Raw genomic sequence first — 234,132 nt, 5'->3', positions numbered from 1 at the left:
GGCTGGGTAGGACAGTCCGGGACACACAGGGCCCTGTGTAGGCCTGGGCCTGGTGTCTGCCTCCGGTACTGGGCTGGGGGTCAGAGAGAAGGATCTGTCTTGTGCAGGGTGTGGTCAGCCTTGGGACCTCTCCTCACCATTTTGGCGGCATTTTCTGGCATGTGCTGTGGGCCAGCTGCCAGTGTGCCCGGGGCGAGGGAATGAGCCTTCAGCTGGGAGGCCAGATGCCAGGACCCCGCCGCACACCCCGGCCCCCCAGACGAGGACTCGTGGAGGCTGTACCCAGGACTCCCTCTGGCTGACTCTTTCGGGATCCGCCTGACAGGGAGGCCAGTGCAGGAGGGACAGAAGCAAACTCATTCTTCCTCTGCTCCGCCCACCATGAGATGAATGTAGCCAGAAGGAGGGAGGAGAGAGAGTGCGGCTGGACAGTCTGGCTCCTAGGCCTCCTCTTTGCAAGAGCTGCTGCCTGAGACTCCAGCCTGACCTTCATCCGCCCTTAGAACAACTCCTTTATCTCCCCCCAGTTCTTCACTCCTTCACGGCTGGGGCAGTTACTGGTTCATATGCAAGTAAAGGTGACAACTCATTCAACAAATATTTATCGAGCACCGTTTATGTACCAGGCACTGTCCTAGGTGCTCAGGATAGTCGCTTCTGAGGGGTTACAGACGGGGGGGTTCCACTTGTCTTCACTTGTGGCAGGTTTTTGGCTACATTTCCTGCCGTTAGTGCAGCTCGGGCATCCCAAACGGTCCTTTCTCCCCCACAGACTGGCAGGCGGGGTTGGCTCCCAGCTCTTCCTCGTTCCCGCACCTTTCTCCATCCACGAGACACAGATTTTTTAGGGCCTTCCATGCCTTCCCCTTCCGTTATCTGTCTCTCCTTTTTTTAAAGTGATATTTTTAAGAAATACATGGAAAATACCAAGGATCAATGTCTGCTCGTCTGTCACCTCTCTCACCTCCTATTCCATAAAGCTGGCCCTTTATGTTGCTTTACATGCCTTAATATATGTTTTGTGAAGATTATACATATGATAGGTTTATATGTAAGATACATATTGGTTTGGGTGTCGGATCCTTGCCTAGAACTCCTGCCCAGGCCTGTCTTCTCTCCTTTACTCTCCACGCCATTCCTAGCATGTCGCGGCTATACCCCATGCCTTGGATCCAAAGAAGGGGAGAGAAAGACTTATTTTAAGACGGATCTATTTTACGCTTTTATTATGAAAGCAAATCTATTTTCAAATGTGCAATGTCTAAATGGAACTGGCCAACAACGGGAGGAGACTGGGGTGACTGCCTCTAGGTCCAGCCTCCACCCCGCCCCCCGCCCCCAGCTGCTCCCTCCCTCCCACTGCCTGGTCTGCAGAGGCTGGTCCCCAGAGCTCACCCCAGTGCGTCTCCCCAGGGCAGGACGTGCTCTCGGAAGTCCTGGTCTGAGGGTTTGGTTACACTGACCACTCTTGATGACCCGCTAGAGTTCTCGGGTATGAATCCTATGGAAGAAAGCGTTTACGTGTGTGCACAGGGGCACCCACGCAGGCCCCTCCCAGCGATGTGCTCCCAGACCTCCCCCATCACCTGCTGCAGGGGGCAGGCAGTTTCGTAGCCGCCTGTGCCAAACATGAATGTCAGTCTGTCCCTTGACGGACCCAGGATACGGTGCAAAGGCCAAAGGAAGTGGTCTGGGATCCCTGGCCCTTCAGCACAGACGTGTTTGAGTTCCTTGGACGACTTTCCACCCTCCTTTTCACGTGGCCTCTCTCTGCTCTGGGTCGCGTCGATGGCACCTGTTTTACTCTGTGACCTTCCTCCTGGGGGCTGTTCCTAAGGGCCTGGCACCTCGGTCTGGCATCCAGACTGCGGAGTCTGCTGCTGGGCTGAGGAGGGTCCCATGGACAATGTAGCAGCTCAGCCTTGCCAGGAGCCGCTGCCCCTGGGGTGCCGGACTGAGGCAGCTCAGTCTTCCAAACTGCTTGTCCACTGGAAGTGGGCAAGGGGCTCTTGCCTTGTACGGATCTGGGCAGGATGGGAGTCTTTTGTCCAGATCTGGAATCCGGGGGTTTGGGACTTGGCGCAGAGCTCCCGGCCAGCATTGGAAGCCTGACCTGCCAGCTTGACCACTTACCGGCCCCTGCGTCCAGCCTCGCGCATCTGGGTGCGGATGGATGCGGCCCCAGATGGGGGCCCAGGGCGGAGACACCCACCTGGGTACACTCCTGGTTACTGATCTAGAGCCTTCCCAATTAGCACATGACCTCCCTGATCAATAACCGAGAGGCTGCAATCAGATATTGCTACTGTCACTTTAAAGATTTTCTGAGGTTGCAAGCTGTGCACACTTGCCCTCTGCCGTGGCGAGAGGCGTGTTCTTGGGGCAGGGCTGACTATAGCAAGAGGAACCCAATTCCTTTCCCCTTCAGGCACCCCCACCTGGAAGCTCTTAAAACTAAGGGAAAATATGAAATATACATACCTATATATATACATATATCTATTTATGCACATATTGGGGCCAATCTGATTTGCTAGTTACTAGACAATAAACTGTACAAGGAAATGTCTGATCTCAGTGTCTTTATTTAGCATAAAAGTGACCTTAGAAGAGTTCAGGTTAGATAGACAGACAGCATCTCTGCCAGGGGACCGGCAGCTGTAGCAGCCCCTGGGCATCTTTCTAGCCGAAGCCCCTCCCGGGAGGGGGCACCTACCGGACAGGCTAGAGTTGGGGTCCGCGCTCAGCAGCTGAAGAGCCCCCGTGAGCTCCGCATTTGTATATTGTAAGTTTGTATAAAGCCAACACCGGAAATAAAATGGTTTGTACAAGTGGTGCGTGTCTTGCCCTCTGTGTCCATGTCTGCCTGTGGCTGGCCTCGGGGTTCATGGCCATTTACGGTGGGTCTGGGGCCAGGCCTTCCCGAAGAGCAGAGCGGGTTCAAAACATGTGGACTGCCACCCCCACTCCCTCTGCCCCCAGCTGCGTCTCCCCCTCCCTCCCAGGCAGCTATCCCGGAGTTCTCGGGAGAGTGCCACCTCCCTGCGCTCCGGGGATGATGCTACGCTGCCAACACCATCATCATCTTGGCTCGGGTGACCTCAGATCAAGGCTTGTGCTTAGGTCTGTATACTGGGGGCATCAGACACTCCGGGCCCTGGAACCTCCCCTGATTGGGTCTCCGAGGCTGAGGGTAGGACTGTAGGGAAAAGTCATTCTCAGCCTTTCTCTGTATTTCTGCTGTAAGGGACAAGAAGGCATATGATTGGGCAGGGGGGCTGGGGGCATGTTATCAGAAAGGACACCCAAATTCTTTGCATCCAGCCTCAATGCCTTTGGTCCATTTCTCTTGGTAGGAACTCGGTGCTTATCGCTTATTGGCACTCAGTGTGAAAGACTGAACTAAAGCTTCTCAGTTTGAAATCTTCCTGTGAACAATCAGAGCCCAGAAGCCCTGTAATTCTGTGGGGTGGGGGTGGGAGAGAACATGAACCCAGGGCTGTGGCCGGCCCAGCTGGAGGGAAGCGGGGTGCCTGGGGGGAGAGGGAGGTGGCGGTGGTTCGGGGAAGAGAAGGAAATTGAGAAAGAGGAGACGGGAAGGCGAGCTTCCTCGAATTGCCGATTTTCCCGTGGGCTGGTTCTAATGGCTGATTTTGAATCCTGGACACCTGTCCTCCTCCCTGAAGGGCTAGTAGAGTCGATATAAAGTGACTATTTTGGGGACTTGGTGGCATCCCGGGGAGCACGATAGACCCTGATATCCTTGGTGAATCGGGGGGAATTGGGACCAGATGTAGACTCAAGACAGAGGCCTTAGGGCTGGGAAGGCGTAGTGGAGAACTTGTCCGTTTCGTTTCGGGGCTGCCTCGGTATCTGCAGTCCCACCCAGGCCAGAGCCGCGGCTTGGAGAGGAGGAGGCACGTGGGAGCACCACGGGCACCGCTGTACCCACCAACAAGGCCGGTTCCTCTCCAGGGATGATGCCCACAGGTCCCTGTCTGCCCCACCTCGGGGCCACGCCGCCCTCGGATGGAGCCAGGCTGGGGCTGTCAAGTAAAGCAGCAACTAGCAGAAGGCCCTTTCGGAACGGTGCTCTGACTGTGCGGCCATTCATTCCTAAAGAGGGCATGTCAGTGCCAGGAAGGAGCCGGCTTCCACCTGCTGCCGCCGCGGAACCAGGCCGCCTGCACCTCCCACCCCGCAGCCTCCAGAGAGGAACTGGCCCCACGTCGCTGAGACGGATCCCAGAGAAGATGATGTCGGGCTCACCTCCTCCTCGGCTCCTTGTAGCGCCATGAAGATGATCCTTACGTCTCAGTTTCCTCCTCTGTGATATGGGGATGTTAATACCATCTCATAGAGCCCTTGGGAAGTTCCAATGAGAAAACAGAGGGAAAACACTCTGAAAGTCTGAATGCGCCCGGCCGGCGTGGCTCAGTGATTGAGCATCTACCTATGAACCAGGAAGTCACGGTTCTATTCCAGGTCAGGGCCCAGGGCCCAGGCTCGATCCCCAGTGTGGGGCGTGCAGGAGGCAATCCATCAACGATTCTCTCTCATCAGTGATGTTTCTGTCTCTCCCTGCCTCTCTGAAATCAATAAAAATATACATCTATTAAAAAATAAGTTTGAAGTCACTTACAAATGTCGGGGGTGGAGGATGCAGCTGTGGAGGTCGCTCAGCTGCCTGCGGGGATGAGGGGAGAGGGAGAATGTCTCCCGAGGTCTCCCCTTTGCTGCAAGATGTCACCAGGGCTCCTGCTGTTCAGCCCTCCTTCCCCTGTCCAATTCCACTCCTCCAGCCCAGGCCCAGGGCCCTCCCCCAGGCCTTGACCATGCAGCCAGGCCATAGGCTGAGGGCCAGCCCCAGCCTTCCAGGGCCTGCATCCTCCTCCCAGGGGTTGCCCACGTAAAGGGGCTTCTCTCAGGAGGGTGGGCAGTGGGCAACCACGCTGGGCCCAGCTCCAGTGCCCAGTGCTGCCATCTGGGACTCAAGCCAGGAGGGCCCAGATCCAGGAGAATTTGTTCTGAGCTCACAGGTGAGCTCCATGGTGGGGAGAGAATTCAACGCTGCTGTTTGCTCACCCATGGGAGCAGTTTAGAACCACGAGTTCCAATAAGAGAAGTCTTCCATGGAACAGTATTTGTTAGTGTACTCATAGCAGAAACATTAATGACAACAGTAATTGTTATAACTATCCAAGAAGACTAATAACAGTGGCTCATGAAGTGTGTGCCAGTGCCAGTGCCCAGTTCTCTGCCCATCGCATGAATTTACTCTGACCCTCGTTATAGCTCTATGTGAAAGGTACTGTCGTTACCCAAGGACCTGGGGCACAGAAAGGACACAAAATGCCCAGGTCTCGGGGACCTAGAATGAGGCCCGGGCTGCTCTAGAGCTTAAGCTCTTAACTTACCAGTGGTTTCTTTTTTTAAATATATTTATATTGATTTCAGAGGGGAAGGGAGAGAGAGAGAAACATCAATGATGAGAGAGAATCGTTGATCAGCTGCCTCCTGCACGTCCCCTACTGGGGATCAAGCCCGCAACCGGGGCATATGCCCTTGACCAGAATCAAACTTGGGACCCTTGAGTCCGCGGGCTGACGCTCTATCCACTGAGCCAAACCGGGTAGGGCAACTTACCAGTGGTTTCAATGAGGGTGACACCACCTAGAAATTAGGGGGGGGGCGGGCTCTAAGGGGACAAAACTCTTGCTGGCATTCAGTGGCGGCAATGCACAGGCAGATTTCCACACTAAGTCTTGGTCCTGTGTCCTGCACACCTTTATAACGTGCAAGGGGCCCACACAGCTTCCATATGAGTCATGCAATTCAGAGCAGTACTGAAGAGTTTTTATAAGCCTCTAAGCTTTTTATAAGTTTCATGAATAGCTCAATAAGTTAGGAGATGCTTATTAAGGAGCAGGAACTTAAATGGAATAAAGACGTTGTCTCAAAATTATTGAATAATCTACCGCCTGCATTGCCTACACAATCCATTATACCGTTTCAGCCCTGTATGTTTGGTTGAAAATGACTCCAGTGCAGGAGGGCCTTGCTGAATAAGTAGACACTGAATGTAATATAAATATTTAACAGGGGAGATCTGAGAGAACCAAACAGCGTTAAAACAAAGACACTTGAAATGCGGGGGATCTCATTGGATCGCTTGAGTAAATGTTTTTAGAAGTTATTTCCTGTTATCGCTAACCTTTATATTTTTAAAGAGTTTGCAACCCAGGAATGCACACCTATGTTGTCGGGATTGCCTGTGGAGTTGTTTGGGGGCGTTGCCCGTTGGTTTTTTATCTTCCTCTCATACTGTCCCAGGGCTCCACCTGCAATTGCTTTGAACCACTTATCTCACCATTTCTCTTTCCAATCCATCCTCTATTCCCATCACCTATCGGAAATATGTGAGCTCCAAGGCCTTGAAGATCCTCCAAATGGAATTTTACCTGAACACACGGTGGCGTTTCAGGACGGATCTGTGTGTGTGTGATACGCCACCATTTCCCCATTCCGTGCCGTGACACAGGGAGCGAGGGCCAGCGCCTGGGCATTCACGCTGCTTCCTTCCGCCCCACGTGGCCCTCCTTCACTTGCCTTGCTTTCTCGTCCTACTTAATTTAGGTCCTATCCCTCTTTCTCTTTTTATATGCAAGGACATCCGGTCTGTTCTTACTCACCTAGCATTCATTTTTATTCTAGTATTTACTCCCTGTTACTCTGTGGGTTTGTTTTAAATTACATAATGGCTCTAGTCTTCTATTTCCCGTAGATTCTAATCTATTTATTATAAGCAGGTGCAAGCAATCTGCCTACACCATTTATGTCTTCCGGTAAGTCTTGCCAATGCATTTATATATTGAGAGACATTGCGTTTTATCATACATTATTTCTCTTTGTTACAACTAGCTTTACTTGCATTTGTACAAAGGATGTATGTAGATTAGCCATGTCATCTGTGGACTTCATTTCGGGGGAGAGGGGACATTCTAAAAGGGATGCTGGCTCTCACGGGGCTGAGGACCACTGCCCTACAGTGGGAGGAAGGTGTTGGGAGCTGCCCACCCCTCTCTCTTCAGGCAGGGAGGGGGGGGGCAGGGGGGGCGGGGGGGAGGATGCACCCGTGTCTGCTCACCTGCTGGGTAGACTGGAACCAGGCTTCCTCGACAGTCCAGCCCTCCCCCAAGGTCAAATTCATCTTTTATCTACGGTAGCTCAACCCCACAGTCCAAAGCTGGGGAAGAGGAGGTGGAGCCCTTGTGTCTAACCCCCCGTCTGGCACTCCCAGGAGACCAGCAGCAACAGGTTTTACTCAGTTGCTTGGCGCCCCCTAGGGTATAGCCTGGGTACTAAGTGCAAAAGAAGCCAACTGTATACAAGATGAATTTCGTACTTTTCCAAAGGGAAACACAGATGCCAGCTCTTCCCCTACACACTCCAAACCCAGGCAGGAGCCTGAGCACTCCTTGGTCTCTGTTCTTTTATGTACAGTCCATGCTGTGCTGAGGAGTAGAAGGCACTGAACTCGACCTGAAGGCAGGGAGGTGGGGGGAGAGGGGACCCTATAAGTCAGGTGGGATATGAGATGCTCCAGGGGGCCAGCCTGTGGAGGGACAGTGCCCCTGGGAGGAGCCAGGGGAAGGGAGCCTGTGACTTTCAACAGCCATTTGTGTGTGTGTGTGTGTGTGTGTGTGTGTGTGTGTGTGTGTGTGAGTGTGTGTGAGTGTGGGTGTGTGTGGAGAGTTAATGATTTACCGGAGGCTCCTTTCACAACTTACCAAGGGTCAGCTTCCCTTGAGCATGTACAAGCTTGGATCTCGGTACTCCTCGCCCCGGCCAGCTTGAACCCAGGGGGCCCCCCAGGCAGCCTGCGGCATGATCTCCATCACCGAATGGCAGAGTGAGTGTGGGGGGCCCTGCTGTGGGGGGCTGGGCTGGAGCGGGGTGTCTAGGCGAGGTGGGGGCCGAGGTGCCCCTCGCAGCTGGGATCTCTCTGTGGGAAGTCTGTGAGGTGACCTCTGGAGCCAGTGGCCCGGAGCTGCTGTGTTGGCATCTTCCACGCAGCAGGACCATGGCCAGGTGTGGCTCCTCGGCTGCCAGGGGCTGGGGAGTGGCTCCAGGCCCCCAGGAAGCCAAAGGCTGGTGTTGGGGGAGCTGGTAGGTTCACACTCCAGCTGGTGCCTTTCCACTCGGGGCCCTTAAACCTGGGGTGCTGCAAAGGTGGACTCAGGAGGCCGTTGCCCATTCAAACTCTCCTGGGGCCCCTATGGCCCTGGGTCCCTTCCTACCAGAAAATAAACTCAACGCCGCTCCCCAAACCCCCATATCCTCACTCCTAAACCATCTCTCCCTCTCTTTGGAGTGAGCAGTGGAGTAGTCTGCGGGTCTGGGAGGCGAGGGAACTGGTTCCGTGAGTTTCATTCGGGGGAGTTACTTAAAGCCTCTGATCCCCGGTGTCTCATCTGTGACCTGGAGGTAGCACTCATTCATTCACGGAGCAGATGTGTCTCTTGTGCCACGCACTGTGCTGGGCATAGAGTACACAACAGTGGGTGAGCATACTTTCCCCCACTCACAGGCTAGAGTGGGGGAGCAGGAGCTGCTAGAGGAGGCAAGGTGGCAGCAGCGACCTGGTGGGTAGGGACTGATGCTGGGTCTGTTTTGAGGAAACTGCTGAAAGGATTCGCTGATGGGTTGGATGCAGAGTGTGAAACAAAAAAGTCAGGAATATTTTAACCTGAGCAACTAGAAGGTGTGAGTAGGGGGGAGCGGGCATGTTGAGTCTGATGGGCTGGCATTAGGCATCCAGGTGAGATGTCAAGTGGGTAGCCAGGTATATGAGTCTGGGACAGAGAGGGGAATTCTGGAGCTGCCCACATATAGATGACATTTAAAGGTACAGGACTCCGTGAGATCGTCTGGGCAGTTTCCCAGCCTCCCCACCACTGACATTTGGGGGCAGGGCAAGTCTTTCTTGTGGGCTCTGCTCTGGGCATTGTAGGATGCTAGCAGCATCTCTGGCCTCTACACACTGGATGCCAGGATTACACTCACATTCCCAGTTGTGACCATCAAAACTGTCTCCAGCCTGGCCGGATGGCTCTGGTGGCTGGGCATAGTCCTGCTGCGGGTTCAGTTCCCAGTCAGGGCACATATGTAGGTTGCAGGTTCGACTTCCGGTTGGGGCGTGTACAGAAGGCAGCTGATCAATGTCTCTCTCTCTCTCTCTCTCTCTCAAATCAGTGGAAACATAGCCTCAGGTGTGGATTAAAAAAAAAAGTCCCCAGACATTCCCAATGTCCTCTGAGAAACAAAACCGCCCCTCCCAGTGGAGAACAACTGGCCTTCATATTTCTAAAACTATAGAGAGAAGAGGGCTGAGCCCAGTGGCAAGCCAACATTTTATTAAACCAAAATGTGCTAAGTTTTATGAAGAACGTGCTGAATTTTAAGAAAGAAAGCCATGAGGGAACCAGATTGAGGTCGGGAATGGAGAGCGGAACAGGCCTCCCTGAGGAGCTGGCATTGGCGTTGAGACCTGAAGGATGAGTACCAGTGGGAGGAAACTGTGTGGACGCAGGCCCGGCGGCGGGAGGCTCGTCCTGGGAACCAGGTGTGGTTGGAGTGTGGCGGGCGAGGGGGCAGGGGCAGGAGATGAAGCTGGACCAGCAGTCCTGGGCCACTCCATGCAGGGCCGTGAGCCAAGGAAATGGGTGTTTCGTCTCAGCCCAGGGGGAAGCGGGGAATAGGATTGGATGGTATGTTCTCCAAGATCCCTGACCGCCGTGTGGAGGAGGGACATGAGGGAGGCAGGAGTGAAGCAGAGACTAGCGGGAGAATGTTGGCGGGTCCAGAACAGACATGAGGGTGGCTTGGAATTCGGTAGTAAGAGCGGAGAGAAACAGCCTGGCTGGCGTGGCTGGGTTGGTTGGGTGTCATTCTGTGCACCAAACGTCAGGTCACCAGTTCAATTCCCGGTCAGGCAACCAATCGATGATGTTTCTCTATCATTAATGTTTCTATCTCTCTATTCCTCTCCCTTCATCTCTCTCTCTCTCTCTCTCAATAAAAACTCTAAAAAAGGGAGTAGTGACTGAGAGCGTAGTGAGGAGACTCAGTGGTGGCTGCAAGCTGTCCATTGGGGGGTGGTGACAGTTGTATTCATTTGAGGAAAACCAAGAGAGGTGCGAGTTTATGGAAAGAAAATCAATAGCTCAGTGTGGACCCTGTTGAGTCCAACAGGCCTTGAAGAGAGAGAACCACGCAGATTTACTACGTAGGCAGCTGAACATGAGTTTGGAAGCTCAAACTCATTATTTATTTATTTACTTGGGCTAAATAAATAATAATACATGTAATATATATAGGAAAGGCCAATATCAACATTGTCAGCACACAAGTGATATTTCCAGACATGGGAATATGCGAGAAAAGAGAATGAGACGTGAACTTGAGCCAAAGCCCTGAGCCATTAGAATCCCAAGAGGAAGAGAGCGAAGTGGGAGGAGCTGGCCAAGGAGCCTGGGGAAGCGTGGTCAGACAGCGGGATGAAAACCAGCAGCAGGCCACCATGGGATCAGCAGAAAGGCCACTTCAAGAAGGGAGTAGCCAGCTGCTAAGGTGAGGACTGATCCCTGCCCGTTGGATTTGGGAACCCGGACATCACAGGTGGCCAAAGCCAGAACAATTTCTCTGGAGGAGGCCTGGGGGTGGGTGGGGGTGGCGGTGGATGGGCTGGGTTGATGAAAAGCACTTTTTCTGGAGCCAGATGCCAGGCTACTGGGATCAAACCCTGGTCTGCCAGCGGCTGGGCGCCCCTGGGCCAGTGACGTCATCTCTGAGTGTTTCCGTTCTGTGTGTGAAGTGTGGCTAACCGCGTCCCTACCTCAGAGGCAGCTGTGAAAATTAGATGCGTTCACAAGACTTAAAGTGCTTGGACTGTGCCTGGCACCGTGCGCTGGTTAGCGTGAGTGGTTGTTACTGTTCATCACTATTGGTCACTTTGAGCAGTGAAGGAGGCTCTTTCTCTCCCCATTTTCCCCTTCCTCTTCCTGAACAATTCCGTCCTAAAGCCGTTAGGTAGAAAGGAGGTGGTGCCCAGAGCAGGTGTCAGAACCCTCGCCAGGTGGAAGGAGGCTCACCTGAGGTTGGCCTGGTGCCAAGGCAGCATCAGGTAGGGAGTGGAGAGGAACTGAAGAGTGGAGGACCCTGGCAGACACCACCTCAATCATGGGGTCAGAGAAACATCATCTGCCCTGGCCAGTGTGGCTCCATTGGTTGAGCATCATCCTAGGCACCAAAAGGTTGCCGGTTCGATTCCCGCGGTCAGGGCACATGCCCAGGTTGTTGCGTACAGGAGGGCAATGGATCCGTGTTGTTTGCTCACATTGATGTTTCGCTCTCTCCCTTCCTCTCTCTCCAAAAAATCAATAAAAACATGTTAAAAAAAGAAAAGAAATAAGAAACATCATCAGTAACAGGCCACATTGAGAAGAACACAGCATCCCATCTTGTTGATATTTCTGCAGAACCAATACCAGATAACTGACCCAAATCTTCAAAAGTGTCAACGTCATGTCAATGTCATGTTCTATTCCAGACATGACAGACATAAAACCAAATGCCACATGTGGCTCCGAACTGGATCCTTTAGTTAAAAATGCTAACAACTGATGAAAGGTAAAAGTGGCCTCACTTTAGGGGGTAGCAATGTGCCCCTGTTAATGCCTTGGCTCTGACAGTTGTATCCTGGTAAAGGAAAACCACACGGAAGTCTCCAGGGGTGATGAGAGAGCCCGTGGCAGCTACTCTCAGATGATACAGGGGGAAAATGTTGTTGTATTGTACTTGCAATTTTTCAGTACCTTTTTGAATGTTGAGAGAGAGAGAGAGGGTGAGAGAGAGAGAGAGGAGTGAGAAATGAATGGTGTTCCCCGGCTCCCAGCCTTGGGCCAGAAGGACCTTCCACCTGCTTCAGGGGACACCACTTCCCTTCCAGGAGCAGCAAGGACCTTGCCCTGGGCGTCAGTGAGTGCGAGCTACTGGGCGGGGGTGGGGGCAGCCCAGCTTGTCTGCAACCTTGCAGGCCGTGGGCTCCTCTTGGCAGCCGCTCTGGAGCTGCAGGTTGGGGTGGTTGCTGAAGAGGGCAGCCATGCCCTAGCTGGTTTAGCTCAGTGGCTAGAGCATCAGCCCGTGGACCAAGGGGTCCTGGGAGCGATTCCAGTCAAGGGCATGTACTTCAGTTGCAGGCTCGATCTCTGGCCCTGGTCGGGGCGTGTGTGGGAGGCAACCAATTGATGTGTCTCTCTCACATCGATGTTTCTCTCTCTCTGTCTCTTGCCCTCCCTTCCACTCTCTCCAAAATTCAATGGAAAAATATCCGCAGATGAGGATTAAGGCAGGCATCAGCCTGCCACGACAGGGACACCTGAAGCTGATCTATCTCTGGGGGCTGGGTGGTCCCTGCTTCTCATTAGGACTCAGTGGTTCTCAACCTTCCTAATGCCGCGGCCCTTTAATACAGTTCCTCATGTTGTGGTGACCCCCAACCCTAAAATTATTTTCGTTGCTACTTCATAACTGTAATGTTGCTCCTGTCATGAATCGTCATGTAAATATCTGATCTGCAGGATGTAGTTTCAGTGTTCGCGACCCACAGGTTGAGAACCGCGGCTAGGGGATGCCCTGGAGAGCCAGGCCTCCCTGAAGTTGCGGGAGCCGCCCCTGGTCCTTTCCTCCAGCAGGGGGCGCGCTGCCCCTCTGTCTGGATCCCGTAGGGCTGCGGACACTTCTGTCACTCCTGGTGGCATGCCCCCCACAGCCCCGCCCTCGGCCATGCTCGTGTCCCCAGAACTTCAGGAGCGACCCCAGATGGTAACTGGGCTGAAATTGCTAAGCGGCTGCAGGAGAGACGGAGGGAGGTCTGAGGCCTGAGCGAGAGAACAGCTTCCGACCTTTTCCATGAGGTTTGTGTCCGCGGTGCAGTGTCCCCCTGGACACTGGGGGCACCACGCGGCCCGTGGCAGGAGCTGCGGGGTGGCACCGGTCCTTCAGGAATCGCGGGGGACAGGGTAGGAAAGCAATCGCTATGTAAACCAGCACATCGCTGCAGGGGAAGAAAGTGTGATGTGGGAGGAAAGGCAGGGTGTGAATCTGGGAAACTTGGGCGGTTTCCACGGAATGAATAAGAGGCTGTTCTTAGGTGTTTGCAGGATGAACACATGGATGTTTTAACAAAACAAAGGAAAACCTAGGAAAATATTCACATTGTGTTTCCACACCAAATACATCCCCCTGGGGGAGATAGAAGCGAAGGGTGGTTGTCAGAGCCGGAACCAAGGGCGTGTTCTTGTGGCAGGTGTACGCTGAGACCAGATGTTTTTATAACCGGCATGAAAACGTACATGCCTTGGCCGTTAGATAAAAGAACAGGGCTGTGGTCTTCCTACGTAAAACCATCGTGGCAAAGCAGAGGCCCTTCTAGCCCCTCTCGAGGACAGAGCCATCACACACCAGGGAAGGACAGAACACAGCCTTCGCCATGGCCCACGGAGGCTGCCCTGCCCGGTGTCCCGGGCCCTCAGAGGTGGGATTCAGACAGGCATTGCTGAGAGGGGGCGTAGGAAACAAGCCCAGATAGACCGGGGGCTGTCAGAAGCAGGCGGAACCGGCCATCAGTCCGGCTGGATTCTGGGCAGATGGACGTTCCGCTGACAGATCCGATGGTGGCGCTGGGCCCTAACAGAATCCGGCTCTGCCGAAAGGGAGGCCAGCAAGACTGGCACTTCTCTGGATGGTAAATTGAGGGCGGTTTATCATTTGAACGATAAATCTCATCTCAATCTTTGAAAAAAGATCTTTTGAAGGAGCCCTTTGGAACTGGTCCTAACCCTCTGAGGTCTGTCTGGTTGAGGGTTTGATTCCAAACCTTTGCAATAAAGCAAGTCGTAACCTTTGTGCTGGTGGAGGTCTTGCCTTCAATTTAAAAGAAAAAAATCTATAAAGCTCAGTAAAACAAAGCACAATAAAATGAGGGACGCCTGTACACTGAAAACTACAAATCGTTGCTGAAAATGTTGTAAAAGACACAAATAAATAGAAAGACATCCTGTGTTCATGGATTGGAAGATTTAATATTGTTAAGATGTCAGTACTGCACAAAGCAATCTACAAATTCAATGCCATCTCTATCAAAATCCCAATGGTGTTTTTTGCAGAAATAGAAAAATCAATGTTAAAATTCATTTGGAATCTCAAGGGATAGCGAATAGCCAAATTAATCTTGAAAAGGAAGAACAAAGTTGGAGGTTTCACACGTACTCATTTCAAAACTTATTACAGCCCTGACCAGTGTGCTCAGTGGTTAGAGAGTCGGCCCATGCACTGAAGGGTCTCGGGTTTGACTCCCAGTCAAGGGCAGGTACCTGGGTTGCAGGTTCAATTCCTGGTCCCGGTCAGGGCGTGTGTGGGAATCTCTCTCACTCGATGTTTCTCTCTCTCTCCCTCCCTTCTACTCTCTCTTAAAAAAAACACACACACAATGGAAAAAATATCCTCAGGTGAGGATTAACAACAACAGCAACAAAAAAACCCCACACCTTATCACAAAGCTCCAATAACCAAAACAGTGTGGGACTGGCATAAAGACAGACAGACAGACAGACCAATGAATATCATAGGAAGCCCAGAAATAAATCCCGACGTAAAGCGCCAAATGATTCTTAACAAGGGCGCCGAGGCCATTCTGTGGGGAAAGGCTGTCTTTTCAACAAATGATGTCAGGAAAACTGAGTATCCACAGGCAAAAGAGTAGTTCATTTTAGCTCAAAGTGAGAGCTAAAACTATAAAACTCTTAGAAGAAAACATAGGCGAAAAGCTTCATGACACTGGATTTGACGATTTCTGGGATATGATACAAACACATAAGCAACTAAAGAAAAATGATACAAATTGAACTGTATCAAAATTAAGAACCTCTGGGCACCAAAGAACGCAATCAGCAGAGTAAAAAAGACAATCTACGAAATGGGAGAAAATATTTGCAAAGTATATATCCGATGAGGGGTTCTATCCAGAATATATAAAGAACTCCTACAACCCAACAACAACTGCCTGGTTCTTAAATGGCAAAGGACTTAAATAGACACGTCTACAAAGAAGGCATACACATGACCAGCAAGCACGTGAGAAGATGCTCACCATCCATCACCAACCATTAGGGAGAGGCAAGCCAAAGCCACCGCACCGTGGTACCGTCTCACACCCACCAAGATGGATGTTGTCAAAAACGAAACAGCCCCGGCCAGGTGCTCCATTGGTTGGAGCGTCGTCCTGTACATCAGAACGGTTGGGGGTTCGATCCCCTGTCGGGGCACGTGAGGGAGGCAGGCGATCAGTGTTTCACATTGATGTTTCTTCCTCTCTCTCTTCCCCTCTCTAAAATCAATAAACATTCCTCGGGTGAGGATTTTTAAAATAATAATAAATAATAAAAGATTAAAAAAACACAAAAATACCAAGTGTTGGTGAGGATGGGAAGACATGAAGCCCTTGTGCCCTGCTGGTGGGAATGTAAGATGGAGCGCCTGCTATGAAACGCGGTATGCTGGTTCCTCAAAAAATTAAAAATAGCCCTAACCGGTTTGGCTCAGTGGATAAAGCGTCGGCCTGCGGACTCAAGGGTTCCGGGTTCGATTCCGGTCAAGGGCATGTACCTGGGTTGCGGGCACATACCCAGTAGGGCGTGTGCAGGAGGCAGCTGATTGATGTTTCTCTCTCATCGATGTTTCTAACTCTCTATCTCTCTCCCTTCCTCTCTGTAAAAAATCAATAAAATATATTTTTTTAAAAAAAATTAAAAATAGAACTACCACTTGCTCCTCAATCCCACCGGTGGGTACATAGCCAAAGTATTGACAGCAGAGTCTCGAAGAGATATTGGTTCCCCCGTGTTCATAGAAGCTTATTCACAACGGCGGGACGGTAGAAGCAACCCACATGTCCATCCGCAGATGAGGAGACAAACAAAATGTAGTATGTGCATCCAGTGGAATATTCCTTCAAAGGTAAGGAAATTCTGACTGACACACGCTACAGCACGGATGACCCTTGGGGACATCGTGTTACGGGAGATAAGCCGGTCGCAAAATGGCAAATGCTGTGTGACCCCACTTCTCTGAGGTCCCCAGAGCAGGGACAGAAAGTAGTGTGGCCGGTCCAGCGGCCGTGGGTGGAGGAATGAGCAGTTAGTGTTCGATGGGTACAGAGTTTCAGTTTTGTCAGATGAGTTTGGATGGGAGATGGGTGGGGCGATGGTACCACAACAATGAGAATGTACAGAATACCGCTGAGCCGGACACTTACAAATTGTCAAGATGGTACATGTTATGTGTATTCTATCACGACTTAAAGTAAAATTTCAAGTTAGTTCCATTTAAAAATAAAACAATACAATGAATTATCACTTGCTGACTCTCACAATGGCAAAGATAAGTAAAATGAACAATTCTGTGCTACGCGTAGGGTTTAAGAAAAAAAGGAACTTCATATCCGGTTATTGCTACAACTCTTCCTGAGGGGAGCGATCTGAAATATGTATCAAAGTGTCCAAAATGCAGCCCTTGACCCAACAAGGGCCTTAAGGTCCTGCATATGGGTGCTGTCCGCGCTGGCTCTGAGCAAACTCCTGCAGCTGCAAGGAGCGACGCCCTGAGACGCACTGCCACCAGGGGGCGCTGCCACGCGGGCCCAGCCTTGGGCAGGACGCCGGCCACTGTGGCCGCCACCAGAGCCTCAGGGATGGGTGGTGGGGCCCAGAGGCAGCCGCTGCAGGAGGGAGGGAGGAGAGGGAGCGGGTGCCGGCGGGGGTGTGGACTCCAGGAGGACAGATGAGCACACTACCGATTGATGACTTCTGTTTTTCCAAACCAGGGTGACAGGTGTTCACCGGGAAGGCGGGGCAGGGGCAGTTAGGGGAGGAACGAGGCAGGAGGGCCAGCCTCTTGAGAAACAGGCAGGACAGCTGGTGGTTCCCGGCCCTTTGGGGCTGGTGGCCATGAGCTGCCAGTTGTCCCTTGGCTGAGTGTGGCGTGGGCATCGGCAGCTCCCAACCGCACGTGGGGGGGCTGCAGCCACGCAGAGGGCTGTTTGGAGGACAATGCCGGGAAGCGCAGGACTGCACGGCCGTTTCCAGGAGCTCAATGTACTTTCGAGCTCATTCTTCCTTTCCCATCCATCCCATCATTCCCGGAGCACAGAGCTCCCCCGAGGGCACCTGTCCAGGGGTCGCCGGGAAACTCCAGGCCCGCCTCTCCCGAGCCCCGCCCACCACGGCCTCCTTGCCTGTTGCAGAGATTGGCGTGGGCATCACCGGCTTCGGAGCTTTCTTCATCCTCCTTGGGGTGCTCCTGTACTTTGATTCCGTGCTCCTGGCCTTCGGAAACGTGAGTGCCCCGCCCTGCGGACCCTCCCAACCTCCCTGAGGTCTCTACTGCTGGGGTCAGCCCTAAGCTCCTTCCCGTGCGGCCGTCCAGGGTCCGGTGCCAGCAGCCTGGGCCGGCAGGGTGGCTGGGGATGGACAGCAGGCCCCGCTGTGCAGAGTCCGAGGACCTGGATTCTCACGCCAGCTCCGGGTGAGGCCGGGAGGGGTGAGACACTGTCCCTCCACTGGACTCCCACCAGCTAGGGGCGGGGGTGTCCCACGAACACACACGCCTGGGGACGGAGGCAGAGGTGCGGCAAAGTCACCATGAGACAAGCACATTCCATCTGAACGGGTGCTGGGGGGGAGGGGGGGGGAGAGCGTACCCAGCTGGGGAGGATGAGAAGGGGTTTGGGAAGGAAAGTGTGTGGGGTTGGAGAAAGCGCTCTCAGGTGGACGGAACATGCTGGAAGGAATTGGACAGGAGCCTGGGCACTCTTCGGGGATCATTAGGAGCCACACTGAAGGCGTGGCAGGGCCAGATGCCGGAGGGACCGGAGTGCCATCCCACGGGCAGCGGAGCCCTGCCGGTCCCTCACGGCTTTGGGTACGGCCGCCTAGCCCTAACCTATGCGGGCCTGGTGTTCCCCTTCCGACCGGGGAGAGAATCTCACTGCCTGTCCCACCTTCGCCGGGAGGGGTGATGAGAAATGCAGTAGATACGAAGCACTGGTTGGAACCCAAGAAAGTGGTTGAATTGGGTGAGAAATTAGAGAACGCCCAGTTCCCCTTGTGCAGCCCCTGCCTCTGGGCAGTTTGGTTTCCAAACAGCTCAGATTCCTCAAGGCTCCGTAATTTTGCTACAAGGCTGGGTCACCCTCTGAAACCGACCCTCCTTGTAGAGTTAGCAAGTCCTGCCCCATGCGTGATGGCCGCTCCAGGCCTGACCGCTGGCCCCCAGGGAGTGGGGGAGGCTGGCCCCTGGCTCTGAGGGGGAAGGCTGACCCCTGGCTCCGAGGGGGGAGGCTGGCCCTTAGCTCCAAGGGGCGGGGCTGCCTGAACTCACGCTCCTCTTCCTCCCCCGCCAGCTGCTGTTCCTGACCGGCCTGACCCTCATCATCGGCCTGAGGAAGACGCTCTCCTTCTTCTTCCAGAGGCACAAGCTCAAGGGGACCAGCTTCTTCCTGGGGGGTGTGGCCATTGTGCTCCTGCGCTGGCCCCTCCTGGGCATGTTTCTAGAAACCTATGGATTCTTTAGTCTCTTCCGGTGAGTGCAGATCCCGTTCCCCCCAATGGGCCCCCGGGCCTCTGAGTGGCTGAGAGCAGCCCACCAGGTGTGGGTGGCGCAGCCGGGAGGTGTGCAGAAGCTGGACCTGCCCTGCAAGAGATGGGAGCCATGGAAGGATAGGAAATGGGGAGGAGGCCCGGGCCAGTTTGGCTCAGTGTATAGAGTGTCAGCCTGCGGACTGAAGGGTCCTGGGTTCGATTCCAGTCAAGGGCACATGCTGGGGCGGCAGGCTTAATCCCCAGTAGGGGGCGTGCAGGAGGCAGCCAATCAATGATTCTCTCTCATCATTGATGTTTCCATCTCTCTCTCCCTCTCTGAAATCAATAAAAAAATATATTTTTTAAAAATATATATTTTATTGATTTTTTTACATAGAGGGAGAAGGAGAGTGATAGAGAGTTAGAAACATCGATGAGAGAGAAACATTGATCAGCTGCCTCTTGTACACTCCCCACTGGGGATGTGCCTGCAACCCAGGTACATGCCCTTGACCGGAATCAAACCCGGGACCCTTTCAGTCCACAGGCCAATGCTCTGTCCACTTAGCCAAGCCGGTCAGGGCAATAAAAATATATTTTAAAAAATTAAAATAAAAACAGGGAGGGGCATGGGACCGACACTTGGAAAGGCCCCTCCAACAGTAGGTTGAAGGATACATTGATGTGACCGGCACACACTGAGCACCTGCTGTGGGCCCAGCACTGTGCCTGTCACCAGGGAGGACACACGGGGCTCACTCTCGAGTTGAATGACCGCGGGGGGAGGAAGGGCAGTGAGCTGACGTTTGCGAGGCCCCAGACATGCGCCATCATAACCTCACTTTGTCTCCTCCACCGCCCGTCCTGGGCTGTTCCCTGCAGATGAGGGAGCCAGCACTCAGAGGCTGCCCCTGCCCAGCCCCACAGGCAGTGTGCCAAGGATCTGACCTTGGCCCCCGCACCTCCACCCGCCCCTGGCTCCTGGCTCCACACCCCTCGGCCTGTCGGTGCCAGCTGGGCCTGGTGAAAGGCTGGGCGGGACTCAGTGGAGATGTGGAGCCATTGTCAGGGCCAGAGTGTGTCCCTCCGGAAGCAGGACCTGGGACAGGCCTTGAGGGATGGGCAGGGGCTGAGAGAAGACTGGAGGGCACTGGGCGGGGAGGAAAGGGTCTTGGGGAAGGTGGGCTGGCAGGACAGACACCCCGTGTCCCTGTGACGCTGTGGAGAGAGCAGGGGTGGGATAGGGGTGACGGGGGCTAGAAGAATCATGGTCCATGGAATCATGGGAAGGGGCGGGTCAGGAGCCCCAGCATTCCCACAGGAACCCTCATTTGCTCAGTGGCCTTGAAAGCACCCTGATCAGCCTGGATGCCCCGACCTCACAAAGGTCATGTAGCGTGGCCTCGAGAAATAAATTTTCTCCCACATGTTCTGCCACCCACCCATGTAGCTGATATTCGGTCATTTGCTCAGAGTCAAATATATAAGAGGCACCTGCTCTGTGCCCAGCGTGTGGCTGGGTCTGGGGACACGTGTTAGACAGGGAGGCGCCTCCTGAGGACTCGCAGGGCGTAGGGAAGACAAATGCCTGACAACCGGCATTCAGACCGCTTACCGAGAGCTGGGGACTGTGAGCAGGGCCACTGCAGACTCAGTCGTTCAAACCCAGAGTCACCTGGACAAAGACACCTCCCAGCAGCATTGCGGGGGACTCGGAGCGGTGAGAGACCTCGGGGGGGCCGGGGGACCGCAGGAATTTCCGCCCAAGAAAAGGAAAAATTCAGGCAGAATTCAAATGTCTGATCGCGTGCCCGCTCCGCTCCACACAGGGCTCCCTTCCCAGGTCAGCCTGGGTGCCTCCAAGCCCCCTGTCTCCCCAGCCAGGCCCCGTAGGGTGAGAGCAGGAGGAGGCTGAGGCGGGAGGGAGAGCAGACACGGGCACAGCCCCTACCACCGGCCCTGCCTGGAGCCCAGGGGACCTGCAGCAGGCGGTGACGCCCAGTCTGGGGAGAGGACAGCGACAATAATACAACAAGCATTTCCTGAGCATTTCTTCGTGTAAGGCCCTCGGACATAGGTATTATTATCAACCCCGTTTTACAGCGGAAAACAGACCCAGAGAAAGTGAGGAGCCTGCCCTGAGCTCGCACAGTGCTAGCGAGTGGCAGGGCCAAGATCGGCTCAAAAGGAACCTGACCCAGGGACTTGGTTCTTTTCCTTTTTAATATTTTTTTATTGACTTTAGAGAGGAAGGGAAAGGGAGAGAGAGAGAGAAACATCCACAATGAGACAGAATCATTGCTTGGCTGCCTCCTGCATTTCCCACACTGGGATTAAGCCCCCAACCCAGGCATGTGCCCTGACTGGGAATCGAACCATGACCTCCTCAACCCTCAACCACTGAGCCACACCAGCTGTGCTGGGACTTCATTCTTAACGATTCCACTTGGCTGCCTCTAAAACACTGGGGGGCTGGAGGCGGGGACCAAGCCTGCCCCCAGTGCTAGAGGCCCACTCCCTTGGGAGCCAAAGTTGGAGCCTGTCTGTGGACCTCAGTCTTGCTACCCTCTACCACCTCCCGCCCCCGCCCAGGCCATCACTGACCCCTCCCTCCCCCCTCTGTTCCTAGGGGCTTTTTCCCTGTGGCCTTTGGCTTCCTGGGCAATGCCTTTAACATCCCCTTCCTGAGTGAGGTAAGTGCCTCGTGCATGTGGCTTAGTGGTGGGCCCCGGGGGTGGCGGGAGCACACGGAGTGGGGAAAACTGCTGCCCCAGGTACAGCGGACCTGCCCCATCTCCCCCTGCACTCCCTTCCCCAGGCTGGCCTGCCTCCGCTCTCTTCCCCACCCTGCTCCTTCTCCATTTGACAAAGGCCCTTGAGCAGCTGTGCCTAAGGCAGTGATCGGCAAACTGTGGCTCTCGAGCCACATGCGGCTCTTTGGCCCCTTGAGTGTGGCCACGAAGTTTCAATCGCACTGTACGTGTGCGCCCGCATGTGGTATTTTGTGGAAGAGCCACACTCAAGGAGCCGCAGTTTGCCGACCACTGGCGTAAGGAATAGGGATAGAGGAAGGAATGGGGATAAGGGAAGGAATGAGGATAGAGGAGGGATGGAGATGGAGGAGGGAAGGGGATGGGGATGGAGGATGGTGGCTGTTAACAGCTCTTGATTATAGCCAAAGAAACAGACACTGAGAGAGTCTAGGGGACCCAGCCACAAAGTGCCAGAGCTTTCTGGGGAGCTGGCTGAGTCTGGGCCCCGGACTTGGAGAGGATGTGTGACAGCTAACGACAGCAGGGAAAGCTGTGGAAGATTCTGTCCTCTCCTTGGGCAGGCGTGGGCAGTGGTCCCCAGTGCACCCCCCGCCCACCCCCCCCACCCCCCCCCCCACACTCCTCACTCTTTCTCGGAAGCATCTGACACAATATGGGCTCTCTGAGAAGCCCAGCGAGGCCCTTCAGCCAGCTCCCTGCCTGCCCGCCAGCTGGGCACATCCCTGCAACCCCCTCTCCCTGTCTGCGCTTGGCACAGCTCCCACCTCAAGGCCAGCTCCCTAATAACCCTGATATTGAGTCTGCTCTCCACTCTTTGTCTGGAGTAATGATTCTCGGTTCCCACAGCTGTACCGGAGGTTTCAAGGCAGCAGCTCAATGGTCTGAGCAGCAGAGATGAGCTCCTTGAACTTGGATCGTTGGTTGAGGGTGCTGGAAAGGAAATGGGGCCACCCTCTCCGGCCCCCCTCCTGCACTGACTCACCTACCCCGCACACCCGGGCCTCTCCGAGTCCAGGAGGAAGGATGGCTCCAAGTGACTGACCTCGGATTCCCAAGCCAGCGCCAGAGGCCGTGGCATTGCTGGGAGCAGAGCTCCAGGGCCCCACAGAGCTCGGGCTGGGGCTGGGACCACACCCCGCTCTGTAGGGGAGAAAAAGCAAAGATTAAATCCCACGCTGTGTGTGTCTGACACTCGAAGTCAGTGTCTCGGGCCTGTTAAGTCATCTCCTGACTCGGGGCATCTCAATCTACACAGCGAAGGGCAGGCCTGCTCTCAGCGGCTCATTTTCATCCTGATGAGGGACAATGTGTGTGCAAGCCCCTTTCGCAGAAGGCATTAGACAAGTGACAGGTAGAAATCCTGGCCTGGCAGGAAGTGCTTCTCAGCCGTAGGTGGATGTCTGCTCCGGACACCCCCCAGGCGGAGCCTGTGCTGGGAGAGCTTCCTGTCTGCGGGTAGAGACAGCCTCCGCCTTCGGAGAGCCTAGTCTGACAGAAGGAAGAGGCTCTGTCCCAGGAGCCCCTGGCCCAAGGGTAAAGACCATGACTGCAGTCCCAAGGATGAGACCAGAGTTCCCCGCAATGTACATATAGGGTGCCCCCCACAATGTGTACACACTTGAGCAGCTGGTAGCCGTCAATGCAAATGAACTGTATTTTAACAAACACTGCCTTCGTGGTTACTCACAGTGTGTGTACCCATTTGTGGGGACACCTGCACTTGGTAAATGTCTTTGCGGGCCCTCTGTGTCTGTACTGAGCATTAAAGTGGGTGCTGAGGGGGCCAAGGGAGGGGGGTCTGTCCCTGCTTCCACGGGGGAGCACAGCAGTTACAAATGCCATCATCACGATCCCAAGCCCCGAAGGCGGGTCCTGAGAGCAGCGCTTTCTGATTCGCTGTTGCCTGATAGTCACTTCTCACCTCCCCATAGCACTTCCCAGGCCTGGCCATCTTAGAGCGACCATGTGTTCTGCGCCCTTAGCTGCCTACAGGTGTTACCCACCTGACAGAGTTAAATCCATCCCAGAACCCTGAGCTGAGCGAGTGCTCAGTCACTGTTTGGGGAAAGAAGGAAGGGAGGGAGGGAGGGGAAATGAAGGACCCCCCTCCCTGTGCCCAGTTGCAGATTACAGCCCAGGAGGGAACCCCAAGGCCAGCTGGCAGATCTGGGAGCACTCGGGGAACAGGAACCCCTGGTGCCACTGTGCCCGTCTCCCGCCCTCCTGCCTTCCATGCTGCCCACTCCACGCTGGGCGTGCCACCCTGGGCGTGCGTGTGGCTCTTGTCTGGAGGGGGAACTCTTCATGCTGACCCCCCACACACGCCTCCTCACACAGGCCACTTCCACCGTGATCAGCGCACAGGGTCTCCTGGTGAGCGGGTCTGGGAGGAGCAGGAGGAGGATGGGAGAGGGAATCAGAAGGCCGGCCTTGGAGGCTCTGGAGGGGGCGGGGGAGGCTGATTCTAGTCGTGACTGCCAGGGGGCGGGAGGCAGCAGTCTGCTCTCTAGGGGGGTCTGCGGGGGAGGGAGAGGGAGACAAGGGGTCCAGTGCCTGGAAGACGTCACCTGGCTTGATAAAAGGGGTGGGGATGTGGTCAGGGTGCCGGCAAGAGCGAGCCCAGCTCCCCTCCCCGCTGGTGTTCACCCACCAGACACCCTGCGGAGCTCCCACCCACCCGGACCCAGGACACGGAGCCAGGTAGGTGCGCTGGGCATCCACGCTGGGGGAAGGGGTCTGCCCGGGCTCAGGGAACAGGAACTCAGTTCCAAGACTGACTGACTGATGTGCCCGGGCCGGCCGGGGAAGTGGGGCTGAGGGGCCAGATTATGGGTGGATGCCTTGATTGGCCCTTTATTTGTGAGGCCCGGACCCTCTCAAGGACTCCTCTTTGGGCAGGAATGGTTGCAATTCATTGTAATTACTGTGTGAACTATGTGGCTGGGATTGGGGGCCACGGGAGCATTTAGGGGGAAGCTGGGGAGCCCCTCAGGGCGCATGGGCTCAACAGGGCTCCTCTGAGCTCCTTCTCCAACTTATGGATGGCAAATACAAACCCAGCCAAAGAGCCTCTCGCGCTGCTAGGAAGGTCCCCCCAGGAAGGAAGCCCCCCCACTTCAGAAGCTTCCCAGCCAAGCCTGGGATTTCTGCTACTCGCTAGGCTCAAAAGCGGGTGGGGGAGCCACAAAACGTACCCCCAGAGGCCAGCCGCCGTGGGCCCTTGGAAGCTGATGGTTTTTTTCCAAGCAATTCATTTCATGTGTGTGAAGAGTTGGGCGAAGGGGTGTGTGTGTGTGTGTGTGTGTGTGTGTGTGTGTGTGTGTGTGTGTGAATGAGCAGCAGGAAACGCAGAACTCTCACTTGGCACCAAGGTAAGTGCTGGTAGGAGGCGGTGGGGAGAGGCCAGGGGAGCACACAGCCTGCCCACTCCTCCCTCCCTCCCTCCCTCCCCACCCTGTTCCTGTTCAGGCTCCATCTGAAATGCAAGTCTCCACACATTCCTCATTCCTCTCCATCTTGGACCCTCCCCTCCGGGGTGAAGCCCCTGGTGGCCCTTCCTTAGACTCCCCGCTTTCTCTCTCCCCAGCAGAGCCCCGCTCCTGGCAGGCATCTGCCTGACTCGCTCAGAAACTCAGCTCAGAGGCCACCCCCTGCAGAAACCCGGCTGGACCCTCCAGGCCTGGCTCCCTTAGGCCCCCGAAGACCCCTTTATACTGACACACCTTCAGCCTGTCGTTCACAGTGTTGTCTTTAAGTGGTCTGCTTAGGACTCGGTTTCTTTTCTGAGGACTCCGGTTTCTTGAGATGGGAGTTGAGGGCTTGCAGCAACTCTGTGTCTTAGCACCAGTGCACCCTAGCCCCTGTGTCATAGCACTGTGCACCCTAGCCCCTGTGTCTTAGCACCAGTGCACCCTAGCCCCTGTGTCATAGCACTGTGCACCCTAGCCCCTGTGTCATAGCACTATGCACCCTAGCCCCTAGCCCCTGTGTCATAGCACTGTGCACCCTAGCCCCTGTGTCTTAGCACTGTGCACCCTAGCCCCTAGCCCCTGTGTCATAGCACTGTGCACCCTAGCCCCTGTGTCATAGCACTGTGCACCCTAGCCCCTGTGTCATAGCACTGTGCACCCTAGCCCCTGTGTCTTAGCACCAGTGCACCTAGCAACTAACACAGCACCCAGTCCGTACTCAAGAAATGATTTCCAAAATAACCTGGACCCTGTGCACCCACAGTCTGAAGCCACACAAAAATGGTTTCACACTCGTCTCTCTAATGAATGGATCCTGCATCTACTCCCCGCCCTTTAAGGCAGGTGCAGAAGGCCATGGTCTGGGTTCCACAGAATCAGACTCTGCAAGTGTAAGTGGCCATCTGTGGGGACATTCGCTGGCCAGTCGGACCCAGTGGTCCTGTTTTACAGGTGGAGCACTAAGGCCAGAGATGGGGGGGACTTGCTCCTGTCTCGTGGGGAGGGCGGGCATAGCTGGGGCCAGATCCAAGGACCTCGGATCCCATTTCAGGATTCTTCCCCTCCACGCCATGCGTGGGTCCTGGAGGGAGCAGGAGGGAATGGGGAGTGGGGGGTGAACAGAGGGATTGGTGGGGCCGGTGGGCACACGTGGGCCCCTCACTCCACCCCAGAGTGGCTCGGGGCCTTAGCTCTGGCATCCACACCCTTTTGGCTCCACCTGCAGCTCTACTGCCTCCTCATTAGTTTGTTTTTAATCATGTTTGCTGGACAACCTCCAAGTGTCTGATGACTTTTTCAAAGAGAAATTCGACTTGGGAGCTGGAGGAGATGGGAGGGGGCAGGAGAGGGTAAAGGGAATGAGGCTGGAGTGAGGGTCAGAGTGAGTACACAGCTCCCAACCCAACAGCCAACGTTCTGAGGTCAGTTCCATGCCTACCCCCTCAGAGCCGACAGAACATGAAATGAGGAGACCCGCGACCTGACAAGTCAGGAGAAGGCTTTCCTCCTCCCTGAATGCGAGGCAGTAAGACCACTGAATGGCGGTCTTCGGGCTGTCAAAGGCCACGAGAGAGCAAGACGACTGCCTTCCCTCCTCGTTCATGAAAAAGGGAAAGAATTCCGTTTCTATGGCAGCAGGAGGGAGATGGGCCAGGTTTGAGCAGGCACGTGCTAACAGGGAGACTGGAGCACGGAGAGTCTGGGTTTATGCAGAGCTCAGCATGGAGGGAAGTGCCAGGCTCCAGGGAGAAGGTCTGCACCTCCGTGTCCCCCGTGAGGTGGAACTGCTTGGCCCTCTTCACTTCACCCCTCCCTGCTCACTCCTGCACAGCATCCTCACCCCTCATCTCTCCAACATTCCTCTCGAGCAAACCTGAGATTCTGGCCACTTTCCAACCTGAGCCGTCCTGCCCCTCCCACCAACAGGGATCTGTCCCGCCTTCTCCTCCGGGAAGCCCTCCCTGATGACCCTCGCCTAGAATGAGTTCCGCTCTGACTGTCCTGTGCCAGTGGTGTCAGGCCCATGTCCATGACATGTCTGTTTGGACTCAGCCCTCCAGTGGGGTCTCCAAGGGCAGAGGCTGTCCCCTCCCTTCACACTGGCTCTGCCCCGGCGCCCAGCCCAGACCTGGGCCTGACCTCGTCCCTCCTCCCTCTCTCTGTCTCGGCCTCATGGCACCTCTAGGGCCTGCACTTCTCACCAGGATGAACCTACTGGTTTCTTGGCAGCTGACGCTTTTCCTCTGTGCCATCTCCTTCAGGGACACCTTAGAGAAGGTGGCGCCCGTGGAGAACCCTAGAGCCACAGGTATGCGTGTCTAGGGGAAAGGCTGGTTTCAAAATGAGACTTACCACACTTTTCAGATGATGGGAAGATCTGCTGGGAAGGAATTTACTATGCAAGTTTCTTCCATCAGAGACTCCAGTCCCTTATTGGGGACTTTGGGGCGGGGGGGGGGGTGGGGGAGAGGGAGAACCTAAACAAAAGGACAAATCCTGTCAACCTTATGGGTTAGCTATGGTACCGATGAGCTGGAGAACCTGAGGCCCAAAGATGTGAAGACGCCTCCCAAACACCGCAGAAGGCCAGCAGGTGCGGAGCTCCCTGAGGGGGCGTCTCTGAGCAGCACGAGTCGGGACTTGTGGTGTAACATTGCTTGGTTCAGCTTTCTGGGCAAGTCAGGACCGAGGCTTAGCCTCTCTGGACCGCAGTTCCTCTGGCTACGGGACTCGGAGCATGGAGCGTACCTACACATGCGCTGTCACTGTGGCCCTAAACTATCCCAGCCCCGGGAGAACGCAGCCCCCAGTGTCCTTTGCCGGGAGTGTGCTCCCTCCTGGGGTCAGATGTCCTTTCTGGGTAAAAATAACCTCACCACTGCCCCAGAGGCAGTGAGTTTGTTGGCTGTTTTGGGGGAAAGACTTTAGGTGAGGCCACAAAAGGTCGCCTGAGAAGTGATTCTACTGGTGGGATAGCAGGTGTGATGGGAAGGAAGGCTTCGTCCCTTCCCACCTTAGCCAGGCAGGCCCTGGGACCTCCTAGGCCAGTGGTCGGCAAACTGTGGCTCTTTGGACCCTTGAGTGTGGCTCTTCCTAAGCCTTAGGAGTACCCTAATGAAGTTAATAACAATGTACCTACCTATATGGTTTCAGTTTAAAAAATTTGGCTCTCAAAAGAAATTTCAATCGTTGTACTGTTGATATTTGGCTCTGTTGACTAAGGAGTTTGCCAACCACTGTCCTAGGAAGATGGTCACTAATTCTGGACATGCCCACCTCCTCCAAGGTCCGCCAGGGCCTTGAGGAGTGGGCCCCAAAGCCTAGCAGCGCCCGCCCACTCACACACCAGGCCTCATTCCCACACCTCTCGCCGTGATTAGCTGGAATCACGGTGTACTCAGGGCTAGTTGCACGACTGCAGGTGCAGGGCCTTGTCCACCCTCAGTGTGAAGAGGAGAGGTCACACCCACCTGGGGCGGTGACCCAGCTGAGTTTCTGTTTTCGCGGAGCCCCTTCCTTGCACAGCTTACTTAGGGAGCTACAGTTATTGGGGCTGTGGGGGCACATGGCCTTAGCTCCACTTTCTTGATTTCTGAAGCTACAAGCTTTTCATTCGCTTTTTAACCGTTAACGAACACTTACTGAGGCGTTATTATGTGCGAGGCCCTGATTCAAGCACCCTGAGAGGTGAGAAGAATGAGCAGGGCCCCCACCTGCCCCGAGGACTCCCAGGCCATCTGGGGAGCCGGATGCAGAAACCCAACACAGGACCCAGCCGGGAACCAAGTGGAACCTCCAGCAAACACCTCAGTTCTCTATTTCCAGGCCCCACCCTGTTTGGTTCCTAAAATGAAGTGATTTCACATGAAACGTATTGCAGATAATTCTGGAAAACATTTGAAATCAACGCTATGTTGAAAGAGGGGGGAACCAATGGCCTAACCGCCACGCTCAGACGCTGGTGCTCCCAGCTGCCCTTGAGCTCTGAGCTTCCTGGCGGCCAAGGAACAAAGGGAAAGACTAGGGTGGTCTGCTAGAGGGTGTTGGAGAGGTTCACCTGGCCTCACGCCGTCTCTTTCTGTGGCTTTGTCCTAGGCCAGCAGCTCGACCCCCTGTCTCTGGGGATCGCCAGGGAGCAGAGCGGGCGGTGCGCAGCCCCTGCGAGCGCAGAGGGGTCCAGGCCAGCCCTGGGCCAGCCGAGCAGCCACCGGATCCCTCCCCCGCCGCCGGGAAAGGCGCTGGTGCGGCGGGAGAAGGGCCTGTCTGCCTTCAACTGGAACTCCTTCGGCCTGCGCTATGGCCGGCGGCAGGCAGGCGGGCTGCGCCCCCGGGCGGTGCCCAGGGACCAGGGACGTCCAGCCGCGGACTGACCCGAGCTCTGGGCACGCGGGGCCGGAGCGGGGCCAGGCAATGGGAGGAGGGTGCCTGGGGCTTCTGTCCTGAATCAATAAAGGAAACGCTGCCGACTCATCCGGATGCGATTGATTGGGGGCTAATTTTTGCAACGCGGTTCCCCTTCTCTCCTCAATTGGCTCTTCAGCCGGTTCTAAGCCGGCTTTCCTGTTAGCCAGGGCAGTGCTTTCCAAACTAGAAGCGGGGAGGGGCCACGTTGCTGCCCCCCCACACACCCAGATCAGTGCTTCTAGGACATGTCCGGCTCCATAAGCAGCAGCTCACACCTTCCTGGGTAGGAAGAACGCAAAACTGGTGGCCTGGCCAGATAATGACTGGGGTTTGGGAAACTGAGGCTGGTCCCCCGTCAGAAAGCAGCTGCAGTTGGAAGAAAGGGTGTCTGTGGTAGACAAGGCCTGCCTCCCAAAGACCCGACAACACCCTTGTTGACATAATCCCGAGGCTCAAAGCGACCCCCTAGCTGCCCCAGGCCAGTTCCTGCAGCTTCCGTGGAGAGCCCTGGGCAGATCCGGACCCTGTGGGTGTAAAAGGTCTGGTCCTTGGATGGGGAACTGCATCCTGGGAGAGGCTGCCAACACTCCTCCGCCTGCCAACCAGCTGGACCAGGTGCGGTGGCGGCAGCCATGGCTTCATCAGAAGGGACCAGAGAGCCAGCCCCCAAATTGAGGGCCCGGAGACCGATCCGGACACCATTTCAGGTGGGCAGCTGGGCGACCATCACAAGGCCATCCCCATAGCTCATTTATCGACTGTGCGTGTGTGAAACAGCTCTCCCTGGCAGCGCCCCTGGTGCCGCCCCAAACCCCCACTCCCAGGCTGGGACTGTCACCCTTCCAGTGAAGACCTACACTTGTTCTGTTGGCACAGCCCCATCTGACTCAGGAGACCTCCCTGGGGGGGGCTGTCTTACCCAGGCCAGGGCACCCTGCCACCCTGCTGCAGGGGCACTGGGGGCCCAGCTTCCTCCCCGGGCAGCCCACTGCTCCCAGGAGGCCCTTGAAGCCAAGGGGAGCCCCTTGAAGACGTTGCCTGCAAGGTGTTCGGCCCGGGGAACAGTCACGGGCTCGCTCAGAGCTGTCTCTTCCTGTGTCTGTGGGCAGAGTCTGACCATGGGAGGAGGGGGCTGGTACGCCAGGCTCAAGTGTCCAGGTCAGCCGTGGGCAAACTACTGCCCGCGGGTCGGATCCGGCCCGTTTGAAATGAATAAAACGAAAAAAAAAAGACCGTACCCTTTTATGTAATGATGTTTACTTTGAATTTATATTAGTTCACACAAACACTCCATCCATGTTTTGTTCCGGCCCTCCGGTCCAGTTTAAGAACCCATTGTGGCCCTCGAGTCAAAAAGTTTGCCCACCCCTGGTCCAGGAGCTGCAAGTCCCAGAGCCCGCTGCCTCTTGGCCAGGGAAACACGGCAGCCATCTCGGAGTTTATATTCTTGGAGTGGGGGTGGGGTGGGGGGAGGGGAAGGCAGAAGGGATGATTTTGAACAGCGACCCCCCCCACCCCCGAAATCAAATTTCTATAGAAATTCCTGAACTGTCCTCTTCATTCTTAGACTTCTCTCACTGTGAGTGGGTGACAGACATTTTGCAGCGGGGCTCGGGCCTCAGCCCACAAGCCGAGTAGCCCTCCTCTAGGCCAGGGGGACGCAGGCGGCTTAGGTGCCCTCTCCTCTCCTGGGCAGCTTTCAGGAAGTTGGGCAACTTGATCCGGAAGATGATGCCAACCACTGCCCCGTCCACCGAGGCTTAACTCTCAGCCCAGCCCCTCAGTTAGACCTGCACTGGGTGTGCAGCCCCAAGGCCCTGAACCCCACCCCATGTACCAGGGGTGCCAACAGGGAGCCGCGCCATCCACCCCCCCTCTCCCCACGGAGCCCTGGATGGGTCAAGTACCTCACACACGTCACTCGCCCTGCATCCTAGCCTCCCAGGGAGCTGCGCATGGCTTCCCTGTTGTCACAGGTGAGAAAGATAAGGTATCAGGACGATAAATAACTCACTCAATGCGCACAGCCAATGAGAGAGCAGCCTAATCAGGCTCCTGCCCCCAGAGCCGGCTCCCCCGCTGCCCTGTCCGGCCTCTCCGAGGTGGCAGCCTCCCTCTCAGCCGGGGTGGACATCAGGAAAGGTCAGTCTGGCCTGTGGGGACAATTTGGGGGCCCCCATAGCTGGGGAGTTGAATTTCTGTGAGCCTCATGCACAGCATGGCGTGACAGGGGTGCTGTTTTTATTTGGAAGGACATGACATCTCCTCAAACAGCCCAGGGTGTCTCTACCTCCAGGAGAGGAATCAGAAACCCACCCCCCACTTGTTGAGGGCATTGTTCTCCTGCTCTCTGGACCAGTCTTTCCCTGATGAAGACTGTGTGGTGGGAAGAGGCTGGTCATCTCTGAAATCTACTCTGAGGCAGCCTCGTTCTACAGCAGGCCCTGCGACCCCTCGAACCCTTCCTCAGAGCCTGGGTTTCGGCAGATGGCGGGGGAGGGGGGGGCGTTGCTTTGGGGCCACGACAAGGAAGCATGTTCTCTGGTGTAAGCAGCACACTGGGTATGTGAGAGGGTAAATATGTGTGCATGTGCATAGACGTGTGTCTGGGCGACCCGGGGTGTGAGGTGGGCCTTTCTAACTACACTGCAACCCAAGTGCCCCAAGATGTCCATTCGACTGACTCAGCAGGTAGCGGGAGGAGAGCGGGCTCTGCCTGCCCCGGCTCCTCGTCCCAGGACCGCTGCCTGTGGACTCGGGGCGTTGCAGCTCTTGGCCCCGTGTCTTGGGAAGAGATCTTTGATTTCATGAGGCTCCCAGCTTGGCTCTGAACCTGCGGCCCAGATTGGAAGGGGTGCAGGGCAGGCTGGAGGCTGGGAGGGGCTGTAAACATTGCTGGCACCAGGGACTTTCTGGGAGGCTCAAAGGGCTGGGGCACCCAGAGACACAAAACCTGGAGCGAGGGCTGCCTAGGGGCACTCAAGCCCACTTCTTTCTGAGGTCTCTGGGCAGAAAGCCAGGAAGGCCTGGGCTTCCCTCTCTGCGGGGAGGAGATGTGGAAGGGCCTCTTTCCCGGTTTCCACCATGTTGGGTGGGTCTGTTATCATGGGAGGGGCTGGTCTCCTGTCCCTTTGCAAAGGAACATGGTGGGTGGGGCTGGGAGGGAGGCAGGAAGGTGTCCGCTTTGAGGATCGCTCTTTTTTTATTTTTATTTTTTATTTTTTTTAATATATTTTATTGATTTTTTACAGAGAGGAAGGGAGACAGAGAGTTAGAAACATCGATGAGAGAGAAACATCGACCAGCTGCCTCCTGCACACCCCCCACTTGGGATGTGCCCGCAACCCAGGTACATGCCCTTGACTGGAATCGAACCTGGGACCTTTCAGTCCGCAGGCCGACGCTCTATCCACAGAGCCAAACTGGTTAGGGCATCTTTTTTAAAATATATTTCTTTATTGATTTCAGAGAGGAAGAGAGAAGGAGAGAGAGAGAGAAACATCAATGATGAGAGAGAATCATTGATCGGCTGTCTCCCGCACACCCCCCACTGGGGATCGAGCCACAACCCAGGCATGTGCCCTTGGCTAGAATTGAACCCGGGACCCTTCAGTCCGCAGGCTGATGCTCTATCCACTGAGCCAAGCCGGCTAGAGTGCTTCGAGTATCACTCTTAATAAAATAACGAGCAGTGTTTCGTCCCGGCGGTGTGCCCAGCACAGGGCTACTCCATTTCATCCTCTCAGCGGTGGGCACTGCTATTCCCGTTGTGCAGAAGAGAAAACTGAGGCCCCAAGAAGCTCGGCGGCGTGCCCGGAAAGTTAGAGCGCTGGGAGTCACACTCACCTTCCGACTGCGCGTAGCAGTCTTCCTCTCCTTCCCCACGCCCGCAGCGGGCAGCGCTCAAGCTCTCCCTGCGTGTTTGGGGCTGGGAAGCAGGACTGGCAGCCAGAGAACTCCGTCCTTCCCTCCCCAGACTGTTTTTAATATATTCTTATTGGTTTCGGAGAGGAAGGGAGAGGGAGAGAGAGAGAGAGATAGAAACAACAATCATGAGAGAGAATCATTGATCGGCTGCCTCCTGCACGCCCCCCATTGGGGATCAAGCCGGCAACCTGGGCATGTGCCCTTGACTGGAATCGAACCCAGGACCCTTCAGTCCATAGGCAGACGCCCTATCCACTGAGCCAAACCAGCCAGGGCCCCAGACTTCTTTAATGACAATGCAGGCGAAGTCCCCAATCCCCCAGAGCAGGCCGCCTCCTCTCACCTCCTGCCAGGCCCAGGCATCTGCATGTGGATCCTGTCTCCCTCCTCCTCTCTCTGGAAGCAGCTTCCCCACATCCAGACCTGACAGAAGTCAAGGTCAAGAAGCGCCAGCACGCCCTCCCCACCCGGTGCCTTCTTCCATTTTAAAGGCACCAGAGCCCAACAACTCCCATGCTTGGCTCAGAGCAGAGAGCCTGGGGCAGGAGTGGGCTTTGATTGTTGAAAGAGCCAGGACATACCAGCCCCCCACTTTCCTCACCTCCTCAGGTTTCACTGCCTATCCACCGGGCAGATCTACTGTTTTTTTATTTTTTATTTATTTATTTTTAATTTTAGTTCGTTGAGATCTTTTAATATATTTTATTGATTTTCTTACAGAGAGGAAGGGAGAGGAATAGAGAGTTAGAAACTTTGATGAGAGAGAAACATCGATCAGCTGCCTCCTGCACACCGCCTACTGGGGATGTGCCCGCAACCAAGGTACATGCCCTTGACCAGAATCGAACCTGGGACCCTCCAGTCCGCAGGCCGACGCTCTATCCACTGAGCCAAACCGGTTAGGGCTCTATTGGTTTTTAAAGCTAGAGCATTTATTTTTCTGATAAAAAATGATAGAGTCTGGCCGGTGTGGCTCAGTGGTTGAGCATACACCAAGAGGTCACTGGTTCAATTCCTGGTCAGGGCACATGCCCAGTTGTAGGCTCAGTCCTCAGTGGGATGTGTGTAAGAGGCAGCTGATCAATGATGTTTCTCTCTTATCATTGATGTTTCTCTCTCTCCTTCTCCCTCTCTCTCTAAAATCAATAAAAACATATATTTTTTAAAAATATATAGGAAAGAGGGGAGGGAGGGTCCATTTCCTGGGAAATGTATGCTGCGGATACAACCAGTTTCCCTAACAGCCCTCCCCCATCCTAGCTCTCCTGCTGGGGACATTCTTAGCACACAAACCCCTCTCACCCTCCCACCAGAACCACCATCCCTGCATTACCCCCATCCTGACACACACACACACACACACACACACACACACACATACACACACAATCCTCTGAGCTGCTCGGCTGTCATGCCCTCCTCTGAAAAGGGACCTTCCAGTTTAAGCTTTTTAATAACGAGACAGGCCTCCTCCAGTGCCCTTTGGGGAGAGCGGTCTATGACGGGTCTCGCTGTCATGCTCAGGATGTGGCATCAGCCCCACTGCGCTGGGTGCATCTCATTTCAGGAGCACCTGGGACCAGGCTCTCCCTAAGCCCCAGCCCCAGCCCTCGCCGGAGCGCTCCTCCCAGGCCCCTGCTCTCCAAGGCCTGTGTGACCTGCCTTCATTTTTTCCCCTGAGCAAGCCTCCGGTTAGGATCACCCCAACCCCAACCCTGTGGCTGAATTCCTGTTCCTCCAGGGCCCCCAGAAAAGGACACTCGGTTCTCTCCATCCCCAGCTCCCAGGCTCCCCTGGCCCCAGCGCCTCCCCGAGCTCTCCAGGTAATTACTCCTGCGGAGGGTCCACCCACACAGGCAGCCCTGGCTGCTAGTCTTCGCCCTCTGGGTCTTTCTTCTCCCCCCAAGGCCCCGTCTGCTCATCTCTGCCGAGCTCAGTGGCCCCATCTGATTGACAAATTCCTCCGAGGAGCCAGCTGGGGCCTGAGCATGGTGTGGGGCGGGCGGGTGGAACGAAGGCACGTCCATTTTTATCTTTCCTCCTCTTCCCCGTTTGCTCTTCCTGCACAGAGGCCGGGCTGGCCCAGAGAGGCTCCGCTCCCCAACTCTAAGCCTCAAGTCCCATTTCTACCTCTTTCCCACCTGCCCTGGGCAGGGACCCTGGAAAGTATTCATGAAACAGAACGATGCCAGGCACACACCCATGCCCACCCCAATGCCAGGCTCACACCCATGCCCACCCCAATGCCAGGCACACACCCATGCCCACCCCAATGCCAGGCTCACACCCATGCCCACCCCAATGCCAGGCACAAACCCATGCCCACCCCAATGCCAGGCTCACACCAATGCCCACCCCAATGCCAGGCACAAACCCATGCCCACCCCAATGCCAGGCTCACACCCATGCCCACCCCAATGCCAGGCACACACCCATGCCCACCCCAATGCCAGGCACACACCCATGCCCACCCCAATGCCAGGCTCACACCCATGCCCACCCCAATGCCAGGCTCACACCCATGCCCACCCCAATGCCAGGCTCACACCCATGCCCACCCCAATGCCAGGCTCACACCCATGCCCACCCCAATGCCAGGCACACACCCATGCCGGTTCCACAGCAAAAGTCAGGCAGCGTTCTCTCCCTCCACCGTGACCTCTGCTGGCCATGACCAGACTTGGTCTGACACAGAATCTCCTTGGGGTCATTGTAGAGCAAAATGGGATTTGGGGCCATTCTTAGAGAAACCCCCTGAGGACCACTTGTCTAGGGACACCCCTCCCTCAGTCTCTGCCCCCACTCTATACGCCCAGCCCCGGGACCTGAAGCGAGACCAAGGGCCGGGCTCCAGCTGGATTTATGCATCTCCTGACATCGTGGGTCTGCCCCGTGGGAAAGGGCAGGTACCATGCAACCCTCCCCTCTGCTTCCGCCCGCTCCGCTTCCCCTGACCCCGTGGTGACGCAGCCAGGGGCCCAGATGTGAGTTCTGGGGGCCTCTGTGAGAGGGCTGACAGGGCTTGGGAGATGACCTGATAAGGGTCCCCACCCACTACCCTCCCGCCCACAGCCCAGGGCATTGAAAGGCCAAGTTCAGAGAGCAGAGACTCTCATGGTGGTTCCACCTTTTCCCCCCGGACCTCCCCACCCCCACCCCACCCCCCACCCCTGGCTTTGGAAATGGCCGAGGAAGGGGTCAGGACGCACAGGACCCTCAACTGCCAGAGCTGACTGCCCGGCCGGAGCTCACGCCTCACAGGGCACTGCTCCTGGTGGGCAGCGCTGACTGGGAGGCCTGGCTTCCTTCCACCAGAACAAACCAGCCCGTTCTCCTGGCCACGCCTCAGGCTCAGGCTGCAGAAGAGGCCTGCCTGGTTCTGCTTCCCCAGGACAAACACCTGGGGCTTTATGACCCTGGGGCTGAATGGAGAGGTAGACTCAGAGACGCCCAGAAGCTGCCCCTTGCCCAGCCTCTGAGCGGGAGTGTCAGAAGAACAAGAGAGACTGTTCTTTTCGTTTCTTATGATGTTTTATTGATTTCAGAGAGGAAGGGAGAGGGAGAGAGAGAGAGAAACATCAGTGATGAGAGAGAATCATTGATCGGCTGCCTCCTGCAGGCCCCACACTGGGGATCGAGCCCACAACCCGGGCATGTGCAACCCGGGCCCTGACCAGGAATCGAACCATCACCTCCTGGTTCATCAACCACCGAGTCACGCCGACGGGCAAGAGACACTGTTCTTTCCAGACCTGTTACCCTCATTGATTTCCTTGCCTCGCTTCTGGCCCCTGCAGCTCCTGGGTGCAATTTGACTGCGGCCTCCTGCTGTTATGTGTCTCTCTGGGCGAGGGGCTCCGCACTTAGTCACACTTGCCCCTGCTGCACACAATCGCAGGAGGCGGGGGGCAGGGAGGTGGGGAGGGCAGGGGGCCTAGACCTGCTGGCGGGCACCCTGGCCCTGGCCCTGCCTTTGCCATAGGAGAGTGCAGTGCATTGATCTCAAATATGTGAGGGTGTGTGCACTGTGCTGGGCTTCTGGATATAGGGCTTAAAAAATGTCTTCGCGCCCTGGCCGGGTTGCTAAGTGCTTAGAGTGTCGGCCCTCAGACTGAAGGGTCACGGGTTCAATTCAGTCAAGGGCACATACAGTGCCCTTGATCCCTGGCCCTGGTTGGAGTACATGTGGGCAACCAATCGATATGTCTATCTCATCTCTCTCTCTCTCTCTCTCTCTCTCTCTCTCTCTCTCTCTCCCACACACACACACCTCCCTTACACACTCTCTAAAAATCATTAGTAGACACAGTAGCAACAAAGATGAGCTCCTCTGATGAAGTCTTTGCTGCCCACAGCTGGTGCAGATAGCATTCTAAACCCTGAGGGCACAGAAGCGATACTAGCGTGTCTGAGCCGGCGGGCACTCTGGGGCCTCCGAGCATCTGCTTCCTTGTACAGGTTTAGGAACTGAGGCCCAGAGAGGGGAAGGGAGGGGTCCAGCGTCACACAGCAAGTTTGTGGTAGAGTCAGAACTCGAGCCCAGGTCCCTGACACCGAGCCGAGCTCTCCACACTGCCCAGTGCAGCCCACGAATTGGTTCCGTTGGTAGGTAAGGATTCAGGCACCAGAGGAGGGTGCTCACATGCAGAGGAAACTGACACAGGACAGCTGAAGTCCCTGCTCTCCTAAGAGGGCTCCTACCCTGCTGTGGGAGCCCACATCAGAAAGCAGTCAATTCTGGGCTAAATCAGGGCCTGCTTCCTGGAGGAAGTGGGTGATAACTGAAGCGGGCCCTGAAGAATCAGCAGGAAGAAGATGGGAGCGGGTATCTGAGGAAACAGCACCCATGCCGGGATTCAGGGGCCGGGTTTGTGAGCTGTCCCAGATCGCTGCGTGTAAACTACAAGGTCAAGGGAAGGAGAGTGACAGCGCCCAGGGGGAGCTGGGGCCACGCGGAAAGAGGATGCGCTGTTGGACGAGCAGCTCCCCCACCTCACTCTCCACCAGAAGTATTTGGGGGTGCCCCTGAGGCTGCCGCCAACACGAAGCCGATGGAGATGGACATGGTCCCTGTCCCCAGCCCCCTGATTTCTGAGGGCGACACCAGGTGCTCCTTCCCGTAAACAGCCACTGATGACAGGCCTGGGAGGTGGCAGGAAGGTGGCTCTGTCCGGGAACCAGCCCGGAGGAGTCACCCATGCTCCGGATGGGAACACTGAGGTGCAGTCTGGCAGAAGCCAGGTGGGGGCATAGCCAAGGCTGTTGGAGATGATGAAGCTTCGAGGGCGGGGGGGTAGCCGTGGTGGGGGTTGGAAACTCAGGGTCCATGCCTGTCCCAGCCCTGACCTGGGTCCTGAGCAGCGCTGTTTCCCATCAGCCTCTGTCCCCTCCGGGTCACAGGGCCAGGCTGAGCCCCGGCCGCTGGCGTCACTGGTAGAGCACTGGGTTCCCACAGCCCTGCTTCCTCTAGCCCCTCCGCTCCCTGTTGGAAGCCTGGTTACCCTTTCCTCACCTAGCTCAGTCCCATGGGGGGTTTGTTCTGGCTGCCCTGCCATCTGCCCCAGGGCAATCAATCAAGGCAGGGCAGGGCTGCCACCATCCTGGGTGGAGAGTTTAAAAGGAGGAGGTCCTGGGAGCCACCGGCTTCAGTGGACCCCGGAGAGAGCCAGGGCGCAGGGAACATGGACGGACGCCGCGTGCCGCGCTGGGCTCTCCTGCTGCTGCTCTGGGGCTCCTGCACCTCCAGCCTCCCCGTGGACACGGGCGCCTTCAGACGGTAACTAGGGCCAGAGCGGGTGGCAGGGGCGAGGGGTTCCCACCTTCCTCACACTCCTGGCTTTCAGATATGTGATGGCAGCCAGTCCTCACCAGCAGCTGGGCATGGAGGTACAGTCCCATTCAGAGAGGTCAGGCGACTGGTCCGTTGTCACAGCCGTCCGTGGTGGCCTGGAAGCCATGTCGGCTGCTTCCTGCACAGATAGGGGGCGCTGTGGGAAGTCGGCATTAAGACACGACCACACACCCGCCCGGGAGCTCATTGCCTAATTATTAAGAAGGGTGTGGTGTGGTCAAGCCACTAGGGAAAGGCACAGTATAGTGCGTAAAGGCAAGGCCTCTAGAGCTCTTGTCTTGGTTTAAATTCTGCTCCACTAACAGAATTTTTTTTTTTTCTTGGTCAATCCTCGCCCGAGGATATTTTTCCATTGATTTTTAGGGAGAGCAGAAGAGAGAGGGAAAGACAGAGGAACATCGATGTGGGAGAAACACATCAATTGGTTGCCTCCTTCACGAGCCCCGCGACCAGGGCCTGGGCCGAGGAGGAGCCTGCAACCAAGGTACGTGCCCTGGGAATCGAACCCAGGACTCCTTGGTCCACAGGCCAAACCCTTTATCCACTGAGCCAAACCAGCTCCGTTTACCATTTTATTTTCTTTAAACATATTTTTATTGATTTCAGAGAGGAAGGGAGAGGGGGAGAGATCTAGAAACATCAGTGATGGGGGGCCGACAATGTGGGGAGACCACGCGCACAGGAGGACGGGCCGCTGGGAAGAGGGCTTCTCCATGAACTGGGCTGCAATCCTGGGCCCTCCACCTTCCCCACCAGCAGCCAGGGGCATCTTCCTTCAGGCTTTGCAAACAGCCTTCATGTCAGAGGGGGGGTGGGGACGGGGGCTATATAGGAAATAGGGCCAGATAGGCCGCCTCCCAGGACTCCGAGCCGCCTCAGGGCAAGAAGCTGGGATGAGGCTCAGAAAGGCACACTTTCCAAGGACAGCGGGCACAGGCCCCCAACTCAGTGGGTTTACTCCACCCTCCAGCCTGGCTGAGCCCTGCCCCAGGCACCCGGAGCCCCTCAGGGGGCTGTGAGCGTCTGCTGCCACCTACAGGCCGCCCATGGCACTGCCTCTTCCTGCCTGGCTGGAGGGGCACTCCCAGCCTTCCTCTAGGGATGCTACTGTGTTTCCTGTGTCTCCCCTGACGGAGCTTCTTGAAGGCAGCAATGGCCTTTATCTTCATACTAGAGGCCCGGTGCACGAAATTCATGCAAGGGGCTCAGCCCTCGCAGCCCCAGCTTCGTCCAGAAGGTCATCCGGGAGGTCCAGTCTAATTAGCATATTACGCTTTTATTATTATAGATCTCTAATCTCCCCCAGAGGAGGTTTAAATATCTGATTATGGAATGAATAAATGAATGAGTGAATGAATGAATGAACAAAAGACTGGATCAAAGTTAGACAGCAGGAGGAAGGCAGTTGAGGGTCATTTAATACTAGTGCAGGAGTTCACCGATGACGACGTTGGTAATCCTCCTTCAGCGGCCCAAGGGCACAGGAGTGATTGCTTCCTAGTTGCCTGGGCCAAGGCGCGGGGTGAGGGTCCTCGCGCTCCAGGGACTCTACCGTTATTGTGGGGGACACAGAGCTCTTCCCTTTTCCTTCTTCGCTCTGGGCCAGGATCTTCCTGAAGAAAATGCCCTCCGTCCGGGAAAGCCTGAAGGAGCGCGGTGTGGACGTGGCCAGGCTCCTCCGGGCGGAAGGGAGCCAGTTCTCCGGGAGACCGCCCTTCACCAACAGCACGGCCCCCGTGGTCCTCACCAACTACCTGGACGTGAGTGCCCGCCAGCTCCCCCCTCCTCCTTCCGCTCCTGGGCCTGAGGGCTCCTTTGTTCCTTCTGGGTTGTCTTTCACTGAGTCGCTGAGGAGCCAGCACTAAGCATCCACCAAATTCCCATTTCACAGCTGGGAAGCCTGAGGCACGGAGGGCAGGGGAGAGCCCAGAGGCAGGGTAGGTTTGGAACTCGGGAATTCAGGGCCTCAAGCCCAGAGTCCCTGGGGCAGGCGTGTGTGACCTTAGATGCAGGTGTCTGTGATCAGGCTCAGCACAAACCACTGCTTACTGTGTCAGTGGTTCCTCAAGGGGTGGGGGACCTTCCGACTTCGTTTTCAGTATTTTTATTTTGCCTCTTGTCTCACTTCCTGGGAAGCCATAGACAGTGCTCAGCCTCCCAGCCATGCCCTGCTGGAAAATGGAAGCCCACAAGGGCTGTGTGATCTGCCTACTCTCACCCCAAGTGCCAAGGGGGGGGGACCAAGGAAGACCCCAAGGTCCAAGGCTCCCCAGGTCCCTCCATTTTCAGCTACCTCTTTCTTTCATCCCCACAGACCCAGTACTATGGCGAGATTGGCATTGGCACCCCTCCCCAGACCTTCAAAGTCATCTTTGACACGGGATCGGCCAACCTCTGGGTGCCCTCCACCAAGTGCAGCCCCCTCTACACAGCCTGTGGTGAGCCCCAGCCCCCTGCCCGCATGCCTGGGCAGTCCTGCCTCACGCCCAGTAAATCCCTCCTGCTCCCATGTGCATTCTTTCTTTTCTTCCTCTGCTCCCACTGGCCCTAAAAAGGAGAGGAAAATGTCCCCCACTTTCCTGGTGTGGCCGTCACGGTAAAACAGCAAGCTTCGGGAGACACCCCCACCCTCCCCCCAACCCCCACTCCCGGCTTCTCGCCCTTCCGGAGGCTGCGAGCTGACTGAATGCTCAGACCCGCAGGCCCTTAGGCTCCTGCATCCCTCCCCTTAGCCAACAGCTGCCGGTGGAGTGCTGGCTGTACCCAGCACCTTCTCCCCACCCCAGGGTCAGGACTCACTTTATCATGCTTCAGCCGAGACAAACTTCTCAGAGGCAGGGGCACATAACAGGGGCCCGATGAACACAGTCCTTGGTTGATAAAACACATTTTTCCAAACCTCCGGCCGCCCTCAGGACCACCCCATCCCTGCACCTAAGTCAGTGGTTCTCAACCTTGGCTGCACATTAGAATCACCTGGGAATCTTTTTAAAGATCCTGATTTAATGAGGCCCAGAAATCAGGATTTTAAAAAGATTCCCAGGTGATTCTAACGTGCCGCCAAGGTTGAGAACCACTGACCTAAGTCCTCAAGCACCCAGGCCATGTCCATGTGCGCCTGCCTCCTGGCCCCCTGCCGGGACCTCCCTCTCGGGGACACACCTGAAACCTGTGTCCCTCTCCCAGAGATTCACAGCCTCTATGACTCCCTGGAGTCCTCCACCTACATGGAGAACGGGACAGAATTCACCATCCAATACGGGTCCGGGAAAGTCAACGGCTTCCTGAGCCAGGACGCGGTGACTGTAAGTGCGACCCGCCTGGGTCATCCCACCTCCTGCCCTTGTCCCCATTCATTCCTGCCACTCTAGGGCCCATACTCGGGAGAGGTGCCACCCAGCGCCCCCTGGAGTCTGAGAGCAGGCTCTGGCACTGGACAGAGCGAGCCCGGCTGCCACTCAGCGCTGGGCGATTGCTAGAGGTGTGTGCATCTGACTCACACACAGGGCTTGTCTGAGCCCCACAGCCTGCCTTCGAGGAACCTGCCTGGGGTGGCCACGCTCTGACTGAGCCCCTCCCCAGACCCCAGACCCTAGGGCCTAGACCAGGGGTCCTCAAACTTTTTAAACAGGGGGCCAGTTCACTGTCCCTCAGACCGTTGGAGGGCCGGACTATAGTTTAAAAAAAAAAAACTATGAACAAATTCCTATGCACACTGCACATATCTTATTTTGAAGTAAAAAAACAAAACGGGAACAAATACAATATTTGTATTTGAATGTGGCCCGTGGGCCGTAGTTTGAGGACCCCTGGCCTAGACCGAGGTCAGTGTCAGAGTCAGGGGCAGCAGTGCTGTGGACATTGTGGGCAGGGTTAGTTTGGGGGCCAGGCAGGGGCATCATGAAGATTAGAGTTTATGATTAGGGCAGTGGTTCTCAACCTTCCTAATGCCGCGACCCTTTCATACAGTTCCTCATGGTGTGGTGACCCCCAACCATAAAATTATTTTCGTTGCTACTTCATCACTGTAATGTTGCTACTGTTATGAATCATAATGTAAATATCTGCTATGCAGGATGTATTTTCATTGTTGCAAACTGAACATAATTAAAGCATAGTGATTAATCACAAAAACAATATGTTATTATATATGTGTCTTAGGCTACCCCTGTGAAAGGGTAGTTCGACCCCCAAAGGGGTCGCGACCCACAGGTTGAGAACCGCTGGATTAGGGTCAGGGCCTGGTTTGCTTTTCCGTGTGGCCTGTGTCTCACCCCTTCCCCATGCCAGGGCTTGTCCAGCCCCTGCTCAGTCCGAGTTGGGGAAGGGCTACTTGTGGGTCCTGAGAGGAAACCCCTGTGAGCCTTCCCCCTGCCCTTGCCTGTGAAGTCAGGAGGAACGGAGCCGGAAGGCAGGCCTGGCTGTGCTGAAGAAACTCTCAGCCCACGATGGGGGTGGGCACCGAGCCAGTCCTGCCAAAGGGAGAGCCGGGCACTGGGGAGGGGGTGTGGGAGCTTCTGGCAGCTTTCCTATTACTGCTGGGCAGGACCACCTTCTCAGCCTCTGCCCCTCCCCGTCACTGGGCAACCCCAGTTCTCTGGAGACCCGACAGCCTAGATGCTTTAGAAGAGAGGACATTGTGGTGGGGGGTGTCGAAAGGTCTCACCCCCGGAACCTGCGCAGCCCCGAGGCCCCTCAGTGTGGAAGCCAGACTGGGCCCTGGCGGGTGGGCAGTGGGTGTGGTCTCCTCCGGTCCTTCCTCCCACAGGTGGGCGGAATCACGGTGACACAGACGTTCGGAGAGGTCACGGAGCTGCCCCTCATGCCCTTCATGCTGGCCAAGTTTGACGGGGTCCTGGGCATGGGCTTTCCTGCACAGGCCGTGGCCGGGGTCACCCCCGTCTTCGACCACATCCTCTCGCAGAGGGTGCTGGAGGAGGACGTCTTCTCCGTCTACTACAGCAGGTGGGCCGGGCCTGGGCAGGGGCGGGGGGAGCGGGCAGGGGGCTGGAGGGGAAGAGGAGAGGTGGCCCAGGATGTTGATGTTCGAGATCAGGTGGTATCCAGTTATCCAATCCATATCTAAGCTGCACTGCCCAACAGGGAAGCCGCCTCTCAAATTTCCATCAATTAAAATTAAATAAAAGTAGGCACCCAGTTCCTTAGTCAGACCAGCCACATCACAAGTGCTCAGCAGCCACAGCGGCTACTACCGTACTGGATAGTACAAACCTAGAGCATTCCCACCATGGCGGAGAGTTCTGCTAGCACTGGTCTGGGACAAGAGAGCCTGGGTGATGGGAGGTAAGCATGGCTGTGGCCTGGGGCCTTCCCTGTGCGGGCCACGTTCCTCCCACACGGAGATAGTGGACATCATTCATTCATTTGCATATTCAATGATTCAATAAATACTGGGCACTTCTGTGCCAAGCACTGTGTGAGGTGCTGAGGCTGCAGCCAGGAACACAATGTACAAGACAGAGTCCTACCCTCACAGAGCCTACAGTCTGGCAGGAGGACGAGAAACATGGCAGCTTGTTGAAAACAGCAGGTAGCCCGGGGCTGACACTTGTAGGGCTTTCAACTCTGGGCTGAGCCTCTGGGCAGGTCAGTGGGCCTGGGGAGGGCCACTGTCAGCTGTTGAGCAAGTTTGTGATCTGCTCCAAGCTGCTGGGTTTAGGGAAATGGTATGAGTTAGAGACAGGATCCTAAGGGCAAGAACACCGGGCCAGTGGCAGTGAGCATGGAGGGGCGGGTCAGACTCCAGAGAAAGCTCAGGTAAAATGAAGAGGAGCGTCCGGTTTGGTGCCAGGGAAACACTGAGAAGGGGCCGCCGGTTGGCTCTGCAGCCAGAGGAGTCTGGTGAAGAGCTGGTTTAGAGGTGGAGCAAGGCCGGATGGCAAGGAGTTAACAGGCGGATGTGGGTGTAAGAAAGCCAAGGGCAAAAGCCGGCCCTGCGAAATTCAACAGGGAAGGACTGTCAGGTGGGGGTGCAGGCAGAGATGCAGAGAGAGCAGAGGAAAGAAGGGTGGGTGTTTTTAAATGCTAGAGGATGTCTGAGCAGCCCTGCAGGTGGAGGGAAGGCCATGGACAGCAAGAGATGGAAAATGTGGGGAAAGAGATGATAGTGGAGGGCACAGGAGCCCGTGGAAGGGAGGGGGACCCAGCAACCGGAGGAAGGCAGCCTGGTTGGCGGAGGGAACATCGGAGAATCTTGAAGAGTCGGGAGGGGGCGGAGGGAACGTGGCCCAGCCCACACGCATGCATACCAGATTTGTAAAAATGCAGTGAACTGCACTTGCACAAATAGTATGTGCACAGCTACACACCTGGGTACACATGAGCATGTACACATGCCTCCTGTTGGGGAACACTGAAAGTCCCATTTCTCTCTCTCTCTCTCTCTCTCTCTCTCTCTCTCTCTCTCTCTCTCACACACACACACACACACACACACACACACACACACACACACACACACGAAACCAGCCCTAAGGCAGGCTCTGTGGAAGGCACCCTGCAGTGTGGAGGAGAGGAAGGGGCGGGGATCAGCTTCAGACGGGCCCCAGCAGCCCTGACTCCAGTCCCCCAGTCACCCCACTCCCATGCTTGGATGCCTTCAGGCAAGTAGCTTCACCTCTTGGTGACACCCTTGCCTGAGGGGCAAGAAAAGTGCAAATACCCAGCCTGCCCGGCACCTGGCTAGGGCGGTGCTCCTGAAACAAAGGCTTCCTTCTGCTGTGTCTCTTCCTCTGCAGAAATTCCAAGTAAGGAAAGGAAACCCCCCACACACACCACCACCACCTGACCCTGACCCTGACCCTGACCTTCCAGAGCACCTGGCCCCGAATCCCACCCGCCACCTGCCCCAAACTCACCTCACAGGCCCAGGCTCTGCCGGACACCCGATGTACTCTCCCCGCTTCCTGCTCTCCTCCTGCCCCTGCCCACCCCCACCCTACAGCTCCCCCAGGCCCCTCCCCTGCACCTCTTAAACCCACAGCAACCCAAAGCCAAGTGAGGGGGGGCCATTGTGTCTTGTTTGCATTCTCCTCTGTCCTGGTGCCCACGATGGGGATGCTTTAATGGTGCAGCTGGACCATCATCCGGGAACCTCCCAGGCTGGGCTGGGGGAGGGGCAGGGAAGGTGGAGAAGTGGCAGGTCCTGCAGTTTCCCAGCCTTGCCCCCCTGCTCTCCTGGGCCGCATTGCCACCCCCCATTCCCTCCTCACTGCCCCCCCCCCCCGCCCACTTCCCTGTCGCTGGGTCACTGACCTCCAAGAAGCGCTGATCTTTCTTTAGGAATTCCCACTTGCTGGGGGGAGAGATTGTGCTGGGAGGCAGTGACCCGCAGTACTACCAAGGGAATTTCCACTACGTGAGCATCAGCAAGACCGGCTCCTGGCAGATCAAAATGAAAGGGTCAGCTATCCTCCACCCTCCCCACTCCCCCCAAAATGCTGCTGCTAAGGGGGGGGGGAGGGGCGCGGCTGCCATCCTGCCCTCGCTCCAGTGCAGCCACTTCTTAAGGCACAGCCAACCTTTGCCCTCTGCCTGCTCTGTCCGGGAATGGGTACCGATGAGATGTGAGGGGCAGAGGGGAGGGGGCAGAGGGGAGGGGGTGGGGCTCGCTAAGCACATGCCCAGAGCGGGCAGCACCTTTCCTCCTCCAGCTCCTGCCTCACGCATCCTTCACTGCATCGCTGGGCCAGCATGGCCTCCCATCACCTGCCCTCGCCCACGAAAGCCTTGCAGCCTGCTGGTGCCCCATCAGCCTGCCTGTCTGTCTGTCTGTCTGTCTGACTATGGCCTCCCCCAGGGTGTCTGTGAGGTCGTCCACCTTGCTCTGTGAGGAGGGCTGCATGGCGGTGGTGGATACCGGCGCCTCCTACATCTCGGGTCCCACCAGCTCCCTGAGACTGCTCATGGAGACCCTGGGGGCCAAGGAGCTGAGCACAGATGAGGTAAGTAGCTGGAGAGGCGGTGCCAGAGGTGGGAGGTGCTACCTGGTTCAGACCCCCAAACCACCCCAGGCAGCATTAGGTCCCAAATGAGGTCATTTCAGGCCTTCACCTCCTCACCTCTCACACTCCTCACATGTGGCTGGGTCCCCCCCCGGGCAGAGGGCAGGCCACAAGCACGGGGCTGTGTCTGCTGGGAGCCCGCCCCCCCACTCAAAGGGCCTCCCTTTACTCTCTCCCCAGTATGTCGTGAGCTGTAACCAGGTGCCCTCCCTCCCCGACATCTCTTTCCACCTCGGAGGCAGAGCCTACACCCTGACCAGCGCAGACTACGTGTTACAGGTGAGTTGCAGGCTGCCTCTCAGCGGCAGGCAGGGAGGGTGGGCAGGAGCCCTAAGAAAGGGACAAGCCAATGTGACCGTTTACCTACTAGGCCAGCCGTTGTCAAACTTGGCTGTTAGAGTCACCCGGAGCTTCTAAAAGCCCCAGTAGCAAGCCACACCCCCCACCTATTGAATCAGAGCCTCTGGGGGCAGAGCCTGGGCGTCCGTGTTGTCACAACTCCCCAGGTGACTCCAATGTGCAGCCGAGGTTAGGGATCACTGTGCTCGGCTCCTTATCTCCCTTTTCTCATCAAATGCTCCCCGTAATGCGAGGCTCCTGCATTCTAATCCCCCTTTTACACTCAGTAGACTTAGGGACATTAAATCACTTGTCGGGATCAGCAGCTCTGCCCGTCAGCTCATGGGGTAGTGCTGTGCCTACCGCAGCGTGTGCCCAGTGTCCAGCACGGTGCCTGCACGCAGGAGGGGTGCGGTCCATGAGGCGTTGAAAGGGCCAGGCTGCAGTGGAGGTGCAGTGTGGAGGGGGGAGAAGAGGAGGGACGCGGCGGAGGAAGGCCTCTGCAGTCAGGCAAGATGGGGGCAGACTGGTCACCTGCTGGGCAGTGAGGAAACCCCGGTGCCTCCCGCCAGGACCCCTACGGTAATGATGACCTGTGCACCCTGGCCCTCCACGGGCTGGACATCCCACCGCCCACTGGGCCTGTCTGGGTCCTGGGTGCCAGCTTCATCCGCAAGTTCTACACGGAATTTGATCGGCGTAACAATCGAATTGGCTTTGCTCTGGCCCACTGAGGCCCTCTGCGGGCCCTGCGGCCGCCAGCGGCCCTAGCCCGGAGCTGGAGCCTCCTCTGAGCACGCCTGTGTCCTCGTGGGAGGGGACAGGACATCGAGCTCCTCCTGGGTGCTTGCCCCGCCCCAGCCCCGGCTCTTCCCTGCTTTGAGGACAAACAGAATAAAGACTTCATGTTCACAGCCCTATTGTACCTGGGTCCACTCGGGCTGGAAATGGAGGGAGGGGCAACCGCGTGATCATGTCCAGACAGGAATGTGGCCCAGAATAACAAACACACTCACCTGACGTCTGCAGGGCTCAAGTGGACTTGTTTACACAACCTTGGGTGGGAAGTGTGCAGCACGCCAGCCCCTTCCCCCCTCCGGCCCCTCCAGGACCAAGGCGAATGCTGTGACCGTAGGCTGTGGATCAGCAAGATGTTCGCAGCCACGGAAGCCAGCCCCCTGCTCAGGCTGTGCCCTGATGAGCTAGCCAGGCCTGCCTCTCCAGCACCAAGGACCCAGCGGCCCCATCCCCACCCCCGTCCCAGTGGAGTCCAAGGCCCCATCACCTAAAAAGGTGGAACGCCAGCGATCTGATCGATCCTCCCCTTTTACATGTGGGGAAACTGAGGCTCAGAGAACGGAAGGCATTTGGCTGAGAGCACTCAGTGACGTGTGAAAAAGCAAGACTGGAACCCAGCCCATGAGGCTTGGGTCTTAGGGGCTTTCCACCCGCCCCCCATGCAGGCAAATGTGACAGGGAGAGCCCCCCACCCCCACCCCAACACACACACCCTCAGCACAGACATACACGCTCTCTCCACCTCCTGGACTTGGGACAGGCTGAGCCTCCTCCTACTCCTACCCCTGGGCCATCTGCAGGGATGTCCAGCTCAGGTAACGAGGGCCAGTGGCCACCTAAAGCCACAGATGCTGCCCCTCTTCATGGTAGCTGCTCACCCCTCTTTTGACCAAAAAGGGGAGGCACTGACTGAGTAACCTGACCAGGTCCGGGCGAACCTCACACCTCTAGAACGCAGCCTCTCAGGATTATGGGGACCCCAGTCTCCTCCAGGACAGCATCCCCACCTGGGCAGTGTCCTTCTGCAGAACCAAGAGCATGATTCTCTGACTTCGCCTGCCTTGCTTTATCTCCTTACCGCAAAAATGACAGTCAGCAGCAGTGCCCTTCCAGCGCCACGTGCTGGGGCACCCTGGCCTGAAGTATGCAGCCCCCCATCATCTCCTACACTGTCCAATAGGATAACCACATACGGCTATTGACATTGAAATTAACTGTCACACTAGTCATATTTCAAGTGCAGGAGAGTCACATGGGGCTAGTGGCCACTGCACTGGACAACACTCTATAGAACGTTCCCATCATCACAGAAGTTCCTCTGGGCAGAGCTGGAGTCTGCACAGCAGGAGTGATGGGGCCTTGGGGGCGAGAGGCTCAGGAACAGGACGGAGAGACAACTTGGGGAAGAGAAAAGGGCCCCTTCTCTTTAGGAGTTTTCTGGGTGGGGCAGTAAGAGCTCCCCCACCAGGCTGGTAACTAGTGAGATACTCATGAGCACCCCACCCCCAACATGCATCCCCCAGTGTCCCCTCTCCCTGTGTGTGTGTGCGTGCGTGTGTGTGTGTGTGTGTGTGTGTGTGTGTGTAGGGCGATATTTGCCTGGGGGCTTCCCTGCAAGGAACCGCCATAGAAATGCGGCAGGGGTTCAGAGCCTTTTCCCAGGGGTCCAGGGACTGGAGGCAGAGAGCTGGGCAGAGGTGGGCCACCCAATCTTCTGGGTCGCGGCCAGATTCCCCGACACAGAACAGGGTGGGGGCGCAGGAAGAGCCCCCCTCCCCCGGCCTGCCCCAGAGAGAGAGGCTCCAGCCGAGGTAGGCAGCCACCTTACTGCCTCGAAAGCAAGGGAGCAAGCCTTGGGTGGAGGTGGGGGTGCCCCAGGGTGCGGGGGAGACGGCCCGAGCCGCAGGCCTTCCAAGCGCCCCGCCCTCAGTCAAGGCCACGGCCCCGCCCCGCCCCCGCTCTTGCGTCATGTCCCGGCCCCGCCCCCACGCCCGGGCCTCCCCCGGGGGCGTCCCCCCGCCCCGCGCTCCAGGCTCCAGGTAGCGGCGGCCGGAGCGGCCGAGAGCGGCTGGGAGCGCTTCCCGGCCCGGGGCCGCGCGGGGGAGGAGGGCGCGGAGGGGGCGTTCCCACGGCCCCCGCCCCGCGGCCCGCGCCCGTGATGTCACAGCTGCGGCCGGCCCCGGCGTCCCCGGGGCGGCGGGCGGCGAGGAGGCGGGCGCGGCGGGAAGGGGCTCCCGAGGCATGGCCTGACCCCGGCCCCTCCCCGCCGACGCCGCCCCCCAGCTGGCCCCCCTCCGCCGGGCGAGCGTGCGCGCGGCGGCTCCGAGGGGGCGGCCCCGGGAATGGCTGCGCCCCCTTCGGCTCCCGTGCCGCGCTCGCCCTTTTACCTGCGGAGGCCGGCGCCCGGCCCGCAGTGCCCATGGGGCATGGAGGAGAGCGCGGCGGCCGGCGCGCGTTGCCGGGAGCCTCCGGGCCCCCCGCGGGCCGCCGTTCCCTGCTTCGGGATCTCGGTGCACCCGGAGGACATCCTGCCCGGCGCCCTGCGCCTCATCCAGGAGCTGCGACCGCAGTGGAAGCCCGAGCAAGTTCGGACCAAGGTACCCGAGCGGGAGCGCGGGCGGCGACCCGGGCATCCCTGTGGGCGCAGGTCCCGGGGGGCGCGGTGCCGAGCAGGGAGATTGGGGCGGGGGGGGGGGCTGCATGTGTGTTTCCTGGTCCGGCCGCCTCTCGCGCCCTCCACACCCCCCTCCACTCGGGCTCGCGGGCGTGCACCCCGGAGGTCCACCTGCCCGCTGTCAGCGTGCTGCGCGCGGCCCCATCCTCCCCCCGCCCTGTCGCGGCGCCCTGCTGCCCCCCTGGCTGCTCCCCGCTGCCCCGGGCGGGCGCGGACCCAGCGGGCAGGAAGCCTGCGGGCAGGAACTTTTCAGGAGCCCCCACACTCACACACGTTGCTGCCCCTTCTGCACCAGGTGGTGTAGCAAAGCCTCCAGGCTCTGAGCAGCCCCTGCCGGTCCCAGAATTCAGCTGGCCCCTGCGCTGTGTGGGAGTCCTCCCCATCTCCCCTGGCTCTGGCTCAGCCTCCCACCCCACTCCGACACACACACACACACACACACACACACACACGGCGCCTCCCACACCCAAATGGACACATGCGCAGGGACACAGAGATGGACACAGAGGCTGGCACTGAGGAGTCTCTGGCTGGCACCCCAGCTGACCTGTGTCCCCTGAAAAAATGTGTCGCCTGCCCACCCTCCCATCCCTCCTGGGAGCTGCTTATGGAGGAATGGCCCTGGGGAGGCCGGAGGCACCTGCAGCTTGTGCTGGAGTGGTAGTGGCTCCTCCTCTGGGAGGTTCTGGACCAAGTGTGGAAGCTGACAAACCCCTCTTAGGAGAAGGGTGGGTAGGTAGCATTTCAAAATAAAAGATCTCCTCTGGAGTATGAGTGCCAAAGCATCAAGCTGGCCGGAGTTAATCCCACTACTGGCCTAGCATGCTATCTGCCGGTCCCTCCCTCTTAGGGCCTCAGTTTCCCCACCTAGAATTGGTTTAGAGGTCCTCTACAAGGCCCCTTCCAGCACTGACACTGTGCCCTGTAAATTCCATGGTTCATTCCTCCTCGTCACCCCCTTGGGGAACCTGGTCTCCCAGCCCAGGGTCCGTGGTCTCTTCCGGTATGGAACGCAGAGGCCCTAAGGAGCTCTGACCACCACAGCCTGGGGGTCGGGGGCGGGGTGCCAACCTCAAGACTCTGGATGGGCAGGAGGGACAGCAGAACGCCCTCTGCCTACAGGCGGTGAGAGTTAGCCGGGTGGGGATGTACTCGTCCTGGGTGATCCTCTGCCACATCCTGGTCAGTGGAGGTTTCCCTCAGGGCCAGGATGGAGGAGGAGGGAGAGAAGGGAGCTTCTAACCCCCAAGTGGTGTGCAGATTCCCCACACAAATCCCATCCCTGGAGGTGGGCCCAGAGTGCCTGGGCTGAGCCAGAGCTGCCACCGTTTTTTGAACTCGCTCATCCATCCCAAGCGTTGAGGGGTGTTGAGCTCTATGTTAAATGAGTGTGAAGGACGGGGTTCTGTGTGGTTGTGCTGGAGCTGGGCAGCTACGGGGGGCAAGAGCAGAGATCCCACGCCCCCTGTGCTGCCCTCTCCCCATGCCAGCGCTTCACCGACGGCATCACCAACAAGCTGGTGGCCTGCTATGTGGAGGAGGACATGCGGGACTGTGTGTTGGTCCGGGTGTACGGGGAGCGGACGGAGCTGCTGGTGGACCGGGAGAACGAGGTCAGGAACTTCCAGCTGCTGCGAGCACACGGCTGTGCCCCCAAACTCTACTGCACCTTCCAGAACGGGCTGTGCTATGAGTACATGCGGGGCGTGGCCCTGGGGCCTGAGCACATCCGGGAGCCCCGACTCTTCAGGTGAGGAGGGTGCCAGGGCCCTGTTCATCTCCACGCTTTCTCAGGCCTTGGGCTGGGGAATCCTTGGCCAGCTTCCATGGTGCAGAGTGGAGCCCATGAATGAGTCATAAGATCTGTGAGCTCCCTGAAATTGCATGAAAAACGGGTGTGTGTGTGTGTGTGTGGATGGCTATGCAAAGAGGGACGATAGCTTTGTGTAGGTTTTCAGTGGGGTCTGCTAGGCGTTCTCAAGGGAGGCGCTTGAGAACTTAGGTGAACGTGGGACCAAACAAGGCACCTGGTCCCCTAAATGCGGCAGGGATCCTCTTCCTGGTCCATGGAAACATCTCAGCCTTGGAAATGAAATCTGAGCCAAATCCCCAGCGGGTCAGGGAGTTTTGTTCCTCCCCTCCTGCCATGAGCTCAGGTGTGCTAGGAGAATGGCCGTGTTAGTAGCCCAGAGAGATGCCATCCCTCCCCCAGTGCGCGCTCCTTCCAGGTGTCCTGACAAGGTGGGAATCCAGGTTTGGGGAGCTGCTGAGCTTCCAGAGGCCCGCAGAACCCATGGTCCCCAGCGAGCCAGTCCTGTTCCATGCCTAGACCATAGGACCTTCAAACCCTGTGGCTGTGGGGCCTGGTGCACTGTTCTCTGTGCTGGGCAGGGAGGTTGGGCAGGATCCACCGTCCTCCCTCCAATGCCATGGCCATGTGCAGGGCACTCAGACCAGAGTGAGTTCCCAGGTGACACTGGGGACAGTGGCACAGGGGTCTGCCCAGGACCCTTGGGCTCTGTCCTGTCCCGCCCACAGGGAAGGAACCTTCCAAGTTCCGAGGGGCAACAACAAAGCCCCCCGCCACCCCGCCCAGGGAGTGGACCAAACACAGCTTCTTTGCTCCCTCGCCTGCTGCCATTTGCCCCAAGTTAGTGTCCCTGGCCCTATTTGCAGGGAACCCCTGTCAGGCCCCCTAGGGACTTAGAGGGAGGGAATCTGAGGCTCCCCCTCCTCCCCAGGGCTCCTGAACGCTGCTTCTGGGGCTGCTGAGGCCCCAGCAGATTCCCTTGAGTCGTATTTTGTAGCTGTGTGTTTGCGTCTGGGTTTGGGGGATACACAAACCCACTTAAGGGGCATCCCAGGCTCCCTGCTGAGCAGCTCCACATGCACCCAGGCTGGAGAGGGAGGTCTGAGCAGGGCGGAGGGTGAGGAGCCCTGTCCTGCTTCCCCACCAACTCCTCCCAGCTCTTGTGCAAACAGCTCCGATATTGGCAGGTCCTCGCCACGCCCAGTCTCACCGCCCCTGTGCATCTGATGCTGTCACTCATCCTCTCACGAACATAATTACCTTTGTCAGGAAGATGAAGATGGATTTAGGTTCAATAAGAAGAACTTGACAAAATTCGGGGAAAGCCAGAAATTGGGCGGAGTGTAGGAGGTGGCCCTTCCTTGATACTCTTCCCAGGATAGACCATTATCTTCCTTGAGGAAAGGCGGGGGTGGGGAGGGGGGGGCCTTTGGGAGCCACTTCCCCGAGTGGCCCTGAATCCCACCCCCCAACCTGCGCCTGTTGAGGCTCTGCAGCATAGACGCCGCGTGTTGAGGTTAGCTTTCATTGCTATTCCAGACGGCACCCCTATTGGTATTCAAGGAAACACTCTGTTCGTTCTGTTCGGAATCTTCCTTTGGGGAGGGAAGGCCTGGGTCTCAGGTCTGTTTCTCGCCTCGCCCACGCCCTGGGGTCCCTCCTCTTCCAGGGCCTCTGGCCTCTGAAAGCACAGCCTTCATCTCTCACCCACTCAGCTGCTGCCACACCCCCTGCCCCCTCCACCCTTTCGGAGGTGGGAGCCTTGGGGGCCTCCAGAGGAGCCCCCCAGAGTGGCCTGTTATGCTGTTGGGAGATGGCTGCCCCTTCCCAGGACCTGGCAAGGGGCGGGGGTGTCCCCGGACAGCTCGGCAACAACGTTTCAAACAGCCACGGCCTTTGTTGTCTTTCCTCGATTATTATTGGAGCAACAGGCAGAGGTAAAGGAAGGTTGAATGTTGGAGGCTTGGCAGCCGGTGGGGGTGGGGCTCCAGAGGGGGAGCTGGCCCAGGCCTGGGGGAGCCCAGCTGGGACCCAGGCCTCAGATGCTGGGTCCTTATCAAGGCCCTCCCTCCCTGACGGTCAGCCCTCCACCCCCCTCCCCCCTCTGCCAGCAGCCTTCCCCTGAGCTGCTTTCTCCTCTCCCCACCGCCCCTCCTTCTCTCCTGGGACCTTGGATAATGTCCACAGGAGAACTTGAAAATAGAACGCTGGTTTGTTTTGCGTCCTTGGCACCCAGCCGCCAGCATCAACTCCCTGCCACAGAGGAAGGGGCTGCCCTGGGCCCGCCTGCGTCCCTCCCCACCTTGGCCAGGCTGATAAGAGGCGGGCATTTCTCCCTGCCTGGCATCACCACCCCTGATCCCTTGGTGCCCTGCGTTCACTTCCCCCTGAGGGTCAGAGTCCAAGGGGGGAGGAGAGGCACCGCCCCCATCCACAGTGATCCCTCTGTCCTCAGTGGGTACATGACCTTGGGGTGGGGCAGGGTCACTGACCAGTGGCCAACAGCCCACTGCTTTGCCCTTCTGCTAGGCCAGCTCTAGTTCTGGAAAAGGACCTGCTAGGCCAAAGGCCAATCTCATTTTCATGCCTCCGCTGAGATGTAGAGAGAGCTCTGGAAAGATATGTCATAGCCCCAGACTCTGCCCTCTGGCCAGCCCCCTCCTACGGCGTAGGGCCCCTTTCCGGTCAGGAGGGGCTGATACCCTACGCTTCCTGCTTTTTGCTATAGGCTGATCGCCTTGGAAATGGCCAAGATTCACACCATCCACACCAACGGCAGCCTGCCCAAGCCCACCCTGTGGCACAAGATGCACACTTACTTCACCCTCGTGAAGAACGAGATCAGCCCCAGGTACGGGGATCTGGGCGGGCTCCAGGCTGCCGGCCTCCTCCGCCTGAATGTGATCCCGCTCCCCCTTCCGTTGCTGCACCCCACCCTGCAGGAGGGTGAGCGATTGCCAAGGAGAGTGGGGCCCATTAGAAAGCTGAGGCCCTGGGATCCACAGGTTTAGGCCCATGCATGTGCTTCTTAATTCTTCTTGTTTTAGTCCTCACCCGAGGATATGTTGTTGTTGTTTTCGTTGAGTCTAAAGCAGCGGTTCTCAACCTGTGGGTCGCGACCCCTTTGGGGGTCAAACGACCCTTTCACAGGGGTCGCCTAAATACATCCTGCATATCAGATATTTACATTACGGTTCATAACAGCAGCAAAATTACAGTTCTGAAGTAGCAACGAAAATAATTTTATGGTTGGGGGTCACCACAACATGAGGAACTGTATTAAAGGGCCGCGGCATTAGGAAGGTTGAGAACCACTGCTCTAAAAAGAGAAGAAGAAGGGAGGGAGGGAGTGAAAGAGAGAGAGAGAGAGAGAAACATCTATCGGCTGCCTCCTGCACGCAGCCTGACCAGGGATCGAACCTGAGACCCTTCGATGCACGAGATGACCCTGTAAGCACTGAGCAACACCGGCCAGGGCTGCTTATTTCTTCGTGAGCCTGCTGCTTGTGGCAGGGCCTAGGGTCAGGGACAGTGTCTCCCATTTTACTTAAAGGGCACCGAGGCTCAGAGCTCAGCTTTGCCCAGTGTCAGGGCTGCCTGAGCTGCCTTCTAGCCTGAGAAGGGAAGCCTGCCCTCTGGGAAAGGCTGTTAAAACCAGTCAGAAGTCAGCTCATCAGCTGAGAAGGCCTTGGGACACCAGGACTCCTGCTGTTTGTCTGGATGCCTCTCATCCCCTCGTGCCCCACCCTCACCCCCACCCCCGCCTGGCAACCTTGCTTTCCACCTTATTCCGACTGACAGCTCGCTGTTTCCTCTCTGCTCTTTTCATCACCATCGTGACATCACCTTTCCTCCAGATAAGCCATCTGAGAGCCCTTCTAGCCTCCAGATACCTGACGCATCCGCTTACTCTTGAGTGTTGAGTCAACAATGGGGGCAAGGAAGAAAGAGTGGTGTCACCCTGCCCGCCCCCCCCCAAAAAAAGGCTTGAACACCGTTTTTCCAGATGTTCATGGGATGGGGTACACAGGTCTGAGGACAGGGTACCTCCTTCCCTCCTTGAAGATGACAAGACATGAATGGCATCTCTCCCGATCGTGTGTCCCTTTCACACTCGCGCACACAGGATGCCTTATCTGGGCCCTCCCACTTAAGGATTATCAGACGCTGCTTTGGGACTCTGTGTCCAGCATGGCTCATGTTCAGACCTTCTATGTTAAGTGTTATCTCTGGGACAGGAGCCGCCTTGCCTCTTGGGACTAGAGCAGCACACAGAGGGTAGGATCCCCTGGCATCTCAGCCAACAGGACCTGAGATCCCCCAGCCCACCTCTCCCATTTGACAGATTAAGAAACTGAGACCCTGGGTGGGGATAGGACTTGCCCAAGGCCATTGCCATCAGTGGCAACTCGAGGACTAGAGTCCAGGCCTGATGCTCAGGCATAACCCTTGCCACTGCAGCTTCCCTTGAATCTGCGGTCACGGTGTATCCTTTGCGGGGTTGGCGGGGGGGGGGGGGGGGGGGAGTGACCTTGTTGGGAGGGGAGTCTTCTCTGGAGAAGAGCTGACCAACTCCCTTTGTTCTTGTCACACTTTTGACCTTGGGCAAATCAACTTGCTTAACTTTCTTAAGCCTCTTTAGGGGGTGATGCCCGCCCTGCCCTTGCCCACGATACCCCAGAGCAGGCTGTGATGAGCAACCACTCAGACAAGATGCAGCACCTGAGTCCTGTAATAACCCTGTCTCATAATTTTCCTAATAACCCTGATGTAGTCCATCCTTCATTTCACAAGCACAGATTGATTGGGATTTAAAACAATAAACATACCAAGGTGGCATTGGCTCTGCCCACAGAAGCTTAGGAGCCCTCGGGGTAAAGAGGACCTGCCCGCGCAGAGCCATAGAAGGAGGCAGGGTCTGTAGTGCGCGCCAGGGGTGGGAGAGCCAGGGAAGGTCTTCCTGGCAGAGATGGGAAGGGAGGCGCTCTGGCTGGAGGAGGTGGCCTGAGCACAGCTTGCTCGTGGATGAGGGGTAGACGAGTTGGCCGGAGCAGATCTTCAGGAAGGGCTGGGAGGGGTCTGGAGAGAGAGAGCTGCAGGGGTCGTGTGAGCTGGAGCAAGCGTGTGAGGGGGCCTTGAAGGTCAGGTTAAGGAACGAAGATTCAACTTGGCTGCAGTGGAAAGTACTTGTGAAGGTGTTTGAGCTGGGGACTCAGGTCAGTGACCTGCCCAGGACGTGGTGGAGGTGGGAGTTGGGGCAGCAGGGATTGGGGTAGGGAGACCAGCTGGAGGAGTGTTACAAGGGAATGGGCAACAAACAGTTAGAACTAGGGGAAAGGTGAACGTCGCTGATGTGCCGTGAGGCTAAATAGCCATCTCAGACGGTGAATAAAGAAAAATGGAATTTATTTAAGGAAACGGAGGCAGAGGATGGGGATGTCCAAAGGGAAGGGCCACCCAGCACTGAGCCAAAGGGTACTGGGTCCACGATGACGGCAATAACACACTTAGGACAGTGACACAAGGAAGATCATAGAGGAAGCCACCGGGCAGCCTCGGCTGGGCTGCTCTGGCTCAGGGAGCCTGCCTGGGAGACAGGTTCGGGGAGTGGCCCGGGACGAGCTGCCGCTGCCTGTTGCGCCCCTGGTTGGGGTCTCTTACAGGGAAGAGGGGGAAGGGAATGGCTCCTGAAGGGAGAGCACCGCGTGGCTGGGTCCCTTGTCCTGAGAGTATGTCTCTCTCTTGCAGGTGGAAATCCTAGGGAGGTCTCGGAGGGGGAGGGGGCGCCGGGGGGCGGGGGGGGGGGAGGTTCTCAATAGAATATTCATCAGCCTTCCAGGTGTGCTTTTTTAGGTCGTGGTCTCCACTGATTGGCTGGTGCCAGGGCAGCGTCAATAGTCAGTTTAGCTCGTCCGGAGGCAGCTCCTCGGTACTTGTCTGGTTTTGCTGCTTTTCTGGGCCTGGAGCTGAAATACAACTGAGGCCAAGATGTTATCTTCAGGGAGGAAAGGTCATGATCAGCCATACGCTAGAGGAAGACAGATTACCTGGGTACAAGGGTCTTGTTTTCCCACTCCGATCCCGAGAGCTGAGTGGGCACTGGCCAGGCGTCCATCCCTTCATCAGGGAGAACCCCAGGCCCCGTCACCCGCCCCCGCGGCCTCGGAGGGACAGGAGCCGCCGCCTGGCGTGTGAAAGTCTCCGAGATGCCCCCCCCTCCCCCCCCCGCCGGGCCCTCAGCCCTGGAGAGGATGGGGTGTCAGGGCTGAGGGACGCTGCGCTGGCGAGGGTCCAGGTGCTCGGGGGAGGGAGGGAGGTCAGGACTGTTCCCACGGTAACCATCTGTGTGGCCTTGGGGTGGGTAGTGTGGGGTCAGACGGAGGTCAGGGCCTGGGCAGCAGGCATCTTGGATGGCAAAGCCATGTTTTTCAAGCTGAGACCTGGGCAAAGCGAAGGAGGCCTCCTCAGTTTTATCTTTGGATGGTCTCCGTCCAAGAAAAAGGAGAATCTTAAAAAAAAAAAAAAAAAAAGGTAGCTTCTTAGGGAGAGCCAAGAGGGAAATGCATGCTATGCAGCCTGTGGCTACAGATAAACTCCAGTGAAGGGAGTGGAGGAGGGAGGGGGGCGGGAGGCCTCCCTGACAGCCCCTAACAGATGCCTGCACTCCCAGGGGCCTGCGCTCCAGGGGGCACCGGGCCCTCGTGGTTAGAGGCCTGGCTTGATGCCCATCCTTGGACGGGCTGAGGACCGGGCTCCTTAGTGAGGACGCAGAGGTCTAGCTGTACAGGAGACACCTGAGACTGGAAGGAAGACTGTCCTTCCTTGAGCCTCAGTTTCCCCATGCGGCTGGTCTGGAGACCAAGGATCCTCTTTAGCTTTGACCTCCTCAAAGTGTGAAGCAGTCGGCCACTCGCCCATCTCCGGGGGGACGTGGGGACACGTTAGATGCCGAGGACTCTTCCACACATCCCGGTTTCTGGGCTGGGGGTGTGGGCCCCCGTGGGAGCTACGGGAGGGCCTCTCCATCTCACCCCCCTGCACATCCTCTCGCTGCCCTGGACGAGAGAGCACACAGGAGATGTGTGCGTGGAAACACGCCGCCAGCCCCTCCTCTCCTCCATGGGTGGTTCTGGGGTTCTTTCTAAGGGCTCTGCTGACTCCTTGGCTCTTTAGTGTGCACAGGAGCCTGTGCTTCCTGGGACCGCAGTTCAGAGCGTCTGTGCACAGCGTCTCCTGGTCAGCTTCCCAGGCCTCTGAGGGCCCATTCATTCACTCCTCAGTGTGTGCTGTGGGAGCGGGTGGGGCAGAGGGGCTCCAGGGGCTTTGTTCCTGCCCTCAGGGCTCTGGGACAAGGAAACTCCCACTCCTCCTTCAGGGTGGCAGGCACGATATCGGGGAGCTACGCCGCCGGTGCTCCCCTCTGGACGGTTCCCATGTGCCCTGGGCCTCGCAGGAGGGACCCCAAGGAGCACCTTCTTTGCTTGCTGCTGTGGCTGCATGGCTGCCTGTGGGGTATGAAGTGAAACTATACGATCCCGGTGCCGCCGGCTGCCAGAGCGAGAGGGACACAGACCAGCACATCTCTGCCTCCCCCGGAGCGTGCCAGCGCTCCAGCCCTGCCAGGCCCTTCATCTGAGGAACTTTGCAGGGAGCCTTATTTTAGAGCGGCCCCTTCCCCAGGAATCCTCCCTGCATCGCCCTGCGTCCTAAGAGCGGGTCTGTGCACCCTGCACAGCTGCCCCTGTTCTTACCCGGAGATCAGTGCGTTCGGTCACTCATCCTCACCCCCCATCCTCCCTGGGCCTCCTTCAGGACCTCCCTGTCTCCTTCACGAAGTAAGGATGATGGTGCTTTGCAAAATGCTTTGAAGCCAATGTTTCCATCAGCTTCTTAGAGTAACCACGGGTCATCAGGACAGGAAGCCCCAGTGCCATTTTGCAGGTGACAAAAGATTGGCCATATGTCCAGGTTCCTTCTGCAGCACGAGGTCATGAGGAGGCCAGGGCTCAGGGCTTTGGAGGCCAAGCCCCTAGCCTGTCCGCCTTCAGCCACCCCCCCCCTTCTCACTCCCCCCTCCACCGTCCCCTCTCTCGCCCCCCAGCCTTTCCGCAGACGTCCCCGCGCTGGAGGTGCTGGAGCAGGAGCTGGCCTGGCTGGAGGAGCACCTGTCCCAGCTGGGCTCCCCTGTGGTGTTCTGTCACAACGACCTGCTCTGCAAGAACATCATCTACGACAGCACTAAAGGTGCGGCTGCGTCGCCCGGGCGGCGGCAGGGTCCTGCTCCCAAGGCTGGTCCCGGGACAAGACAGGAGACTTTTCACTTAGATCTTAAGTTCATCTGTAGGAGAGAAATGGAAAAGGAGCAAATTCCCCCTTAGGAAAGTCTGTGCCAGGAAAGGGCTCACCGGCAGGGTGTGTGGAGGTCTTTCATGTCAGGGCGCCCGAGCGACACCCCCCACAATGCTTTGGGCTTCCCACGCCTTCTCGGCTGTTTCAAGCCTTCCTGTGGCCTGACCTGAGCTTCCCCCAGGGAACCCTTTTGCTTTATTTTTATTATTATTATTATTATTTTTAAATATATATTTTTATTTCGGAGAAAGGGGCAGGGAGAGAGAGGTAGAAACAGCAATGATGAGAGAGAAACATTGATCAGCTGCCTCCTGCACACCCCCCCCCACCCCCACTGGGGACCGAGCCTGCAACCCAGGCATGTGCCTTTGACCCGAATCGAACCTGGGACCCTTCAGTCCGCAGGCCAACGCTCTACCCGCTGAGCCAAACCGGCGAGGGCGGGAGCCCTCTGGTTTAAATCTGGCCCTCGACCATGCTGAGGACAGATGTCTTTACTTGGGGAGAGCCCCAGGGACTAGCTCTGTGAGAGGGACAGCTGGAGTGGGGGAGGGCAGGTGGACGGATGGACAGACAGAAGGAAGCAGCTGAAGAATGCTGCTGAAGAGGTTGGGTGAGGCCAGCTTGCTGCGAGGCCAGCACAGGAGCGGTGAACTGTGCACAGCATGACCGGGCTTGTCCAGGTCTCCAGGGCCGACCTCCGCGCTTCTCTACCCCACAGGTCACGTCCGGTTCATTGACTATGAATATGCCGGCTACAACTACCAAGCTTTTGACATTGGCAACCATTTCAATGAGTTTGCAGGTGAGAGGGGCGTTGCTCTTGGGCCTGCGTCCAACATTCCCTCTGTATGTTGGCTGGCCAGGTCAGGGAGAGGATGAGAGGGGTCCTGTACTTGGGGGTGGAGCCTAGACAGCCCCTGGGGCAGGGAGGTGGATGGGGAGACACAGCCTGCATTGGAGAGCACCAAGTCTCCTGGGGGAGGCAGGACCCACCTACACAGGGCACACCTGTGGCCAATCAGGCAGTTTGGTACAAAGTAGGAAGACATGCATACGTAGGATCCCTGGCTTGGCGTGTGACTTAGAAAAAGACCCCTTTCTCTGGGTCATGCAGCCCTCGCCAGCTGGGCCAGCACAGGACAACCTCAGCCTCGACTCACCCCCTTGCCCAAGCTCCTTTCTGCCCAGTGCAACCTGCAGGCTTGTAGACGAGGGCCCAGCAGGCAGGTAAGGAGCAGAACAAGCTGTAAGCAGCTACTTGCCTGGGGCCATTATGAAAAGAACCTCGTTGCAACTAGTTAAAGTATGTCCTCTGCGGCTTGGCTCCCTGACTTTAAACCCTGGCTCTGGTGCTTGCTGCGTGGCCCTTGCCTTCTCTGTGCCTCTGTAGAATGGAGATAAAACACTAGGACCTGCCTCATAGTATCCATATGAGACACACACACACACACAAGCACGGCACATGCTAAGCAGATATTAGCACTGGCTGCTGATACCGGGACGGGGAGCCTCCGCAGCCCGGAGTTGGAGCAGGGCTGGATGGTGGACGCGGGAGTGTTTCCTGGGAGTAGGCGGTGTGCACACAGAGTCAGTGTGTAGGGAAGCGGGGTGATTGTGTCCAGCTTGAGAGCTTGTTAAAAAACAATTCCGTAGGGTGAACAGCTACGCCCTGACACTGGGGTTGGAGGGACACCCCAGGATGGCAGTGTGAGGTGCCCAGCAGCCCCTGAGGCTTAGGATAAGCCTCACCTGGCCCAGCTTCAGCCACTCCGCAGCCCAATCTAGGCCAATCACGACCCTTCTGGAGCCCCAGCTGACCAGGTCTGTTGGCCTATCAAGTGCTAATTATACCCGAGGGTATGACTCCCAGGCACCAGAGGCTCAGCTGGGCAGAGCAGCTGAACTGTGGGGGTGGCACGAGCTGAGGCTGGCATCTGCAGGGCACTGGGGCCATGCGTGCTCAGCTGCCAGGCCCACTGACCCTTCCAGAAGGGATCATTCCTAAGCATGTTAAGTCCTTCTCACCCACCACACAGAGCAAAGTCCAGCTGGAATTTCTCCTAAAAGGGCAGATTGCATCCTGCTCCTAAATTGAGAATGAAGGAGGAGAACTGAGCATGGGGGGGAAGAGGGGCCAAGGAGGAGAGTGGTGCCGGGAGCCGGTCCATGCTTGCTGTTTCAAGGGACCTGGCATATATGGCATACTGTTCTTTATATGTTTGCTCACCTTCTTGGCGCTGTGTTTTAACCAAGGTCACCTCTCCGAGAAAGGTTGAATCCCCAGGTAGGGATTTTCCCCTGAAGTTAGGGAGGGAATAAAACCCCTCAACTAAGTGCCAGGCGGGTAATTAATCCCTTTAACTATGAACAATCATGCTTAAACTACATAATCTTTTCTCCCTGGAATGGAGATAAGAAACGCCCTAACCTTTGTAATAGAGATTGATAGGATTGAATCAACTGGTATAAATACAGTTGTACCAAGACAGAAACACGCAGAACTCAGAACAGAGAACTCAGAGCACAGGGCTTGGAAGACAGGACCAAGAGAGACAGAGCCTAGGCACAGAACCTACACAGAACGTTCTCTAGGGACAGAAGAACTTCGCTGGCGAGAGCATGCCGGAGGATCCTGGACAGGGACTGGCCTCGGAGCCTAGAGACAAAGCTAGCGGGAGAACATGGCAAGGGATCCTGGACTGAACCTGACTACAGAGATTGGCAGGAGAACCTGACTGGAACCTGGACACTGAACCTGACTGGAGAGCCTGGACAGAACCTGGCTGGAGAACCTAGCGAGGGAACATGGCTACAGAACCTCGCTGGAGATCCGAAGCAGAACCTCTCTGGAGATCCGGGCTAGAGATCCTGGCTAGGTTGCTGATCAACTGAACGCTGTCTCCATGTCATTCCTTCTTCGCCGACTCTGTCCACACCTTTGGGAACCCCTGGACCTGCTGGGGCAGGACCCCGGCAGAGTGGGAGCTGGGGAGAGGGACCTCCAGGGTTCGTGGGAACCAGGAGGCCCGTTACTGGGAGCTGGAAATCGGTGTTCCCATCCTGAACCCACCTCTAACCAGCTGCCTGACCTTGAGCAAGTATCTTCTCTCTGGGCCTTAGTTTCTGCGTCTGCACAAGGAGATTCCTCCTAGCCATACTCTGGGGGCCCTGGGCGACCGAGTGTGTTTCTCCAGAAACCTAAGGGAAGCGAGGGAAGGAAAGAAGAGGGAGGAAGAGACCGGGGAAGGTGGTCCAATCCTAATTCTGTCTTAAATAAACTGCTGCTTTCTGTGCCAGCTCTAAAGCCCAGGCCTCTGCCGCTGTGCCCAGGATGTGCCCAGGCGCTGGGCTGGCAGCTTGAGGACTCAGGGAAGGGCAGGCCAGAAGGGATGGAGGCCACCCAGTCCTGGCTGTTCCCCAGTCGCCTGGAGAATTGGGCGGGGGCAGGTGCCTGGGAAGCTGTTGTGAACGCTCTCCGTGATGTTTGAGTAGCCGGCCCACAGGAAGCAGCGTTTGAGTCACACAGAGCCCTTCGTTTGCCACGGAGAGATTTGGGCCCAGGAAAGGGCTTGTCCGAGGTGAACTGGAGGTCAGCATCGGACCTAAGACAGCTGAGCCCCGACTCAGTGCTGTGCCCCAAATGTGACATCGTGTTATATAGGGCACGGGGGAGACAGTGGTGCTAAGGGGGTCCCCATCACGCCCAGGACTATCCCTTGCCCCTCAACCAATCTGCTGCTCTGGGGGGTGGGGGTCGACCCTCTACGCATTACAGGCAGCCAGCAGGCTGCATTCCTAGGCCCGCCCAGCGAAGCAGGGAACACCTGAGCTGGAGGAGGCCGCAGGTGGGCCGTCTCCCAGCCCCTTCCGTGATGCTGCCTCCCTCCCACCAGGTGTGAATGAAGTTGATTACTGCCTCTACCCTGCGAGGGAGACCCAGCTACAGTGGCTGCGCTACTACCTGCAGGCACAGAAGGGGATGGCCGTGACCTCCAGCGAGGTGCAGCGGCTCTACGTGCAGGTCAACAAGTTTGCCCTGGTGAGTGCGTGTGGCTTGGTGGCTGGCAGGGAGCAGGGCAGGGCGGAGCCTGGAGGTGGGACAGGGACCCACCCCCAGCTCCTGCCTCTCACAGCCTCCTGGCGGAGGAAACAGAGCCAGGGCCAGGTGTGAGGTCCCGGGGAACCCTACCCTAGAGGTGAGATCGAGGAAGAGCCCTCTCAGGCACCCCCATAATACTAAGGTGCCCTGTTCCCTGCTCCCCCCACCCCCTCAAGTCTAGGTTCTCCCTTTCCTGGAAACTACTTCCAGGAAATCTCAGCTTCCTATTTTAGCAGTTCTCTCACTTGGACCAGTTCTTTCTAGTGTCTAACCTTAATCTTTCATGCTACAGTTAAACACTCCCCTTCTTTTCTATAGCCTTTGGAGGAGATAGAGAATGAATGTTAGCTCTAATCCTCCTTGTTAGCGTCCTCTGCTGACTCAGAACTCGGTAAGCCTTTCCCGTCAGGCTCTTCCTGCTCCGATTACTGTGCTGTCGGTTCTTGATCCGTGTGCCACTTACTCGGGGTCATGGTTCATGCCAGGTGTCCATTGGTGTGTGCCCAGGAGCATGCTAACTAGTCTTACTAGTGTCAGCCATGCGTAAGCAAGTCAGTCAGCTGCCCCGAATTTCACAATCCACCGAAGTTCAGCTGCCCTTTCTGTCCTCACGGCACAAAGCTGGTTCTCCTTCAGGCTCTTCCTCCTGGCTTGTTTCACTCAATGCCTTTCTCTTGCTACAGTTTCCAGGGGTCACTCATACTTGCGAATTGGCCTACGCCCCCTTTAAGTCCTGAAAAAGGCAGAAAGTGGAGGGAGGTACAGGATAGTCAGCCCCAGAGCAAGCAGGACTTGGGCCGGGGTGGGGGACCCCAGCAGGGAAAGTACTGGTGTCACCGCTGTTTGTTGGGGGGCAGCCGGAAGCTCGGCTCTCTGGCTTCCTGAACCTGGGGGGACCTGGGCCCCTGGGCGCCTCTGGCTCTGGGGGAAAGTTGAAAGCTCAGTGCCCAGATTCTGGCTTATTCCCACATCTACACTCATTTTCCAGCTCGACCACCTCCTGATAGAAGGTAGGGAAAGGTCACTTTAAGGGGCCGTCTAGCAGACCTGGCCTTGATGGCCATGTGGCTGGGGCACTGCTGAAGGGCACTAGCCCCCACCCCGTCCTGGACCTGTTGGCCTTGAAGCCTTGAGGAGGACCTGCCTTGGCGCAGACGCCGGGGGTCACCTCTGTGTGGGCCGGGAGCACCATCTCGCCTACCCCCCGAGGGGGCTGGGGGCAGAACCGACTCTGCTTGCCTTCTGCTAGAGGGAGTGGAGTCCCCAAATGCCACCTGGTGACTTCGCCTCCTGCGCTGGGGAGACCCCATCATGTCCCTGCCAGCGTCCTGGTTCTGTGTTTGCCACAGAGACTGCGCCCCTGGTGTGCCCGGGGTCAGGGACGGGCTTGGGAGGATGCCGAGCCACCCTCTGCTCTGTTTGCAGGCATCTCACTTCTTATGGGCTCTCTGGGCCCTCATCCAGAACCAGTTCTCCACCATCGACTTCGATTTCCTCAGGTGAGATTCGGGGCCGGGGGGAGGGCGGCGGGGCAGGGGGGGGGGGGGAAGCTGAGGGTGTGGGGCCAAAGGACAGCCCAAATGGAACGTCCAGAGTCCACGCCTCTGCTAACATGTCCCCACCAGCCAGCCAGGGCCAGGGGTCAGTGCTCCGGGGGAGGTCAGCAGCTGGTGCAGCTCTAGAAGGAGCCTGGAGTTCATGCACCTGCCCTGCCCGGCGGGCGGGCGATTACACTTTCCCTGCCTCCTCCTGCAGCTCTAGGGCCCTGGCCACGGGGCTGGTGGGGAATGGGGTGGCTGCAAATCAGTGTGAAAGGTCATGAGCCCAGCCGTCATTCCTTAGCAGAGGGGTCAGCGTTCCCGAGTGGAAGTGACTTGCTGAGGCCACTGGGTGGTTTCGTGCTTGCTGTGGGGGCTGTCAGACCGCACTCCTCCTTCAGCGGCCCCCAGGGACGCGCTGCAGGCTGTACCGACATTGTACTCAGACACAGACTCCACGGGGGTGGGGGTGGGGGGTTACATCATGTGGGTACATATGCCCCTAAGGGCCAGGAATCACTTTGTTCTTCATTCTGGTCCAGTCTCCTCCCCATCCATCCTGGTTTCAAGGTGTCCACAGCCATTAGAGGTAGGCGGTCAAAGCCTCAATGAGCTACATCACCATCAGGATGGCTACTCTCAGATAAACAGAACATAAGTGTTGGCAAGGACGCGGAGAAACATGTGGTCCGTGCAACAACTGTGGGAAACGATTCTGTTCTTCCTCCACAATTGGAGTGACTGTGTGACCCAGCAAGCTCACTGCTGGGGAGAAGGACTGAAATCAGGGGCTCAAAGGGGTACCTTGGCGCCCATGTTCGCGGCAGCATTTTTCACAATAGCCAAGAGTAGAAGCACCCCATGCCCACTGATGGATGAATGGGTCAACAAAATGTGGTGAATTCATGCACTAGAACATTATTCAGCCTTAAAAGGGGGATCACATCACGTGCTACCCTGTGCATGGACCCGAGGACATTGTGCTAAGTGAAATAAGCCAGTTACAAACCCAGAAACTGTAGGATCCCCCTCTATGAGATAACGTCACAGGAACAGAAAGCAGAGTGGTGGTGCCAGGGGCTGGGGCGGGGACCGGGAGAGTTGCCGTTGGCGGGGTATAGAGTGTCCGTTTTGTAAAATGAAGTCCTCGGGATCTGTTGCTCAACGGTATGAATGCACTTAACGTTGCTGAACTGTAAAACATCAAAAATGACCTCGTTGGAGAAGAGTAGGTTTAGTCTGTGCTGAGAAGAAAGTAAAATTATAATTGAAGTAAAAAAAAAAAAAATCAGCCTGGGCTGGGGTCGACCTGCACAGACCTGGGTGTGAGCCCCAGCATGGCTCCCCTCCTCACCCCAGCTCCCTTCTGTCTCCGCAGGTACGCAGTGATCCGATTCAACCAGTACTTCAAAGTGAAGCCTCAGGTGTCCGCCTTGGAGATGCCAAAGTGACCCGCGCCCCCCTCCCTCCCCTCCCCATCTGCCTGGCAGGCTGGTTCTCCGGGACTTGGCTCTGTTCTGGGGTCTGCACCCTCGGACAAGGTGGGAGAGGGGCCAGGTGGGTATCCGGGGCGAAGGCTGCCAGCCCCTCGTGGGCGCTGCTGTGACCATTCTCTTGTTTGGAGACGTTGATGGACCTAGCTCTGGGGGTCCCCTTGACCTGGCCAGACCTGGGGCGGCGGGGAGTGCTTGCAGCAACCAGAACTCAGACCACAGCCACCCCTGGGAAGCCAGCGTTCTCAGCCCCAGGCCAGGCTGGAGTCTGGGCTGCCTTAGAGGTGTCTTCGACCCCCCTGGCTTGGGGAGAGGGACAGTTGGGAGGGTCTTTTCTACCTCCAGTGCCCTGAGCCTGCAGCCACCTCCCACAGGCCCCATGTGGGAGGTGTGGAGCCCAAACCAGCACCATGCCAACTCTGACAGGTGGATGTACATATTTTGGGGGTGGGGGTGGGAGGGAGGGTTCTAGAAGGGTTTGAGACCTCCCTAGCAACTGCCTCATCTGCGATCGTTCTCCGAGCCAGATCCAATCAAACAGCCCCTTTCCAAACCTCAGTCCAGGGGCTCGTCCTGTGCCCTCTGCTCTGCGCTGCCCCTCTGCAGCCTGCTGGGAGGAAGGCCGGGGAGCGCCAACGTGCTGGGCCTCCGGAGCCTGGCTCTACTTCCTGCTGTGGCTTGGCCAGAGGGCAAGGGCCAGCAGCCTTGTTCCTCCCCCTGCCTCCCCGGGATCGGTCTCCATGGCCACCCACTTGGGGTGGACTAGCGGGAGTTGAGCAGCAGGCCCGGGCCCAGGGCTCTCCTGGCAGGCTGCAGCCTGGGTAGGATCTGGCCGAAGGTGCCGACATCATTGTCTGACTCTCAACAGTCTCCACCTCCTTTCTGCCCTCGCAGCCTGGGCCCAAAAAGTAATTCATTTGTAAATTATCTTGATTTTTCTGCATTAAAATGGCCATTCTGGACCACTCTGTGTCTGAGTGCCGCTGAGGTGGCTTTGACTGGAGGGTGTGGTTAATATGCCTGTGGTGGTGGGGGGCGGAGGAGTGTTCCAGCCCCCCTGGAGTCCCCTCAGGTAAGCCAGGTCCCCTGCACTGGATGCACCTGGCCTGCCTGGCCCTGGCTCCTGGTTTGGGGTAGATCTGGGCAGGGCTGGTGGTTTCTGCCTTTGACCATCTTCTAGACTCAGTTGGCTCTGGGAGGATGTGGACTCCTAGAGCGTGGCTTTACCCAGAGGTTGAACCAGTGGGACACGAAGGGTAGTGGGCCACTTCTACCGTGGTCCTCCGGCTCTGCTCTGCCTGGAACCATCTGTCGCTTTCAGGAGGCTAGAGGGAAGGGAGGCAGGAGCTCCAGGTGAGCTGGGGTGCCCGTCTCAGCAGCCCAGATTGCTAGGGCTGCCCTCCCAAGACTGGGCAGCAGTGCCTCCAGGCACCCTCCCCCAAGTGCCCCGTGCCCTTAGGGGCAGTATCGGCCCCTGTCAGGTGGACTCTGGCTATTTAGCTTTTGCCTGCAAAAGTGCCAGGGTTCCATGGCAACTGCTGAGCCGAGCTGGCCTGCAGCCGGAACTGCCTCCAAGGTCCCGGTGACCCGCTGTGGCTGGGCCCCAGTGGGCAGCAGGACTGAGCCCAGGGGTGGTGCCAGGTCTGGGCAGGGCAGGCCCTGAGGGTTCTCTGTGGGGTCAGGTGGTCACGGTGTAGCCCTCCTGTGGACTGAATGGCAGTGCCCGCTCTCTGTTCCTCTCAGATCCACCTCCGGAGCTGAGGGCAGGAACGACCATCCTCCCGGGCCTTGATGCCATAGTGTCGGAGATGGTGTTGCAGTGGTGAGCAGGGAATGGCTGGTCCAGGGACCCCAGGTACCGTTCTGGCCCCTACGGCCCCTGGTCCCCACACTCACCAGGGTGTTAACCTGCAGGCACCATCCTACTCCTTTGGAAAAGCATCCTTATTCCTCAATTCTCCAGGGAAGGGGGCAGGTGGGGCAGGCAGGGCGGGTGAGAGTTTAGGCCAGCGGTTCTCAACCTGTGGGTCGCGACCCCTTTGGCGGTCAAACGACCCTTTCCCAGGGGTCGCCTAAGACCATCCTGCATATCAGATATTTACGATTCATAACAGTAGCAACATTACAGTGATGAAGTAGCAACGAAAATAATTTTATGGTTGGGTCACAACATGAGGAGCTGTATTTGAAGGGCCAGAAGGTTGAGAACCACTGGTTTAGGCACATCCGTCCCCCGCAAGCTTTGGAGTCCCACCATCACTCCAGCAGCACCCGGGCCACCTTTTAGACCCAGCAGGCACTGCGGACAAAGCATGCCTGGGCAGGGTTCATCTGCTGGGCTCGGACCCTGGGCCTGGGCAGGGGGAAGTGGAGGCAGAGAGTGAGCTTGTAACCCAGCCTTCCTGGTCACGATTCAGGACTCTCTGTTCCTGGTCTTGCAGCCAACCCACCTGCCCCCGTCCTGCCTCTCCTGGCAGGGGGTGGGGCTCCAGGGCACCCAGACTCCCAGGGAGGGGAGGGCTTTTTGGTCCTAAATCAGGCAGGGTATGTGGCTGTCTCTGCAGCTGCAATGAGGTTAGGACGAGGATTCCCAGAGTGGGAGGGGGCAGTACTGGCCTCAGGCTCCGAGGCCAGAGGACCTGGGAGTAGGGAAGCAGGAGGAACTCGGGGCTGGCAGGGGGTGAGGGTGAGCACAGCTGGGAGTGTCCTGCCCAGGCTCCCTGCGTTTGGTTTGGAGCAGAGCAGTGGTGGAGACTGGAGGGGTGAAGGTAGACGGACAGAAGTTGAAGTGAGCAACTCTCCATGTGACCACTAGAGGGCAGGCGCTGCCGCCAGCCAGGCTGCTCTTCCCCAGGACCACCTGCACCTCCTCAGTAGCCAGGGAAGCTGGGCTCCGCTATGGAGACACAGGCTGGGGAGGGCCAAGGAGAGGCCTAAAGCTCTGGGAGGCCAGGCTGGGAAAAACCACCACAGGTTGGCAGCCAGGATGATCCTAGCTCAAAAGGGTTCATCTGCTGAATCCACAATGGCTGAGTGTTGACCTGTGAACCAGGAGGTCCCAGTTCGATTCCCGAACCCATTCAGGGCACATGCCCAGATTGTGGGCTCGATCCCCAGTGGGGGGCCCGCAGGAGGCAGCTGACCAATGATTCCCATCATTGATGTTTCTCTCTCCCTCTCCCTCTCTGAACCCTCACTGTTGGGGAGTCTTCAATCCCAAAGTTGTGGCCCTGGAATCAACCACCCCTAATTTCTCTCACCAGCACCCTCTCCAGTTTAGGGCCCCCTCCCCCCTCCACCATTCAGGGGCCTCTGCTTGAATACTTCCTGTGCTGGAAAGTTCACCACCACTTTGAACATCTTTGTCAGAAAGCTGTTTTTTACTCTAGGCCAGAACATTGACCCTTGAGAAGCAGCCAGATGAGCTGCAGATGGTTGGCATCTGACACCTCTGACGAGCGGTCTTACCTTCGTCTCCTTGAACCAGGCCTCTAACAACACGGCCACTAGGATCCCTCCCGTCAGAGGGCTGCCTCTGGGCCCCCTCAGTGTGACAGCAGCCTTTTGTGTCGAGGGCCTGGGACTGCCGTGATGCACCGGGGCCAGGCCTGTGGGTGGGGTGTACGCTGGCTCACCACCTCCCTTTTTGTTTTTTTAATATATTTTTATTGAGTTCAGAAAAGAATGGAGAGGGAGAGATAGAAACATCAATGATGAGAGAGAATCATTGATTGGCCGCTTCCTGCACGCCCCCCTGTGGGGATCAAGCTTGCAACCCAGGCATGTGCCCTGACCAGGAATTGAACCTAGGACCCTTCAGTCCCCAGGCCAATGCTCTATCCACTGAGCCAAACCAGGTAGGGCTCATCACCTCCCTTTTTGTGAACATGTGCCTCTATTACTCCAACCCAAATCTAACTCTTTCACAACTGCCATCCAGCTTGGCTGCTCCAGTTCCACATTAACAGGGTTGATTTTTAACAAGCCTTATTGATCCCTGTTACTATCTGTTTTGGGAGATTTAATCTATCATGTAGCCCTGAAACGCATCATTAGAGGCCCTGGGGAGCTCATACATGGGCTCGGGGTGTCCATGTGCACACTTTTCTGGGAAGAGGGCATGTCCAGGGCTTTCATTAGATCGGTGATGGCGAACCTATGAACTCATTTTTTTGGTTGATTTTTCTTTTTTTTTTTCTTTTTTTTTTTTTTTTGTTGATTTTTGTTAAAGTGGCATTTAAATATATAAAATATCAAAAATATAAGTCTTTGTTTTACTATGGTTGCAAATATCAAAACATTTCTGTATGTGACACGGCACCAGAGTTAAGTTAGGGTTTTTCAAACTGCTGACACGCCGAGCTCAAAAGGTTCGCCATCACTGCATTAGATCCTCAAAGACACCTCTTAAAGGGGTAAGAACCATGGATACGGCTTAATAACCTTGTTTTTGGATGAGGACAATGAAACCCAAAGGGGAGTCCTGACAACCCCCCACCCAACACACACACACACACACACACGTGTGACCAGTTGTGGGAGAGCCCAAGCTTCCTGGCTCATTACAGCGTTTTGCCTCCTTTCTTAGGGCTGGGAGGACAGACACTTTGTGGTGAGGTCTGGCTCTGGAGACAAGGGCAGTGTTCCCCTCGTCCAGTGTGCACTGGGGGCTGGGGACAGGTAAGGGAGTGGCGGGGCGGGAAGGGGGGCTGGGGGGAGCGTTGAGCCTGAGCCCCCCTTGCTTGCTGGGGATGTTTCCTCTCCGCCCAACGCCTGGAGGTCCCTCGAGCTGCCACGAGGGGGCAGTGGTGCCTGAGCTGGTGCCTCCCCGCTCCCTTGTGCAAGGGCCCTGATTCGGAAATGGTCTGCCTTTATTATACCAACAGAAAACAAAAAAATTCCCGCGTGTAAACAGGAGAAATGTGCTGGTTAAGTTACTCATCATTATCTTATTATTAACAAAATAAAGCACTATGTTTACAGTCATAAAAAAAGAAACAGCCTGGAGAGAAGTTGGGCTTTGGGGAGATGAGGGTAGGCACAGACTCCACACCTGCCCCTGTGGGATTTGGGGTTCCCTTCCTACTCAGACCCACCTGGATCTTTGGAGTCATGCCAAAGAAACTTAATTTCCTTAAGGAAATAACTTGTGGGGTGCTCAGGAGCAGCGGCAGGTCCCCGGTGTAGGGCGAGGAGCAGGCAGAGCTGTGTAGGAGGGATGGAGACCAGTGCCGAGGGAGCCGGCTCTCCAGGGCTTTCGTCACTGACAGGAAGGGGGCGCCACCCGTCCTCCTGCTCCCACTCCTGGCACTCGGATGGGGCCAGGGTCTGCGCCACCAGGACGGAGTTCCTTGGAGGCCGAGCACATCCCATGCTGCTGGGAACGGACAATGGCTGTGGGGACCCACCAGCAAGTCAGGGAGGGGGTGAAAGGGTGGGCAGGGAGGCCAGGGTGGCCCAGGGTCCTTCAGAGACCCAGAGTGACCAGGGCAGAGCGGCAGTCAGACACCAGGAGGAGAGAGAGACACAGGGCCCTGCAGAGACAGGACAGAGAAACGCACACAAGGATGCACAGAACCTGAGACACCCAGACTGACAGAGGTAGCAATTTGGGGACAGAGAGAGCTCAGAAAGCGGCCCCCAGAGAAGCAAGACAGCATCCAGGGACACACAGGAACTCAGCAACAGTGCCTGGCACATAGTGGGCACTCAATAAATATGCAGTGAATGACGGGTGAAGACGCGTGCACACGCGCAGCAGCCAGAGGCACACAGGCTTGACGGCGATCAAACAAAGAGAGGGACAGCCAGACCGTTCTGCACCGAGTGCAAAGGGATCCTGGTGAGAGAGGAGCCATGTGTGCACGTGGAGGGGCGGGGAGGGTGTTGGTCCCATGGTGGCTGGCCAGCCAGGACAAGAATGGAAACGAAGCGAGTGGCTCCAGGGAGGTGGGTCTGAAGCTGCCATGCCCCCAGGGGGGTAGACCTGCCGGAGGGGAGGGTCATACAGTGTCCCCTGGCCATGAGCCCCAAAGACCCAGGAGCTCAGCCATCACCACCATGCGGGCCCTGCCATGTGGCCATGCCAGCAGGCGTGGTGGGGAGGGGGCCTGTGTCTACAAGGACACCCAAGTCCAGCCACCCAAGTCCAAGTACCAACAGAGTCCAGGTGAGCTGGCTGTGCCCCTGCCCGAGGCCAGGTCTTCCCAGATCAGTCTGTGAGCACCACCAGCTCCCCGTCACTCTTCTCCTCGCCCTCCGAGTCCTCGTCCTCGCTGTACCGGTACATCTCCCCGTCGGCCACCGAGTGCCTGTCCTCCGTGGCCTCGGCCTCCTCCCTGAGGCTGCAGGTGTTCACGATGACGGGCATGCTGGGGTCCAGGCCTCGGGGCACATAGTGCTCCGCCGGGGGCTGTGCCACCCGAGGGAACAGCACTTCCGGGGCACTCATCTGCACCTGGTCTGCCTGCGAGCTTCGGGGCAGACAAGAGGCGCGTTACTCGGCATTTTCACCTCCCCACACCCGCTCCCCTCCAGGCCTCCTCAGGCCATGCCCTCTCACTCCCACCCCGCCCCCGTCTGCTGTCTGTTGGCCGCATTCATCGTCAGCCACAGCCCCGCATGCACATGGAGTCTCAAGTCATGGGCGTGTTCAATGGATTCCTGGAGGACTGTGCTTGAACCCCACTTTTGGAAACTGTTAAAATTCTTGCTTTGGTCACGTCAGGAATAGCACCCCTGAATTTTTACTGAGTTTATCAGAAATGGGATCCACAGGCACATTTCCCAGGTGCATGCCAGTCCCCCACACTCGGTCACAAATGTATATCCCGGGCCACTAGGTTCCCGCCACACACAGCTGCCCCTGCAGCCACACACGGAGCCCCAGCCACACACACACCTATGCACACATATACACACAGCCAATAGAGAGGCACATGCAGTCACAAAGGCAAGTCACACATCAACGCCCAGCCACTCACAAGAGCAGCGCACACGCACACGCACACGGTCTCAGCCGCCAGGGAGAGAGCCTGCTCACGGGGTCAGGTAGCTCTGGCGGGCATCCTGGCGCCGGGTCCTCATCAGGGCCTTGTACTCGCCCACCCGCAGCCGTTTGCCCTCCACGATGCAGGTGCGCTTGGGCCGCGGCTTGTACTTGTAGTCGGGGTACTTCTCCAGGTGCTGCCGGCTCAGCCGGGCCTGCTCCTCGTAGTAGGGCTGCTTCTCCTGGTTGGTCATGGACTTCCAGCGGGAGCCTGGCCCAGCCCCAGGGGCAGGCAGTCAGCGCTGGGCTCTGCCGACCACCCCCAGCCCCCTGCAGGCCCTGGAGGTGCCAAGGTTTTGATTCCCAGGTACATGTGAAAGCACTTGGCTGCTCCTTGGATGTCGAGCAAACGAATGAATGAAGTTGGCATGTATATGGGCATCCAACTGTCAGTTTAAGGTAGAGCACCCACACACATTCCTACCTACCCAGCAACTTCGTGGAGGCTGACTGTCTGCAGGATTTGCATAAACAAAAGAGCAGCTACCGCAGGCCCCCAGTAAACAGGCGCCCTGCTCAGGACAGAGTATCTGGTGTCTGTGCTCACAGGAGACCGGCACAGACACTGAAGGGGCCTCGTTCTTGAAAACAACTGCCCTCTTCTCACCCCACCTGCCCCACCCTACACCCCACCTTGGCCTCCAATCAGGAAACCTCATTTAATGCTTTCTACTGCCCAGCCCGTGTGGCTCAGTGGTTTAGCATCAACCTATGAACCAGGAGATCACAGTTCCAATTCCCAGTCAGGGCACATGCCCGGGTTATGGGCTCAATCCCCAGTAGGGGGTGTGCAGAAGGCAGCCAATCAGTGGTTTTTTCAACCATCTCTCTCCCCCTCTCCCTTCCTCTCTGAAATCAATAAAAAACATATATTTTTTTAAATGGTTTAACACCCCAGGGCCCAGTTGTCCCACTTCCCGCCTGACTCCCACACCCCATCAGATTCCACCAGAGTTCAACACGGTGTGGGCTGTCACCACGCAAGCCCCAAGTGGATCCAGGAGGCCCCAGCCACCCTGTCCCGCTGGCCTGTGGCTCCGGGACCCGAGCTCCGCAGACCTCCGCCCTCACCGAGGATCTTGCTGATGCTGGAGTTGTGCATGTCCGGGAAGGCCTGCAGGATCTTCCTGCGCTCGTCCTTGGCCCACACCATGAAGGCGTTCATGGGCCTCTTGATGTGGCTGCTGTTCCGGGACTCGGGGAAATGGCGGGAGCCTGGGGGACGGGGCGGAGTCAGCGGGGCAGCAGGAACAGGGAAGGACAGTCTGTCGGGGCCAGCAGAAAGAGCGCCCCATAGTTCACCACTAGGGCGCGCCGGGGGCTCCCACAGCACCCAGCAGAGGCCAGGCCAGGGGCCCAAGGACAGACAGATACATACGGGACCCCACAGACATGACCTGCCCTGGTGGGAAGCAGAGGCGGGCCCTCCTGCCCACCAGCTCAGGGCCCAGAGCCTCACCGTCCACGTCACAGCCCAGCATGACTTCCTCCAGGGGGTGCACACAGGTCTCCTCCAGTCGCTCCTTGACTGGGGACATGTCCAGGCTGATGAGGTCCTGGGATTGACGGGACAGCCTGCACATCAGCCTCCCTCTGTCACCCCACTTCCCTCCCCCACCTCTCCCTTTGGTGGCCTCCAACCCTGCCTTCCGCCCCTGGCCACCATCTGTTCCCTGCTGCCAGGCACAGGAGTGGGGGCCCATACCTTCCGGAAGGGCGTGTTGGGGGAGCTGTCCAAGGCCCCGCTGTGGCTGTGCAGCAGCTGCCGAGCGTCCTGGATGGCCTTGGTGACAGCGTCCCCTTCACCGAGGAAGCCTATGGGGCAGGAAGAGAAGGGACAGGGGAGAGGAGTTGAGGGCTCGCCCCAAGCCATGCCCCTCCAGTGCTCCTCTGGCCCCTTCCCAGGGCTGTTGCACTGCACATCCTCAAGGGGGTGCCATTTACACTGGCCGTGGTGTCCGTAGACTGGAAGTAAGGACAGTACGCCCTGAGGCTGTGCAACCCAGGGGCCTGAACCTGAGGCCAGGGTGCCAGGCAGATATGGTGGGGGTGGGGGAGGAACTAAAAGGGGCCGACCAGACAGAGCAAGTCTAACCTAGAGGGGAAAGGTCATTCCCAAGGTCATACCACACTCTATACTCTCCCCTAGACGAGGGCTAAGGGAGAGGTACAGGAGGGAGGAAGCTTACCCAAAGGCAGGCTGGGGGGGCTGGACTGCAGGTCGCGTGTGGGAGCCCCATGGCTGGGGGGGCGGGGTCCACAGTTGCTCATCTTCAAGCTGGGGGAGCTAGAGGTGTTGGGCAGCTCGAGGACCTTGGGCTTGGCTGTGAGGTTCAGGGGCTGGGAGGGTTCCTGAGGGAGACCCAGAGGCAGAGGGTGAGAGACACCAAGGGAGGCCCCGCAGAGAGACAGAGGGGATAAGCATGCCCAGAACAGCCAAGGTGGCAGCCAGCCAGCCGACCAGCCCGGCTGGGGAGCGGGCAGAGCGGGCGGAACGGTACCTGCAGCGGGTGGTGGGCGGCCATGGCCCCAGGCCTCTTCACAGCCGGGGCCTGGGGGCTGTGCAGCAGCTGGAGCGGATATTCCACTGCGGAGAAGGCGGCACGGAGAAAAGTCCAGGATGAGCACAGGACAGCGTGGCGAGGTCCCAGCAGCACGAAGCGCACGAGGCTCGGGGCTGGCCCTGCTTGCTTCCAACCACTGCACCCCAGCCCACCCCTGCCTGCTCGCCAACAGGCACCCTCACCTGTCCTGCCCTGCCCAGCCACGGGGCCTGGGTTCCAAGCCTATGGTGAAACGAGAACAGGACACCGTCTACTCTACAGACACTTGTCTTTTGGACCTACTGTGTGCAGGGTACACAAGCAGCTACCTGTTGTGCAGCCCGTCTCCTGTGCATTCTCTCACAATAATCCTTACTGTGCAGTATACAATAGGTGCTCATGGCATTATCCCATTTTACAGATAAGGAAACAGACCTGGAGGAGATAATGGGCTCCTGTCAATGGGAGCACTGACATGTGAACCCGGGCCCTCAGCCTGTCCTCTCCCCTCTGCACGGCACTCTCTTCTTCCTCGTCTACCTCGGCCTCCTCAGCCAGGCCCAGAATCAAGGAGTTGACAGTTCCGGTGGAGAGAGAGCCACGCATACAAATCACTAACCACGTGGCCCAGGGTCGTTTGGGCCGAGTAGCTAGCATTCGAGAGAACTTTGTTCCAGATGGAGGGACTGGAGCAGGCTCCTTGGGGGTCGCTGAGACGTGAGCTGACGCTGGCAGGCGTGCGGGGAGCTGAAGTGGTGGTGTATGAGAGCAGGATGTGGGCAGTGAGGTGGGCACAGGGTGGGCAAGGTGGGCTTGTGAAGGCCTAGCTCTGGAGCTCGGACCCCATGCTATAGGCGATGGGGCTCTGGGAAGGGCCATGTGTAGGCCTGCGGGCCCCCTCCTTACTAGAATTCTGGAGCCAACGAGGCAGGTGGCAGCCTGGCCACTCCAGGTCTTCCTCAGCTTAGTTCATGCCTCCCTTGTCCAGAAAGTATGTGGCCCCTGCCCTCCTCACCCCTGCGCCCTCCTCACCCCTGCGGCTCTGCTCTATGTTCACCTGGAATGGCCATGGTTTGTGCTGCTGCCCTCCCCTCCCTTCCCCGTCTCCCGCTTCTAGCCTCCCCCCAGCCCACTGGAATCTTCCCTCAAGGCAGGGTCCATGGGGCTGACAGGGGGCTGTGCCCATAGCCACAGGCGTGGTGGGGAACCTGTCGGACTCCCCGGAACAGGGAGGGTGGCCGGAGGAGTTGACGTAAAAGCTACTCCCCTTCCTGGGCCATTACAGGCAGCATTTCTGCCCTGCCCATGACCACTCACGAGGAATCCATAATCGTGGCCTAATACTTCTATCGCTGCCTCTGTCCCACCGTCACTGCCTTCGGTCAGGCTATTGCCTGCTAGTGCTGGAGTCCCCTCAGCAGCCGCCTGCCGGTGTTCTACCTTCAGGGGGTGCCCTCCATGCCCTGTCCCCCACAGCCAGCACGACAACACATCCTCTACTAAGGGTTCAAGCACACCCCCACTGCCTCCCCAGCCTGTCCCCGCCACCCGGTCACACACTCGCCTCGGTTCCAGGGCCTCTGCCTGCACCGCCTCGGCCGTGCCCTCCACCCTCACAGTCCACTCTCCCAGGACCCAGGCAAGCACCAGGTCCTCAAGACACCTTCCCAGATTCCCTGGTTGTTGGCAAACTTCTCCCTCCCTCCCCAGACTAAATTCCTGGAGCTCCAAGTCCACGCCATGTCCCCCAGGGCCATCCGACAACCACACAGCGCCTGACGCGGTCGGTGTTTCAGGGACAGGGCAGAGCGCGAGAGTGACGAGGCCAGGCGAGAACAAAAGCATACATTTGGGAGACGTACACGGACAGAGGCTCAGAGTTAATGTTTAAGATATTAATATTCTGGTGCAGTAAATGTAACAGAACTGGGGAGACTAGAGCAAGATCTGCTCAATGTGGAAAGCACTTGTGGTTTCCAATGTACTAGCTTTCATTCTCCCAGTGACATTCAGAAACAAGGGATTCTTCTCCCACTGGGTGAGGCTGAGAAAGACTACACGGCAAGTTCATGGATGCGAGTGGTTCCGAGCCTCCCCGCCCCTCAGGGACCTCCCCTCCACACTCACCTGGTTTGCAAGGGATTGGCTGGATGGGCAAAGCCAGCTGGGAGTCGGGGGTGACAGGGAGAGGCTGGTGGCTTGGGGGGAAGGCTGGGATCATGACATAAGGCATATTGACCTGCTGAGAGCAAAGAACCCTGTGTGAGCCCCCCAGAGGCCCAAACGGCTGGTCGGCCCCGGACAGAGGGTAGACGGGGAGGAGAGGCGCAGGGCCTGGGGATCTATCTGACCCCACACCACCTCCATGGGCTGTCTACCTGCGCTCGGTCCCAGCTGGGAGGAAGATGGAAGATATTCTGAGCCCCTCCCTTGAAACAGAGGAAGAAGACAGGGGAGGAGAGGGGAGAGGAGGAGATGGGAGGAGAGCAGGACTGAGCCCCCTCCTCAGGGTCACGTCTGAATGACCCTACCTGTCCCTCTGTGCCCCAGCCCCTCTCCTGGCAGATGCCAGGCCCTCAGCTCCAGCTCCCCCATCGCCCGCCCACCCCTCTCATCACCTGGATCTGCTGCTGAAGGACGTTGATTTTGTGCTGCTGCTGAATTAGCTGTTGCTGCTGCTTCGCGATCTGGCAGAGGGAAGAGGAGGCAAGGGGGGCGTGGGCTCAGGCCCCAGGTCCCACCTCCCAGATCCTTCTAGGCCCCACCACACCCAGCTTTCCAAGAGCGCAGACACGGAGGAGAGCTGAGCGGGCAAGAAGCAGAACAGCCAACCCACAGAATTTATTCTCCTTCCCCCAGAGGCCAGGGATGGGGACTGGGCAGGATCCTTCAACATCCCCTCCCCACCTGGCTTACGAATAGCCAGGGGGGACTCCTTCGGCTCTGGCCCACCGCCCCCTCCCCCCAGAGCCTTCGCCCCCTCCTGCCCACCCCCTGGGGCCACACTGGCAAAGCCTGCCGCCAAGGTGCTCCCCTCTAGGCCCTGGGAGTCCCGCCCCCTGGAAAGAAAGCCACACTGAGCCGGCCTACCTGCTCCTGCTGCTGCCGGGCCAGCTCCATCTGCTGCTGCTGTTTCTCGAACAGCATGGCAGCCATGTTCTTCTGCTCCGAGTGGGCGGTCAGGAGCTGGTCCCGCAGGGTGGAGAGCTGATGGATCATGACCAGAAGCTGGAGCTCCTTCTCCGCCAGGCTCTCCTGGGTCCCTGTTCCGAGGGAAGCATTTCTGTTGCTCACCTGTCCAGCCATCCATCGTCTGATATTCAGTCTCGGGCCCGTTAGGGGCGACAGAGGTGGCTGCCACAGGAGCCTTGCCCTGGACGGGGCTCCACATTGTGCTGTCGGACAACTAGCTGCCGCTGGAAATGCCGACGGGGGGGCCTCTGGGCCCTGCCCGCCCCTTGGACATCCTCAAGTGCCCAGGGCCACAGGGTCAGGGTGCACAACCATCCCCCAGAACGGCCCAGCGGACATGCTCGGACTTTGGAGCAAGACAGACCAGGGGTCGGACCCCCCTTTGCAGCCACCCTGCCTGGGAGCTGCTGGCAAGATGCCAACTTCTCGGTGCTTGAGTTTTTTAACCTACAAGTGAGCACACGGGGTTGAAGGACAAGGAATGCAAAACTTTTAGTCCAGGATCTGGCCACCGACGCCTGCTCGTGCTCCCCTGCCCTCCAACTTAGCCAACGCAGACGCAGAAGCGCCAGGCCAAGGCCCCGTGCCTCGGAATTACTTGGAGTCTCTGGAAAATACAGATGCCCAGGCCCCGCCCTCTGGGGTTCACTCGGTAGGTGGGGGTAGCACCTGGGCATCTGCATTGCTTTAAAGTGTCCTCTGTGACGGAGACGCCCACTTCACTGAGCCAGACATATGAACCTCGACGGACGGCCTTGCGAAAAACGTCTTGGAATTAGCCCTGACCCTACCACCCTCATCAGCAGGCAAGGTCAAGACAACTAGTGGCGCCCTGGCTGGTATGGCTCAATGGATGGAGCTTCGGCCTGCAAACTGAGGGGTCCCAGGTTCGATTCCAGTCAAGGGCACATGCCCAGGTTGTGGGCTCGATCCCCAGTAGGGGGCGTGCAGGAGGCAGCCAATCGATGACTATCTCATCACTGATGTTTCTTTCTCTCCCTCTCTCTCTGAAATCAATAAAAAATATTTTAGAAAAAAAAGACACCTAGAGGCAAAATGAACCACAGGAATGAATGAACTGGTGAATTTGGACTTTTTTATTTGAGTTTACTGACTTTTTAAATCTTTTGTTTTCCAGATAAAAGGAAACTTTTTCTCTTAAACCACCTGTGACTTAACAAGTTGGTAAATTACACCTTTGTAAGCAGTAGTGAAACAGTTATATTTTTCTCCCTACCTGCTCTCTCCAGAATTTGAAAACTCTTAATAAGTGTTATTCATTTATGGCAATATGGTTATTTGCATTGGCTAAGACTCTGTTCTCTTTATAACAGGACACAATTGAAAACTGGTTTTAAGGCTTTGATGGGAATGTCGTATTTGAGAGAGATGCATAGACTCAGATAGGAACAGACAGCTTTAAGGAATTAAGATTGACCTATGGAAGCCAATAAAAACTTTTGGAAACATTGGCCTGGCACCTTGCTTACAGGGTTCTCAGCAGCCTTACCATGTGGGTGAAGTATGTCCCTTCTTGGCAGGTGCAGAAACCTCAGGAGGAGAGAGGAACCTATTGGTATTGCAGTCAACATCTGGTGGCAAGTCCTTGCCTTTTCTTGTCAGGCCTTGAAAGGCCTTGTTAAATTCAATCTGCATATTTCTTTATTTTTTTTAATTTTTTAAAAAATATATTTTATTGATTTTTCACAGAGAGGAAGGGAGAAGTAGAGGGATAGAGAGTTAGAAACATCAATGAGAGAGAAACATCAATCAGCTGCCTCCTGCACACTCCCTACTGGGGATGTGCCCGCAACCAAGGTACATGCCGTTGACCGGAATTGAACCTGGGACCCTTGAGTCTGAAGGCTGACGCTCTATCCACTGAGCCAAACCGGTCAGGGCCAATCTGCATATTTCTTATGAAAAATCCCAGCAAAGCAGATTTAAAAGAGCTATGTGGTGCCCAGCTGGCATGGCTCAGTGGTTGAGCGTCAACCTATGAACCAGGAGTTCATGGTTCAATTCCCAGTCAGGGCTTATGCCCTGGTTGCAGGCTTGATCCCCAGTAGGGGGCGTGCAGGAGGCAGCCGATCAATGATTCTATATCATCATTGATGTTTCTATCTCTCCCCCCCACTTCCCTTCCTCTCTGAAATTAATTTTAAAAATTTATTTTTTTAAAAAGAAGCTATGTACAAAAAAAATAAAATAAAATAAAATAAAAAGAAGCTATGTGATTAATTACTATTCTTGCTGAACTTACACAAATAATCAGGCCAAATTTATTGAAACTAGACTAATTTTACAAGTCTTAATGTGGCTTTCTTTGGTAAAGATGGGAGTGATTTTAGAGAGAAAATATGTTTCAATACTAACTATAATAGACCTTGTGGATATGAGATTCTATTGCTGTTCATTGTCTTTTGAGTTTTTAAGATTTTCTGCCTATAAACTGGACTGGATCCTGAGTTTTTTGTTTTCTTAAATATCTGACTGCAACCCTTCAAACTAACATTTTCACTTTCCCATCCTTTGACTTAGAATCACTGAGCACTAAAACCGCCCTTTCCCAAGGCCACAGAAGCTAAAGAGGGACAACTTAATGTAGACCTCAGAGAAGTCACCCCAACAGCTCATCTCGGGACAATCTTTGTGCCGGCAGCAGGAAGATCGCCAGACATTCACATGCAGACCACTGCCTTCACTCCATCTGAAGATGCTTCGAGCCAGACATCTAGAAATCTTCCCAACTGCCTGCCTTCAGAACTCAGAAACCGAGATTACAGTCTGCTTCAATCATTAACCTTGGTTTTTCTTTTGTGTCCATAGCTGCCTCTTAATGAAAACCTGGTTGCTTGCACCATGGGCATGACTTTGGGAGCCCATAGGCACCCTGCCTCCTGAAATGAGATACGACTTTGGCCACCCCAACACGTGCTGCTGCAACGTGCGATGGTTTTGAGCTAAAGGCAATTTTAGCCTCAGGCTCAAGAGAAACCTCTGCCCCACATTTTACTAGTAACTTCCTAAAGGAACTTGAATGAGGGGCCTTGCCCATAAGAAGAAATTATCAGCAGCAATCTCCTTTTAACCCACCTATATGACAGGGAAACATTTTATTTACTGAACATCTGCTCTTCTTGGCATCCTGCAGTGACCCTGTGACGCTCCGAAGGCATCTCACCGCATCCCCGGCTCAGTGTCTTATAACCTCACTCCCCCTTTCTATCTCTGAACCTCTCCTGCAAGTGGGGTCCCTGACTCTCTCCTGTATGTGGGGTCCCCATACATATGTATGTATTAAATGTGGTTATTTTCTCCTGCAAATAAATAAAGCGCCCTGTGTGAGTGTGATCAACCGCATGGGGAAAATGGTCTCCAACGAACCACTCAGCACCCTTGAAGTCACTCCGTGGGGTCCTGTGACCTAGAAATCATTTTCCAACGTGAAAAGGAATGTTCAGGTCAGTTTGTAGTGAGACCTGGGAAGTGGCAATGACATGCCGAGGTCACAAGGGTCCCTGCTAAGAGCCGGAACCCATATCCAGGAGACTCACTTCCCGCCAGCCCTCTCCCGCCTGGGGGTGAGTGAGCAGACCTCATGCTTGACCGGGAGGCAGGCAGGAGTCCAGCGGCACAGGCCAGCTCTGAGAGCAGAGAGCCCCGAGAAGTGCCCTGTAGGCCTAGACTGCGTGGTCAGGCCGGGAGAAGGGGGTAGGGGGTTCAGCCATCCCGCCCCTGCCCGCCCCCAGGGCCTTCACCTTTAACATCTTTTGTTTCCACGGAGCTTCTTCCCAGAAACCTCTCCCTCCAGTCACTGGACAGCAGCTTCTCGATGGCCGGCACAACTGGAAGGCACCAAAGGCGTAAGGACCACACCGTCCCCACTCTGCCTCGCCCCGCCCCGCCCCTCTCCAATAAGGCGGACGCTTACCCTCCTTTAGATTTCGGTTGAAGTCCAGCTTCTCCTGGCTCCCAGAAGCAGCCTCAGAGTCGCCTGGTCTCTTGGGCTCGGGGGACACGTTGCTCTCTGGTGAGCTGCAATCCTAAGGACACACCAGATGCCGCTGTCACCTCCAGGAGAGGGGGGCAGGCTGCAGCCAGGGCCGAGCACCCCGGAGATGGACACGGTGGGGCCCTCCCTCCCACCTTCCCTACCTTTGCCCTGATTGGCCCGATTTCCTAAAGAGAATAAAAGGCTTAAAGACAAGCGACCAGGCTCAGTCCAGGCTGTGACTCAGGTGCTGATCTCACATGAGTCCCTGAACTTCTCTGAACCTGCCTCTGCCTCTGAGAATGGAAACACACCCATCACGGGATTGTGCCGGAATAAAGGGAGCCAATGCCTGTGGCCGAAAGCCAGCTTATTGCTCCTCTGCGTACACATACCCGCCACTCCACCCAGGTGGGGCACCCCAAGGGCCCCACCCAACACACTGCGGATGGATCGCGAGAATTCTCGTGTGTTCTGTTCTGAGGCTTGTGACCAACCACGAGAATCCTTTAAAAAGATGTTAGCTTGTAAGAACGTGTAACAAATAACTTCAAAAGGCAATGGGCATTTCATTGTAAAGCGTGCCTTTAACGTTTATGTAAAACGTTGTTTGTACTCGTTCAACAGAAGCTTATCTGGCCACTGGGTAAAGCTAGCAATAAAAGTACTGGTCCGCAATGTGTAGACACTGACCCCTCTCTCCTCTCCACCTCTGACTCCTCTCCTCTAAGATCCAGCTTCAGGCCCCACTCCTCCAGGAAGCCTCCCCTGATCACCACCCAGCCTCCTAACCTGCTCCCACACACGCCCCCAGGCTGGACCCCGGCTCAGAAAGAGCCCTACGGCTCTCCTATGTTCTCCTCACTTGGCTTTTCATTGTATATTTATTCCCTTTTTACATCTCTTACATGGAATCACGGAATTCCTCAGAGCTGCCAGAGTCCTGACTGCTCCTGTAGTTCAGCTCCTTCATTTTAAGGACGAGGAATTGTGTTGTCCTCACGGCAACTTAACCCTGGCTGTGGTTATAAGACTGGCTTTCTTAAATCAGATGAAAAGGCCGGTAGATTACCGCTAAGCTAACCTCTGAGTATAAGTATCCTATCTTCCCAAGGACTGGCCACACAGGTGAGCGTCCATGTCCACTCGGACAGGTGGCCCCATGGGCTTGGCAGCTCCTCCCCGCTCACCTAAGTCTTGCCCCAGAGATGACCATTTCTGCCTGCCCCTCCATCCAGCTGGGGGGCTGGGGGCGGGGGAGGGGTGGTGCATGGATGTGGTGGGGACACTGACCCAGGAGCCCCTGGGAAAGCGCTGGGCACCTGGGCTAGAGCTCGGGGGTCATCGCCATCCTGGGCGGCTCGGGCTGGGTCTCCGGGCTGGGGGTCAGCTGTGGCAGCCGAGCCCGGGGGGGCCTCGCGGCAGGGCTCCTGCTTCCCCTCGGACTTGACGGCACAGTTCACCATGGTGCCACCGCCATCCAGGGCCAGCTGGGCAGAGCCGGGGCTCCTCATGGACATCCTGAGGGAGGAGGGCAGAGTGAACAAGGCGTGTCCTGAGACCCAGGGCAGCTCCTCCTCCCCCCGCCCCAGAGGGTCCCACACAGGCACCCATACAAGACGGAAGCTCCCACTGGGGGCCCCAGTGCACACATATTTGTAATGTTACCAGAATTTAAAAACCAAGAAGGTGTCACATAAAAATCTGGATCGGAACTTCTCTTGAAGTCGGTCTGTGGCAGCAACTGGCTGGAAATGAGGTGCCCCCATGGACAGGCCAGTCTGCCTTACTCCCCACCACTCCCCACCACTCCCCACCACTCCCGAAAAGGGAAACCAACCAAGGATCAGCTACCCTGTATCATATGGTTATCCTCTGTTTTCCTCATAGTAGAGATGATAAAACAGAACTATTTCGTATATCCACGTTTCTACCAAAAGTGGGAAAAGAGCAGGCTGAGAGGTGGATGAGGGGCTTTAAGAAAACGTGTCCTTTGATGTAGCTACAGTCGCCATGAGAGCTGGCCCAGCAGGCATCTGCAATCCCCGGCTTAAGCACTCTGCTCCCACTGCTGCCTGCCTCCCCACCTGTCACCTCTAGAGTGGCAGGGCCATCCCAGGGTCCTGGGGAGGGGTTGCCAGGGGTCGTGCCAGGCTCAGGGCCAGAGAGGCAGACAGATCCCCACAGCTGCCCTGCTCACTCACCCTCCAAAGTCACCGAGACAAGGCCAGCGGGGGGTCCCACAGCAGGTTCCAAGTAATGCCTGGGTCCTGCCTTGGACACTCAACTAGCTGCCGAGTGACCTTGAGTAACTTATCCTCTCCACACCTCAGTTTCCTCATCTGTAAAATGGGCTGGGAACTGTTATTGTACAGTGTCTGGAACACTACCAGGCAGCAGTAAGCACCTACGTGGTCTGTTAGACCACGGCCAGCTGGGATGATGCAGCACAAGGAAAACCACCTCAGCAGGGCCTGGAGGCTCAGAGGCCAAGCCATGGGTCCCTCACGAATCAGAGGCTCTGCAGGTGGGGCGGGGACCTGTTTTAACAAGCCCTCCAGGTGGTTCTGAAACCTACCGCTTCGAGAAGCATTGTTAAATAAAAGTGTTTTTACGTGGGCATTAATTTTTTAAGGAGGGGAGTGCCAGGCAAAAATCAGATGTAGTAAAACATCCCTTAAATTAAACTGCAGGTGCACTGTATCTGTCTAGTGCATCAACTCTGTGCAACTCAATGTTTCTCGTTACCCATAATACATGACAGAATGTGCCGCATACAACACACTCAATGAGTGAAAAGGCCTTGCAGCTGAATAAGACGTGTTTGATTTGGTGCCATCCTACAGGCCAGCCCAGACTCTGCTGCCACTTGCAGAGGGCAGGGTGCCCTGGGGCTGGTGTGGGACCCAGGACAGGGCACTGCAGGGCGAGAGGGGGCAGGCCTGACCCTGGGAGCGCCGGCCCAGGAGCCGAGACCACAACCACCAGCTCACCAGGGCTTTGGGGTCCAGCCCTGGGTGCCCTCCCACCAGCCGGGGACCTGGAGAGCATCCAGGAAGTGGGTGGCTCAGCCCATCCGGGCACAGAGGGGGGTGCGGAGCCAGGTCCAAGCGGGCGGGCCCGGTGGGGGAGGGGGCGAGGGGGGGTATTATCCTGAAGCTGAGGGCAGCAATTACATAACAAACAAACCCCGGCTCAAGCTGTGAATTAATCAAACCGCTGAAAATAAAACCTTCCTCTCAGGAACTTCAGACAAAAGAAATGAAAACAACCAGGCAGGCTGGGAAATAAAAGGCAGCGGCGCTGAAAGGGGGACAAAAGGAAACCAGACAATAGGGTGTTGGACAAAGGCAATAAAGCCAAAGGAAGTGTGACAGGCGAACAATGCGGGCCTGTGGCTCTGAGCCCGCCCGGCCGCGCCACCTCGGCCCACACCCGGCCCACACCCACCGCTCCGCCGGTCTTGGCCCGGGCAGGGCAGGGCAGGCCACCGGGTCGCCTCCTTCTCTGGGCTTGGGTCCTAAGGGCCTTTCTCCTCCATTCGGTCCCAACCTCGTGGCCTTCCGGCTCCCTCCGCCCAGCTTTCCTTCCCACGGCTGCCCAGCCGAGAACCCACGCAGCAACGCGTGGTTCGGCGAGCGGGTCCGGGGCCTCCAGGCCTGGGTGGAACTGGGCTGCCGCACCCCCAGAGCCAGCTGCTGACCGTCCGTCTGTCCCCCGCTGGAGGGGAGGCAGAGGAGGGCACTCTCCGTCTGAATGGGCCCAGCCGCTGACCGCGGGGCTACTGAGAATGTACAACGGTCCCAGGGGCAACGGGCTCCATGTGAAACACGCCTGGGCTTTCGGGCATCAGAACGTAAAGTAGCTTGAAAAGAGCTGGTTCTGTTGCACTGACACCATTTTGTAAACGCTGGGTTAAGTAAGACACCGGTGAAGGTTCACCCACCTGCTCCTCCGTCAGGCTACACGAGAAAAGGCAGTGACCCTGTGGCCCACACTCCATTCCCGTGGGCACTGCTGCCCTCGGACACGTCCCTCCTCTCTGTGGCCTTGCCCACCCACACTTCGCCCCCAGAGTCCTCCGTGGGCTCCGTGATGACCTATCTCCTGGGAGCCCGTCTCCTGGAGCTCCCCCTGGCTCAGCCTGGCCGCTGGCCCAGCGTCTGGTAACAAAGAAAATGGCTTCTGGTGACCAGCCAAGCTGGCTGGGAGGCGTCCGTCTGTCCACCAGGCCGGGGTGCCCACCGAATAACCCTGCCAGAGCCTGCTGCCCAGACAATGGCCCTTCACTCCCACGGGCTCCGACTCGCGTCCGACGCTGGGCACTGGCTCTCAGCCGGCCCTCCCTGTGCCCGAGGGCTGATGGAGCAGCAACAGTGCGGCCCCATGGGTCCTCTGGGAGGCACCTCCCGGGTCTCAGCTTTGGGGGAGAAGGTCCTTGGGCCCCTCTTTTCCTTCCTCTGCCCCCTGGGCACAGGTTGCTCAAGAGCCTTCCTGCCCTTTCACGGCCTGAGGCCCACAGAGAGGAAAGTCTCTCCAAGGAACGTGGGTACCAGGCTCTGGACCCCAACCACCCCAGCTCTTTGCGAATGCTGAGCAGAAGTCATGTGCGATAAACTAATCAAGGGACAACGAGGTGCAGGGTAGGGAACTGACACAGCCCTGCTGTCACTGCAGCTGACAGTCCCTGTACAGCAAGCATGTTAAATTCAAAGGCTAACACGGGCCAAATAAACAAGGCATGCGGCCCGCGGGCTGCGAGTTTGACATGCTTGCTGTACAGGTTGCTTGACCTCTGTGGTCTTTGTAAAGCAGGGTACCCGGGGTGGGGGTGGAATAGAGTGGAAAGCGCACAGGCTTTGGGTTTAACGACCTGGGTTCAAATCCCTGCCCTACGACCAGCTGACCTGTGTGACCTTAGGCAAGTTAATTCACCTCTGAACCTCTGCCTCCTCAACCATATATTGGGTATAAGAACGCAGAAGGGCCCTAGCCGGTTTGGCTCAATGGACAGAGTGACTGATGGGTCCCGGGGTTCAATCCTGGTCAAGGCCACGTATCTCGGTTGCAGGCTCCTCCCAGCCTGGGCCCTGGTCAGGGTGTGTGGAGGCAACCAAAATCGATGTTGTTTCTCTCACATCGATGTTCCTCTCTGTGTTTCCCTCTCTCTACCACTCTCTCTAAAAACCAATGGAAAAATATCCTCGGGTGAGGATTAAAAATAAAAAGAATCCAGACCAGACCGCACAGGAGTCCATGAAGATGGGATAATACAGGGTAAGCACCATTACATTGTTGGATAGGCCAGGATGCTCCTAGAACAGTGATAGCGAACCTTTTGAGCTCGGTGTGTCAGCATTTTGAAAAACCCTAACTTAACTCTGGTGCCGGGTCACATGTAGACATTTTTTGATATTTGCAACCATAGTAAAACAAAGATTTATATTTTTGATATTTATTTTATATATTTAAATGCCATTTAACAAAGAAAAATCAACCAAAAAAATGAGTTCGCGTGTCACCTCTGACACGCCTGTCATAGGTTCGCCATCACTGGCCTAGAGTCAAGTGGTTGAGAGAAAAGCCTGTGGGGTCTCGCAGACCCAAGTGCATTTGAAAGCCAATTCAGCCCAATTAATTGCTGTGCAACTTTGAGCAAGTGCCTTAACTTCTCTGCACCGGTTTCCTCCTCAGTAAGACGGAAATTTAAAAGCCCACTATGAAGAGATGAGCCTTCCACTAACACTCCAGACCCTGCAATATATGCCCGTTTTCACATGCTCATGGCACCCTGAACTTGGTGTTCAAAGTACTTATCATAGCTGGTAATGAGACCTTCACATACTTAATTTATTTCTGACTCACCCAGTAGCCCGAGAACCCACTCAGCCCCACTCAGGGTACTGTTTTTGCTCATCCCTGTGGCCCCAGAATCTAGCACAGTGTCTGGCGCAGAGAGTAGGTGCTCAATAAATACTCGCGCAACGATCAGAAAGTAGAATATAGCTCAGCAGCATAACGCAAGGCAGACCTGGATGCATCACAAGTGACAGCTACAATTACCCTCATTACTAGACAGATGCTGCTCTGGGCGGCTTCCCTCCCACAGCCCCACCTCCCACACCGTTATCCTCAGCTGCCTTTTCCTACATCTAAGATCTTCCTGGGGGTGACCTAAATCTCCCAGCAGCAAAGCAAGTCCATTCCCTTTGGTTTTTACCTTGGGACAGGTGAAAACATTGCCCGTAACTTTCAGATTGAAAACCTCTGTGGGGGTCTTCCCTACAGGGACTAAACACCCCCTCAAAGTCCTTCCCCCGTTTCTTACCAAGCGTGCTCCACGCTGCGACCATCCACGTGAGGTTTTAAGCTCAGCAGCCACACACCCCTCGCCCCAGCCACCCAGGAGCCAAAGGACTCGGCCTACAGGAGATGGAGTTACTGGGCTCCCCCAGGTCCCACCGGGTCCCGGTCAGCGGCCACCCACTCTGGAGGAAGTGCTCCCGTGGACCTGACCTCCCTCTGGCCCAGACGTACTCCATATTTTATAAATGGAGAAACCGAGGCCCGGGGAGGTACCAAGTCCGCACGGCTGTGGGGGCAGTGCTGCTTCAGAACCCGAGTCCGAGAAGCCTATCCAGCAGGGACATGAGCAGCACCCTGCTCTACCCTCCCTTCCCTCCCTTCCCGCCCCAGGTCCCCCTCCGCCGCCTCCTTCTCCTTGGCCTTCTCTCACCTGAGCATCACAGGTCAAGGCCCCCAAGGGGAGGGGCTCCAGCCATCCTCACCCTTGATGCTGTAGAACCTTGAGTCTCAGCTGGGGCCCCACTCCAGGGCCCGGACGAGGCACAGAGGCGCCTGCCCTCCACGGAGGGCCCGTGGCTCAGGGCACTACAGGTGCCGGCTCCTTTTCTCCTCCCCACAACCAACCCGCGCCCGGCCCACCCACCCACGGACGCGCGCACCGAGCCCCTTCTACCCCAAACAAATCACCAGCCACTTCCTCTCCCAATCGGCCAACGAGCAGCCCAGCTGGACTGGAATCAAAGGCGTTCTCACTCAGCCCTTCCGCCCTCCACAGCGAGGGCCCCCGCCCCCCCACCCCCAAATCTAGATGCAGATAAAGACAGAGATAAATTCCAGTCATCGAAGCATGACGGGTGACTCAGACCCCGGGGACAGGAAGACAGCCTGGACAGACAGACAGGCAGACCCTCCTACCCCTGGGCACACACCAAGTCCCTCTTAGGCAGCTCCCAGTCCCAGGCTGGCCCTGAGTGGGTGGTGCCAAAGGCATTGCCAGGGAGAGGGCCAGGCCGGGGGGTGGGGCAGGGCCGAGTCCCAGGGCAATGGCACTTCCTCTCAAAGCTCCAGAGAGTTGAGAGCCTCAGGCAGCCCTGAACAATAGCCCGAGGCGTGGGTGCCCAGAACGGTGCCCGGTGCCACATCCTGCCATTCTTCTCCCAGGCCGCACCCTGCCACCCTTCCTGGCTCCGCCCGATCCTATCTCCGATGTTTACTGGGAGCTGGGGGCTGGGCTGGCTGCAGACTGGAGACAAAGCTTTCCTGAGAGGCCCCTCACCTTGCCCAGCCTCTGTGGGCCCCAGGCAGGTGCCCATCTGGTTAGGCCAGCTCAGGGGGGTGCCACAGCCAACACTTCCCAGTCCCCGGACTGCTCTGGGCTGGCCAAGGTGGCAGAGCCGCCAACACCAGCCAACGGAGGCTCCCTGAATGCCCAGCGCCTGCAAAGGAGGCAGCGCCCCGCCCCCCCCCCCCCCCCCCACCTCTGGTACAGAACCCAGCTCCAGACAGAGCTCCTTTGTAGCTGACCCCGCCCCCCAGGGCAGGTAGGACTGGAGGAGGTGGGAGAGGCAGGAGCTGTGATGCTCCCATCCACAGCCCCGTCTGGTTGTCAGGCCTCCGCGGCCCCGAGCCTGCTCCCAGCCCAGAGGGAGAGCCAAGGAAAAGAAAGAAGGGACAGAGGGGCCTTCCAGCAGTGCCACGGAGGTTCCCAGGGGGATGTGCGCCCTCCCAGCCTGGGTAAGACAGAGAAGAGGTAAACAGGGTCCCCAGGGGTCCCTTCTCTGGGGCCTTCCTGCCTTCGGGACCTGATGCTGTGTCCCAGGCAGGGCTGGCACTGCAGAAACGATGCAGCCGGGCCTGACCGGCCTGGTCAAAGGCCTCCCTTTTGGGATAGCTCTGAACACTGACCAAAGGCAGGGAGGCAAAAAAATAAACAGCCCGGCCGGCGTGACTCAGTGGCTGAGCATTGACCTATGAACCAGGAGGTCACGGTTCGATTCCCGGTCAGGGCACATGCCCGGGTTGTGGCTTGATCCCTAGTGTGGGGTGTGCAGGACGCAGCCGAATCAATGACTCTCTCTCACTGATGTTTCTATCTCTCTCTCCCTCTCTCTTTGAAATCAATAAAAACACGTATTTTTTAAAAATATATAAATAAAAGCATGCCGCGGTAGGGCACTCACTCAGATTCACTACTGAGTTGGGGGCTCGCCACTCACTCCCGCCCCACCCAGGCCAGCAGAGGTGGCTCTGCGCCCCGGCCTCACTGATGCCTGGGCCCCACTCTCCCTCCACCCAGGGGACAGGACCCAGTCCAGCGGGCAGATCTGCCACTGTCACCGGGTACAGGATTCGAGCTGCTTTCGACCTGAGTCGCAGCCAAGGAAGAATCAGTCCAAAGAAACCAGGGCCACTGTGGGAGCTTACGGAGAAGCCTCGCCTCTCAAACCCTGGCTTCTCCGTGTGGAAATGAAGGTCCCAACACCTACTTAGCGATTAGAAGGTAACACACAGTTCAAGAATCTGGGGCAGATTGTGTGTTCAGGGAAGGAACGAGGGGGAGAGATCTAAAGCAGAGAAGGCTGTCTGTCTCCCTCCCCAGAGCTCCCGGCCATCTCAGCTCTCTGCGGGCAGGTGTGACCCTCCCGGCCTGCAGGGAGGCGTCCTGGCCTGGCGAGCCTGAACAATGGGCTTTGTCGTCACCACAGGCTCCCTGTGTGAATGAACATGGGAAGTGTCCACTTCTCCAACTCCAAAACGAGCCAAATAATAACCATCTTGAAAAATCATGAGGAGGATCGAATGTGATGTTTGCCGAGAGCAGAAATAAAGTAGGCTCCCTGATCCCTCCCCACCACACTCTGGGGAAGCTCCCCCACCCGACCCCAGCGTGGGCATGTCGCCCTCTTCCTTCTCCATCCGCCCCTGAAGGTCTCCCTCTTTGCCCTCTCAACCCCGTGCAGGTCGCCCTGTCACTGCTCCCAATCATCCTGGAATCTCCCCAGCAGGCGCCGACGCCGAGTCAGGGGTCCAGGCCCCACAAGCAGCGGACTGGCTGAAAGGACCAGAACTGGCCGGGAAACCTACATATCTGGCCACCAACGTGCCTGCCTGATGACCAGTTTGCAGAACTCCTGAGCCACTCAGCCCCCACATCTCCTCCGGAGCGCCCCCCCCGCAGCCCGAGGGTGAATGTTCCGCCAGCCCCTGCGGCGCCCCCTGTGGGGCTAGACCAGCGATGGCGAACCTTCTGAGCTCGGCGTGTCAGCATTTTGAAAAACCCTAACTTAACTCTGGTGCCGTGTCACATATAGAAATTTTTTGATCTTTGCAACCATAGTAAAACAAAGACTTATATTTAGATATTTATTTTATATGTTTAAATGCCATTTAACAAAGAAAAATCAACCAAAAAAATGAGTTCACGTGTCACCTCTGACACACGTGTCATAGGTTCGCCATCACTGGGCTAGAGGAACGACCACAGAGGGGAAGGCTCCAGTGGGAACCAGGCTGGGTGAAGTCTCAAGGACAGAGTGACGGAGGCTCTGAGACATGCGTGTAGTAGTTGTTTAAACCCCAGACCCTCTCACCAGGAGCACGGACACGCCCACTTCCTCTCTCAGCCCACCACTCTGTCCCCAAGTGGGACTGGTAATATACACCCACAGTGTGGCTGAGAGGAAGAAGCAACACCATACAGGCAAAGGCAGTGCCTGGCACACGGCCAGGTGCCACATCTGTAATGGACGTTGCCATCACAATCAAGGTGGCGGGAGAAGTGAGGACCCCCATTCCATACTGCTCTAAGTAGGAGCCAGGGAGCACTTGAGACGTAACCTCTTTATGCCACGGCTTCTTAGAGTAAGTGTTGTATATAAAATGCTTAGCACAATGCTTGGCCCATAGTAGACTGGCCCTTAGTACTGCTGCGGTCAAATGAATGAATGAATGAATGATCGTGCTTCCAAGGAACCTCTGCCAGCAGAGCACTCAGCCCCAAGCCAGTGTTAGGTTTTGGGGACTGTCAACATAAGAGCGTTCAAACCTGTAAAGACTTTTTGTGAGTTTTCTAGTATTTGAGCCACGCGGTTGACAGCTGCCGGAAAGCAGAACCTCAATGTATTGAGATAATGCTCCGGAGAATGGTGGTTTTTCCACCTTGTTTTATAAAACATTACCATCAAAAGGAGCCATAAGTGGGTTGCATGAACTCCGCGGGTGATAGATTAGGGAGGCAGGAAAAAGCAAAGTGGGGAAACCTCTGGGATTGGATAAAAAGTAAAACGATAGGCACATACTTATTTTTTCTTAGGTGGGTGCAGGATAGTTGACAGTCAACAATTAACAGCCCTGGCTGGTTTGGCTCAGTGGATAAAGCGTCGGCCTGTGGACTGAAGGGTCCCGGGTTCGATTCCAGTCAAGGGCACATGCCCGGGTTGTGGGCTCGATCCCCAGGAAACAGCCAATCAATGATTCTCTCTCATCATTGATGTTTCTAGCTCTCCCTCTCCCCTTCTCTCTGAAATCAATACAAATGTTTGGGGGGATTAAGATAACAATAACAATGAGGACATCTGTAGGCTGCTCCCTGCCATTTACTGCGCCCTGAGGGGACCAGAGAGAGGGAAGTTACAAGTTACCCTGACATTCCAAAGGTATGTTATCTTAGATGCAAAAAGACAACAGGCTCAGTAAAGACTGAAGCTGATCTTTGTCAAGGAAGATACTGGCCTAAGACATGACTACCCACCATAAACTGCTTTTTAATTAAAAAGTTTAATTTTAGACCATCTTTTGTGGTTACCTTAGGTCTCTGAGTTTGCAAGACCGCCATGTAGGCCTCCCCTGAGTTAGTCAGGTTAGCATGTGGCCCCTTTTTGTCCACAAGACCTTTCTTAAAGGCGTTTCCAGTATCAGCCTCCACACATCCGTGAGCCCACAGCCCTCTCTCAAAGTGGGCACCTCCACACTGCATCCTGGGGGCCCACAAAGGTATCTGATTCCTCCCCTCGTTCCTCTCCCTCTTCCTGCCTTAGCCACCCACTGCAGGGGCAGGGGAAATGGGCCAGCAATCAAGACAGGTGAATGGTACAAGACAAAGAGGAGTCGGAAAACCCTGGTCTCCAAGAAGGCCACCAGTAGTGTTGACAGAGCACAGCCTTGAACCTGACCTCAGCACATAACCAGCACATCCACCTCAGCCTCTTCGCCTCCTGCCTCCTCCCCGCCTCCTGAGATATACTCCCGATAAGGCCTGGGGCTTCCAGAGGGTCCGACCTTCAACCTCCAAGACCATCTAGCTCCACAGCTTGAGCAGACAATGGAGGAGCATGGTGACCAGCAGCCCCAGGGGCTGGACCTGAGTGCACTGGCCTCACCACCTTTGGGCACCCCACTCAGGTCTGCTGCTCCCCCCCCACCCCTCCCCACTGCAGGGGTTCTGAGTGGCCGCCCCCTCTGCCTGTGGAGGCCTAATCACCAGCATCTCCCCCAGACGAGCTCGCTCATCGGAAACCGGTGCAGCTGCTCGGGCTCAAGCAGCATTCATCCTTCCAGTGAACAAGCTGTTCCGTTCTTTTTCTCGGCAAAGGCCACGTTTCCTCCCATTATCTGCCCCATCGACAGCCACGCCTGCCGCAAAAGCAAGATTTCTTTTTCCTTTTATTTTCATGGTCCCCTTTATTTATGGGTTATGTTTTTTCTTGGCTCTGACTCCTTTTCAAAAGGGCAGGGAAGCAAGGGGAGGAGAGAAGCAGCATCTTCTCCGATTTCATCCAAATGCTCAGCACACAACCCCCAAGGCAGCCAGCCCGCACCCCACTTCCAGCCTGGGACCCGGACTTCCAGCACCAACTGAGGCTGGACCACCCCGAGCAAGAAGAGAGCCAGCTCTGGCAAAGGGGTGGGGTGAGGTAGGATTTGGGGAGGGATCTTAACCTCTGGAGCCCACAATGCTAATAATAATAAGATAATAACTGTAGCCCTGACCAGTCTGGCTCAGTGGCTAGAGCGTCAGCTTGTGGACTGAAGGGTCCCAGGTTCGATTCCGGTCAAGGGCATGTACCTTGGTTGCAGGCACATCCCCAGTAGGGGGTGTGCAAGAAGGCAGCTGATCGATGTTTCTCTCTCATGGATGTTTCTAACTCTCTATCCCTTTCCCTTCCTCTCTGTGAAAAATCAATAAAATATATATTTTTTAAAAAGATAATAACTGTACACTCAAAGTACTTAACACGTGAGTCATGGACGCTAATCAAGTAGATGGGACTCTGGGGACAATCAGATGAGTTGGCAGATGCCAGCCGCCATCAAATGGGTCACTCTGGTGTGCAGTAGCTGAAGACCCCCTTGGGTCGTAGCTAACATTTACTGAGCATTTACTTGGCACCAAGCACTGTTTGAATCACTTTTACTTACATTGATGTATTTCATCTTTATGATAATCATCTGAGGTAGGTGGTATTATTATTCACAGAAGTGATTGCAGCCCGAGCAGCCTGGTGTCAGAACCTACCTCTCAACCAGACGACGGGAACAGGAACCGGGCACACAATATGCTAAGTGCCATCTGTGGGAATTAGTTCTCGTAATGCTTTCAGCAGCCCCGAGATGCAGTTACTATCAGCATCTGTTTACCTATGAGGACACGGAGGCTTCAGGAGGCTAAGCAACTGCCCGAGGTCACAGCCAGTGAGGGGTGGCCCGAACCAAGAGACTGACTGGCTGTTGAGTCCCTTCTTTTAAGCGCTGGATTAGTCTGGCTGCTCTGTCCCAAGAGCCATGGACAGTCATTCCTGGAGCCTGAATTGCTTACCCCCCGCCCCCCACCCCCCGCAACCCCCGATCTCTGCTGGGCCACTGCATGGGGTCAAGGGACCCAGGCAGGTCCCGAGTTCTGTTGATGCGAGAGAGGTCAAAGGCCAACTTGGGGCCCAAAAGGCCCTGGTTTCACAGGTGGCAGGCCGCCGTCCTGCCAGCCACACCAGGAGACCAGCTCAAAGCTGGGAGGGGTCAGCCACCTGCCCCACCACGCAGAGACAAAAGGACTCCAAACCAGGGCCCTACCACAGCATCTTCCAGGGGCCTGGTTCTGGAGGTCACAGGGCTGCCCCACCCTGACCTCCCTTAGGAATCACTTCTGCATTTCCGGGGCGTCCCTGTGTGCCACCTGTCCCCAGGCCCCACTGCAGCTCCCCGAGCGTCTCACTCACGCCTGGCTCTCAACAGCACGGAGCAGCCATGCGCTTCATAGACCCGCAACACATATGCCTCATGAATGGCTGCCGTCATTCTTATTTTCTTATCAAACTTTCCTAAATATAAAAGGAATGTGTGCTCATTGTAGAAGATCTGCAAAATTTAATAATTTAAAGAATAGAAAAATTAACAAGCCACCCATTTCCCACCAATCCGGAGGAGGCTGCTGATAACAATTTGGCACATCTCCAGATCTCTTTTCCATGAGTGGTTTTCTTTTTCATCACTGAGCTCTTCGGCGAGTTTTCATATCGCGCCCCCCCCCCACACACACACACACTTAATAGAACTCATAAGGGGAGTTTCCATGCCACTGAAAGTTGGAAATTATGAAGCACTCTTTACAAAGCCATGGGTAATGGCTGCACATCTTCCACTCCAGGGCTGCATCGCAGTTTCCTTCACCAATGCCCATGGCCAGAACGGTCCACTCATGAAACTTAAGTTACTGACACCTCCACCCCCGCCGCCTCCGGTGGGTCACAGCCATTCTGCTCCAGTGACAGATGGAAAGGGAAGGCCCCCCCACAAGTCAGTGGAGAGAGCAAGGCAGCAGCAGGACACACACACACACACACACACACCCGCACCCCCACTCCCTCCCCCCGCTTCCTGTGGATGGGCTGCGAGTACGGAGGCTCTGAGGGGGCCCGGAAGCTGGGGTCCAGGTCTAGCTGCCTCTGCAATGGGGAGGGCCTGTCTCAGCGTGTCTCGGGGCCTGGCTTCCCCTTAGAAAGATGGAGAAGCACAGTGAGATACTGCTTGACACCCATTACAATGACGAAAATGACACACTAAGAAGTCCTGGCAAAGATGTGGACAACTGCTAGGAGGAATGTAAAACGGTACAGTCACCATGGACAACAATGTGGCAGCCCCTCAAAAAATTAAACAGAGAAAGACCGTAAGATCCAGCGATTCCACTTCTGGGTGCGGACCCGAAAGAATGGAAGGCAGGGTCCTGGAGAGAGAGTTGTACACTGACGCTCACGCACAGCAGCCAACCCGTAGCAACAACCCACACGTCCACGGAGGGCCGAACGGAGAAACACACGCAGTCGGAGTGGACAGTGGAGTGTTAGCCTCAAAAAGGAAGGCGGCTGAGACACAGGCTACGGCGTGGATTCGCCTTGAAAACACTACGCTCTGGAGTGGCCGGTGGCGACGGCACAACAGGTGATGTGCTTAATTATCGCCACTGAGCTGTACCCTTAAGAATGGTTCGCGTGAGACATTTTGTTATGCATATTTACCACCAGGAGGGAAAGGGTGGAGAACATGAAACTGCTCATCATTTGCACTTTCCCACACCTTTCATCTTGCCGATGGGCAGCGGTGAGAGCAGAAACAGGGCCTCCAGACTGGGAACAATGTCAGGCTGGGCATGGGGAGAGGCAGGCTGCTCGCAGAGCCATAATTAACAGCGCTAATTGAAGCGTCTAGAAAAGGCCAGAGCCAGACAGTGCCAGACCTGCCCCACCCGCGAGAAGGCCTTCTCCCCCCACCTCCCAACTCCCCAAGCCTCCCTCGCCTCTAGGGACGATTAAAGGCTGCCACCTGCCACCTGCCTCGCTGAGAGACACGGTGTCTTAGGGTCCCTCAGCAGGGAGGTAAGGGGATCTGGGGCAGTAAGATGGGGGGATAAAGAAAGAGATTTGGTCTTCCCTTAAAATCAGCTTTCCTGGAAACCCTTCCTTCAAATGCCCTTCTCAGGGCGGTGGCTTCCAGAAGCGCCCTGGGCTGACACCCAGTCCGGAACAGGTGTGCACCTGACTTGCAGACCCACCTGGGCGAGGTACCCTCCTGCTCTGGGCCTCTCTCTTACGGTTTCCTCCTGGTGTCCTCCCCATCTGGAGAGGACACCGTGACCGCGGCCCAAAGGGAAGCTCTAAACCAGAGAGGCCTGTGCTAACAGAGCGGGTGCCTGGGGTGGGAGCCACCTGAGGAGAGGAGGGAAATAAGGCCTCGCCAGCTCACAGGGGCTCCTCCACCTGTTCCACCGACGCTGGCTGCAGTGGGCCACCACGTCATCCCTTTCCCCCCTCAGTGACTGGCAAGCTGGTACCAAAGTCTCACGAAGCCCTGAGGTCCATTGGGTAGTTCCATTTCCTATTTCTAGCGCCTTTCCTGGTAAAAGTGACCCCAGAACCCATCACAGGGCTTCCCGTGTCTCTAAGAGCTGCCTGCGCTCGGCGGCACTACTCAACGATAATGCACCCTTATAAACACGTGAATTAAAACAAGTGAATAATTAGGAAAAAACAGAGTGCAGGCCACCACCAGGGACCCTTAGGGATTTCCTATGGAACAGCCACCAGCATCTTTGTCCAGAGAGGAAGAGGGATGAGTGTCCCCTCCGCCGCCCCCCACCTCCCCAGGCCCTCCCTCTGCCCCCTTGGGCTGTTAGAGGCTCTCTGCCCTTCCCCCCACAGCCTGCAGCCCTGACCCAGGGGATGGGGGTCAGTGATGGGGTCAGTGGAGGCGCCAGCTCAAAACCAGCTCTGTGGCTTAGGAGGAATTTAACCCTCTTCCTGCCGGCTCATGACTATGCACCCTGACAGGCCTACCTGTGTTGGGGTGGGGGGAGAAACTGCAGAGGATCTAGACGGCTGGCGTGAGACTTCTGCGTGCACAGTGGAAATACGCACTGGATCTGGAGGCAGGCGGTCTGAGCTTAAGCCCTGGCTCTGCCACAATCTGGCTTAATTCTCTGAACCTGGGCTTTCCTAGTGGGAAACTGGGAGTCAAAATACCACTAGATTTGCTGGGAGCCTTGGCGGAGAGCTTTTCTCAATGTCAAAGCACTTGGTGCACTTGGTGGTTGGTTTAGAAAGCCCAACGCAGGAGGAGGGGATGGGTGCCTGTACTGCACGGTAGGCAGGCTCTGGGACACCCCGCCCCACCTTCCCAGGCCTCAGTGTTTCCATTTGCAGTGGAATGAAGTCTTCCTTCTGCCCCAGAGATAAGACTGTAAGTGGGGGAGGCGCCTCGGCCTTTGACGCTGTGAAATACATGCAGGTGCGCCGAGCCCCTGCCTCTACCTTCAGGCTGAGGCCAAACTGGAGAAGGCTGCTGACAGCACCTGCCACTCACTCACTATGATTACCACACGCCGAGCGCCTCACAGCTTTTCAGCAACGACTGAACCCACTTTATAGACAAAACCCATTTTATAGCCGAGGCGACGGAAGCCAAGGGGTGGAGGCAGAGTCCCACTTCAGGTCTGTCTGCCTGACCCCAAGCTCAGAACCACAGCACAAGGACCTGGGAGAAGAGGCTGCCACCCACAGGCGCTCCAAGCCCAATTAACCCTCTCATTGTGGGGGTGGGTGCGACCGGGCAGCCTTCACTTCCTGCCAGGCTCCTGCTGGCGGTTCCTGGGCACCCAGAGTCCAAAGATTAGCGACCGACCGCCTGTGGATGACGATGAATTATTAAAATCCACCAGCAGTTGGGTTTTGTGACTGTGGTAGTTTCGGGCTTCAAAGCGATCCCAACTACATGTGAATTTCTTTGGTTTTTACAAAAATCCATCCTGCGTGGGGTGGAGCTGCCCCCCTCAGGGACCAGTTCCATCTAAGGGACCACACAAGATAGTGTGCTCTGAGCCAGACTGGCATTTCGGCTACACCTGGCAATGCCCTGCCCGAAGCTAGTGTGAGAAGCGGTGTGTTCCGTTTTCTGGGCTTCTCCCCAGCGCCCACGTGCAGGCCCCCCCCAGCCCACCCCAACCCCACCCCACCCCACTCCACCCCACGCTCCCAGCTCCGGGACTGGGAGAGAGAGCAGCTCTCGCCCTTTGAGGAAGGGCTCACTCCAGGTACAGAATAACCACAGCACCAGCACCAAACACTTGGGCAAGAGTCCCACGTGCCAGGCACTGTTCTGAACACCTTCCATGGAATCCTTTGTAATCCTCCCCAACTGGCAGGCCCGACTGTCCACAGCATGGTACAGCACATCCGCGGGTTGCATCTGAAGAAGGAATCCTGTGCGAGGCTGACAGTGTGTCCCCACCACCAGACCCAGACGCCATACACCTGACCCCAGGGAGGGGCTGCCCCCCATTCCAGGCAGCCCCAGGAGAGCCACACCCCTGCACCCACCACCACAATCGCCACGATTCTAGTATCGGCTCCCCTCCTCCAGGCCCTGCAATATACACAGCACTTACCAAATCCTTTCCAAAACCCTCTCAGGTGTTACTCTTTTCCCACTTGGTAAATGAAAAAAACCGGGCTCTAAGAAAGTTCTGGTATTTGCCAGAAATCACCCACCTTCGAAGAAACAGAACCAGCACTCAAACCTGGGTCTGAGACTCTGGCTTGTCCCAGCCTCCTAACCCAGGGCTGCGAAGACGGAGCTGCCACCATCCGTCCTGGAGACCCGGCCAACTGGGGTGAAAGGCTTTGTTCCCACAATGCAACTCGGTTTCCTAGGATTTCGCCTCCCCAGACAGATTACAGCTTCCCTGAGGACAGGGTCTGGTCCTCCCCTGGCCTCACCCAGGATTTACATGAGGACTTAGTAAGCTTATCCAACCCCCAACTCACTTGTCCAAAATACCTCAAACCACTGCCTTTTACAAAGACACCCAGGGATTACTACTCCTCCATCCTGAACCATATACATTTGCCCATTCATCGAGAAAGGGCGCATGTTCGATTTGCCAGGAAAGCCAGCCACACTCATTCACTTGGGCCCAGGACCAAAGCCCAGGGCAGCAGGGCTCAGGGCAGAAGGGGAAAGGGCACAGCCCACTGCCCAGGGCTGCCAGTACGGCCCACACCTGGGAGCCCACTCGCCCTGGCAGGGAAGGGAGACCTGTCTCCATTACCAGCTGGGGTGGCACGATTTGAAGGCAGCAAAGATGTGTGAAAGGAAAGAAAAAGAGCAGGGGTCTGTGGGGGAATGTCCTAAGGCAGCGATGGCGAACCTTTTGAGCTCGGCGTGTCAGCATTTTGAAAAACCCTAACTTAACTCTGGTGCCGTGTCACATATAGAAATTTTTTGATCTTTGCAACCATAGCAAAACAAAGACTTATAGTTGTGATATTTATTTTATATATTTAAATGCCATTTAACAACGAAAAACCAACCAAAAAAATGAGTTCATAGGTTCGCCATCACTGTCCTAGAACGATGCGAGAAGTGTCAGCCCGAATGAATGGGCCCGGGTCCCGGGAGTTCTGAAACTTTCTCTGGTTCCCCGGTCCACGTCCAGGCTGACCTCGGCGGTCCCGGCCCACCTGCAGGCTAAGCCAAGGCCCTGGGCATCCCCAGCAGGACTCCACTCGGCACCTGCTACAGAGGAGCCGCCATTTGTCTCCGCAGGACTGGGGTTGCCAGTGGAGCCCCAAGGCTGGTGCTGGGCCTGAAGACGTGCTCCACGCACACTTTACTGAACTGCATCTCTGAGTTCACCCTTTCACGAGCCCCTGGCAGAGCCTCGAGCCGGCCAGGGAGAAGGATGCCAACACCAGAGGACAAGTACCCGCCCAGGCTGTGTGAGCATAACAATAAGATAATAGTCCAAGCCTCACAGCTGGCAGCCAGGCCATTCTCTCACTGCCCCAGCCCTCTGCCCACCACCCGATGCACACATTCTCTGCCCTGGCTCTTCCCAGAACCCCACGGACGCCTCTTCTCCTCCAGCGAGTCTGCCCTTCCCAACCACGTGACCTGCTGGACTGCAGGATTCGACCGCTTAAGAGGTGCACTCTCCTTGGGGGATCAGCCACCACCAACCCTGACCCTGAGAAATCCCCCCATTCCCCGAAGAAAGGCTAATGTAGCTGCATCTATTGCAAGCCGAACAGCCGGGAGGAGGATGAGGGGAAAACAAGAGACCAACTTACATGAGGGGTGGGTGGAGGAAGGGGACTTGCTTCCAGGAAGGGGGACTGGTGACAACACAGGGGAAGCGCGGAGGCCAGCCTGGTGGAGGGGGCGCCACAGGTGCGGCTCCTGCCCTCTCCATTGTCTTCCGGGAGCCCCACATACCACCTCGCACACACAGCCCAGGCACCGCAGAGCTCTATCTGCTGCCCCAATCTCGTGGCCGCGGGGCTGAATTCCACCAGCTCAGCACTTCTGCAGAGAGGGGGGTGTTTTGCTTGTGCGCCATTCTTTCCACCGAGGTGTCCATCTGGCCCGCTCCTCCTCCTCTTTCCGGGGTCCTCTCACGCACAGCTGCTCTCCTCCCCTTGTAGGGGTCTTCCCGGGCCCAGCCATCGCATCAAACTCTACAGCGACTCTGTTCCGAATGCCCGTGCCCTGACTCCATTTCACGGAGAAAAATTTGGAGCCCGGGGCCCAGGGGGCATGAGGGTGAGAGGGCAGCCCCCTCACCCTGCTTACAAGAGCTATTTGGGTTCACGTGGGGATGCCATGCCATCCGGAAGGGTGTCTCCCCACACAGACCTGGGCTCAAACTGACCCCAAACTAAAACTGTCCCCTAGCACAAGCCAAGACACCACAGTCAATCACGAAACTGTTGACTTGTCTTCTTTCCTGCTCAGCCTCTCGCCATGGTCCCTACGTCTCCCCGACACTGGGGAACAGAATGTGCTTGGCTGGAGACCTGGATGTCATAAATTGCGCTAATAACAGATTCTCGATCTGGAAAACAAAATAATAGAGGGCCTGGCCCTTCCTTTCGGCTCCTCTGACCCCCAACACTATTTCCTGCAAGGCCAGAAGAGAAAGCAATGCCCCTTTGGCCACAGTCGGAGAGGGAAATGGGTTCCACCACCCCAGGACCCCAGGGGCTCCCTTCTCCCCACCAGCCTCTCCAGTCATGGGCACAAAAACCAGGCCCCAAGGAGCGACTTCTCTCATTTCACTCAGCCTCACATTGACTAAGCACTTGCTAAGAGCCAAGCACAGTGTCCCTGTGTGCAAAGGCGCCCTGGCCCCCACTCACGGATGAGGGCTGCCTCTGGGCGTGGGGCAGCTGGGCCTGGAGGTCCTTGCTGAAGAGCAGGGGCTGGTGCAGCCCTCGGTACGCCCCGCAGGGAGGGCGACTCTCTACAGCGGGCGACCCTGAGCTGACTCTGTCCCCGTCCCCTGCCCTCGGAGAGAGGGTCAGGGGAGACATGGCCCAGGCGTGAGAAGGCGGAAACAAGACCAAACAGCCAGAAGCAGCCATCTTCACGAAGAGCAACAGTATAAAAGGCAAATCTGAATGTGCCTGGAGATGGATTATAAAACTGTTCAGCGTACTGGTTATATGCAAATTGCATGTAAATATGTACACGGACCTGAAGGAAATCCAAGGGTCACTGCTGCTCTCTCTGCCGCTCTCTCACTCGGGGCTACGAGGAAGCTGTCTGCCCAGCTGGCCAGGGCACCCCGACGACTGTCCCCGCCGCCTCTCCCGGCATCCCCTCCGCACCTCGTTCTCTTCTTGGCCTCACCTCACCTCACGGCCACCTGAGAAACCTGAGTGCGGAGAAGGAAGAGAAAATGGAGACGTGCCCACGCTGGGCACAGCCAAGGTGGCAAATGAGGGAGACAATGGTGGCCCCTGCCCAGGCAAACACCCTTCTGACCGGGTCTCGGGTGGGCTCCCTGGAATGTCAGGAGACCCAATGGGCTCCAGATATTCTTCAGTGCCCGCCCCCCCCCCCGCCCTTCCTATCGCCAAGTCCTCAAAACCAGTGGCAGGAGGCCAGGGGGCGCTGCGGCCAATCCCAGAGTGGTTCCACTGGCTCTGCTCAGGGCCACACACACCAGCGGAACAGCTGCCCCTGCACACCCACAGCCACCGAGGGACAAGGCAGCCCCACCGCCTGGACGCGTTCCCATCTCCAAATCTCAGTCTCCTCATCCACAAAATGGGCAGACCCTCTCGGCCCTTCCTGACTCGTGCTGGGAGGCACCCGAGGTGCGCCCTGGGGAGGGAGGCGCTGGGCCCAGTGCAGATGTGGGACTGCGGCGCAGGGTCTGGCTGCACATCTGGAGTTTGAAAGGACCAGGGTGGCCATCCTCACCCTCGCCTGACGGCTGCCACAGCAGCACAGCATTCTCGTTTCATCCCGGGTGGGTCCCGCTGGGCCTTCCCAAGTCGCAGATGGGAAAAGCGAGGTTCCTAGAGGCCAAGTGACAGGCCTGAGGACACACAAGCTGGAGGCAGACAGGGGCCTCGGTCTCCCACCGGCCCGCAAACACCAGCACTGCAGTCACAGGAAGATGCCAGGGGGCCCCTGGAGGGCTTCACCCCGTGGCAAAGGCAGGACGGGGGCCCCGCTGCCCGATGCATGGGGAGCAGCCCCTGAACTGGCATCCGTGCCCCAGCCACTTGCATCCGCTCCCTCCGCCTCGGGCCAGCAGGCCCCGTGCTGGCCCGGGGAGGCCAATGCCCGCTCCTCTGGTCCTGGGCTTCCCGCTGACTGGTCTACCCAGAGTCCATTGCCGGTTCGAAATCATGGAAGGAGGGAGACGCACAGTTGTTTCGATATTAGATAGAGAGACGGAGGCCCAGATAGAGAGACGGGTTCTGATGCGGGCAGGACCACACGGAGGGCCCCTCACAGCTCCCGTCTGCTGTGCACCCGGGCACGGCAGGACTTGGCACACCTTTCTCTCTAATACTCAGTCACCCGGCCCGGGGGGGGGGGGGGGGGGGCGGGATCACATTACACGCGGCTCAAAGAAATTAGGTAGATGGCCCAACACCGAGGTTCAAAATCCACAAGCTTCCAATCCAGAACTATCTGACCCTAAACTCAGTGATGTTTTCCCTAAACAATCCTGCTTCTCTACGAAGTGAAGACTCTTCCAGAGCGGTGAGACTGAATTTCTCATGATGCACTGGAGGGGGAGGCAGAGGAAAGACACTTAGTGACGACCAACATCGGCAGCTCACCCTGCAGCAAGCTGGGATGAGCCTAGACTTTCGCCTGCCCTGCAGGCCCTTCTCAGCCTCGCCCCGGCCATCCTTCCGGCTGTTGTCCTCACAAATCTATAATCCTATATAATAAAAGCCTAATCTGCAAACTGTCCCCTCGACCGAGAGTTCGACCAGGAGTTCGACCAAGGGGCCGGGCCGGCCAGCCAACTGCAGGAAGGGAGGCCCAGGCTGGCGGCAGCGGCAGGCAGACAGAGGAAGGGAGGCCCCAGCCGGCAGCCGGCAGCCGACAGCTGCTAGGGACCCTACCTGTGCACGAATTTCGTGCACAGGGCCTCTAGTATAGACATAAACATGTGCTCTGGGGGCTGGCTCACATGGTGCCCCTGCCTAGAAGGTCCATCCTCCATTCTTGACTGGAAAACTCCTACACCTCACTCAAAACCCAGTTCAAATGTTCCCTGCCTTCATAAATCACTCTCTGATAATCCTAGCAGAGTTGGGCCCTCGGACATCCTGGTCTCTAGTACTTGGCCGGAATGCAATTATTTCTTACCGTCTACTTCCCAGGCTTGGCTGCTCTCTGAGCCAGGGACAATACGGCCTAATCTTATGCAGTCCTTACTATAAACCAGGCACCACACCAGGCATCTCTTCACACTTCACCATCTCAACAGCCCCACTGGCAGCAACTACTCTCTCCCCCATGTTACAGACGAGAAAACCAGGACACGGAGTTTGTTACCTACAAAAGACCACACAGGCAGGCGGCTCCAGAATCTGCCAGGCTGTGCTGGCACTGTAATATTTTTCCCTGCCTCCCCCAATCCGAACACATGGTGGGTGCTCCGTAAAGGTTTGTACGGAGGGAGGAAGGTGCTGCCACACCCCAACCACCTGGAACCCCCCTTGGCCCAAGTCGCCCTACTTGTCGCCCCGCCTTCCATCACTACCCACATAGCTCCTGCCAAACCATCTCCTCCTCATTCTCTGGGTCTTTATGTTTCCTCCCCAAAGCAGCAGGTGCCTTCCCATCTCCCACCCTTTTCCTCCATGGGCACCCCCCGGGGGTGAGGAGTCCTGTAGGCCTTCCGATGGGAGACAGATGCACAGTGGCCTCGTGATGGGTGGGGCTGGGGGGCCGACTCCGCCGCCACCCCACCTTCCTGCACCCAGTCAGCACTGGTTTCACCTCGTCTCGGGCAAGAAAAAAACAAGCACCAAGGGACAGGGGGAGTCAGGAGGTCAGCCCCTGCCCCTCCCTCACCCCCAGCAGCCCCTGGCTGACCTGACCCCTGGTCTTGGGCTTGGAGGAGGGGGCTGCTCCCTGGGGCCAAGGGGGAGGAGACAAGAGGTCCTTTGTGTCTGCCTCGCTCCTGAGACACCTGTTCTCCCTCCTGCCTGCAGCCTCCCTCCCGGCCGCCTGTGTGCGGCCTTGTTTATCCTGCAGCCCTGGCAGCCAGGCCCAGCCTGCTTCCCGGTGGGGCTCCGGCAGCCCCTGCCAGCACCTGCCCAGTCCTGGCAGCCCTGGAGGCTGCCGGCCAAGCACAATCACCCTGCTGTTGACACAGTTGTTGATTTTAGGGAGGGGAGGAGAAAAGCAGCGAAGGCATTTAACGCCAGCCTGGTTAATTCGCAATTGGCCCTGGCAATCCTGCAACCGACCCTCCCACCCCTGCACCCTTTCCTAGGAGAGGCTTGGGCTTCCAGTACCTGGGCTGCTTGGGCCACACACCACACTGTGCCCAAGTCCCACTTGAACCCGCAGCACCACGCCAATGGCAGTCACCCCCCCCCCCAAAAAAATAATGCTCCCCCCTGTGCTGGCACACACAACTCACAGCTGAGCAAGGCCTCTGGGTGTCAGGAGCCCCTAGCCCAGGGGTGGGCAAACTTTTTGACTCGAGGGCCACAATGGGTTCTTGAACTGGACCGGAGGGCCGGAACAAAAGCACGGATGGAGTGTTTGTGTGAACTAATATAAATTCAAAGTAAACATCATTACATAAAAGGGTACGGTCTTTTTTTTTTTTTTAGTTTTATTCATTTCAAACAGGCCGGATCCAGCCCGCGGGCCATAGTTTGCCCACGGCTGCCCTAGCCACCCTGTTGTTGAATGTTCTACACTGACCCTCCCCCCCAAAGTCAGGATGAACAGGGGATCTGCCCTTAAAACCTTCTCTTCTGACTGGTTCTTGCCAAGCTATCTCCTGCTCATTCTCTAGGTCTTTATGTTTCCTCTTACAGGGAGCCTTCCCTGACTGCCCAAAGCTAGTTGTGGTGCCCCTCTTGGGCGCTCCCAGAAGCCCTCTACCCTGCACCTCCTCCTTCCCTTCACTTTTGTCAGTCAGTAGCCAACCGATTATTTACTTCTCTTTATCTTCCTCAAAACTGTGTAATGGCTAGGCTGGCCTCATAGCCCCGGTGTAGCGGGCACAGCCTGGAGGCAGGCGCTCCCGACACATATGCTGAGTGTATGGGTGAAGGGAGCAGGCCCCCACACGCCCCACCATCCATCCACTCCACCCCGCACCTTCCCGCTCTGTCAATCACCCCTTGGCCCAAGAAGGCCCGTGGCTGGCTAAAAGGCTCATGTGCTCAGGAGGTACCTGCTAATTTGTCACCAGGACATGAATCGAGGTTGGTAAACCCCAACCAGCGGAGTCAAGGGTCCTGAAGGGGAAGGGGTGGGTGAGTTTACATGACAGGAGAGGGAGAAGGAAGGAGACAGAGCAGACCCTTGGGTTGGAGACCAGCTAAAGGGCCGGCCGTCAGTCTTTCCCGCCCCGTCCTGAACCCCACCAGCCTTGACTGAGGAATCACAGGGCCCTTTGCACCTGTGGCCAACCGTCCAACTCCACAGGAAGGCGGTGACAGTCCAACTCTAGACCCTCTCTCTAAGCCGCCCAACACACTCGCACCCACGCTGGCACGCAAGCCCTCCCGTCAATTCTGGCTCCCAAGCTCTGCGTCAATCAACAGCCAAGAATCACCTCCAGATGGGGGTGGCATGTTGAGGAGAATGGCTCTCACTCAGGCCAGGTGGTGGAAAAGAAGGGGATTTACATTATGAAAACCATAGGTCCCAACCTCACACCTGTCAGACAGCTATCACCAAAAAGACAACCAATAACGAGTGTTATTGAGGATGTGGAGAAAAGAACCCTCCCACGCTGCCGGCGGGAATGTAAATGCGTGTAGCCACTATGGAAAACAATATGGAAGTTCCTCAAAAAATTAAAAATGGAACTACAGTATGACCCAGCAATTTCACTTCTGGGTATTTAGCCCCCAGAAACCAAAACGCTAACTTACAAAGACATGTGCACACACACTTACGTTCATTATTGCAGCACTTACTGTAGCCTAACTGCGGAAGCAACCTGGGTGCCCATCAATAGATGAATGGACAAAGATGTGGCACAAACACAATGGACTATTACTCAGCAATAAAAGAGAATGAAATTTCACCATTTGCTACACATGAATGGACCTAGAGGGCATTATACTAAGTGAGATAAGTCAGACAGAAAGACAAATACCTACCCAGCCGGTTTGGCTCAGTGGTGGAGCGTGACCTATGAACCAGGAGGTCACAGTTCAACTCCCAGTCAGGGCACATACCTGGGTTGCAGGCTCAATCCCCAGAGCGGGTCATACAGGAGGCAGCCAATCAATGATTCTCTCTGATCATTGATGTTTCCATCTCTCTCCCTCTCCCTTCCTCTCTGAAATTCATAATATACACATATATACACATTTAAAATAAATAAAATTTGCACACAAAAAAAGAAAAGAAAGACAAACACCTTATCTTTTCACTTTTATGGAGCGGGCAAAAGTAGGTTTACAGTTGTTTGTATGGAAAATAATACAATTAATAAGTAACACAAGAATAAACTCCGTGCTTCACATACTCACAACTGTAAACCTACTTTTGCCCACCCCACATGTAGACTCTAAAAAGCAAAATAAATGGATAAACAAACGAAACAGAAACTCACAGATACAGAGAACAAACTGATGGTTGCCAGAGAGAGGGGGGTTGGGTAGAAAAGGGGAAGAGGATTAAGAAGTACTAACTTCCAGTTATAATATAAGTCACGGGATGTAATGCAGAAGGAATAGAGTCAATTACATGATAAGTATGTATAATGACGGATGGTTCCTAGACTTCGTGGGGGACCGCTCTGTAGGGTATATAAATGTTGGTTCACTATCTTGTACACCAGAAACTAATATACTAGTGTGTGCTAACTATAATTAAAAATAATATTTACTACAAATTAAAGATCAACGACAACAAGAAACAACCATGAGTTGCATTAGAGCAACCATGAGAGCAATTGGCCCCCGGTGCTCTGAGCCAGTTCCAGCACGGCCGTCGAGAACAGCTGTGCCGCCTGGGCCTGGCACAACGCGAAGAGCCTCTCGCACCTGGGCTCATGCTCTGGCAGACAGCAGTCAAGTTCATCCCTTCACTTCCTCCGACACCAAAGAGCACGCTCTCCTGCTACATGCCTCTGCCCCGGGCCCGCTGGGACACAATTCCTTCCTCTGTCCTCTGACCCTGTTTCCTGGCGAGGGTCCGGGTGAGTGAAGGCTGAGCCCATCTCCCGAACCCCGGAACCAAGAGGAGAGGCCTCCCTCCCGGCCCCACCAGCCCCAGCCAGCAGAGCCCACAGCCCCCACCACTAACTCTTTCCCTACCACTCCTCACCCTGGCCCCTCACCCTGGCCAGACTCCCACACCACCCACTCCTGGTGTGAGGGTGGCCCTGGTTCCATGCTCACAGGACAGGAGGAGGACGCTGAGCTCAGAGACAGGAGGGAAGGAGGGTGCCTGCCCACTGCCTGCTGCTCTCCAGAGAGACTGGGGTGGAAACCCCAATTGTGGGGGGCCCAGAGGCTCCGGGGGACTGGCACTCAGCGAGGAGGGAGGCGAGGAGGGCCCCCCTTCTGGCTCCCAGCAGCAAGGCCCCACGGCTGCCTGGCTCTCTTTCTCTGCCCACTCTCCCCTTTCCTGCTTGGTCTCAGGTCCCCACTGTCTCCCTGGGGCTCTCAGAGACACTGCCTGTCCCCTAGGCGCCAGAGGGGGCTGACTGAGCCCCCACCTGCCACCTATACACACACATGCACGCACACCCTCTCCACCAGCCAAGAAAAAGGGAGCCAGGGCAAGCCAGAGAAATGGCCGGGGCTGGAGGGGCCCCTCCCTTCTTCTTTCAACAGCTCCCTATTCATTCCGACTCCCCTCACCCCACCTGCCTCTGAGGGCCTGGTTGTACCTGCACACGGGCTTCCTTCCAGCCCCTCCCACTAAGCTTTTATTCCCCCTTCCTTCCCCACCCACCGCGCCTCTCCAGGGACAGGCCCAGAACCAAAGCTCACAGGGCTGAGTGAATGGCTTCAGGCTCTCAACAGGGCGGTGAGGGGCAAGGTTAAGAGAGCGTCGCACCCCACACCCTGAAACAAAACTTCCCTCACTCTGCACTCTGAGGAGGGAGGGCACAGGACCTGCCTGTGTGGCCAGACTAGAGTTCAATTTTATTTAATCCTCACAGGAGGACATGGAGAGAGGGGGGCGCGGAGGGGGGAGGCTGGAGGGAGGTGAGAATCATCAATTGCGCCCTCTGTACGTGTCCCAACTGGGGATCGCACCCCAACCCAGGCATGTATCCTGACCCGGAATCAAAAGGGCAACCTTATGGTGCACAGGACAACACTCAACCGACTGGCCGCTGCAGCCGGGCCGGGCAAGAGTTAATTCTTTGGAGTCATGTGAGGTGAGCTTCAGCCAAGGCTTCTCTCCATTTCCTAGCTCCTCCCAGGTGCCAGGGCCAACGCAGGAGCCTGGAGGGCCTGGGTACCTGGGCCGCCCACCCCAGCTGAGCCCACCCTGGGGCCCACCCAACCGTCCCCTAAAGGAATCAGTCCAGGCTTACAGGGTTCCCCTCCTATTCCACCGTCACCGCTCCTGCCAGGGACCCCCTCTCTGCAGAGGATTCTGGCGTTGGTCGAGCCTCGACTCCTTTGGGTCTTCCAGGGAGTACACTGACGACTGCTTTTTCTGTCTCACTGTCCGTTCTAGATCTATTTCCAATTCTTTCCACCCTGATTACAAAAGTACAGCATTGTTGGACATTTGGAAACTATAGAAATAAGAACCTAAGTATGAGCCACAGTTTTTAAAAGAGAAGTCACCAAAGGCTGTGGGACCAGGGCAGGCCAGCCAGCTCCGGGAGTTGGGGGAGGGGGTCTGCTTTGCCAGTTTCACCCTGGCCACCCACCCTCATCTTGGGCTGAACCCCTTCAAATGGCCGAACCTGGGCCTCTGTGGCATCTACCTCTGCCCCAGCTCAGCACAGGGTCTGGGACAGCCAGGGGCACCTCTCGCCCTGCCAAGGAACTGGACCTAGCCCCAGGGTCCCCCACCCCCTAGTGGAGGGGCAGGAGGGGGCCGGATCAGGCCTTCAGGGAACCAGTTTTCACCCCATCCAGTTCCACAGGCTGCACATTCCATTCTGAGTCAAGCAGGGGCGGGGCTGGGGGAGTTGGGGGGGGGGAGCCGGGGGAGGAGCCCAGTCTGGCCTCCTCTGGGGCGGATCCCCCAGGGAGCTCGGGGCCTGGCAAGGATCACAGAGCTAAACCACCAGGGGAAGGAGGCCAAGGGTTCCTGCCCAGGCTGTGGCCCCCTCCCGGTCTCCTCTCCTCAAGTTTAAATACTGAAATGCACCCAACCGTGGACATCTCCCCAGAAGACACAGGGGGGGCAAGGTGGGCGGTAACTCTAAGCCCCTCCCCCCAAACCGGGCCACAACCCCCAGGCTGTTTATGGGGCTTTATGCCAAGGCCATTTAAATGCTAAGGCCACTTCTTTAGGGAGGGGAGTCGGAATGCTGTGGTGTGTCAAGGGCAAGGGGACCGGATTCCTAGTTCATGGCCGGCTCAGGCTTCCCGGTGACAAAAGCACCTGGGCAGCGATGCTATTTAGGAAAAAGGGGGGCCACTGGAGAGACTGTCCCCACTTCTTCCTGCCTCTCCTGTTCTATCCCATACACACCTCTCCCCCCACCTCCCTGCCCCCCAGCCCCATAAAAACATTTCTGGCTGGAACCTTCAACCTCTGGGTACAATTCTCAGCCCCTGTCCTCCTAGCTTGTCCCCAAGTGCACACAGCACATCCTGGGCTGCGTCCAGGCCTTGGGTTTGCCCACAGATGACCTTGGGAGGAGGCAGGGGAAGCCCCGGCCACTTCCTCCTCACCTCACAGCCTCTGTGAGGTCTAACCACTGTGCTGTCCTTCTCTGGGTTCACCCAAATCCTCCCTTACAGCACCTAGGAGAGCAAGGGGGCCCAGGCTCCCGGCCCCTCCCAACTACGGCAGGTCACCAACCAGAGGTGTGTCAGGGGCCAGAGCTGAGCAGATGGTAACTGCGCGGTTCCGAGCTGCGGGGGGCGGGGATGAAACCTTTCCCTGGGGGAGCCGCACGGGCCTCATCACCAGGAGGCTGGCGCACAGATGGTCCCGTGGGTTTCTGGGCCGGGTCCGTGGCACTCAGGCCGACCAGCACTCACTCCTCCCCTCTCCGCCCCACCCTCAGGAGGGAACTACCGCATCACCGCTGCTCAGAGAAAGCATTTGAATTTTTAAAGAAACTGCTATCTGTCAGAGCATGACCACAGAAGCTAGAGGAGGTTGACGGTGGCCCTATAACAAACCTCCCAACCAAGTCTTTCCAAGGAGCTGGGAGAAGGACCAAAGAGGAGGCACTCAAAATGGGGTTGCCCCAGCCCTGGCCGGGTAGCTCGGTTGGTTAGAGTGTCGTCCTGATAACCAAGGTTGCAGGTTCAATTCCTGTCAGGGCACATACAAGAATCGACCGATGAATGCGTGGAACAACAAATCGATGTTCCTCTCGCTCTCTTCCTCTACCTCCCCCCCCTCCTCTCTCTCTAAAATCAATTAATAAAATTTTTAAATTTCCACAATGGGGTCGCCCAGGCAAAGACTCCCATCCAGGGCACGTCTTCCTGTTTGGAAGGGAGATGGCAGGAGCCTTTACAGTGATCTTCATGAGCCCAGGTTCCCCGCCTGGCGACAGGCACTGTGACAGCCTACCTGACTAACACATCAGCTTCCAGAAAGGGGACCAGCAAAAGTTCCGGCAGGAGCGAGCCCTCTTAAGCAAACACCAAGCACAGAAATATTTCTCATTCAAAGCACGATTTGCTGTGGGCCTGGCCAGGCCTTCCCAGCACAGAGCCCTTTGCAAACACTCAGCTTTGCCCCTGAATGTGGCTGGGGGAGGGGCGCACGGGCACAGCTGCATTTCAATTCCACTTTTTCCAGAGGCATCAGCTTCAGCTTCCTAGTGACCTACTCAGGGGGCTCCCCCCAAAGGGCCAATCTCACAGCACCCCTAGAGAGGAGAAAACCTTTGCAGAATCAAGTGTAGCCCAAGCAAATACTTGTCTGGCAACAGCAAATTCCAGACCCATACCATTCATGGACCCCCTGCTGCAGATACTGACCAGACGTTCTAAGAGATAGGGATTCTCATTGTTATTGTCCCATTTCACAGATTGGCAAACCGAGGCTCAGAGATGTTATGTACTGCATGTACCCCACAGCCCTTTACACATCATGTTGCCCTGAATCTGCTAATAAAGTAGCAAAATATTCAGGAGGGGCCCCACGTCATCCCCCCCACCCCCCGCCCCCTGATCTCTACCAGGAGTTAAAATGGGGATAAGAATGTAGCTGAAATCTGAGTCATTTCCAAAGCCAAGGCAGCACTGGGAATGGTCCCACCTATAAAAGCAGTTCGGGACCATGGTAGAAGACTGGAAAAATCAACAGAAGATACAAAAGGAAGTAAAAACCACCATATGTCCAGTATCTAGAATTAACCGCTGTAAAAAGGCAGCCTTCTAGTTTTCTTTCTGCGTGCATCCTGCACGTGTGTATACATCCCATTACCTTCACGAAATCGGTACTATATTATAGTTTTATGCCGTTTTTTACCCTTTTCATTATATAGTTTTCAGTGTATAAACTAAGCTTTTTTTAACGACGCTTTTTGGTTTGGGTTTGGCGAGAGGGGGTATAGTTGATACATGCACACGGTACTACAGTCAGAAAGGACAAAAGCGTCTCCGGCGAGAACACCATCTTTCCTCCATCCATCCCTCAGCCACCACTTCCCTCCCCTGGGGCAACTCTGATGACCATTACTTGTGTACCAACCAACCTTTTAAAACCATAAATCGGACCCTGTCACTCCCCTCTCCAATGGCCTCCATCGCCCTGGCCATAAAACGCAGGCTCCTCACCAGTCAGTCCTACCAGGTCCCAGTGACCAGGCTCCGCACCCCTCTGATTTCTCCAGCCCCCCTCCGGCCACACTGCTGTTGCAAACCCAGTTCTGGCCTCAACAATTTCTCATTGGCTTCCTTCCTTTTTGTGCCACTGGCTCCTTCTCATACTTTAGGCCTCCACTGAGCTGTCCTCTCCCCAGGGCGGCTCTCACTGGCTTCCCCAAGTAGGGCCACCCCTGCCCACCCCCCACACATATGTTCTCTATCCTATCACCCTGCTGTGTTTCTTTCACATCACATAGGACCTAATATTGTCTTGGTTACTTATTTCAAATCATTGCCTGTCACCTCCCACTAGAAAGAAGTCTCCCTGAAGGTGGGCACACCACCCGACTTCACCCCTGGAGCCCTGCTGGCACGTGTGGGTGTTCAACAAATCTCTGTTAAAGGAATGAATGGGGATGACTGCATTGGCTGATTCTCCTCACTGGACTCCCACTTGCAGGATCTCCAAGCACCAATCACCGATCACCTGGCCATCCTCCCTCATGCCTGGGGTGGGAGTCGGAGGGTCAGAGGAAGGAGAGAAAGCCCATTGTATGAGACAGCGTGGGTGGCCAGCAGCTGCCTGCTCTTCCCTCGTCCCCAGCTCAGAGTCCAGAATCCCAGGAGCTGTGACAAACCCAAATTCCTAGAAAATACTCTCTATGCAAGTGGAGAGTGGGAGGTGAAACTGTGGCCCATCGTGTACCCAAAATCCCATACCCATTCCACCCGGGCCGCTGGGATAGTCCAGGCTCCCAAGTGAGACCCGGCAACAGGCAACACAGACGCTGCCTTCCCCAGGCCCAGCCCAGCTCGGCCCGGCCCACCTGCCTCTTCCCCCGGGCCCTACACACCTGGGCTCCTCTCTCTGGAAAGTCACCCAACCCCAGAGACACAAATGCATATCCAATCCATGAGCCAGCAGCCCAGGCCCTGCACTCAGGGGGCACCCTGTGGAGGCACTTCCTTCCTGGGGCCTGATTTCCACTGAGAACCCTGCAGTTGGGCCAAGATTGATTTTTTTTAAAAGGAGGGAACTGCCCTAACTGGTTTGGCTCAGTGGCTAGAGCATCAGCCTGCGGACTGAAGGGTCCCAGGTTCGATTCCAGTCAAGGGCATGTACCTTGTTTGCGGGCACATCGCCAGTGGGGCATGTGCAGGGGGCAGCTGATCGATGTCTCTCTCTCATCGATGTTTCTAACTCTCTACCCCTCTCCCTTCCTCTCTGTAAAAAATCAATAAAAATGTATTTAAAAAAAATAAAGGAGGGAACGAAGTACCTTTCATAAAAATTGTGAAGGAAGAGAGGGAGGGATGAAGGGGGGGGGGGCAAGAAAGAAAAGTTAAAAGACTGAACAAGATGGAACTGGAAAAGGAGTAAGGGAGGATTTAACCAGCTGAAAACGGGAAAGGGTGGGAAGTGTGAGGTTTCTTCCTTTTCAGAAGTGGACAATTATTATAATTGATTAAATGAGCACAATCCAGAAGCGCTCTCTGGGCTCTGTACAAAGTCAGGTTAGTAATAACGACAAGAACAGCTAACATTTCCCCAGCACTTACTACGTGCCAGGCACTGTTTGCTTTATCAAGGCTTTTAATCCTCAAGACAACCCTATGGAGTAGGTCCTGTTCCTATTAAACCCATTTTACAGACAAGCAAAGTGAGGCACAGAGTACTGTACTCAGGTCAGATTGCTCAAGATCCTGTTGCCAGTGGCAATACCTAGGGGCTCTACTCCAGAGCCTTGGTTCTCAACCACTAAGCTATCCTGGCTGTCAGTGGTACAGTCAGAGGGGTGCCGGCCCTCCTGCAGTTCCTGCCTTGCAAACCACTATTCTCTTTTAATTTTCCTTTCAAACCACTATTCTTTAACTAATTATTGGATACCCATCTCAAGGCTGTGTGCATAACGCTGCCCATCAGGCATGAGGGCAAATCTAGGAAAGTTAAAGGACTCGCCCAGGCTCGCGCTGGCGGGGAATTAGGTCCCTCATGTCCTGAATCCCGGCATCTGCAGCGCCGCCTCCGAAGGGAGCGGGTGGAAGCCAGGGTCCCTGGAAACGCACCCCAGGCAGCAGCATCTTTCTGCCGGCTTTCGCCAGACCCTTCACCAGCGCCGAGGCGCCCCGCCCGGAAATTCCCACAGAATCCAACAAACTTCCCAGGAAAACTCCCCGGCTTCCTCCTAGCCCGTCCCGGAGGCGGCTGCCAAGAGCGCCGCTGGAGTCCTTGCAGCTGCCGTCCACCCGCGGGCGGGAGCCGCCGCTCGTGCGCTGGGGTCCTCCCGGGAAGGTCGGGGCTGAAGTTCAAAATTCACTTCCCGCCCAGGCACAGCTCGCGGCCCCGCCCGGGGCTCTCCGGCCCCCCCACGACCCGGCCACCCCCCACTCCCCCCCCCGCCCCAGCGCCAGATCAGTAACGAAGCAGCTGCCGCGCTGGGTCCCGCAGCTGGAGACCCCGCGGGCGATCCCCGCGCGTCTCGGGACTCGAAGCAGCATGTGTGCGCGCGTGTGAAGCAGAGGGAGACAGAGAGAGAGAGAGAGAGAGAGAGAGAGAGAGAGAGAGAGAGAGAGAGAGAGAGAGAGAGAGAGAGAGAGAGAGAGAGAGAGAGAATGTGTGTGTGTTTACGTACCGAACGCGCGGGTGGGAAAACAATGGCGAACTGCTGGGAACAGTGACCGCCCCCACCCCCACCTCTCCACCCCCCGCACGATCTCTCTGACGGTGAAACCGGGAAGAAAAGGTTCACCTACGACCATCTCCAGGCGGGAGGTGGGGGTCGTAGGAAGAAGACGAGGTGGGAGGCGGGAGGCGGGAGGTGGGAAGCGGGAGGGGTGAGACAGGAGCAGCGGCGCAGAAAACAAACAGGATGCAGCGCCCGGCTGGTCGGCGGGGGAGCCGACCTGGAGGGTGGGAAGGGTGGCTCTGGCGGGAGCCCCGCACCCCACACACAGGGCGGGGCGGGGGACCTCGTCTCGGCGCCGGCCCCGGAGTCCCACTCGGGGCGCTCCCAGGTCGCCCCGGCTTCCTGCTGGGAAGTCCTTGAACTGGGCGAGCGGACAGGATGCTGTGAAAGACCTGGTGCCGCTCGGCCGGGCGCGGGCGCGGGGACCCCGCCAGCGCGGCTCGCGCGGGGCGCACAGGCACCGACCCGCGGCCTCGCCGGGCGGCCCCCCTCTCCACGACCACCCCGCCTCTCCCCGCGAGGAGCCCCCGCCGGCCGGCGCTGCTGGGGTCGGCAGGGGATCCGTCCTTCCTGGGAAACTTTGCAAAGGATGGAAACTCGCAGGGATGAGAGCCGCGTGTGCCCAGAACCGTGGGGGCGCGAGTGTCAAACTTCCGCGGGCGGGAGGGGGCGCGAGGGGAGCACTTACTACTCAGCCGGGCGCCGCGCTCCGGGCTCCGGGCTCCGGGCTCCGCGCTGCCGCTGCCGCTGCCGCTGCTGCTGCTGCTCCGCCGTCGTCCTGCGCCGCAGCCCGGCTTCCCGCTCACATGCCCCGCCGCGCAGCGGCCGGCGCGGGGCTGGGAGGGGCACGCCCCCCGCCGTCGGCCGGCGACTCGCTCCGGACTCCGGGCCGACCGGGTGCGCGCCCAGCGGCCGGCTGCGTCCGGGCGGGGCTCCCCGCCGGCCAGGCCGCTCTCCGCCCTCTGCCCTCTGCCCTCTGCCCTGCGCTGCGGCCGCCTTCCTGCCCCGGACTCGCCCGGACGCGGCGCCGGCCCGCCGCCCGGCTCCTCGGCTCTCCGGCTCCCCGGCTCTCCGGCTCTCCGGCTCTCCGGCCCCGCGCCCGGGCTCAGTCCCGGACGAGCCTCCGCGCTGACCGCTGCGCCGGCCTCAGCCCGGCCCGCCGCTCCGGGCGGCGCCGGCACCCGCACCCGCACTTCACTCCCGAGCGGGACCGGGAGCCGGGCGCTCGCAGCTCGCGGCGCGGCGACTCCACAGCCTAAGAGGAGAAAGAGGGAGGGAGACACGGCGGGCAAGGGGAGGAGGAGGGAGGAAGGGTGGGGAGACGGAGGAGGGAGGGACAGAGAGTTCCCTCCTCCTCCCTGCAGCCAGGTCCATCCTGGCATCAACAGCTGGAAACCTCTGGTGGAGAGGGGAGAGCTGAGCTCCTGCGCGGCGGGGGCGGATGGGGGCGGAGAGAATATTAAAAAGACGGGGATCCTGCCGACTCCCACGGCCGGGAATGAGGGTCCTACAGAAACTCTTAGCTCCTTAGGGCAGGCCCCCAGAAGTTGTCCAGCCAACTCCCAGCGCCCTAACCCTTTCAGGCGGATAAACTCGATGTAGGGTTTTTAAAACCCCCATTTCACAATCTCCCTTAGGAACCTGATCCCTCCGGCAGCTGGACAGCTGCCTGATGCTTCAGCCCAGTCCCCAGTCCTAAACCAGCCCTTGGCGTGTTTCCTGACCTGTTCTTAGGGGAGTGGATTCCTGTAATTCAGTGTTCTTGTCTGGTTGTTTTTGTTTGTTTGTTTGTTTGTTTGTTTTTGAATTATTGATTTCAGAGAGGAAGGAAGAGGGAGAGAGAGAGAAACATCCATGATGAGAGAGAATCATTGGATCGGCCGCATCCTGCACGCCCCCTACTGGGGATTGAGCCCACAACCCGAGCCTGTGCCCCTGATGGAATCGAACCCAGAACCTTCCAGTCCGCAGTCCAACGCTCTACCCACTGAGCCAAACCAGCTAGGGCTCAATGTATATTTTAAAAAACCTATAGTATGCCTGGCCCAGCTGGGTGCAGAGGACGCCAGGATGAATGACAGTGCCCTGTCTGGATTCCCACTTTGTGAGCACCTGGGCGTGGAGCCCGGTCAGCATCTTCCAGGGAAAGTGTCGTGTGAGCTGGGTCTTGGGAGGACCTGTGGGAGCAGAGCAGGCTAAAGGAGTGGCCGTCGTGGAGCTGCAAATAATGTGCCCCCGGTGTAGGTGATGAGGGTCTCGCAAGTGATGGTCCGCTGGCCACATAGACCTACTGAGGGCGTGAGATTTCATCATTCCCCATCGCCTTCGTTGGCTAACTCTTTCCACTCAACTTTTCGTTCCCGGTGTAGATATCAACTCCTCCGGGAGCCTTTCTTGACGGGCCAATCTGCGTCAGGTACCCCGTCTGTATAGGGGTTCCAGAGGCCCCCAGTCACAGTGTGAAAACAGTCCGTTTGTCTGTCACCCCCCACTGGACTGTAAGCTCCACAAGGGCAGGGATGTGTCCAGGGGTTGGCAAAGAGCAGGCCCTTGAAAAGTACTTGCTGCCCAGCCGGCGTGGCTCAGGGGTTGAGCATCGACCTATGAAGCAGGAGGTCAGGATCGATTTCAGGGCAATGCCCAGATTGCAGGCTTGATCCCCAGTGGGGGGCATGCAGGAGGCAGCTAATCAATGATTCTCTCATCATTGCTGTCCTCCCTTTCTCTCTCTCTCCTTTCCTCTCTGAAATCAATAAAAATAATATTTTTAAAAAATACTTGTTGATCATTTGGTTGATTGAAGGGAGTGGGGAGTCAGTGAGGGATTCTAAGCAGGGTCTCCGCTGAGATCATCTAGCCGGAGACAGGGAGGCCAGCGGCCAGACAAGGGCAATCACCACCAGACCGGCTTGGGCTGAGTTAGGGGGAGGGAAGACGGGAAGGAAGAAACAGATGGCGATAAGAAGGTAAGAGAAGTCGGTATTAACTCATCACAGCCTGGCTTTTGGTGACTGTGGATGAAGCCATCTCAGACACCATGAGAGTTACCCAGGTGCCACCAGCCAGCATGCCTGTGCTTGCCATATTCTTGGATGTTTTTCTCTGGCTCCTGATCAAGCTTCCATGGGCAGCTTCACTGTGGGCCCGACCTGTAGCTGTCCTTAGCCACGGCAATCAGAGAGGAAGAGCAGGGAGGTGGGAGGTGGGAGGTGGGAGGTGGGCTGTCCTCTCTCCAACAACCCCCCCCTCCTCCATCCATATTTCCCTTCACAGGTGTCTACTCTTCCCAGGCGCTGCCACTAACTTGCGATATTTTTAGTATCTGCCTACTATGTCTTCTGTGTGGAGCTGCTTTCATGCACAGTACCTACTTGTACCTTATCCTGATTCTGTGAGTTTGGTATCATTATCCCATTTTAAGGATGAGAAAAATGAAGCTCAAGGTCATTACCAATAGGAGGTGGGAGGAAGTTACCTGACTCTGAAGATTCTAGATCTTTCTATACTATTATACCATTTCCTAGGAACACCCATCACATTTACACCATGTAACCCAGCTGACCACTCCCTCCTTGAAACACTTCACAACTTCACTCTCCCCTGAATGTCTTCTGGGCTCCCTGGCTGCCTCTCTCAGCCCGCCTTACTTCTATTCCTTCCGCTACCCTTGTCTCCAAGTGGGTGTTTCCTGCGGGTTCTCTCCTGGGCCATGTTTTCCTCTCTCTGTACCTTCTCTCCCTCGGTGAAATTTTATTCGTTTCCATAGTTTTCAATAACAACTATATGTTGATTATTCTCTCGATTTTTTATTTAAACCATTACATCTGTTTAATGTATTTCAGACTCGCTCATCCAACCACACACTTGACAGTTCTACCCAAGGATCTCACAGACACCCTAAGCGTCACCTGTTCAAAATTAAACCTTTAGCTCCTACTCCCAAGCCTGCTAACACACTGCGCCATCTGCCCCATCTCAGTAAGAGGTCCCGAACCGTGACCTACCCAGTGACTGAGGCCTAAAACCTAAGACTCATCCCTGATTCCTCCTTTTCCATCTAATCAAATTAGTGCCGAGGATCTATCTCTGAAAATACGTACCGATCCATCCACTTCCCTTTCCTCGCTGTCCCCACCCTGGCCCGGGCCTTCATCATCTCTCAGCTGGACTCCCACAGCCTCACTGCCTCTCAGAGCTGAGACCACCTGCAGCCGCATAATTTAACGAAGACTGTTTCCATCCACATGACTTTAATATTTGTTCCAGAAATTTCTTGTCCGGGAAGATAAGACTGTAAACCAGTAAATAACTTCATTATTTGCTTCAGAAACTTCCTGAAAATCCATTTATCTGAACAATAGACTGCTCCCACAGCCCCCTCCTCGGATAATAGTTTGCTTAACCTGGCAAACCTCTGGCTTATCGAACCATTGTTTATTCTTCAAGATCCTTCCCGCGCTGTGTCCAATCCTACACTGTTATCTCACACATTTTGCCCAGTCTCAATCAGATCTTCCATATTGAAAATCTGCCTTCAACTAGGCTTCAAACCCTGTAAGCACCTCTTCACCTGGGGAGCACCCCCCACCCTGCTCTTCACAGAGCTGGCTCCTCTTCATCCTCTGCTCTCAACACACATGTGCCCTCACCTGTCCTCCTCCCCATCTGCAACCATCCTCTCCCCCTTCTGTCCTCCTCGGGCCCTGCTTCCTTCATAACACTTAGCACGCAGTTGGGACTTATTTCCTCCGTTTTCTTGTCTTTTTTTCTCTCTCCCCTTTATTATTATTTTTCTAATATATTTTATTGATTTTTTTACAGAGAGGAAGGGAGAGGGATAGAGAGTCAGAAACATCGATGAGAAAGAAACATCCATCGGCTGCCTCCTGCACACCCCCCACTGGGGATGTGCCCGTAACCAAGGTACATGCCCTTGACCGGAATCGAACCTGGGACTCTTCAGTCCACAGGCCGACGCTCTATCCACTGAGCCAAACCAGTCAGGGCCTCTCTCCCCTGTAGACTGTATGTAGGTTCTGTGAGGGAAGAACCTTGCCTGCTCTAATTTCCATTTAATTTCCAGAGGACAGTTAGTCCTCACTTAATGATGTCAGTAGATCCTTGGACTTCAGGAAAAATGAGGTGTAGAAGCCAGTTACCATAAGCCAATTGACATAAAGAAGAGTTAAGTCCCTAGGGCATCTCAACAACCTTATAAGCAAATGATGTTATCTGAGGGCCTGCTGTAGATGCTCACAAAATATTTGCTGAAGGAATGACTTTGATTGGCTTCAGTGAGTCTCCTTTCCTGTGGCTGCCAAGCCTGATCCTCAGACATTGATGGGGGCTGCGGTGCCCAGGGTTCTGGGGTTCCCCACACTTTTTTAACCTCTGAAGTTAGAGATCAGGTGTAAAATGCAAATTCTCTTGGGAGGAGTAATACAAGGATTAAATTCACAAAATGGTGTGAATTGCTTTCCTGGGTGTTCCAGGAGCCGGGTGAGGGCCAGAAGGCTGAGAGGCTGGGAGCTGAGGAGTTGGGAGAAGGACAGTCTTGTCTCACGGCTTTGCCTGAAGGCCTTCCGGCTCCCTCTCCCCTGCCCCCCCTCGCTCTCACCTAACCCAGAGCCATGCTGTCTGTGACATGGAGAGGAGGGAACTTCAGGTCAGGTCAGGTCAGGCCAGGGTAGGCCAGCCTAGTGGAGCTTGTTTGGGTAGCAACTCTTCATCCTACTGCCTGAGGAAGTGGATTTTTTTAATTTTTATTTTAAATATATTTTTATTGATTTCAGAGAGGAAGGGAGAGGGAGCGAGAAATAGAAACATCAATGAGGAGAGAGAATCATTGATCGGCTGCCTCCTGCACACCCCACACTGGGGATGGAGCCCACAACCTGGGCATGTGCCCTGACCGGGAATCGAGCCGTGACCGCCTGGCTCATAGGTCGATGCTCTCTGTGAATTATCAGTAGTCCCAAACGCTGGGAGGAAAGATGGGCTGCATATCTTACCTGGAAATGGGCGCAGTGCAAAGACACACACACACACACACACACACACACACACACACACACACGTGTGCATACACACAATGGCTGTTTTTCTTTTCTCTTCCCATTCTCTCCTGTCCTTTCCCATAGAGGGGGGTGGGCACTGAGGCAGAGAGGTAAAGAGGTGAAGAGGTGTTCCCTTGCCAGAAGCCTGGGCAATTTAAAAAACCCTGGCTGCCTCCTCTCTCCTCTTCACCTCCACCCCCACCACCTGGCTATGTGCCCCACCCCCACCACCCAACTTTTGTTCTTAACCCTCTTTCCGGTCTTGAGGAGGCCTAGATCCTCATCCTGGGAGGGACTGGCAACAATTAACAAAGGCACCATGGAGAAAAGACAATTAACAATCCAGAAAAGAGGGGAAAGAGAGGCTTTGTTCTGGTCTCCATGGCAACGATGGTGGGGAGAAAGGGGAGGAGGAGGAGGAGGAGGAGGAGGAGGAGGAGGAGGAGGAGGAGGAGGAGGAGGAGGAGGAGGAGGAAAGGGCCATCCAGAGAAGCTGATACTTTCACTTTCCTTTTATCCTTCCTCTCCGGCCATGTGGGAGACAGACTGAGGGGATCTTGAAGAGAGCAAGGCTGGGACAGGCCAAGTCTGCCAGCTGCACATGAGAGATGGGTGACCCTAAGGTTCATGCCCTAGCTAAAGCCCCGCGGGAATTAAGGCGAGCGAGAGGGCCTTGGGGCCTCCGTGAAAGGCATCCTCCCCTTTCTCCTCCTGCTCTGAAGAGCTTGTCTTGTGCCAAACTGTATCCAGAGCCTCTGCCCTGGACAGCTCATGGGCAAGAGGCGCTTGGGTGGCTGTGGCTCCTTCCTCATCGCAGCACAGTGGGAAGTGGAGTCGGGGTCGGACGGCCACCACAAGTTGCAGGGCCCGCGGCAACATGACACATAGCGCCCCTTGTTCCAAAATGTTTACAAATTCAAGATGGCGACAGCAGAGCATTCAATCAAGCTCAGGGCTCTTCTGAGCACAGGGCCTCATTCAACTGCGCAGGCTGAGCTATGAAGCCAGCTCTGTCAGAAGGCAACTCGGGCCTGGGCTCTGTCTGCCCAGTGTGTGTGTGTGTGTGTGTGTGTGTGTGTGTGTGTGTGTGTGTGAGAGAGAGAGAGAGAGAGAGAGAGAGAGAGAGAGAGAGAGAGAGAGAGAGAGAGACAAGAACACTTATCCTGGGGGGAAGTCTTTCCTTCCTAGGTTTCCATTTCTGCAACTACTAACTAGGAGGCTGAGCGAGGTGACCTCGGCCCTGCTTCTCCCACGGCTCTGCGCTTCCCGCACACAGCTCTGAGCTCCGCCTTTGGAGCAGGAGAGGAACCAAGTCCAGAAAGTTCACGCCCGCCCGCGAGCCCGCTCTCCCAGGCTTCCCTGTTCGGAAAAGGCTGGAGACAGTGACGTGGATACGGAGCTCCTCATCGCCACGAGCGATCGTGCCGTCCGTGTGGGGGGAGCTAGAGGGCACCTTGGACTCCACAGGTGCTTCCAGCAGCCAAAGCAGAAGGTCTCTGGCCTGAGAAGCCGAGGGCACCAGCTCAGCCTCCCGAGCGAGCCTCTCCCTGAGCCGCAGGACACCGGCTGCTGGGATGTTCCTGGCGCCCAGCAGCCCTAACATCACGAGAGAAAACGGGTGAGGGGTCCCGGAGCCTTATTCTCGGGCTCAGCAGGACAGCCCTGTGTGGTTCCAAGTGAAATGAAGAATATTAATCAGAAACTAAAATCAAGGGGGGGGCGGGGGCGGAAGTCAGTTGTGTCAGAGGCCCCAAACCAGGCAAGCGGTCAAAGGTCCTACCCTTTGTCTTCATCTCTCTGCCTGGAGGGTCTCCCCCGAGGGGCTCCGGGCAGGGATGGATTGCATCCACCATCCTCCCCAGATGCCTTTGTCCTAACTCGGCTTTACCGAGGTAATGACGTTGGAATGGTCTCTTTAGGGTGGGTGCTCATCCACTGTCCTTAAAGAGGAGGGAATGTGCACACAGACACAAGCAGAAGGAACACATATGGAAGGAACGCATATGGAAGACAGCCATCTGCAAGTCCAGGAGAGAGGCCTGGGCAAGACCTTTCCCTCGTGGCGCTCAGGGGAACCAGCCCTGCCCACACCTCGATCGATCGTGGACTCAGTCCTCAGAACGGTGAGGCAGTACCTGGCTGCTGGCTCAGCCCCCGGTCGGTGGTACTTGGCTAGGGCAGCTCTAGCAGATTAAGGTGGATGCTTAGAGGCTGGGAGGTCAGCATAACCTGGAGGCTGCCTGGACTCCAAAAACACGTCTGCACGAGGGGCAGGCTCAGGTACTGGCAAGGCAGCATTATTTTAACTGGAAGCAAACTGACTCTGTGACACTGCTCCCCATAGCCATTCTTTTAAATTTTTTATTTCTTGTGGTTTTGGTTTAACACACTTTATTATTTTAATCCCTTTAGTCTTTTATTTTTCTGGCTTTAATGACTTCACTTATCTCAGTCATTTTTTAATCTCTGTTTTGTCTTTCTTCTAGCTATTTTATATTCTCTCATCTTATCTCCTAGATTTATTGTTATTGTATTCTCTTTTTATTCTCCGTCTTTTATTTCTAACCTTTGCCTTATTGTGTCTTTGTTTTATCTTTTCATTTCTTTTAAGTTTATTTGGTTTATTTTTAGGTCATATTATCATTTGCCTGCTGCCTTTTTTTTTTTAACGGTTTTAACCATCTTTTTATTTCTTCTTAGTTTATTTCATCTTTTTATTGTCTGTTGTATTATCTTCCACATTTTACTGTTTTCGATGCCCTCAGCTTATTAAATGCAGAGGCTGGAAACACGGCCCTCAGGGGAGAGCTGTGAGGCTAGCCCAGGCCCGGGCTGAGGAGGCTGGGGGCTCCGCCTGCTCAGCTCGCCCTTCAGCACCTCCCGGTAGCTGTCCTATCCTCCAAGGCTGGCCCCTCCCGGCTAAAAGAATTAATCTGTGCAATATAGGAGACCTTGGGATAAAATTCTCTCAGGAAGACACCAGGTTTGCTTAGAGCGATAACACATTAGAACGGCCGGAAGAGCCTGGCTTTCTCACACCATTTGCCATCACACTGCTCTTTGTGCATTACGTCATCTAAAATTCACCACCATTAGACAGTAGACCAAGGCTACAAAGAAATCATACTGCCTGTCAGGGTGGGAGTGCTGGGTAGGAAATTTCACTTCGGGAAGGACTTTCAACATACCTTCTGAGGTTTAATTTTAATGAGAAACCAAGCGTTTTGTTTTGTTTTTTGTTTTTATGTTTTCGTTGATTTGAGAGAGAGAGGAAGGGAGAGGCAGAGAGAGAGAGAAACATCAATGTGAGAGAAACATTGATTGGCTGCCTCCTGCACAGCCACCGCCAGGGATTGAGCCTGCAACCTGGGCATGTGCCCAGACCGGGAATCCAACCAGGGACCGGTTGGTGCACGGGACAATGTTCAACCAACTGAGCCACACTGGCCAGGGCAAAACCAAGGTGTCTCGATCCTTGCAACAAAAATCCTTGGGAAGAAGCACAAGGAGGGTCTTCTGGAACTCTTAAATCCAGCTGCCTCTCAGTCATTTCTTCACTTGATAAACATTTAGTAAGAACCTGCTCTATGCCATGGACTGTGCCAGACAATGACAGTGAAGTGAAGAGCAAAAGCAGCGAGGGTCCTTCCTGTCATAAAGTTTAAAGTCTAACGAAGGGGGATTTGCCTGACTATGGCTGATCTCCTTGGCCTTCCTTTCTGACAGCATTACAGGAGGTTATGACGTCAGAGGCTGCTAGCTGCCCCCCAGTTTTTCCCTTGTAGAGTAATACAGGTTTTAGCTTCGAAAATGACAGCCAATCATTCTTCCCATTCTGTCATTTCCCCTTCTGCCGGCTGGGATGTGAGCATGCTGGCAGGAGCTGGCAGGAGCTGTCATAGCCCTCCCAGGCCCTGAGATGAAAGAAGGCGTTGCAAAGGGAGTCTGGGCCTCTGATACGATGGAGCCCCCTAAAGCTTTGCACTGCTTATCCTTGGACAATTATAGGAAAGACTAATAACCTGCTATCTTCCATAAGCGGCTGTGACGCTGGCCTTTGCTGCAGCAGCTGAATCCGTTCTCTTTAGCATGTCGGCCTCCCCTAAAATTTTCTCTTATTTTGAGGTGAGTCTGGAATCATATCTTTCCAAAAACTTATAGAGAATTAGATATATCCCTACTGGGTTACTCCTGGAGGCAAGAACGAGAGTCCTTCCTAGTCACCAGGCTGCATGAGGATGGGGATCTGCTTAGTTCATGGTTGGCCCTCTGAGTCCGTCCCGGCCTCCCACTGTGTCCCATTCTCCCGAGTCCTGGAAAAGTAGTCTAGCGCTCGTTCCAACTTCAGATATCTTTTTCATGACAAAATGTTTTGCAAGCTGAAGAATCTATTCTGTTAAAAAGAACTATTTCACCAGTGGAATCGACACCAATAACTATACTGACCCCACCCTCCTTCCGACAATGCGATTCCTCTCCAATTTCTACTACTGACTTAGAACTCCAAGTTGGCCCTTAAAATGTTTACTTCCCAGCTCTCCAGTCACATTTTCAGTCACTTCTTCAGTGGTTGGTGCTTCCTTCCATCAGCCCTGCCCCTCTGCAGACAGAAGCTGTTGTGGAACTCTGAGGATTCCTCCTCCAGTGCAAACTGTAGAATCCAAGCACTGTGAATTTAGCCTTGCATTTACTCAGTCAGGTGACAGCAGTCTGCTTGAGCTGTCATAACAAGATACCATAGACTGGGTGGCTTAAACAACAGAAATTTATTTCTCATAGTTCTGGAGGCCAGAAGTCCAAGACCAAGGTGCCAGCCAATTGGATTCCTCAGGAGGGGTCACTTCCGGGCTGGTAGATGGCCAGCTTCTCCCTGTATCCTCACATGGTGAAGAGAGAGCACTCTCAGCTATATAAGGACACCAATTCCATCACTGGAGCCCCACTTTTGTAACCTCATCTAAACCTAATTATCTCCCCAGAGTCCCACTTCCACATACTATTGCATTGGGGGTTAAGGCTTCAACATATAAATTGGGGGGGACATAGACATTCAGTCCATAACACCCCTCATCCCCACTCCCCTCTATCTTGTTCACTGCTGCATCCTCAATCTTTAAAATAAATAGAGTCATAATCCTGCATAATTTTAAAAATATATTTTATTTTATTGATTTTTTACAGAGAGGAAAGGAGAGGGATAGAGAGTTAGAAACATCGATGAGAGAGAAACATCGATCAGCTGCCTCCTGCACACTTCCCACTGGGGATGTGCCTGCAACCAAGGTACATGCCCTTGACTGGAATCGAGCCTGGGACCCCTCAGTCTGCAGGCTGACGCTCTATCCACTGAGCCAAACTGGTCAGGGCAAAATGTCAAAGGATAATGGTTACACCCTTCCAGAAGGCTCATTGAGGGCTAATATCTAAGGTATTTCTCTCAGCATGGGGCTAGGTTTGGTTCTCAGTAAAAACTTTGTACTTTAGGATGTGACAGTGCAATATTTATAAAGAGGACTAGAGTCTACAAAATGATTTTATTGCTAAGAATTAGACCATTTTCTTCACATTTCTATGTGGAAAAAAAGAGGCAAAGATTAATTGGCTATTTGCTATTTCAATCTTAATGTGACTAATGTTCCAGATTTTTAAACTGTGGCTGGTTTAGGAGGGTTTCTGTGGTAAGTAAATATCCAAGATGGCCCCCAATAACCCCCACCTCTTGGTGTAACATTTTCCCTGGTGTAATCTTCTCCCACGGAGTATAAGATGGATTTAGTGACTCACCTCTAAAGCAGAAGTGGTAATGTGTGATTTGGAGACCAGGTCATAAAGACAGAGTGGCATTTGGATCATCTGCTCTGGGGGAAGCCACTGCCGTGCCCAGCAGCCCTGTGGACAGGCCCACACCCTGAGGATCTGAGGCCTCCTGCCTGCAGCCATGTGAGTGCCTTGGAAGCAAGCCCTCCCGCCCCAGTTAAGTCTTCAGAGATTGAAGCCCCAGCCACTAACTTCATGAGAGACCTTGGATAAGACACTGATTCAGAAACACTCAGCTAAGCCACTCTTGGCTCCCTGGCCTTCAAAAACTCTAAGAAGATGCCTGGCCAGCGTGGCTCAGTAGTTGAGCATCGACCTATGAACCAGGAGGTCACGGTTGGATTCCAGGTCTGGGCACATGCCTGGGTCTCAGGCTCAATCCCCAGTCAGGTCGTGCAGGAGGCAGCTGATCGATGGTTCTGTCTCATCATTGATGTTTCCATCTCTCTATCCCTCTCCTGTCCTCTCTGAAATCAATAAAAATATATTTTTTAAAAAGTGTAGGATGACATTAAAGTTGTAAGGATTTGGGGTGATTTGTTTGCAGCAATAGGTAAGGAGATAATAGATAAGGACATCAATGTCGATACCTCCACAGCTTCAAGTATATTTACTTTCTATGGATGGGATAGGCCATCTGCAAAAAAGAAAAATCAGGAAATGGGAACCTGAGAGAATATTTATTCTCTGGAAAGCATGATTGGGGCATCTGCATAATCTGTATTCTCCCGAACCTCCTAGCATGATGCTGGACACAAAATTAGCTAATTGATTAATTGATGGCTGTTTACTGAAACTTGCATTGTTTTCGATTTGCCTTATTTAAGCCAATAGTTAGTAGATTAGCAAAGCTCTTTCCGAGGTAAAGAAGAGCGAATTTATTTTGCTGGTGGTTCCATTTTAAAAGTCTTCTCTGACATCTGCCTCCACCATCCTCTCCTCCAGCCTCATCTTCCCAGTGGCTATCAGGCTTCATCACTCTCCTCTGTGCCTTCATGGCGCTCGGAGAACACCTCTGTTCTGGTATTTAGCTCCATAATTGTCTGATTATTTGCTATCTCCCTCATTCGGCTGGGAGATTTTTGAAGGCAGAGACTGTGACTTATTCACCTTTGTTCTTAGAACAGAGCACAGTCTCTGGCCCATCATATAAGATCAACGAATACATGAATGAATAAGAATATATTACTCAAGGGAGGAATAATTAACAAACAAGTTGGCCTGGGAAGAAAACTAAGTTGCCGGAGGAAAATTTCTTCCTCATAGGATTTCTGTTCACCTATGAAATAAAAGAGGCTGGACAAGATCATGTCTAAGACCCCTTTCCAGTAAGACCTCCCATGGCTTATGATTGAAGATGGGAGAGGGAACTGTGCCCATCAACAGCATTCAAAAGGTAATGTGAGGAAGAAAATAATGGAGATAAGAGTGGAAACCAGTGGACTAGGAAACAGTCCAACAATGAAGAAAATCAATGAAAGCAAAGGCTGGTTCTTTGAACAGATCAATAAAATTGATAAACCCATAGCTAGATTGAGCAACAACAAAAGAGGAAAGACACAAATTACCAATATCAAAAATGAAAGGGAGGGATCATCACTTCAGACCCTACAGACATTAAACGGACAAAAAGGGAGTATTGTTAACCACTTTATAGAATATACCTTGCAACTTACATGAAATGGACAAATTACTTGAAACACACATGACAGAAAAATTGGCCCAAGAAGAAATAGAAAATTTGAATAGCCCTCTATTGATTAAAGACTTGAACTTAAAATTGAAAAAAAAAAAAAAACTAGCAAAATTCTATCAATCATTTATGGATGAAATAATACTAATCATTCATTAATTGTTTCATAAAACAGAGGAGAAAGGAACACTTTCCAACTCATTTTATGAGCCCAGCATTACTCTGATGCCACAACCAAAGATATGATAAGGAAAGAAACCTATAAACTAATATCCCTCATGAACAAAGCCTTAACGAAGTTTTTACAAATAGAAACCAGAAATATATAAAAAGGAGAATATATCAGGACCAAGTATCAGTCCAGAAATGCAGGGCATACAGACAGTAAAGGAAGAAATGAAACTGTCTTTATTCACAGCTAAAATTATATGTATGCAGAAAATTCTAAGCGATTTACAAAAAAACCTGCCAGAACTAATAAGTCAATTGAGCAAGATTGCAGACCACAAGTCAATGCACAAAAATTCAGTTCTATTTCCATATACTTGTATTAAACTATTGGAAAGTGAAATGAAAAGTTGCCATTTACAGTAGCATCAACAAACATGAAATACCTAGAGATAAATGTAATGAAAGATAAGACACTTATATGAAAAATTATAAAATACTGCTGAGAAAGAAGTATTAAAGAAGAGCTAACTAAATGAAGAGATATGCCATGTTCATGGATAGGAAGACTCAATATTGTTAAAATGTTAATTCTCCCCAAATTGATCTGTAGTAATCAAGTCAGTATAGTTATAGGTGTAAGAATGAATATATCCATCAGTGAAAAGAATAGAAAGTCCAGAAATAGAACCACACATGTTTTGTTAATTGATTTTGACAAGGCTGCCACAATAACTTAAAGAGGAAAGGATATTTTTTCAACAAATGATAGAACAACTGTATAGTCTTATAAAAAGAAAACACCTTGATCCAAACTCTCATAATACATAAAAATTAAACTATATATTGATCATAGACCTAACCATGAGATAAAATGATATAATTCTAAAAGTAAATATAGGAGAAAATCTTCGTGATCCTTGGAGTAAGAAGAACACAAAAAATTTTTTTACTCTGTTGAAATTAGAAACTTCTCTTCAAAAGACACTTTTATTATTGTTAAATATTTTCTAAAAATTTTTTTTTTTGAGAGAGAGAGAAACAGTGATTTGTTGTTCCACCCATTCATGCATTTATTGGTTGATTCTTGTGTGCCCTGACCGAGGACTAAACCCTCAACCTTGGTGTATCAGAACGATGCTCTAACCAACTGAGCTACCCGGACAAGGCCAAGCACACATTTTGTTGTTGTTGTTAATTCTCACCTGAGGATATTTTTTCCATTGATTTTTTAGAGAGAGTGGAAGGGAGGAGGAGAGGGGAGAGAAAGAGAGAGAGAGAAACATCAATGTGAGAGAGACACATGGATTGGTTGCCTCCCACAAGTGCCCTATCTGGAACCAGGGTTCAAACCTGACATTCAGATATGTGCCCTTGACTGCAGATGCTCTAACCACTGAGCACATCAGCTAGAGCAGCTGAGAAGACTTTTTATATATATATATATTTTATTGATTTTTTACAGAGAGGAAGGGAGAGGGACAGAGAGTTAGAAATATCGATGAGAGAGAAACATAGATCAGCTGCCTCCTGCACACCCCCCACTGGGGATGTGCCCGCAACCAAGGCACATGCCCCTGACTGGAATCGAACCCGGGACCCTTGAGTCCGCAGGCCAATGCTCTATCCACTGAGCCAAACCAGTCAGGGCCAGCTGAGAACACTTTTAAAAAACAAAAAAGGAAGTCATATATCAGCCTGGGAGAGTATTTATATGTATATGACAAAGGATTTATATTCAGAATATATAAAGAACTCTGCCCGGCCAGCATGGCTCAGTGGTTGAACATCGACCTATGAACCAGGAAGTCACAGTTTGATTACTGGTCAAGGCACATGCCTGGGTTGTGGGCTCGATCCCCACTGTGGGTTGTGCAGGAGGCAGCTGATCAATGAGCCAATCTCTCAATCTCTCATCACTGGTGTTTCTTTCTCTTCCTCTCCCTTCCTCTCTGTTCAATTATACATATATATATATATATATATATATATATATATATATATATATATATTACATTTAATAATAAGAAGACAACCCATTTTCTTTAAATGGACAAAAGAATTGAACAATCACTTTGCCAAAGAAAATAATGGCCAATAGGCACATTCAACATCTTTAGTTATTAAGAAAATGCAGCCCTGACCGGTTTGGCTCAGTGGATAGAGCGTCAGCCTGCGGACTCAAGGGTCCCAGGTTCAATTCCAGTCAAGGGCATGTACCTTGGATGCGGCCACATCCCCAGTAGAGGGTGTGCAGGAGGCAGCTGATTGATGTTTCTCTCTCATCGATGTTTCTAACTTTCTATCCCTCACCCTTCCTCTCTGTAAAAAATCAATAAAATATATTTTTTAAAAAATAAAATGAAAATTAAAACCGTACTGAAATTTTACTGAGTCCTCTTGGAATGGCTAAAAGACAAAGATGGGCAATACCAAGTGTGAGAAGGGTGCAGGGCAACCGGAATGCTCATGTATTGCTGGTGGGCACATAAAATGCTACAACCGTTTTTGGAGAAGAGTTTGGCAATTTCTCATAAAATTAACATACACTAACCATATGACCTAACAATTCTCCTACTAGATGTATACCCAAGAGAAATAAAAACATACATCCACATTGCCATAGCCGGTTTGGCTCAGTGGATAGAGCGTCGGCCTGCGGACTGAGGGGTCCCAGGTTTGATTCCTGTCAGGGGCATGTGCCTTGGTTGCGGGCACATCCCCAGTCGGGGGCATGCAGGAGGCAGCTGATCGATGTTTCTCTCTCATCAATGTTTCTAACTATCTCTCTCCCTTCCTCTCTGTAAAAAATCAATAAAATACATTAAAAAAAAACACAAAAAACATACATCCACAAAAACTGTTACACTAACAATGAAGGAAGTTTTACTCATAACATCTCCAAACTGGAAACAATCCCAATGTCCATTAACAAGTATGGCTAAACACTGGTGGTAAAGTCACACTGGGAATACTACTCAGCAACGAAAAGAAACAAACCACCCATACAGGCAACCACTGTGTGAAGGGCCCATGCTCCCTGCCTTTGTTTACATGAAAATCCTGAATTTGCAAAACTAATCTCTGGCGATGGAAACCAGGCCAATGGTTGCCTGGCCAGTGGTTGGGGAAGACTGGCTGCAAAGGGCCAAGAGGGAGCCTTTTGGGGTGATGGAGATGCTCTGTATCTTGGTCATGGTGGTGGTTACGTAAGGTTAGACTTTCAATCTGTGGGTCGCGACCCCGTTGGGGGTCGAACGACTCTTTCCCAGGGGTCGCCTAAGACCATCGGAAAACACATATATAATTACATATTGTTTTTGTGATTAATCACTATGCTTTAATTATGTTCAATTTGTAACAATGAAATTGGGGGTCACCACAGCATGAGGAACTGTATTAAAGGGTCGCGGCATCAGGAAGGTTGAGAGCCACTGGGTTAGAGATTTGTCAAAACTCACTGAATTGTACACTTAAAAAGGTGTATTTTACTTTAGGTAAATTAAATCTCAATAAAGTTGTCATCATTATTTTTGCCTTGCAGGTGTATTTATTCACGCCACAAGGAAATGGGGCTTCTACAATATGCAGCGTGTCCCACGTTCCCATCTAACTGAGCTGTGATTTTCAGCCAGACCCGCGCTCCACCGCTGTCAGCGCTGACCAGGAGCAGGTGTGGGACTGGAAGCTTTCCAAGCTTTAGCTCTCGCATCAGCACTCCTGGTTGTGTACATGCTGGAGCCCATCAGGCCCCTTCCTACCCATATTTCTGGGTAAACCTGGGTGTAGGAGGGCTTCATGGGGACCCAAACATTTTTAAAAATATATATTTTATTGATTTTTTACAGAGAGGAAGGGAGAGGGATAGAGAGTTAGAAACACCGACCAGCTGCCTCCTGCACACCTCCTACTGGGGATGTGCCCTCAACCAAGGTACATGCCCTTGACCAGAATCAAACCCGGGACCCTTCAGTCCACAGGCCAATGCTCTATCCACTGAGCCTAACGGGTTAGGGCGGGAACCCAGACATTTTTAATGAGGCTTTAAAACATCTCACTGAGGGTCCAATGGCACCAGCCACTGCAATCCGCACAGCCAAATATGAGGGAAGGTCACCGAACACCTCAATACATTTTTAGAGGAAAAAAATGCAATATTGCTGTGTTCTACATGGAAGGAGTGAGGCTTGAAGGTGGTCTCAGGCTCCCTCTTCCCATCCCCCTCCAGCATCTGTCCAAAGTCTTTACCCAAAGCCACAGCAGGGACTCCTTTCTCTGGAGGGTCTCTTCCCAGCATGTCCTCCCTCCCACCACGCCCAGCAAGGACTTCTCCATCAGCCTCCTCCATCCTGGGCAGGCTTGAAGGATGAGCTGTCTGTGCCTCCCCAGGTGAGGGCTAGGGGCCAAGACTGAGCAGCCTTAACAAACTGTGTTCAATTAAACATATCAGCCTTACCAGCTCTTGCTGGGTCTTGGCAAGAACAAGAGACTGCACACAGAGCCGCTGGGACCTTCGCCTTCAGACCTCAACATCCCTCATCCCGTGGACCACCTGGGCCAGCTCTCTGGTCTGTGCAAGAGGTTTCACAGACCTGTCCCAGGCAGCTTGCCTCCCCTGCACCCTGAGTCTCATCTTATTTTTAGATTCTAACTTACTCTGGCCCGGGTTGTCTCCTGAGCTGGAGACATCCTTCCATTTAAGAAACCCCAAATAGCCTAACCGGTTTGGCTCAGTGGATAGAGCGTCGACCTGCAGACTAAAGGGTCCCAGGGTTGATTCCAGTCAAGGGCATGTACCTTGGTTGCGGGCACATCCCCAGTGGGGGGTGTGCAAGAGGCAGCTGATCAATGTTTGTCTCTCATTGATGTTTTAACTCTCTATCCCTCTCCCTTCCTCTCTGTAAAAAATCAATAAAATCAAAAAAAAATTTTAAAGAGTGCTGAAAGTGAACATTCCCTTAAAAAAGGAAGAAAGAAAGAAAGCCCAAATAGAACTGTTTAAAAGAAAGAAACCCAGCCCTAGCTGGTTTGGCTCAGTGGATTGAGCCTCAGCCTGAGGACTGAAGGGTCCCAGGTTCGATTCTGCTCAAGGGCACATGCCTGGGTTCCGGCCCGATCCCCAGTAGGGGGTGTGTGCAGGAGGCAGTCGATCAATGTTTCTCTCTCTCTCTCCCTCTCTCTCTCCCTTCCTCTCTGAAATCAATACAAATATATTTTAAAAAAAGAAAGAAAGAAACCCATGTGGGCAGTGACTGTGGCAGAGGTCCCCTGAGCTGGCCAGTGCTCCTTCCCTCCAGGCAAGTGACCTGCTGGACCATTTCCTGGTTGCTCACATTATTGATGGATCCTATTTCCTGCCTCACTCAGCCCCGACCTGGGGATATATAAACAACCCTTTGGGAACATAGGGAGTGATCCTAGCCAAACACAGAGAGAAAGGGGTGCCCGGAGGGCTGAGAGGTTTGGTCAGGGCTTCTTTGCAGCCCTGATCCAGGAAGAGACTGAGGCATGGAACTCAGTTGGGAGCAGAGAGGGCGGCCAGCCCAGAGGGTTCTTTCTCAAGGGAAAGGCAACAGGCTTCCTGGTCAGGGGCTGGGGGATCTGGGCCACGCTTCCTTCGGGAGCTATGGCGCTTTGCCCCCAGCCCCTGGTCCTCCTACTTTTGGGTGGCAGCGAGGATGCCATTCCCCTGGTCATGGGAATGGCTGGACGCGTCTGACTTGGAGACAATGGCTTGGCCAGAGCACGTGGGCGAGCCCAGGAGACTGGCTCGGCCTGTGGCTTCCTGGAAGGAAGTGAGGCATTGTTTCAGGGGTGTGTGGGCCGCTGGAACTCCGCACAATGCAGGGAGCGGTGGGTGCCAGGGCCAGCCCACCGGCAAGCCAACAGTCCTGGAACTTGTTTATGGCTTTAATGACCCCACGGTGGATCCACCTGGAAGCAGACCTGCTAATGAGCTGGCGTCCCCCCAAGGGAAGCCTGTCGGGCCAGCTCCCCTGGAGGCGCGATGGGTGTGTGGTCTGAGACTGGGGGAGCTGGAAGTAGAGACCTGTGTTCTGTCTGGGAAAACCACAGAAAGATCTCCTGCCTCTCCATCCCCTCTTGCTGGGGGGTCATAAGAAGGCGGAGTGGGGAAAGCAGCCTGAGGTGGAGAAAGAGGCACCACTGTGCTCCCGTTCCAGCCGCTGCTCCAAACTGCCCGTGGCCTGGGCCACGCTTTCTAAGCTTTCTGGGCCGTGTCCCCATCTTTCGGGAAGATGCCCAAATACTTCCCACTGTCTCCACACTTTCCCAGGGTGTTGGGAGGATAAGATCAGACACAACAACTGCTTTGAACTCCTTGGAAGAAAAACCCCTTTAAACATCAAGGCTTTGCTTCTCCGCTCTGTGGCAGGGACCCGAGAACTTGGGGAGATGTACTGTCTGGGACTGGGTTTTCCTAGACTGTCAGACACCTGCCAGGGGCTGAGACAAAATAAAACCTTCCCCTACATCAGGACATCTGGGAGGCAAAGGGTGGGCAGCACAGGAGGGGTGATGGAGGGGTAGTGGGCCCAGCCCAGGCCGGCTCCCAAGAGTGTGTTAAATGTCCGGGAATGTTAGGAGCTTGCATTAGGCCGTTGGAACAGTTTTTACGCCATAGCAATCAGCAGTCTCTACAATTCAGGGCTCTTTTCCTTTTTTAGAGCTGGTTTCCCAGATAGGGTCTCACTTGGAGTTGCCCTGGGCCACCCAGGTCTCAGCAGGCGGGCCCAGCCCAGGTGTAGCATGTTGGCCCTCTGGACAGAGGCCCCAGAGATGGGAGGCTTGAGCAGTTAAGAAATGACCCGGGTCCAGGAAGCAGTGGGGCAGGAGTAGCTAGGGAGTTGGAGGCGACTGAGCTAGAAGAGTTGTCTCATGGGAACCACACTAGGCCTGAGAGTCTGGGAACCAATCCAAACTAGTCCTGCTCTAGCTGTGCGCTGAGGACTCAATGCTCTGCCTGGTTCCTTGTCCTGGTCCAAACACCACAGGAATGGGGATAGAGAGATGAGGATGGGGATGGGGATGGGGATGAGGATGGGGATGGGATGAAGGGATGGGGATAGGATGAAGGGATGGGGATGGGGATGGGGATGGGGATGGGGATGGGGATGGGATGAAGGGATGGGGATGGGGATGGGGATGGGGATGGGAATGGGGATAGGATGAAGGGATGGGGATGGGGATGGGGTAGGGATGGGGATGGGGATGGGGATGGGGATAGGGATGGGGATGGGGATAGGGATGGGGATGGGAATGGGGATAGGATGAAGGGATGGGGATGGGGATGGGGATAGGGATAGGGATGGGGATGGGATGAAGGGATGGGAATGGGATGAAGGGATGGGGATAGGGATGGCGATGGGTTGAAGGGATGGGGATAGGGATGGCGATGGGATGAAGGGATGGGGATGGGGATGGGGATGGGGATGGGGATGGGGATAGGGATGGGGATGGGATGAAGGGATGGGGATGGGGTGGGGATGGGGATGGGATGAAGGGATGGGGATGGGAATGGGATGGGGATGGGGATGGGGATGGGAATAGGGATGGGGATAGGAATGGGGATGGGGATGGGGATGGGGTTGGGAATGGGGATGGGGATAGGAATGGGGATGGGGATGGGGATAGGGATGGGGATGGGGATGGGGATGGGGATGGGATGAAGGGATGGGGATGGGAATGGGATGGGGATGGGGATGGGGATGGGAATGGGGATGGGGATAGGAATGGGGATGGGGATGGGAATGGGGATGGGGATGGGGATGGAGATGGGATGAAGGGATGGGGATGGGAATGGGATGGGGATGGGGATGGGGATGGGAATGGGGATGGGGATAGGAATGGGGATGGGGATGGGGATGGGGATGGGGATAGGGATGGGGATGGGGATGGGGATGGGGATGGGGTTGGGAATGGGGATGGGGATAGGAATGGGGATGGGGATGGGGATGGGGATGGGGATGGGGATGGGGATGGGGATGGGGATGGGGTTGGGATGGGGATGGGGATGGGATGAAGGGATGGGGATGGGGATGGGGATGGAGATGGGAATGGAGGGATAATAAGGATAGGAATTGGGATGGGGATGGGATGAAGGGATGGGAATGGGATGGAGGGCTGGGCATGGGGATGAGGATGAATGAATGGGGTTGGAAGGCAATGTAAGTTGAACATGGGCATCTATGAGGACACTGTTGTAGGAGCATGGCTCAGAGACCTCATTAATTATTTGAGGAATTGTTTGCTTGCTTGCTTGTGTTTGGGGGGTTCTCTACAGTCTAAAAAGGGGCAATGCTCACAGATTCTGCTGAAGGCCTCTGACGTGGCAGTCAGTGGGGGATGAAACTGTAAAGCTAGAGGAGCAAGCTGCCATGACCAGGAGGAGGCAAGGGGCAGCTGTGCACCCGGAGGACAGGGAACCTGGGCTCAAGTTCTGGCTCTGCCACTTGATCAGGACAAACCACTCCCTGCTGTGGGCCTCCCTGTCCTCACCTGGACTCTGTCGTCATCAGTAGGTGACCCCTAGGGGCCCTGCCTGCATTCACGTTTCCTGACACTGAATTCATCTTCGCTGCACTTTGCTTTCTCTTATCAATGTCCCTCCTCTAATGGGTGGCACATAAGCTTAGATGTGTTGCCCCCCACCCCCATCCAGGAATATTACTCAGGGCACAGTACATCTTTCATGGTGAAAGGCATTTGCTCCAGAGCCCAGGGGGTCTGGGCCTCTATCTCAGCTCCTGCCGCTTACTAGCGGTGTGACCAAGGGCAGGTTGACGTCTCTGAACCTTTCACCTCATCTCAGAAGGAAGAGCAACCAGCCTGGCTGGTGTAGCTCAGCGGTTGAGCATTGACCCAGGAACCAAGAGGCCGCCAGTTCGATTCCAGGTTAGGACACATGCCCGGATTTCAGGCTCAATCCCCTGTAGGGCGGCATGCAGGAGGCAGCCGAACGATAATGTTTCTCTCTCATCAATGTTTCTATCTCACTCCTTCTCCCTTCCTCTCTCTCTAAAATAAAAACCCAATAAAGATATATTAAAAAAAGGAAGGAAGAAGAGTGAGCAGAGAGCCTCTCCCCAGGGTTCCTGGGAGGCGTGTGTGGGACAATCTGTGTGAACTCCTGGCGTAGACCTGGCACTCAGTGGCTGTCAGTCATGGTAGGTGTGGTCGCCTCTGCATCCTGAGGGTCACTGCTCTCTAGAGCAAGATGCCGTAGGTGGGCCCAGGAAGCACCTGCTGATTACTTATTTATTTATCATTTTTAAACATATTTTTATTGATTTCAGAGAGGAAGGGAGAGGGAAGAGAAAGATAGAAACATCAATGATGAGAGAGAATCACTGATTGGCCGCCTCCTGCACACCCCCTACTGAAGATCAAGCCCGCAACCCGGCACGTGCCCTTGACCGGAATCGAACCCAGGACCCTTCAGTCCTCAGGCCGACGCTCTATCCACTGAGCCAAACCAGCTAGGGCAGGACCTGCTGCTGAAAAGAATAGACGACCTTGTATCCTCTGCCAGGGGAAGCAAAGCACCTCCAGGCAATCTTTTTTTTTTTTAATATATTTTTATTGATTTCGGAGAGGAAAAGAGAGGGAGAGAGATAGAAACCTCAATGAGGAGAGAGACAGACTGATTGGTTGCCTCCTGCCTGCACCCCGACCAGGGCCAGGGATGGAGCTTGCAACCGAGGTACATGCACGAGACCCTTCAGTCCACAGGCTGACTGCTCTATCCACTGAGCCAAACCGGTTTCGGCGGCCTCCAGGCATTCTTACCAGCACATTTCAACCCTGCAAGTCAAAGCCATGACTTCCCCGAGCAGATCCCCATAGATCACAAGGAAGCTACACCCCTGAGCCAGACAGAGGTCTGCTTTTGACTTGGGCGAGTCGCTTAGCTGCTCTGGTCCCAATTCCCTTGACTCAGATCTCGGCCCTGCCTCATTGCCCCAGACAGATGAGGTCATGCTGGTGAGCAAAAGGCAATCAGCCAGAATGTTTTAGAGCACTCGACAACACGTACTATTATCACAAACAATAATATCTCCGCGCCCGGGACAGCCTTTGAGGTTCACTTGTGGGTAGAAGAACCTTTTCTTGCCCGTTCTCCTCCAGGGAGCCTGCACCTGGAAGCGGACAGAGCTGAATGTCCAGTGTAGCTCAGAGCCCCGCCTCCCCTCCCGCTCGCCCCTCCACTGGGAAATCTGAGTGTATTTTTAGGGAACCTCATTCCTCCCGCCCCAGTTTCCTCTCCAGGCCAGGCCTGGGAAAGCGCTTAGAAGTCCGAGTGGAGGCTGCTGCAGGGCCCTTCTGAAGCCGATTTCTCCCTGACCCTGGGCCCTGGTCCCCGGGAGGCTGGATCAGGGCAGGAGGCCCAGGAACTGAGATGGCCAGAAAGACAAAAGGTGTGGCAGAGACCGGAAACGGAGAAATGCAGGAAAGCCTGGGGGTGGGGGACACAACTGCTGAGGCCCCCACGGGAGAGCGGAGAGCGAGTGAGTCAGCAGCCCAGCGCCCTCCCTGGGTCAGGGCTCCAGGCCCAGGCAGGTCAGCTTCAGCTTCAGAAAGCTGGGGGTGGGGCAGCCGGTGACAAAGGCTCCTCTGGGAGCGGAATAAATAACCTGCAGTGGCAACAATAAAGATCAATTATGACCTAATCACCAACCCGATTCCAAAGGCCCCGGGGTGGGCCTCCTCCTGGTCCCTCCAGGTTTAATTATCCCAGCAGTCTTTGGACTTTGGGAGACTCGAAAGAGAAAGAAGACCTGCCAATGATTAAGCCGGGGAATGGCCTTAGAAAAAGAAGTGTCTGTGGGCGTGGGGTGAGGGGCAGAGACTGTGGCAGGTCCGCGCTCGGTGCCTCGGTGTGGGCGTGGGGCGGGGACAGAGGAGGAGAGGCAGGGGAGGCAGACAAGCGCTCCAGGGACAGAAGGAAGCCGGATGAGCCCTCTGAGTCCTCCAGCTGCCCAGTTAGGCAGCCCATGGGGGACGCTGCCCTCTGCGGAGCCCTCTCAGCCTTCTCTGCAGTGTTCATGGCACTTTTGCAAATACTGCAATTGTTGGCGGTCTCCTTGGAGGGACTCAAAGAACTCAAAACAACACTAAACAAGTCAGTATCATGATTGCACCCATGGCTGCAGTCCACATAGACGCAGAGGCCAGGGGCGTGGGCGCCTGCTCTCCCAGGCTTGGGGCGAAGCTGTCTCTCTCGGACACCACCCTGGCTAAGTCCTGGTGTGCTCAGCAATGCCTCTCGCCTTGACCTGGCAGCAGGTTGGACCTTATTTGGTACCATCTTACACCACTATCCCAGGCCCGCGCTCTGCATGACGCACATCACTAAAATATATGGACACGCACGGTGGGGGCAGAGATCAATTTCACAGATGATCAAATGCTGGAGGATGGCCCTAGCTAGTTTGGCTCAGTGGATAGAACATTGGTCTGTGGACTGAAGGGTCCCAGGTTTGATTCCTGTCAAGGGCACATGCCTGGGTTGCAGGCTCTATCCCCAGTGGGGGTGCAGCTGATCAATGATTCTCTCTCATCACTGATGTTTCTGTCTCTCTCTACCTCTCCCTTCCTCTCTGAAATCAATAAAAATATATTTTTTAATAAACGCTGGAGGATGAATGCCTAGCACACAGGTTGCACATCCTGCTAGGACCTGGGCCAAACCCATGGGCTTGCCGTCCTTAGAAGAGTTGGGGGTTGCAATTCATTTGGCCTGGTCCTTAGTTTCTACCAGGGGTACCTAATATGAGCCCTCAATGGAATTTTCATATCTCTTCCACCATGTTTGCCCCTGCATTCCGGAGTAACCCCTTTATTTTATTATTTTTTTAATCAGAGAGGAAGGGAGAGGGAGAGAGAGATAGAAACATCAATGATGAGAGAGAATCATTGATCAGCTGCCTCCTGCAGGCCCCCTACTGGGGATTGAGCCTGCAACCAGGCATGTGCCCTTGACCGGAATCAAACCTGGGACCCTTCAGTCCGAAGGCTGAAGCTCTATCCACTGAACCAGACCAGCTAGAGCCAGAGTAACCTCTTTAGAATCACTCCTACTGGTGCCTGAAGGAACAGTAGAGGCCACTGAATCCATTTCCCAGATGAGAAAGTGTTTTCTTACCCAAAGCTGGCTCTCTAGACTCCCATTTGCTTTCTAAGTTATTTTCCCATCGGTGTTTGCTGATTGAGTCAATCTTTATTGATGACAGTTTTACATGTGCCCCCAGGTCACGTGGTTTGTTAACAGGACAATGCAAGTTCACCGTGGCTTAGACCGTAGCTCCAAGCAGCCTACACAGAAGACAGAGCACAAGTAGCCTGTGAGCGTTAGGCCCATCCCCCCCCCCCCCCCCCCAGTCCTGAGGTTCTGCTGCTTTAAATTTACCTCGGTGTATTTATATATTAGTGTTCTTTTCTATTTTAAAAGTGCTTTCCCATTGTGCTCCGCTCACTGGGGCAATGCTTTTCTCCTCGTGGTGCCGATAGGCTTTTCAATCAAAAACAAGAGAAAAATCCACATGTTTCTATGTCTTTATATCTCTCTGCTTTTTCAGGAAAATAAATATTTGTTGAAGTGAATTGAAGAAAATTCTTGAGAAAAATGTTTTTGTGCCTTGTGTGTTTTGCTGTTATTGTTGTTAAATAAATGCTTTTGGTGACAGGCCTTTTGTTCTGAGAAAGGGCTTTCTATGTTGGGTGATGCTGTGTGTCCAGGGGGGGCTGTACGGGGAGTTTTAAAGTGAACGAGTCTTCAATCCTGCAATGCAGCCGTGGCCCCCATTCTCCCTCTCCCGCCTCCCCGCTGTGTTTCTGCCCTCTAACTCTTCCCCACTGTCACCCGTCCTAGCACCCGGCACCTGGCCTTCTCGCCAGGATGTGGTAGGAGAGCAGGGCAGGCAGTTAGGCAGTTCATTCGTTCCCCGAGGGAGAGCAGAGGTCCCAGCACCATGGGAAGCTCCATAGAACCCATCGGACCCAGCAGGAGGGGCAGAAGAAACAGTAGCCTCTCGTTGGAGATGAAGAGAGGGCTGTTCTGGGGTGCAAGTGCCTGGCCATGGAGCTCGCTCCTTGCCCACCCCAGGGCTACTTCCGGTGCCCACAGGCCACCTGGCTCTCTCAAGGGTCACTCACGTGGGGGTTTCACTTAGGTGGGGACTCTCATGTCTATGGAGCAAAGCCCTGCAGACCCAAAGGCCAAAAGCCTTGCCTTCTCATGGCATCAGCTGTGGCTCTAAATCCGGTCCAGGTGAAGGAAGGCCCCCGGGCATAGTTCCGAACGTCCAGCCCCAGGAAAGCTTCCTCTTGACCAGTTACACAAAGAGATAGGCCCAGCCGGTGTAGCTCAGCGGTGAGCGTCAACTTGTGAACCAGGTCACCACTCGATTCCCGGTCAGAGCACGTGCTGGGGTTGCTGGCTTGATCCCCAATCCAGGGCAGGGGGTGCGCAGGAGGCAGCCAGTCAATGACTCTGTCTCATCATTGATGTTTCCCTCTCTCTCTCTCTCTCTCTCTCTCTCTCTCTCTCTCTCTCTCTCCTTCTCCCTTCCTCTCTGAAATCAACAACAAAAAAATATATATTTTAAAAGAGTACATGCTATATACACAAAACCAGCTTAAACAAAGAGATAAGTTATCTGGCACCCCCTTCACACAATGTGGGAGTGGTATAAGATAGCTGCTATATAGGGGGTATTGGTGCCATCAAGCTATAAACACGGCCCTAGCCGGTTTGGCTCAGTGGATAGAGCATCCGCCTGCGGACTGAAGGGTCCCAGGTTCCATTCCGGTCAAGGGTACATGTCCAGGTTGCAGGCTCGATCCCCAGTAGGGGGCATGCAGGAGGCGGCTGATCAATGATTCTCTCTCATCACTGATGTTTCTATCTTTCCCCTCTCCCTTCCTCTCTGAAATCAATAAAAACATATATTTTTTAAAAAGTTTATGGAGCCCAGGTGCAGATGTGTAAGAAATAGCTGGGTATCTGAGGCTGGGCCTCAGGAGGGAAGCCTGAGGAAAGAGGTCCAGGGTTCTAGGAGCTATGGAAGCCATGAAAAAGCATGAGGGATGAGAGTGGAGAGGCGGAGGCTGGTGGATTACTAGAGGGCAGGCAAGGAGGAGAAACAGAGGTGCCCTTAAGGAACGAGAGAAGGAACAATCAGTGAGGATTAATTAGGGGATTCACATCCCCCAACAAAGGTGGTAATGTGATGACATAGTTAAAACTCTCCTTCCACTCTGCTTCTTCCCTGGGGCCTGCTCTTTATATTCCGGGCTGCTGCATCCCCAGGGTTTGTCTGGAAAGTCTCCGGAGAGGGGGTTTCGCTGCTCCCAGGAACCAGGAGGGGGAGGGCAGAGGTGCCGCAGACCCACGTGCCTCTGCAGCAGCCCTGTCATCGCCCTGGGAGCAGCTCAGGGCTGGCGCGCGCCTCAGGAGTGCACTGTGGGTCCTCAGGGAACGGGGCAGAGGGACCATGGGGGAAGCTGTCTCTTTTAGTTCCCTGGCGTTCAGCCCAGGGGCCCAGGTTGATCCTGTAGAGTGAACGATACAGAGCCCTTCATGGGGGGGGGGGGGGGGCGATGAAGGCAACGCGGGCATCTGAGCAGAGCTCCAGGGGCCAGGTCGGCTGCGGAGGGAGAAAGCTCCCTTCCAGACAGTTCCTTTCCTAGACGGAGGCCTTGGGGACTCATCTCCTCTGTTCGGCTCTGGAGGCTGAGGGCTCCTCTAAGCCATCCTCCTGATGCAAACATCCACCAGCAAGTTATCACTTAGGGATGCTTTTCAATGACAAGACACAGCTGTAACAAAGGCTTGAATGAATCGGGGTTTAATTTCCTTCCATAACGGGATGTCTGGAGGCTGTCGGTAGCTGGCCTTGGTGTAGGGCATTACAATACTGGGATCACATCTTGTGCTTTCCTCGGCCGTTCTCTCAGAGTCACAATATGATGCCATGGCTCTGGGTATCATAGTCCCATTCCAGCTGGGCCACAAGGAGAAGGGACAGTACCAGGTACAAGGGGTTCTCCCAACCCAAACAGGTTTTTGCTCATGTACCATTGACCAGGACATTATCAGAAACCACCTGCAGCTACAGAAGACAAAAACAGTGACTTCCGTATTTGCATTTTTTGGTGGAGACTTTCTAATTAAAACAGTACGTGTGATCATCATCTCCCTAGTTCTAATATGTTATCCATCTATGTCAGTATATTATTACCCCGGGGGGGATTCTGACGTGGGGGCTCCTGGCTGGCACAGGTTGAAGTTTGTGAGCCACTTCAAGACACACCTGGTAAAAGGACATGGGGTTCAATCCACGAGGGCAGAGCACCCAGCCTTCTTTGCTTGGGTGGCCTCATGGCACCCAGTTTATTGAGGTGAAGAAATAGAAATTAGGAAATAAAAAATAGTACAGTCGTCCATAAAAAAGATCAAGTGGGTTGAAAGAAATAAAAAGATTATTAAAGCGATATAAAAAGCAGTATGCAACTAAGGGATGAAATGAACTAGAAATAACCCCCCAGGCAGCCCTCAGCTCTTCAGCAGTCAACCCTGAGGCTGCCCAGCACACTGGCACGGGAGGATCAAACTTCTCCGCAGCTCCTGGGAGCAGGGGTCTTGCGCTATCTTTACAACATGAACTGTCTGAGACTTGATTTGCATGGAGTTACATTCCTTGGGCTGTAAAGTCCCATCCCCTAGAGCAGTGGTTCTAACCTTGTTATGGGGTGGGGCCACAACATTAGTAACAAAGAAACAGAATTTCCGGAGGATGAGGCCCAGAAATCAGGATTTTAAAAAGATTCCCAGGGGATTCTAATGTGCAGCCAAGGTTGACAACCACTGCCCTAAAGCCAGTCCTGGAAAATGTGCCGCTGGGGTTCCAGTAGCGCTAAAAGCAAGGCCAGTGTCCAGAGCTTCTGTTCCATGGTGCAGCCGGTTCTAGTTCAGCTTCAGGTCATTCAAGTCCATTAGTCCATTGTGTGGAGTCCCACATGGCCATGGGCCACGTGGGCACAGGGCGCTCACCCCCTGCAACAGGAGAGCCAGGAGCCTGGCCTGTGAAAATTTAAATACTCGGGTTTCCCACGCTTGCAGTGGCCACGCCTATTCTGGCCATTGACTTGCTCCCAGGTGTGATTGGCAGACAGGTAAACAGCTTCCCACAGTCACTCAGACCTTACTGGGCATGTGTCTAAACTGCCTTTGTCCGGTCCCTTCCCCCGGTGGTCAGTGTTAAATTAGCAAAGCTGTATAAATGGCATGTATTATCTGGTCTTCCCTTTACTCTTCCCTGTTAAAGAATAACCCGCTTACTACAACGGCATCACAACCACAGTCTCTGTGAAGCCCGCATTGTCCTGACTGCGCTGACCTGGGAGTCCGGGCTGGAGAGGCAGGTCTCCACGCACAGATGAGTGGGCATCGGGTGGGACCGTTCAGACATAAGCTGGGTGAAGACTTGGGCCCCTAAGAGGGGCCTGAGGATGTAGAGAGACCAGTTAGGACCAGATGCACCGAGTCGCCCAGCCCCATGTTCCCCAGGCCTGCCTTCTCCCTCCACAAAGAGCAGATGCGGGGGGGGGGGGGGGGGGGCGCGGCGGTGCACCAGGCGTTCCTATGAGGATCCTCGGAGCCCCGAAGCACTGTCCGGCCCCCTCTCCCAGGTCTCCCTCCCTCTCGGGGTCTGACCCATCCTAGAACAATTGAGAGAATTGTTCCTTGGGATCAAAGTGATAGTCTAGGACTTGACCCAGCTCTGAATAGAGGGTTTCACCAGCCTCTCTCTCCATTTAATACACTTCCGAACGTCAGGGCTCTTCAGTCTGCAGTAACCTCATGAGGAGCTGCCAATGTTCCCCCCAGGTGGGTCTTAGGTCCCCTCAATCCGGCTGGTAAAGGGCATCTCTGCCACGTGGGGAGACATATAGTGCCTGGCCCGCCTTCTGGCAGCTTCTGTGCCCCATGTAGCCATAGCTAGAACGGGACCCTTCCTCATGTGTAAGTCTCTGAGACTTACAGGAGCAACATCCTCTCCATCCCTGCAGAAAAGAAACACCTGTCCCGAGGGGAAAGATGAAACACATGTTGCCGTGTCCTCACCGTGGGGGTATTCGTGAGCTCGAGAAAGGGTGATAGAACTTAGATGTGGGGACAGAGAAGGATTTATGCACCTGGGGTCCGGTCTCCCAGAACAAAGAAGTATTTGCCCAGAAATAAATGCCCACCACTGAGAACAGCTTTCTGATTTTGGCCTGGGTGTTTCCCAAGGCTTTGAAAGTCCCAGAACCAACTTTTGGTTATGGCTTGAGCTTAAATTTTGAGGGCTGCCCACCACCCAGCAATCTCCCCGGAAGAAACTTTGCCAAGCACAGACCGATGTGGCTCCAAGGAGGGCCCCTCCAAACTCCAAACGCCGGGGTCTTCTCCCAGTCACCAACAAATAGCGCAGTAACAATAAAAACAAAAAGATGAGATAGAAGAATGTAATATAAAACTACAAAGGACAAGATAGAGATAAAAATGGTCAAGTAAAATAGAACTAAAAGATTAAAAGGACAAAAGAAAGAAATGAGCTTTCAAATTAAACAGAAATGTAATCATCAATTTATAAGATTAGGAGCTGAGGTTTAAAAACAAAGAAGGTGTCAATGATCAACTGGATCAGGGATCTCAGCAGCCAGCAGTACCGGGTCTGTCCGGTCTCACCCACTCGGGCTGTAAGCCCTGATTTAGCCAACTCCAGCTCCCCTCCCAGTCCGCACCTCACTGCTTACACATCACGGGTCCGCTGTCTCTGATTTTGGCTGCTATACATAAGGTGGTATCCAATCTGTCTTTATGCCAGGATTTCCCAAAGCAAATGTGATTAGGAACTGGTAAAGTACGGGTTCTCTATTCTGAGACCCCCAAACCAAAGATGTTGTCATCCCTCATGTGGAGGCATCACCTGATCTGATCTGCACTTATTTGGTGGCAAACCTGAGCTGAACTGGAGTGAAGCTGTTTCCAGAAGGAATACTCATGCATTTCCCTGCAGAAACGCCGACGTGTCTGATGACAGGGTTCTAGCACAGACCCTGCAGAGGGAGCTGCATGCACCTTATTTTTCTAAAGTTCTGAAACACACCTGGGCCTGACGTTTCGAATATAAGATTGTGGGCCTGAATTAAAGTCCTCCACCAGATAGAAGAGTGAATATAAAAATGGTGGCAGCCCTGGCTGGTGTGGCTCAGTTGGTTGGATCCTCGTCTCAATCACCAAAAGGTTGCATGTTCGATTCCCGGTCAGGGCACATACCTAGGATGTGGGTTTCATCCCTGGGTGGGGTGAGTACAGAAGTCAACTGATCAATGTTTCTCTCTCTCTCTCTCTGTCCCTCAAATCAATAAAAACATATCCTCAGGTGAGGATTTTAAAAAATCGAGGCATATTTACATAGTGGAATATTATAGAGCAAGCATAATGTCGAGCTAAAGAAGCCAGACACAGAAGCTCACTGTTGGAAGGCTCAAGACCACCTTGCTTTTGTTTGCTCATCTCTTAACATCTATAGATAAAGTTCAAAAACAAGAAACTTTGTCAGGTAGGATTTCTTTCACCAAATATAGGCCACCTCGGCGAACGCACTGCTGACCCCCACGCTTCCCGCCCGCCCGTAGCTAGTGCAGGTCCACGTGCTGCGCCCGCCCTCTCCGCCTTCCTCCCTCCGCTTTGTCTCCAGCTCCTGTTTGCTTTCCCCAGGTGGACGGCTCAGGGGATGGTGGCAAATCTTGTCTTTTTATGCTTTTGTCCCATCTCCATTTGGGTCCCTCTCCACCCTCTCCCTGGCTGTTCACATAGGCGTTTTATCGTCCTTCCTTCCTTCCCTCTCCTCCTTGGCCCATGGGTTTCGGAGCCCCACGCGGCCTGCTCTCTTCCTGTCCCTGTGTCTCCACTGTCTGATCCTTGGGATCGGCTGGTTTTAGGCTTTTGTTTGGGCCGCAGGGCTTCTCTCTGCCTCTCTCTCCCCCTGCCCTCCCGCCTTCCCCCCTCTTCGCAGTGTCCTTTGTGGGACAAGCACTTTTATCTCCCTTTGATTTGCTCTATCCTCTTTGTACAGGAAAAATAAAAGGCTCAGCTAATTGTAGCGGGAGGGCGGTGAAGCCCAGTTGCCCTGCCCAGCACCTTCCCCACAAGGCTGAGCAGCAAGGGAAACGAGGGCAATTCAGACTCCCACCTGCCCCCCAGTCAGCTCCCGATCTCTCCTCCACGGGCAGTCCTGGGGCTCCTCACCAGTCGTCCGCTTATACACGGTGGGGCAGAGTAGGTTTAAAGTTGTACAGATGCAAAGCACAGAGTTTGTTCTTGCATTATTATTTATTAATTGTTGTATTATTTTCCATACGAACAACTGTAAACCTACTTTTACTTTATTCACTGTGCACAGGTGTATGTCAGCCATCATACCAGGTGCGGGCGTCCCACAGTGAACAAGAGAGTCATGCCATCTCTGAGGTCATAAGTCATAGCAAGAAAGTGGCCTGGGGCTTTGAAAAGGAAGCTACGGCTATGGTAATGCCTTCAGCACGGGGACCCAACTCAGAATGGGGGCAGGGCCATCACCGAGGAAGTGACTTCTAACCCAGGAAGTTAGTCAGGTGACAGATGGGGAGCATTGAGTCAAATTGGGGGGAGGGGGGGAGTGGAACTTATTGTATGAATTTATGGAGCATAAGCTGCTAGGGGCCCAGTGATGGAGTTTTGAAAGAAGCTTGGAATTTATCCGAAAGATACAGGGGAATCACAGAAGAGTTTTAGATGGGTATGTGACAGATCCTAGTGTGTTTGGGTGGTGTGGAGAATAGACTGGAATAGAGCAAGACTGGAAGATGGGTTTGGAGGCGTATTCATTTCCTGTTGCAGATGTAACAAATTGCCACAGATGTGATGGCTTAAAACAATATAAATGTATTATCCTGCAGTTCTGGAGGTCAGAAGTCCAAAGTCAGACTCACTGAGCTAAAACTAAGATGTTGACGTGGCTGGTTCTTTCTGGAGGTTTGAGTGGAAAATCTGCTTGTCTTTTCCAGCTTCCAGAGGCCACCTGTATCCTTTGGGTCGTGGGCCCCTCCTTCATCTTCAAAGGGCATCACACCAATCTTCGCTTCTCTCATCACATCCCTTCTCTGTGTCTGGCCTTCTGGCCTCCTCTCATAGGACCCTTGTGATTACACTGGGGCCCACTTAGATAATCCACGACAATCTCAAGATTTTTAATGTAGTCACAAATGCAAAGTCCCTTTTGCTATGTTAGGTGGCACATTCCCAGGGATTAGAATGTGGACATGTTTGGGGGCCACTGTTCTGCCACCCATGGGAAGCTATTGTGGCATCTGGCATCTGAGGCAGGAGGTAATGATAGCTTCCACTGAGTAGTGGACGTGGAGATGGAGCCGAGGGAATCGCTTTGAGATAATTTTAGAAAGTTGACTGATGGGATGTGAGAGATGAGGGAGAGGGATGAGCAGGGATCACTTCTAGCTTTCAGGCTCCAGCGATTGACCAGATGGGAATGTCATTTATAAGAGAGAGAACACAAGAGAAAAACCAGGTGTGGGAATCCAGTTCACAGGGAGTTGAGTTTGAGCTACCTCTGAGGCATCCAAGAAGAAATACCTAGAGGGCAGGTGGGAGTGAATATGGAGTCCAAGAGAAGGGTCTGAGAGGGCGACATAAGTTAGAGTAGCCATCAGCAAATTTCGGCCAGCAGGCTGGCAGCCCGTTTTGCAAATAAAGTATTATCAGCCACTTATGTATGCATTGTCTATGGCTGCTTTTGCACGATAGCAGCAGAGTTGAATATTTGCAACAGAGATCATTTGGACCACAAAGCCACATGTCCCTTTCTTAAAACATATGTATGCCAACTCGTGGGTTAGAGAATTATCAGCCCAAAGGTGGTATGTAGGAGTGTAGGATGGTCCAGAGCAAACATGTGGAGTGAGAACAGAATGCCCAGAAACCCAGCATTCAAAGAAGAGGAATAATACAAGGAACCATAGATGGGCACTGGGAGCGAGATGCCAGAGACATAGGAAGACAACCAGGAGGGTTGTGTTGCTGCAGAAGGTAAGTGTGGCAGTTCAAAAATATGTCCACAAATTCTTTGATACTATAGGGGATCAGAATATCCACCCCAAAATATGTCACTTTGGCATAAGAATTATTTTGAGCTGAAGACCACCAAGAAACAGCAAATACCAAAAGAAGCTCTCTGGTAATTTGCCTAAAAGCCCCCACTGTTTGCATAAAAGCAGGCTTAGGCTCTTAATCACCAGAGGCAGCACAGAGAGGAATCTACGCAACAAACCTTACTGAAATAGCTCTTATCGTCCATTAGTTTCCCCATATATTAGTTTGCCTCTCTTCGAAGCCTAAAGCCTTTTCCTTTGTCTTCTCACTTCTCCACAGATTTATTGTTTTTTGCTAAGATGTTACAAGCCTAAGTTCTAACCACCCCTTTGAGTTACTCATCACTGTTTCTCCTGCATGCATGAGCTCTGCATGTGTTAATAAGCTGTTTGTCTCTTGTTCATCTCTTTTGTCTATCTAATTCGCAGGGCCCCCGCCAATAAACCTAAGAGGGTAGAGGGGAAAGTTTGATCCTCCCCGGCAATATTCCTCCCTTTAAAACGCAGAGTCTAGAAATAAAAATAAATAAATAAGTAAATAAGTAAATAAGTAAATAAGTAAGTAAATAAATAAATAAATAAATAAATAAATAAAAGGCAGAGTCTAATTCTCCTCCCCTTGAGTGTGGGCTAAACGTACAGACTCACTTCTAAGAAATGGAATAAAGTGGAAATGGCAATAAGTTAATTTGGAGACTCGGTCATAAAGAGACTGCACAGTCTTCCTTTTTCTTTCCAGGGGAAATTTTGCTGTGTTGTGAGGACTCACTATGGAGACATCCACATGGCGAGGGGCTAAGGCTTCCTGCCAAGAACCAGAGGGGAACTGAGATCTCCTGCCCAAAACCATGTGAATGAGGCATCTTGGTAGGTCCCCAGCCCTAGCCAAGTCTTCAGATGACTGCAGTCTTGGCCAACATCCCAAGTGCAAGTAGATGACTTTGAACAAAACCATTCAGCTACGATGCTCAGGAATTCCTGCCCTACAGAAACTGTGAGATCATAAATATTTGTTGTTTTAGGTGACTGAAGTACTGGGGTAATTTGTTACACAACACACATAACTAATACAATAGGAAGGAAGAGTTTCAAGGGAAGAGTGGTCAAGCGTGTCCATGCATCTAAGAAGTGAAGCAGAATTTAGCGGGTTGTGCCCATAGCTACCTCCTGGTGGGCACTGGGTTCTGTAGGATTGCTCCAGAGTCCAGGAAGTCCCACTAAGGTTTTATGGAAGTCCGTTGGCAAGGAGGAGTACAATCGTGTGAAACTAGCAGACACTTGTTTTTTCATTTGTGTAATGTTAGAGAAGAAAAAGAGAAAGGAGCATCTTGGGCTGGTTTAGCATTAATCCTCACTTACAAGATGGTTTGGCCCATCACAATAAGCCTTATTTAAAAAAAAAAAAAAAAAGTCCTCCCTTGTGCCTTTGGCCAGGAGGCTGATGGAGTATAATCAAATAATGAATGTTCTCTGCTACCTCTCTGAATTCCTTTGGGTGAAGTCAAGACATCTGTTGATGGCTTTATTATTTGCAGTAAACGACCCTAAATGACTTGTACTTTAGTCAGTCCTCACCTGATGGAGCAGTTCCTGAGAAGAAAAGTGTCCCAGGAATCTGACTTTAGTTTCCACCTGTCACATAACACTTGTCTCTCCAAACATCACAGAACTCGATGCCAAATAGACTGATCCTTTCTCATTTGCATACTTTTGGACATAGATCAGCCAGTTTGGTGAGAGAGATAAGCCCTACTGTGTGCGATTAATTAAATTATCTCCTTTGCACTTAAATGGTACTAGCTATGTACCATCCTTGGAACTAATTGAGAAAATAGTCACTCAAATGCTTTTCTATGTTTTGTGGTTCAGATGAGGAACCCTAGTTGAGAAAGACACTCACATAGGTATGTTCGATTTTATGGTTGTTTCAGCTTAAAGAACTCTGGTTAACTTTAGCATGAGATTACTAGGCTTTTGAATTTGTTGTTGCTCCATATTTAGACTCTTACTATGATTACTTACTTCTTAGTTTCTTATAGTTTTATTTACTTTTATTATTTTAGCTTTTAAAAGTTATTTGATCCTTTTAATCATTCACTTTTGATCATGGACTGATTTGGCACAGTTTAATTATTCTTAAAGTGCTGCCTTTTCTTGCTATTTTATACTTCTTTCTTTTATTCACTTAAACTTTTTGCTGTCAATCATATTTTTTTGTTTCTTCTTATCACTTTTAACTTGATGGTTTACCTCTTTATATCTTGTCTTTAATTACAATTTTGATTTTTCATTTATTTTAACCTCTCTCTTTATGAATTGCTCTTAAAAATAACTTCTTTTCTGTTAGTTTATTAAATGGGGGTCATAAATACTGTTCTAAGACAAGCTGTGGTGTACATGATCCACACCCTGAGCTAAGGAAGCTGGAGGGTTTTCCCCCTCTAGTTCATCCATCCAGCTTTCTTTAATGGGCACCACATTCCCTTCCATTCAAAAAAAATGCAACTTGAATGCTATAGGAGACTCACTGGCCAGAGGTTCCCAAGATCAAGTGAGGTGGGCAGAATTCTAAGCGGGCCCCTAAGATTCCCCTCCCCTGGCACCCGTGTTCTGTGAATGTGACTGGACCTGTGAATAGGATTGATTTCACTCCATGATTAGGTTATCTTATCTAACAAAGTTGGAGGGCTTCTGCAGATGTAATTAAGATCCCAGATCAATGGACTTGGAACTGTTCAGCAGGGAGATGATCCTGAATGGACCTGACCCAATTAGGTAAGCCTTAAAAGGGACCAGCCCCATCCTAAACTCAGAATTTGAAGCATAAAAGAGATTCTGCAGCTGGCCTCGAAGACGCAGCTGCCATGTTCAAAGGGCAACTTCTCATTACTGAGACCAGTCCCCAGCTTCATTCATGTGTTCCTTTCATCATTTCACACAAGCATGCTGCTAAATCTTCCATCTTAAAAAAACAACAACTCCACCCCTACTGGTTTGGCTCAGTGGATAGAGCATCGACCTGCGAACTCAAGGGTCCCAGGTTCGATTCCAGTCAAGGGCATGTACCTTGGTTTCGGGCACATCCCCACTGGGGTGTGTGCAGGAGGCAGCTGATTGATGTTTCTCTCTCATCGATGTTTCTAACTCTCTATCCCTCTCATGGATGTTCTCTATCCCTCTCCCTTCCTCTCTGTAAAAAATCAATAAAATATAACAAAACAAAAAAAACCAACAATCCCATCTTGACTCCATTTTCCCCTTCATTTGTGACTTTCATACCTTTCACACAAAATTATTTGAAAGAATATTCAGCCTCAAATTTCCTTCCATTTATTCTATCTTCAACCCATTGCACTGAGGGTTTCACCTTCATGACTCCACCAAACCTGCTCTGGTCATAGCAGCTAATGAACTCTGCAGGCGACGTCCGGTGGATATTTCACATTCTCTCAGCAGCATTTGATAATGGGGGTCTCTCTAAGTCTTCTCTGAAAGGCGTCTTCACTTGGCTAATAGGACAATGTGCTCACCTGGCTTGATTCCCACTTCTCTGGCCACTCTTTCCCACACCCCCGATTCCTAATACTGGAGTGCTCTGGGGCTCCGTTCTTGGCCTCCAGCTTTCTAGCTGCACTCACCTTAGGGGATTTTATCCAACTTGGAGCTTTAAAGTCCATCTATATCTGATGATTCTCCAGTTTGTACCCCTAACCTGAATTTCTCTCCAGAACTCCCGCCCTGATTATCCAATTGTTTGCCCAACATCTCAGCCTGGATGTCTAATAGGCATTTTGAATTGATCATGTCCAAAACTGAACGCCTGCTATTTACCCGAACACCGCTCCCTCAGTCTTGCCAAGCACAGATAAATGGCAGCTTCATTCTTCCAGTTACTTGGACAAAAAACCCTTGGTGTTGTCTTCGACTCCTCTTCCTCTTACATCCCAGAGCCAAACCATCAGCAAATCCTATCTGTTCTACCTTCAAAATGTTTTCAGAATTAGGCAACCATCACCTCTCACCTCCTAACCATCACCTCTTACTACCACCACCTCTCGTCTCCTAACTTGTCTTCTTGCTTTTGACTTTGCTTCCGTTTTGTCTATTCTCAACGCAGCAATCAGATACACTGTTAGTCCTAAGTCACATCATGTCACTTCTCTGCTCAACTTGTACTTCACTCAGGGTAAAGGTAAAATCATCCCCTGCCCCATCACTTCTTTGACATCTTCTCTTCCTTCCCCTCTCATTCACTCTGCTCCAGCTCACTGCACCCTGCTGTCCTCCGCACACACCAGGGGTGTGTATTTGCTCATGTTCTGTGAGCAAATGATCTTCTCCCAGATATTCTAGAGCAGTGGTTCTCAACCTGTGGGTCGCGACCCCATTTGGGGGTCAAACGACCCTTTCACAGGGGTCGCCTAAGACCATCGGAAAACACATATATAATTACATATTCTTTTTGTGATTAATCACTATGCTTTAATTATTATGTTCAATTTGTAACAATGAAAATACATCCTGCATATCAGATACTTACTTTACGACTCATAACAGCAGCAAAATTACAGTTATGAAGTAGCAATGAAAATAATTTTATGGTTGGGGGTCACCACAACATGAGAAACTGTATTGAAGGGTCGCGGCATTAGGAAGGTTGAGAACCACTGCTCTAGAGGCTACCCTCTCACTTCCTTTAAGGGTTAATCCAAAGGTCATTTTCTTAATGACCTCCATGTCCTAATGTTTGTAGTCTCGGGTTTTCCTGTTGTCCCCTCCCCCATTGTACCAGTGTCGGTTTGTGTGATGACAAGTGGTGGTGTGCCACTTCGGAGATGAGGTTATAAAAGCCTGCTGCCTCCATCTTGAGTCACTCTCTCTGGGGAAAGCAAGTTGCCCTGCCATCAGCCGTCCTTTGGAGAAGCAAGGCACTGGAGCCTCTTGCCAAAAGCCATGTGAGCTGAATATGGAAGCTCATAACCAAGACCTTGACTGTGATCTCATGAAAGATCCTGAGCCAGAACCATTTCAGGTAAGCCGCTCTGTCTTTTTTACCCTCAAAAGTCTGTGATATGGTAGTCTTCGCTGTTAAGTTTGGGAATAATTTGTTATACAGCAATAAATAATACTGACATCATAGCTAACCCATTCCCTGACACATCATATTGACTTCCCCACTTAATTTTTTTCTTCATACCATTGATTACTAACCTACTACATATTTTATTTATTTACCTTGTGTTTGTCTCCTCAATTAGGATGTAAACTCCTGGAAGGCAGGGATTTTTCTCCCATATCCCCAGCAATTAGAACAGAGTCTGGCATATAGTGGGCACTCAATAAATATTGGCCAAATGAATGTATAAGTGAAGAAATAAATCTGATTTCTGTCTGAACTTCTCCTACATAAATTCAGTTATAATCTTAATCATTTACTCATGGTACTCCAAGTATTATTTTTATTCTAAAACCTGTATGGTCAGTCCTGCTCTAACATAATATATATGCTCCTAAAAATCGCCACACTATCTAAAGTTATGCAATAAGACAGGGCTTATGGGGGAAATGGGATTAGAGGTCACAATACTCAAAAACTGCCAGTAACAACAACAAAATACAGGAACCTAATAAAATGGTAGCACAGTGTACACGTTTAATTAATTAATTAGGCACTACACCTTGAAACAGACCTGATTATTCATATGGAAGTGGTATTGGAAGGGGTGTAGCTTGTGAGTTACAGTGAGGTGATGGAAGGAGGGTTACAAGACTGGAAAGAGCATCGTAACAGCAGATATGGACAGGTATGGTTGTAACACTCTGAACTTCGGAGGGGTAGGAAGTGGAGGGTGTGCTTGTGTACGTGTCAGGTACTGCTGCCTTCCTTGGTTCAGCTGGGCGCAATTTCCTCCATTCCCTGAGCGTTCCTCAGAGCAAAATCAAACACAGGCAAATGCAGACTTCGCATTATGCTCAAACTGCTCCCTCATATATGACTCAGATTGGAACAAATCATGTTTTAAATACAAACCTTAGAGCAGAACTGCCTGTAATTTGTTTATATCATTTCCTGAGGCCATACTTTGTCTTCTTTCTCCTCTTTGTCTGGCTAATTTCACCTTTGCTTCAAGATCTATTTCCCATGGTCTCTTTTATTCCCTACATGGACTTCTTCTTTGAACATTCTCCTGCTTCCTTCTCACTTCTGTTTTACTGCCATCTTGAAATCTCATAACATCAATTCACTCTATTACATGTGATTATGCTGATCTCTCCGACTAGCTGTAAACTACCTGGGACAAGGGTACCCTCCAACTCATTGTATCTCTTTTTTTTTTTTTTAAATATTTTATTGATTTTTAACAGAGAGGAAGGGAGAGAGATAGAGAGTCAGTCAGAAACATCGATGAGAGAGAAACACCAATCAGCCGCCTCCTGCACATCTCCCACTGGGGATGTGCCCGCAACCCAGGCACATGTCCCCGACCGGAATCGAACCTGGGACCTCTCAGTCCGCAGGCTGACGCTCTATCCACTGAGCCAAACCGGTTTCGGCTCATTGTATCTCTTTGCTCATCTCCCAGTAATCGTGCCAGGACTGTGTCTTGTACACAATGGCTGTTAAAAATCTTTTTGTTGATTTTTTTTTTTTTTAACCTGAGGCAGGACTAGATGAGGCATCTTTCTGTCACAGTTCTGAGCCTAATGAAACAGGAGGCTAACTCATAGGGAAAACTTGGACCAGGAATGAGTAGAAAAAAACAAAATCTGAAGGCAAAGGTGAATGTGGGGCTAGGTCGGTAATGAGTCCCGAGAAAGGAGCCGTGTTCAATGACCACAGCTCGGCCAGTTTAGTCAGGGATTTAATCTTAGATGACTGAGGTTTCTTGTTGTTGTTTGTTTATTTTTGTGTAATATATTTTTATTTCTTTCAGAGAGGAAGGGAGAGGGAGGGGGAGTTAGAAACATCAATGATGTGAGAGAATCACTGATCAGTTGCCTCCTGCACACCCGTACTAGGGATCGAACCCGAAACCTGGGTATGTGCCCTTGACTGGAATTGAACCCAGGACCCTTCAGTCTGCAGGCTGACACTCTATCCACCAAGCCAAATAAGCTAGGGCGAATGCCTGAGCTTTGAACAGAACTTTGAAGAAAAAGAGATCATTTTCCCCATCACCCATGAATTGCATTGAAAATATATCTGCACTTATCAACACTAATAAAAGAGAAAAATGGTAATTGGCGTACGAGCTACCCTTTTCATTGGCTAATCAGGGCTATATGCAAATTAACTGCCAACTAAGATTGGCAGTTAACTGCCAACAAGATGGCGGTTAATTTGCATATGTAGGCACAATGCAGGGAGGCGAAAGGGAAAGCAGGAAGAAGCCCCCTGCCACTGACAGTGATCAGAAACCCAGGGGGGAGCTAAGAGCTGCCCCCCAGCCATGATCCGAGAATCAGGTGCCTTTTCCGCCCTGGCCAGTGATAGCAGGAAGTAGGGGTGGAGCCAGCGATGGGAGCTGGACACTGTCGAAGCTGGCAGTCCCGGGAGCTAGGGGTCCCTTGCCTGGGCCTAAAGCGAAGCCCACGATCGCGGGGCTGCTGCAGCTGCGGGTCCCTGCTGCCCGGGCCGGACGCCTCAGCCAGAGGCTTCCTGCAGGGGCAGGGGCGGAGCCCACTCGATCGCAGCACCCCCCGCTGCCACTGCAGGTCCCCGCTGCCCAGGCCGGACGCCTAGGCCAGAGGCGTCAGGCCTGGGCAAGGGGCCGATCCTGCGATTGGAGAGTGATGGGGGTCAACGCCTGAGGGCTCCCAGTATGTGAGAGGGGGCAGGCTGGGCTGAGGGACACTCCCCCCCACACACACCCAGTGCATGAATTTCGTGCACCAGGCCCCTAGTTTAAATATAAGATAATTTTGACTCAGGATTTGGAACTTTTTACTTAGAGCCTGGCCGGCATGGCTCAGTGGTTGAATGTTGACCTATGAACCAGATAGATCATGGTTCGATTACCCGTCAGGACACATGCCCGGGTTGCAGACTCAAATCCTCAGAATGCGGTATGCAGGAGGCAGCCAATCAATGATTCCCTTTCATCACTGATGTTTCTACCATTCTCTTCCTCTCCCTTTTTCTCTGAAGTCAATAAAAATATATTTAAAAAAAAACAAAAAAACCCTTCTTACCTAGAAAAATAGTAGTCTATTGCCACAGCCTAAATTACTCCCTCCTGAGAAGTGAAGGGTGGGCTGAGATTATACTTCTCTCTGAGGATGACAGACAGAGTCACAAAATAGACCATAAGAGCGATCTAGGCACCAAAAGTCAGGGTTATGGAAGAGTGTGGTAACTTTGGTGCCTCACCAATGGGACATCGACCTGAGAAGCAAAAATGGGGCTAGCTACATCATTGCTCCGTCCAGGAGGCATCATTCAGATGGCAGTCTCTGTGAGCCTCCTGTATGCCAGCTGGAAATGAGTCTTCAAAACTGACAACCTACCTGCTCCCAGGTGTCCTTCAGGTCGGGGGAGGGAGGGAGAACATGGGGACAGGGAGTGGTGCAGATAGTGCATAATGCAAGGACTTAGGGGTTTAATTAGGGTCTGTGGCAAAACAAACAAACAAATCCCTGCATTATTTACTTTAAAATAAGAGCTCAAGTTTACAGTTATTTTATGTGTGCCCTACATTTTCATCAGCAGAAGCTGAAATCCCTTCTCCACCTTTCACAGCTTATTTTATTTTTTAAAATTATATATTTTTATTGATTTCAGAGAGGGAGGGAGAGGGAGAGAGAGATAGAAACATCAATGATGAGAGAGAATCATTGACTGGCTGCCTCCTGAACGTCCCCTACTGGGGATCAAGCCCACAACCTGGGCATGTGCCCTTGACCAGAATTGAACCCGGGACCCTTCAGTCTGCAGGCCGATGCTCTATCCACTGAGCTAAATCAGCTAGGGCACCTTCCACAACTTATAAAGCTTTCTTTTTTGGGGTCACCTTCCCCTCATCTCCATAAGGACCCCAGAGACCCTTGCATTTCTCTACCATAGGGGAGGAAAACTTTGATTCTACCCATCTTAGGTTAATTGGCTGGGCCCTGTAAATTAGACTGATAAAAGTCAGATTAACAAGAGAAAAACAAATAGAAGTTGATTAATATGTATAGCTGTATATACATGGGAGTACCCAGTGATGAGTAACTCAAAGGGGTGGTTAGAACTTAGGCTTATATAGCATCTTAATAAATTTTTAGAGAAGCAACAAGACAAAGGAAAAGGACTTTTAGTTTCTAAGTCAGCAATTGGTGGGAAGGTGAGTATACGGGAGCACTAACAGACGATAGGGCTGTTTTAGTCAAGTTTGTTATGTAGCTACCTCCAGGGCCATTTCTGGGCTGTTAAGGATCTAGAGTTGTCTCTAGTGATTTACTTCTGTCCTTCCTGATAGAACAGGGTCATCTTTGCAAATTTATGTCCAGCTTTTAGGCAAATAGGGGGAGGACAGAGAGCTTTGCTTGTGTCTGATTCTTCTCAATTGTCTTCAGATCAAAGTAATCCTTATGCTGAAGTTGCATATTTCAAGGTAGCATATTCTGCTACCTTCGTTAACATTCTGTGAGTTGACCCCCCACCCCCACCCCAACCCCCTGGTAACTTAATTTCTACTTTGTTGAACTTCCTTGAGAACTTGGAGCCGTTGCTTAGCAAGAGCTGCTTTGATCCTATAGGATGGTTCTCAGACTCTGGAAGGCGGTGCCATCCTCTTGCCCACAGCCTGTGTGTGTTGACCAGAGGACCTACCTATGGGTCAGAGGTAGCCATTCCGAGATGATTAGGTAATGTCAGAAAACACACAGGAACATGCTGAAGGGGTGAGAGAACAGATGAGGCTCCTGTTATCATCCCAGAACCGCCCAGTGGCTGTGCTGCTGTGTGGTTTAGGAGAGCTAAGAACACAGCTGCTGCTGTGGCTGCTGTGGCTTGCTAAATGTTGCAAAAACAGTGATGATGCCTTTATCCCTGTCCTCCATTGCTGAGAATTCAGAATGAATTATAAATATGCTGAATGGCAGTCTATCCCAACCCTTAATATTTTTTTTTCTTCTCTGCTCTGCCTTCCCCAAATCTGGGGAATGGGGGTGTAGGCTAGTTCAGATAAATGGCCTAGGACAGTAGCTCTTTGGCCCCTTGAGTGTGGCTCTTCCACAAAATACCACGTGCGGGCGCGCACGTATAGTGTGATTGAAACTTCGTGGCCCATGCGCAGAAGTTGGTTTTCGGAAAGAGATAGACGAAACAAGTATGCAAGACGAGTGTGGATGGGAGAGTTGGAAGGGGTCGACCTCAGCGAATGTACCTCAATCAGATTGAGGATGTTTTTTAGCAAAGGCCAGCTTAGGAGCACCCTAATTAAGTTAATAACAATGTACCTACCTATATAGTTTAAGTTTAAAAAATTTGGCTCTCAAAAAGAAATTTCAATCGTTGTGCTGTTGATATTTGGCTCTGTTGACTAATGAGTTTGCCGACCACTGGCCAAGGAGGAGTCAGAGGGAAACTTCTGAAAAGCCGATTTTCCAGTTTGACTGGTTGGTCAATTGCAAGCCCAGCTATTCTCCCCTCCTTCCAAAACATGACTTCTTCTTCTTCTTTTTTTTTTTTTAATTAAATCTTTATTGTTCAGATTATTACATTAGTTCCTCTTTTTCCCCACCATAACTCCCCTCCACCCAATTCCCACCCCACCCTCCGCCCTCACTCCCCACCCACTGTCCTCATCCATAGGTGCACGATTATTGTCCAATCTCTTCCCTCACCCCCCCACCCCTTTCCCCCACCAAGAATAGTCAGTCCATTCCCTTTCTATGTCCCTGATTCTATTACAATCACCAGTTCATACTGTTCATCAGATTATTTATTCCCTTGATTTTTAGATTCACTTGTTGATAGATGTGTATTTGTTGTTCATAGTTTGTATCTTTACCTTTTTCTTCTTCTTCCTCTTCTTAAAGGATACCTTTCAGCATTTCATATAATACTGGTTTGGTGGTGATGAACTCCTTTAGCTTTTTCTTATCTGTGAAGCTCTTTATCTGGCCTTCACTTCTGAATGATAGCTTTGTTGGATAAACTAGTCTTGGTTGTAGGTTCTTGGTATTCATCACTTTGAATATTTCTTGCCACTCCCTTCTGGCCTGCAAAGTTTCTGTTGAGAAATCAGCTGACAGTCATATGGGTACTCCCTTGTAGGTAACTGATTTTCTTTCTCTTGCTGCTTTTAGGATTCTCTCTTTGTCTTTTGCTCTTGGCATTTTAATGATGATGTGTCTTGGTGTGTTCCTCTTTGGATTCCTTTTGTTTGGGGTTCTCTGCGCTTCCTGGACTTGGAAGTCTTTTTCTTTCACCAGGTAGGGGAATTTTTCTGTCATTATTTCTTCAAATAGGTTTTCAATATCTTGCTCTCTCTCATCTTCAGGCACCCCTATAATTTGGATGTTGGTACGCTTGAAGCTGTCCCAGAGGCTCCTTACACTATCTTCGTATTTTTGGGTTCTTTTTTCATTTTGCTTTTCCTGTTGGGTGTTTTTTGCTTCTTCGTATTTCAAATCTTTGACTTGATTCTTGCAACCCTCTGGTCTGCTGTTGGGAGTCTGTATAATATTCTTTATTTCAGTCAGTGTATGCTTAATTTCTAGTTGGTTCTTTATCACAACATTGAGGGTCTTATTAGATTTCTTGATGATCTCACTACATTTATCGGCGGTCTCACCAGTCTTTTCAAGGGCCTTATTAAGTTTATCGGCGGCTTCTAGATAGTTCTTTAAAGACCTTAAAAGTGTGGTTTTGAACTCTATATCCAACAGTTTGCTTTCCTCCAATTCTGTCGTTTGTGTCCTGTTTCTTTGTCTCGGCATTTTTTATGCTTCACTGTGTCGATAGAGTGCCTTTCTGTGCTAAGTGTCCCAATTACCTGAGGTGGACACTCTTGGTGCATCCCCCTGTGGGCTATGTGCACAGTCTTGTTTTAATTAAGCCTTGATTGTTGTAGGTATCACTGGGAGGAATTGACCTCCAGGCCAATTGGCTGTGAGAATCAGCTGTGTCTGCAGTGGGAGAACTTCTGTGCTGGAGACACCCCTCTGGGGCTAGACTTGCTTCGATGGGGCTTTGGTGCTCACTGAGACTGCCCCCTGAGTGTGTCTTTTATGGTTCCATGGAGCTGCAAACTGGATGGTCCCACTCTGACCTCTGGGCTTCCTGGCTCCTGGATCTCTAGGGAGGTGCTAATCTAGCCTTTGCCTGAGGCTATCCAGCAAAAGTCTCCCTGCAGGGCTTGGGCGGGGTGGGTCCCATGGGATCAACAGGGCGGGGTTAGCAATTATGGCTGCTCTCAGTCTTGCCCTCAGAGGCTCTGCTTCTCAGTGTCCCAGTAATCTCTGCAAGTCCCACGGAGAGAAAGCTCCCCTAGGGTTCTGAGCAATGCCAGACAGTCCCGCTTCTTCCGTATGAGTCTGGGTCCCTAGAGACTTGCCCGGAACTGGAGCTCAGAGCCTGAGACTCCCTCCCGATTGAAACAGACAACCTCGCCCTCAGCCACCAGCCCGCTCCGCATGCACTCCGCACCTTAGTATTTTACTTCAGCATTGAGCCTCCTCTGAGTCTCGGTATGCTTTCTCTTTCCTCCTAGTTGTAAAGCTTCCACTCAGCCAGCCTTCCTGTGGTTCTGGATGATGTCTGTTCCGTCTTTTAGTTGTATTTTTGAAGTGGTTGTTCGAGGCAGTAAACTCCGGTGTTTACCTATGCCGCCATCTTGGTTTCCCCAAAACATGACTTCTGATAGATCAGAAAAGACACCGCTATTCATTTCATCAGAGAGAATTAACTGGTTTGATAGAGGAAGACAGTCAAATGAACACTTTGCAATAGGAGTCGTGATCATCTTTATGGAAGATGGTAAAACTTAACATATTAGGATTAAAACAACCATGTGAATGATGCTTTTTATAAGTAGGCACCAACAAAGTTGTTTTGAGTTTGTTTGTTTTAATCTAAACTATGGGAGAAAAAAAATTAAATTTTAATTATAAGTATTTGACTGTATTCATTTGTATCTTTACCTCCTACAAGTTGAGAAGATAGCACCATTGTTTTGCTACCAGATAGGAGAAGTCCTCATCTCCCCTGGTTGTTAATGGAGGTGGATTTCTTGCATTATCCTAAGAAAAAGCATTTTCTGAGACTCATATAGGAGAATGAATGATTTTTATTTGCATGAAAGTAAATCCCCGAGTTTCCCAAGTCCCATTTCCCTTACTCCAGTCATAGAGGAAGTGTAGCTGGGGCTTCAGTAGAGCTAAAATCAGAGTCAGTGTCCAGAGCTTCCTTTCCATGTCTGCAGTCTAATACAGCATCAGACAAGCTTCATTTGTGTTTCCCGCTGCAGTTTATCAGTCCATTGGGCCACATGGCTATGAAGGAAACACGGTCAAATGCAAGGAAGCCGAGGAAGTGGCAACAAGAGAACCAAGAGCCAGGAGTGAAGAGCAACAAGAGAGCGAACTCCTTTGTGTAGGAGAGTATGTATTCCCAAATCTTCACCTGCTTGCACTGGCCACACCCATTCTGGCCAATGATTTCTGTTTCCAGGTGTGACTGACAGACAAATACCTTCCCTATGTTACCCCAACTTTACTGGGCATGTGTCTATCTTCCCTTTGTTAGATCCCTTTCCCAGTGTTTTTCAGGAAATAGGCCACCTCAATACTTTGCTTGGAAAATCTCCTCAGCTAAATATCCAATATTATTGCTTGCAAGTTCTACTTTCCCCAAAATACTAGAACGTAGTTCTGCCAAGTTTTTTGCCACTTTATAACAAGGATCACCTTTCCTCCAGTTTCTAATAGCATGTTCCTCATTTCCACCTGAGATCTCTCACCTGAATCGCCCTTAACATCCATATTTCCAGCACACATGTCAAAAAGTCTGCCAGCCTCAACACAGTTCCCAGTTCCCAGTTCCACACGTTCAGGTATTTGTTACAGCAGCACCCCACTTCTTGGTACCAAAAATCTGTATTAGTCAGGATTCTCCAGAGAAATAGAACTATATAGAGAGATATTTATCATAAGGAGTTGGCTCATTGATTACAAGTCCCATCATCAGCAGTCTGCAAGTTGAAGACTCAGGAGAGCTGATGGTGTAGTTCTAGTTCAAGTTCGAAGGCCTGAGAACCAGAAGAGCTAATGGTGTAAGAGTTAGTCCAAAAGCTGTCAGGCTTAAGATAGAAGAAGAGCTGATGTTTCAGTTTGATTCCAAAAAACAGGAGAAGACCAATGTGACAGCTCAGCAGCCAGGCAGGCGAGTTCCTTCTTATTCAGCCTTTGTGTTCTATTCCGGCCTTCAGTGGATTGCATGAGGCCCACCGCCATTGGGGAAGGCAATCGGCTTTACTCAGTCTACCAATTCAAGCGTTCATTTCACCCAGAAACACCTTCACTGACACACCCAGAATAATGTTTGACCAAATGTCTTGGTACCCATGTCCAGGTCAAGTTGACCCATAAAACTACCCATCAGAGGGATTATCCAGGGAAGTCATAGTAGATGATGTAAACCTTTTCCTTAACAAGCTCGGATTGCGCATATGCTAGGTGCAAGGTCACACTCCTAGGACTCTTTGAATGCCGATTTAATTGTGTTCCATCTGATTTGACTCTAGCTGTGGAACAGGTTGCTACCACAGATGGTGAGGTCATCTCTACCGAGGTCTTCCTGTGGGTGGGATACAATAGCCCGGTCTGGCTCCCAGTTTTCTAGAATTCTAGGCTCAGGATGGCAACACTGTCATGACATGGGCAAGAGTTGTGGGGAGGCGGAGAGGGAGAAGCTGTCCTAGATCCATGCTTCTCAAGGACTCTCTGAATTACTTGGGGAGTTTGTTAAAATGCAGATCAGAAGCTGTGAGGTGGAGCCTGAGACTCTGCATTTCTAACAAACTCCCAGATGCTGCTGATGCTGCTGGCCCAGGGACCACACTTGGAGGAGCAAGGCACTCGATGAGCTTTAAGGTCCCTTCTGATTCTCTAAATTTGATCCAATTCAGCAAGTATTTGTTGAGAGTGTATTACGAGCAATAATGCAATGAGGAAGCCAGCAGAGATATAAAATGTGTTTCCTGCCTTTGAAGAGCTATTTATATTGAGAGAGCTGACCAAATAGCCACAAGTCCCACAAATTAAGTGGCGGCTCAACCTTCTGGGTCAACCTCTGAGTGTCTAGTGACTCTAGTCCAGGGGTGGGCAAACTTTTTGACTCAAGGGCCACAATGGGTTCTTAAACTGGACCGGAGGGCCGGAACAAAAGCATGGATGGAGTGTTTGTGTGAACTAATATAAATTCAAAGTAAACATCATTACATAAAAGGGTATGGTCTTTTCTTTTTTTAGTTTTATTCATTTCAAACGGGCCGGATCCGGCCTGCGGGCCGTAGTTTGCCCACGGCTGCTCTAGTCTCTTAGGAAGGCATTCTCCCTGAGCCTTTTCTATCAATGCCTCCCCCAAATTTTTTTTGAGGAAGCCAGGGATCTGAAATGTAGTTTAGCCACTTAGAAAAATAACAACAGAATAAGAATAATACTAAGAAAGATCAGTTAGATTAAAAAGTATAGGTTCTTTCTAATCCCCTGGGGGCAGCGGTAGTGGGCTACAGCCCTGAGAAAACTAAGTGATACTTAGTGGGGAGTGGCTAACACTGCGGAATGGGGTAATTTTGCTCCAATGGGAATGGCTAGTGGGCCTACAGAAAGTGCAGTGCTACCGAGCGGGGACTAGTTACCCTGACCTCTTAGGTTCACCTTGGAGTGGCAGAGGTGACAGTGGTGGGGAATTGGGAGCTGGTCAAGGAAACTGGTAAAGCTGTAAACAAAGATAGGAGAAAGCGCTTTGGGAGGAGGAAGGAGGAAGGAGGCAGAAGAGCCTTATGGCCTTTGCTATTAAATGAACAGCCAGCCACAACAGGCAAAACACTCGATGAGTGGGCCTTTTTACAGTGAGTAGCTCGGGCTAGTCTTGTGATTGTTGGTAATGGGCAGAACCTATTTCCCTGAACAATCCTACCCACATACCCCAGTTCTCCAGCCCTAATCCCCACTCTCTTTCCTCCATGGAGACCCTGGTGAGGTTGAGGGCAACGAAAAGGCCTGATAGAGACCCTCCCTGTTTGGTCCCTTGGTCCCCTCCCAACACACACACACACACACACACACACACACACACACACACTCTTAACCAGGCCAGTGGCTTGAGCTCAGAATGCCTGGAGCTGGTGGGGGTTGGAAACGGGGCAGGGGGAGGGAAGGAAGAGGAGAATCAAACAGAAACCTTCTCATCTTTCTATCAGCAGCCATGCAAGGAATATTGTTCAGCATGGCACAAAAGCGACACTGAAAATAGCTGCAGCCAGCGCGGGCTGCCAACCACTGCCTGAGATAACGTCTACTGGAGACAGTGGTGTCTTTGTGGGGCTGTCAGTGTCCCTATTGTTCCCAGCCTATTGCCTGGGGAATATTGTTCCCAGCTTTTGTCTCCCCCGGTTCACTTTTGTTTGCCTTTACTTACCATTTCATTCCTCACTCCCTTTGTGCTCTCCATTCCCTCCTTTGTCTCTCCCTCTCTCAGCCTGACTGTGGCTGTGGATTGGTGCCCAGGGAGACAATAGGCCCTACCCCTTCCCAACCTACCTCCCCACCCCAACCACGGTGAACCACACACAATGCACAGTTCCATTCCTTCTCTCTCTCCCGAGCGGCACCTAAGATGTCCCAAAGGTGGGAAAGCTTTAAGGGAGGGTAGGCTCCAGGCTACTACCCACTCCCCTCCTGAAGGCTGGTGGAATATCTGGTTGCCAGAGGGAGTCTGAAATGCCTGGAGTGGGTCCCTTCCTCTTTCTGGATCTCTCTCTCTCTCTCTCTCTCTCTCTCTCTCTCTCTCTCTCTCTCTCTCTTTAAAATAGGTTTTCAGTCCAGTCAAAGGAATAAGGACACATTCACACTCCAGATTCCCAAACTCTCTTTCAAGTACCCTGCCCGCATTTCTCTGACCAGGGCACTCAGCCTTCCTCCCCTCCCTCTCAGCCCTGTGGATCAAAGCGACTTCTGTTTATTTGCACATTCAAATCCAGACTGCCTCCAGTAACCCGATCTAGTCAGGCGCCAGGATGGTGCAAGCAAAGCCCTGCCTGCACCCCTCCCCCATCTAACAACCCTTTTGGCAGAACTGGGTAAGAAGGGGACAGGGTCTCCTGGGGTCAGAGTTGGGAGAGGAAGAGGAGCTGGGCAGTGAGAAGAAAGTGAGACCTCCAGTCCCGTCAGAGTGGCCTCTGGTCCTCTCACCTCAGTGGCAGGGGAAACTAAGGCAACGAAAGAGATGAGATGCACAGGACTCAAGCCCTAAGCTCGCCTGTCAGCCCCCGGCACACTCAGGTGTCTAATTGCAGTCCAGTGAGGATTCCTTCTTTTTAAAAAAAAACATTTTTTTATTGAGTTCAGAGAGGAAGGGAGAGGGCGAGAGGGATAGAAACATCAATGATGAGAGAATCATTGATCGGCTGCCTCCTGCACACCTCCCACTGGGGTTCGAGCCTGCAACCCGGGCACTTGACTGGAATTGAAGCCGGGACCCTTCAGTCTGCAGGCTGATGCTCTATCCACTGAGCCAAACCAGCTAGGGCGAGGATTCCTTCTTCGTTCTAGCTAAGAGAGGACAGGCCCCGGGTAGCACTTCAGGGGCTGGGGCTGAATTGAGGTTTCAGGAGCAGTTAATAGAAAGTGCTTTTTCTTTTACCTCCCATAACTTCCTGCCTCCATACAGATGGGGACAGTGATTGGAGAGCTGAGGAAGCTTTTACTTTGGGGAGGGGGGGGGAAGGCTGGGATCAGAGGCCCTACTTTCTCATTGTTCCAGTTCCAAGGACAATGGGAATAATCTCCAGAGAGTCATTGTTTCCCAAATTGAAAATTTGGTAGGGGATTTCTGGAAAGTTTGAGTGGAAGCCAGGCTTGGCTGAGAGGAGACCTGAGGAGCAAGAAGGGAAAAGGAAGGAGAGGGCAGTCTGGGGTTAGGGGAAGCTAGGACGGGGCCTGAGGACAGAGCTGGCCTCCTGCTCTCACTGCTCTGAGGCCAAGGCTGCTCTTGGTTTGTTTAAATCCTCACCCGAGCATATTTTTCCATTGATTTTTTAGAGAGAGTGGAAGGGAGGGCGAGAGAAACACTGATTGATGTGAGATACACACATTGATTGGTTGCCTCCTGCACGCTCCCGGCCCCCTGACATAGCTGGATGGAGCCTGCAACCAACCAAATACTTGGCCTTGACCAGAACTCAAACCCGTGACTCTCAGTCCTCAGGCTTACGCTAACCCCTGAGCCAAACCCAATAGGACCAAGACGGCTCATTTTTGTTCTGATTCTTGCTCTGCCTGGCCCCCTTCTCTAGCCAAAATTAGCTCTAGATTCTTAGAATTTGAGCATAAAGAGAAGCAAAAACAATCTGTCCATGCCTTGAGGTCAAGAATGGAGTCTGATCCACCTGCAACCCTAGCCCATAGCACAAAGCCTGGAGCCCAGAGCATAGTACAAGCTCAGGAAATGTGTCAAAAATGAATGAATGAAGACCGCATAGACTCTGGACCCCAGAAAGTCCCTTTGACTATCCCAGGACTCCTAGGAGGGTAGATAGGAATTGAAAGCTTGAGGTGAGAAGACCTAAAGTAGGGATAATGAGGAGTTGAGGGTAGGGCAGGTACACGGTACAGAACGTGGATGTGATTTGGACAGCAATGCAGACAATATTTGCCTTTAGAATGAAATCCCCTATCTCAAGCCTCTTTCCCAGTTCACCCAACACTCTGAGCTATCTCTCAGAGATACAGATGTGATCACATTTCTCCTCTGTGTTAAACTATTTGGTGGCTTCCCCCTGCCTCCAGGCACATGTGCGTCTTTGAAATTGGAACTCCTTAAGGACAGAATCATCTTGATTGTTCCCTGTACCCACCACAGGTAACTGGCATCTAGCCAGCACTGGGGCCATCAGTACTAGTAAACCTGGAACTGAGTCAACTGGCAACCGTGTGAGTTCATTTTGCCAATTCTCCCGTGCTTCCTGGATGGTGCTGCAAGTTTGGGATAGTCCGTGATTTTGACGCTTAATGTTTTATCCATTTTTATAGCTATTGATTTGATCTTGGAAAGGAGCCAAACACTGTGAAAATCAAAACACTTACATTAATTTTAAAAATTGAGACATGTTCCATTTAACTAAATGTAATTGAGATTTAGAAAGTAAGCTAATGTACAATGTGGAACAACCAAAAGTGGTGGTATAAAGGCAATATATTCAATTTATGTGAGACGACAAAATATTTCCCTTGACTCTAGGGATGACCAATGAAATGTAAGTGGAGGAGGTGAGGTGTGTCAGAACTTCTCCTAAAGGGGGTTGACTCAGGTGGGAAGCATACTTTTTGCCATTTATACTTTCCTCTTTGTCCTGCTGGAATGTGGTTGCAATGACTGGAGACCTAGCAGCTATCTTGTGACCATGAAGGGACATTGAGTTTGCAAACGTTATGTTAAGGAACGCCAAACAGAAAAATAGAAAGTGCTTGGGTCCCTGATGACTGAGGAGCCACAAATACTAGCTTCAAACTGCCTCCCTGTGAAGTTTATGTATGTGGAGTAAAAGAAAGCTTTTATTAGATTACACCCTTTTATTTGGCCCTTTATTGTTAGGAGTCAAACCCAAATCTCTCTATTGCAGTAGCATGATTTATATGATGAGGAAATAAATTTCTATACTATTTCTGCTTGCTGAACTGGTAGAAAAAAGTTAAGGAGTCCGAAGAGAGAGCCCATTGTGTACTAGAGCACATGAAATCCTGGGGGTTTTCAAAGTAAAGCCTTGAGTTGAGTGTGGAGGCAGGGGCTGGAGGGCGCACAATTGCTCTGCACCATCCTGAGGTGGCTGGGGAGCAGTGAGGCCGAGGAACAGCAGAAGATTGCTCAGGATGGTTAAGGGGCATTAGAAAGAAGAGGCAGCTGCTGCCTGAAAGAAGAGAAGAGGGAAAATCTCTAAAAGCCACAGGAACTCACAACAGAAGTTCATTAGTGTCAATGACACCTAGAGTAAATCCAAATGGTTCTATAAATTCCATCAGATGCTTTAGGAATATCAGGCTTTTGCAATTTTATACAAAAATGGATAATTCAAACCCGAGCCAGTTTGGCTCAGTGGATAGAGTGTCAGCCTGAGAACTGAAAGGTCCCAGGTTCGATTCCGGTCAAGGGCACATGCCCTGGTTGTGGGCTCGATCCCCAGTGGGAGACTTGCAGGAGGCAGCCGATCCACCATGATTCTCTCTCATCGTGGATGTTTCCATCTCTCTTTCCCTCTTCCTTCATCTCTGAAATATATTTTAAAAATACTTTATAAAAAAAATAGTTGATTCAAAATGATGTGAACATGTCATCAAAACAAGTTCACTCTGTTTAGTAATGCAGAAGCCAAGTTCTGGGTTAAGACATCAGGTGGAATGGATGCTGAAAACCCCTCCCCCTTCCCTGAACACATAAAATAGATTTTAAAACCCACAGTCACATTTAAAACAAGAAAGTAAAATAAACAGTATGAAGTTTCCTCAAAAAATTAAAAAATGGAACTTCCCTTTGACCCAGCAACCCCACTTCTGGGAATATATCCTAAGAATCTTGAAACACCGATCAGAAAGAATATATGCATCCTTATGTTTACTGCAGCACTATTTACAATAGCTAAGATCTGGAAACAGCCCAAGTGCCATCAGTAGATGAGTGGATAAAAAGCTGTGGTACATTTACACAATGGAATACTATATGGCTTTAAAAAAAGAAGGAACTCCTACCATTTGCAACAGCATGGATGGAACTGGAGAGCATTATGCTAAGTGAAATAAGTCAGAGAAAGACAAATATCACATGATCTCACTTATATGTGGAATCTAATGAACAAAATAAACTGATGAACAAAAACAGACCCAGAGACATAGAAGCATGAACAGACTGTTGAACCTCAGAGGGAAGGCAGGAGACGGTGGGTAGAAGAGATCAACCAATAAACTTGTATGCATATATGCATAACCTGGGCACAGACAATGGGGTGGTGAGGGCATGGGTGGGGGGGAGCAGGTTGGAAGAAGTTAATGGGGGGGGGGAGGACCCATGTAATACTTTCAACAATAAAGATTAAAAAAAGATTAACAATAGAAAAGCAGCTCATGGACATGTGCAGAGTGCATACGCACTGGGGAAACTCAGTGATGTAACTTAAAGGAGCGGTTAGGACTCAGGGCTTATATAGCTTCTTAGTAAAGAGCAATACATTTGTGGAGAGTGACAGACAAAAGAAATGAGTTCAGGTTTTAGGGGTGGCAAACTGTGGCAAGGTAAGTATTCGGAGAAACTAATGGAAGATAAAGGTTTTTTCCATTAAAAGGGTCCACCCTCTGCAGATCCTTTTCAATGCTGTCTTCATGGCCATAAATCTCCTCTGGAGAGGAAAGTTATGGCAGGACTCATTTTTTCAAAATGAAAGTGCACCAAATAATATTGAGCACATAAAAATATTAGACAGTGAGAGACTCATGAAGAAATACGCTTACCAACAACTCAGGAATTTTCAGTTATCAAGAAAAACTGTGAAAGACTTTGAACTGGATCAAAGAATTGCCAAGTATCTTCAATGGAAAAACGTGCTTTTTTTTAGAGCATACCCTTCTAGGTTATCTGATTCCTTGGGGTTTGCATCTTTCATTGTCTTTGAACTATTTTACAACATTGCAAATTGTGGATAGCAGAGCAGCGCAAATAATTCTGTTTTATACACATGTGAAATTGTCCAGTGAAGGGACCAGTGCTTTCTCTCCCCTGCTCCCCCGCCCCCGCCCCAAAAGCTAGTTTTGCATCTATTTGTAAATTCATTTTATGACCTACATGTACTAGTATGTCTGGCCGTTGAATTCTCCTTTAAACTGCTTGAAACATCTTAATTATTCCTTCATTAATTAATGAGTTAAATAAAATTGTTGACTTGTTCTTTTTATATTTATAAGGGTGTATGTTTAATTTTTTTAGTGTTTGTTTTTTTAAAATACATTTGTATTGATTTCAGAGAGGAAGGAAGAGGGAGAGAGAGATAGAAACATCAATGATGAGAGAGAATCATTGATTGGCTGCCTCCTGCACGCCCCCAACTGGGGATTGAGACCACAACATGGGCATGTGCCCTGACCGGGAATCAAACTGTAAACGCCTGGTTCATATAGTTTTGCAAATATCCTATATAATAAAAGCCTAATGTGCAAATTGCCCCCTCGACCAGGAATTTGACTGGGAGTTCGACAGGGGGGCGGGGCCAGCTGGCTAACCTCCCACGTCCCCTCCCCCCACCCCACCCTCCACCGGGCCTGGCCCTGATCGGACCCCATCAGTGTGGGCCGGCCAAACCGGCTGGACCCCACTCATGTACGAATTTGTGCACTGGGCATCTAGTATGTTATCAGACAATATTTTGAATTATTAGCTGTTGCCTTTCCCCATGAGTTTTTTCTTGACTCGCACACCATTTGACCCAAGCTTGTTCCATCAGGTTTTTCCTCTTAGTAACGTAAATCCAAAGGCAACTGTGAGTTCTCAAGCTGGGAAGTGAGGTGATGACTTGGCAGTGGTGGGGCCACCATCTTCGGTGGAACTGTGGGTGGGAAGCTGGGGAGGCGAGCCCGGCTAGAGGAGGAGGGAGGAGAGGAGCCCTCAGCTCCGTTCCAGACTCTGCCCGCATCCAGACTCTCCTTGTGGCCTTTGATTTCTGAACATTATTCGGCTGGAAGCTATCCATTGTCTACACTATCATGAAAGTGCAAACAGGGAACTCGGAAGGCTGATGGACCTTGAACTTTAGCAAGGGCTAAAAGCTATACACCGATTGTTCTGTCGAGACAGTGGTGGCTCAAGCAATTTCCTGACCTAATAGTCTCAAAGTAAATCTTTACTAATATTTACTGACCTTTAAGATAGTCTGACTGCTACTGGAATTGCCTGCCTGACTAAACGCCACAGTGAAGCCTTTCCACTAGAGAAGGGTTTTCCGCCTGGCCCCCATGCCTTCTAAATTCATATTTCTTGTCTAGTGTCTCATTTGTGCGCGGCCCCTTCTCCAGATCCTGGACCCCTAGCCTTGCTGGTTGTGGCTTCACACTATCCCGAATTCTTCATGTGAGCTGATTTCTCTTATTTGCAATCAGAATAAAACTTTAATCAAAACAAAGTGGCATCGGGAAGGAGGGCATCATACCATTACCCTAGCTCACTCTAAGTCTCTGCCTGTCCTGCCTGGGTTCTTGTGGGTGAAGAAAAATTCCCAACTTCACTGACTTGTTCTCACTTCAAACCCACAATGATCAGTCTCAGTGAATTTCCATGATGTCCAGGACCATCTTTTCCTTCCCTAACCTGTTCTCTCTCCACTGTCTCCTCTCTCACACTCCCAATCACTCCTCCACATCAGCACCCTGGGCAGTAAGCCTGTCTTACTTCTTCCCTGAGAAAATAGAAACTATTATAACTTTTAGATTATCACCACTTTCACTCACACAGCTTCCAAGATGTAATGATGTCTTGGTTTCCTTTCTACCTCAGATTGCTCCTTCTCTGTCTCCTTTGCTACTCTCTTCTCCTCAAACTCTAAATCTGTGCTGTCCAACATGTTAGCCACTTGTCTCGCGTCGCTATAAAGCACTAGAAATGGGCTAGCCTGAACGAGGCTGCTGGAAGTATTCAACACATGCAAAACTTCAAAGACTCACTAGGAAAAAGAATTATACAACATTTCATCAATACTTTTTATAGCTCAGCTGGCGTGGCCCACTGGTTGAGCCTTGACCTATGAACCAGGAAGTCACGGTTTGATTCCTGGTCAGGGCACATGCCTGGGCTCTATCCCCAGTGTGTGGCATGCAGGAGGCAGCCAATCAATGATTCTCTCTCATCACTGATGTTTCTATCTCTCTTTCCCTCTTCCTTCCTCTCTAAAATCAATAAAAATATATTTTCATAATAATAATTTTTATAGTAATCATATGTTGAAATGATAACATTTTGGATATCTTAGGTTAAATAAAATATAGTTTAAATTAGTTTGATCTGGCCCTAACTGGTTTGGCTCAGTGGATAGAGCATCGGCCTCAGGACTGAAGGATCCCAGGTTCGATTCCAGTCAAGGGCATGTGCCTTGTTTGCGGGCACATCCCCAGTGGGGCATGTGCAGGAGGCAGCTGATCGATGTCTCTCTCTCATCGATGTTTCTTTTTTTTTTTTAAATACATTTTATTGATTTTTTACAGAGAGGAAGGGAGAGGGATAGAGAGTTAGAAACATCGATGAGAGAGAAACATCGATCAGTTGCCTCCTGCACACTTCCCATTGGGAATGTGCCCGCCACTAAGGTACATGCCCTTGACCGGAATCGAACCTGGGACCTTTCAGTCTGCAGGCCGACGCTCTATCCACTGAGCCAAACCGGCCAGGGCCTCATCAATGTTTCTAACTCTCTATCCCTCTCCCTTCCTCTCTGTAAAAAATCAATAAAAAAATATATTAAAAAAAATAAATTAGTTTGACCTGTTTCTTTTTTTTTTTTTTTTAATGTGGCTAATAGACAGCTTAAACATAATATGGCTCACATGGTATTTCTATTGCCAGCATTGCTCTAAATGTTGTTATGCCCTGGGCTCAGACTTCGATCCTCTATTCTTTCTCTACTCTTATGCTCTCATTCAGTTTTATGGTGTTAAATACTTTATATGTGTCAACATATATCCCAGACCTCTCTCCTGCACTTCTGACACAGGTATCCAATGGCTTACTCAACTTCTCCACTTGGAAGTCATATGCATCTCACACTGGCTCTCTGCTGGCCTTCCCTATCCCAATAGATGACAACTCTGTCCAGTGTTTCAAGAGAAAGCCTTGCCGAGACCGGTTTGGCTCAGTGGATAGAGCGTCGGCCTGCGGACTGAAGGGTCCCAGGTTCGATTCCGGTCAAGGGCATGTACTGTGGTTGCGGGCATATCCCCAGTGGGAGATGTGCAGGAGGCAGCTGATCGATGTTTCTCTCTCATCGGTGTTTCATGGCTCTCTACCCCTCTTCCTTCCTCTCTGTAAAAAATCAATAAAATATATTTAAAAAAAAAAAAAAAGAGAAAGCCTTGGAGTCATCTTTGACTCCTTTCTTTCTCTCAAATGCCATGTTCATTTCTTCTGGTGGGCTTATATTCAAACTATATCCAGAATCTAATCATTTTTCACTATGATGGGGTTCAGGATACGCTATCTGAAAATATGGCACATTGGCACATGGAATATTTTAAACTGAAGGAGTCTGAGAAGCAGCAGAAGTAGGAAGGCCATTCTGACTTCCTTCTTCCCCCCTTTTCCTCAGAAGCAGGTCCTAAAACCTTCATGTTAGAGGAGCCCTCCCTAAACCCTGAGGAAAGGAACATCCTTAACAGAGGAGGGACACGGACATGGAGAAGAATCTGAAGGGACAGGCCTAGCTCAGTTTTCTCCACTTTCTACACTTAGCTCATACTCTGCTCTATCCTATTGTCCCATGACTCTGATCTTCATATTGTCAGGTCTTCATTTCCTTATGAATGCTCTCCTCCTATTAATTTTATCAGTTTGATTTTCAGACCCTACCAGGGGACCCTAAGAATCAAAGACGCATTTTCCTCTCCTACAACCACTTTCCCTGCCAGGACCGTCATTTCTTGCCTGGATTACTGTGATAGTAACAGGTCTCCCTGTTCTATGCTATCACTCTGTTTAAAATCCGGCTGATGTTCCTCATGTCACTCAGAGAAAAAACAGAAGTCCTCCTGTTATCGGTGGAAGTGGGGTTCTTTTTTTTTTTTTTAAATATATTTTATTGATTTTTTTACAGAGAAGAAGGAAGAGGGGTAGAGAGCCATGAAACATCGATGAGAGAGAAACATCGATCAGCTGCCTCCTGCACACCCCCCACTGGGGATGTGCCCGCAACCAAGGTACATGCCCTTGACCAGAATCGAACCTGGGACCCTTGAGTTGACAGGCTGATGCTCTATCCACTGAGCCAAACCGGTTAGGGCGGAAGTGGGGTTCTTGAGGTACTGCTGGAATAAGTATTTCTGGAGGCCCCCATGAGAGAATGAGATATGGTAGAAAACTTTTTCATGGAGTTACATGCCTGGGTTTCCAGAGTCCCGTTTCCCTTAGTCCAGTTGTAGAAGTGAAGTTTGGGTTTTAATAAAGCTAGCAGCAAAGCCAGTGTGCGGAGTTTCTTTTCCACGTTGCAGCCGGGTCCAGTTCAGCATCAGGCTAGTTACAGCCCATTAGTCCATTGTGCGTGGGGTCCACATGGCCATGGGCCATGTGAGTGAATGCAGGGGAAGTAGGAGCAAAAGAGCCCCACAAGCCCAGAGTCACAGAGTCCCAAGAAAGCCAAGAACACAAGAGGGTGAACTCCTGTGTTCAGGGCAGCGGTTCTCAACCTGTGGGTCGCGACCCCTTTGGCGGTCGAATGACCCTTTCACAGGGGTCGCCTAAGACCATCCATCCTGCATATCAGATATTTACATTATGATTCATAACAGTAGCAACATTACAGTTATGAAGTAGCCACGAAAATAATTTTATGGTTGGGTCACAACATGAGGAACTGTATTTAAAGGTCCAGAAGGTTGAGAACCACTGGTTTAGGGGGTTAAGTACCCCAAATCTTCATGCCCTTGCAGTGGCCACGCCCATTCCGGCCAATCATCTCTGTTTCCAGGAGTGATTGATAGCAAGCATCTTCCCTATGTCACCCCCAACTTTATTGGGGATGCGCCTATCTTCCCTTTGTCCAGTCCCCTTCCCCCAATGTCTTATAGGGAACATGTCTATAATGTCTGGCCTTCCCTTCATTCCTTTTCTATTATTTTTTAAAAAATATATTTTATTGATTTTTACAGAGAGGAAGGGAGAGCAATAGAGAGTTAGAAACATCAATGAGTGAGAAGCATTGATCAGCTGCCTCCTGCACACTGCCTCCTGGGGATGTGCCTGCAACCCAGGTACATGCCCTTGACCAGAATCGAACCTGGGACCCTTCAGTCCCCAGGCCGACGCTCTATCCAGTGAGCCAAACTGGCTAGGGCTCCTTTTCTATTATTAATAGCTAGCTAATTACTATGGTTTCACTTATACTGGCTAAAGGCCTTACAGGATCTGACCCCCATCACTTCTCTGACCTCATCACCTGCCACTCCTATTCCCCCTGCTCTGGCCACACAGCTAATTCCTTAGCAGGCCAGCATGCTCCTGCCTTAAGGCCTTGGTATTAGTTGCTCCCTCTCCCTGGAATGCTCTGCTCCTGGAGATTTACATGGTTGAAAATCTTTGATATACACACAGCTGGAAATCTTAGTCACGTGGCTGAGTGTCTAATTCACCTCCTTCAAGTTTTTGTTCGGATGCCACATTCTAAAGGAGGTTCCTCTTTAAAATTGCAATCTGCTTCCTTCCTCCCAATCTCTTTACTCCCACCCAGATTTTTTCTCACAAGTACTTACTTATCACCTTTCACTATCCTATACAATTTACTTATTTATTATGCTGACTGTTATCCCACCCACTGTCCGTACCACTAGAGTGGAAGCTCTTCTGGGGCAAGGAACTTGTGTCTCTTGTTTCTTGATATATTCAAGTGCTCACACTGGTGTCTGATACCTAGTAGACACTCAGTACGTATCTGTTGAATGAACATTAGGCTAATCAGACTAGGCTGACTTGCTCCTTTCTTGTTTAAGATTGGTTGATACACTTGAGTGAGAAAGTGTGGGATCCTGAAAATCTCACTGCATTATAGGGAAAGCATCAAGGGTTGCTGGAATCCTGATCCTGCCCCTTGAGCAGCCTCTTTTCACGCATGCCTTTCCTGAAAGAGGCCTCCCATTCCAAGGCTCGAAATGGAATGCAGTTAGTGGGCAAGGGCAACATTCCTGGGGAGATTAGAGAGGATAGGTTCCTTTCTACCCCTTTATTCTGGGTCTATGCCTGGAGGCGAAGTCCATTAAGCAGAAAACAATTGGTGATGCTAAGAAATGAATGACCAACCAGCCTGATATTTCAGATCAGTAGGGATTGGGGTAGAATGGTAAAGCCCAGCAATGTTACTAACTTTCTTTCATTTATTGAGTTCCTTTGTTTTGTTTTGTTTGAGGTCCTATTATGTGTCAGACACCTGTTGACCTTGAGGAAACAATGGCAATTAATATAAGTCCCTGTATTCATGGAGCTGATGTTCTGGTTGGGGAAACAGAAAATAATCAAGTAAAATATGACTATGATAATTTCAGGTCCTGGTACTTGGTAGGCACTGAGAAGAAAATGAAAGTGTGATGGGAATGGGCTGCTTTAGATGTCAGGAAAGACCTCTCTGAGAAGGCAACTTTTCATTTGAGACCGTTAATGTAAGAAACATTCAAACCTGTAAAGAATTTTTGTATGTTTATTTGAGCCAAACTCTCGACAATTGTCGGGAAGCACATTTTTAATGTAATGAATTAATGCTCTGGTTTTTCACCTATTTTTATAAATTACCACCAAAGGAGGAGATGCATAAGTGAGTTACATGAAATCCATTCATGGTAGATTAAGGAGGTGGGAGAAAGCAAAGGGGGAAACCTCTGCGATTGGGTAAAAAGTAAAGTGATAGACACATGCTTCTTTCACATAGGAGGGTACTGGATAGTTACCAGTTAACAATTAACATGATAATAATAACAATGAGGGAATTTGTGGTCTCCACCCTGGCACACCAATAGGTTGGCTATGCCCTGAATGGTCCAGAAAAAGGGAAGTTACAAGTTACTCTGACATTCCAAAGGTATGTTATCATAGATGCAAAAAGACAATAGGCTCAGTTAAGCTCAAAGTTGATCTTTGTCAGGCAGGGAAGATACCTGTCTAGCACATGACTACCCACCATAGACTGTTTTTTAATTTAAAAAGTTTTAATTTCAGACCATCCTTGTGGTTACTTTAGGTCTCTGAGTTTGCAAGGCCACCATGCAGGCCTTCCCTAAGTTAGTCAGGTTAGCATATGGACCTTTTTTGTCCTCAAGACCTAGATGATGAAAAGGATCATCATGTAAAGAACACTCAGGTAGAAAGACTAGCAAGCACCAAGACTCTGGGTTGAAAAGGATGTTCATGGAGACCAGAGGAAGCGTATGAGGCTCAAGAGTAGTGAGTGAGTAGAAAAGGAATAGATGACATGGGAAAGGTCAGATGAGATTAGACTAACAATGGGCAGACACTGACAGTTATAAAGAACTGAATATCATATTCTGACTTTAATTTTATAAATACTACTCTATATTGTAGGGACAATTAAAAAACTAGTTCAATAATTCAGGTGAAAGATAATTACAGCTTGGACAAGTGAGGCAGTGGTTGTGATGGAAATAAAAATACATAAATTAAATAAAAAAATATTTGATATTTTGGAGTGTGGAAGACAAAATGCAGTGGACAATTAACCAAAGTAACTTCTATTTGATGGAGAAAAGTAAGAGGTGTATAACTGTGTATTGTCTGTCATACACTTCAGCATTTATACACTTCCCAAAGGGCAGATATAAACACATTCATTAAAAACCAAAGATACAATCTTTCTGTAGCATATAAAAATAAGAAGCATGTAAACTTAAAGTTATACCTAATAATCAGTAGTTCAATAATCTATCAGAGAAATAATCTAGGTGTTTAATAAATATAGTTATCAGTTCAAGATTTTTAAGTTCCCTAAGATTTTTTAAATTAACTTAAAGTTAATTATTAATAAAGTTTGTCAGAATAATTATTCTATGTGAGTAAACACAAGTTTATCCTTTTTGTAATTTTAAACATTAAGCACAGTCATGAGTCACTTAATGATGGGGATACTTTCTGAGAAATGCATCATTAGACTATTTTGTCTTTGTGTAAATATTATAGAGTGAGCTCACACTAACTTAGATGGTACAGCCTGCCACACACCTAGTCTATATGGTATAGCCCATTGCCCCTAGGCTACAAGCCTACACAGCATGTCACTGTATAAAACACATGAGATTAAATCAAGCACAACAGAAAATAATGCAATCCAGAAACATGGTAAACATGTATACGGCTGCTCCTGACATAACATGGCATACTGTTTTACAGCAAACATTTTTTTATAAGTAGAAAAAGTGCATTCTAAAATAACCATAGGAAGTATAGTATAGTAAGTGGTAACCCAGTAACATAGTTGTTTATTAGCATTATCAAGTATTATATACTGGACATAATTATATGTGCTATACTTTTATTTTTTATTTTTTAAATATATTTTTATTGATTTCAAAGAGGAAGGGAAAGGGAGAGAGAGAGATAGAAACACCAATGATGAGAGAGAATCTTGATCATCTCTTACACGCTTCCCACTAGGTATCAGCCTGAAACCCAGAAATGTGCCCCAACTGGGAATCAAACCATGACCCCCTGGTTCATAGGTCAACACTCAACCACTAAGCCATGCTGGCCGAGCTGTATGTGCTATACTTTTATATGACCTGCAACACAGTAGGCTTGTTTACACCAGTATCACCACACATACATGAGTAACGCACTGAGCTATGTTATGATGGCTATACGGTCACTAGGCAGTAGGAATTTTCTATCTCCATTATTATTTTTTGGAACCACCATTGTATAGATCAGCAGTTCTCAACCTGTGGGTCACGACCCCTTTGGTGGTCAAACGACCCTTTCACAGGGGTCGCCTAAGACCATCCTGCATATCAGATATTTACATTACGATTCATAACAGTAGCAACATTAGAGTTATGAAGTGCCGGAAGCCGGTCTACCCTTGCTGCTTGACACAGTCGCTGCAGGGAAGAAAACATCTGCACAGCATATGTTTCAAGGGACCTGGCGTATATGGCATATGTTTGCTCCCCCTCTTAGCGCTATGTATTTTAACCAGGACCACTTCCCCGAGAAAGATTGTTTCCCCAGGTGGGGATGTTGGGGATTGATGGGACTGTGGAGGGGAATGAATCAGTAAAACCCCCCTAGTGCAGTGATGGCGAACCTTTTGAGCTCGGCATGTCAGCATTTTGAAAAACCCTAACTAACTTAACTCTGGTGCCGTGTCACATATAGAAATTTTTGGATATTTGCAACCATAGTAAAACAAAGATTTATATTTTTGATATTTATTTTATATATTTAAATGCCATTTAACAAAGAAAAATCAACCAAAAAAATGAGTTCGCATGTCACCTCTGACATGCATGTCATAGGTTCACCATCACTGCTAGTGTTACAGAAATACCATGTACTACTTATGAAGAACTTGGACTAAGACTATTGGCAATACATTTGGGACTTGTGGGGCCCACATCCCCAGGGTTCTGCCCACCAGGGTAAGCACCAAAGCCTATACTCCTGGAGACCCACCGACACAGGGCAGTCCCAGGGAAGGCAAGCAGCGAGGCTGGGAGGACATAACCTTTACTGGGTAGGATAATCTCCTTCAGTCACTTCCTTGTAGCTTATCAGTAGAGCAGTAGAATAGTGACCTTGGAATAGCCCTTATAATGAAATACAGAGATTAACCTAGACAAGATGAAAATCAACAGAACTAGATAGAGACAGGATTTTTGGCAAAGGTCAGATAAGAAACTATGGGAATGAAACAAGGAACTGTAGAACGTTACCCAAAACATACCGTGATGTGATTATAGAGGCATGCTTATAGGATCAAATGGTATAAATACAGATGTAATAGGACAATAGAGAACCTAACTATGCTGATGATCAGAACGCTGCTGCCTCCGTGTCATTCCTTCTTCGCCGACTCCGTCCACACCTTTGAGAACCTCTGGACCTGCTGGGGCTGGACCCCAACAACGAAGTAGCAACAAAAATAATTTTATGTTTGGGTCACAACATGAGGAACTGTATTTAAATGGCCAGAAGGTTGAGAACACTGGTATAGATGGTATATCATTGACCAAACATCATTGTGCAGTGCATGGCTGTAGAAGTAATGCTAGCTTATTCAGTCAGTAAACCTATATAAGTTTAAGAACATATCAAAGTAGAATATATTATATTGAATGCCTATGTTGGGGTCTAGGGCAGGCCACCCCAAAATATCCCACAATGGCAAATTGGTTACTTTGAATTATATTTACTTAACAAACAGCTGGTGTGAAAAGACATATTGGTCCTACCTTGCTCCTTGAATGCAGGAAATAAATCTCCCCTGTGAAAGATGCCCTTGTTGCTCAAGGATTGTTGAGATACCCTTGTTGTAAGAGTTAAGGAATCCAGGGCTGAAAACCTGTATACACAACCTTATTACTCCTTTACTAATTTACTACCCACGTGTAAAGTTTGTTTAGATTTCTCACTAAACCTAACCTAAATTTATTTGTCCTGTCAATTCTTTACAAATTTATTGTTTCTTTGTCTAAAAGTATAAATAGCTACCATTTCTCTGAGCATTATTTATTTAGTTATTTTTTGTCCTTCCCTTATATGGAAATGAGCCCATGCACCCACCTCTCCATACTCCATAACTGTACTTAAGTATCACTTGTATGAAACAGGCTTAAAAGTGTATGGCCATACCTGATTTGTAAGGGAAGCATTTCTTTTCCTTTTTTTTTTCTTTTTTTATTGATTTCAGAGAGGAAGGGAGAGAGATAGAAACATCAACGATGAGAGAGAATCATTGATTGGCTACCTTCTGCACGCCCCCCACTGGGAGGGGTGGAGCCCGAAACCCAGGCATGTGCCTCCAGCCAGAATCAAACCTGGGACCCCTCAGTCCGCAGGCCAATGCTCTATCCACTGAGCCAAACCGGCTAGGGCAGGAAGCATTTCTTATGGAGGAGGTGGTCCACAGATCAGATGTCACAAACTATGAGCACGGTAGAGAGGATTTAACCTCTTTCTAGGTCTAGACCAGTACTGGCCAATAGAAGTATAATATAAGGTGCAAATGTAAACCACATATACAATTTAAAAAATATTATAGTTCATCAAAAAGTAAAAATAAGCAGGTGAAATTAAATTTAATAGTGTATTTTATTTAACCTAAAATATCCAAAATATTATAATTTCAGCATATGAGAAATATAAAAAGTATTCATGACATTTTCCTTTTTTTTTTTTTTTTTTTTGATGGGCAGAATGACTCTCTTGACCTAATCCCTGGAACCGGTGAATATGTTACATTACATGGCAAAAGGGACTTTGAAGCTGTAATTAAGGTTAAAAATAGAGCCCTAGACAGTTTGGTTCAGTGAATAGAGCCTAGGCCTGAGGACTGAAGAGTCCCAGGTTCAATTCCAGTCAAGAGCACGTACCTTGGTTGCAGACTTGACCCTCCCACCCATAGCAAACACCCCCTCCCGGTCCCCGGTTGAGGTGGTGCAGGAGGCAACCAATCGATGTGTCTTTCTCACGTCAATGTTTCTGTCTCATCCCCTCTCTCCCTCTCTGAGCATTATTTATGATCTCCTGTGTGCAGATATTAAATTGGTTTTTCTCCTATTAATCTAGTCTTATGTCAACTTCATTATTAGTCCAACCATAAGGACTCAAGAGGTGTGAAGAGGGGAATTTCCCCCTCTGACACATACAGCTCAGAGAAAACATATGTATTTTTATTAAACCAAAATTACTAACCTAATTTTGTTTGCTAGAGATTTACCTAAATTATCTTGAGTTTTTTTTAAAAAAACACGTTTCTGCATTAGTTTCTACAAGCATGCCTCTTTCTTTCTCATTAAAAGTATCAGAAGTCCAATTTTCTTAATCTCTTAGAACTTTAGGACTATTTAATTTATATAAGTGTTTATTATCTCTAAACCAATCAAAATAGAATTCTAACATATTTTATTTTTTTTAAATATATTTTTATTGATTTCAGAGAGGAAGGGAGAGGGAGAGAGAAAGAGAAACATCAGCTGCTTCGTGTAAGACCCCTGCTGGGGATCGAGCCCACAACCTGGACCTGTGCCCTAACTGTGAATCAAACCATGACCTCCTGGTTCATAGGCCGGCACTCAACCACTGAGCTACACCAGCTGGGCATAACAGATTTTATAGAGGTGGGAAAATATTACACATTTACACAACGAGAAGTGTGAAAGCCGCAACCTGCTCAGCTAGGGTTCAGGACTTGGAGAAGGGCCGCACACAAATGAAGAGACGAGACAAGAAATATGAATTTGGAAATAATGGAGGGCCAGGCGGAGAACCCTTCTCTGGTGAAAAGGTTTCAATGGGGCCCAGGTCCTGTTAGCTTTTATTCAATTTTAGATACACATTTTGCCGTTAGGCAGGCAATTCTGGTAGCAGACAGACTATCTTAAAGGTCAATAAATATTAGTAAAGATTTACTTTGAGACTATTAGGTCAGGAAATTGCTTGAGCCACCATTGTCTCGACAGAATAATCGGTGCATAGCTTTTAGCCCTTGCCAAAGCTCAAGGTCCATCAGCCTTCTGGGTTCCCTGTTTGCACTTTCATGATAGTGTAGACAATGGATAGCTTCCAACAGAGAAGTAAAGGCCTCCCTGACATGAAAAATACAGACACATCAAAAGAAAAGCTTAGAGCTTCAATTCTAAAATTCAAACCACAGGTCAAGCATAACCATGAAGTGGGCCACACAGCTAAAGAGTAGGAGAGCCAGGATTCCAACTCTAGCAACTTGACTCGCAATGGTCAAGTTAACCACTTGCAGTAGTCCTAACTTTACAATAATGGAGACAAGCAGCTCAGTTACAATAAAGATTTCTTCTTGGAAAAGGAGAACAAACTGCCAGGACAGCTGCACACTGATTACCAGTCACGCGCATGCCAGACCCTTCTGGACAGGGATACGGAAGTAAAAGACAACACCTACAGGTTTTAATGGTTTTAGGCCAAGTATTTGTTTCCTTGATCAGAGATTGAATATAAGTTTCCTGGTCAAAGAATTCAACTGCCAAAAATTCTGTCCTCTGAGAGGCTATCCCTTGCCCCATTCCCTCAGACCATACCAGCATACTCAGAAGCCTGCTACCTGTAAATGGTAGTATCTTTTGGTCCGTGGCCCAACCAATGGCTGCAAAACTGCAAAACAATACCTCCTTTTACCAACTACTCTCAAAACTAGTTGAACTTCTGAGTGACTTAGGTTAAATCTCTATAAAATCTCCACCTCTCTTCCTCAAGGCAGACACCCCTTTGGAAAGGTTCTCACGCTCCAGCATTCTCAATGAGACTTATGCTTCCCAGGATTCTGGTTGATTTTCTTTGACAGTTTTTGGTGCTGCGATCTGGACCCTCTGCTGCTCCGCCTGGATCAAATACAGTAGAAACGTTTGCCATCTCTCCTGGAAGTCCCAGTGACCGGACATCTGAATCAGTCCTATTCATGCATGTGCTACTCTCTTCTACTGAGTATCACCTAAGCCACTATTCTTTCTCTTTATTGTCTTTGGTATAAACTTTTAAAAATATATATTATTTTTTATTGATTTCAGAGAGGAAGAGAGAGGGAGAGAGAGATAGAAACATCAATGATGAGAGAGAATCATTGATCAGCTGCCTCCTGCATGCCCTCTACTGGGCATGTACCCTGACCCACAACTCAGGCATGTGCCCTGACCAGGAATCAAACTGTGACCTCCTGGTTCATAGGTCAATGCTCAACCACTGAGCCACATTGGTGGGACATTTGTTCCACTTATTTATGCCATTTCTTTTTTCTTTTTTAAAAAAATATATTTTATTGATTTTTTACAGAGAGGAAGGGAGAGGGATAGAGAGCCAGAAACATCGAGGAGAGAGAAACATCAGCTGCCTCCTGCACACTCCCCGCCGGGGATGTGCCCGCAACCAAGGCACATGCCCTTGACCGGAATCGAACCTGGGACCCTTGAGTCCGCAGGCCGACGCTCTATCCACTGAGCCAAACCGGTTTGGGCTATGCCATTTCTTGGTTGATTCTTGCATGTACCCTGACAGGGGATTAAACCCATAACCTTGCTGTGGCATATTGGGAAGATGCTCCCACCAACAGGGCTACCTTGCCAGGGCAATACCTCTTCACTTACCTCCTAACTGGAAAACTATTTGGATTTCTGCCTGAATCAGTGCTTCCCAAATAGTTATTCTTTTGGATCTCAAAGAAACCCTTGCCTCTCACTTCGGCCTTTCATTTTTAGGTTAACAATGAGTACAAGATGGCGAAACTGGGTGATTATAGGATTGTTTTGTGATTTATAAATTGTCACCAAATTACTTCTACTATATAAGGAGCAGTTCCTCAAAAAAAAGGGAAGGGATGTTGGACAGACAAAAACTAGAAATCAGCATATCACCTTGTCAAGTCCCTCTGTTTAGAATGTGCTCATCTAACTCCTATTTGTATTTCAAGATAAAGCTCAGATTCCACATAGAATCATAGACTCTCAGTAAAGAAAACGAGCAGGAGAGAGGGAAATAATTTATATTGAGATTATTATGTACCTGTTTGGGTATTTAAAATTCATTCACATTTAATCCTTACAGAAAACCAGAAGAATTGGTTTGTTATCCCCATTTCATAAGACAAGGAAATTGAAGTTCAGAGAGGTTAAACAACTTACCCATTGTCATCATACAAGCTAGAGGCAGAATGAAGACACAAACCCAGATCTTTTTCACTTTGAAGTCTATGCCCTTTGCATTTTACTATACTACCTCAAAGTTCACTTAATCTAAGTAAACCCTGCCCAATCTGGTGTTCAAATCCTCATTAAGACACCACCATAAATGGTTATCAGCCCGACCCTGTCCAGGGACAAAGAAACCCACACATTTTAATTCAGTCCATCTCTCTATTGGCTGCATTAAAAAGTTTCTCTCAATATGAAGCTGACGCCCTAGCCGGTTTGGCACAGTGGATAGAGCGTCAGCCTCTGGACTGAAGAGTCCCAGGTTCGATTCCAGTCAAGGGCATGTACTGTGGTTGCGGGCACATCCCCAGTGGAGGGTGTGCAGGAGGCAGCTGATCGATGTTTCTCTCTCATTGATGTTTCTAGCTCTCTATCCCTCTCCCTTCCTCTCTGTAAAAAATCAATAAAATATATTTTAAAAAAATATGAAGCTGACATAGTTCTTCTGAAACCCTTACCCATAATCCCAACACCCTTAAATCCTAACACCCTGAAATCCTGGAGCACAATGAGCTCGTGGAAGGAACTGCTAGTGGATACCTACTCTCTTTTCTTCTTACGTGGGAATAGAATTTCTCCCTCAGCACAGTGGCAGATGCTCCGTGAAGTTCATGAAGCTATAGCTTGGAGCTTCACTGGCCTTAGCCCTGTGCATCCTGGCAGTGGCTGGCAGCTGTGGAGTGTTCTAGATGGATGGGGAACAGATTGCAATTAGGAAGCATGTTTGGGAAATTGACTAAAGAGATCTCAGAAGAAAGGGACCCTGGGGGATAGGGGAGGCTAGGGGACTGTCTAGGGCGGGGGGATAAAATGGACACATATGTAATACCCTTTGTAATACTTTAAGCAATAAATTAAAAAAAAAAAAAGGGACCTGAAACTCCAAAGCTCCAGCAATTTTTTGTGATTTATTTTCTCATAATTAACAACTACTTTTGTACTGGAGACTTTGCGTTACTTTCCTTAAAGAGGGCTCCAAAAATAGCGTTCAGCTCCACAAAATCTGGACTGACCCTTGGTTTAATCCATAGAAGTCCTGTTATAGTTGCAATATTGTATTTATATCTGAGAATTTACACAAGAAAAATTAATTCTACCTTACTTATTATTTTGGCTCTATCATAATAGCCAGACCAATATCATGATACCAAACATTTAATTTTTATTCTGCCATCTTCATACATGAGCACCACTTTCCTACCACCTCCAGAATCAATTGGTCAGGGGAGGGGAGGCCAGGCCAGGCCAATAATTCCTTGCCCACAATTTTCAAACTGGGCCTGTGAAAAGCGGGTCTCTCTGGTTACCTGCACTTTAAGCTGTATAGCATTGGATCACCTACATGTGTATCCCTTTACAATTGTGTCACATTACTTCCATATAGAGAAGCCAGAAAGCATTAAGAGAACATGAGGGAGAGAGAAGAAAGGATAAGAGCTATAGAACCTCTGTATTTCCGTTGTTCCTTGAGCTCAGATGAATTTCTGTCCTTCTTATAGTTTGGTTCATCAATTCTCTCTTGACCAGAGAATTATACAGATATCATTCCAATAAATTCCTGGGTTTCCTTAAGCTAATCAAATAGGATTTCTGTCTTTTACAACCAAGCAGCCTACTAATTACCTTGCCATGCACTCTATTAAGGCATATAAGAAGCAAGCCAAGAAAAGGGCCCAGGGAACTCCCACCCTGAGCCTTTTCCCCTTAACAATTTGCCTATGACTCTATCTCCTGATCTAGATCCAGAGACCTGACTGTCTGACTGACAGTATATTACTAATGGACCTCAAGCTCATTGCCATCTTTCCTCTCAAAGCTCTGCCTCCAGGGTTCCCTGTCCCAGTAAATGGCATAACTACTCACATTCAGGTGCTCAAGTCACCAACTTGGATCAGGTCCATGATTTATAAAACCTAATGTGTCCACCCTTCTAGTTGAACTGCGTGCTGTTGCTGCCTACACGCTCTACCTTTCAGCCACACTGGCTTACCTAAAATGAATGAGGCAACATCTCCATTTCTCCCAGTGTTCCTCTTTCAAACCTCTTTTGCATAGAACTTTCCTATGCAAAGCTATATCTCCAGGCAAAGCACTTAATACGGAGAACTATGGAAGTCTCTGCACCTACAGCTCCTCTGCCTTCCCTGGGTCTTCATCGTGTACCAGACACAGCTCTCAGAAATAGGGCACCTCATACTCAGAGGGCCCCTCCTCATGGCTTACCCCCGCCAGCTCATGGCATTCCTCTGGCCAGGAGGTTGCTTTGCAGTTGGCATCGCACCCATTTCAGACCAATGCGATGTTGGGTAGGTGTGAGGGGTTGTTGTAAAAGGATATGGGATGGAAGAGTCTTATTCTTAAGGTCTACTGGAAGCCAGCTCTCCCTCTTTCTGGACAATTTGATTCAGGTATATGAGGCCTCGAATTACTGCAGCAATTCAGTCATCATGAGAAAAGCTATGCCCAGATACAGTTAGCACAGTGAGATACAGGGTGGAGATATGGAAGACAGTGAGAAGCAATTTCACCAGTCCTGAAGCTTGCGCACTATACCTCTGGATGTTACAATTAATTACGTGAGCGAATATATCATTTAAGCCAGTTTGTTTGTCTAAAAACCACACACATCAGACAAAGGACTTGTATCCATAGTATATAAACAACTCCCTAAACTCAATAATAAAACAAACAAGCCAATTAAGAAAATGGGCACCTTGGCTGGTGTGGCTCAGTGGTTGACCCATGAACCAGTAGATTGGGGTTTGATTCCTGGTCAGGGCACATGCCTAGGTTTTGGGCTCGATCCCCAGTAGAGGGCTTGTAAGAGGTAGCGAATCAATGATTCTCTCTCATCATTGATGTTTCTATCTCTCTCTCCCTCTCCCTTTCTCTCTCGAAAATCAATAAAAATATTTTTTTTTTAAAAAAAGAAAGTGGGCAAAAGATTTGAAGATACACTTCACCAGAGAAGATATACAGATGGCAAATAAACACAAGATGATCAATGTCATTAGTTATTAGGAGCAAATTAAAATCACAATGAAAAATGACTACACACCTATTAGAATGTCTAAGAATCAAAATTCTGACAATACCAAGTGCTCATAAAGATGCATAGCAACGGAAACTCACACAATGCTGGTGGGAATGCAAAATGAAAGTCTCTGTTTGGAAAACAGTTCCCCCTCCTTATTAAAGACTATATTTTAGAAGCAGTTTTAGGTTCGCAGACAGTTTCTTTTAAAGTTAAACACAGTTACCATATGATCTAGCAATCCCACTCCTCCATATTTGTCTAAGAAAAATGAAAATTTTGTTCCCACAAAAACATGTACATAAATATTTATATTAGCTTTACTCGTAATCACACGAAAACTGGAAACAGCCCAAATGTCCTTCAGCTGGCGAAAGGTTACACAAACTATGGTATAGCATGTAATAGAACGCTACTCAGCAATAAAGAGAACATGCACCGACACGGATGAATCTCAAATGCATTTTGGCCAAAGAAGTCAGACGCAAAAGGCTTCGCATGTATGATTCCACTTATATGACATTTTTGAGAAAACAAAATTATAGGGACTGAAGACAAATCAGCAGTTGCTTGGGACTACCAGTGATGGCGAACTTATGACCCGTGAACTCATTTTTTTGGTTGATTTTTCTTTGTTAAATGGCATTTAAATATATAAAATAAATATCAAAAAATGTAAGTCTTTGTTTCACTATGGTTGCAAATATTAAAAAATTTCTATATGTGGCACAGCACCAGAGTTAAGTTAGGGTTTTTCAAAATGCTGACACGCCGAGCCCAAACGGTTCGCCATCCCTGGACTAGGCGGTTGGAGATTGAATACAAAAGGGGAGCTTGAAGGAATGGGGGGAGGGTGTGAAACTGTTCTGTATCGCGATTGTGTTTAGATACTTGTATACATTTGTCAAAACCTATAGAACTGTTCATACACAAAGAGTGAATTTTACTATATATAATTTTTTAAAGTGAATAATTTTTAAAAATTTTCTGTATCTACAGTGGCTCTCAATCTATTGGATGAAGCAGTTTTAGTCCTCGAGGAACTTTTAAAAAATATGTTTTTTTTATTGATTTCAAAGAGGGAGAGGGTGTGAGAGATAGAAACATCAGTGAGGAGAGAGAATCATTGATCGGCTGCTTCTTGCACGACTTCTACTGGGGATTGAGCCCACAACCCGGAAATGTACCCTGAGGGGGAATTGAACTGTGACTTCCTGGTTCATAGGTCAACACTCAACCACTGAGCCACACCAGCCAGGCCTTAAGGAACTTTTAGTGCAAGTGGTAAAATGAAGGTGACTGCTCTAAGAAACAGTCCAATATAAGGTGTACACATGCAAACACATATCAAAGATAGACAAGTACAAATGCATGCAACTTCAAAAACTGGAATAAATATAACAAGGTAAAGTCAGTGGGAGGAGCTTCTTGGGAAGGGTTAACTCGGGTTATAAAAACAAAATCGCACAAGGATCTGAAAGCACTTTGGAAAATATAAAGATTTGTAAAAGTACAGATTTAATCGTTTTCTTGGCATCCCCTTCAAAGCCCAGTGTAATAGTGTGCATGTTGCTGGCATTTGGTTAATAATTTATTATTATTATTACATAGGATTCACAAATAAAATAAATTGTTCAAAGGAGTAGAAAGGCATTCAAATCAATGAGGAGTGTCCACAAGAAGTTTCTCTTAGTTCCAGACTGGCTCAGATCCCAAGGACTTTTCCCTTCTAACGGCAAAGTTTCGGGGTGCCCACCTTGTGTAATGTCTCCATCCAGGATAATTTACGTCCTGCCTTTAGCTGTGGCCTGGTTTGAGTTTAAGTAACTGGTGTCCATGCTGTGCTCCCTGCTCTATACAAATATGAAGGTTCTGACGGGTGTAGGGACATAAGCACCCACCTGCGCAGGTGGCCGTACTTCCTGGCAGCCCCTCCGTCTTCCTCTCCTGCTGACTGCCGGCTGCAGTAACCAGACTTGATGGTATCTTGCTTCCCAGATCTGCAAGGGCCTCTCAGCTGCAGATTGGCGATGTGACAATTAACCTTCAAAGTGGCCTGACCCCAGGTAAGGTGCACACAGCAGCAGCCACCTCCGGAAAGTTAGCATCTTGCAAGCCCACTAGTTCCTTAAGATCCGGTGTGGCTGTGATTTGCCAGCGGATGAAAACTGTTTAACTGTCTTACTCACCCTGCCCGGGCCCTAAAGCCCTTGACTTCTCCCCATCAAAGGATCCCTTCCCCAACAAGCTACAGCTGAGAGTGTAAAGAAGTAATTTGATTCTGATAAACCCTGTAGTTCCCTCTCCTTTAGGACACCTCCTAGTTCAGTGGTTCTCAACCTTGGCTGCACATGAAAATCCCCTGGGAATCTTTTTAAATCCTGATTTCTGGGCCTCATCCTCCGGAAATTCTGTCTTTGTGATGGGGCGGGGCCACAACATGAGTAACAAAGAAACAGAATTTCCGGAGGATGAGGCCCAGAAATCAGGATTTTAAAAAGATGCCCAGGTGATTCTCATGTGCAGCCAAGGTTGAGAACCACTGTAGCTGAACAATTCCCCTGCACACTGAACTCGCAACGTTTTTTGTCGTTTCCTTTCATTGTCAACTCAAAACTCTACTAATTTTTCATGAAAACATCTTACTCTTGCTTCACTGTTGTTTGGGGTTGGGTTTTCGGTTATTGCAGGTTGGTCCTTCCTATGTACACTACCTCCAAGTTTAGTGCCATAGGAGGCAGGCTGGCTCTGATCTTATTAGTGGAACCTAGCAACACATTTTTTTTTTTTCAGTAATAAACACATTACATAGATGGGAAAACAACGGCCTAATGAAAAACATTCACAGTTCCCAGACTCCCCTCTAGCAAAGCCCCATCCTGTAAACAGTATAAGGAAACAGTAGGGGATTCCATGAATTACCAAGAAATTCAGGGACAGAAAGACACCCATTCCCTTCTACAAGGTTTTTGGGTATTTTTTTTTTTTTTAAATCCTCACCTGAGTATATTTTTCCATTGATTTCCAGAGAGAGTGGGAGGGAGGGAGGAAGGGGAGCAAGAGAAAGAGAAACATCTATGTGAGAGAGACACATCACACATCAATTGGTTGCCCTCCCCCGCCCCCCCGAACGCACCCCCACCAGAGCTAGAAAACCTGCAACCGAGATACATGCCCTTGATTAGGAACTGAACCCGAGACCTTTCAGTCCTAGGCCCAAAGCTCTAACCACTGAGCTACCAGTTGGGCTGGGTATGTATTTTTTGTTTTTTTGTTAATCCTCACCCAAGGATATTTTCCACTGATTTTTAGAGAAGTGGAAAGGAGGGGGAGACACACACAGAGAGAGAAACATCGATGTGAGAGAGACGCATCAATTGGTTGCCTTCTGCACGTGCCCTGACCAGAGCTGGGGTCGAGCCTACAACCAAGGTATGTGCCCTTGATCAGAATCAAACCCGAACCCTTCAGTCCAAGGGCCAGTGCTCTGGGCCAGGGCTGGGTGTGTATTTTTTAAATGCAGTAAGTCACAAGAACTGCCTTCATCTCTTTTCCCTACTTCATATGCTCAGAACTACAAGGGTTCCAAACAAATGATTCATAGGCGAGAAGTCATTTCGCATATATTTGTATTTATTACATATTTTAATTTAGAGATGGTTCCCATTTAATGCCGAAATACTGACACTGCAACCTATAACCTTATCCACTGCCCCATACACTCCTAGCATACTCTCCCCCTCTCCTACTTTCCTCATAATGAACAGGCAATGCCTAAGGCCCCTGCCTACCATTAACTCTTACTTTACCCCAATCCTCCCAATAGGGCTCAAGTACCCTGTTAGTTCATCCTTCTGGTTGTGACCAAACCTAGGAGATTATCTTCCAAAGGTAGAAAGTGCTGTGGAAGTTTGGGGAAATTTCCCTACCCAACCCACAGAAGAGAAGTTGGAAGAACACACAGAGCAACTTGTGGGCTTTAAGTTCATGCATCTCAAACAAAGGCACCCCCCCCCCCCCCCCCCCCGGGGCCAGAGGACTGCCTCGCCGGGGAACTCAATCACAAACCATGGAATGGCTGGTAGGAAGTGGGAATTTTCTAGCCAATTGGCTTTTCCCTAGGGCTGTGGGGAAAAGTCTCTGAGGAGGAGACCAAATCGTGGAAAATGGAAAACAGCACCTGGGTTAGCCAGATGCAGGAAGAACAAGCAAGCCACCCCAGGGACCTGGGAGGCCCTGCATGCATTAACGCTGAGCTTTGGAGATCAGGCCACACCAACCTACCAAATCCAGGCAGGAAAGCAAGCCAGGGCTCCGAGGATGGGTTTAAAGTGATGGGACAGGAAGGGCTGTGAGCTTGGTTGTTCGTTCCAGGCTGCTGTAGCATGCTTGAGGCAGGCACAGTGAGCCTCTGGGCCTCCGTGTCTTCCAGGACAGCAGAAACGTCCCAGGCAATGCAGACCTAGGCCCCAAGTGCTCTGGGTTTGAAATTCTTGGTCCCCGTGTGCTTGTGAGAAGTTATTCTAACTTCATAGGACACTTTACGGTTCAGCTGGGTTGCACGTGTATTCTCTTTTTTTTTTTTTTTTTTAAATATATTTTATTGATTTTTTACAGAGAGGAAGGGAGAGAGACAGAGTTAGAAACATCGAATGAGAAAGGAACATTGATCAGCTGCCTCCTGCACACCTCCTACTGGGGATGTGCCCGCAACCATGGTACATGCCCTTGGCCGGAATCGAACCTGGGACCTTCCAGTCCGCAGGCTGACGCTCTATCCACTGAGCCAAACCGGTTAGGGCTCACGTGTATTCTCTTATTTCATCCTTATGATAACCGCATGAGATGGCTACACTTTCCATTTCCCAGAAGAGGAGGCGAAGGCTTACAGGTATTACAGCTCACAGTGATGCTGTCACTTACACCCAGAGGCACACTTAGAATCCAGGTCTTGAGATGCCTGGTCTGGTGTTCTCTGCATTACCCAGTGTGTTGCAAACTTTTCCAAGGCCTTCAACAATTCCTTGAAGGTGTTTGTGGGGCTTCCTGAAGGTTCTTACAGCAGGTCGGAACTTTTTAAAACACTGCTCAGTGACACCTGACTTGGGTAGAGCCCTTGGATTCCATGTACATTTCCCTCAGCAATCCTCAGAGCGTTGTGAGGCCTCAGTTTCCCCTGATGCTACAAAGATTGAGCAAGACAAATAGCACATAGACAGGGCCCTGTGCCCTGAGCGCCTTGAAAGCAAGCCTCCCTTCAGTAAGAATCCCAGCCCCACGGGGCTGCGGTGAGAGAAGCGGGCGAAGGGAGAGGAAGTCTGTTACTGATACTCCGAGCCGCGAGTGATAATGCAACCGTTCGTCTTCCTGTTGAAGAGTTTGAAGTGCTCATGGTTAGGAAATTCTCTCAGATTGGTCTTTAAAGCTCCTGTAAAACATCTAGCTCCTACGTGAGTTCCAGAAGCTTCCTGCATGAGCAGGCGAACACATTTCCAGTGACTGCTCTGGCAGCGTTGTTTTCGTGGCTGCCCACCATCTGAACCTCCTTCCTGTAGCTGAACAATCCCTAACCATCCCTGCCCTAGCCGGTTTCGCTCAGTGGATAGAGCGTTGGCCTGCCAACTGAAGGATTCGGGCTCGATTCCAGTCAAGGGCACAGGCCTGGGTTGTGGGCTTGATCCCCAGTAGGGGGTATGCAGGAGGCAGCCGATCAATGATTCTCTCTCATCATTGATGTTTCTATCTCTCTCTCCCTCTCTGAAATCAATTAAAAGTATATATATATATATATATATATATATATATATATATATATATATATATTTTTTTTTTTTTTTTTTCTTAACTATTCTAACTCTAGTAAAAAGCCATGTCCTGCCACAGAAGTGAAAGGACCACATGCCTCCCAGCGCCTGTGGCAGCCAGAGCATAGGTATGTAAGCTGAGCACGGCCTGCTGGACATGCCCACCTGGGATTCTGACTCAGGAAAAATCAACGCAGAGACAGAAGCAGGAAAACAGAATTTGTTCCAGCAACAGCAGTATCCAGTTTCCAGCCCAGGGTGGGATGTGGTGTCCAGTGCTGGCAGGAGGCGAGGCTCCATCAGATTGGCCCTGTGGTAAGATTTTATCAGTGGTCACACTTCCTCCCTCCTCTTCATTTATGCTCACTTTCAGAGCTCGAGTCTCCAGGAAATCCTGCGACCTGCCCAACTGCTTCTCCTGGTTGCTCAGGCCCGAACTCTGGCTGCATCACGGTCCCCTTTGTAAGGCTATCCCCCGGTCCATCAGGAAACTCTGGGTGTGCCTGGCCCCCCTGGCCCTCCTGGCTCTCCTGGCCCCCCTGGCCCCCCTGGCCCCACTGGCCCCCCTGGCTCCCCTGGCCCCCCTGGCCCCCCTGGCCCCAGCTGCCACTGTCCCTCACGGGATTTCTGCAATAGCCTCTTAGCCTCTCCTTGCTTTCAACTTTGTTCCCACAGAGTCCGGTCGCCACACAGCGATCTTGTAAAATCGTAAGTCAGGATCCTGCAACCCTCTGCTCAAAACCATCCTCCGACTTCTCATCTTACTCAAAATAAAATGCGAAATTCCTCTCAGGTCTCCGTGATTGGCCCTGCTTGCTGTCTTTCTAATCTTGTCTCCTAGCACTTCCTCACTTGCTACTCCGCTCTGGCCACAATGCCTCCTGTTATTCTTCAAAATGGGGCGCACACTCCTGTGGCTGGGCCTTTAGCCGGCTGTTCCTCCTGCCCGGAATGCTCTTCTGCAAGGTCCCCACGTGGCTCGTTTCCTCGCTCCAATCACGTCTCCACTTAATGTTACTTTAGCAGACAGGCTTCCTCAACTACCTCATCCAAAAAATCATCCTTGCCCTAGCTGGTTTGGCTCGGTGGATAGAGCATCGGCCTGTGGACTGAAAGGTCCTGGGTTCGATTCTGATCAAGGGCACATACCTACCTCAGCTGCAGGCTCCTCCCCAGCCTGGGCCCTGGGTCTGGGCTCGTGCAGGAAGCTATCAATCAATGGAAAAAATCCACTCTCTCTAAAAACCAATGGAAAAACGTCCTCGGGTGAGGAGTAAAATAATAATAATAAATAAAATAAAGTAAAATAAAATAGCATCCTCTCCTCTACCAGATTCCTTTTTTATTTTTCTTCTCTAACATCTGAATTATTCCTCTTTATTTTTCTTCTTTTAGCACCTGAAACATAATATATTTATGCATTTGTTCGTTGCCTGTCCCCCCACTACAATGAAAGTAGGGACTTTGTTTTCTGTTATACCTCCACATAATGAGCACTTGGTGAATAGACATTAAGTAGATGTGTTGAGCAAACAATATCCCATTTGTTTAAATCAGTCAGGGTTGTTTGTTGTTTTTTTGTTACTGTTGTTATTTTTTAAATATGTTTTATTTATTTCAGAGAGCGGGAGAGAGGGATAGAAGCATCAATGCTGAGAGAGAATCATTGACCGCCTCCTGCATACCCTCTACTGAAGATGGAGTCTGCAACCCAGGCATGTGCTCTGATGGGGAATCGAATCATGATTTCCTGGTTGGTAGGTCAATGCTCAATCACTGAGCTACACCGGACGGACTTAAGTTGTTTCTTACAACTTAAACTCCAAAGAGCTGTATTTGATAGACATAGTGTAGGACCCAGTACACTGGGAATCAAATTTCACTCTCATTTAGTAACCATGGGCAAAGTCATTTAGCACCCTGGGACTCGGATTTTTATATGTTCCCTTTTGCTCTAAGATAATTAAGAGGCTATAATTTTAGGCTCTAAAGATGTTTTTATTTAAACCAAATTTCCAAGCAATAATAGAATAGTGTTTTTTCCAAACAACTTCATTCTTTAGCTTTTACAGTTAACATTTATATGTTCTTAGAAATGAGTCCCTCAGCTCAAAGTTTACTATTCTCAGTTAATTCTTATATATCGCCAATGCCATTTGTCACTGTTGCCACCAGTATCACCAATTTAATAATCATTATATAAAAGTAACAAACTAGCCCTAGCCAGTTTGGCTCAGTGGATAAAGCATCAGGTCAGCGGACTGAAGGTTCCCAGGCTCGATTCTGGTCAAGGGCACTTGCCTGGGTTGCAGACTTAATCCCCAGTAGGGGGTGTGCAGGAAGCAGCCGATCAATGATTGATCTCTCATCATTGATGTTTCTCTCTCTCCCTCTCCCTTCCTCTCTAAAATTAATTAAAAAATAAGAAAAGTAACAAACTAAAAGATAATATAGGATTCGAGTTAAATAAATGCTAAAGAAGTTCAGAGGGGAATTGGCTGAGAAATGGATGGGACTGGAGCTAGGTTTTAACAAAAGATAGAATTAAGCCCTAACCTGTTTGGCTCAGTGTATAGAGCGTCGGTCTGTGGACTGAAGGGCCCCAGGCTTGATCCCAGTCAGGGGCATGTACCTTGGTTGCAGGCACATCCCCAGTAGGGGGTGTGCAGGAGGCAGCTGATCAATGTTTCTATCTCATCGATGTTTCTAACTCTCTATCCCTCTCCCTTCCTCTCTGTAAAAAATCAATAAAATATATTTTTAAAAAAAGATAGAATTAAGGTGAGCAGAGAGGAAAGGTGTTCTGCAGACAATGCAAACATGAGGGCAGAATGCTCCAGGTATATGATGAGGTGGAACAGCAGGAAGGAAGCAAGGTCCAGTTTAGTAGGGATACTCTCAAGCTATGCATTAGCTTCTTTTGATTTCTAGGAAAAGATTTAGATCCCACAGCTTAAAGCTTTGTCTCATGGCTTTCTTCAAATTGTACCCATATCTATGTCCTCAACCCATCTTGCCTCTTCTATCTTCTTGCCTCCAAAGACTAAACACTGGAAGCCCGGTGCACAAATTTGTGCATGGGTGGGGGTCTGGCGGCTGCTCCGATGGGGGCCCATCAGGCCTGGCCGGCGGGAGGTGCTGGGGAGGGAGGAGCTGCAGGCGGTTGGCCAGCCAGCCCCGCCCCTGATCGGGGTGTTGGGGCCCAATCAGGGGCTGGGCCGGGGGGGGGGGGGAGGTGAGGGGGGAGGGCGAGGGTGATCGGGGCCTGGATCAGGCTGGTTGGCTGCCACAGTGCACATCATAGCCACTGGTGGTTCTAGTCATTCTGCCATTCCAGTCGCTGGGCTTTTATATGTATAGATTTTTTTTTTAAAGTTCTTTTGCATTACTCATTGGCTCCTATAAATTTCCAGGCCTTTTTCTCACAAACTGCTACCAAACCAAGTTTTCCCCGTCCTATACTTATTATACATTTTAATGTATATGCTTTCCAATTACCCCCATAAATTTTTGTGTTTTAGCCTAAAATTATAGTCTCTTAATTAGATTTGGAATCCTAACTCTTTTTAGGTCAGTATAGTAGGTTATAGCTACTACAGTTTATATCATCTGAAAGTTTCATAGATATTTCTTATAGATCTTTATCCACTTTGTTGAAGAAAATATTGACTAAAGTAAAGCCTGGTCCTTTAGAGATCTGTCTCCAAGTTGAAACTGATCTGATCAGTATCTGGGTTTAACTTTTCAATCACCAATAAATAAATTCATCCAACTGTCCTGCAGGGAAGAGACTGTGATGTGTAACTAGAAGAATGTACTGCAATTCCTATGAACATGATTCTGACTCAAGCTTTGCCCTGACCTTGTCAAGTCAATTAACTAATCTTAAACTCATTTAGAATATGAGAGGGCTATACTACACTTATTTCCTGTTCCAGAGTTCAGGGATTCTATCATCCAACCCATATTTTCCCATGAAAAATAGACAATATTGTACTTTCTCTTTAAAAATCCATTTTCTCTCTCAAAGACAAGGCAATAATATTTCTGTTTGGTCTAATTAATGGTATTTTAGCAAAGGTGAGCCTCACAATATTCTCCAGAATAGATAGTCTAATTTTTATTCATTCCACAAATAAATGTCGAGTAACAAATGCCAAATGCATGCTGTGCCAAGCATTATACTAAGGTGCTTCTAAAATAAATCACCAACAATAAAAACAGAATTAATTACTGAATAAACTCTGCATTCTGCATTCCCAAATTTGCCTCCTGCTCATTGATTGTGGATCTGTGCTGCTCTGTGAAACTTCATCTCAGACTCCTTTCCATTGACACGAGCCATTGTTTCCACAGCCTCAATCTTTATGCATTTGACTGAAAGAACTATATATCCCGTACCTGAATTCTCTGAGATACTCTACCATTTCCCCTGAGGCCAAATGCAATTAATCATATTCTTTATTCTATTTTCTTGGCATTCCCTCTGGGACCTTTAGGGAAATGGGAATTATATCAGTTAGGATTAGATTAAGGAAGCAGACCACTCTGAGTGATCTAGACTAAGGATTTATTATAGGGATTAGGTCTTTGTAATCATGGGAGCTATTTAAGCCATCTATATATTAGTCTGTTACTTCTGCATGCTGTGCTGGGCCTGAAGTCAGCAAGGCCACCTGTCAGAAAGGGAAGATAGACATGATGTGGGAGAGACAAAAGACAAAGTGAACCCCCTGAGACACACTGGAACTGTGTGTCTTTATCACTCCTTCTATTCTAACCTTGCAGACAATGTGCAGAATAGCTGGTGCTGCTCATTCTGCAGTGTAAGTGCACCTGGCCCAGGATGTGGAGAAGATGAAGGAGGAAATATAGTGGGAAATGCCTTCTGCTCCAAACCAACAAAATGAGCCCGTAGACACCTAGAAAATGTGAGCTCCATCTGCCAACACTGAGCTTCAAAGCACAAAATTGACTAGTACTGCGCTTTTACCTTTAAAATCTTATGTAGCCCGGCTGGCGTGGCTCAGTGGTTGAGCGTTGACCTATGAACCAGGAGGTAATGGTTCGATTCCTGGTCAGGGCACATGCCCGGGTTGCAGGCTCAATCCCTGGTGTCGGGTGTGCAGGATGCAGCCAATTGATGATTCTCTTTCATCATTGATGTTTCTATCTCTCTCCTTTTCCCTTCCTTTCTGAAATTAATAAAGATATATTTTTTTAAAACTTATGTAAATGTCTGTGGACAATTCTAACCAAGAAGTACACAAGGATGGAAATTATGGGGAATGTAGTTCCAGCTTAGCTACTGTTGACACAGTACAAAGCCCTCATAAAAATCAATATATAACTAGACGACTCTTACAAATTTTTCCTCCCTTATTCTTCAGAGCCCTTTGAGTCCTCATTTTCAATTTTCCTGCCTTTTCCCCATAAGAAATAGACAATATTGTACTGTTTCTATTATCAGCAATGAAAAAACTCTACATAAAAAACTTCAAACTTCAAAAATCTTTACAGAGAGAATTCTTTTTTTTTTTTTTAAATGTATATTTTATTGATTTTTTACAGAGAGAAAGGGAGAGGGATAGAGAGTCAGAAACGTCGATGAGAGAGAAACATCGATCAGCCGCCTCCTGCACACCTCCTACTGGGGATGTGCCCGCAACCAAGGTACATGCCCTTGACCGGAATCGAACCTGGGACCTTTCAGTTCACAGGCCGATGCTCTTTCCACTGAGCCAAACCGGTTACGGCAAATTCTTAAACTTTATTCGAAGACATAAAATAAAACTAAATAAAAAATACAGTATTGTTAAGAATGGGAAGCTTCGATATTAAAAGTTAAAAAGAGATAGGCTTAACCAATGGACACGGACAACAGGGGTGTGAAGGCATGAGTTGGGGGGGTAGGGGGTAACATGGGGATAAGGACATATGTAATAAACTTAATCAATAAAAAAATTTAAAAAGAAAGTTAGGCACAATTAATCTAAAAATTCAATGAAATTCCACACCAAATCCCAACACACTTGCTCTGTAGAAACTATACTTCACACGAAGATTAAAGGAACAAGAATAGTCATGATAATTATAAAGAAAAATAAGATAGAGGGACTTATTCTCCCAGATAGCAGGAGCGATAGGTGGTTTCTAGAGGTGGGGGGTAGGAGTGGGAAAAATGGGTGAAGGGGATCAAAAGGTACAAACTTCCAGTTATAAAATAAATAAATCATGGGGATGTAAGAACACACAAAATTTATAATAAAGAGATCTATAGAGCACCATGATAATAGAACAGGATGGGCAAGCCTGCCAGTAAACCAAAATAGAGGGCTAGGCACAGATACATACAAATATGATCAAGGTGGCATTATAAATTTTGTAGCAAAAAATGGAATATTAAAAAATATTAGAATGATTAATAATTCATAATTGAAAAATTATAGATCCCTATTTTTAATGCTACAGGCAATGTGCAGAATAGGCTGGTGCTCATCATGTATAAAAGGAAAGATTCAGATAGGTCAAAGAACTAAATGCAAAAAGCAAAATTTTAACATTTTTAGAAAAAAATATTGGAAAAATATTTTTTATGATACTGGACCTAAACCTTAAAGACGACCAACTATTTTGATGTTATTATAACTTATTAACTTCTATAAAACAAGACACCTTAAATAAAGTGAAAAACAAGTTATAGGATAGGAGAATATAACTACAATAAACATAACTGACAAGGAGTTAATATTTAGAATAAAGAACCCCTATAACACAATAAGAAAATAAAAAATAGCAATAAAAATGGGTAAAAGATATGAACAAACAATTCATAAAACCAAAAGCTCAAGTGACCAATAAACACAAGAAAAGAAACTTAATTTCTTTACCAATAAAAGAAATACAAAGTACAACAGATTTCATTCATATTCATCAGACCAAAAAGAATTTTAAAGTCTACAAAAGCAATTATTGGTGAGGATGTGAAGAACTAGAAACTTCCAGACTGCTAGTACAAGGTGAATTGTAAATTGGTACAACCACTTTGTGGAGTGATTTGGCAATATTAACTAATAAAGTTGAAGATGCACATAACATATGACTCAAGAGCTGTATTCCTAGAGAGCTCTTCTAGTATGGATGTACAATGAGAAATATACAAGAATATTCATTGTAGCATTAAGGTAACACTGGAATTTGGTAATCTAAATGACCATCAATAGGTAACTAAATAAATGTAAATTAAGGTATATTCATTCAATAAAAATATTCAATTGTTAAAATTAATGTACTACAGTTACATATACCAACATGGGTAAATATAAAAAATAATCTTGAATGAAAAAAAGCAATTTGCAGAATGCTATTTATAGTGTGACACCATTTAAACAAAGTTTAAAAACAGGCAAAACACTAGCATATATGTATTATATAGTAAACATATAAAGGCATGCATGAAAATGATATATACTAATATATAATGAGCACTACTGGGGAGAAAGTGAGAGGGTACAAAGTGGTTTAACTATACCTGTAGGGTAATGTTTAATTTCTTTAAAAAAGAAAATCCGAAGCAAACATGGCCAAATGTTAAGATCTGATAAGCTCGTTGGTTGACACATTGTTTTAAATTACTCACTATATTTTCCTGTTTGCCTGTAATTTAAGAGGAAGGAAGGAAGAAAGGAGGGAGGGAGAGAGGTAGGTAGGGAGGGAGGGAGGGAGGGGAAGAAAAGGGACAAAAAGGAGGGAAAGCAACATCTGCACCCCATGTCCTGCTCAATGCCACAATTTTGCTGCTCTTCCTTCATTACAGTGGAGCATAGTGGAGAGGAAAATGTCCTGTTAATCAAAGATTTGAGTTCTGATCCTTGGTCCCTTTTGAGTTGAGTGACCTTACTGAAGTCACACAATTCAAAAGGTACAGAGCTAGGATTATTTGAATTAGTACTGAGTTGGTTCCCTTACTGCAAAATAGGAAAACGTAAATCCAGCTCACAAAGCTGTGACGATACCTGAAACAACTTATATAAAACTAGAGGCCTGATGCACGAAATTCGTGCAAGGGGCTCCAAGGGCCGAGGCCGCAGCAGCCCCGGCTGCAGCAGCCTTGCCCCAGCGGCAGCGGCACCTTGGCCCTTGCAGCCCCAGCTTTATCAGTAAATCTGGAAGGTCGTTTGGCTGTCCAGTCTATTAGCATATTACACTTTTATTATTTTAGATACCTAGCTGAGTACCTACCATGTTTACACGTGATAAACACAGTATGAATGAGAGATTCCCTTCACTTGTTTCCAACTTTCTGCCCCTTCTTTCCCACTCTCAATGCCCTATCCTCAGCCCATTTTTTGCTGAAAGGCATGAATTCTCTTGGCTTTCTCATAAACCTTTACATCCCCCCCTCCCCCCCCCCCCCCACACACACACACACTCCTAAAGGTAAGGGCAGGTTTGTTGGTTTGTTTTCCACACCTTGTAGATGGGGAAATTAAAGCCCATAAAAATGAAGGCATGAGCCAAAGTTACATAGGTATTTAGGAGAGTAGCTGAGACTGAATTAGAATTCTCTTGATTCTTGGCCTGCTAGTCTAAACGCTCTGCTATAATACTTAAGAAAACAAAAATACACAAAAGTACACAATCAATTAAAAGTACACACCTCAGGACTTCTGAGATGGCAAAGAGTAACTGCCTCACACTTCCCATACTCTCCAAGATTCTAAAAAAACCCAAATCATTGAAACAAACAAACAAAAATATCGATATCAACAGTAAGACTCCAGAAATGAAACTCAAGGCTGTTAGATGTACACATGAAAGTAATACAGTGTCTAGAAAAATAACAATACCATATTAGTTCATAGTTAACCCAAACATTGAAATCAATGAATCACTAGAACTATTGATATGCTAAAAAAGAGCTGAAAATTAATTCTTGAAGATGCAAGGGAACATCAAGTCTAGAGAATTCTTATATACGAGGGGCCCGGTGCACGAAATTCGTGCACTGGGTGTGTGTGTGGGGGGGAGTGTCCCTCAGCCCAGCCTGCCCCCTCTCACATACTGGGAGCCCTCAGGCGTTGACCCCCATCACCCTCCAATCGCAGGATCGGCCCCTTGCCCAGGCCTGATGCCTCGGCCAGAGGCATAGACCCCCATCACCCTCCGATCGCCTGATCGGCCCCTTGCCCAGGCCTGACGCCTCCACCAGAGGTGTCAGGCTTGGACAGGGGACCCCCATCTCCCCCCGATCACTGGCTCTGGCCCCCGCCCAGGCCTGAGGCCTCTGGCCCAGGAATCATGCCTGGGCAGGGGACCCCCATCTCCCTCTGATCGCTTGCTCCACCCCCCGCCCAAGCCTGACGCCTCTGACACAGGCTTCAGGCTTGGGCAAAGGGACCATCATATCCCCCCAATCCCCGGCTCCGCCCCCCACCCAGGCCTGATGCCTCGGCCAGAGGAGTTGACCCTCATCACCCTCCGATCACCAATCACCGGATCGGCCCCTTGACCAGGCCTGAGGCCTCTGGCCTAGGTGTCTGGCCTGGGCAGGGGACCCCCAGCTCCCCGCGGTTGCAGGCTCCGCCCCTGCCCAGGCCTAACACCTCTGGCCTAGGCGTCCAGCTCGGGCAGCGGGGACCCGCAGCTGCAGCGGCCCCGCGATCGTGGGCTCCGCTTTAGGCCCAGGCAAGGGACCCCTAGCTCCCGGGACTGCCAGCTTCGACCGTGCCCAGTTCCCATCGCTGGCTCCACCCCTACTTCCTGCTATCACTGGCCAGGGCGGCAAAGGCGCCTGATTCTCCGATCATGGCTGGGGGGCAGGGCAAAGGCGGCCCCAGGGCCGCCTTTGCCCTGCCCCCCAGCTCTTAGCTCCCCCCTGGGTTTCCGATCACTGTCAGTGGCAGGTGGCTTCTTCCTGCTTTCCCTTTCGCCTCCCTGCATTGTGCCTACATATGCAAATTAACCGCCATCTTGTTGGCAGTTAACTGCCAATCTTAGTTGGCAGTTAACTGTCAATCATAGTTGGAAGTTAACTGCCAATCATAGTTGGCAGTTAATTTGCATATAGCCCTGATTAGCCAATGAAAAGGGTATCGTCGTACGCCAATTACCATTTTTCTCTTTTATTAGATAGGATATTTACTAAGCAACACCTGGTCAGGATTATCAGATTGCCAAGTAAGATAATTGTATAAAACAGTGAAAAGCAAAATGGACCCAGCAGAAAAAAGTAGTCAGTTAAATAAAAAACAGAGAAATATATTAGAAAATAAAAAATATCAGTGAATTCTAAAGGAGTGTGTAAAAGGAAGGAAAAAACAATATTTGAATAATAGAAGTTTCAAAGAATACAGAAAAATGGGCACAGAGGAGATCAATAAAAGTATAAAAGAATTATTTTTCATCTGAAAAAAGATGGACACAAAGAGAATTCAGAGGGGAAATAAAAATTAACTAGCAGGGTCCAAGACCATAGCTTTAGAAAAATAAATTAATTTACTAGTAAAGATGATATAACTCTAAGCCTTCCCACCGGAAAACAAGTGGGCTATATGCAAATTGGAGAAAAAGACATTTATTTCAAATGTAAATTATATTTGTAATGAAATGGGCAGAAAAGCAATATTAGCATGGCAAAGTGTTCATGAAATATAGGAAGCGTATTCCTTGTGTATGTGGTGTCTTCAAGAGCACCAAGGGCTTTGTAAACTATTGTTTGAAGAAACATGATTTTGAAGAAAAGTGATGTGCTATGTCAACTTGTTGAGGCTATACCTGCAGTTATTCAATTAAACACCAAAGCAGGTATTGCTCTGAAGGTATTTTGCAGACATGACTAAGGTTCATAATCAGTAAAGGAGGTTACCCTAGATTATGTGGGTGGACCTAATTCAGTCAGCTGGAAGTTTTTAAGAGCAAAACTGAGAAGCAATTCCACCTGTGGGCTGAAGCTTCAGCTTTCTGGAGAATTCTAGCCTGGCCTTCCTGGTGGCCTACCCTATGGTTTTGAACACTGTTAGCCAGCCCCCACAACTGCAAAAGACTGTTACTTGCAACAAATCTATTAATATATAACTCCTAATGATTCTCTTTGTCTGGTGGAAACTGGACAATGATATTAACTATAGTTATTAATAAGTCTTCTTAATTAATATAGTAGAAAAAGATATAGAAGAGAGATTGATATTAGGAATTTTAAAACCCCAATAGTAAGTTAATAAACAATGGGAAAGTATGAGGATATCATAAGATAAAGCCTAATGTACTAAACTACTTATCTTATAATTTGATAGCCCAAGTTATTTTTTATTAGGTCTCTCTGTATAGGTAAATATAGAGTTAAGGATGTTTTTGCACTTAAGGTATTCACCAGATTTAAAAACAGGGTCGTTAAGGTAGCCAGCCTCCAATAGCTCCCAATATCCCTGCTTCCTGGCATTTATATTCTTGTGTTGTCCTTTCCCATATTGCACTAGGGTTGGGCTGCATGATCAATAATACAGCAAAAGCGGTAGTATGTCGTTTGGGAGATTAGGGTTATACTGGCTTCTATCTTGACCCCTCCCTCTCTCTTGGATCATTTGCTCTGGGGGAAGCCAGCTGCTATGTCATGAACAATCCTGGGGATAGGTCCATGTGGGAAGGAATGAGGCCTCCAGGAACTAAGGCCTTTTGACAATAACCATGTGAGTGAGCTTAGAAGCAAGTTTGGAAACAAACTTTGCAGCCCTTGCCAAGTCTTCAGAAGATTCAAACACCAGGCAGCATTGAGACTGCAACCTTGTGATCTCCCCTATGCAAGAACTGCCCAGCCAAACCACTCCCAGATTCCCAACTGTCAGAAATTGAGTAAGATAATAAATGTTTGTTTTTTAAGTGGCTAACTTTTCCTTCCAAATTGATTTAAAAGGCAAAAGGAAACAAAGTGAAATCCATAGAAAAGGCAGAACTAAAAGAAAAATGAGAGTTAGGAAGTGTTCATCTTAAAAATAAAACAGCCAGTTATTTTCACCAGCAAAATTGGGTTTATTCAGAAATATCAGGGAATTGCAATTAGGGACAAGCATGCTCTAGCAAAAAACTATAGGCAAGTTCAATAAAGAAGAGGAATGTTATTTTATAGTGAAAAATGCAGGAAGTTGGGAGGGGATGCTTTGAATGAAATTCCAACAGAGAAAAGAGAGTTCAGAGTGGTGATGGTTTCTCATTGGCCGAGCTGCAATAGTTCCTATTGGCTGAGTTTGTTGCTGGGCAACAAGAAAACCTTCCTTCCTCCTTCTGGGGTAGTGAAAATAGACACTTCTTATTGGGAATGCAAGGTAGTTTCTTCCTGTTGGGGTGTGTAATTGACATTTAGTGGTAGCACATGAGAGTTCCTCCTTCTAGCCTCCTGACTTCATTTTAAATGAGGTTTCTTTTATTCAGTTTCACAGAAGCATAAAATAGAAAGTAAGCAAAACCAAGTATAACAGTTAAAATTATTCTAAGCAGAAGGCAAAAAAGCATAAATTATTTAAAAATCAATTAAATAATAAGTTATTAATATAGCTACTTAAAAGCCAAATGCCTAGAAAGGCTAAACATCACAGAATAGGCAAAAATAAACTAAACTGATAAAAAGGGAAAGCAGTGATAACAATATTAATGTTAGATAAAGTAGAACTTAGGATAAAAAAGCACTTAAGGCAGGTGGAGTTATTGTATGCAATAAAAGGTAATAATGAAATATAATAAAGGATTGACATAAATCAACATGACAGCTAAATATATAATGTAGATTAAGAGGATTATAATGAGAAAATGATAAAAATACAAATATAGTGGGAGATTTTAATCCTCTAATATCAATGACAGATTAAGCAGATAATATATAAAGGCATGGAAGATCTGAACAACACAATTCATAATGCAGAACATTATTTCAGATTTTATATTCTACAAATAATGAATATAAACTGAGCATCCTAGGTTATGGAGAAAAATCTCATTAAAGACAATAAAGGAAAACATTTTATGGGATATATTTTCTGTTTACAATTAAACATTAATTGGCTTAAATGTATTCTTGTACTAATAGTACTAATAGTCCCCAGTCACCTGTAAAATAAACAAATATCCACAAATTAGAACTTAAACAAAAAGAGAGGAAAATGTGAAAAGAGAAAGCTTTGTGGGCTATAAAAGTGTACAGAAAATACTATTAATTATTATTAGTTAAATATTTTAAAAAGAAAATGCCAGCCTCCCTAAATCTTTGTGATAAAGTCAACGCCATATTTAGAGAAAAATGTATAGTTTAAAATATTATATTTCTTGAGAGAGAGAAAAGATATAAAAAGCAACAACAGCCTGGCCAGTGTGGGGCATGCAGGAGGCAGCTGATCAATTATTCTCTCTTCATTGATGTTTCTATCTCTCCCCCTCTCCCTTCCTCTCTGTAATTAATAAAATGTGTATGTATTTTAAAAAGCAACAACAAAATCCCCAAAAGTAAATAGAAGAATGGGAATAATTAAGACCAAAACAAACTTAATTAGAAAATAAAAACGTGATTATGCACACATTCTGAAATAGATAAGCCTCCAGCAAATCTGATCAAGAAGAGAGAAAATATACACAAAATATGAGAAACAAGGAGGTAATACACAAACATGCTAAAATTTTTCTTATCCTAGAGAACCTTCCTTTTACTATAGTTCTCTTTCTCTCTCCTTCTCAAAGACTCAAAACCAAACAATTTTTTTTGGAAATAATGTGTGTGGTTTTATTATAAAAGTAATGCAAGGCTTACATTCTGGTAGTGTAGAAGACTAGGCACTAGAGGACTAAAGCACCTGCTAAAATCAACTACAATTACTGGATATTTAAAAAGTCTCAAATGTACTCAGAAGCTGACAAGAAAGAAAAGATGATTTAATGTATTACATGTATTAAAAGAGATACCATTGCTTTATTTACTACCACGAAAGTAGAAAATGCTGTTAAACTATGACATAATGCTTTCTTGTCATTTAAAACTTTTATAATTACTGAAGGTTATCTTTTAGACTTAGTAATTACATAAACAGTAGCATTTCACTTCATATATGCCAAAAAGTTCCTCCCATTTCATCTTACTCTTCTACGCAATGCTCTGTGCCATCAAGAACAATTGGTGATGTATCATTTCATAAAATAATCCTTAAAAGAATGAAGAACCATTGACTCTGGGCTCTGAAGCCTGACTGTGTAAATACAGAGCACTAACCTACCTCTGACTCACAGTTCAGGAATGTTGCTGAATATGTCAGGGTAGCTCCACTCCACAGACATTTGATTCCTAAGGGTTAAAAGAATCCTCCTCTGTCAGCCCCAAGATTTTCCTCCAAGCCACTGATGTTCATCCTGCACATTTTAATGCTTTACTTTGATAGTTATACACACATAAACAAGACATCTATTTTATGCCTGACCCTGGCTGACAGTGATTGTAGGACACTATCATTTCAAGGTGCATACTGATTTCAAGTGTCAAAATGTGAAAAAAAAGTATATTTTGAATAACAAAATATGATGAAGTAAGATTGAAGTGAAACGTGGGAGATACCTACCACACTGGAAGAGCTTAGGGTTCACTTTTTTGTCGTTGTTTTGTTTTTTTAGGGTTCACTTTTTTAAAAATATATTTTATTGATTTTTTACAGAGAGGAAGGGAGAGGGAAAGGGAGTTAGAAACATCGATGAGAGAGAAACATCGATCAGGTGCCTCCTGCACACTCCCCTCTGGGTATGTGCCCGCAACCAAGGTACATGCCCTTGACTGGAATCGAACCTGGAACCCTTGAGTCTACAGGCCGACGCTCTATCCACTGAGCCAAACTGGTCAGGGTTAGGGTTCACTCTTGATAGTGCTGTGTGGCATAAACGTTAGAAATCAAAGCCCAGGAACATCTAAACATAGAGCATCTAAAAGGAGATTCTCCCTTAACCCCCATAAAGCTGAGTCCCCAGAGCATTGCACTCTCAGTGTGAGGCAACGTAGACATCATCCACTTCCCCACCACACTGATCATCACCAGGGTCTCCAACAAAAATTGCTCATCTCGAAACTTGACACTCAGATGGAAACGAGGAGATTATATCTCCTAAGAATCTGTAACCAGTAGCTAGTTTTTTTTATTGCTTAAAGTATTACAAAGAGTATTACATAGGTCCCACAAGCCAGTTTAACGAACATTAGTACAAATACATACAATCTGGATACTTAAAAAAAAAAATCTAGCCAAAACCGGTTTGGCTCGGTGGATGGAGCGTCGGCCTGCAGACTGAAGGGTCCCGGGTTCGATTCCGGTCAAGGGCATGTGCCAGGGTTGCTGGCACATCCCCAGTAGGAGATGTGCAGGAGGCAGCTGATCGATGTTTCTCTCTCATCGATGCTTCTAGCTCTCTATCTCTCTCTCTTCCTCTCTGTGAAAAATCAATAAAATATATTAAAAAAACAAACCTAAATCCAAGAATTAGATTTAAAGTAGCCCTGGTACAATGATGCCCTCAGGTGCCCAAAAGCAGCTAAAGCAAATCCCTGGAACTCATCTTCATCCCAGGCCTTAACGACTTCCCAAAGAAAATGTTGTTAAAAATCAGTTCATAGTAAAACAACACAACACAACAAAAACACAAAACAAATCTAAAACCACCAGGAAACAAAGCACCATTAGCAGGAGCCAGAAGAAATGACAGAAAAATCAGAACTGCAAACATTCCACCACTGTAGTACTGTCAACAGTAAAAATAAAAAACACACAAAAAAGCTGCAAACACATCAGATGTTGAAATTACCAGGCACCAAGTAGAAAAGAAAAAGTATTTTTTGCCGAGCCACCGTGGCTCAGTGGTTGAGTGTCAACTTATGAACCAGGAGGTCATGGTTCGATTCCCAGTCAGGGCACATGACCAGGTTGTGGGCTCCATCCCCAGTGTGAGGCATGCAGGAGGCAGCCGATAAATGATTCTCTCTCATCATTGATGTTTCTATCTCTCTCTCCCTCTCCCTTCCTCTCTGAAATCCATAAAAATATGTATTTTTAAAAGTATGTTTAATACATTTCTAGAAATAAGATAGAAGGTGGAAAATATGGTTAAAAGTCAATATATCTGAAAAGAAACCAAAAGAACTTATAAAAATGTAATATATCAATTTTAAATTGTCTAGGTGGGCTTAAATTTCCTGTATATGTCTTTCGACATGGTCAAACATGGTAAACTAGAAGACAGATCTGAAAAAATTACACAGAACAAAAAGAAAAGATGACAACTATAAAAAAGACAGTAGAGGAGATAGTGCAAGGATCTAACAAATGCCTACTTAAAGTTCTAGAAAAAGGAGAGAGGAAAAAAATAGAGCAAAGAACTGAAGACATAAGCCTAACACTATTTTAGAACAAAAGAAAGAACTCAGTTCACAGATGCAAGATATCCAATGGAACCCAAACAGCATAAGTAAAAAGAAAGTTATACCCAGAGACCCACAACAAGGAAATTACAGAACAAAAGCAAAAGAAAATACATTTGCAGCAGCCATTAGAAAAAGAGATTACTATCAAACATGTCATAATTAGAATGACAGATGATTTATCAACAGTTGAGGCTACATGTTAGTGAAGTAATATTTTTAAAGTGTTTAATGTGCTGAAAGCAATAACTGTCAAACTAAAATTCTGTGACCAGTGAAAATATATTTTAAAAATGAAAATATTATTCAAATAAAGATATTCAAACAAATGCAGAGTTTGCCACCACAGATCTTCATGAAAGGAAATTCTAGAATGTGTACTTTAGGCAGAAAAAGAAAAAAAGAGATTACAACAGGTAGGTGGTCCAAGATAAAAGACAATAATGAAGAACAAAATGATAAATACTGTCTTGGCCGGTGTGTTCAGTGGTTAGAGGGTCAACTCCCATACCAAAGAGTCTCCAGTTCAATCCCCAGCTACCATCAAGGCATGCAATGGAGGCAACCATTTGATGTATCTCTCTCACATGGATGGTTCGTTCTCTCTCTCTCTCTCTCTTTCTCTCTCTTTCCCTCTCTTCCACTCTCTCTCTCCCTCCCTCCCACTCCCTTCCACCTTCTCTAAAAATATCAATGGAAAAAAATATCCTTGGTTGAGGATTAACAAAAATAAATTAAAAATAAATAAATAAATATGAACATCCAAATGAACATTGATCACATACACTATAAAAATGCTTTATGAAATTAAGAAAGACAAGATATCATTGAAATACATGACAACACTAGCATTTAAAATTAGAAGGGAGTAATTAGAGTTGAAATGTTTAAAGTTCTTTTGTATTGTTGAAGAGGAAGTTAAACATTCTAATTCACAATAAATGTTTTATTTATCTCTTCATATTATTTTCCTTTAAATCCCTGAGTATATTTAAAATAAAATTTAAAATTTGTACTACTAATTCCATCATCTCTATCATTTCTTGATCTGTTCTGTTAACCATTTTTTCTCCTGGTTATGCGTCAGATTTTCCTGCTACCTGGCATACTAATATTTTTAACTGAATGTTGGACATAGTGATGAGTGATGTGTTTTGTTGCCTTTTTAAAATATATGTATTTTTATTGATTTCAGAGAGAAACGGAGAGGGAGAGATAGAAACATCAATGATGAATCATTGATCAGCTGTCTCCTGCACGCCCCCTACTGGGATGCGCCCTGACGGGGCATCAAACTGTGACCTCCTGGTTTATAGGTCAATGCTCAACCACTAAGCCACACCAGCTGGGCCAGTGGTTCTCAACCTTCTCTAATGCCGTGACCCTTTAATACAGTTCCTCATGTTGTGGTGACCCCCAATTTCATTGTTACAAATTGAACATAATTAAAGCACAGTGATTAATCACAAAAACAATATGTAATTATATATGTGTTTTCCGATGGTCTTAGGCGACCCCTGTGAAAGGGTCGTTCGACCCCCAAAGGAGTCGCGACCCACAGGTTGAGAACCGCTGAGCTGGGCTATTCCCTTCTTTTAAAGAGTGTTGAGTTTTCTCTAAGTGGCAGTTAAACTCCTTGAGGATTACTTGATTCTTTCAAGATTGTTTCTAATCATTGTTAGAGTTGGTCTACAGTAGCCATTACTCAAGGACTGGTTTGGTCCTACTAATAAGGCTTGACCTTTCCGCAGTCTCTAGTGAAGGTCCCAGCTCTTTAGAAGTTCTCTCCTTCTGACTGGTTGGAATTCAAATGTCTCCCAACTCTATGTGTGCCCTGGACCCTCTGTAGTTCTTAGCCCAGCGTCAAGGAGCTTTACCCTATTAAATGCACAGACTGGTATTCAGTGAAAACAAACCCAGTGCAGATTTCTAGAAATCTTTCTCTATGTAGCTACCTCTTCTCTGATACTCTGCTACATGAATTCCAACCGCCCCAGCTTCTCCAAATCCTAACCTCTGTCTCCTCAAGAAATTCACTGCACTCTGACTGGGTTCTCCCTCCCGGTACCCTGGTCCAGAAAGTGCCTCTCGAAAGCCAGGATGATCACAGGACTCAGCTTGTTTGTTTCTGTTCTTTCGGGGGTCATAATCCTTTGCTGCCTATTGATCAATGTTGGAAAAGTTATTTCATGTTTTTTTCCAGTTTTCTAGTGGTTTGTAGTATGTGTAGAGAAGGGGCAAATTCAGTACTGCTTGCTCTGCCATGGCCAGATCATGATTACTTTAGACTATGAAAAATTAGGCATGGGATTAAAATTTGGGGGGTAGTTTCTAAAAACATAAGAATGGATAGTATATACTTGTGATAGATCGCAAAATGGTCACAAATTCTTCCCATGCCAAAAAGAGGTGAGGTCTATTTCTCTACTCCTTAAATCTGGGTTGGCTGTGCGATTTCCTTCAGCTTTAGCATATAAAAAACAAAGTAATGAAAAGTGTGTGTGTGTTGGAGTTCACTCACTTGGAGCTGCCACAAAAAGAAGTCTAAGCTAGGTGGATGGGTGACAAGAGACATGTAGCCCTGTCAGTAGTCACCCCTATTGCTCCGGTCAACACCAATCACCAGACATGCTAGTGAGGTCATCTTAGATCATCAACTGCTAACCAATCTGCCCAATGGCCACAGATGCAGAGATCCACTGAGCTAATGTAGACAAGTCGCACAGTCCAGATGGCCCAGGAATAGTTATTGTTTTCAGCCACTGAGTTGTTTTTGCTTTTTGTTTGTTTTTGGAGAGGAGAGATTGTTGTACAGCAAGAGCTAACTTTTGATGTTTATATAAACATCAAAGACTAGGAGTATAAACTAAAAAGAGATACTCTGTTCAAAACCAGAAAAACAAATAAGAATGATCTTTTAAAAAAATTATTAATCTAAATGCCTGAACTTTCTAGCCAAAGATCGAGAATTTGAAAGAAAAAGATGTTTGTTTCCAGTAGTGGTAGTCTAGGTTATTTGGATTGACTCCTACTCCAAACAGTGTTGCCAAATTTAGCAAACAAAAATACAAGATGTCCAGTTAAATCTGAATTTCAAACATATTTATACTAAAAAATTTATTGTCCATCTGAAATCCAAGTTCAACTGGTGTCTTGTATTTTATTTGGCAGTCCCATTCCCTCTCCCACTGAAAACAATTCAAAATGCTGGAGAAACGCACACAACGTATTCGTATAGTGCAGTGATGGCGAACCTTTTGAGCTCGGCGTGTCAGCATTTTGAAAAACCCTAACTTAACTCTGGTGCCGTGTCACATATAGAAATTTTTGGATATTTGCAACCATAGTAAAACAAAGACTTATATTTTTGATATTTATTTTATATATTTAAATGCCATTTAACAAAGAAAAATAAACCAAAAAAATGAGTTCGTGTGTCACCTCTGACACGCGTGTCATAGGTTTGCCATCACTGGTATAGAGCTACATACGAATCAAGAGATGACAAGATAAAAAGCCATCAAGAGGTGACAAGGTAAAAAGGGGTTATTGCGTACGTGGCTTTGTATTGTGTCAACGAAGAGTGTAATTTATGAATGTACTCAGAGATAAGTAAATATTGCAATTTCATATAATAAGAGGCAAACATACAGACACAAAGACTCACAGAAAGCTTGCAGCTTTAGTTCTACAACGGCAGCTATGGGTCAAAGTAAACACAGAACACAAAATCTGATCAGTCCCAATCTCAAAGGGATTTTCCTTTTCAGTGTACACAGAACATCTTCTTAATTGATTTGACCTAATAGGAAAACATTCAGAAAGAAGAAAGAATAACAAACCATAAACTGTTATCTATTAGGTAACAGGGTATAAATCCCCATCATGCTGATATTGATAACCAAATAAATGTTCAGGCCATAAAATCAGATCCCCAGTTGTTGCTGTTACCAATTGAGAACAGCTTATCAACAATGTGCAAATCAGAACTAGAACCAAGTCTGGTCAAGAACCAGAAACAAAAATAAAAGCATGGGATCAGGAATAGAGAATCAAGAGTAAAGTTAGACTTCCTCTTTGGATTTGCTCTGGGGCAAAAAAATAAAATAAAATAAAAATAAAAAAGGCACGGATGGGCTTAAATATCCCATGAGGTGTGCTTCTAGTACTCATTAGTTGGCTCTAGTAGAAATGCCTGCGTAGGCATCTCAGTGGAATCATATCAAAGCAAAATATTTAAAAAGTGTAAAATATGGCCCTAGCTGGTTTGGCTCAGTGGATAGAGCATTGGACTGAGGACTGGAAGGTCCCAGGTTCTATTCTGGTCAAGGGCACATGCTCGGGTTGTGGGCTCCATCCCCAGTGGTGGGTGTGCAGGAGGCAGCTGATCAATGATGCTCTCTCATCATTGACGTTTCTCTCTCTCTCTCCCTCTCCCTTCCTCTCTGAAATCAATAAAAATGTTAAAAATAAATAAATAAATAAACAAAAATACAAAGTGTAAAATATGGCTCTGACCCAAGTAACAGAATGAAATTTGGCCATGCCAAAAATTTATTAACTCATTACTGATGGACACAGAATGATGATAAAGCTGGTTCCAAGAGTATTGAAGGAACTGTGTGTTTACATGTAGAACTGTGTATTTATAGATATTTAGCCCAGTCGGGTGTAGCTCAGTGGTTGAGCGTCGACCCAGGAACCAAGAGGTCACCGGTTCGATTCCTGGTCAGGGCATATGCCCAGGTTGTGGGCTTGATCCCCAGTGGGGGGCATGCAGGAGGCAGCCAATCAATGATTCTCTCTCATCATTGATGTTTCTATCTCTCTTTCCCTCTCCCTTCCTCTCTGACATAAATAAAAATATATTTTTTAAAAAAAAATAAATAAAATATCTACAAAAATAATATATTATTTTTAAAAAGTAATGCGAGGTTAAGATTGCTAGTATAGATACACACTGGTAAGTGAGCTTCAGAACAATCAGCTACAACATTGGCGGTTATCTTTTCTACTGGATGGAAATTGGCAAGTTTACAGGTAACAGAGTTTGGGCTCTACAGATGGTACACAGTCAAGTCAGACCCAGATACAGTCTTCCTGACCAAGTCCATCAGACACTGAAAAGACAGGCTACACTTCCTTTTGCTTATTTCCAAGTGTTTGATTTCTCTCCTCTTCTCTAGCTGCATGTGCTCAGCTGAAAACTGGAAGAGTGCTCTCCCAGAGTACTCTGCATCTCTCTCCTATTTGATGCTTTGTCCTGAGAACTCTGGCTGCCTTGGCCGCCCAGTTAACCCAGTTCCCTCTTTAATTCAGAGATGTCTGGTCTGGACTATACCTTGGTTCCACCTCCCTTCATCCTGGAATCTATTTCCAGACAGGATGTATGTGTTTGTTTTCCATTCATCAATCATTGCTACACTTAGTTGCCCTATGTCCAATGTCTTGAAAACCATTGTTTCATTTATTTCGTCTAGTTTTTCAGCTGTCACAGCAGGAGGGTAAATCCATTTCCTATTACTCTCTTGGCTTGCTTTTTTTTTCTTGCCTCATTGCACTGGTTAGAACATTCAGTACAATGTTGAACATCACTGCCTTCCCCCTGATTGCACAGGGAGAGCATTCAATCTTTCAACATAAAACATGATGTTCATGTAGGTTTTACATAAATTACTTCCTAATTTGCTGAGAGTTTATCAGAAATGGATGTTGTATTTTGTCAATGCTTCTGTGTGCAAATGGTGAGAAGATCTTGCCTATATATTTTTTTAATCCTCACCCGAGGATATGTTTTTATTTAATTGATTCTTAGAGAGAGAGAAACATCAATCAGTTGCCTCCTGTATGCACACTGACCAAGGATCGAACCTGCAACCTTTCGGTATACAGGAGGGTGCTCCAACCAACTGAACTGCCCAGCCAGGGCAAGATCTTGCCTTTTGAACACTAGTCTGGGGATCTAGCCAGTTTGGCTCAGTGGATAGGGCATCAGCCTGCAGACTGAAGGGTCCCGGGTTTGATTCTGGTTAAGGGCACATGCCCAGGTTCGATCCCCAGTGGGGGGTGTGCAGGAGGCAGACGATCAATGATTCTCTCTCATCATTGATGTTTCTCTCTCTCCCCCTCTGAAATCAATAAAAATATATTTTAAAAAATAATCTGGGCGCTCTCCTGAATAATAAATTTACTTACATAAATATAAAGATCAAAAGTAAAAAAATAGTCTCGTGTGGAGAAATACACAAATTGGCTTCCTAGAACAAGGAAATACTCTTCCCTCTTTAGCTTTCTGGAAGACTTTGTGAGGAACTGATTTTGTTGGGGTTCTTCCCTTCTTTAAATGGACAGTAGAATTCACTAGTAACACCATCTGAGCCTAGTGCTTGTGGAATTTTAAACTACCAACCCAAATTCTTTCATAGCTATATAGCTAACAGGTTACCTATTTTTTTCCATCTTTTAAAAATTTAGGTAATTTACATATATTATTTTCAGGTGTACAACATAATGATTCAATATTTGTATATATCGCAAAAATGGTCACCACAATAAATGAAGTTAATGTGCACCCTATTTCTTCTTGAGTAAGCTTTAGTAAGTTTGTCTTTTTTAAAAATATTTTTTGCCGAAACCGGTTTGGCTCAGTGGATAGAGCGTCGGCCTGTGGACTGAAAGGTCCCAGGGTCGATTCCGGTCAAGGGCATGTACCTGGGTTGCGGGCACATCCCCAGTGGGAGATGTGCAGGAGGCAGCTGGTCGATGTTTCTCTCTCATCGATGTTTCTAACTCTCTATCTCTCTCTCCCTTCCTCTCTGTAAAAAATCAATAAAATATATTTTAAAAAAAATTTTTTTTATCGATTTCAGGGAGGGATAGAAACATCAATGATGAGAGAGAATCATCAATCAGCTGCCTCCTACACGCCCCCTTCGGGGATCAAGTCTGCAACCCAGGCATGTGCCCTGATGGGGAATCGAACCATGACCTCCTGGTTCAAAGGTCAACACTCACCCACTGAGCCACACTGGCTGGGCTGGGGGGAAGGCTTTTATTAAATGTAAGCAAAGGGGAAGGAGGATAGTGTGGTCCTTCGCTTCTGACGCTGGTGGGGTGACTGCCAACTTGGCTCGTCCTGAACCCTCTTCTCCAGATAGTGATTTCTGTTTGGTCCTCCCGGAATTGCCATGGTGATTGGGGGAAAGGCGGGTGTGTTCTGAAATTGCACACAAATGTATTATAAAGATATAAGGCCCTGTTACACACTTAGGTCAATATGGCTGCCAAATCTGATGGAGACTGGTTTTTGTCTCAACTACAGGAAATTGCGAAGGAGCAGGGAACAGGTGGTCAGTAAGTCAGGTCTGCGATGTCCAGCAAGGATGGAAAAGGGGAGAGGTAGAGACTGAGGCCTTTACTCCCTTCCTAACTTTCCTGCTTCATAAACCCCCTTGTGAGATTTCAATCCCACAGTCATTTGGGAAGATGAGGGTTGGTGGTCAGTCTGTAGTTGCTTCAGGCTGAGACTGGACGATCCCTGCCTAGCCTGGGATCGAAATCTCTTTCTGCCTGAACTAAGGGTCCGAGCTCCATATCCCCTGGATGTCGAGGTCTGGGCTGGAATCCTTGCAGTGTCATCATCTTTACATGACACTGTTGTCACCTAGAACATATAAACTTAGTGAGCAGATTAAGGAGGCATGTTACAAATAGTAAGAGGAGAATAGTTATTAATGGGCCAAGGAGTGGACAGAGCAGGTGAAAGAAGGGAGAGCCTTTTAAATCACATTCCAGATGACCATGGACTCTGTTTCTTGGTTATATCTACGAAGCCAGGTCACCTGTTCATAGATTTTTTAAAAAATATATTTTATTGATTTTTTACAGAGAGGAAGGGAGAGGGATAGAGAGTTAGAAACATTGATGAGAGAAACACCGATCAGCTGCCTCCTGCACACTCCCCACTGGGGATGTGCCCGCAACCAAGGTACATGCCCTTGACCAGAATCGAACCTGGGACCCTTGAGTCCGCTGGCCGACACTCTATCCACTGAGCCAAACCGGTTAGGGCATAGATTTTTTTTTAAGATTAAGTTTAATCTGGCCTGACCTTACATGTGACACAGGTTTTGTCAATGGCTGCACGGACACCTCCCTGTTTAGCTAGGTGGTAGTCTAGGGCAAGTATATTGTCTACAACTACATTAGGTAAAGAATATAGGAATTCTTGAATTCCCTGTGGGGCCTCCCCTGTATTGGGAACAAGGTCATCTATGGCTTGAGTTAGACTGGGTAAGGTTGCCTCATGATAGGTGAATGCTACCCAAAGGGTTACACCTATACCTGCTAGGATTAGGCCTATGGCTCTTTGGCTCTTGTAGGGGAAGTTATATTGTGGAAGTTATTCCCACTCCTGTGGGCCTGTCCCTTGAACTGGGAGTTGTCTGTGCAGGGACAGGCCAAGGCCCGGAGTGGAGAGGTAGAAGTTCCAGGGAGCGTCTGTCATGGAGTTGGTGTTCAAAGGGTCCACAAAGAAAGACATCCTGGGGGTGCACAAGCTCCCCTAGGTGATGTGTGGTTTAGCCAGTTAGTAGTTGGGACTCATACAGGGGTACCGCTTCACGGCCAAAGTGGCCCTCCTGTTAACTTGGCACCTCTGGGCCCCACTGGGGCCACGCAAGCTTGAGGAGTGTGATGAATTAGTCTCCAAGCCTGGGATTTAAATCCCGCCCAATAAGTGCATCTTCCAGAGGGAGATTGCTTTTCCTTTCCATCAAAAACGTTGTGAGAGCCCTGACAGCGTTGGCCTGCGGACTGAAGGGTCCCAGGTTCGATTCCGGTCAAGGGCATATACCTTGGTTGCGGCACATCCCCAGTAGGAGGTGTGCAGGAGGCAGCTGATCGATGTTTCTATTTCATCGATGTTTCTGGCTCTCTGTCTCTCTCCCTTCCTCTCTGTAAAAAAAAAAAAAAAAAAAATCAATAAAATATATTTTTTAAAAAAACTTTGTGAGAACCCGGCCATGTGGCTCAGTGGTTGAGCTTCGATCTATAAGTCAGGAGGTCATGGTTTGACCCTGGTCAGGGCACATGCCCAGATTTCGGGATCGATGCCCAGATTTCGGGATCGATACCCAGGAGGGGGCTGCAGGAGGCAGCTGATCAATGATTTTCTCTCATCATTGATGTTTCTATCTATCTCTCCCTTCCTCTCTGAAATCAATAAAAATATATTAAAAAAAAACAAACAACTTTGTGAGAGGCAGGACACCAATGTGTAATGTTAGGATGACAGAATTGTAAGGTGCCAAAGGTCTTGGGAGATAGTAGGGGTGGTGAGTCACCCAGTAAATGTTCAATTTGGTGCAGGCTTATTTGTGTAAGGTTGGGGCACAAGTAAGGGTGAGGGAAGAACAAATAAAGTGTATGGCCGTTTGTTTTGGGTGTGATTATAGGGTGGAGTGAGGTGAACACAGCCAAAGGGAGTCTTTGATAATGAACCTCCAGAGGGCGAGACTTTTGAAGGTATTTTGGGGAGGAGAGGAGACCTGGGTCTGGGCTTTTCATTACAGGGAGATCCTAAGGCTTGCAGTGCTGAACTGAGGTGGGAGGGTGGCAGATGCAACAGAGTTTCCTAAAATGATGACATTCGAAAAGGTTGATGGGACAGTTCTCTAATCCCCGTAGGTAATGGGGAAAATTAAAGCATTTAGGGCTAGAATTAGCATTTTAGGAGCAAGGGAGACATTTGTTATATGGCTGCCAGGCAGTGCTCAAGTGAAGAGAAAAACGAGAGCTACAAGAAACCCTAAGCAAAGAAAAAGACCTGAACTCTCAGTGGCCAGGTGGTGGGTCATTTACATATTGGTCGAGAAGTCTTCTTTGAGTTGTTTCTGAAAGAGTAACTTTAAGTCTTCCAGGGGTTCACAGGCGAGTTGTCCTTCTGACGTTCCTGCAGAGGCTTGGGAGAGAAGGGGTTTTATTCCAGATAAATCTACCCGGGATTGTATACCGGATAGCTTGACCTGTGTGGGAGTGGCCAGCAAGGACCCAGTCCTGGGAGATATGCTGGGCCTGGAAGAGGATCTGCTCGAGGATGGAAGGACTCGATGGACAGAATTTTGGTCTGTTGCACTGTCCTACACCAATGATTTAAGTTCTTCCTGGATCTCTGGTCAAAATGTATGTCAGAGGGAAGAAGGGCCCCCTTTTTACATCTGAAAAAGGCTCAGTTCTAAGTTTGATTTGGGAGCCCTCTGTATCTTAGAAGGACTACGGGCAGGAGCCAAAGCCATGTCGCCAAGGTCTCCTGGCATAATTTTGCTAAGATGTTCTTTAAGGTATGACTAGCCTTCTCTCCCCTCTGAAGACTGAGGTCCATGAACAATGCAAATAGTAATGTCTAGGGCAGGGGTGGGCAAACTTTTTGACTCGAGGGCCACAATGGGTTCTTAAACTGGACCGGAGGGCCGGAACACAAGCATGGATGGAGTGTTTGTGTGAACTAATATAAATTCAAAGTAAACATCATTACATAAAAGGGTACGGTCTTTTTATTTCTTTTAGTTTTATTCATTTCAAATGGGCCGGATCAGGCCCACGGGCTGTAGTTTGCCCACGGCTGGTCTAGGGCCTGTGCTGTTTGGTAATTTTGGCCACGCAGGAAGAACCATTGTCCCTTTGGAGGCTTCGAGGCAGTCCCAATCTCGGGATGATCTCCTGAAGGAGGGCTTTGGTGATCTCCACTGCCTTTTCAGTCCTGGTAGGTAAGGCCTCTACCCATCCAGTAAGTGCCTATAAATATCAGGATTTAGTGGAGACCCTGGGAGGGGGCACTTAGGTAAGATCTATTTGCCAATCTTCTGGGAAGGTAAACAGCTTGAGAAGGGTTTATTTTTCTCCCTGGCTCATTAACTGAACTGAGGGCATAGGCCTGAGTGACTTCTTTTATGGCTCGAAATAGGTCTCTCCTAATATTTTTTTGACATTAAAAAGTAGGTGGCATCTTTACCTAGATGGAGTCGTGAGAGGATTTTATGATCTCCCATTGATCCTTAGGTGGAAGCAGCAGCCTGTGATCTCCAGTCCTTCATTGTTTATGGGAAAACGTTGGCTTTCCACCCAGGCGTTTTCATCAGGGGCATAGCTTGGTTCGATGCGCAGAGGAAGAGTATATGGAATTAGGGCCATAACAGGGGTATCTGACCTGGCAGCCTCCTCTGCAATCCTGCTGGTAAGGGAGTTTCCTTTAGGTATTTCAGTGAGGTCCCTTTGATGTCCCTTACAGTGGAGCAGGGCTACTTTTGGGGGGAGGTTTATTACCTCTAGTAGCCTTAGAATCTCTGGGCCATTTTAATAGTTTGTTGTGGTTTTTTTTTTTTTTTTTTTTTTGCTGTTATTCTTTTCCCAGATGGCAACATGAGCATGTAAAACAAGGAAGGCATATTTGGAGTCTGTGTAAATGCTGCCTCTTTTGTTTTTTCTTAAAAAGCTTGGGTCAAAGCTGAGTCCAGCCTTTTGGGCCAAAATTCCCAAGGAGTGCGGCTTGGCTTTTGTGGTCTCCTGAGGGCTTAGGATTGCATAGCCTGTCCCCTTCCCTGGTTGACAGCAGTGTTTCCATCTGTGAACCATTCTACCTGGGGACTGCCAAGGGCTATCTATGTCCTTTAAGCCAGGTCTACTGGAGAATACCTGTTCAATAGTTTCAACACAGGGATGTAAGATGTCAATTAAGGTAGCCAGACTTAGGGTTTGACATACCACTTGCAGAGTGAGCTCAGGGGAATCTAAGAGAAGGGCCTGATATTTAGTAAAAAAAAAAGTCTTCCTCCCGTTAGCCAATGGTGTCCTTGTGCCACAAGGACAAATTGAACCTGACGTGGAGTTTGGACTTGTAAAAGTTGGCCTAGTGCCAGCTCAGTGGCTTCTTCAGTTAACAGAGCAGTTGCCGCTACTGCCCATGGGCAGCTCTGCCACTACATTGCCACAGTCTAATAGCTTTGAAAAGTAAGCTACTGGCCAAGGACAGTGGCTAGCTTTAGGGCTAGGACTCCTACGGTGATCCCTTGTTTTTTCCTGCTACATATAGAATATAGGCATTCCTAGGTCAGGGAGGCCCAAAGCCAGGGCCTCTTAGGGCTGATTTGAGGGCCTTGAAGACTCAGTTTAAACCTTTGTACATCATAAGCATCTACAGACGCAATTAAATTCAAAATATGGCGGCATGTGGGGATGGTTTCCGTTTTGGATGTGTGGCAGTTAACCGGTTAAGCCTTGGTTCCATTCTAATGGCTCAGAATCTGGTCCTTTGATTGCCTCATGAAGGGACTTAGCTATCAGCCCAAACCAGGGATCCAGATTTGATAGAAACCCGCCATTCCTAAAAAGGTTCTCAATTGTTTCTTTGTCTGGGAGACTGCAAGATTTAGAATAGTCTTTTTGTTCAAGAACCCTGGGTTAGGTGGTAGCCTAAATATGTGCAGTTGAGGAGGAAATCTGAACCTTACTGGGAGACACTGGGTATCCCTTTTCCCCCAGGAAATTAAGGACTAAGATAGTGTTATGGTCAAAGTTCTGTTTGGTGGGGCTAAAAAATTAGACTATCATCCACATATTATGATCCCATGCAGGAGCTCTAGTTCCTGCAGATTTTCCAAGTGCTTGTCCAAAAATACGCAGACTATATGGAACCCTTGAGTAAGGACAGTCTGAGTCTATTGAGCTGTTACATATAAGTCGTAACCATACGACACTCTCCATTTGTTTTTGGTTCCTCCCCCCCCCCCCCCCCGCAGTATAGGAGTGTTATAAGGAGACTGACATGTAATACTTTAAGCAATAAATAATAAAAAAAAAAGGAGACTGACAAAGAACTATAACTCTATGCTGAAAGAACTTGTGAATAAGGGGTTTTAGTCCCCTATAGGCCTCTGGTCTTAGAGGGTCCTGCCATTTATGGTGGGATCCAACCATTTCTCTTAGTTTAGTTTGTACAGGGGGTACCTGGGTGGCCCTCCCACGTAGTTTCTTGTCCTAGACTATTAGATCGATAGCAGACTGTATATGGGCAGGGATGGAGTCTAAGGGTGGGCTGAGTCTTGGTTAGAGACATAGGAAAGAACAGGAGAAATCTCCAGAAAAAGAACTAAATGAAATGAAAGCAAGTAAACTACCAGATACAGAGTTCAAAACAATGGTTATAAGTATGCTCAAGGAACTTACTGAGAACTTCAAGGAACTTAGTGAGAATATCAACAACATAAAAAAAAAGGACCAGTTAGAAATGAAGGATACACTAACTGAAATAAAGAATAGTTACAGGGAGCCCTAGCCGGTTTGGCTTAGTGGATAGAGCATTGGCCTGCGGACTCAGGGGTCCCAGGTTCATTTCCGGTCAAGGGCATATACTTTGGTTGCGGGCACATACCCAGTAGGGAGTGTGCAGGAGGCAGCTGATCGATGTTTCTCTCTCATTGTTTCTAACTCTCTATCCCTCTCCCTTCCTCTCTGTAAAAAATCAATAAAATATATTTTTTAAAAAAAGAATAGTTACAGGGAATCAACAGCAGAGTAGAGGACACTGAGAATCAAATCAAGAATTTGGAATATAAGGAAGCAAAAAACACCCAACCAGAACAGCAAAAAGAAAAAAGAATCTGGGACAACTTCAAGGGTACCAACGTTCCCCTCATGGGGGTGCCGTAAAGAGAAAAGAAAGCAAGAAATTGAAAACCTATTTGAAAAAATAATGAAAAAAACTTCCCTTACCTGGTGAAAAAAATATACAAGTCCAGGAAGCCTAGAGTGTTCCAAATAAGATGATCCCAACGAGGCCTACACCAAGACACATCATAATTAAAATGCCAAAGGTTAAAGACAAAGAGAATCCTGCAGCAAGAGAAAAGCACTTAGTTACCTAGAAGGGAACTCCCATGAGACTCTCAGCTGATTTCTCAACAGAAACTTTGCAGGCCAGAAGGGCGTGGCAAGAAATAGTCAAAGTGTGAATAGCAAGGACTTACAACCAAGATTACTCTACCTGGCAAAGCTATGATTCAGAATTGAAGGTCAGATAAAGAGCTTCCTAGACAAAAGAAAGGTAAAGGAGTTTATCACCACCAAACCAGTATTACAAGAAATGTTAAAGGGTCTTTTTTCAGAAAAAAGATCAAGAACAGGATCAAGAAAATGGCAATAAATATATACCCATCAATAATTGAATCTAAAAATCAAAGTAAATGAACAAGCAAAACGAAAACTCATAGAGAACATTTTGATGGCTGCCAGATGGGAGAGGGATTGGGGGAATGGGTGAAAAGATGAAGGGATTTAGAAGCACAGATTAGTAGTTATAGTGCAGTCACGGGGTGTAGAGTACAGCATAGGGAATATAGTCAATCACCTTCTAATAAGTAGGTATGGTGTCAGATGGGTATGAGATTTTTGGGGATGATCACTTAGTAAGTTTTATAATGTCTCATCACTGGGGTGCACACCTGAAACTATTATAATATTGTATGTCAACTGTAATAGAAAAATAAAAAAATATTTTAAAAAATAAGGCTACTTTTCTGGGGAAAATACTCCCTTCTCCACTCTTCTCCCACCATCCACCTTCTCTCTAGTTTAGTAACAGTCCACCAGAAAGAGGCATTTATTAGTTTATTCTCTCCAGTTCCCCGCTGCAATTTTCCAGCCCAGCAAACATCTCTAACTCAGGATGGCCCTGGGGGTCAGGCTAATCTGCTAACACTCCAGAGACAGCAGCTTCTGTGGACATGGAATGATGACTCAAGATCACCTTTCTCTGGAATTATTTTAACTAAGGAAGGAAGAAGTTTACTGTTTCATTGAAAAAACAAACAAACCAGTCATATCACTTATTTGTATTCCCCTATATAGCCTAAAGTTTTCACTTCAATTGCCAACTTTCTCAACCTTGGCATTTAACAATTCTTCACTGAACTAATCGAATCCCCTCCCAAGCGTAAGAGGTACTACAGACAGACACCCCTGTTCTGATATTGTTCTCAGTTACAATGCTTTAGTTCTAACAAAAAAAATTCAACCAGGAAATTTTTCTCACATAACAAGTTCGGTGGTAGGAAGTTCCAGAGTTAACTGAGCCGTTCAAGGAAACAAAAACCAAGTTTCTTCCCATTTTTCTACTCTGGAGTCCTTATGATACTGGCAGTTATTATTTCATAGTTGCTTCACAGTAAGCCTATGCATTTCATTAAAACTGCTGCCTAACCTTACCCTGTTTGGCTCAGTGGATAGAGCGTCAGCCTGTGGACTGAAAGGCCACTGTTTCTATTCCAGTCAAGGGCACCTACCTCAGCTGCAGGTTCAATCCCTGGTGTGCAGGAGGCAACCAATCCATGTCTTTCTCACATCAATGTTTCCATCTCTCCCTATCCCTTCCACTCTCTCTAAACATCAATAGAAAAATATCCTTGGATGAGTATTAACAAAAACAAAACAAAACAAAAACATGAAAACAAAAAAAAACTGCTGCCTAATGGTCGGCTTGTATGAGGAAAATAATTTTCCAATTTGTACTCTCAAAGGCAATTTTGAATATTGATAGAATTTCAAAATGTGTATATCCTTTGATCTAGCAATTACACTTCTAAAAATTCATCTCACAGAAAATTTAAGTGAGAGAAAAACAGGTATAGAGATGTTATTACAAAACTTTCAACAGCAAAAAATTGGAAACAGCCTAAAATATCCATCAATAGGGGGTGGGTGACTACTTATATTAAGAGACTCATACAATGGAATACATCTCAGCTGTTTAACAGGGAAATATGTCTAAGTTTTGTTGATAAGAATCAAACTGCAGAAGTACGTCTTCAATGCTGGAAGCTATCCGTTGTCTACACTATCATCAAAGTGCAAACAGGGACCCCAGAAGGCTGATGGACCTTGAGCTTTGGCCAGGGCTAAAGCTATGCACCGACTGTTCTGTTGAGACAATAGTGGCTCAAGCAATTTCCTGACCTAATAGTCTCAAAGTAAATCTTTACTATTTACTGACCTTTAAGATAGTCTGTCTGCTACCGGATTGCCTGCCTAAGGGCAAAGTGTGTATCTAAAATTGAATAAAAGCTAAGAGGGTCTGGGCCCCAGTGAAGCCTTTCCACTAGAGAAAGGTTCTCCGCCTGGCCCCCTTGAGTTCCAAATTCATATTTCTTGTCTAGTGTATTCATTTGTGCACGGCCCTTCTCCAGATCTTGAACCCTAACCGTGCAGGTTGCGGCTTTCACACTTCACAAATAAACAAAAACACCCATGACACCAAAAGCATTTGCAACAAAAGTAAAAATGGATTAACTGAATCACATTAAAATTAAAAAAGACTGTGCATCGAAAGACAGAGTGAAAATGCAACCCACAAAATGGGAGAAAATATGTAAAAAAAAAACTTTTAACTCAACAAAATAATCTGTTTAAAAATGGGCAGCGAACTTTAAGACATTTCTCCAAAGAGGATATACAAATAACCAACAAACATATGAAAAGATAGTCAACATCACTGTTATGGGAAAGCAAATCAAAACACAATGAGATTACCACTTCACAACCATTAGGATGGTTGCTATCAAAAACAGATAGAAGTTTTGCCGAGGATGTGGAGAAACTGGAACCCTTGAGCATTGCTGGTAAGAATGTAAGATGTTGCAGCAGCTGTTCCTCAAAAACACTTTGGGGATGTCCTCAAAAGAACTGAAAGCAGGGTCTCCCAGAGGGATCTGTACACCCAGGCTCACAGCAGTATTCTTCACAATAATCAAAAGGCGGAAGCAACCAAGTATCTATTGACAACTGAATGTATAAACAAAATGTGGCAAGTATACGAGTATCTAAAGTAGTCAAACTCAGAAACAGAAAGTAGAATGGTGGTTGCCATGGGCTGGAGGAGGGAGAAATGGTGAGTTAATTGGTAGTTTCAGTTTTGTAAAATGAGAAAGTTCTAGACTGGCTGTACAATAATGAGTAAACTTAACACTACTGAACTGTACACTTAAATATGGTTAAGATAATAAATAGCATGTGTATTTTACCAAACTTAAAAAATTTTTTTAAAAGAAATAACCATCTAATTCTTGGGTGGTTATCAATGGAAAATACTGATGGGGAAAGGAGGGTTTTCTACTTTGTATCTTTCCGTACTGTTTGCATTTTTATCATAAACATGTACTAAACTAATATTTTTTAATTCACTTTTAAAAAATTCCATTGGATATATTTTAAATTAAAATTAAACTCTAGCCAAAACCAGTTTGGCTCAGTGGATAGAGCATCGGCCTGCAGACTGAAAGGTCCCAGGTTCGATTCTGGTAAAGGGCATGTACCTAGGTTGCGGGCACATCCCCAGTAGGAGATGTGCAGGAGGCAGTTGATCGATGTTTCTCTCTCATCGATGTTTCTAACTCTCTATCTCTCTCCCTTCCTCTCTGTAAAAAATCAATAAAATATATTTAAAAAATAAAATTAAATTAAACTCTAGGCCTAGCTGGTTTGGTAGTGGT

The 234,132-nt window shown here is 50.8% G+C and overlaps 5 protein-coding genes and 1 long non-coding RNA gene across 12 annotated transcripts; 4 read left to right on the top strand and 2 right to left on the bottom strand.

Annotated features, from left to right (window-relative positions):
* The first annotated feature begins 7,765 nt into the window (after positions 1 to 7,765).
* On the top strand, positions 7,766 to 22,669 carry GOLT1A (golgi transport 1A). 2 transcript variants are annotated; one of them, XM_059673489.1, is made up of 5 exons: positions 7,766 to 7,912; positions 17,363 to 17,454; positions 18,521 to 18,699; positions 21,328 to 21,391; positions 22,319 to 22,669. In XM_059673489.1, the coding sequence occupies exons 1-5, from the start codon at positions 7,888 to 7,890 to the stop codon at positions 22,355 to 22,357; spliced, it is 399 nt and encodes a 132-aa protein (XP_059529472.1). In that variant the 5' UTR covers positions 7,766 to 7,887; the 3' UTR covers positions 22,358 to 22,669. The 2 variants fall into 2 exon arrangements, with proteins under 2 accessions (XP_059529472.1, XP_059529473.1); XM_059673490.1 differs by having other exon boundaries at positions 22,297 to 22,669.
* Positions 22,670 to 25,574: 2,905 nt separating this feature from the next.
* KISS1 (KiSS-1 metastasis suppressor) lies at positions 25,575 to 29,378 on the top strand. The gene is made up of 3 exons (XM_059675014.1): positions 25,575 to 27,250; positions 27,525 to 27,535; positions 28,992 to 29,378. The coding sequence occupies exons 1-3, from the start codon at positions 26,923 to 26,925 to the stop codon at positions 29,310 to 29,312; spliced, it is 660 nt and encodes a 219-aa protein (XP_059530997.1). The 5' UTR covers positions 25,575 to 26,922; the 3' UTR covers positions 29,313 to 29,378.
* Positions 29,379 to 38,936: 9,558 nt separating this feature from the next.
* On the top strand, positions 38,937 to 48,221 carry REN (renin). Its single transcript, XM_059673492.1, has 9 exons — positions 38,937 to 39,049; positions 40,731 to 40,884; positions 41,439 to 41,562; positions 42,311 to 42,429; positions 43,893 to 44,089; positions 46,427 to 46,546; positions 46,944 to 47,088; positions 47,329 to 47,427; positions 48,060 to 48,221. The coding sequence occupies exons 1-9, from the start codon at positions 38,955 to 38,957 to the stop codon at positions 48,219 to 48,221; spliced, it is 1,215 nt and encodes a 404-aa protein (XP_059529475.1). The 5' UTR covers positions 38,937 to 38,954.
* Positions 48,222 to 50,441: 2,220 nt separating this feature from the next.
* Positions 50,442 to 68,349, top strand: ETNK2 (ethanolamine kinase 2). The gene is made up of 8 exons (XM_059675070.1): positions 50,442 to 50,882; positions 52,450 to 52,709; positions 55,498 to 55,620; positions 60,871 to 61,013; positions 61,840 to 61,923; positions 65,015 to 65,160; positions 66,646 to 66,719; positions 68,137 to 68,349. The coding sequence occupies exons 1-8, from the start codon at positions 50,628 to 50,630 to the stop codon at positions 68,207 to 68,209; spliced, it is 1,158 nt and encodes a 385-aa protein (XP_059531053.1). The 5' UTR covers positions 50,442 to 50,627; the 3' UTR covers positions 68,210 to 68,349.
* A 351-nt stretch (positions 68,350 to 68,700) lies between these two features.
* LOC132221127 (uncharacterized) lies at positions 68,701 to 195,016 on the bottom strand. Its single transcript, XR_009449909.1, has 2 exons — positions 194,961 to 195,016; positions 68,701 to 72,414 (listed from the first exon to the last, which is right to left on the bottom strand). It is a non-coding gene; the product is annotated as an uncharacterized LOC132221127 (long non-coding RNA).
* On the bottom strand, positions 73,102 to 120,543 carry SOX13 (SRY-box transcription factor 13). 6 transcript variants are annotated; one of them, XM_059674876.1, is made up of 15 exons: positions 120,185 to 120,543; positions 105,855 to 106,035; positions 86,351 to 86,549; positions 84,969 to 85,080; positions 84,796 to 84,882; positions 80,933 to 81,105; positions 80,461 to 80,529; positions 79,970 to 80,084; positions 77,801 to 77,886; positions 77,489 to 77,651; positions 77,005 to 77,114; positions 76,759 to 76,855; positions 76,371 to 76,514; positions 75,294 to 75,510; positions 73,102 to 74,724 (listed from the first exon to the last, which is right to left on the bottom strand). In XM_059674876.1, exons 3-15 carry the CDS (start codon positions 86,546 to 86,548, stop codon positions 74,463 to 74,465), a joined length of 1,833 nt encoding a protein of 610 aa, XP_059530859.1. In that variant the 5' UTR covers position 86,549; positions 105,855 to 106,035; positions 120,185 to 120,543; the 3' UTR covers positions 73,102 to 74,462. The 6 variants fall into 6 exon arrangements, with proteins under 6 accessions (XP_059530859.1, XP_059530858.1, XP_059530856.1 ...); XM_059674875.1 differs by lacking the exon at positions 105,855 to 106,035 and having other exon boundaries at positions 120,185 to 120,540; XM_059674873.1 differs by lacking the exons at positions 105,855 to 106,035; positions 120,185 to 120,543 and adding an exon at positions 91,765 to 91,783.
* Positions 195,017 to 234,132: the final 39,116 nt, after the last annotated feature.

The sequence above is a fragment of the Myotis daubentonii genome, chromosome 18 (genome assembly GCF_963259705.1).
Source record: "Myotis daubentonii chromosome 18, mMyoDau2.1, whole genome shotgun sequence".
Taxonomy (NCBI): domain Eukaryota; kingdom Metazoa; phylum Chordata; class Mammalia; order Chiroptera; family Vespertilionidae; genus Myotis; species Myotis daubentonii.
This window is presented reverse-complemented; position numbering and strand designations above follow the sequence as displayed.

Excerpts from the sequence above, each read along its gene's own strand:
- SOX13 (XM_059674873.1), bottom strand. Across the intron at positions 76,515-76,758 it reads GCTGGGCTGTGACGTGGACG|GCTCCCGCCATTTCCCCGAG; the intron begins GTGAGGCTCTGG and ends CCCGTCCCCCAG. Across the intron at positions 74,725-75,293 it reads CGCCAGAGCTACCTGACCCC|CTCGCAGGCAGACCAGGTGC; the intron begins GTGAGCAGGCTC and ends TCTGCCCCGAAG.
- REN (XM_059673492.1), top strand. The coding sequence starts at position 38,955 with ATGGACGGACGCCGCGTGCCGCGCTGGGCTCTCCTGCTGCTGCTCTGG. Across the intron at positions 41,563-42,310 it reads CCCCCTCTACACAGCCTGTG|AGATTCACAGCCTCTATGAC; the intron begins GTGAGCCCCAGC and ends TCCCTCTCCCAG. Across the intron at positions 44,090-46,426 it reads TTCTCCGTCTACTACAGCAG|GAATTCCCACTTGCTGGGGG; the intron begins GTGGGCCGGGCC and ends ATCTTTCTTTAG.
- GOLT1A (XM_059673489.1), top strand. The coding sequence starts at position 7,888 with ATGATCTCCATCACCGAATGGCAGA. Across the intron at positions 17,455-18,520 it reads TGCTCCTGGCCTTCGGAAAC|CTGCTGTTCCTGACCGGCCT; the intron begins GTGAGTGCCCCG and ends CTCCCCCGCCAG. Across the intron at positions 21,392-22,318 it reads ACATCCCCTTCCTGAGTGAG|CTGTACCGGAGGTTTCAAGG; the intron begins GTAAGTGCCTCG and ends CGGTTCCCACAG.
- ETNK2 (XM_059675070.1), top strand. The coding sequence starts at position 50,628 with ATGGCTGCGCCCCCTTCGGCTCCCGTGCCGCGCTCGCCCTTTTACCTG. Across the intron at positions 52,710-55,497 it reads CGGGAGCCCCGACTCTTCAG|GCTGATCGCCTTGGAAATGG; the intron begins GTGAGGAGGGTG and ends TTTTTGCTATAG. Across the intron at positions 55,621-60,870 it reads AAGAACGAGATCAGCCCCAG|CCTTTCCGCAGACGTCCCCG; the intron begins GTACGGGGATCT and ends CTCGCCCCCCAG.
- KISS1 (XM_059675014.1), top strand. The coding sequence starts at position 26,923 with ATGAGTTCCGCTCTGACTGTCCTGTGCCAGTGGTGTCAGGCCCATGTC.